We start from the raw sequence: 288,358 nt of genomic DNA on the forward strand, positions 1-288,358 counted from the left end.
CTGGAGAGATGGCTCAGCAGTTAAGAGCTGGCTATAGCTGTTCTCTCCAAGGACCCGGATTTATTTCCCAGACCCTACTTGCTGGCTCACAACCATCCATAAATCCAGGTCTAAGGGACCTGATGCTCTTTCCTGACACCCACAAGCACCAGGCACACACACACAGTGCATATACATGTGTTCAGGCAAAACAAATAAATCTAAAAGAAAATCTTATTGTGGTTGGAATGTAAAATGAAATCGAAAATTTTTAAAAATAAAAACAAAGAAAATCTTTTAAATCATATATATTTGTTGTGGGGGAGGGTTGGTGCGCATGAGTGCAGTAGCTGGGAAGGCCAGAAGGGGGTGTTAGATACCATATAGTTGGTGCTAAAGAAGATTGTAAGCTGCCTAATTAGGGTTCTGGGAACTGAACTCAGATCCTCTGGAAGAGCAGTTCATGCTCTTGGCAGCTGAGCCAACTTTCTGTATCCTCCCTCAGCTTCTTATTATTGAATTTCCAGGGCCGAGGATGTAGCTCAGTGCTGGAATGTTTACCTAGTATGCCAGAACCCTAAATTTGATCCCTAGAACCCTCAGCACCAAAAAATTTAAAAGGTCTTAACAAGCATAAAAGTTGAATAATAGTACAGAACATACCCATAAAACTATCACCTTGATTCTCTGGTTAGTATTTCTCTACATTTCACAATCTATATCAATCCATGTGACTAGCACACATATACTCCCCTAGTCATCATATTCTTAAGATACTTTCTGAAGAGGTACAGTAAGAAATCTTAATGGTGTCATAACAGGGAAGGGCTGTTCAGACACACAAAGACATGGCTATGTAAGCTTTTGCTGTACTAATTTATGAGTGTAACATAATCCCAACTGCAGTGGTTTGAATGAGAATGACACCCATAGGCTCCTATATTTGAATGTTTGGTCCCCAGTTAATGGAACTGTTTAGGAAGGATTAGGAGGTATGGCCTTGTTAGAGGATGTGTGTCAGTAGGGGTGGGCTTTGAGGTTTCAAAAGCTCTCTTTGGGTCTCTCAGTCTGTCTGTCCATCCACCTGTCTGTCAGTCTCTCATCTCTTGGTCTCTCTATCTCAAGTTTTCTATTGCTGTGATGAAACACCATGACCAAAAAGCAAGTGTTCATCACTGAAGGAAGTCAGGATAGGAACTCAAACAGGGCCGGAATGTGGAGGCAGGAGCTGATGCAGAGGACATGGAGGAGTACTGCTTACTGGCTTGCTTCCCAAGGCTTGCGCAGCCTGCTTTCTTATAGAATCCAGAACCACCAGCCCAGGGAAGGAACCACCAGAAATGGGCTGGGCCCTCTCCCATCAATCACTAATTAAGAAAGTGCCTTACAGCACACCTTTAATCCCAGTACTTGGGAGGCAGAGACAGACAGATCTCTGTGAGCTCAAGGCTAGCCTGGTCAACAGAGAGAGTTCTAGGACAGCTAGGACTGTTACACAGAGAAACCCTGTCTCAAAACAAAAGAAGAAAGAAAGAAAGAAAGAAAGAAAGAAAGAAAGAAAGAAAGAAAGAAAGAAAGAAAGGAAGGAAGAGCTTTTTTTTTCCTATTTGGTTTTTCGAGGCAGGGTTTCTCTGTGGCTTTGGAGGCTGTCCTGGAACTCACTCTGTAGACCAAGCTGGCCTCTAACTCACAGAGATCCACCTGCCTATGCCTCCTGAGTGCTGGGATTAAAGGCATGTGCAGTGAGAGGGCATTTTCTTAATTGAGGTTCCCTTCTTTCAGATAACTCTAGTTAGTCTCAAGTTGACATAAAACTAGAAAGTTCTCTCTTTCAGTTCCTCTATCTGTCTGTCTATCTATCTATCTATCTATCTATCTATCTATCTATCTAATCTACTCCTTGCCTCTCCCCTTTTCCTGCTATGGATGGATAAGTTGTAAGCTCTCAGCTACCGCTCCAGCAATGTCTGTCTGCTGCCATGCTCCCTGCCAAGATGGTCATGAATTCAGCCTCTGGAATTGTAAGCAAGCCCCTAATTAAATGCTTTTTAACAATAAGCGGCCTTAGTCATGGTGTCTCTTCACAGCAATAGAAAGGTAACTAAGACACCAACTAAAATAACAATTGAATTTTTTCTGAGTTGAGGATTGAACATAGGGCCTTGCACACGTTGGTGGGAGAACTTTTTTAAAAAATGGTTTATTTATTTTTATTTTATGTGCATTGGTAGTTTGCCTGAATGCATGTCTGTGTGAGGGTGTTGGATCCCCTGGAAGTATAGTTACAGGCAGTTGTAAGCTGCCATGTGGGTGCTGGGAACTGAACTCAGGTCCTCTGGAAGAGCAGCCAATTCTCTTAACTGCAGAGCCATTTCTCCAGCTGCAAAGGAGAACTTTTGAACTCGATGATTCTAGGTCTACAAGAGTAAGCTGGTAAGTTCTAGAGACAAAATGTTCCGAATGAGCCAGATGGTGCAGGGAGGCAGAGGCAAAAAAAATCACTGTGAGTTTGAGGCCAGCCTGGACTACATAGTGAGTTCCAGGACAGCCAGGACTATGTAGAGACCCTGTCTCAAAACAAAACAAAACATGTAGAGAGGGGAGTAGAACGCTGCAGAACATATTGGAATATGTCATAAAGCTGTAATAATCAAAACAGTGTGATACTGACCCATCATAGATGAGACGAAGAAGTAGAAAGAAGATGGGGGAAGTAGCCATGGATGAAAAAGGAGAAGCCATGGATGAGAAGGAAGAAGACATGGATGAGGGGGAGGTGGCCATGGATGAGGAAGCAGCCATGGATGAGGAAGCAGCCATGGATGAGGGGGAGGTGGCCATGGATGAGGGAGAGGTGGCCATGGATGAGGGGAAGGTGGCCATGGATGAGGGGGAGGTGGCCATAGTTGTGGGAGTGGCGCTTAGTGCTGCTGGCCTCATGTACCAGTTGGGGGGAATAAAGGTGCTGCTGACAGTCTAGAAAAATTAAAAAGCTAGAAAAAAAAGTGAATTGGAGACTCTAGCTCATATATGAAGACAATTTAAGTTCCCAGAGACTCAAATTTATGTTTATATAATGAAATCTAACTCAGAAATGATAATAGAGACTACTTAACAAAAAAATACTTGTCAAACAAAAAGTCAAAAAGAAACAAAACCAAATTGAAATGTACTTCACAGTGATGACACAAATCAACAGGATGACAGCCCCAGCCCATAATGAGGCAGCCAAGACTGGGCTGTCAGTCCCTGGGGAGGGAAAACAGGGGGCTCTTAGATCAGCAAATTACTGCTGGGTCCTGCTCACAGGAGAGAGTGAAGGGAGGGGATCCCAGCTAACCCACAGATCAGCAAGATAATCCATTTGATTCTGAGGTTGTGGAGATAGGCAAGAGGGGGCCAGGTGCACATCCACACACCATTTATAGAAGTGTAAATTGCTCCCACTTCTATGGAAAGTAATTAACAGGAATTAAAATAGCGTCGGTGATTTGACCCTGCAATTCTAAGGTACAGAGACACCTTACAGAAGTGCCCTGCCATTGCTCAGGTTTGCCAGGTAGAACTTTCCATGCAACCTTGTTTCTGGAGGCAGGAGACACCATGGATCCTCCTGAAGAGGAGCCCTCTGGATAAATCATTCTCTGTCCAACAATTGAATAGCCTATGGTCATTCAAAAACCATAGGGAAACTTCACTGAGGTGTGGCCATCTTGGAGCTGCTCAGTAGCTGTAGATGCTGGTGGGGTCTGAATGAACCCACTCATTCTGAATTTAGAATGAACCCCACACTGGGGTTCTTTTTGTGTTTGTTATTATTATTTGTTTGTTTTTCCAGTTTTGAGTTTCTAGGTTTACCAGGCAATGGTGGCACACACTTTGATCCTAATTCTCAGGAGGCTGATCTCTGCGTTCAAGGCCAGCCTGGTCTACAAATTGAGTTTCAGGACACCGAGAAAGCTTGGCTCAAAAATCGAAAACAAAACAAAAAATTCCTGGGTTGGAGCAATCCTTCTGCCTCAGCAGCCAGAGTGACTGGGGATCCAGGCATATACCATTATACCTAATTATCCCAGGTTGTTCTATGTGGTATATGCATATGCCTTTGCATGTGGAAGCCAAACACCTCAGTGTCCTTCCTCAGCTGGCAGGGCCTCTCTGTTGGACTGGAATTTATTGATTAGGCCAAATTGACTGGCCAGAGCTCTGGGATCCTGTCTGTCCCCACCCCCTCAGCTTTGGGATTATAAAGGTTATAGTGCCTACTCTTTTAAAATGTTGGTCCTGGGAATCAAACACAAGTCTTCATGCTTGGACAGCAAGAAATTTACCAGCTGGGCCATCTCCTTGGCCCACAGGCAATTGCTATGTTGGGCACAAAGGGGAAAGTGGCTTGTAACTACCCTCAGGGAATGTTGGGTTTCTTCTGAACCTTCAGGATAGGCCTGGGCACCACCTTAGGAACAAGTCTACCGACCTCATCATTGCTGCTTCCCCCAGCTGCCACCACCAGCTGTGCCTAACTCTCTCTTAGCTTTCACTTAAAAATCATCGTGATAAATAAATAGAAGCCACCATTTCCAAGCGCCTGCTATGTATGTGCCCAGTTTTGGCATGTGGGCACAGTGCTGCAGTTAGGAGTATCCTGTTTCTTTTAACAGCTTTATTGAGATATTCACACACCATACAGTCATCCACTTAAAATATCTGTTCAGTGATTCAGCAAATCCACACAGTTGTACAACCACCATGACAATCAATTTTAGAATATTTTTATCAGCTTACTTATCACAATGTTCTCAAGGTTCCTGTATGCCATACTGTGTGTGAAACGTTCCTTTTCAGTCTTAACTAATATTTCATTGCCTGGATTGACCACATTTTCTTCATCAGTCACTCATTGGTTGATGGACACTTAAGCTATTTCTGTCTGGGGATTGCCATGAATAAAGCTTCTGTGAATAACACTCCATGAATATTCATTGACAGGCTTTGAGCAGACCTGTGTTTCTAGTTCTTTTGGCAGTGGACCTGCTGAGAGGCTGCCGCCTCATTTCCCATCCTCCCTAGCGGTGAGTGGTGTGGATTCTGCACACTTATTCTTTTGATGTCGCCCTCCTTGTATGTTGCTGTGGGATAATGTTCTTGGACACTATGAAGATCTGTCACTCATATTGGTTTAATAAAACACTGATTGGCCAGTAGCCAGGAAGGGAGTGGAGAATTCTAGGAAGAGGAAAGGCAAAGAAAGACTCAGTCACCAGCCAGACGCAGAGGAAGCAAGATGAGAATGCCTTACTGAGAAAAGGTACCAAGCCATGTGGCTAAACATAGATAAAAATTACAGGTTAATTTAAGTTGTAAGAGCTTAATAGTAATAAGCCTGAGCAATAGGCCAAACAGTTTATAATTTATATAAGCCTCTTTGTGTTTATTTGGGACTGAACAGGTAGCTGCAGGATGGGGCAGGACAGAAATTTCCATCTACATTATGTGTGATGGCAGCTCATGGTGATAAGGTTTCACTTCCCCAGCAGCATCCCCGTTACACAGAAAGCGAAACTGAGGTTCAGGAAGGTGAAGGGCCCTGCTGGAGGCCTTCCAGCAAGGATGGGCAGGGGCAAGACTCCAGGTCAGGCGCTTTCTTCCCCCTAGGTTCTCACAATGGAGCTAGAGCAAGCACTCCAAGTTCCCCAGTGGGAGGAGGGGGTTTTGAGAGGTGCAGATTTTGCTGTGCACCAGTGCCTGGCACAAAGCACAGTGCCTGGCTAGAGCTAGTGGGCACTGCCATCTGACATCAGCAAGGCTCTCCTCCCTCACAGAGGGACCTGGGCCTTCTAAAGCCAGCATTGCTGTAGGACACCCTGAGATAGATCTATCATTGAATAAATGATAGACACTGGCCAGATGACCACAGGGCAGACAAGATGGCACTTGGATACCTAGGTTTTGCAACAGGTTCGGACCACACTGGCTCCACAGTCTAGGTTAGTTATGTCTCAATCCACCCACCAGTCAGCCATTGTGTGGCCATCCATACACCTATCATCCAGCAGTCTTTCCATACATACATCAGTCCATCCATCCAGCAGTCCTTCCATCCATCCAGTGTTCCTTCCATCCATCCAGCAGTACACCCCTTCACTGACCCATCAGCACAGCCCTCCATCCACCATTCACCCATTATTCGTCCATCCACCCATCCACCATCCATCCATCATCCACTCATAGTCCACCCATTGTCTGTCCATCCACCTATCAATCCATCATCCATCCACCTATCAATCCATCCATCTTGCCTGCCTTCAGCTGCCCTCCTCTGAGCTTGTGTCCTCATTTGAAAATTGAGGATACAGGGCCTGTCTTGGGGGCACTGTGGTGATGCAAAAGTCTTGGGGCCCAGTTTCACCATATCAACACACCCCTGTCTCTGGGTAGTGCTATTGGTTTCTGAAGGTGCAGAGAAAGGGACCCACTGGCCATACTAGTCTGGGAGGTCTGTGTCAACACATCCTCGGGTAAATTCTTAGCAGAACAATGGCAGTTGGGATGATCCAGGACATGCATGGTGAGGGAGAAGGGGTTTGAAGGGATCTGGTCTTGTCAAGGCCAACTGCTCACCCTTTTAGGCTAAGGAAGGTTCAACCACTCTATGAGCTAGGGTGAACTGTGTGCCTTCTCTGACCCTGATTCCTCTTATAATAGGGGGTGGTGACGGCCCGAGAAGAATGTGAGATCCTAAAGTGGACAGCCTGAAGTGCCGGCATAGGAAATGTCTATGAGACTCTCAGGCTTGTGTGCACGGAGGACATGGAGAAGGTGCTCATAACAGTAGCCCAGGATGAAGCAATCAGAAGGAATACACACGACACCCTGTCAATCCAATATTGGAGATGCTGAGGCAGGAGGCCATCCTGAGCTACACGAGACCATGTTTCAAAAGCAGAAACACAAAACTCAAATAAAGAGGGGCTGGAATATAACTCCATGGGAGAGCACTTGCCTAACATGTGCAAGGAATCTTGTTCCCAGCACTCAAAAAAAAAAAAAAGTAAATTAAAATATTTTATTTAAAGTGACCAACACAGTGGATAAGACAGCTCCATGGGTAAAGACACTTGCCGCCAAGCCTGATGATGACCTGAATTTGATCCACAGGACCCACTTGGTGGGATGAGAAAACTGACATCCTCAGGGTGTTCTCTGACCTCTGCATGCATGCTGTGGCATGCACATACCCTCATAAAGATGCATGTAATAAAAAAATAACACATACACACACACATATGTATGTATGTATTAAAAGTAAAAACAAAATAAAACAAAAAACCCTACTATATATGCAACTCCAAAATTGATGCTGATATTAGCATAACAGTCGCTATTGGGAGTGGTGGTATCTTGCTTGTGCAAATAAAGCCTGTCTGGGGTCAGAGAATGGAGCTTGCCACTAGCTAACCATAGAGGTCGGGAGTTCTGTACAGACAGACAGGAAGTGAGGTAACTGGGCACAGGATGTAAGCAGGGAGAAACAGGAAATCACACTCTTGTCTGCTGAGATGCAAAGGAGGTAAGGTGTGCTGTGTCTTGCTCCTCCGATTTTTCAGCATTTCCCTCTTTAAAAAAAAAAAAAAGGCTCGGCTAGCTCAGTCAGTAGAGCATGAGACTCTTAATCTCAGGGTCATGGGTTCATGCCCCACGTTGGGTGCCAAAATGTAAATGGAGTCCTTAATTGGTCTAGATAATAAAAAGCCGGAGTCAGATACAGAGGGAAATGCTGAGAGATCAAAGAAGGAGCAAGCCACAGCACACCTTACCTCCTCAGCGTCTCAGCAGACAAGACAACAGATTTCCTGTTTCTCCCTGCTTACATCCTCTTTCTGTCCAGCTACCTCACTTCCTGTCTGTCTGTACAGAGCTCCAGACCTCTATGGTTAGCTAGTGGCAAGCTCCATTCTATGACCCCAGACAGGCTTTATTTGTACAAGCAAGATATCACCACAATTGGGTTCCCTCTAAGAGTGAGGGAGGAGACCATGGAAGAGACTGAGGGCCTCGGTGGGGTCTGCTCTGGAGTGACAGGTTTTCTGGGTAGCAGCTACAAAGATGTTTGTGCAATTCAGCAAGCATGCTTTACAGGTTCTTCTGTATATGTGATTATCACGGGGTCCAAGACTAATTCAGGTGCCAGCATCCACAGTGGGGGAGACAAAAGCTGCTTCTCTCGTCCTTTGGGGACCCCTCTCCCCAGCCAGCAGCAGCTCCTGCCCTTCCAGGCTCCTTTCTGCACCAGGTCACTTCTGCTCAGCGCTGTGACCCACCAAGCGCTCCCTCCCTCCCTCCTCTGGATGGCTCAGCTGCCAGGCCCAGCAAGACACTGTCCATGTTGGTTTAAACCGCTTTATTGGAGTTGGCTGGTACTCACAGGTTGGGTCATATACACAGGGCCCGCTCACCCCTAGGCAAAGCCCTGGGCCTCCCACCTCCCCTCCATCACCGAGGGTGGCCAGAGGTTTGAGCCAGTTCCGGGGCGGGGTGGGCCCAATAGAAATATTTACAAACCACCAGGGTGGGTGTCCCCTGATCAGGAATGGGGATGGGGATGGGTGGAGGGGATCCCTTGTGGATTTCACAGGCCCAAGACAGGGCTGGGTGTGGGGGGTGCCGGCAGAGGGGGGCTCGGGGAGAGCCTCGAGGGCCCAGAACGAGCCTGCTGGTGCTAACTCTGCCTGGCAGGGCAGCCTCCCGCGTGGGGCTGGTGGGTCTCCGCTTCCCTGGGGGACCCGGAGCCGGTTCCCGGTAGAAAGAGACGGAACAGGAGCGTGGGGCCCCTCACGGCCCGGCTCCTCACCAGGGGGCCGGCCGCGAGGACGGGGTGCACGAGGCGGAGCCGGGAGGGGGGTAAGCAAGCAAAGCACACGCGGGACTCCTCTGCCGCCGTCGCCGCAGGGCCGGGAGGACTGCATGCGGGGCGGCCGGGCTACAGGCTGCAGGCCTCGGGCAGAGAGCGCTTGCGCAGCTCCCGGCCGGGCTTGGGCGGTGGCGCGGGCGCAGCGGGGGGCGCATCAGGCAGCTGCAGCACCGAGTTCTCCCCGGGCTGCACCCGCAGGTAGGCCTTGACCTTGTGGTGCCGGGCCTTGCCGTCGCTGAAGTCGATCACGCGACACTCGTAGGTGCCTTCGTCAGTGGGCTTCACCCGCGACAGCCGCAGCTTGTGGGAGATGTTGCTGCCCACCACCTTGACCACCTGGGGGCGACAGAGGCACCGTGAGGACCGGCCGGGGGTCGCGAGCTAAGCCGCCAGGCTGCTCCCACCCCAGACACAGCCAGGGAGGGGACCCAAGGTCAGCATCCGAGCAGCTGAAAGGCAGGCAGACAGACAAACAGAAGCAACGCTAACGCCTATCCACAGGGTGTTATGTGCAGCCAGTGGAATACTGCCCAGCAGTGAAGAAGGGAGAGCCAGAGCCCAGCCTGTGAGAGTTCCATACGCAAAGTCTCCTGGCAAAGCTCCCAGGCTGTGTTGCTGTTTATGAACAAACAAAACAACAACAACAAAAAACCCCCTGCTTTGAAGGGAAGCCAGCTGCCTCACAGCAGGCCTTGGGAGAAACTTGGGTAGGGGGCTTTGTACCACAGTGACTATGTGGTCAGAGGAGAATCTGCAGGAGTCTCCTCTCCTTCCACCATCTGGATCCTAAGGCTCAAACGCAGGTGTCTGGCTTCATGGCCAGCACATTACCCGCTGAGCCATCTCACCAGCCCCAAGGTTCTGATTCTTTAAGATAGAGGCTGGAAGATGGGGACTGGAAAGATGGTTCAGCACTTAAGAGCACTGGTTGTTCTTGTAAAGAACTGAGGTTCGATTCCCAGCACCCACATGACAGCTCACAACTGTAACTCCAGTTCCAGGGAATCCAATTCCCTCCTCCAGCTTCCACAGCCACCAGGCACATAGGTGGTGGACAGACATATATTCAGGCAAACACATACATAAAAATAAATGAAGTCTAAGGGGGAAAAAAGGATACAGGCTGACAACCAAAACACTACAGTTGGATGCTAGATTTTAACTGTCTACTCCCTGGTGGTGGAGTGAGTGTACACTTGTAAAGTTTTGCCTTTCTATTGATTTGAATTTTTTTTTAAAGATATGATCTCATTGTGTTGTCCAGGCTGGTCTCTGTCTAAGTCAGGACCTTCCTGCCTTAGCCTCCTGAACATTAGATTGTAACACCACACCTAACCCTTGACCAGAGCTTTAATTTTATTTTATAGTTGGGGCCCTGTTGTCCTGGGTCAAGTACACCCAGCTGGGTGGACAACCCATTCATGCTTGTGCCTGTGTGTCTGCCATGGAGACTGTCAAAACCCACGGATCTCTTCTGTGCCAGTTCTTAATCCCAACTAGGGACTTCCTTTCCGTATCTGTCACCATAGTTCAGCCACTTTCTAGCACTCTCTATGTGAGGGAGGGCCCTTTGCCAAGTGTGACTTTCACACAATGCCATATCGGCTGGTTCTGTGCATTGCTGTGTGGTATTCCATTGGATGACCGCATTGTGGCTTGTCTACACAGTTTCCTGTTGGCTGGTAATCAGGTAATTTCCAGATTAGTACTCCCGTGAATAAATCTGCTGCTACTATAACTCTGCTGGCAACTTTTTTTTTTTTCAATTACAAGAGAAAAGGCAATTGGAGTAATATGCATCACTGGTGTGACTGGATGGTGGATATGGGCTCTGATTTATTTTTGTAAATTTCTACACTTCTATAACTTAAAAAGAATGTTAAAGGGAATGAACTTGGACCTTTATTTAGGTAAGAAACTTTCTTAGAGCTGGAGGCTCAGCCCTAATGGAACCCAGTCCCCAGCCATCAGGCAGTACCTACCTTCCTAGGCTGCTCAGCCCACCAGCCTGGTCCCTGAGGACTAATGTCCCCTCTTCTAGATAGCAACAGCTGCACTGTGCCTGCCAAGTCCCAGAGTTTTGCTTTGAGACCCTAGTGGGTTTCCTGCTGCCCCCCCAAAGTGAAGGACCCCAGGGCAAAAAGGATGGTCTCTGAGAGGGCAGTATGGACTGTAGACATATTTTCCCAGCCTGCACTGAGACACACACATAGCTGGGGACACACAGGAGCCAGACACAAACAGCAGACAGAGTCTGTGGAGCGGGAGGAATAGCCCCATCTCCTTTTTCCAATTAGCGTAGAGCCCAAATGCCATCCTCTTGTTTTAGGGTGCATACACACAAGGTAACCACTTTACTGATGGTGAAACTGAGACCCCAAAAGGACTCAGGCTCTTGGCCTGGTCCAGAGCCCAAACCAGTATGCAGCGAGGCTGACCACTGACCCCAGGCTAGGCTCCATGCATTCACCCCCAGAGGATTCCAGAGCTGAGGAGCCCATCCCCCAAGAAGCAGGAAAACATGGGCTTATAGTACAGCAAGGGGAACTGGAGGGGGACACAGACAGAAGATCCCAATGGGGGAAACAAGGCATGAGAGCCAAAAGTCAGACGCTCCCTCCCTCGTGTGACGTCCACTCTGCCCGCTAACTCCATCACCCTGACCAAGGGCACAGAAAGACCCCCGCGGTCCCGCCACACTCTCCTGTGAGTTAGGAGAAGCCATTGCAAATGCGCAGCGGGAGCGAATTACCTCAACATCTGTTTCCCTCACGGATATTAATTATCCTTCATTTGTCAACCCTACAAGGCGCTAATGGAGTAATAATGCGCAGCGCTGGGAGCAGCCGCTCCTGGGGAGGGAGGCCTACGCCCCGCCCTCCAGGCGCAGGTAGAGGGGACTCTGAGACCTCTCTGCCTTACCTGTCAGCGCCTCCACAGCCTCCAGGAGGCCAATAGACAATGGTGGCCTTCAGAAGGGCAGTGCTTCCATCAGGGATTCGTGGGCCAAGGTCTACGGCACATGCCACTCATGAGTACCATGGCCATCCAAGTCAGAAGCTAGAAGGAGGCTGGGCTGCAGCCTGGGCTTTGCCCTCAGCACAGTTTGCAAAAGGCAAAGACCCAAACAGCAGCCATCAGTGCTCACAGCCCTTCATCGTTGCTGTACCAAGTCCCAGAACCACCTCCCAGGGTTCAGGAGGGAGAAAACTGCCGCTCCCTAGATCAGTCATGCACGGCCACACCCAGGGCGTGGCCTATGGGAAGAAACCCCTCCCACCTCACTCTCCAGCCCCCAGCACTCTGTGTCATTGTGGAGCCCTGCCCTAAATCTCATCAATGGCTGCTCCTTTGGAGGGACTCTCTAGTCCACCTCAGTCGTTTGGGGTGGTGGAAGAGCCTGCTGGGCTTCCTCGTGCAGAAATCAGTGCGACTGGAGAGGCCAAAAGATACACCCGCAGGGCAGCCTGGCTGTAAATCATAATCACAGCCCAGCATCGACAGGCCTCAGCGATTAAGCACCTAATCAGCAGAAAGAGCCTGGCGAGGCGGCTCTGACCGCCAGCCTCCTGCTGGCCACAGCCACACACCCCAGGCTCGGTCCTCCCAGCTGGGCCAGGAGGAAAGGCCAGGCAGGCCATCTGTGCCCACAGGGTGACCTTTGCTTCCCTGTGGTTCCAAGGGGAAACCTCGGAGGTGCCTGGGGAGGCAGGGAGGGGACTCTGAGACCTCTCTGCCTTAGCTGTCAGCCCCTCCACAGGCCTCTGCTCAGCTCTGTCACTTCACCAGCCCCTGGGCAGATTCAAAGCCCAAGTTGGAAAGCCTCCAGCTCTGGGACCCTGTGGGTCTGAGCGCCTCCAGTTGGTTTTACTATGGTCACCTTGCACCATGAAGCATATCCAATGCAGACTCCCACCGCCCCTGCCCCTGAGTATGTGAGAAACCACCGTTCTCTCCAGACCCCACCATCTGCACGAGCCAGGGCAGCCCCAGACTCTGCCAGCTGGGTCCTCAACAGAGCCTCCTCCAGTGTCTTCCCGAAGTCCACCAACCCCATTCCACCTGCTCTTCCTTGATTGGCTGCAAGCCCACCCACAGCTGGTGCAGCCCAGAGGGCCCTAGAGGCCTCAACCTCACCCTCCAGGTCGCCCCAGGCCTGTGTTAGCTTAGGCCCCTGGCACAGGTTCTCAGAAACCAGCCATTCTCCTCCTGTGGCGGTGGCAGCTGTCATGTTCCCTTTTATCTCCTGGGAGTAGTAAATGCATGCCCATTTTCCACTTGGGCCTGGGGGTTGGGCATAAGTGACTGGCCTTCTGGAAGCATTTCTTGCCCACTGTGACTGCAGATATCACCTGACAGGCCCAGGGAAAGAGGACTTTTTTTTTTTTTTTTCCGAGACAGGGTTTCTTTATGTAGCTTTGGAGCCTATCCTGGCACTCACTCTGGAGACCAGGCTGGCCTCGAACTCACAGAGATCCATCTGCCTCTGCCTCCCAAGTGCTGGAATTAAAGGCGTGAGCCACCAACACCCGGCTGGGGACATTTTTTTAAACTAATTTTTGTGAGTACATGAATGTATGGGTATTTGCTTGTTCTGACACGTATGTGGAGGTCAGAGGATGACATGGGGTTCAGTTCTCTCCTATTATATGGGTCCCAGGGATCAAACTCAGGTCATAAGGCTCAGGGGGCAAGCACCTTTACTGTGTTCCTGCCCTATAGGGGAACTTCTTAAGTCAGGAATTCAGCAACATTTTTACCTGTGAGACCGGTAAGGGATCTACTTAACCCCCAATTTAACCCCTAATGCAGAGAGCATTGGCTAGACCACAGCAGAATTTGAACATGGCTGGCAATGAAGGAAAGCTTTACAGAATGGCATCCTGGGGCTCTGCAGGCCTCAAGTAAGTACTGGGTGCCTCAGCACAAGCTAATTCTAGTTCCTAATGTTTTCTTATACCATCTTATTCCAGAAACAGAGATGGAGAGGAGCCAGAGCCAGAGCCAGAGCTCAGCTCCTGGCATACTAAGTGCCAGCCCCGTGGTATCCTCAGGATCCCCAACTACCATCATGACAGCTAACCCCGAGTCTGGACCTCTGTAGGGTTCCACAGCAGGCTCCACAGGTTTAGAAGTGTCCCTCACTACCTACTGAAGCCAAGTCTCCCACAGGCCCTGGCACTGCCTGGCCTATAGTTCACATAGTGGTTCATCAAAGGACCAAAGATGTCCCACCAGCTAGAGCTGGGAGCCAGGCCAGCAAATTTGTCCTTTAGATGATGTGAGAACATGAGGTCTGGATTTTCTGGGTCCCTGCAGGCCTCACATGAGTTCCTCACTCACTATTATCACCTGGATACACAAAGTCAAGTCACACCATGCTAACGCCCATATATACTGACGTGTTGTATATACGTTGTTCTGAGTGTGTGAGACAGGGATAGTAATTAGTAAATATTAACTGGGCATATTATATGTGCCAGGCTCTATGTTGGTCCACGGAAAAGCAACAGTGAACCAGGCTCATCCTGGGCCTACTGTCTCTAGGGGAGACTGACGTGAAGTAATCCAGGAGTGGCTAATGACATAACCAGCAGGGAAGGGGAAGGGGCACAATTGTAACTGGGCCCAGGAGGCCTTCCTCAGCTGAGCAATGAAAGGAGAGATAGGAATAGATTTCTAGGCAGAGAGCCTGGACTACGCAAAGGCCCAGAGCTTGTAAGAGGGAACAGATAAGCCCAGACATGACAGGATAGTCACAGAGCCTTGAAAGCCTAGAAGAAAAGTTTGTGCCATTGCCTAAGACATTAAGAAGCCAGGCTGTGGGTCTGCCTTCCAGTGTGGTCTGCTCTGCTCGTGTATTTAGGAAGGCTGGCTTGCATGGCTGTGTAAAAGGCTGGGCCTGGTACCAGACCCTGAAGCCCCAGCTGGTGTGAGGATTATGGGGATGGACTGGGTGGGGGGGGGTGACTTCACACTCCCACAGAGAACATTTATTTTATTTAACTAATTAGAGTTGCATTCCCCTCTCATGAGGCCAGCAGCCTGGAATTATAATCCTCTCAATCAATTAGATAATTCTTTCTTTGCCAGAGTCCAGAGCCACTCACGAAATGGGACACAATCAAGGCAGAGGGTGTGTCCTCAAAGCGGGCCTGTTGGTACATCTGGAGACCTCTGCCTGAGGGTCTGATGGATGTAGAGGCAAGAAATGGGGCATGAAACAGGAGCATCCCCTTTGCTGAGGGCAGGAGAGCGGGGTTGGCTGTCTTAAACTGAATGGCTGCAATTCCCATGTCCTGCCAGAAGGCACCAAGGTTGCTGTGATCCCATCCTGTCTCTCACTTGCTAGCCCGTTCCCTGAGTGGCTGAAGGCACCTCCTCCCTGGCCTCCTGGCCATGGTGCCCTTACTTGTCCTGGTGGCCACTCTGCTGCAACCCCTGGTTCAGGAGCACAGCTTCCCTTGTACTGTACTGTCCCTGTGGGTCCCGATGCCTCCTATAGTCCCTAAATAGCTAGGGGAGACCCAGCCAAAAAGTGGGGTTGGAAAGACTGCCCCCACACACTTTCATATCTGTACTAGGGCACCTGCACCATGCATGTGTTGCTGGTGAACTTCCAGGAACCTAGCCCAGCACTGTGGCCACACGCATGCCCAGAATAGTCCCCTCTGTTCCATGTTCCTCCCCCTCTTTATCTTCTTTCTCGACAGTGCCTGTCTCTTCCAGGCTGAGCTTTAGGCAGTCAAACTCCACAGTAACTGTCACATCCCAACTCCCTGGTCTCCCTGGCCTTTGGCAGAGGGCAAGAGGCTTAGCAACACTAGCCACACTTCAGGTACTGTCCAGCTTCAGCTGCCCAGGCTGTAAAATGGACAGATGCTTGGCCCTTTCTGCACACTGTGGCCACAAAAAAAAAAAAGAAAAAAAAATTGAGTGAATGCCTAAGGTCAGCCAGTCCTGGAGTCCCTGCTCCTGGAAGCCACACTCAGGGACCCTGAGATGCTCCAGCATCAGTCACGATAGGCAAAAAAAAAAAAAAAAAAAAAAAAAAAAAAAAAAAAAAAAAAGCCCACTCAGCCTCCTGAGACCTTGTAGCTTCCCAGTGACAAATGGGGTTGAGTCAGGCATGGAACACCATGGAAGCATACCCGGCCTTGGCCCGCCAGGGGAGAATTCGTCTTCTCTCTCCTGTCATTTTTCCTGCCTGTCATTCAATGAACTTGAAAAATCTCTGGCAAAAAAGACCCAGAAAAACAAACAAACAAAAACCCCACCAAGCTGGGGCACCTCCCAGCCACCCTCCCACTGCCTCCATTTTCTTGCCCAAGTTCCCTGCTGAAATGGACCAGAAAAAAAAAAAAGAAAGAAAGAAAGAAAGAAAGAAAGAAAGAAAAGAAAAAAAAACTGTTGTTACAGCTGCATCTTCCATTAAACCATTTGTGGAAAGTCATTATCAAAACTCACACTTATTTTGGTGGCGTCCTTCCCCGAGTCCTCCTGCTGAGATGCTTTTAGCTGTCCAGAGAGGGAGAACAGAGAGTAGAGACAAGGTGTTAGAGAGGGGTGGGGGTGGGGAGAAACACCATGGAGACAGAGGACAGTTAGGGTCATGGTCAAGGATGCTGGATTTCCTCAGTGCACAGTGCGTACAGCTGTGGAAATGTCACCCTGAATCCTGTTCATAGAGACACTTACATACATTCCAGTCAAATTTAAAAATGATAATGTAAAAAAAAAAAAAAAAAGGCTGGAGAGCTGACTGAGCATAAGAACACTTGCTGCTCTTCCAAAGGACCCAAGCTTAGTGCCCAACACCCTGCCCCAAGGGATCTAGTGCCCCCTCTGGTCTCCACTGGTACTTAACACACAATGCATATACAAACACTCAGGCGCACACATACTCAGGCACACATATGCACCTAAAATAGTAAATAAATAAACCTTATAAAAAATAAGATTCTAGCTAGAGGTCATGAGGTCCGGAAATGGGGTCTCTCAGCTCTGTGTCCACTGGCAATGCAGGAGAGGGCAGCCAAAAAGAGAGGAAGGAGGAGCTTGTGACACTGGCCATAGGGCCAGGCATCTGGACTCACAAGGATGTTTGGCTATAATGGCTGAGTGTCTGTGTGCACGTACAAATGGGGGATAGTGTGAATGGCATGACCCTAGGAGTCTGTGTCCATCTGGGAATGTACCAGTAAGGCTGTATGTTTGAATCTGGACATTTGTTTGTAGCAGATACAGTTGAATCCCTGATCATGTCCTGGAGACTTCCAACCCCAAATACCCAAGAACACTCTTGAATGCCCCCAGATACCCCAAACTCCTTTTCCAAGGGTTTCTTCTGGCTGCATGGATCTTCCATGCCTGCATGTGCCAGCAGGCTGACATATTGGGGACTGTCACCCGAAGGGTGTTGCTGAGGACGGGGGCCCCTGCAGCAGCCCCCATGGAAGCATCTCCCACGGTCTTACCGGGTTGGAGGCCCATGTCTGCTTGTCAGTCCAGTCCCGGTGGCTGCGCAGGTACCACCACTGGATCTCCAGCGAGTAGGATGGGGAGCCACTGCCTCGGAAGGAGCAGGCCATCTCCACATCCTCACCTGTCCGCGCTGTCATGTCATGGGGTGTCTCTGTGAAAAGTGCTGTTTGGAGAACAGGCAGATGAGGGCTCAGAAACAGGAACCAGGCCCCAGGAGAGTTATGTGTGGCAAGACACTCCTAGAGCCTGAGGAGGACACGGGCAGAGGAGTGACAAAGGAGGGCTGACTTGAAAGTGAGCCAGGAGGCCAGGAGCCAGGGAGGCTGCCAATTTTAATTCTTCCAAATTTTTTCCATTCACACTACCCAGTGCCCAGCCCTGTGAGCCTAAGCCACCATTTTCTAAACTCAAACCCAGCTTTAAGGTCCCCATTTCCCCTGGGGTTCACCCAGACACCACTCTGACCCTCCGTCAGGCTCCTTCCCCTCTTCCTGGGCTCCTGCTCTGGGGACTCTCCACCTCCTGCCTGGTTCCTGTGGTCAATCAAAGTTCAGCTCTGAGTCACCCTCCTCCCCCCTTCTCCCCCCCCCAGCAACTCTGTTCAGTGGTCACCAGCTTGGCTGTTCCAGATGCGCGGAGTGGGAAGCAGAGGAGAGATGCAGCCACCGGCCTAGCTGGCATTCTTGAAGGGCCCAGCTCCCACCAAGCTCTTAGAAGAACCAGTTCCAGGAGCCACCGGCAGTCCCCCTACCCAGGTTACAATGCTGGACCCCACTTCACAGCCCAGCACCCCTCCACTCTGTATGCTCTGGCTTGTTTTCCCCGAACTGTGTGAGATGCAATTAGCATGGCTTCTTCCTCTCAGGAGATTGTCTCACAGAAGGAAGATGGTAGATGCCTAGCAACTGCAGGTCACCCCAGGCATGCGACTTCCATCAGCTCCCACCCCTGGGCTATGCAGTTCCCCAGGCCCAGGTCAGAGGGACAGACATTCCTACACCCAGGGGGCCTCCTGTCCCAGGAAAGACAGAGGCCTGAGTGGAGAGGCAGCACCCTGAATCAAGGAGCAGTGACCCCACTCCCTCCACAGGACAAGGGGAGTTAAGTGTGATCCGATTTGACAACTGTCTTTGCTCTGCACAAGGGAACTTTAATCAGCAACATCTCCTCAGGACTGAGAGAAGCTTTCCTGTTTCTCTGCAGAGTGGAAGGGCTAGCTAGCCCAGGATACATAAACAAGTCCTGTTTGGTGATGAACATGGCTTGAATCATGGATACGGTGTGGGTGCAGTGAGCTACCTTTACACATGGCCACCCCAAGAGCTGGGCTGTCCCTGTCCTCGGGGCAGGAGGAAACCAGGCTTACCCTCCTTGTTACAGGCCAGGGTCTGTGCCAAGTGCTCGGACCACAGTCTCAAGCTCTCTGCCTCAATCCTTACAACCTACACTAGGTCTTCAGAAAACTCCATGGGTTCTGGCCCAGAGGGTCTCCAGACTCCAGCCCCTTGTCACAGGACCAAGCCACCATTATCACCTGTCCCCATTTAGCCTCTCTTGGTCACAACCCCTTGTCTACCTCCTCACCAGAGCAGCAGCCTCCTCGGCTGGGGCCTTCAGTTCAGATCACTAGGGTCAGAGAAGGCAGAGTGTGGTCTGGGTGCTCCGTCAGCCAGGGTCAGTGAGACCAGGTCCTAGTCTTTGAGTCCCTGAGATAGCCCTGTCCTGTGGTTTGGGGTGGGCCAGAGCACAGGACAGGGCCCACCCCAGGTCACTGTTCCATTGGATTTCCAGTGATGGTTTAGGACAGCAATTTCCAATAGAAGCATGCATGAAAGAATGACATGACACCATGAGCCACACCCATTTTATGGTTTCCCCATGACAAAAGGTTTTAAAAAAATTAAAATTAATTTTAATAATATATTTTACTCAAGCCAATACCGAAAAAAATATCATTTCAACATGTGATAGTTACTAATGAGACATTTTACATATTTTTTTTTTCTTTTTGGTGCTAACTAGTGGAAATCTGAGCATTTCTCAGTTTGGGCCAGCTGCAGTCCCAGCGTTTTGGTGGCCACTACACAGATGTCTTGCAGACAATGAGTTCCCTTGTCTGTCCTTGTGATTTGGAGGGGGCAGCTACCCCCCCCCAGGTGCAGTTCTTTCCTATACTACAATAGTCAGAATTTGAACCCAGACCAGCCTGACTCCCTAAACTCCCACTCCCCGCCACCACATACGTCTTAGAGATTCGGTTACTTTGGGGGTTGTTTTTGTTGCGTTGTGTTTAATGGAGGGTCTCACTATGCAGTCTTCGCTGTCCTGGCACTCACTCTGTAGACCAGGCTGGCCACAAACTCACAGAGATCTGCCCGCCTCTGCCTCCCGAGTGCTGGTGCTAAAGATTAGGCCACCACACTCTGACATCTGTTGCCTTTTGCTTGTAGAGGTCTTTCAACAAAGGGGCGGGCCCTGGGCTAGTGGTGAGGCTAAGTCATTTCAGTGCTGGCCTACCATGCATGAGGCCCCGGGGTTTGATCCCTCACACGGCACAGTCTGGGCACAGTGGCATGCAACTGTAATTCCAGCACTCAGCAAGTGGAGATAGGAAGGTTGGAAGTTCAAGATCATTCTTGGCTACGTAGCGAGTTCAAAGCAAGCCTGGCATACATGAGACTCTATCTCAAAAAGAGAAAGAAGTGGGAATGGTCCCTGCTGGCCAGTCTGCAGTCCTGGAGGGCGGGGGAGAGCTGTTTCATCAGTACACACAGTTTATCCAGTCTGAGGCAATCGGGAAGACTTCCCTGGGGCGGTGTCCCCTGGCCTCAACCCTGGTGCACAGACCATCCTGAACACAGAGTAGACAGGGTCTTTAGATGGGAGATCAATTGAAGACTACAGGGCTATTGCTATGGCCATTGCTGCCAGCTCCCCTCCCCACAGGGTTTCTCTGATCCCCCTCAGACTCATCAGGGGCTCCAAGGTGGGGTGCTGGGAGGCCTCCCCGGGTCCCCTCATCTAGCTTCCCAGTGAAGGGGGAAGTGTGGATCAAAGACAGAGAGGGAAAACAGGTTCTGTGCGTGTGACAAGGCCTCCACACAGTGGACACAGTGGACTGTGGACAGGGACAGTTCCCCTGTCCACAGTCAGCCACCTAAACACACGTCTGTCCCTCCGAGCAGCTACGTGGCTGGGGGAATCCTGAGAGCACTGGGCCGGGAGCCAGGAGCACACTGGGCAGGAGTCATAGTCTGCCTCTACCAACTGCTAAGCTCTCACCTCAGAATTTCTCCCCATCTTGGGCACCAGTTTGTCTTTCTACAAGACAGGGTGAGTCCCGGGGACACTCCAAGGAGAATATGGCATGTGCCCTAAGGCTGTGCTCTGGCCTCAGGAAGGAGGCCTCTGGGAGAGCTTCAGAGGAGGTGAGCTGGGTTCAGTCTGATGGCAGAGGTGAAACTTAAGAAAGCAAGCCAGCTGTGGGAGCAGAGGCAGAGTGGGGGGTCCCACTGGGCTAGCTCTGCAGAATCAGGAGTGTGTGCATGGGTCGTGCTACATGACTTCAGGCCACACTGCCATCCACCGTGAGCCCAGCACCACCCAGACCTTGTCTCCAACACTCTCATCTGCCCCACCTGGGAGATAGAGAAAGGGAGCTGAAAAGAGTGAGGTGGCTGCCCACATCCACACAGAACTGCACTCTCGACCTACAACGTGGCCAGCCCATGTACTCAAGGTGGCTGCTCCCGCTCCCCCTACAGGTCAGCTATCATCCTAATTGTCCCACTTTTCAGATGAGGCTGGGGCTCAGAGAGGTTAAGCAACGAGCCCAAAGTCACAGAGTGAGTTGCTGGATAAACTGAACCCAATTTTAGAAGACTTCAAAGTGGGAGTTTGGTTAGACCATCTCTGAACACCTCCTTCCCCCCAGCCCCTGTCCTTGCCGCCAGCCCTCTGCCTCCCAGGGGCATCTCAGAGGCGCTCAAACAACCCCTCTGTCTTCTTTAACCTCCCCAGGTTCCTTCGAGCTCAGGTGCCTCCTGGAGCCTCAGTGCATCTCCAGGGCCAATGTAATTATAGATTTTGGAGGAAGGGTATTTGTGTTCTTCAGCCCCAGGGCCTGTGCCTGCCTGGCTGACTCTCAGGAAAACTCAAGGAAGACAATTAAACCCAGTGTCCACAAATTAGGATTCTGTAGAAGGAACAGGGGCTTGATTGAGCGTGACATCAGCTGCCTTTCTGCTGTTAATTGGGGCAACGATACACTCATTAACCCCAGGCCCTATCAGGCATTGGCTGCAGGGATTGGTGCTGAGGCCTGGCTGAGCCAGGCTTTGGGTCCTGTCCTTCAGCATCAGGCCCTTCCAGCCTGGGCTTGGCCTATCCAGAGAGCTCTAGCTTTGCCTTCAGTCCCGTCAGCTTGGCCCTCACTGTGTGACCTGCGCCAGCCCCTTTGCCTCTCTAAGCCTGCTTCTTTATCTGCAAAAGGGGAGAATTCAGGGGCTGCTGAGAAAATGGCACAAAGCAGTGTATACAGTAGGTACTCACTCAATAACCCCACCTCTCACCTCTTGCTCTCTAGAGCTGTATCTTCAACAACCTCATGAGGTCACATGGCCATCTAGCATCCGTGCCATGCATGGTGGGCCCTACGACCCCTCATCCACCAGTTCTGGTCTCTTTGCCCCGGAAGGTTCACCTTCCAGAAGCCACTGGGCTCTTTCACACCCGGGGAACTCAGCTACCCACAAATGGGCAGCCCAGCCCAGCTCCCAGCTGCTGAGCCCAGATCACACATATGCTCACCACACATGCATGTACACATACTCTCAGGCACATACATACACATTCACCACACACACACACACACACACACACACACACACACACACTTCCTTTAGCTCCTCTTGCATGGCTGGTGCCTGTTCCTTCCTTTTCCAGCCCCAGTGATGGTTTTCAGTCTGGATCTGCATCGTCCCTAGTAGGTCTGGAGCAGAATGTTGCAGGTGGCTCAGAAATGTCACCTGGGAGTCAGAGGGATGGGTGTTGGTGGTGATATAATAGGTCTCTCTGCTCTGCCTGAGCTCTACTAAGGTATGTATGTGTGTGGTGTGTATGTTTGTGTGTATATGTGTAGTATAGTGTAGGGTCTGTGGTATATGTGTGTGTATATGTGGTGTATGTCTATGTGAGTGTGTGGTGTATGTGCGTGTATGTTGTACATGTGTTTGTGGGTATGTATGTATTGTGAGTGTGTGGTATGTGGTGTGTATGTATGTTGTATCGTGTAGGTATGTATGAGTGTATGGTGTATGTGTGTGTGGAGTGTATGTATGTGTGTGTGAGTGTATGGTATGGGGATGTCTATAGTGTATATGTGAGTGTGTGGTGTATGTGTATGTTGTATATGTATTGTGTGAGTATGGTGTGTGTGTGAGTGTGTGCTGTGTGTATGTGTGGTGTGTGTGTATGTATGTGGTATATGTATATATGTGTGAGTATAGTGTGTGTGTGTGTGTGTGCTGTGTGTATGTGTGGTGTGTGTGTATTATGTATGTGGTGTATGTATGTGTATGAGTATGGTGTGTGTGTGTGAGTGTGTGTGTGTGTGTGCTGTGTGTATGTGTGGTGTGTGTGTATTATGTATGTGGTGTATGTATGTGTATGAGTATGGTGTGTGTGTGTGAGTGTGTGCTGTGTGTGTGGTGTGTGTATGTATGTGTGTGAGTATGGTATGTGTGTGTGTGTGTGCTGTGTGTGTGGTGTGTGTATGTATGTGTGTGAGTATGGTATGTGTGTGTGAGTGTGTGCTGTGTGTGTGGTGTGTGTATGTATGTGTGTGAGTATGGTATGTGTGTGTGTGTGCTGTGTGTGTGGTGTGTGTATGTATGTGTGTGAGTATGGTGTGTGTGTGTGAGTGTGTGTGTGTGTGTGTGTGCTGTGTGTATGTGTGGTGTGTGTGTATTATGTATGTGGTGTATGTATGTGTATGAGTATGGTGTGTGTGTGTGAGTGTGTGCTGTGTGTGTGCTGTGTGTATGTATGTGTGTGAGTATGGTATGTGTGTGTGTGTGTGCTGTGTGTGTGGTGTGTGTATGTATGTGTGTGAGTATGGTATGTGTGTGTGAGTGTGTGCTGTGTGTGTGGTGTGTGTATGTATGTGTGTGTGAGTGTGTGCTGTGTGTATGTATGTAGTTGAGTCTCTAAAGACAGAGGCCCCAGAGCAGCTGCATTGGCAGCAGGCTATGCTCAGTAGGAAAGGTTCTGTAGTTATGGCAGGTCTCTGTCTGCGCTGAGAAAATTTCTAGATAGTTCTGACAACAGCTCAGCAGACCGAATACACTGTGACTGTCCAGTTACATACTTAAAAATAGTCAGTGTGACACATATGTGCTCTGAATGTTTTACTACATTTTAAAAAGCCCCCAGTGGCTTCCCTAAATCATAGAAGCCGTCCCTAAGTGAACATTTCACAGCTCGTATGTGGACCACACCCCCATGCTGGCACTGCACTTCCTACTTGGGGCTTTCAGTCCCCACTACCTCCCAGTGAGGTCTCCTCCTTAGTGCTTATAGCCTTCCTGACCTCTTCCTTCACTAGCCTGCTTACTGTCTTTGGGCTTGTCTCTGTTCCCATCGTCCAGTTGACGCCCAACTCCTAAAGCAGTGATTCCGGGCTGTCTCCTGCTTCGTCCTAGCCACCAGGACGGTGCCAGGCATACAGCAGGTGCTCAGTGAATGCCACCATGCTTAGGAGTACACTGACTACAGCTGTGGCAGCCCGGTGCAAATCCACTCTGAGCCTTTTCAAGCTGCCCCAAAAAGCAAGGCTCAAAGGGTCCAGGGCCATCAGGGCTAGCCCCCTGCTGCAGCATAGAAGGCAGGAAACACATTTTGCACCCCAATTCTTGTACAACAAACCCTACTTCCTCCAGGCCTGGTAAGGCGGATTGTCATCGGTGCTCAGAGAGGGAGTGGCTGAGCCTGAGGTCACAGAGCTGGGAGGCACAAGGTCAGCTCACAGCTCCTGAGCTGGCTGGCAAAATCCCTCATCATAGCTGACATTTATCTATACCCTCCTCCCCCTTTTCTGCATAGGAAGTGTGACACTTAGGAGGCCATTCTAAGAAGCCTGCTCTGTGCCTAGCCCAGAGCAGTATCCGGGGGTGAGGGGTTGGGCAGGGGAGCTAGGCGCTCTTTTGGTCTGATCAGTTTCACACTGCTTAGGAGAGGATAACCTCCCTGAAAGAAAACCATGGGTAAAGAGGGGCGAGAGGCAGCCCCAGCCCCAGCCCCTCCTCCTGGAAGACAGTGCAGCTCTTCTGGACACTCCCAGCCTGATAGATTCCTGCACAAGAGGGAAGGAGTATAAAGTTGGGGGACTGTCTCAGAAGGAATGGACAAGCCAGAATGACTTAGCTGTGTGCCCCTTGTGAGAGGCAGACAGGAGGAATCCTGTCATAGCGCTGAAGCAATGTGCTGTGTGCCCCAGCAGGAAGATGGCTGCCTGCTGTCATCACGAGGGAGGAATGAGAAGCACCAACTCTGACCCCCTCCCCCAGGAGAAAGGCTCTGGCCTTCAAGGAGCCCTTAGGAGAACACACACACACACACACACACACACACACACACACACACACACACACACACACACACACACGCCAGGGACCACTGTATGAGCAAAGGCTGAGAATGAGTGTGGGTGCTGTGCACAGTTGTTCAGGGCGTGCACGATTTGCACTGGCTGTGACTAGAGTGTCCCCCACCCACCCCTGGGCTTGTCACACTGTATGTGGGAACTCTGGAAAGGGGTACAGGGTCTGAAGGAGCCTGAGGAAAGCTAGGCCTGCATCAGCATGGGCAGTCGGAGAAGGCTCTTAGCAGAGGGGACAAGCTTGGATGTCAAGCCATCAAGGGTGCACGGTGAGAGGGGACAGAGCAGCCAGGGGCCTGCTACAGGCAGGTTCCTACTTTGAGGACAGCCTCTACTTCTCCACAGGGTGCCTGTACCACCGGTGCTATTATTTACTTAATATTTATTTTCAAAGCATCTTTCCCATTTTACTTAAATAAATTCAGCTTAAAAGGAGACTTTTATTACTGCCATAAATGGAAAATCAGCATCGCTTGCCATCGATGGAGGGAAACTGTAAAAATCAACACTGAGAAGCAGCCGGCATCAGTAAATCCCAGCCAGCAAGGCTGCTGTGGGGCTCCTGCCTCTGCCTCCAGTTTGCTCCACCAACAGGGAGGCGGGTGAAGGGAAGAGAGCCAAAGGAGGGTTTTGGCTAAGTCTAGATAGAGCAGCACCATGCATAGACATTCTTTCCCATCCAAAGGAGCTTGAGACATAAGTTCCACCGAAGTATGGGTACCCCTGGGTACTCCCAGTCTCCCAACCTGCTTCCATTTCACTGGCCTAGTATCACAATTTACACTTAGACCTCAGAGGCCTGGCTGGGGCTGTGCCACAAACCCGAGCCTTTGCCCGTCTCTGCCATTAAAACAGCGCCGACACTGTGTCCCTCCACTTTATAATATGTGGGGTGCTTGGAACAAGTGAAGTAAAAACCAAGGCAGGAGACCCTTTGGCCTGTTCCTCTCCAAGCAGGGAAGTAACCGCTCAAGGAGCTGGCTTCCCTCCAGAAGTGGAAGAGCACGGTGCACGAGCACAACAGACACAGAAGGGAGTAGAACACAGAATTCATGAATTTTGAATGACGTGGGGAACCTCAAGGCGGGTCTACCCCTGCTGGAGAGCTTCCTTCCTGCACAGGAACAGCAGATACCCCACTGGCGGCTTCCTGTCTCATCTGACCCAAGTCCCTGGGCTCCTCAGCCCCTGGGTTCCTCAGCCCCTGTCCTCACAAGCGTGGCTGTACTGGCCCCAGTGGGGAGATAACCTGGAGGGAGGGTAAGGGCCAGGGTGGGAAGCCAGGATTCCCAGTTCAGGTGTGAGCTACAGCCTGATGTGTGGCTATCTCTGAGCTCTGGTTCCTACCCACTTCACTGGCCGATGACTTATTTTGAGGAGGGAATGGATTAATGAAGGCAAAGAAGCTGTTGATTCATGGGGCATGAACACCCACTGCTCTCTGGTAGAATCACTCATTGGTCAGGTTTAGACATGAGCATGTTCACCCAGGAGAGGTCTCTGCCCACACTGGGGCGTGTGTGTGGGGGGGTTTGCCACAACCAATACAAAGAGAGCAGATTTGAATACTTAATTGTATGCTATGTGCCCAGTGATACTGTGCCTCAGTTTTTCTGTATCTCCATCTATAAAATGGGAGCGATGACAGCATCTGCTCCAAAAGGCTATTGTGAGATTTAATACTGTTACTATCTAATAAGTGGTCTGCTTCCAACCAGGCGAGCTATTTCCTTCTCCTTTGCCAGTGCTGGCATCAAAGGCTTGTGCCCCTGTGCCCAGCAGCCCTAGTTATTTTCAACTGAAGTGAAATTTAAAATTCACCATCCCAAAAGTGAAGAAAGAAGGGATGCTGAGAGACCCACAATACTGTATAACCCTCACAGCCGTCTAGTCCCCGCACAGTCTCACCAAACAAAAGGAAGCCCCGAGCCAGTAACCATCTCCCCCGCCCCACCTTCCCACAGCCCTGGCAGCTGCACATCTGGATTGGCCTGTGCTGGACGTTCCTACAGGGTATGATGTGGTCTTCCACGATTGGCTTCTTCCACTGAGCACGGAGGCTTTGAGGGAAGTGGCAGTGTTCCATTGCATTTTGTTCTTTTCGTTTGTTTGATTTTTTACATTTTAAAAAATGATTTATCTATGTACATTGGTGTTTTGCCTGCATGTCTGTCTGTGTGAGGGTGTTGGATCCCCTGAAATTGGAGTTATAGACAGTTGTGCCATGTGGGTGCTGGGAATTGAACCTGGGTCCTCTGGAAGAGCTGTCAGCTCTTAACTGCTGATCCATCTCTCCAGCCCTACAAGTGTGTTTTTTTTGTTTTTTTTTGTTTTTTGGTTTTTAGAGACAGGGTTTCTCTGTGGCTTTGGAGGCTGTCCTGGAACTAGCTCTTGTAGACCAGGCTGGTCTCCAACTCACAGAGATCCTCCTGCCTCTGCCTCTGCCTCCCCTACAAGTGTTTCTTATTTGTTTGTTTATTTGTTCACTTGAAACAGAGTCTCACTTTGTAGGCCTGGTTGGCCTGGAACTTTCTCTGTAGACCAGGCGGGACTTGAACTCACAAAGATCAGCCTGCCTCTGCTTCCCAAGTCCTGGAACTAAAGGCTTGTGCCACCACACCCAGCTTACTTACAGGTATTTCCTTTATGCAATAAGAATTCTCACTGCCACTAGAAAAGTCCTTCTCACTCTCCTCTGCTTATATCCGGGGAAACTGAGGTGTGGAGAAGGAAGGAACCTACTCTTGTTTCCCACCAGGCCACTCAGACACTATTTGTGCACCCACAGAACAGGCCGTGCTGTCACCAGCAGCTGGGGCAGGATGCTTCCCAAGGCCACCAGCACACATCCAGGAAGACGGCAGTGGAATTACAAATCTAGGGAGATTTAAGGAGAGCAAAAATATTCTGGCACTTGCAGGACTGTGGGAGTTGATCAGGCTTCCCCTGTGGAATTCCTGCCTCCTCCTCCTCCCACACAGGCCACAGGGAGGGAGAGGCAGCCAGGTGTGGGAAGCCCAGGGAGGAATGCCAGGGCCAGTGGTGGGGAGCCCAGCAGGACAGAGACTTGTTGGCTACAGACATTGTTTCTCTTCCCAGCCTGGCCATCCTGCAGGGCCAGTGTGGGACCCCCTGCCCTGGGGTTTAGTGGGGGCTCAATGGTGTGAATGAGGGCCAAGATCTGAGGCCCCATGGTGTGACTCCAAAGCCCAGGCATATACACTGACCTGCTGCCAAACAGCCAGAGGGGGCAGGAACAGGGAGCAAAGATGGAGGCTGCCCTAGGTCATGAGAAAGTGCACCCTAGACCAGTGGTTCTCAACCTTCCTAATGCTGCAACCCTTGAAAACAGTTCCTCGTGCTGTGGTGACCCCCCAGCCATAAAATCATTTTATTGCTACTTCATAACTATAATTTTGCTACTGTTATGAATCATAACGTAAATATCTGCTATGGGGCCTCAGTGGAGTCTCGACCCACAGATTGAGAACCACTGCCCTAGATGCAGCAAAGAGAAGAAAGAGCTGTGGGGAAGTCAAAAGGGAGATTCAGGGGCAGCGAAAGGGGAAGAGGCAGAGAGGAGGTAGGCAAAGGTGAGCTCCAGAGGCCCACACTCACTCAGGGAGCTCTTGAGCAAGGCTCTTGGGCAAGTCAGCTGGCAGGAGCAGAGGAAGGAAGGACAGCTCTGGTGTGGGGCCATCCCTGGTCCCTACTGAGAACTTTGTGTTTTCCTAGTCACAAGAGGTTTGCCCCTGGTCACCCTACCCAGCTGAACTTGGGAATCCTAAATTGGCATCCAACATGGACTCTGAAGACAGACAGGCTAGGATTAGAACTCCCACCGCATTTTCTCACCATAGTCCAATCCTAGGCTAATCTCTGTGCCTCTGTTTCTCCATCTGCAAAATGGGCTTATGAGGCCCACACTCCAAGGAATACTGACACACTGATCATGAGTCCTCTGCTGTTCACACCCCTCTCGTGGGGTGGGCTTGCTGTGGCTTCTCCCTCTCCAAGGCTCCAGCCTTTTTTTCCTTCAGAGAAGACTGGCCTGGCCTGGCCTCTTTAAACCAAGGTCAGTTCTAGAACCAAGAATTTTGAGCAGAAGGGGCTCTGCCCCACCCCAGGGCCTTTGTGCTTATAGTTCCCTCTGCCTGGGCCAGAGGCGCAGCACCAGAAAGCAGAGAAGAGAGGGAGGAAGGTGGGGTGTGCAGGACTCCAGGACTGAGCTGGTGGCATGGGACCCCTGCCTACAAGGAGTCTTGGCTCATAAAGGGACCAATGGGTGACTTCAGCCCTGCCCCAGGCCTTCCTTGGGCATTGGCCTACCCCTCCCTCTCCAGGCCTGCATGCCCAGAGACCATTAGTGTGGCTTTGTTTTGAGTGCTGTTTCCACTACTGAGAGCTCTGGCCGCAGGGCCTCCATTAGGGACCCTTTCCTGGGGCCGATGACAGGCGGCAAACAGCTCCCCAGCGAGCCGGCAGTAATTGCTGCTGTCTCCAAGGCCGGAAATGATTTTTTTAAAGCCTCACAAAGCAAAACAGACACCAGCCGCATGCTTTCTGCTTTCTTACCCTAGCCAGGAAGCAAGCCCGAAGGTCTGAGCACAGGGCCCACTAGAGATTCCTGGAGGCCAAGAGTGTGCTGAGGAAGCCAGGCTGGGGAGCCCAGGCTTACCACGCCTCTCAGACAAGCTAAGCATGTAGACTGATGACAAGGGTACCTGTGACTGGGCACACAGGAAACCTGGAGGAGAGCCAGGGCAGAAGGATGGAAGTGAGCCAGGCAGGGAAGGGCACAGGGACAGATCTGCAAGGGGAGAGGAGCCTGACACAGGCATGAACTGGGAGAGGACACACACCCCATGCACAAATGCATGTGTGCAAACCCACCAGCCCTCCCAAATGACATTGCCACCCCCACCCCAGATGCTGAACCAATGAGCCATTCCACATTTACTGAGGCTCGAACTATACTCAATACCTTCCTGGCAGTGGCGTCTCCTCCAGCCTCCCACACCAGCCTGAACTCTTATTCCCCACCTATACCAGCCTGACCCAGGCTTCCCCACCCAGAAAACTTCCCACTGGGGCATGTGGACAGATGGTTCAGGGCATGCCTTGCAAGCCCAAGGGCTTGAGTTTGATCTCCAATGTCATAAAGTTGGGTGTGGTGTGGTGTGTTTGTAATTGCGGTGCTAGGGAGGCAGAGCTAGGTGGATCCTGGGGCTTGCTGGCCAGCCTGCCCTAATCAGTAAGTCTCAGGCCAGTGGGAGACCCTGTCCCAAAAAGCAAGCAAACAAACAAACAAACAAAAACAAAATCCAAGGTGCTCATCTGAGGAAGAATATCTAAGGTGGTTCTCTGGCCTCCTCATGCATGTACACACACGTGTACAGTTACACACACATGCATACATTCGCACATGCATGCATGCTTACATACATACATGCATGTGTGAGGCCCTGGCTTAGACCCCCAATGACACAAAGAGAAAAATGCATCTCACTCTAGGGACCAGAACCCAGGTCCTAACACGCTCTGTAGGTCCTGGCCACTGCTGGCTTTTCCAGACAGGTCCGCACAACTCTAAATTTCCTTACTAGAGTGGTGAGGCTGTTTCCTGGGGAGCCAGAGATGAAATCTGGGGTCTCCCACAGCCCTTTGGAAGTCTAAGCAAACCAGGTTCATGTTTCAGAGGCAGAAGCAGAAGCAGAAGCAGGTGGTTCCTATTAGACCCAGAGGGTTATGTTCACTGAGAAAAGTGGGAGCCACTGGTCTGGGCAAGCTGAGGTCCTCAACATTTGGCCACTTACTCATTCATTCATTCATTCATTCATTCATTCATTCATTCATTCACTCATCTCCTCACTTGGCCGACATTTACTGAGAACCCATTCTGTGTGGGTGCTTCTGAAATAGGAATATTTGTGTGTGGTTCGGAGTTGTCATTTGATAAGGTGTGTGTGTGTGTGTGTGTGTGTGTGTGTGTGTGTGTGTGTGTGAGTGTGTGTGCACAGGCATGTACAGACAGAGATGTGGGGGGAGTCGGGACAGGAAAAAAGATGGAAATAGCAGACACAGAGAAAGGCATATAGAGACTGAGTGGCAGAGATAGGGAGGGAAAGAGACAGGGGAAGATCTGGAGGAAAAGTGTCTGAGAATACCAGGGAAGTGAGTCCATGGAGAAGGACCCAGGAAGATGGCAGGCACAGCACCTGGCTAGTGGCACTGCTGACCCCAAGCTGGTAGTTCCCCAAGGCCCCTTTCATCTCCTGAGTTGACCTCCCAATGGTACCATGGGAGGCAGTGGAGGCTGACCCTGAAGCAAAGGCCACAGAACAGAGGGTCCCAGCCTGGCCCCTCTACACTCCCTCCCAGCCTGCCCACTCTCCAACTACAGCCACCCGAATACACTTCAGGCACACGTTTAAGCAAAACCGTCATTCCCTAAGCTGAGATGCCCAGGTGGAGACACACAAGCAGATGCATGTTCACAGGGCCCCGGCATTCTCCCTGACAATGCCTGGCTGAGTCCGAGAGTGCCTTCTGGGTTCTTTCAGGCAGAACGCAGCACCCTAGGTTTTCTGGTAGCCCTTCCCCCATGACAGCCTCACAAGCCAGGGCAGTGAGCCAGGGCACTGTCAGGTTCAGGACCAGGGCTGCCTACACACTCTGTTGGCAGCCAAGCAGCAGCGGAAAATGCAGGAGCTGGGCTATGTGTTCCTCACCCAGGCTGAGCCTGGCTCTGCCCTGCCACATCTGTGTGACCTCCAGGTAAATTGTGTCTGACCTCCTTTCAGCATCCTAGCCTGAGAAACGGGGGTGCCCTTAATTTCGTGGTGATGACCACATGGTGAGAGGAGAGCGGAGAAGTGAGGGAAAAGACTGGATGATCCAGCCTCAGACTCGAAGACTGTGAGGGACCTCAGCCCCCAACTCCACCCACATCTGCTACTCTGGGCAATGCATGGGCCCCAGAGGGATTTTAGAAGTCTAGCATTTAGGAGCAAACTCAGCATTGTTCGGATCAGGAAACTGAGGACAGGAGAGAGTCAGGCAAGCCACCTAGCAGGGTGGAGGCAAGGGAAGCTGGGCAAAGCCACTGCCTGTCCTTCTCCCAATCTAGCATTTTCACTGAGATGGAGTAGATGCAGCAGGTCAATGTTCCGATCCCAACACAGTGGGCTGGGAAGGCCCACCTGTCTACTGTGTTCCCCAGATGTCTGGGAAGAACCACCCCACCTATGGGCCCTAGGTGGGGACAAGCACTCTCCCCACTCTATGCCCCTCCCCACCAATCAGCCTGTGGCTACATTGCAACTTGTCAGATCTTTAAGAACACCTGCTGTCCACCCTCCACTGACTCAAGGTTGGAACCTTTGGGAAATAAGGTAGAACCCCTCCATGACATCTCCAGCTAAGCCGTGGCTGGGTCCTACTTGTGCACTTTCCGTGATGGGAGCTCACTTTAGGCACTGCCATTGACCAGAGGTGAGAGGCCATATCTGAGCTGAATGTCACACCCTGATTCCATGCTCCCTAAACAGTCTCACAAAGTACACTTAAATATTCTCTATGGTTACAGTTGCCTGTCTCTCTACAAGCCTGAGAACCCCCCATGGCAAGAAGCTTATCTGTCCACTCACTAATAGTCTCCAGTAGCTAAATAGGCTGGCATAAGGCAGATGCTCAACTGATATCTGTCAAGTAAATGAATGCACAGCTCCTAACACTTGGCAGCATCCCCCACCAAGGTATAGCCCTGGCATGCCCCCAAAGCTGCCCATTCCCATTCTGGATGCCCACTGCCAGGCCCGGGTACCACCTGTACTATGATGTTCTTAATGGCTTCCTATAAACAAACCCACTATTTTTAATACCCTGTTAGTCTCATCCTAAGCAATCATATCTGTGAAATCACAGTTTTGATGTGCTGGCTATATTTTCCAGCCCACATTAAAATAAATGCATGACTATTAAAATGTAAGAGGTTTGTCTGGGCTCTGCCTGCCTAAGACCATCTCTCAGGGAAGGCCCAGTTTTGCTGAGGCCCTGGGGAGGTTTTGGGAAGGATTAAAACTGGAGTTTGGGGTGAAGCAGAACTGAGCTGAGGCCCCAGAGATCCCACTAATGGCTTCCAGGTGGATGTGTGTGTGGGGGGGGACTGTGGGAGAGGTCTTGAGGAAGAGCTGCAGGCTCACCCTCCCACCTTCCTTCTCCAATGTCCTGAGCACCACAGGTTGCCAGAGGGTGAGTACTGATCCTATGTCATAGATGGTCACTAGGTGGTTAGTTTCTCTAATTTAACCCTCTGCCCATTTTTCTGATGTGCCGCCAGATCAGGGAGGAAGCCCATTTGTACCCGGTCACCCACCTGGCTCTCAGGGGCTGGGCCCAGGCTACCCACTGCAAGGTGAAGTCAGTTATCCAACCCATCCTGTCCTTGCTGTGGCCAGTAGCCTCGAGGAGACTCCAGCTGCATGAGGCTTTTACTGCAAACATGGATTCCTTGTGATATTTAAGTTATTTTGGTATCTTTAGAATATATTAATGTGGATGGAGCAAATGTGAGAATTTGAACTTTGGACTATCCATCATTCCCTGTCAATTCGACCCTAAGGTCTCGGAGAGAGGCTGAGCACCTAGAAATGGGCTTGAGTCAGGTGGTCTCTTGCCTCCCCCGCCCCCTTCCTTCCTTCCATTTTTAAAAAAGAGCTATGTTGTTGCTTTTGGTTTTTTTTTTTTTCCAGGTTGTCTTGCTATGTAGCCCTGCAGGCTGCAAGAAAATGTCCCATTGCCTTGCTGTCCTTGTAGCAAGGAGCAGAGTCCAAGAGGCCACCTGTGGCTCCTGTGTGGCAAAAAGGCCCCAGGAATCTGCTGACAGGCAAGGTGTCAAAAGCAACTGATGTGAAGGTCTTGAGGAAAACCATTTCTGAGGGCCAATTTCCCATAGGAGGCAGGAGGCCCTCAGCCCAGGCTGAGTATTTATGAGAGTAATTGATGGTATAATCACCAGTGCGGGAGACAAAGGAGAACACACATTTTTAACATCATAACCTTCAGGAGACAAGACTCAATTTTCTTTAGTCGTCCAGCCACCAAACCAGCCGGCTTATGGATGGCGAGACACCAGCAGTTGGGCAAGGAACCCAGAGAGGCCACAGACACTTTTTCAGAGCACGAGCTGCATGTCAAATGGTCCGGAGCCCCTCCTCCAGGGCACCCACCGCTTCTTCCCAGCAAGGCACCTCAGACTAGCAATCACTCACTGGACTAAGCGCCAGGCCAAGCTGGGGGCTTTATCTGAACTGGGGGCATTAATAATTGACAGTGCTGGGCTGGGCTGGGGGCCGCATGTTGCAACGGGCTTCTGAGGCTTCACTGTCTAGATCTCACTTCCTTAGGACCCCAAACCAAGCACTTGGAGATTCCTACTCTATATCCCCCAGCTGGGCTTCCTACCTCCAGATGCCAAGAATCGCCTAGGAGCTCATTAAAATGCAGATGGGGGTGGAGTGAGGACTGAGGTATAGGTCAGTGGGCGAGCTCTTGCCAAGCTGGTACAAGGCCCTGAGCTCGATCCCCAGCACAAGCAAAAGAAGGGAGTATGAGATGGCTTGGCAGGTAAAGGTGCTTGCCACCAAATCTGACAACCTGGGTTCAAACCCCAGAACTCTCATATGGTGGAGGAAGAGAACCAACTCCTGCCTGTTTCCTCTGACCTCCACATGTGCACCCCAACAAAATGAAAATGGAAAGGAGGAAGGAAGGAAGGAAGGAAGGAAGGAAGGAAGGAAGGAAGGAAGCTAGGAAGCTAGGAAGGATGGACGGACAGGTCAGTGGTCTGGGGCATATCACCCTGATGTGCTCAGACTAGGACCTGTAAATGTCTTCACAAAGCTCCAGCCTTCTTGTTCCCACCCAGAAAAAGTGTAGGAAGCTCAGATGTGAATTGCAACAAGATTTGCCACCTTCTCAAGCATCTGGTCCCTCCTGGTGAAATACACTGCTTTCCCAGTTCCCTGGGAAACTAGGGGGCCACATTGGAGTTAGGGCCATGCAGAGAAAGAAGTTCGCCACGGGACTGGACTGAGGCTGCCCAAAGGCCAGCTTCAAGTTGCCAGGCCCAGAGCCACCTGCACACTTTCATTCTGAGCCTGGCCCTCCAGGCTCTGTACAGGCTTTATGACCTTGGGTAAGTCGTTGGCTCTCTCTGAACTCAGTTTCCTTGAGTATCTAATGCCAGTCTCACACAAATGACACCAGCCTGTGTGAGTTCACAGTCACAAGAGGTCTGGAGCACCTAGAACTATAGCTGCCTGTCCTCCCACCCCTGCTGGGGGCTCAGCAAGGAGCTGGTCCTTCTTATGAGCTGCTGTTATCATGTAGGAAGCATGAGTGTCCCCACCCAGTCTCCAAGTGTTGGGGTTTGGGGTACCTTCTTAGAGTCAGGCACCACCCATTCTGTGAGCCTTAGCAAAGCTTGCTTTGAAAGGGGTTGGATGGATGTGGGAGGGAGCTGAGAAGTAAACAGACATCCTTGCTGACCTAGTCACAGGCACTCCCTGTGACAACCCGGGGGGACAGAGATTCAAGGCAATAGCTAGTGGCTGGGCAGCGCTCAGGTGGAGCTGGAACCATGCGCTGTCACCAAGCTAAGCAGTTGGGGCTCAGGACCTCATCCCCAGGAATCCCTGATTCTACGCCCCCAACCCTTGAGCACAAACCCAGAGACACCATCCTGACCTGGCCATATTCCCTGAATCAGCTGAGGACACTCGGAGCCCAGGAATAATGAAACGATCAGGCTCCAATCTGCTAAACAGCAATTTCGGGGCTTTTCCAGCACACACAGCTTTTATCAAATTGGTATTCTTCTCCTGAACACAAATGGCTTATTAGACATGACCCACTTATTCGCCGCGTCTCACTATCATTAATAACTGTTTCTTTTTGTGATTAAGTGAGTGGCTCCAGACCCTTCCTGTGGTGACAGGGTGCTGGGCCCAGCAGAGGGGCAGCTGTGGGGCTCCTTAGCAGTCACTACTTGGTGACTTTGAACCTGGCAATGTCGAGAAGGCAGCCTGGCCCCTGCAGAGCAGCTGGTCCATTTCTCAAGGGACAGAGCAGGAGGTCCCAATGGGTAACTGATTTACCCAGAGACACAGTCAGGAGGAGGTCAGGTTCCTAGCAGCGTGCCCTGTCCCCTTACATCAAGCATCTCCCCTGGGCCTTCAGGGATTGGTCCAGAGTGGAAACGGGAAGACTACAGTGGGGCTGTGACCCCTCAGCACAGCTGGCACCAGGGGGCAGGAGGAGACTGTCACACAAAGCGAAGAGCCTGCTTGCTGAAGAATGACCCAAATCCTGGGGGTCTGGTGCCCCAAAGTCAGAATGACTGTAAGCCTCAGAATTCCATGTTCATACCTCAGGGGATCTCAAACTCAGAAAGGGAAGCCCTTCTCAGAGAAGCCTCCTAGTGTAAGTTTTGACAGTGCCAAGGAACTGAGCTGGGCAAGCAGGCAGGGAGGGGAAAGAAAGGAGGAATTCCCAGTTCCCCCTGAATGAGAAGGAATCTGACAGGGAGATGAATGTCCTGGAAAAGTGCTGCTTCGCCTGACAGACCCTGGAGCCAGCCTTGGCTCAGCCACTCTCTCACTGTGTGACCTTGGGCAACTCCCGTCACCTCTCTGAGCCTTGATTTCCCATCTGTAAGTAGAGCATCAAAACTGTCCTTTCCCTATTTACTGCCTGTGCAGCCAGGTCAGCAGAAATCGTGACGGACACAAAGGTATGTCAGTGATGCACGGAGAGAGGTTACTGGCAAACAAAGTGAGGTGGACGGACAGGGATCTCCAGCTTCCCCATAAGCAGGGGCATGAGCATGGCTTTGAAAACCCTTCCCTCTGGAGCAACCCCATTCGTGCAGCACACCGGTAAAAGGCCTTCCTGGGTAGCTAGGCCCCTGCACACACCCCTCACTCATTCCCACTAGAATAAATCACCCGGTCCTCAGCCCTTTGTTCAAACCTCCTCCAGCCTGGGCACACAGAGCACAGCATGGGTGCTGTAGCTTGTGCTCTGGGAAGGGAGCAGGGTCTCCTCAACTTCCATCCATTCCTGCCCCATAACAGCGTGGCTCAGAGGCAGGGAGCTGCCTGTCTCATGCCACCCAACTCTGCTGCCAACTTGGGCTCCTGTGGGGAGGGAGAGCGCTTCAGACACTTGGGCAGGCAGGACTGGGAACTTGCTTGCTCCCTGATCCCACAATGCTGGAGTTGAGATTCAACATTTCAGTCTTCTGCGGGCAAGGGTGAGATGGGGGTGCGCTGGGGAAAGATATAGGGGTTTCCTGCTCACCCCCAGAGACAAAGCGCCTTACATTCCTCCAAGCCCCTGCCTCTGTCTGCAAGCAGTGACCTCAAGAACTCCAGCGTATCCCAGCTCTCCGCCCCTACCCCTTCATCCCCACATCGCCCTCATTCCTGGGGTGCCACCCACATGGCAAAGGAGGCTGCCACCCAAGCTAGCAGTTCTCAAGCAACAGCATCTGGCGTCCCCCAGGACCATTCCCAGCGGTAGGAAGGATGGACCCAAATGAAGGGCTCGAGAACAGCTTCTGCGTTAAACCCACAAAGGAGAAAGGCACCCGGGCAGAGAGGAGTGGGTGGGCAAAGTGTGTGCACAAATGTGTGCGTGAATGTGTATCGGTGTCTGCAGGCAGACAGGCAAGAGTTGTGGGGAAGCGAAGCGTGTGTGCCTGTGTGCCAGCTGGCAGGGTGAGCCACCAGGCAGAGTCTGATGCGTGTGCATAGTGGGCACAAGTGTATTTACCAGCGCGGAGAGGCTCGGAGGGGGTGTGCGGAGTTGTGAGTGTGGAATGCAGTGAGCGTGGCTGAGTGTGTCCGTGGCTGGAGACATCTGTATGGTCGCGGAGGTGTGTATATCCGCGTGCGCGCGCGTGGAGGGGGTTCTCCAAGAGCAGGGCGAGAGCGGGGGGCGGGGGGGTGCGCTCGGGGCCCCTCCTCACACCACTGGCCAGGATGGGACCAGGGTGGGTCCCTAGCCCCAGCAGGGGGCGCCTGGGAACTCCGTGCCGCGGCCTCTGTGGTTGCGGGTTCGAGCCCCTCAACCGCCAAGTTGGAGCGTCTGCGGCCGGGGTGGGGTTCGGTGGGGAAGTCCGTGGCGGCGGCACGCAAACTCACCGTGTCCGGAGACGTGGTTGTCCCAGGGCGCATGGCCCGCGGGCCGCGTGGCGCCACCGAGTTGCAGGAAAAGTGCCAGATAGTGGAGGGCGCCCAGCGCCGCGGCCAGGGGGGCCCCCATGCTGCGCGCTCCGGCCCGGGGCGCCGCCGCCTCACATCGGGGCTCCGCAGCCTGCAGAGCCCGCGCTCGCCGTGTCCTGCCCGGCGCCGCCGCCGCCCTCTCCCGCTGGCCCCGGCCCGGCCCCGGCTGCAGGCAGCGAGCGCACGCCCAGCCCGCCGCCTCCGACTGCGGGACTCTTCGCTTGCGCGGAAGGCCACTCCGTGCCGCCGCGCACCCGCCCTCCCCCTCGCTCCCCGCCCTGAGCCGGCGGCGGCGGAGGGATCCGCAGCTTGATTTATCATCAAAGTTTTGCCCAGGCTGGGATTTTTAAAGCGGTACTCGCGGCTGGCCTCCCGCGCGGGAGCGGGGGTGGGGCAGGCCTGGGCGCCAGAGGCCACCTGGGGGCCAGGCCCCCCGCAGGGAGGAACACTAGGGTGTTGGCAGCAGAAATATAATGGTGGGGAATAAGGGGCAAAGCCTCCCACCAGCCATCAGACCCGCGCGCTGGAGGGACTGCTCAACTTTGCCAGCTGGGCGGTGCTGGGGACAGGACAAGGCGGGGTGCAGCCCAGGTGCACGGGGGTGGGGTGGGAGTGGGGGCACTGGGGTGGAGACACGAGTGAGCTGCTTAAAGCTCTGGCAGCCTTCGGCTCCCCGCACCTCAAGGTCTTCGTCTGAGAAATGGGGAGAGACGCCACCTCCAAAAGCAGTAGTGAGGCTCTTTGGAGTTAGGTGTGTAAAGTGGGGGGCATCGCGGCCTCCACAACATCCCTCTGTGGTTCCTCCTCTCTGGGACTCAGTTTTCTGCGCCTCCACAACAGGAGAGTGAGGCTAGCCAGTCAGTGGGGCTCCTAGTTTAGAGGTGTTGGGACTCTGCGCAGTGAACTGGATCGCCCCCTTCTGGACTATAAGGCTCTCCCTAGACGAAAGAGTCTAGATGGAGGTGTGTGTGTGTGTGTGTGTGTGTGTGTGTGTGTGTGTGTGTATGTGTGTGTGCGCGCGAGCGCGCGCGCGTGTAAAGCATGAAGCTTCTTCCATTCCCAAGAGCGGTAGGCAGTCCAATTCCAATTCCTTCCCTGACCCTTTTTCTGGGACTGTTGGGACTGGAAAGGACGGTTTTCATTTTAAAGAAAAACCCCTTTCATTGGACTGTTTTTTCCGAGGTCCTGTGAAAATCTGGCGCAAGGCCTCAGACCACGGGAAGGGGTCCCTCCTGCCCTTATTCCTCCTTCGCCTCCTTTCAGCTTTGCGAAGAACCTCCATCCTTTAAGTACCACGGACAGCTCCTCGGGCGCTTAGATGCAAGGGTTCAGCACCGTGGACAGACATCACGCTCCCCACGCAGCACCACAGGGGTCCAGCAGCCAGCAGGGTGCACAATATCCAAAGTTTGAGAGAGCTAAGAAGCGGAGGGACACTCCGTGCTCGCTGCCTTTATTCTGTCTTCCCGTCCCTCTTTCAGAAGTTACGGTGGATAGCACACTGTGCTCACCAGGAACAATTCAGTTTCCTCAAGACCTTGCCCCCTTCCCTGCCAGGTGTTGCACTTCGAAGCAGCACTGCAGAACATCCCCTCCAAGAGCCCTGTCACCATCACGGACAGATCTCCATCAGCGGCTGCCTTTCCAGAACCAGTGTGGCGGAATTGGGGGCTCTCAAACCTGGGCTTTCTCCTCCCAAAACGCAGACTGGGAACAAACAAATACATTTAAAAATGAGAGAGAGAGAGAGAGAGAGAGAGAGAGAGAGAGGGAGGAGAGGGAGGGAGGGAGGGAGGAGGCGGGAGGGAGGAGGGAGGGAGGGGGGGGGAGGGAGGAGGGAGGGAGGGAGGGAGGGGAGAAAAAGGGACAAGAAGTCATAGTCTCTTGGAACCTAGTTTCTATATTTTTAATTTTATTTATTTATTTGTTTTCTGGTTGGTTAGGTGTGTGTGTGTGTGTGTGTGTGTGTGTGTGTGTGTGTGTGTGTGTGTGTGTGTGTGCATTTCATGTAGCTGAGGCTGGTCTTGAAATCTCAGTCCTCCTGCCTCTATCTACCCAGTCCTGAGATTACAGGTGGCATGCACCATCATGCCCTGCTTCTAGGGAAGATTTGACTCTGAAAGGCTTGCAGCTGCATAGCTGCTCTGTACCCATGCTTATTTGAGAATCTTGACTTGTCTGTGGACATTCATCTGTCTGTGGACCAACCACTGCACCCTCCCTGAGCACACTTTCTCTCCACTGAGTCAGGCTCTTCCCATTGCCTCCCATATGTGTACATACCAGGTCCACTGAGTCACTGAGTCCCTCATGGGCCAAAACCCAGCCCACATTCCCAAAAATTGCCTTATGCCTTCTCCCAGCCCCCAGCCTCTGTAGCACCACAGTGGACATGACACTGTGCAAAAGTAATCTAGTCATCCCACTTGCCTCCACATTAGGCCACATAGGCAGGATGTTGGTCATAAGAGTGGACTCTAGGAACTGGAAGTTAACTAAGTGGGTAGAACATATACTGGACAAGAGGACCTGAGCTAAGATCCCAAACCCATGAAAAACTAACTTTAGTATTGTGCGCCTGCAAACCCAGCATTCCTCCACCTAGAAGTGAGGAGGAACATGAGAACCCTTTGAAACTTATGGGCCAGCTAGCATGTGGTGTACCGTGTTGAACAGCAAGTGACCCTGTCCCAAACATGGTGGAAGGTAACTGACCCTGAGGGTTTCCTTCTGACCTCCACACATGAGCTGTGGCTGTGGTGTGCATGTGCATACATACAGGTACACACACACACACACACACACACACACACACACACACACACACACACAGAGAGAGAGAGAGAGAGAGAGAGAGAGAGAGAGAGAGAGAGAGAGAGAGAGGGATTTTAAAATACTGGGTCCTAGAGCCACACCCTGAGTTTCAAATGCTGCAAATGCTGCTACTTGCTAGCTCTGTTACCATAGACAAGTCATTTCATTTTTCTGCATCAATTTCTTTCTCTGTAATGTAGAGATAATAATACCCCCTCACAAGATTATTTTGAGGGTTAAATCACTTAGAACAGTGAGTGCACATAGGAAATAGATGATAACTATTACTATTGTTGGCAATTACAGATAAGGAAACTGAGACTCAGAAAGGGTGGATTTGGCGTCCAATGCAAGGTGATGCTATACGTATGTTGGTCTGGGCAGCAGAGACAGTGCTCTCAGGAATATCTGAGCAGCTTTAACTTTATCCACTCTCATTGCAGCTTTGGCAGGGGAGAATAAGGCTGGTCAGTGGCTTCCTCCGAGTCACACATTTCCCAGAGCAAGGTTCAAGACCCCTGTCTCCCATCTCAGCCATCCCCCATTGGGTCCTATTGTTCCACTTGCATTCCCTGTAACAGCTACTGAAACAGCACTTTACAGCTTACAAATCATATTCACATCCATAATGCTTGAGGTGTTCCCCTCAGGGAACTCAAGGTGTCCCCATTTCTCCCCTTTTAATTAAATTTCCTAAATTGCTGCCTAGGGTTTGGAGAAAGAGAGTGACTTACACCTCCAGGAATGGCCATCAAAGCTCCTGGCCCATCCTGGGAGTGGCCCCGACTGTAGCAGGCTCCATCATTCACATTCATGACTCCTGAGGCCAATATTCCTTCACAGTTGAGGAGACCGACACTCAGGGAGATGAAGTCACTTGTGCCAGGTGCACATGTGACTGGCAGAGCCAGGTGTAAAGAACAAATCCCCAGGCTGCACGCCTTCTTTGTGTAATTGTCTCTTGTCTGCATCTCTGATCCAAATGCAAACTGCAGACCCTGTAACAGCTGAGTGGGTGAGGCAGAACGTAACCACACATTGTCCCAAGAAAGTCTCTGGGAATCCACTAGGACAGGGTATTCTAATCACTCTCTGGGCTCTGGGATGCTCCAGGACAGAGGGAGTCTCCTGTCCCCAGAGGCAACTAAGCAAGCATCCAGCAGTCTTGTGCTGCTGGGAGGCAAATATCACGGCCATTTTCCTTACGCAAATGAGGCTTGGAAGGTAAGCAAGTTCTTTAGCTGGAAAAGGTGCTCATCTCAAAGTTGCTCCAAGCAGGGCAGGGGATCTTGTGCTCTCAATGCCAAGTCAGCAGAGCTTACTGGAGAGTCTCCACCCTCCCCTTGACTCTGAGAGGCCACCCTCCCTCCCCTCCTTGAAAGGTGTCACTTGAGCACTGTGGCTCTGTCAGTGGTAACAGCCGTAAGATTTGTCCTTTTAATCCAGAATCAATAACAAATTTCATTTAAAAATAAATTAAACCAGGCATTGGAAATCATTCACCGTGCGGGCCAGGGCCCTATAGAGCACCGTCTAAATGGCTTCCTCTCGCTCATCTATCAATGTCACGAGGGGGGAAATACCTGAGCTGCCTGATTCATGGGGAAACGACTTAAATGTATCAGGACCTAACAATGAGCAATGTAAGCCAGAGCCGCACCTTGCACACACCAATAACATGGAAGTGAGGCTTCATGGGAGCTTATCGAGACCCCACGGTCACTGGCTTTGAGGGAGCCCATTTGTAAGGGGGAACAATGGCTTTAGGATATAGCTGCCTAATTTCTAGAATGCATTACTGAGCTCAGAGGAGCAATGGAATTCTATTAAAGCCTTATCTGCCACGGGAGGGCATGAAACCAGCAGGGAAATCCAGACTTGGCACCAACATGCCTAAGACAGCACCAGAGCTGTCCTGGGAGGTGGGTGAAACAGCCCAGAGGTGGGGGTGGGGCAGGCGGGGCCCCGGGTATGTGGAAATATGAACATTAATAGAACTCCAGTTGCCAGCGATTACGTTTACATCAGCGAATAAAACTTGGCAATAAAACATCAGAGCTGCGTCTCCGACAGCACCTCCATTTACAGCCTGTGTATTTCACTCATTCTAAGAGGAGGCAGGGAACTCGAGGTGTCCCCATTTCTCTCCCTTTAATTAAATTTCCTAAATTGCTGCCTAGGATTTGGATAAAGAGAATGACTTACAGCTCCAGTAATGACCATCGAGGCTCCTGGGCCATCACTGGAGTGGCCCCGACTGTACCAGCTCCCATCATTATTAAAGTGAAATATAGTAAACCTTGCCTTCCTGGGCTCTGGTTTGTAGAAGGAGACACAGCATCTTATGAGAAGCTGGCCCTGGCCCAGGTCTGCCTTGGTTACCATCTCTCTGTGTGAGCTTGGGAAAATGACTGGCCCTCTCTGAGCTTCATTGCTCCCCCTCCACCATGCATACACCATTTATGCTTCCATCTGAAGTCTCTGATAATTGATCGGGGCTAGAACAGCCCTCAGGTACATATCACGTAAACTATTAGTGCCCAGGCCACAACCAGGAATGTTGACATTAGTGTCCCAGATGACTCCAATACCCAGCCAAGGCTAATCACTACTGGATTAGACAAATTTTTTTCTTTTCTTCTCTTTCTTAATTTCTTTCTCCCTTTCTCTCTCCCTCTCCCTCTCCCTCTCCCTCTCTCTCTCTCTCTCTCTCTCTCTCTCTCTCTCTTTTTCTTTTTTCTGACCAAGACTCACTATGTAGTCCTGTCTGGCCTGGAACTCACAGAGATGTGCCTTTCTCTGCCTCCCTAGTGCTGTGATTAAGGGTGTGCTCCTTCACTCCCAGTCAGCTACTTTACTTTTAAAGATTTAAATTTTGTTCTTGCTTTTGTTTTTCAAGACAGGGATTCTTTGTGTAGCTTTGGAGCCTGTCCTGGAACTCAATAGACCAGGCTGGCCTTGAACTCAGAGATCCACCTGCCTCTGCCTCCCGAGTGCTGGGATTAAAGGTGTGTGCCACCACTGCCCAGCTTTAATTTTATTTTTAAATTATGTGTCGCTGTGTGCCTGTATACCCATGGAGACTAGAAGAAGACATAGAAGGATCCCCTAGAGCTGGGGCTATAGGCAGTTATGAGTTGTCCCATGTGGGTGCTAAGAATTGCACATGGGTCCTCTTCACTGATCCAAACTGCAGAACCATCTCTCCAGCTCTTGCCTAGATGCTGGGGTGTGGGGGGTGGGATACTTGGAAATCGGCCAACTCACTTTGTACCCCAGTGTACCTAGCATGTGTCCTGCAGCACACCTAGGGTAGAGGGTCCCCATCTCCTGCCCTGTCTCTCTGGCTCTCCTGGAGGTAGCTCAGGAGGCTACGCTGTGACCAGCCCCTTTTAATGCTTTCCTGGGACCCTTTGCTTTATAGTTCCATAACAAAATACCACAGACAGGATAGCTTACACACCACAGTCCCGCAAGCCATGAGTTCACACTCAGGGTGCTGGCAAGGTAGGTTTCTTTGCTATCTGTTCTCTTGGCTTGGAGGTGGTTCTCCTCCTGCTGTGTGTGTAGATAACCACCGCTTTCTGCATGAAGAGAAGGGGTGAGAAAAAGGGAGGAGGGGGTCTCCAGCTCAGCTCCAGGGGGTCCACCACCCTCTTCTGGCCTCCTTTCATGTACACACACACACACACACACACACACACACACACACACACCACTCAAAACTAAGAGTAAATATTAAAATATATACAGATTTCCAAAAGCTATCATTTCAACACATAATCATATAAACCATCCCTAGCGAGGTGTCACACCAGCTAATCAACGTGAGTGTCTCACAGTGCATCTCAACTTGGATCGACTCTTGTAGAACACAGCAGCCTTGTGTGACTCCTGATTTTTCCTAATGGACAATGCAAGATTGACCAGGGTCTAGAAGGGACTAGAAGGCCAAGGTCTCCATGTACTCATATAGCACTCACATAGGAAGAGAGGAGCATCTATTGAGCTCTTACTGTATGCTGGGTGCAGAATTTACCACTTTCAGTCCTCATGCCATGGGTGTGACTGTTCACCTCATCTCTGGCCATGTCTACTGATGTGCAGAGAATTAACCAAGACCTACTGCCCCAGGTTCCTGTGACCAGAATCCTCAGGTGGAGGCCAGCAAGAAACAAGGCCTCAGTCTCGGGCGATGGAGAGGACTGGACAACCTTGTGAGTGGTAGTCCAGAAGGGTTGCTCACAATGAGGATTGCTGCCCCCTCTGGGGACAATTTATTTTGGTGACTTTCTATGGCAGAGCAAAGGGCCTTAGAACAGACAGCAGGATCCCAGCAAGAGCAGCCACAAAAGCCAACACTACCTCTGTCACTATTTAAATGATGTCATAAGTTGTACAGTTAGCTGAAGTGTGACCCCCTCCCTGAGGAGCCAGACTGTAGGCTTTGTAATAGCAAAATGATGCGTCTCTCATTCTCCCCATGGTGTCCTTGAGGCCAGATTTAGCCCCTGCTTAGTTAGCCACACTCTCCAGTAAAGGAGTAGAAAATCTCCAGAATAATTTCTTCCATTTGGGCTTGGGACCCATCTTGCCATTCTACTCTTGGGGCCTGTTGTACAGTAAGCTCTGGTGTGTGCTGGCCATGTGGTTATTTTTGGATCACCATGGCCACAGCTGTTGTTCACCAAGGGCCCAAAATGCACCAGGCTATATGCCACATGGATAATGTGGTATTCCATTTATTCCTTCCAGCACTTGGTATACAAATCTCATCTTGCTGATGGGGAAACTGAGGCCCAGGGAGGTCCCCAAAGCCTGGCTCGTGGCAGATCCTGGGGCCACAGAGCATCTTCCTGAGGCAAACAATGAACAGTGTGCTTCAGTGGCTGTGGCTGCCACTGAGGAGAGGAATTGACAAATCCTATCCCATGTAGTTCCGGGGCCACCGAAGGACTCTGCCCACCCCCTCTTGCACACAATAACTTTGGTACCTCAAGTCACAGAGTTGTGCATAGATGACAAACTTGCTGGTCTATGGGTCTTTTTACTGAAGCGGGGGGGGGGTCCTTTCTATTCTGAGGGCAAGTATGAGGTCAAGACCTCAGATTGGTGACAAAGAAGGCCATGCTGTCTTCCTCTAGTTCTGGTATTGAGTGCCCCCCTACTAGGTAAGCCTGGGTTCCAGCAGGCCCAGGCCTTGTCTCTACTTTGTCTGAATTTCAAGTCCCCTCTGCAGGTGTCCTCTCTGGACCCTGAAGGTTCAGGTAAAAGCATTGGTCCGAGCCAGTGTCCCCTCAGTTCTTCTTCTGTCTCAAGGCTAGAAAGGACCCTCACCCCATCACAAGCCTCCCCTTACATCTCAGAGGTGCAGATACTGCTGCCTAATGATTAGGTGGCTGGAACAAGCTTCAGTCTTTGCCAGCAGTCACAATTAAATCAAGCCACAGCCGGTTCAGGGAGGACGAGTTACCCTCTAATCGTGGCAGTCTCGGTCCTCCGCTTTTGTAATCTGAGACATCTCTAGCCCTGTTCCCTGTAATCCTGCAGTCTACAATCCCCTTCCCCTGTAATTTGGAACATCTCCAGTCACGGTCCCAAATGCTACACAGCACAGGGGTGTATCTGAACCTCTCACCCCCAGGAGACCCTTTGAGATGCCAGGCCAGGAGCCCTGAGGCAGCTTGAAGGGCAGTCTTCAGGTCTGCACTCAAATTTTAATTTTTCCTTCCATCTGTGGGTCCAAAGTTGCCACCATTGTTCTGCCACCGTGGTGAGTGGCAGGGCATACCACTGGCATAGTTCTTCTGCTTGCTTCAGTTTCCTAGACTAGGAGATATACCCTTGTCCCTCCAGGGCTGTTTAGAGGAGGTCCCCAGTAAACAAGAAGGACTGTGCCCTTGGCTTCAGCACCCATTAACACCTCCCGAGGGGGCTGTGATTACCCCCATCTCCCTGACAGACAAACTGAGACTGCAGAGGGTAGAAGCTTGGCCAGGCCTACACACCTTGGCTCTTGTGTGTACCCACATCCACTGCATGCTTCCTGCTGTCAGACTGGGTACCTCATCTTCAAAATATCACCTGCTTGCCCACCCACCCTTGAGGGGTGCAACTCCAACCCTCAGCCCAGCCCGGGTGTGTAACGCGGAGAACATCGCTCGCCTTTCTGAGCCTTCAATGTCTTCCGTTCTAGAGCAGAGACGATGACGCTGATGCTCTGTGAAAACTAAGAGAGAAATGTGTTTCAGCCTCAGCACCTAAGAGGCCAGGAACATCAGCTGTTGATTTGCTTTTCCTTACTCCCACGTGTGGGGACTCTGGGAGTTAACGTGCAACTCATTGTACAAGTGTGGGAACCAAGGCCCAGGGAAGGGCAGACACTTCCGAGGTCACATTTTACCTGGATAGGCCTGGATCTTGGGAGTCTCACTCTCTTTTGCTACAGTTCTCCGTTTTGCCTAGGAATCCCCGCCTCAACAGGCTGCAAGTTCAAATGTGTTCTCCCTTTCCCATGACATGGGACAGGTCCCACTGCTTGGAATGAAATCTTCATGGCCTCCCACCATGCCCTGGGCGTCTACCTGGGACCTCATCACTCATCTTCCATCCCATTCTCCCAGTTCCTTGGCCTTCTAGACTGTTCCATGCCCTTTCTAGCTCAGTTTCCTCTCCCTGCAGCTCCAATTCCTGGAGGGCAGGCTCTCCCACAAACCCCCCAGCCCCCTGCTCTCCCCCCTGCAGCCCTGGACTTCAGGGTCCTGCCTTCCAGGTCCTGGGCTGAGCCCAGGAGGCTCACATGCTTGTTTAAAGGTTTGCACACAGTTGGGCCCCAGCAAATCGTCCCGAATAAAGAAATGGAATATGAGGCCTGATATTAGGGGCCAGGCATGCTGGGCCTGATCTTAGACTTTGATTTGACTTCCGAGAAGCCCATCCACACATCACTCTGATTTCTGGACCCTGTTTTCCCTGGAGAACAAAGGAGTTGGTAGGATGTCCTCTTTCTCATCCTGGGATGTGAAGGAGGAAGGCCAGTGGCAGAGCTGGGGCCCAGAGGTGGCCTAAGGGACTTAAGCTAGGACAAGGGCAAAGGTTCCCATTGGCAGGGTGAGCGGCATTCTTGTTAAGAAGTGAGCTCCCTGTGGTTGGAGGTATGCAAGCAGGATACAACATGGAAGAGCCCAGAGGTCAGCCCTAAAACCAGCCCCAGATGGAGCTGAAAGGCACAGTTCAGAGGCCACTGAAGTGCTCTTTTGCTGGCCCTGACTCAGCTCCAAATACCCACAACCCAGCCTGGAAAGTGGCCACAGTGCTCAGAGTCTGGGGTGGTGTACATGTCTTTAGGCACTGTGTCTTCCAGCCAGGGTGCACACCAGAATGAAAGTTCTGCCTCCCTCAGGATGGCTGCAGCTTCCTGAGGCCAGAAGGCCCTGGTCCAGGTTATCAAGTTTCATGGAGTGCTCTGCCTGGGGCCTTGCATTCTGACATCTTGCCTTGAACCCTGAAGCCTAGAAGACAGGAAACTTAAGTTGACCCCCACTGCACCAGTCCCTGCAGAATCTTCTCTGACCTTTCCCCCAGCTCTCCTTCCTCTCTCCTCCCCCCTCCCTCATCCCTTGCCTCCACACAGGGAGCCCGCCCCATCCTTTCCACGCCTCCCAATCATGGCAAACGACCTCATCAATCATGTTCTCTCTAATTAACTTCTAATTTACCTCTTTAGTCAAATCTGTTTACAATCAGAGACAAGAAAACACGCAGCAGCCTGTGGTACGGATGAGGGGACCGGCTCCAGGGACCGTGAAGGATCAATCAGCCCTTGACCAGGCAGCAGCTCTGAGGCTCCCCCTCCTTCTGAGGGCAGTAAAAGCAGGGTGAGACCACTGTCTGGTGTCCTTGCCCCCCAAAGCAGGCATCCAAAGTCCCGGTCTGCCTGGCCTGCCCAGCCCCCACTCCCCCGCTGTTCTTCTGCCTCTCCATGAAGGGGCCCACTGTAGCAGGCCTGCTTCTCCATTGCTGTGTGGCCTCTAAAAGCATCTGGACACCTCTGAGTTTCAGCTTCCCACTTGCAGATCTATGGAGGGAAGTGCCACCCACCTCACAGGGCCATGGAATCCCCTGTGGCCCCACCACTGCCTGACCCAGCCTATGACCCTGGGTTCAGTGAGGAGGAACAAATGCCTCCTTTGTTTCTATAGTTTGAATATTTCAACCATTTTGGAATTTTCAACTAACTGATTTCAAACCCAAGGGAAAATCTCAGTATGCACACTGTGTTTTCTAAAACACAGTGGCCAGAATTGGGACATGTAGGTTTGAAGTCACATCTGCAGCGTTTCAGTGAGGGCCCAAGGTTGTGTTTTTGGTTTTTTGGTGTTTTTTTTTTTTCTTTGCCTTTATGTGTGTGTATCTGTATAGTGTGTATGTGTGTATGCTTACATGTGCATATCTGTGCACATGTGTGGCATGTGGAAGCCAAGGGCAGATAGCTGGTATCGTCATTGCTTGAACTACACTTTATTTATTTAGTTAGTTTTGGTTTTTAGAGATAGGGTTTCTTTGTGTAGTTTTGGAGCCCATCCTGGACCTCATTCTATAGACCAGGTTGGTCTCAAACTCACAGAGATCCACCTGCCTCTGCTTCCTCAGTCCTGGGATTAAAGGCATATGTTACCACCGTCCAGTGTTACACTTTATTTTTTGAGACAAAGTCTCTCACTGAACCTAGAATTCAATAATTTGGCTCTGCTGGCTGGCAGTGGGCTCTGAGAGCATGTCTTCCCTAGCATCGGCCTCAGGTGCTTTAAATGAGTTCTGGGGATGGAAGCCACATCTTCATACCTGCACAGCGCTCTGCTGACCGAGCCGTCCCCCCAGCCCCTGAGGTTGTTTCAGATCCCCGCACCAGCTGCGGGACCTCACCACCCTTCTGCGCTGTTTCTGAGACTTGAACAGCAGTGCTGTCTAGCACCCCATCCTCAGGTGGCCTTAGCAGCCTGATGCACCAAGGTGTGGCAGTGACATCTGTGGCCTTGGGCAGGAGGAACCCTAAGATTTTGGGGGGACTTCACAAGTTCCATTCGATGGAGGACCCAGAAGATCTGGAGACATTTTCTTGGGCCTGTAGCCAGAGTCAAGGGACAGACAAGTGGGGGAAGGTAAAAAGCAGGGAGGGGTAATGATTATTGACGGCGCAGCAATAATTCAAGCAATGGAGAGCAGTCAGTCACCTGGAAGGAGGCCACCAGGAGGGGTTGCAGGAGCTGGGACAGCAGAGTGGAGGGAGGAACCAGAGGCTCCAGGACCAGTGGGCCAAGAGGGGCCAAGGATCCCTGTGTGGCCTTGGACCTGTTTGGCTTCCATTCCCTGTGTACTATTCATCAATTCATTCATTAACTTCATTTTGCACTCACTCTTCCCTTTCTGGAACATTCTCCCAGCTCTTGCCGCAGTCACTCCTACAAGACTCAGCTCTACCATCTCTTCCTATAGAACCATATGGAAGTTCTCCAACCACACACAAATGCATGCATGCATACTCATGCACACATGCATGCACACTCACATGCACTCTCACACACATGCATACGTGCATACTCATGTACACATGCATGCACACTCACACACTGCACTCTCACACACACATACATGCATACTCATGTACTCATGCATGCACACTCACACAATGCACTCTCTCACACACATGCATGCACACTCACACACATGCACTCTCACACACATGCATACATGCATACTCATGTACACATGCATGCACACTCACACACATGCACTCTCACACACATGCATCATGCATACTCATGTACTCATGCATGCACACTCACACACATGCACTCTCACACACATGCATACATGCATACTCATGTACACATGCATGCACACTCACACACATGCACTCTCACACACATGCATCATGCATACTCATGTACTCATGCATGCACACTCACACACATGCACTCTCACACACATGCATACTCATGTACTCATGTGTGCACACTCACACACATGCATCATGCATACTCATGTACCCATGCATGCACACTCACACACATGCACTCTTTCACACACATGCATGCACACTCACACACATGCACTCTCACACACATGCATACATGCATACTCATGTCCACATGCATGCACACTCACACACTGCACTCTCGCATACATGCATACTCATGTACTCATGTGTGCACACTCACACACATGCATCATGCATACTCATGTACCCATGCATGCACACTCACACAATGCACTCTCTCACACACATGCACTCTCACACACACATGCATCATGCATACCCATGTACTCATGCATGCAACTCACACACTGCACTCTCGCATACATGCATACTCATGTACTCATGTGTGCACACTCACACACATGCATCATGCATACTCATGTACACATGCATGCACACTCACACACATGCACTCTCACACACATGCATACATGCATACTCATGCACACATGCATGCACATTCACACACATGCACTCTCTCACACACATGCATCATGCATACTCATGTACACATGCATGCACACTCACACACATGCACTCTCACACACATGCATCATGCATACTCATGTACTCATGCATGCACACTCACACACTGCACTCTCGCATACATGCATACTCATGTACTCATGTGTGCACACTCACACACATGCATCATGTATACTCATGTACCCATGCATGCACACTCACACACATGCACTCTCTCACACACATGCATGCACACTCACATACATGCACTCTCTCACACACATGCACACTCATACACACTTGTGCACAACACTATCACACACATGCACACTCATTTGCTTTTGATCTCATTATCTTGCTTATTTTCTTTTATCACCGATTCATCAGGGACCCCCTCTCGTTTGGGGTAACTGGGTTGTACAGTGTCTTCCTTTTCATGAGTCCCTTGGGGTGGACAGTGCCACTTGTTATGCTAGATTTTGTCCCCCAGAGTCCAGGTTTGCACCCCACACTTGTGGCAGTTTGAAACTTAAATCACGCATCCAGCAGTGTCCACCTTGGTGCAGACAATGTGGGGACAGGGAAACACGGTCAGCAGGGGCTCTGCCCTCCTCTGCTTGCTGTCTTGCCCACGTGTAATCACAGAACCTCATGGTGGACACGCCAGCAGAGCCAGTCCTTGACCAGGACACTGTTAAGCCGAACCAAACTCCTGGAGAAAGAGCCAGAGAGAGCCTGCCCCCACTGAGTTGCCCCAGGGCATGTGGCAAGCTGTTCCCACTTCTGCCAAGCTCCGATCACCTAGCTGTCAGCCTAAATGACACTTTTCTATCATGGGGTTCTGGAAGACTTTGGAAGGCCAAGCTTGTGCCCACTCAAATGGCCACAGTTGAGTCTATGATTTCTCCATGGGCTCTTGGAGCCTGGCTGGCTGCCATGTTAGGGGGAGCAGGATCTTATTTGCAGTCTAGGAGGCCCTTCTAACATCTCTGGTGGTGATTAGTGCTGGAAGGGGCTGATAGTCTCTCAACACTGTTTGGTCATATTTCTGTTTCCCTGCTCGGTTCTCATACCGTCCATCGGTCTGTGTAATTAGGCGTCCAGGCCACACCACTTCAGTTCCAATAGAGTTTGCCTTGTTTAATGGGGGACAGTATGGCTGTTCCTGATGGCTGCCTTTTTCCCAGAAAAGAAAAAAAAGTCATTAGTGATGAAGGAAGCTTGGAGGCATTTGGGATTGGGCATCTTGGTTTCAATCTACCAGACTCTCAGGTGACCTGGAGCCCCACTATTTCCCTTCCCAGGCCCCAGTGTGCCCATCTGCAGAACAATGGGCTGCACTTTGGATACAGAGTTGACTGAGCACCTACTGTGCGAAGCATGAGGCAGTGAGCTAGGGCATCACTCACTCTGGTGCTGGAGGCAGAGGCGCTTAAATCCAAGGTGGCATTTTTATCTCCATGTTCTTAATTGTAATTGCTGTTTAATTAGATTAATGATAATTAATTATACTAATAGTATACTGCTGTCCTTTGGGATGATGACATTGTAGGGTGACTATCCTGAGAAGCTGGGCAGCAGTGGGCCCTCTCCCTCCTTTCCCTTCTTCCCCCCTCCCAACTTTATGTTTTTGTTGCCCCGAGTCATAATCATTTTTGTCTCAATGGCTTCCCCTATCAGGGCAGCTCAGGGACAGTCCAGTCATTCCTGGGTCTCCACACAGCAAGGGGCTGGTCCAAGGGGAACAGTGGTGAGAGGAAGGACACATAGATGGATGGATGGCAGGAGACACAGATGAAGGCCAGCTTATTTCTCAGGCGACACAGCAGTCACTCTGTCTTGGGCGGGGGTGGGGGGGGGGTGGGGTGTGTGGGAAGGAGCACGGTGCCTCTGTTCTCTGGAATACAGGTGGAATTTGACCGTGAGGACCCACAAAGAAGGTGCTAGCTCCAGGACTCAGTGAAGTCTGGGGCTTTGGAGAGGAGGAACCCTGAGGTTTGGGGGTGGGTTTCATATTCTCCCTTCAGAGGGAGGACCGTGTAGAGACTGACGTGATGTGATCTACAGATGTGCTGGGCCACATTCCCAGATCTCCTGGATTGCATGCAGCCCTCTTAAAGACTGGACATGTCTGAAAGGGGTCTAGCTTACCAAATACCTGGCTCTACACAGCCCTCAGTATGTCCTCTGCCTGTTTGTCCTGAAGTCATTGCCCCTTTGGAAGTAACCATCATGGAGGGACTTTCATACTGGCATTCCTGAATGGCAGCCAGCTTCCATCCACCTCCCAGGTCCTCTTTACTCTTCCTGTCTACTGCCCTGGGCTCTGTGCTCTGAACTCTGGAGTGGCGCCTTCTCATGGCTGCCTTTGTGTCATTCAGCCTGGTTCTGAATGGTTCCCAATCAGCTGTTACTGTCCTTCATGGCTGAGTCAGCGTTTCCTCCTCTGAGAAGCCCCTCCTGATGCCCAGGAAGGAGGGACCACTGCCCACCACCTGCCTTTGTGAACCCACTGTTGTAACAGCCCAGGAAACAGCATGCCAGGACATATTCTGTTGGCCACTCAGGCTCAGAGTTCTAGTCTTGGGCCTCACTTACAGGGGAGCACCAGCTAGCCCTAGCTAGCTTCTTCCTGAGCCTTAACTGCTCACCTAAAAAGATAGGCAGCTGGGTCTAAAAGTGCATGGCTCATAGCGGGCCCTCTCCAAACCCTGCCCCGGGCCCTCCCATGGTCTCTCGGGAAGCTCATGCTGGCCTCAAACCCAAGACACTCTGCCTGCCCTTCAGTCCCAGTTCAGGGAAGAGCAGGGACCGTCGCATCATAACTGGCTGTTCCAAGAACCTCTGCATCCCAAGGTCAGGTGTTTTGTGTTTATTCCTCTGACCACTTTGGGGCTCATTTGAGACAAAGCCGGAGGGACACAGAGGATGAGAGTGGCCCTGCCTTGACAACAGTGGCATTTCAGTCTCTCCTCTTCCTCCTTGGCTTGTGCTTAGCCCCCCACCCAACCCTCTGTGGTTGTTTCGCCCCTGTTTAATAGTCTCAAATGAGCTCCCTTTGCAGGCTGAAGGCGATTCAATTCCTTCCTGGCCAACAAAACCCCGCCTAGCCAAGTGAGCAAGCTCCTACCTCTGCATCCATCTCTCATTCTCAACCACACTGCATGGGTCTGTTGGGTGTGTGAAGCAGATGCTGGCCACAGGGCCTTTGTACTTACTGTTTCCATTGCTGGGATACTCCCATCATCCCATTATTCCCATCACACCAGCTCTGACACCCTCCCCCGGGCCTTCTCTGGTAATTCACAGCTGTAATGCCCTTCCTTTCTAGCCACTCTCTTCTACCTTCTCCAGAGCACCTCTGGAGCCTTGCTTGCTTATTCTTAAGCACCTTTTCTGAGAAGGCAGCAGGAGGATGCTGTTGTGCCTTGCACAGTTTCTTCCCACAGCCGGTCACAGTGAGGCCCAGAAATGCCTTGCTGAAGACCCTGCCAGGCCACCCTGCCTTCCACAGCCTGCTGGCCCAATAAAGTTGGCTGGTGGCCTCTCCCGAGGCTGGCGTGGAAGGTTGGGAGTCCCAGCTCACTGCTCTAGGGTGGGCGTGCTTGCTTCTGGCTGGCCTCTGCTATAGTGGGTGGAGTCTGCAGAGTCCAGAACTAGCTGAGGGGACAGATCAGAGGTGTGGATGGAGAACTGTGTTCTGGGTACTGACCTTGAATACTCTGCTTCTGCAGGACCCTGACCGGGCGTTTATTGATGGGTAGACAGACATCTGTCCTTGTGGGTGTGCTCAGTCCTTCTAGACAGTATAAACAGGTGCTGGATCAGTCTGGAGAGAGAGGTGACCAGGAGACAGCACACGGGAACTGGCAAGGTGGATGGCTCAGCATTGTGTGTGGGTCTGTTCCAAGTGTATCGGTTCACTGCCTCAGCACACTAAGCAGACCATTTTTGCGGAGTGCAGATGAGGAAACTGAGGCTTGGGACACTGAAAGGACTCACTCAGGGTCACACACTTGAGGAGCAGTAGGGCTGGCCACGACCGGCTCTGTGCTGTGTGGTCACTGTCAGGTGGTCACCGACAGACCCTGTGTGGAGTCCTTTGATGACACCTGCTCCACTTTTGCTTTCCTTGAGCTCCTGACAGACTTTCTCCTCAGTGGCTAGGCCAGGAGCCTGTCCTCTGGCTCCCAGAGGGCTGAGGTGAGACAAGGAGGGAAGACAGCTGGCTGGGCTGTGGATGGTCACTTAATGGGCTTAACTGATGACTGGCTGTCCAGGCAGGTTGCCAGCTGGGCTTGCTCACTTGGCTAGGCTTTTAGGCCCTATAGCCACTGGCAGTGGGGTCAACCAAGAGCCCAGAGGATCCCCAGCCAGCATTACAAGGAGAGCTGTGTGACCTTATGGGAATTCTTGACTTCTCTGTTCACTAAAGCTGGTGATATACCCTTGGAAGGCATCGCTGGGCTCAAAGATGTGCTTTGGTCAGTGGCCTGCAGTTCATGGACTTTTGGCTGGTGCTTGCTGTCACTCAAAGAATTTTTCCACCCCAGTCTTTTCATAGACTTCTACTTTAAAGCTGGGCGTGGTGACTCACACGTGTAATACCAGCACTGAAGAAGCTGAAGCAGGCGAGCCTGACTTTGACGCCAGCCTGTGCTACAGGGTGTCAGATTGTCTCAGCCTCCCAGTTTGATGGCTGAGGCCAAAGAAAACACAACCCTAGCCCCAATACCTGAGAACAGGAAAAGGCTTCTTAGAGACCCAGGTGTGCTGCTGGCTCACTACTGCGGGGCCCCAGTGTTTGCATCTGCAAAATGGGTCAGTCTTGAATCAGGGAAATGGTGCTTGACAAGGACTTGGCCCAGAGAACATTTGTCTGGGACTAAAGAGTAGCAATCGTGTGGTAGCTTGAGTGTCAGGTCTGCTTATCTGCAGTGACCTTAGCATAGCTGCCTGCTCTTATTTCCTCACTTGGAAATCTGGACACCCCAAGGTGGGGCTTCCTTGACTCTGGGGTTCCAGGAACTCTGTGGCGCTGAAAGCAGCTGTCCCTGAGATCAGTTTAAGAGGAAGGCTGCAATGTTCTGGCTTCCTGCAGCGGGGTGGGGTGGGGGTGTGGGCAGACTGTCAGTGACGAACCACATATCCCTGCCTACTGTGGCCTCATGCTTGTCCAGGTGTGGGAAGGACCAGCGCCCGAGCCCAGGACAGTGCATGCTTGTGTGAAACACTGGACTCAGAAGGGTCACCTGGGAGCTGGGCAGGGCCGAGGGTGGGTGGGTGGATTTATGGCAGCCGGCTGTCCCCTACAGAGCCTGCTTCTAATGAAATTTTACGGCAGGTGGAAATGATGGGACTCGGCAGCCTTAAAAGCACTTCTATTTATTCATTAAAGATATTTATATACTGAGCCAGGCTCTCCACCGCCCTACCCAGCTCCTGCTGGCCCAGGAAATGGCTCCCAGGCCTCATTGCTGGGGATGCCTCTGGGGCAGAACTCCAATGCACAGATCCTCGCTGGCTCTGCCTCCATCTCCCAACTCCAGTCTTTGATGGAGGCCCCTGTGGCTCATAACACTGAGGTCTCCTCACTGGCCCAGGCTGCTTTTGGAGCTCCTTCTTGCCATGTCACCTTCCACAGTGCAGCCTCCATAGGAAGCCCCCCCCCCCCCCGCCACCACCCAGGACATCCTTTTAAAGTCAGTTCTCACCCCTTCCAACCTTCCAACTTTCTCTGCCTGATGCTTGCCCTGATTTCTGATTGGCCCCGCCTCTCCCTGAGTCCAGTCACTGCGGCCTCTGGTGTTTTCTGGAGAGCCCCGTGTCTTCTCTCTGCCTCAGGACCTTTGCACTGGTGTCTATGCTTGGACTCCTATGCTCTCATTTTTCTACTCCCTGTCTCTTTGACACCATTTGGAGTTCAGCTCAGGTTCTGAAGGGACAACCACACAGGCCTTTCCAGGCCACCAGCCTGGTCACTCTTCTGCTCCTCTGTCCCACAACTGCACACCTTGCTTGCTCTTTTGGCTCTCAGAATCTGCCCTATGAATCATTTACTTGTTTACTGACTTCCAGTTTGTCTTCTGAGGTCAGGGCTCCCTCAAGGGGATAATATCTGCTTTGTTCCCATGTGGCATATGGTGGGTGTGCAGTGAAAGGCAGAGGGATGGGTGAAGACACCTGGGGGTCATGTGGGGGCACACGATAGTTCTTGGGGGAATTCCCAAAGTTAGTCCCTTAGTGAAACCCCAATAGTGGCTGTGTTGAGCTCCTGCATGGCTTGTTGGAAGCTGTGGTCAGGCACATGGATGGTCTGGCTTCTGTCCAGTCTGTTCCAGTGGCTTCTACCCACCTTCCCAGGTCCAAGAGGGCTAGGGACAGCCTGGCTGACTGGGACTGGGACTGTTCTCCCCTAGTTCCTGCCCTAGGTGACGTGAGGGCGGCTCTTGCCTGGGGGTTGGGGGAGGTCAGAATTCAGTTCCCTGGACTGTTTCCCTTCTTTCTGTAAGAGTTGAAAGAGTCACAGGAAATGGAGACAAGGCTTGACCCAGAACTGGGTGGCACGACCCCCTGCTCCCATGGGGCTTGGCTGTGGGAAGGGCTCAAGTGATCTCCACCCATGGTACAGGGAGGCAGAGGGAGCTGGTCCTGGGGACCCACAGGGGCTATAGCTGCAGGTGGGGAAGGGGCTGTCCTGGGGCCTCCTGAAGACCCAGCAAAGGCTCTGCTTCCAGTATGTCCAGGGCTACCTTCTTTCTTTTTCTCAATCCCTTCCTTGGGGGGTGGGGGAGGGACTGGGTGACTCTGGGATCTGCACCATGGTTGACTAGATTCCATTCACAGCTTTGCCCTATAGACCAAGGTGGCTCTAGGTCAAGTTGAATGTGGATAGTGACATCACACGGGCCTGGGGAGGAATGTAGCAGAACTCCCTAAGGAAGGCCTGCGGCTTGTGGAAACCAGTGACTTGTGGAGAGCATCAGGGATACCAGCTAATATACCACATACCCTGCACAGACCTTCTAAAACTCTGAATGCAGTGACTCACAAGAGAGATGCTGTCCAAATGCCACCATAGCCACACTGACCCACAGCCAGCTGTTCCTCATGCAGGAGGATACAGTACATCCTGCAGATGGACATGTCCACACAGGTGACAATGACAATGCCCTCTCTTGACTTCACAGCTCTCCTTTAGACTAAGTGTGAAGTGACAGCCTACACAGCATGCTCACACTGGCACATTAGCCAAAGATCAGCAACAAGCAAGGTGCCCACTAACTCGGTAGCTACATCAGGGTCAGCATTGCAATGAAGCTTGGCCTTTAGAGTTGGCAAGTGTGTGCCATGTGGCAGATGTCAAATGGAAAGCAAAGGGTAGAACAGGGTGAGCCCACCTGGATGGACCTGGAGGGGGTGCTTAGTCTAGTCAGCAGGGGCTGCTTCCAGGGAGAGGACCAGTGGCCAGGAGACAGATCTGGCAGGGAGATTTGCACAGTGCACCCTTATATACCTTCACCAGCCTCTCCCAAGGGCATGTGTTAGCTAATCAAGATGAAAGTGAGTGGAGGAAGCTTGCCGTTTTTCCCAGCACCAATAACTAAGGCCCACCGCTGTGATTCCAACCACTTTCCGTGTGCACCAAAGAACACAGCAGATTGGAAATGTGGGCCTGCCTTTACCTCTGCTGCTGGGTAAGAAATCTCATCAAGAAGGCTTGCCTCTGGGAAAGCAAGTCTCGTCTCCCTGTTGACACTAAATTGACGCTTGTGGTAATGGCAGAAGGTGCCACCTGGGCACTGGTGTTACTATAGGTGACTGAGGGGATGCCTTCCAGCTCCCCCATAGTCCCTCACAGTAAGGAATGCAGCCTGCATGCAAATCGCTCTCAATTAGATTCGCCCATCTTGCTGAGGCTAGATTCATGTGAACCCCACCATCAAGCAGCAGGTGAAGGAGGAAGATTGACCTTCCTCTTAGGAAGCTCTAGCTAAGGTTTCTTAGATCACACCTGGATGGGAAAAGGAGTACTGCCTCTCTGTGGTGCTCTGCTCTGGGACCACTCAGCTGTGGACACAGGATGGACAAGAAGGGAGAGCTTTGAAACTCAAGAATGCAGAGCTCAGACCTTAGGACAAGAGAGCCCAGGGAGTCCTCCCAGGGCAGCGGGTGGGCACAAGCTGCTCTGTGAAGCAGACAGTATCTTAGTTGGCTGTGAGCAGCTTCAGGAGCTGGGACCACAGCCCAGGAGCTGGGGGTTCCTAGTTAGCAGAAAGACAGGTCTGTGCTGTATGTACAGGTCTTAGCTTTATTTATGCAGTGGGGTCCCATTGGCCTCTGGGACTGTGCATTCTCCTACCTCTGCACGCGCGTGCGTGCACGGGGGGTGGGGGGAGTTATGCTTTGTACTCCCTCTCCCCTCATACCCAACAGAAAGGGCTCATTTCTCACTTATGAAACATGGTGTGTGTGTGTGGGGGGGTACTGGGGACTGAACCCAGGGCTTTTCACAGGTTAGGAAGAGAGACTAAGGGCTGAGTTTGGATTATTTTGGCAGAGGAGCTTTTGGGGCAAACAGGGCCTTAGACAGGCACAGGCAGACATGTGGAGGGAGCCACTGATAAGCCACTGGTGTGTGGAGGTCCATGAAGCCTGGCTCCCTGTGCTGGCTGACCTGTGTGTGGGCGAGAGGCTGGACCTTTGGAAGCTCACGGCTGGACAATGCTGTCCACATGTTGGGAAGATGGCTGGGCAGCAGGAGCAGCTCCAGAAACAAGGAGGCTCCTCATGCAATGTTTTGAAGTTAAGTTTTGAACTCTGATACCATGTGTAAGTATTAGCTGGTTAAAAACCAATAAAGTTAAAAAATTACAAGAAGTATTGAACAAGTAATGATCAAAGGAGAACCAACATGAGCTGGAAACGTCGGTGATTCCATAGGTCACCCGCACTCATGCTCTGTTCTGTGGACTCATTAAAGCTCACATCGACAGAGATAGCACACTGATGGGTCAAAATCTCACCAGCCAGTGCTGAAACCGGAGGAGTGCAGCAGAGGATCACAGACCTCGGTTTGAATGTGGGTTGTGGTTCACTGGCCACAGGTCCTGAGCCCTGGTAACCGTGAGACCTCGGTATTGGCTTCCCACAGCTGGGGATGGCCAGGCCAACAGGGCTGCAGTGGCAAGGTATAGGCACAATGCAGGGAGTGTGAAGCAGGTATCGTGTAGCTATAATGGCCACGGAAGTGATGTAAGCAGAAACTGGCATGTAACTGGCTTCTGCCACATTGCTGGGATGCTTGGTTCATGGTGGGACACACCCTCTCCATCTTCACGCCCTTACCATCTTTGCATAGTCTTTCAGAGACCAACAATCAAGGGCCTATCCTGCCAGTACCGGACACCATGTGGTCCTACCTGACACCAAGTGTGCTTGGTGGCTACTTGATGCCTGGTTCCTTGGGGTTCAGTGAGGGGTAAGAAGGACTACCATGTGGCACTGTGTCCCATGGGCCTGTGCGAGGGTGTGGCACTCCTTGCAGCTTCTTTGGAGATCTAGGGCTCAAGCTTTGCTGTAAGGGAACCCTGTGTTTCCACATGTCTGTCCCACACGCCCCGGTGCGGGAGGACTCTCCTTTGAGGCTGACTGTGATTTCTGCAGGAGGGGAGGAACTTTCACCTCAGCCAGGAGGTGAGACCACACTTTGAAGACATAGCCACACAAGATGGAAGGAAGTGAGCACCAAATGTGCCCACCACATGGGTCATCATAGGCTCCTGATTCCCATGAGCACTGGGGCACTGTCAGCCTGCTCTGGAGAAGTCTTTCAAAAGAGGTCAAAACCATACATCCAATGGGTCACAGTTGGGTAAGGTTGGGGTCATCTACTGTTATCCCCCCACCTCCAAGCTAGAACCTCTCACCTCTCGGGAGCTTAAAACACCAACATCAGGACCATTCCTAGATTTTTTTGTTTCTCAAGACAAGGTTTCTCTGTGTAGCTCTGGCTGTCCTGGAACCTACTCTGTAGACCAGGCTGGCCTCCAATCAGAGATCCCTTCTGCCTCTGCTTCTTGATTGCTGGGATTAAAGGCATGCACTACCACTGCCCGGCTATTTGATACTCATGACCTCCTTAGCCGTGGAGACATTCAGCACCCCCTGTATGTATCTCAGGCTGTGCTTAGTACTGGAGGGGGGAGGGGGAACCGTTTACCATTAAACACTTGAAGTCTAACATGGTAATTAACAAATCATTAAATAGCAAGTTTTACCAGACTTCTAATGTAATGAAGGCTGTGACTGTGGCCTCTGTCGAAATGCTTCACCGTGCCACATGCCCTCCCAGGACAGAGGTTAAGTGTAGACAGTAGTGAACACTGTTTTAGGCTCGTGCTGGCCTTCTCAGGGTAGCGCTGTGGACTGAGCTGTGGTGGGACTGCTAGCGAGGGCAATCCTCTGCACCCTGCAGCCCCAAGAACCTGTAGTGCTGCGCTCAGAGCACTGCTCATGGGCTGACGAACAGCTCCTACAAACGCCACAACACCAGGTGCCTTCTGTCACCACCAGCCTCTCAGTGTCCAGTCAAATCTGGCTGGCCTACCATCTACACCCTCCCTCCCCACTCCCCACGATAGGGGAGTCAGGCTGAGGTCAGTTGTGGCCTTCCTTAGGTATGCCTGTGTCTGCTGTGGAGGAGGGGGACAGAGGAGATGGGGAGGCTTGCAGACTGAACCCGAGGATACCAAAACTATCTTTTATTTGTTCAAGCCACACAAGTGTAAAAATGGTTTCGAGCAGGGATCTGGGGTCTGAGGCACACTCTGCCCAGTCTTCTAGAAGTTCTCCAACAAGCCCAGGATGCGCTTCTGCTCTGTCTCTCGGAACTCAGGGCTCCGGCCGTCCCCAATGTTCTCTGCGTACTCTAGGAATAAAGGACAGGGCGAGTTAGGCTGGACCATGTATGTTGTCCCTTGAGCTGTCTCTTTCCATATTGTTCCCAAATCTCAGTGTGTAACAAGGAGCTACTTGGGCTAGGCTAGCCGTTTCTGGCAGCTATGGCCACGAACCCTCAAGGGTCCCTTACCTTTCCAGGCTCATGTCTTCTCTGAGGACATCTGTCCTCACCCTTCATGCAAGTCACTCAACACAGACCTAGCAGGCACTAATGTGCTTGAACATCTGTGACCCTCCTGAGTTCATGCTGTGGCCCCCATCCCTGTATAAATGGGATGGGACTCTCATACAAGGGCCCTGGGGAGCACGTAAGGCCCCTTTGTTCTGCCACGTGCGGACAGGCAACATTCTTGGCCTATCTCTCATTAGATGCCAAAGTCCAGTTTTCGTGTTGGACTTTCCAGCCTCCAGAACTCAAGGACATAGACTTCTTTCTTTGTAATAAAGAATCCAGTCTCAAGCATTTTGTTATAGTAGCACAAATAGGCAAAAGAGATGCCTGGCATGTAAGCCTTGCTCTGGTATGTGCTTTGCAGTGTGGGGACATGGTCAGCAGTATGACATCATATGAGAACAGCCTAGAAATGTGGGTGTGGGTCTCACTCAGTTGCCTTAAACAGGAAACTGTTTCTCTGTGTGTGCGCGCGCACACACACGTGTGATTACTTGGCTGGCACTGCATTCGATTCCTAGTACAGCAAGAAGAAAAGAAAAGGAGAGAGAGATAGGAATTTGCTTCTGCAATGCTTCCTTCCTAATGGGGGTATACATGATGGCTGCCAGAAGCTGTGAGGGGAAGAGAGGCTTGCTGAAGCCCTAAGAGACTGGTGGAGGACTGCTTTGGATTTGGGCAGCAAGCAGCAGATCTTGCTTGGTCATCTGTGGGCCAGCAAAGAACTCTGGAGTGGTACCCAGGCCCATACACTCTGCTGTCCCAGTGTGATCACCATACTGTTTCAATTCTCAATGGATACTCCAAGTCATTTCCCTGGGACCTCATCCCAGAAGCACAGAACAGAGAATGCCAGTCTGTGTCAAGCCCCCTTGCTGAGCCCTGCTAAGGCTGTGAATGCCCTGTCCCCACAGCCACCTTAGCAGGTCTCTCAATCAGGCTGTGGCAGGGCGAAGCAAGGCTGGCTCCTGGGCCCCAGTCTGGGAACAGTCACACTTACTGGGTGGGAGGTTCTCCAGATGTGGCTGATTTAATGGCTACCACAACCATAGGCAGGCCAAAGAGTGGGCCAGTCCTGTTCAGAAGCAACAACTGAGGATTCAAAGGAAATGAGGCGACTTGCCTAAGTATGGGCTCGAGAGGAGCTGGAATTTACCCAGAATCAGTATGAGCAGTGGAGCCGGGCGTTGGTGGCGCACACCTTTAATCCCAGCACTTGGGAGGCAGAGGCAGAAGGATCTCTGTGAGTTCGAGGCCAGCCTGGTCTACAAGAGTTAGTTCCAGGACAGCCTCCAAAGCCACAGGGAAACCCTGTCTCGAAAAACCAAAAGAAAAAAAAAAAAAATGAGCAGTGGAAAGAAGTAGGGGTGAGGCTGGTCCCCAAAGCAGCATTTGCCATTCTAAGTAACATCTGCCCTGGCCGCTCCTGACCTCTGGGAAAACTGCTCCCGGAGCTTCCCAAAGCTGCTCCACAAAGGCTTTAGCAGCCAGGGCAGGTGTGTGGTGGGCTGGCTGGGCCCTGCTCCTCTGTCAGGCCACAGAGCAGCTCTCAGAAACACATAGCAAACCAGAGGGCAGGGACTGGACAGAGTCCCACAGGGAGCAGGCCATACCCGGAAGCAGGTACAATGACCCAGCCCAGGCTTCTGCACTGTCCCCTCCATCTGGCAGCTTGTACCCACAGTACAGCTGGGCCCTCATCCTCCATCTTTGTTTCTGGAATTCTGGTTGGAGCAGATCTTGGTGCTGGCTACTGCCGGTTATTTCAGCGGCTGCAGCAGGTGATAAATATTGAACAGATTCCTCCTAGAGGTCTTGAGGAGAGTTCTCTCTGCTGTGTGTGAAGAGAAGAGATGCTAGCTGAAGGGAGCACTCTAGGGCGGGGAAGAGAGAGTGACTGAGGACCAGGGGAAGAGAAGGGGAGGAGGGGTGGGCTAGAGAGAGGCAGCCAGCAGACATCAACTCCCTTCCCTACTCCCACAGCATTTGAAATGCTCTTAGAATACGGGCTTTGATGGAGCTCAAACCCAGGCAGCAGTGCTGAACGCATAAATATTAAAGCAAACTTTAGACAGCAGGTTTACCACATAGACATGGAATACAAGCTGTTCTGTTTATGTTGAGAGAGAAAGGGAGAGGGCAGGGAGGGCACAGGGAAAGCTGTTTTCCAGGCAGGGGCCTGGGTCAGTGCACACAGCGCAGTCAGAGATTCAGGATGAAGGAAGTGGGAGGGGTGGGTAGGCCAGCATCTCCACACCGAAGACCTCAACCAAGCACGAGGCAGCAACTGCCAAGGCACGTTCCTCAGGTCCACAGTGCTTGCTTGACAACACTGGGGTTGGTGACATGCTTTAGCAGGACGTTTCGCTGGGCCAGGGGGCTTATTAAGTATATCCTCCAAGAAAGGAAAGTGCTGCTGGCGGTGGGCCTCATGGCTGGCCATGTTACCTGCTTGGTAAGATAACCACTCGTTACTGTATGGAGGCTGTACTGGCCATGGCTAACTGCTGGTTCAGTTCCTCAGTCCCAGGCTGAGGAAGCCAGGACTCCATGCAATGGTCACTTGCACTTAGACTCTACCCAGTATACTTCAGTCTCATAATAGGCACGAATGCTGCCTGACATGGGTGAGTGACAACACTTAACCCCAGCAGTCTCGGTCTTCTTATGTGCTCAGTGGATCATCCTGCACACCGGGGCTTCTGGAAGACCAGAGGTAACACATGGCAAGTGTGGCTAAGCCTGGCCTGGTGTCATGTGTCTGTAATCATAGCTGCTCAGGAGGCAGGAGGATCACAAGTTCAAGATCTTTCTGGGCTCCAGAAGGAGGCCCTGTCTCAAAAACTAAAACTAAGAACAAAGCAAAACAAACCCCTAAAACCAAAACAACAGCCAAGCCCAAGAAGTGTGGCTAAGAGTAGGGATCAGTGGGGGGGACTCTTTCCTTTGGAGTTGGATTTTTGGCCTGTCACAGAGAAGCCTGGAGACCCATCTTGGTACACAGCCCACTCTGCAGTGAACATGCGCTACTCTGTGCCAGGTATCAAAGATGGAGGCCAGAAGGAGCCCATAGTGGGGACTGCCTTTCTCAGTTCCTTCAAGGGCCTGTGGTCTTTAGGCCTGTCCGCCTGTTTGGGGCTGGCTGGACCCAGGAGCGCCAAGTAAGCAGTCTGCAGAGAGCAGGGCTTTAATGAGCCATCAATTATTCCCGTGATCTTGGCCCCCCTGCTCCCTCCACCCCCCGAAAAGGAGGGAGGAAAACCATGAAAAAGGGGACTGAAAACCCTGGGAAAAGTCCCCTGCTGGGCTTGCCTCATCAGCGGTTTCCTGAGACCTCAAGGGATACATCAGCTGTCATCCTGCCAGCAAAACTTAGGAAATATGTAGGCCATAAAAATCAAAGAAAAAAAAGCTCTCATCTAATTAGTATGTTAAAAAAAAAAAGGAAGCAACCCAAACTGAAAAACAAAATTAAAATCAAAGCAGACAGAGTGATGAGCTGGTCTCCTTTATGAGGCTTTGTTTCTTCACTCATTTTGATGGTGAGGTAGGGGAGAGGCGGGGATGGAAAGGAGAGCAGGGCAGGCTCCGTGGGGTGGGGTGGGGTGGGTTGGGGTGGGTTGGGGTGGGGTGGCATGCACACAGCCAACCCCAATTCACCGAAATGTCCCTCTGATCTCAACACTGACCTCACACTGCCAAGTGACCAGCCTGCAGGCTCTGCTGCACCCCGTGAGGGGCTCATATATGCGGCACAGGCTGCGCATCACAGGGAACAAGGATAGGCTCCCCCTGGCATGGGAGCGGCAGAGCAGGCCTGCAGGGCGGAGCTGAGACCCTTTTATTACAATGCTTAGCATCATGTTGCAGGCCTTCTCAACCAAGTAATGGTGTCCAGTCCCCTGCCTGTAACTGTCACCCGCACACTAATGACTTCAAAGGCCCAAACCATCTTGTGAGCTCTAGTGAGATGTCTACTGGCTGCTGGCAAACAAGGTGATACTGTTACTGCATGTATCCCAAGTTCACTATGTACCCAAAGAATTAATAACCTGCCATAATACCACTGCCCCACCTGCTGGGGTCTAGTCCAGATCACTGAAGCCTGCCTAATCTCTGCCCTCTGCTCCTTGCCTGGGATATCCTTAGAAGTCTGCTCCATTAATCCCAATCGGAGGAGGGCTTCAATGAGCAGTGTGGAGTACACTGTTGGGCTCCCATTATGAGCCCCGCTGCCCCAGGAGGTAGGAGAAGACATGGCAAATAGGCAGCAACAATGCCTTACACCATGGAGCTTCCATTTTAATGCACAAGACAGATCAAATGAGTAAACAAACACATAAATAAAAATAATTACTGACTGTGATAAAGGGCTTGGAAGGATACAGATGGAGAGGAGGGGAGGAATTCAAGAGAGTCAGAATGGGCGGGACTCCCTGCGGTGCCGGCTGTAGCACAAGCTGAGAGAACTGGGCATGAAAGGAGTGTGTGGAGTCCAGTCAGAGCTGGGGAAAAGGAAGCCACAGCAGAGAGTAGCTGCATCGGCCTCTCCCTCAGTGAATATAGTCCGCACCTAGGGTGAGCCAGCACAGAGGCTGGCAGAGGCAGACTTGAGCAGGATGTTTTGAATGACCCAAGGCATACGTAACAGTTCAGAAGGGAAAACATCCACCTACTACGTTTCAAGCCACTACCAACACTTTTTCCTTGTTGGGCGCTTGCTGTTTTGACTAGAGGGATGGAGGTGCAGGGAGAAGCCTGAGAGCAAGACAGCAGAGCTGAGGGTAATCAAAAGCTCTAATTGCATACGTGGGCATTGGCAGTAAATGCCATTTAAAGGCTGGAGGTGCAGTTACCACAGCCCCACCCTCGGAGGAGACTAGCTGACACTAGCCCAATTCATGAGGCTCTGATGATGAAGGGGAGGCCCGGGGTCCCCCCACAGTGCCTAGGCCACTCTACCCCTCCTCTTTGGAGAAGAGAGCAGACACCAAGGCCTTGTAACTGTTCATCAGCAGGAGGGACATAATAGGTACCACACCCATAGTCTGGTAAGGCTGTGCCAAGCATATGGCTTCCAGCCCCATGCCCTCACTCACACTCTTCCTTCCTCCTGGAATGTCACTAGCTCAGCCCCACAGACCTGCTTCACGCCACTTCTCTTGTGAGGCCTCCCACAGCCCTTCAGCTGAGCCTCACTGATGGCAATGATAAGCATAATTAACTAACATTTTATGACCATCATTTATTGAGCTTATTGAGACTCAAATAGCTCCCATCAACCAGCACAGCCACCTCCTTCAACCCCATGATGCATAGAGTCTGAGACAGGAGGCAGACCTGGAGCTGGCCCCATGGCCTCCCCTCTTTCTATGTGGACAGCTCCCCCTTCTCTACCTGCAAGGGGGGCTATGAGCAACTGAAAGGCAAGGCCTCTGAGTCAATGTGGCCCAACCCCTTCCCTCAGCAGTGGGCAGATCAAGGTCCAGAGAGGAAAGTGGTTCTGTCTGTGCTCTACCCACCCACCAGGGCCCCGAACTGTGCAGTGACCGTACTGACCATCTACACCCGTCATGTCTCAGCTAATGTCTGAGTGGCCAATGTTGCTGCTGCAGCCTGAGCTCAGTATAGACAGTCCTGCCTGTGAATGAGGCTCATTGGGTGACCACAGGCCTCTCCAGAGCTACTCTAGCCTGATCAGGTCCGGACCAACACCCAAGGGCACTTGGGAGATGTCACAGAGAATGGGGGAAGGAGGGATGCTCACCCTCAGTGTCCACTAAAAAGCCAGCAGCACCTCGCCCAATCTTCCCACATTCTTCATTATGAACAAAGGAAAGGGACGATGCTGGTATAGGGGGAGAGGCAAGCCACCACCTCAGAGTCACAGCCTACAGAGCTCCAGTGGCTTCTTGTCATGCCCTTGTTCTCTGCCCTAATATGCAATTAAGAACCATGTCCTTGTTTTCTGCTTTGTTTTGGCTTTAGTGTGGGTGTAATATGTAAATGTGTGTTTGTGTGTGCACACACCTTTGTGTATGAGTGTATGTAGAGGACAGAGGTTGAAGCTGGTCACCTTTCTCAGTGAACTTGAACTGAGTGATTCAGCCAGACTGGCTGGCTAGCAAGCTCCAGGGTCCTGTCTCCAACTTCCAATGTGTGTCTGACCCTGCACATGGGTGGTGGGGATCTGAACTCAAGTCCTCATGCTATGTGAGGCAAGCACTTTATTGCTGAGCCACCTCCCACCTAGGTGTTTTAAAAGGAGATGGTCCTGAGTCCTAGTGAGTGTAATTGTGAAGCTGGAAGGGGAGAGAGACAGAGCCACAGGTTAGCCGTCTGTGCTTGACACAGACGACCTGGCACGGGGAAGAGCTTGCTGCATGCTCTCAGTCCAGAACATCTGGAGCACTGGTTTCCAGGGACACTGATGGAGTCCAGCAAGCCCCTGAGCAGCCCCCAGAGAAGCGACCCAGAAGCATCCAACTCACCCTTGATGATGTGCCTGACAATCTTGATGGAGCTGCCACGCATGTTCAGGATCTGGTGAACCCGCTGGCGAATCTAATAAGGAAGGCAAAGAATGGGATGAAGAAAAAAAATCACCAGGGTACAGTGTCATCCTCCCTCCACCCAAAACAAGGTCCACAGGTGAGGGGACTGCAGGAGAGTGCTGGGCTTCTGCCTGTGCAGGTGGCCAGGAAAGAGGCAGAGAGTCCTCCTACCTGGGGGACGTTGGCATTGCAGATCTCAGCCATGATATAGCAGATGTGCTGTAGAATGAAGAGGCCTGCATCTAGGCGCCGCAGGTAGAACTCATCCTCTAGGTCGTTGTCTATGATCTCTCCACGTCGCACTATGTCCTGAAAACAAACAAGCATGGGATAGAAGCAGGACAGCACTTGGACAGACAAAGGATGAGCCTCCTGTCTTGCCACCCTACACAGTCACCACATAGCAGGAAGAGCCCTCGTCTCCACCTGTCCTGAAGCATCTTTCTGGTATTCCTCATTCCACATGGACCACGGAGGCCATGAATGGCGAGTTCAAAGGTCATTTTCCTTTCTGATGACTTGAGGCCAAAATGATCTCATTCATCTGCATATTCTATCCCAGGAAAGCTGAAGGGACATAGGCTAAGCTAGTATCAGCTTTTCTCTTTTTTATCATTTATTTTATTTTTTTGTTTGTTTTGAGACAGGGTCTCTCTGTATCATGGATCTTGCTATGGAGATCAGGCTGGCCTAGAACTCACATAGTTGCATCTACCTCCCAAGTCGTAGGATTAAAGGCATGCTTGCCACACAAGCATAAGGACCTGAGTTCAGGTCTCTAGTACCCAAGGAAAAAGCTGGCATTAGGTGTACAATTGTAATCAGCGCTGGGGTGTGGAGCTGCAGACACAGGATCCCTGGAGCCCACTAGCCAGCCAGGATAACCCGATTGGTGAACTCGATGTTCAGAGAGACCTTGTCTCAGAAAAAAAAAAAAAAAGGTAGAGACTGACCCCTCCCCTGTACATGTACACACACATGCAACTGCACCACACTCTCTCTCTCTCACACACACAAAATGTTTGACACACCACAGTTGCACATAGGTATAGGGCACAGTGACAAAGTGCAATGACCGCATGAAGGGAGGTAGTGGTTCTCTTCTTACACAGCCTTCATCTGTGTGTCAGGTGCTTTCAACTGCCAGTCACTTCTTTATAAAACTCTCTGGTCCGCCTCCCCTTACACCCTCCTCTCCCCCTCCCCTCTTCCCCACAGCTTCTTTCCTGCCTGTTCCTTTGACTTCAGGAAATGAGCTGCTCCAGGCTTCCCACTCTTCACTAATCCCCCCTTCCTCCCACAGGGTTTCTCTGTTGCTTTGGGTGCTGTCCTGGAACTAGCTCTGTAGACCAGGCTGGTCTCGTTCTAATTGTGCCTTCACACACTACTTCTCTGTAAGACACACCCTTCTCCATTTGAATCCCATGAACCTAGTCCCTTCCTTGCCATCCTGCCTCAGTGTCCAGATAATGGCACTGGCACGTGGGCTCCCTTGCTTCCATTATGTCTGGGGCAAGATGCAACTTTCCCACTGTTGCTCACAGTCCATCATCCCTCTACACTTCCAAAGTGATGACAGGCTCTCTCCAGACCTGCCAGACTGTCTGGACCCCTCTCCCTTTGCAGCCAACTCTTATTTTAAAAACAAATCCCAACACAACAGGCTTACAGAGACACCACTCACAAACCACACCATTCTCCCTCTTACAGCATGGGATTCCGCAGCTTTTACTCATCACTCATCATTGGCACTGAAGCATTTCCAGAACACCCCCCCCCCCATCTGTGGACAAGCAGCGTAGACTGCCTGGAGAATGCTAACCCCCAGCTTGACCTTGTGTTTCCCAACATGGACCTGAGTGCCTCTCAAACCTGCACTGTTTTAAAGCAACCTCTTCCAGAAAGCCCTCCCTGATCATTGAAAGTTTTCACCTGTTCCTCCTCCAACCCCCAGCACTTGGGACAACGTGACCTCCCCCTGCACACCTCTGCCACAGGCTCTGTTATCATCCATGTAGGTAGTGGATATCAGGGTGGACTGTGAGCTCCAAAAACTGGGTGGGGCTCAAGGTGAATACAATAAGGCGGCTTTGAGGCTATGAGCCCCAGTGCAGAGAGCAGAGGACACACGGAGTCTGCTCGACTTGTGGACCAGTCTAAGATGACAAGTGCTGGGCCCACATTTGTGACAATGACCCATTTCCTAATTCCCTGGCTATTTTTATGGTCATGGTTCTTTCTGACAACATAGGCTCTTGTCACTGACAGAGCCCTGGGGACAGTGGAATGGGAAGGCTGAGCACATGGCGTCAATCTCCAGCAGGAGCCCTTCAGAGACCACTTAGTTGCAGATAATGCACTTCTTTATTTACCCAGGGGGCCAGCCTGCAGCAACACAAGGCCACTTTTCATCTCACCCCTAAAGGCCTGTCTACAAGGCATGGAGGGCTGCAGGCTGAAGACCCACTCTGTCTGGGGATCATCACCATGGATCCTCAGCCTCATTTAGTAGCCAATTTCTTGGCAATCTGGTAATTGTTAATGTTTACCTGGTAGTCACAGAGCACCAATGATGTCACAGTTTATAAAGAGCCTCATCCTCTTCTCACTCAGATCCTAACTTCCTGCTCTGTGTGTGGGGGCAGGAAGGAAATCAACTCCTGACTTCCAATCACAAAAGCATTTGGTGCCCATACCATGTGTTTCCACATGGCCACAGAGTTTAAAGTTTTATTACACACACATATCCTTATGAGTGAAATTAAAGGGGAGAGGGAGGGGATTATTAATCCCACTGTACAAATCAGAAACCAAGGCACACAGAGGTGAAATTGCTCATTATTACGTAATTGCCTATTAACAGAATGCAGACTCCCTGAAGACGGGACACTTGTCCAATCCACTGTTGTGTGGAAATGATAACAGTAGAATTCAGGACCTGGCCTTACTAGGTATCCAGTAGCAATATTATTACCCTAAGGTAGGGGAAAAAAGAAAGAAAAATGAAAAGAAGGAAGAAGAAAGGGAAAGAAGGTTTTTGGAGGGACTGGAATCCCTGCAATTATCCACCGCACACTTGGCTGTGAGGTGGGAGTGAAGAGGTGGACACAATAGCACACACTTCTTTCTTCTTCGCTTTTCTTCTTTCTTTCTTTCTTTCTTTCTTTCTTTCTTTCTTTCTTTCTTTCTTTCTTTCTTTCTTTCTTTCCTTCCCTCCTTCCTTCCTTCCTTTCTTCTTCTACAAGACAGGGTTTCTCTGTATAGCTCTGGATGTCCTGGAACTCACTCTGTAGACCAGGCTGTCCTCGAACTCACAGAGCTCCGCCTGCTCTGCCTCCTAAGTGCTGGGCTTAAAGATGTGTGCCTGGCCATAGTGCACATTTCTGAGGCACTTTCAGTGTAAGGAGCTTAACACACAGGAGCAAACCATCTCTGAAGACTGCATGACACAGGACACAAGTCCTGGGTGAATCCTGTGAGAACTCAGAGGCTAGACAAGGCCTGAGGGAGTCAGGACAGGCAGAGCGTCTAAGCAGGGATCTGACTGAGTCTCATTCTAGACACACAAACAAAAGGTGGATCTCCACGATTTTGATGAGGCCAGCCTGGTCTACATAATGAGGCCCCTTTTCAAAAAACAAACAAAACACTACATAACAAGCAGACAGGAATAACGGTGAAGAGGTGTCAGCCTGGTTGGCCCGGAGAGTGCAGTGGTGGGGTGTCGTGCAAGGACAGAATGACGGTAAGGAACAGGGGAATGGTTTTGCTGATGAGCTCCCAGTCACCAGCAGCTCACTTAGTTCTGATAGATTATTATGTGGTAGGAACACAGAAGGCAGTATGAATAATGGCCACTGCTACACCACCCACCCACTGAAGGGAGCAGCTGAGCCCCTGCAGGTGGCCTCTGGTGTCAGGCACAGTTACTCCTTACTCCCCGCAGGAAAAGACACACTGGCCCAAGCAGGGCCACCTCCCAAGGCCAGCCTGGAAGCACTGGGACATAGACCTGCAACTGAGCTCTCCACACAGCACATCAGCGACCAGCAGGCACTGATTTCAGAATAACAAACAAAGATGATAGAGTACAGGACTCCAGAACGAGGCTGGGCCATCTGCCTGCGTTCCTCTCAATGGCCCAGGGCCTCGACAGCGCTTCCTGTCACACTTTCCCTATAACCCGACCTTTTAACTGAACAGGACTCTGTGCCTGCAGGTTCTCCATGCTGTTTTCTAGAAAGCACAGATCCAAGAGAGCGACACCAAGTGACATCTGTTCCTCTTCTCCTTTCCTTGGAGCAACCCCAACATCAGTCCATTCAATGTTCAACTCCAAACACACAGCCTTAGGACTGGAAAGGAGAACTTCCAAATGCAGATCCAAATGCAGATCTCAGAGAAAATGATAGCTCATTCCCAGGAAAAGCATAGCCACTGCCCTGCTGAGACTGAGGTTGGCTTCTGAAGAGCAGGAGGCCACCCCAGGAGCTTCAGAAGTGCCCTAGAAAGTGGTGTGCAGTGAGGCCAATCTATGCAGATGGTACGTTATCTAGCCCATTACAAAACTGGGCTGTAGGTTTGGTGACACAGAGCACACACATGTCCTCACCGCTTAGGGGAAGCAAAAGAAGCAGTAGTTGATATGCCATCACACACAGGAAGTAAAAGTGATCTGGCAGCTGCAGCAGGAAGTGCTCCCTAAGCATAGCCTTCTTTGCTGTGTGGGATGTTGGGCATGTGTAGCAGGTGTCTCCTTCAAATCCCAGAAAGAAAATCTGAGAGGTGTCTTGTGACCATCACAGACCTCCAGTGGGAGACAGCGCAGCATGTTTCCCTGGTCTGAGGCCTTTCCTTTTAGTCTTTTCACTTTCAGCTAAGAGGCACAATTTCCTGAGTGTCAGGCACTGTCCTGGATGAGTCACAGCTCTTCCTCTGAACCCCAAGAGGTAAGAACCACAACTATATCTGTGTTCCACATGGAAGCTCTGGTCTCCTTAGGTAGGCCACAGAGCTCAACTGCAGCAAGTGGTGGAGCCGGAGCAGAGAGCTCACAACTGCCTCCAATCTGTGTTTCCTTTCACAATGCAAAAGAATGGAAAGTCTTAGCATGGACCCGCTCCAGCATCAGCGGCTGAGCACCGGGTCACTGTGCCCAAGTTATGTGGGAATTAACGTAAATCAGGAGAATTAAACATAGGACTTCTTGGGCTGTCTTTCTCCCAGTAAAGAAGAAATTTAAAAATGAGAGCAGGGCAGGGATGCAACCCCACTGTGGCAGCATACACCTGCAATCCCAGTACTACAGTCAGGTGGTCCAGAAACCAAGGACCATCTTTGGCTACACAGCAGATTTTAATGCTAGCCTGGCATACAGGAGACCCTGTAAAAGCATGGTGGGTGGTGTGTGTGTGTGTGTGTGTGTGTGTGTGTGTGTGTGTGTGTGTGTAGAAATACATCTAGATTAGAAAATTCCATATGCAATTTGAGAGACAGTGAGAAGACACTCTGATAGGTTTTGTTTTGTTCATTCTGTACAAGAGGGCTGGGATAAAATCTTAGTTGGTAATTGAATGGTGCATTGTAAGTGGAACAGATTGCAGTTCCCAGCAGCATAAGCCTGTCGGAGGGTTGCTAAAATAAACAGATTCATCGCCAAAGATACCAGGGAGGTGGAATGTGGAGCGTCAAGGTGCTATTACTGCAGGCTGGTGTGCTCTCTCCTTCAGCTGCATCTCCACTTTAAATGTTAATCTGTCTTTGGAAGCACAGCTGAACTACCAGCTTCCCACGTACCTCTCTGGTCAAGCCCTAGAAGTGCTCTGAGGATGCCATTTTTAATCTGCCCTGACAGGCAGTGAGTTGTCCCTGGCTGATGGAAGAGGACAGTCAAAAAGAGGCTGCTGTGAAGACAATACAGCTTCCTCTGAGCCTCAACATGCAGCCCCAACTGGAAGTGCCTGCTCTGTAGGGATAGGCAACGACACCCCATCATCCAGTGGTGCCAGCTTCTTCCCCAAGTCCAAAGCAAGCTTGGAAATGTAGGTGGTAAATGGAGACAAGAGAGGTGCAAACACCCCCAAAGAAGCCCTTCCTCCAAAAGCTTCTAAAATAGAACACACAGCTCAAGAAGGATCCTAGAAGCTGTGTCTTCTCAGCTTCGGGAAGCTGAGGTTGGGAAATAGTCTAGGAGTGAGTGTGTGAGTGTGTGTGTGTGTGTGTGTGTGTGTGTACATGCATAGCCAGTGGACGGCAGCTCCAAGGCTCCCAGGCCAGGGCCCTGCTTATAAGGAAGAGGCTGACTACACATGGCACGCTTGCATGGTCCAGGTTCCCACAAGCAGCCTCACTTATCCTACAACACAGGGTACTTTTCACTCTGTGTGTGGCAGAGCTGGTGCTTAACCTGGGTTACACCAGGCTCCTCAGTACCATGGTGCCTTCTTTTCCCTAAAATACAAAGACCTTAAGTATCCCATGCTCCTTTGACAATGGAGAACAAGCCAACCAGTATTGAGAAGCAGAGTTTTCGCTATTGCAGGTGTTATCAGAAAATGACCATTCTATTGGGGGAGAAAGTACAATCAAACCCAACTAGTGAAGACTCCATTGGTTTAGAGAAAGATATACCAGCATGCAGATCAGAAGCACTTGTGACAAGAGTTCTGACAAACAGCCTCCTTTTTTATGCCAAGGGCTACTGGTGCTCAGGGCCCCAGCACTACAAGCTCAGTGCTCTTACACTTTTGCTCTCATCAATGTACTGAGTGACCCCAGGCAGTGGGTTCAAGGGAGGCACTGTGATCTCTAGGTGGAGGCAAGTCTCTAATCTCCACCCTGAGGCTGCTGTGCAGGTGTGCTTAGCACTAAGGAGATGCTCCCGGCATCCCCAGGGATGGGTTTTCTAAGAATTGTGAGAGAATACTACATCTAATGACTGTCTACACATCCAAGCACGGAGGGCTACTGAAGGGCTAGCCAGCTTGCAGCAGGGCAGGGTGCAGAAGACCTAAGTGTTCTAGGCAGACAAGACAAAATGGGCAAATGTCTAGCAGGTGTTTGTTTTAGCCTTGGATGAGATCCTTCTGGCCCAGTCTCCTGAATGCTGGGATTTTGGTGTACACTACTATCATGCCTGGCTCGTGCAGATTTGAGAAAGCACAAGTTCAGGGAGGTACAAGTGGCTTCTTCATGCGGTGATGGATGAGGCATGTGGCAGGGCCTGGTATAGATTCACCTCCAAGAGAAGATGGCATCACAATAGTGACTCGTCTGTGTGTGTGTGTGTGTGTGTGTGTGTGTGTGTGTGTGTGTGTGTGTGTGTATTTGGGGGTGGTCTAAGTGAGCATCCACTTAGACATTCTCTGGGTAAGGGTGAGAGATAACCATAGGGAGCAGTGTAGAGCTAGGGAGATTAGTCAGGTGGGTGCTGTGTGAAAGCAAAAGGAAGTGATGATGGTCACCTGTGACGAAGCCCTTGGTAGTGAGAAGGGGGATGGTGGATGCCACTGCAGGGAGAGCTTACCTGATGAATGTGTGGCAAGAATAAGCGGATGGCTTCCAGGGTCTAATTTGTTACACTGGTGAATGGCCCTATAATGTCCCCACTCTAGGTAACTCTAGGTTTGACTTAACGGGTCAGAAGAGCCTATGGGTGACACCCAGGTATAACTGGCTGTGAGCCTGCAGAGGTGTGTGGGGGGCTAGTACAGCCTTGATTCTAGCAGACCCTACAACAGGCCTGGGAGTGGCAGGGAGGTGAGGTATCAGCCTCAGTGAGGGAGGATCCAGGCCAGAAAGCAAAACAATGCTCAAGGCCACTGTGTAAGACAAGCAGCAGATGTGTGGGTCCAGAACTCAGAGCTGCCAACTTCTCTTCTGATTGGAAATGAGTGGCTGAGGAGCAGGAGACACCAAAGGGGCCTATGCCTGAAACTGGGCATCCCACAAAGGGAAAGTAGGAGAGAGGAAAAGATACCACGAAGCCCTCCCCTTGCCCACTAGCTTCTACTGGCAACTTTACTGGCTGATAAGTCTGCGAGGCACTGGTTTACAGATGAGCTGAGAGGAACTCTCAGCAGGATGTGCTCTCGTTTTTAAAGCTTGCTTTCCAAGCTTCCAGCATAGCTAGTAGAATAGTGGCAGCCAGGCTCTCACTGTCTGCATCTTCACCTGGTGCTCAGGGTCATGCACCCCACACAATAACTCCACCCCACCCCATCCTGTTCACCCATATTTTCAAGTGAGGTCTGGGTGTTGAAGAAACAGTTGGCCTGCTTAAGATATCAAGTCCTGTGGATACTGTTTCATTACAGAGTCCATCTTTTTCTTTGCAGGATAAAGCCTGGAATGATTTAACTGTGGCAAAATTAGCATGCAATTTGTAAGTCATTATGGTGCAAAGTATGTGGTGAGAACACTTTATTGAATAAACCTGCTGAGTATAATTTTCCCAGGAACTAAGAAAGAAAAGACTCTCTCGAAGGCTCTCCTCCTCTTTCAGAAATCCCTGCCAGCACCTATCTAATTACGTCTTGCTCTGACGGCAGCTTCTGCACATCGAACCCACAGGGATCTTGGTCTTTTCTGGGCTTCAGCCTGTTTGGGGAGCCCAGTGAAATCTGCTGAGACAAGCGCCCTGGATATTTACTGATCACGAGGGCTGCTGCTTGCTGGGAGAGTTGGAATCATTACATGGCCTTTAAAAGTTCAGATCTTGTTAACCAGGAGCCCCTGGGGTATGTCCAACTTCACTCTGGATCTCAAGGACACTGGCTACAGCCTGAACACATTGGGCGCTCTCTTTTAGTTACATGCTGTTGTAGTAATATAATATGAACTGAAAAATGCATATAATGACTCAGTGCTAGAAGAGTCCAGTGCATGCTTCCAAGCACACGTGTATTTCCTTAGTGCATTAAGCCGTAGGGCTGGGGACGCTGCTCCACAGGAGACATTTGTCCATGTGCAAGGCCCTGGCTTCCATTTCTAGCACTGCAAAGCAACAAAATTATACGAATGCCACCATCAACCAACCCTACGGTACTGCTGCAGTTACACAGGAATCCATGTGTGTGTATCGTCAATGGAGGAGTGAATCCTTCAAAACCTTATTTATATATTTTTTGAGTCAGGGTTTCTCTGTGTTAATAGCCTTGGCTGTCCTGGAACTCACTCTGTAGACCAGGTTGGCCTTGAACTCAGAGATCTGCCTACCTCTGCCTCCCGAGAGCTGGGAATAAAAATGTAGGCTACCATGCTTGGCTGAATTTTTTTTTTTTTTAACTAAACATTAGAGGCAAAATATGAAAGTTATGGAACAATGTGACAGTAGGGAGATCCTTCCATCCTCAACACCCAAGAGCAGACACTGAACTCCCTCAAGGGACTCTTTCCTTAGGCTCAGTATCAGGGTGCAAATGTTCAGAACAGATCACAGGCACAGAGGAAACAAACGACAAGCACACCACCTACCAGCCATGAAAGGGGCTGAACACTCTGCGAGGAGGGCTCATACATAATGAGATCTGACCTTGCAGGAGGCACTAGCTGTAAGACCCAAGACAAGAGGACAAGGCTGGAGGTGGGGGAGGCAGAGAAGGGGACTAGTGTCAGACCAAACTATGGAAGCTAATAGGGGACCTCCAAAAGATAAGGAAACAAAAGGCTCTCTGCCTGCCTCCTAGGTGTGGGCATGGGCTATGGCTTTCCTATTTGGCATTACTTTTAATATACTGCTACCTACCCAATTTCTCCAAGAACAAAAATTGAAACACCTTAAAAACCATAGGCCACCAAGGGAGAAAAATAGGTGGGGGTGGAGGTGTGGGGGGTTGGCAGTGAAGTTATGTGATCAAAGCCAAGGAGCCAGGGGAAGGCCTGGCACTGAGCCTAGTTCCCTGGTCTTCGCTCTCCTTTCCCAGGGTCTGGCAGTAGACTGGAAACACCCCATCCCTACTTGGTGTGCATGTGAAAAAATTACAGAGTTGCAAAGGTGGTTCTAGCTGCCCCCTGGATCCCTAGCCCTCCCCAGCAGCACACCACTCTTGGGTCTTTAATTGGGACTTGGGCCTCTCGCCCTGGCCAGCACCTGGCCCAGAGCAGGAGTCTGATCAACATTTGCCAATGACTGGATTCTCTCCATTGAATCTTGGTCAAGTGCAGACCACACACAAGTGCACCGCACTCAGGGAGATGGAGGGTTCCAGGGAAAGGTGGCTTAGAGACACTGCAAAGCCAACATCTGATTCTGTCATCTAGAATGGGTATCTTTGTAGGCTTTACTAATCTGAGGGTCACTGTCATCCAGATGCCTTAGAAATAGTGTTCACATCAGCAATGCTTGCAGAGGTCCCACTTGGTGGTAGGTAGGACATCTGTAATGGGATTGTTTATGACTTAAGAGAGTACAACAGGAGGAAGGGGTGACAAGGAGGTTGTGTTGCTCTGTGACGTGACACCCATGAGGCGGCTTCATCTGCCAAGACAGAGCCCAAGTGCTGGCAGCAAACACCACTTACGAGTGGGCTCCGCCTGCCTTGGCTCTTGGAGCAGCACGAGGCTGCTGAGCACTAATGGCCTTGGAATGTTTGCCAGTGCCCAGCAAAACGGCCTTGGCACCAAGGAGACAGATGTTTGTCAGTGAATGGCAGGGCCTGAGTCTGTGGCACATAGCAGCCTGCTGGGGGTTGGGAGAGCGGCTGCGGCCGTCATTCTCCATCAGTGCGAATCAATTTCATACCCTCTTCAATGCAGATAATGGATAATCTTGGGAAGCATGCCAAGGGCCCTAACAACGACATGCAAGCTCCCAGTGTCCAGCTGTCTACTGGTCTTCCTTGGAGTGTCTATATCCCACCACACACAAAGCACCCGGTTGTGCCAGCACGCCATTCTGGGACAGCAGGCAGGAAGGGTGGGTGTTCAGGGAAAGGACTGCTGGCTTGCTGAGATGACACGGAAATCCAGTGGAAGATAGGCCACATGGTAGAGGCTTCTACTAAGTGAAGCCACGCTTACACTTGGTTTCCAGTCACCAAAAGGAACACCTACTCTCATTTACAGATTGAAGACAAAACCATAGATAGGGCAAGTTAGCTGCCTAGGAGCTCAGAGCCAGAAGTAGCAGAGCTGGTGTGAAATCCATGCCTCTCTGGTTCCCCACATGCATTTTTGTCATTTTCTACTAGGCTTGGCCTCTTCTCTCTTCTCCCCTCCCCAGAGGACAAATCCTTCCTGTTAGGTAGTTTTCGGTTTTGTTTTTTGTTTGTTTGAGACAGTGTTCCATGTAGCCCAGGCTAGCTTCAAACTCATTATGTAGCTGAGGAGAACCCTGAATTTGTCCCTCTGCATTCTCCATACAAGTGCTGGGATTAAATAAAAGTGTCATCATACCCAGTTTTTGTGGTGCTGGGGACTGACCCCAGGGTTTTGGGCATGTAAGCACTCCACCAACTGTGCTGCATCTCCAGGTCTTCTCCTCAGGCTTCTAATCCATCCCATTGTCAAAAACAGCAGTCACTAAAGGATGGCCCAGTGAACCTGAGTGAAACATTAAGCTAGAAGGGACCTAGGAGCCACATGGGGAACAGGCACAAGCCATGACTGGCAGCAACTTCAAAGCGTCAATCTGCCTCTCAGGCTTTCTTCTGCCACTTTAAATCTACTCCAGCAGGTTCTCTCTGGGGCTGCGGCAGGGCTGGAGTTCCAGCAGTGTCATGGCTGTTCCTACACAGAGCTAGAGAACCTTCATTTGTGCTGGCTGTCATTCCCACAGAGAAAGCCTCTCTTACTGTGGTGCTCTGTCAGACACTCAGCGTTCCTCCTGCACCGGATGGAACAGAGGAGCTGGGCGAGGGGCATGCCTAGGTGTCTAAGCCCAGCGCAGCACTTAGAGTTCCTGCCTTTTATCTTACAGCTGGATCTCTGTGTGAAAGAAGAAAGTCCCTATCAATCAATTCAATCAATCAGCAAACATCTGAGCACTTACTAGGCCTAGAGATCACAGGGAAATCTCAGAGTGAGAAACGATTACAATCCACTGGTCTGCCAGGCTGGAGGTTTGTTTTGTAGGAGAGTGGGAGTTCTGGGCAGGAAGTGGCAAAGGAACAGGTCTCAAGGTCCCATATCCTCCCCAGCTCCAGCCTAGCTGTGCAGAGTAGATGAACAGAGCTCTGCCTACTACTGGCTGGGAGCCGAAATATTTCTGCTAGAGAGGCTCCAAAGCCTCAGGTGTCCCTTCAAGGGGAGAACTGAGGGATTCAGAAAATCAAGATCACAAGGAAAATCAGGGCTCCTGCAGACTGCAAAAAGCAGGGAAGGGTCACACTGTACAGTGGCTGCACATTAGGAGTCTCCGTAGGTCATAACATAGGACAACAGGCAAATGTGAAACCTGCCTTGATTAAGATGCGTGCTGAGTAAGCCATAGGGCTGGAAACAGAATGCCACGGAGGCAGGGGAGAAGCATGAGGGCTGCCTCAGAGAAGAGTAGGTGTGGTCCCTCAAGAAGGAAACCCAGCCAGGCCCATGGCCCTTAGCAAGCTGCAAGAGTGGAAGATGGGGCCAGCCATGGAAGCCTAGGGCTTGGCCTGGTCACAAAGACGGGAGTCTTTATTCCCTGGGCCTTCTGAGTATGGGAAGCTGGATCTACTGGCTTCTCAGCTTCCTCCTCTCCTACCCTGGGATCCCTTTCCTTAGACTCCTACTCCCAACTTCCACAGGACAATGGCAGCCAGCAACTGACCAAGACAACTTGGTCACCATGGTACCAAATCCTGGCACTGTATTTGGGCACTCTTGAGAGTTGTGCTTGTCTTAGGGTGACCTGGGTTAGTCCTGTATCCCTCCTCCTAAAAGCTCACTACTTGTTGAAGGTAGTTACACCAGGACTGTTAATTTCACTGGATTTAGAGGCTCTGTGGCTAAGCATACCTGGGTATGACTATGAGGGTGTTTTCAGAAGGAAGACCTACCCAGCATCATCCCACAGGCTGGGATACCAGATGGAATAAAGAGAAGAAACAAACTCAGCACCAACATTCACCTCTTGCTGCTTTGTGGCCACAGATGCAATGTGACTGGCTGCCTCATGCTTCTGTTGCCATGCCTACAGACTGACAGACTGTGCAACCTCAAACTGGGAGCCAAAATCAAGCCCTCTTCCCTTAATTAGTCAGGCATTTGATCAAAACAACAATAACAGTAACTAATACATATGCACACCACAGTGGCCTCCGGCTCTGCCCTTATGGCATGTTAGGTGGCCCATGGTTATAGGTGCACCTTTGCTCTATCTGTCCCATGTAGAGAGATGAGGCACACAAGGGACCATATGGAGTGTGGCAGGAATTTGCAAGAAGTGGGCAGGGATGGATACATACGTGTTTCTCCCCTTCAATCTTCTTGTCGGCCACCTGCATTGCACCCAGATATTTAAAATGCAGCTCCATTAGTCTGTCAACCTGAAAGAGAGTCACAGGCAGGAGTGAGGAGGGAAGAATGCTCTCCCCACTTCACTGCCACTGCTGGCAAAGGGAGACCCACTTCTACTTCTGACATGGGGGATGAACATCAGGGACTCATCCAGAGCAGAAGGGGTGCTGGTGAAAATAGCACACACCCAGCATGCACCAGCTTGAACACATGCCCCTTGCACAAAGGAAGAGTGCCGGCCCCTCTAGGACTCCCGAGAATTCAAGGTGCTAACAACAAATAAATAAATAAATAAACATCTGAGCCCCTTCTTGCAAAGAGAAGGCACTTGGAGTTACATACTTGATATTCACTTAGAACTTAGATTTCTTTTTTCCAACTGAAACCTTTCATGTTCAGATTCTGCCCCAGAGCTGATCTTAAAAAAAAAAAAAAGCCTGAGTAAAATCTTTTTAGTTGCTTTTGAGTCAGAAGAGAGTGCCAGAAAAACTCCTTCAGTAACTTGAAAAAAAGACTTTGACTTCTGTTCAGAAATAACTTGAGTCGGTTTTCAGCCTAGCAAAGCCATCTTGGAACATGGCCTGGGGACACCAAATGGGTTTGGAAAGGTTTGCTTTCCCCAAGACCTTCAAAGGACAGACATAGTGCCGCCTTGATGCCGGCCAGATTTCTGACCTACCCGCCAGGCTGGCACCACCACGGCTCCTGGCAAGCAGTATCTTTCTGCACTGGAGCCGATATCATGTTGCTCTAACATAGCTGCAGAAAGTCCACCAGATCGCACCCAAGCCCCAACCCCTGGCAGTGTGGTGTCTCTAAGCTTGGTGACTTTATGCATTTCCCTCCATGTTTCTATGTCCACAATTTCTTTAAACCATGAAAAAGTCTATCAGGTATCGGGGAAGTGATGTCACTCCTACTACAAAGGTGTGGGAATGGGAGCACAGATGCAGCAGCAGGGCTGCTGAGATGCTCTCTGCTGTGCTACATGGCTACTGGGCAGCACAAACAGCTAAAGGGGCTCAAAGAGGCAGAGCAAGACCCCTCTGAAGGCTGTGCCCCAGCCATACCTCCACAAGCAGGAATGTAATTTTCATGTGTTAAAAGGGGACTCTGAGCCTTCCTTCTACTCCTCTGGCACTGCCTATTACACACGGTGTGGACAGATGCACAGACTTCTGTACTCAGCTCTGGTAGTATCAGTGGCAGGATCTTGGGTAATTCCTGTGGTGTCTCTAAGCTTCAGTTTCTACTGAAAGTGGTGTGATAAGGACACTAGGATAAACTGCAGTTTCTGCACAGCACAGTAAAGGCATCTCCTTGTTCCCCACCCCACAGCAGTCACTCAACAAATGGTAGCTACTGTTATTGCTCAATTCTTTGGTTTGGGTATGAGATGTCAACTTAAACGCTGTCCAACCTCATTTAGCGTAGTAATCACCACCAGCCTCCTTATCAATCCTTTCCTTTGTCACCGCCACCTAGGAAGAGCTCATCTAATCCTTCCTACCCCACCCAGTCAGTAAGTCTACCAGAGGAACACTAATGTCTCCAATCTAAAGCTGGGGGAAAGTGAGGCTCAGAGCGGCACACATCTTTTCTTTTGTGCACGCATGTGTGCATGTGGACATCTGAGTTTGATGCAGGGGTCTTCCTTGCTTGCTCTCCACTTTGCTTACGGGAGCAAAGCCTCTTGTTGAACCAAAGCTCACAGACCCCAGCTAGCCTTGTTATGAGTCAGCCAGCTTGCCCTGGGGATCCCTAGTTTTTGCCTTCTGAGAAAGTGGCTGCCACACCTGCCCAGCTTTTACATGGGTTCTGGGTATCTAAACTCAGGTCTCTGTGCTTGCATGCCAAGTGCTGTTATCCCCCAAATCATGTCTGCAGCCCACATATCTTGAAAGTAGCAAAATAGCTTTAACTACAGACCTCTGACTCCAAAGTGTGTTCTCAATCACCTAGCTGTCCTGTGCACCCCACCACACCCTAACCTAAACCCTCTTATAATTCCCTCCATGGGGTCTGAAACTCCCACGTGTCCATGGCTGCCAACCCAGGAGCTAATGGCATTCCAAGGGGAAAGTACACCTGAACACAAGAATGGAAATTCATAAGAACCTTCAAGACCCAAAGCAATGGACCCAGATACTGGAGAAGATACTTTAGGGTAGAGGCACTGGCACCAGCACCCCTCAAGTAAGGAGCTGTCTCCCCAGCACTGTGGTCCTGGCCCTGTCTTCCCGGTCTCAGTCACCTACCTTCTCGCTGTCATTCTCGGTAAATTTATTCAGAAGGCGAGTCCGCTGCTGCCCTCTCAGGTTGCGCAGGAGGGAAGCCAGGATCGAACAGACATGCTCTGGGGTGGGAAGGAAAGAAGAGACATGCTGAGATCACAGCAGTAATTATTACCTCTTCAGGCCAGGCTAGTCTGTCAGAGGAGGAGAAAGGAGGCGTCACTGACTGAGACTATTGATTAATAAGACAAGAACCTCAGTGGTGTCATCAGAAAACTAAGCTGATGTGGGCACGCAGCACAGATACACAGTCAGAAGGGATGACATCCTCAAGGACATAGTGAGCAAGGAGACCAAAGGGAGGTGAGAATTTCTATCTTGCATGGAATTAATTGACTGGTATTGTCCACAACAGAGCCTCAAACTAATCCCCCACTTACAGAACGCCCCGTGAACAGAACACGAATACCAGCAGGGCCTGAGTGAATGATGAATGAGAAATGTTCTGTCACTTTTCAATTGCCCTGTAACTTTCCTTGCAACTGCCCTGGAATGAAATACAAAGTGTGATGAAGAACTAACCCCCAACCCCACACACAAACAAACACGCACACACCCCAGATTTAAAAATCCTTCAATAATGACCTTGGATAGAAGGTGCTGGGGAGATGTTAAGAGTGCTCACTGCTCTTTCAGAAGACCAGGCTTCAGTTCCTAGCTACATTGGGTGGCTAACAATAGCCTATAACTCTAGCTCCATGGAAATCCAGCCCCTTCTGTGGCCTCACCAGGCACCCACACATATTTAGCATATATTCATGTAGACATGCACATATACACACTAAGAATAGCGCGGTTAGAGAGATGGCTCAGTGGTTAAGGACACTAGGTGCTCTTCCAGAGGACCTGGGTTCAATTCTCAGCACCAACATAGTAGCTCACAAATGTCTGTAACTACAGTTTCTGTCAATCTGACAGCCTCTTCTGGCTTCTGTAGGCACCAGGTACATACCTGATACACAGATGGAGGCAAAACACCCAAATAAATAAGATAATAAAATAATTTTAAAAAATGGAAAAAAAATGCTCAGCATAGATGATGGTTATTTGACAATTGAAGAGCACCTTCACATGTAGGTGCTACCCAGAGATCTGAGTTCTGTGATTGTGAACTTCAAAGAGCCACAGGGAAGCATCCCACATCTGACGGTGACATCCTGTGCCTGGGTGTGTCCTCCTTTACTCATTCCTTCTCATGTCCCCAACCTAAAGCCAGACTCCTTTGTTCTCAGATATCTGCAGAGCTGTGTTCATCCTGTCTTATGTCTCATGTCTTTGGAAACCATTTACATGTTGAGACTCACAAACTTGAACCTGTACCCAGACCTGTCCTTTGACCGTCCACTGCTTCTCCCACACACTCCTTGCAGGTCTGTTCAGCTTAACCAGCTGACAGCAAGATCCTACCCTCCCTCTCCAGCCCTCTCCATTCGATTCAGGGTGACCAGGTTCTTCAGCCCCACAGAAGATCCTTCGAGAAGACACTGTGCAAGTCCTCCCTTCAGATGTGACATCACCACTGTCCCTCACTCTAGTGTGAAGCACCTTCATCCGTGCCCACAACATGCCACAGCCTGCGAGCAGGTGTCTTTGCTTCCATCCTTGCCCCTGGGCATAGTCTTCACAGAGCACAAGGATGTTTCTTTAGCAATGACTCCTGACCTTCGCCTGGCTCCAGGTTCTGATGCGGGTGCTCCTGCCTCAAGGCTGCTGCCGCCACCAAGAATGCTCCTATTGGTCACCTGGGCTTACTCTTTAGAGTCAGGGGACCTCAGCCTTCTCCGGGAGACTCCCTTGTCTTTGTCCATGCTCTTTGAAAATGCAAAGCTGCAACACAGGCAGTTCTGGAGTCTCATTAAGCCTTCCTTCTCTCCATCAAGTGAGGGTGTTTTCTCTTTTGTTTTCCATCTCCCTTCAACTAGAATACACGTTGCCTGAAGGTAAGAACTCCAATCTGTTTTGGTCATAGGTACCCCCATCTCCACCTGGTATACACAATAGGTATATTTGGGAAACCCTGGTGAATGAATGGGAAGGAAGCAGGCAGTCAGTATGAACAGCCAGAGCTGGTGATGGGCCCCAAACAAACGATTACTGAGTTCTGGATGTCTTTTTAATGCCTTCATACCTCTGGGTAAAGCACCCAGCCCAGGTTCAGAGGAAGCAGCCTTGCATGCTGAACAGAAAGGTTACAGACAACGAGCCAAGAAGGCTCTGCTCTGGAGAGCGCAGCAGCACAAGCAGGGATAGCTTTGAAGGCACAGTCAAGGAAAGCAAGGCCTCAGGTGAGCCAAGAAGAAAAGACCAGAAGGTGGAGCACGGGACACCCACAATTCTGCTAGTCAAGGCTGAATGAGCAGGTTGGGGCTCTGCTCCCTTCAGCTGGTGAACAGGTGTGAGAAGAGCCATAAGGAATGCAGTGCATCTCACATACTCAGCTTTGAAACTCTGAAATTTCTTAGCACAGCAGCTGGGAACAACCTCCGTGTATACATATAAGGCACCTGACAATCGCACGAGAGAGGACAACCAGTTCTTATACCGTGTCTGAGACAACCCTCTCTCTGCCTGGATGGAAAAACATAGGCCCAGAGCAAAGTGGCACATCCCCACAGCTAGCTGGTGCAAGTTCACCACTTGGCTCTGCAGTACAAGAAGTGAGTGCTCAGGGCTCCAAACAATATAGTACAACATAGTACCCTAACGAAGGAGCTCCTTAAGGCTAGAAAGAACAAATCAACCATTACAGTGCTGTGCAATGACAGGTTCAGTAACTTGGTAGGTATGGGACACTTGGGAGCAGAGGACATCTGCCTAATGCTTCCCACTGGAAGAAACAAAATTGGAAATCCTAAATCCTGGTAACCATGTAAAGAGGAAAGCATTCTAAGCCAGGAAACCAGATATATAAAGGCCACTGGATGGAGCATTATGCCCATGTCGGGGAAGGGAAGACCATATGTGGGAAAAGAGATCTACCACAACGGCTCGTGACTTTAGAGTGGGCTGCAGAGACAAGATCACATCAAGGTTTAATCCCATCTCAGCAGCTACATTCTTCCTCTAGCCCAACCCTAGGAACATGTCTCTTTCCTGATGAATTTTTTTTCCCTTATCAATGTTCTCTCTGTTTTGGCTATTAGCAAGCTGACAGATGGATTCATGGTATCCAAAGGAAGCAGCTTCCTTATTGCTTTATTGCTGGTCCCAACAGAAAGCATTGGATGCATGTGGCAAAAATGAGACTATACAAGGCATAAATGTACTTAACATTTATGAGTATCTATACTAACATTTTTCCTTTCTCATTCTCCTCCCATTATTCTGCCCTCCCAAGGGAAAAAAAAAAAACCAAATACAAAGTACCTTGTGTCCATTCTCAAGAGAAAATTTATTTTGTATACATATATATTCCCAAATATAACTATGCTTATCAGCACAGACTTCCTTTTTTTAAATGGCTATCTAAAATGCCACGGAATTTAACTAGTGAGCCACTCCTGGGTATTTTTGGTAGTTTCCAGTTTGAGATTTTTTTTAATCTTGTGATTAAGGGCAATGATATTCACTATTCTGGCATACTTTTCCAGAATATTTTTCCCTTATAGTATATTCTTAATAATGGGATATATGACTCATGAAAATCACATATAAAATGTTAAATGTCATTTGGGTGGGAGAGATGGTTCAATAGGTAGAAAGTGTTCAGTTGGAACCTCCAGTTTGCCCCTGCATGATCCAGAAAGCCCTGTTCCTGTCTCTCACGCCAAACCCCGTCCTCTCAGAGAATCTCCAACAAAGACCCCAACAAGTCCAGTTCTGCATTCCTGGTGACTATTGCAACTCCCTCCCCTGTTGCTGCCAGCACCCCAAGTTCCCACCTAAGCATTCCAAATTTTGATTTCTAAGGGATCCTTGTAAGATAAGGAAACTACCTTCCTTGTGTATGTTCCGCATATTTTCCTTAGCTTGCCATCTGTCTTCTAGAAGTTCTTACTCAAAGTCAGATTTAGCACCAGCCTACTGTTTTGCTTTAAAGCTGCTTCAGATGCCGATTTGAGGCCTAGATGCACAGCTCAGGTGGAAGAATGCTTATGTATGTAACATGCATAAGGCCATGGGTTTGGCTCCCAGTACCCTCCTCCCCAATCCTATTTGAAAGTAGCTGTAGTACTTTGTCACCATTTATGGTACATGAACGACAACACAGTATTTTGCTTACATACCTTATAGCCAAGCTATGAGAATGGTACCATATTTATCTTAGTCTTATTAATCTGTACTTGAAGGCTCAGAGAGGTTAACTTTTAATCCCATGCTTGAAAAAGTAGAAGCCATGTAATCTGACTCCCAACTGCAAGCTTTCCCTAGCTGCTATGTTTCCCATAAACAAAAACCAATCGTCTGGCTGTTAAAGAAGGAAGTGTGTGTGTGTGTGTGTGGGGGGGGGGCACCAAAACCAAATCACCCTAAAAACAGGCCCCACAGCAGCTCACTGTGCCTATGACACAGGCACGATGCAACCGTGTACTTACAAAATCCCACTTTTAATGAGGCTAGCATGAAGCAAAAGGCCATATGGAGGAAGACATGAATAACAACTTGCCTTCTCTGCTTTACTGAATTAGCCTTTGCAGAAGCATTTTCTTTCAGAGTCTAAATAAAGAAGAGACTTTGGGTTTTATACAGTTCCAGTTCCACAGATAGTGAACCAGAACGTCACCCTGCAGTCATTGCCTTTTGAACCCTGCTGATTCTGGTGGATGAGAACATTCCAAGGGATTCTTTATGCACCTTACCAAGAGGGCAGGGGTTACTGGTGACTAGGGAGGGCATCCGGAGCAGTACATTTCAAGGAGGGTACGTGGTCTCTGAAAGGATCATTTTTGGCACCAAATCCTCTTAGCATGCATGCCCACAGCTCACTCAGTCTAGGCAGGAGAAACCTTGACCATCGGCACAGTACACTAAGCAAGCTGTCATCTGCCTGATTGATAGGGCTTTAAGCCAGGCAAACCCGAAGCTCCATGCTCCTTCCTTCTACCTCTGTAAGCTCTGCCCTGTCATATGTCACAGGGGAATGCTCCAGCCACCCCAAGTTTTAGTACACAGGTTTCATTAGCTACTAATAAATGTAGCTTCCCTAAGAACAGATTTCAGCCCAAGGTGGTGTCAATTTTTCATACACCAAGGAGATGGGGAGAGCTGCTGGCACAGAGAGCAGAGGAGATAACAGGTTTATCGGCTGGCCAGCACCGCTCAGCTGCTCTGTCATTTCGACAGGATAAAATGGAGGTGAAGGATGGCTATGGAGCTGTCATTGTGGACGTGCAGATGTGGAAGCTCCACTGCAGAGGGAAAAACACACAGAAGACCTGCCATATCCCCCCGCCACACAGACAGACAGACAGACAGACAGACAGACAGACAGACAGACAGACACCCCACATACACACACATACACATACAGACACAGACAGACAGACAGACAGACACCCCACATACACACACACAGACATACACACACAGACACACACACACACCCCACATACACACACGCACACACATACACACACACAGAGACAGACACACACAGACAGACAGACACACATACACAACACAGACACACACACAACACAAACACACACACAACACAAACACACACACACACACACTACACACACACACATACACAGACACACACAACACAAACACACACACACACAACACAGACACACACACACACACACAGACACACACACACACACACACAGACACACACACACACACCACATACACACCACACCATACCGCATCTATACATCCCACATCCTACACCCGTTAGATAAATCTACAGTTTTCAATTCACTAGTGAGAGAGGTGGGCATCTATCTTGGCATCTTGGTAGAATGTCAAAGCCAGCAATGACACTGTGCCCGTGTAACTCCCTGCCTGCTGGGCACAGTGCTCTGCAGTCAGACAACTGGCTGCCTCCTACACTAATTACTGAAATTGCCTGGAGGGTGGCTCTGGTCCACCCCTCCCCCAGCTTTACTCTCCTCAGGGCTTCTCCAGGGTGATTAGCAATGAACTAGATGATATCTATGCAGAGGGCTGAAAGTTTGATTTTCCAGGGCAGTTAAGAGTTCTATGATTTTTTTTTTAGAGCTGGAAGGAGCAACAGATCTCTAGCCCACCTCCTTTGGGGCTCTGCATATAGAAACCATGGCCTAGGGAGCGTATGACTTGCCTCAGGTAAAAGCAATTTGGAAAGGGGCACAGGAATCTAAAATGTACATCCCTCCCTCCCCCCAAAACCAGTACACTGCAGAATCTGAGGAATACTTTTGTGTGGACATTCTGAGTATCCCCATCTCTTGGCGATGGCCCCTTAGCCAAGGATCCCAGCTTCTTACTTCAACCAGGTCTTTCTAGAACAGCACAGATGGCAGGAGTCATTCCAAGTAAGTTTCTAGTGTACACCACTTTGCAAAGCATTGAATGGATCAGTGTTTCTTAAAAATAAGTGGTCCAAACCCCAGCATGCCTTTGGCTAGCAGCACCTCACTCTGGGAGAGGAGCATTACCTATAGGTAGGCCTGCTCATAAGGAAGGGTTATCTATCAGATCCCCTGCAGAGAAAGACACAGCCAGAGAACTCACTCCGGGGGTCTGCTCCAGATGAAGACAAGTGAATCCATCAGTTTTATGTGTTGCTTGAGGATCATCAAGACTTGGGTTCAAATCCTGTCCTAGGCATTCTCTAAGCTATTACACCTCAGACAGGTGCTTCATCTGCCTCCCTTTTCTTGTTTGTAAAATGAGGTTGACCCACCCACTTATTAAATCAGCTGCCTCAAGGGAAATGTGTGCACAGTACCCACTCATCAGATGGCAATCTGAGATGTGCCACACCACAAACTGTAGTGAGATGTCCACCCCGCCCTTTGGGCGTGTTCACAGGTGCGGACAAGGCTGGGGTCGGGGGCACAGGTGGCTCTCTCTTGCTTCTGGTCGGGTGGCAGAGAGCAACCTGTGTGGATTCTTGCAGCAGTCATCTGTTTCCTGTGTAAGTGCCTTCTCCCCAAATAAAATTATATTAACCTATATTGAGCCTAGTCCAGTGAATTTCCAGGAGTCTATAACAAACAGCATAGAGGAATTCTCTAACCCATGTACCTGCTGAGAGCTCAGCTCTCTCCTTGAACACTGCTCTGGTCCCACAGTGTGTTTGCCTGTCTGGGTCCTGGTAAGAAAATATCTTTCTAACTCTAAAAATGGAACAAAGCCAACTTCACTCTTGTCCTTTAATCCTACAACAAATTAAAATGAAGTGCTGGGTGTGACTGTCTATAAAGCCAAATAATACACAAATGTGGAGACCCACAGACATCCCTGAGGCAGGCAGTAGCTGTTGGCAGGGGCTGAAGGACACAGCACATCTAAGCAAGACAGGCTTACCTTTCAATAAAAATGAACATATTTAGCCATAATAGCCATTTATTAAAAAGAGAATATACAATTTGCAGAATTATAAAAACAGCTTAGCCAGGCAGTGGCAGTGGTGCAATATCTTTAATTCCAGCACTGGGGAGGCAGGGGCAGGCGGATTTCTGAGTTACAGGCCAGCCTATAGAGTTAGTTCTAGGACAGGCTCCAAAGCTACTCAAAGAAACCCTGTCTTGGAAAAAACAAAACAAAACCAAAAAACCATTTTGTTCTTGAGTTGTACAACTTTAGATCAATGTTATGGTACAAAACATTCTGACACCTTCTATGTGCCAGGCACCATAGCAGCAGCAGACCATGGAGATGAAGGAGTTGGCTCTGTGGCAGCTTGCTGTCCTATGAACAAAGCTGGGGAATAACATCAGAGAATGCCACTAAGTGGCATGCAGGGGACATGGGGAACATGAGGAGGAGTCCTTCGTTCAGCTGGGGCAGGAATGAGAGGTGAGAAAAGCAGAAGGTCAGAATCAGGACTGAAGGAGAAGATGTTTTCCGATGCCTGGGACAGAGCAGGGTTGGACCACTTGAGCTCTTTTGAAGTAATGTTGGTAGATGTGCAGAAGCCAGTAGTCTGACTTGTATGGGCACATCTAGTTTCTGAAGCACAGAGCTGGGTACGCCCCTGAAGTCAGTGATGCATGGGTAACAAGTCTCCCACAATGGGGGGGGGGAGATAAGCGGAGTGGTGAGGTACACAACAGCTCCTAATTCAATGTCCTCATACTCCTTTGTCCCCAGATCCAGGTCAGTGCTGCTATAATCTTTGCTAAGTTTCAGTGTGAATGGCAGGGCAGGCCTATACTCACCAGAAAGGAAGAGAAGGCTCTGGCAACAGAGCTGGCCACAAGAGGAGGACCCTGGGCTAAATCAGGCACAGGAACTCCACCATGTGCAAGGTAGTGTCTGGGGACAGAGGTGACACACACTGACCTGTTCTCCAGATGTCTCTGAATGACATGACAGACTACAGAAATGATGGGAACTGATGGGCACTGGGAATACTGGTAACAGTGTGACACCCATATTCAGAATTTATATGTACCAAAACATCAAGCTCTACCCAAGATGCAATGTGTCTTTGATAAAGGAAGCCACTGAGAGACAAAAAGTAGGTGCAATCACATTCAAAGTGAGAGTGGGCAGAAAACAGAGCAATGGAGCCAATACTGCCAATGGCTACACAGAAGCCAAAGACCGACATAGGAAGGGACAGGGTGGACAAAGACAGACGAGATCAGTAAAGGGAGAAAGGTGAGCCTGAGAAGGCAGGCACAGGGCAGAAATCAATAGCAAACAAAGTTACCTGCATCGTGTGTGTGTGTGTGTGTGTGTGTGTGTGTGTGTGTGTGTGTGTGTGTGTGTCTGCATGCATGTGCTGCAGTGCATGTGGAGGTCACAGGAGTTGGCTCTCTCCTTCCACCATGTGGATCCCAGGGGTCAAATTCAGGTTGGCAGCAACCTGGTTGCCTTTACCTGCTGAGCCATCATCCATCTAGCCAGGCTTGGCTGGCCACTCTGCAGCCTCAGAGCCTCCACCTGCCTTCCAACAGCCCAAATGGTTGGCTAAAGACAGACATACAAGGGTCAGCCAGGGTTCTAACAGAATGGAGTGGCTCCTGTACATCACATATCAGGCCCATGTCCTGGTCAGACAGAGAGAGGCAACTTTAAAATTCAAGGCCGCGCTGCAGCACTGCCTTTGTTTCCACTCAACACCCAGGGCCGTCAGAGCCTTTGTTTTAAGGAAACCAAACACTGTGTTGCTTTCATACTCTAAAGTTACAGCCGTCCGGTTGTAATACCGAACTCACTGCCCACCTCCCTCCAGCTACTCAGATGTACAGACATCCTGGTTTCTGGTAAGATTCTAGATGCAAAAAGGATGTTCAAAATGCCCTAATTAGATCGATCCCAGCCTCAGCAGTAGTGTGCTAGAATACAGATTAATCTGCTACGTGGCCGGCATTGGCAGCTGAGGCAGCAGGAGGTCCTGTCAAATCTAGCCACGGTATCACACTCTTCTGCCTTTAACATTATTTTTGTTCTCTTCTTATATTTCATGATAATGGACATCTGCCTAGTCAGGGATGTGGCAAGCCATACAGAGTCACACATGTGGGCTGATCCTCCTGCTGAATATTGATGCCAGTCAGATCACTCTTCAAAAGACAGATGGGTCTGTGCGAGCATCTATATATAGCCTCTAACACACACATAAAATACATATATTCCTATTCTTTGCAAATGTTTCCTGAATATTCAATACATGGCAGGCATATGTGTGTCATTAAAATAGTAACACACGCAAACCTACCATGCATCTGTGTGCACACTGCATGTCTCATGTCATTTCTCTCTCGCAACATTATTCTACAGGTCACAGCTAGGAGTGACTTAGTCAGTTCTACAGTAAGCAAACTCGATCCTCTCCTCTAAGCATTAAAAGAACACCCAACCCCACTAGGGAGGCAAATAAAAACCACAGGCTACTTCCATTTGATGAAGCTTCCGAAGTGAATTGTCAGGGAGAATGTGTGGGAGTGCTCTCACACTCCACTGTCCCATCAGAGCCCTTGGCATGCTAATCCAAAGGTCCTCCTGGACAGAGAGCAAGTTCCTCAAAAGTTGGGTCAGTCCCTAATCCTGCATCTTTAACTTATGCTGAATCAACATCATAACAAGACTCACGGTAAGAGCCTGCTGTACAGGTGCATGCTCGTACACACACACACACACACACACACACACACACACACACACACACACACACGCAAGCACACACAAGTAAACACACACACAAGTACACACAGACACACAAGTACACACACACAAGTACACACACACACAAGTACACACATCTACACATACACAAGTACACACACACAAGTACACACACACACAAGTACACACATCTACACATACACAAGTACACACACACAAGTACACACACACAAGTACACACACACACACGTACACACATGTACACACACACAAGTACATACACACACACACACACACAAGCACACACAAGTAAACACACACACAAGTACACACAGACACACAAGTACACACACACACAAGTACACACACACACACACTGAATAGCTGAATCCCTGAGAAGGGAATAAGAAGAGGAGCAGACTCTCAGAGGGTCAGGAAAAACAAAATCCTGCATCTTCATAGCAATGTACCACAGTGGCAAAGGGGTAATGACATACATAAGAGGCTGGGGCACGGCGACATGAAGGGCAGCTCACTCACTGGGGGTGATGAGCATGGTAGGGAGGCTGGAGCAAATCGTTACGTATAGGAGACGAAATAACCCTGCTGTCCCTTTGAGTAGAATCTGGAATGTGTCCCATGGGACATAGGGCAGACAGCAGGTAAAGGCAGCACTCGGGAAAGGGGGCAGGCAGGGATGACATCCAGGAGACACCAGGTTAGATGGGCATCTTACAGGAACACAGGCAACAAACACCTCACTGCATTCAGATGTCCCTAAGCAATACCTGAAATTTGCCAATGGCCTTCCAGAAAGAGTCTCAGGCCCTGCCTTCTTTCTTGGGGGGGGGGGAGGGATGGAGCTAGGAGAATAGACTTCTAGTCCACACCTTGAAGAAAAAAATCTCTCCAGGTATTTTTCTGTCCTATGGCATAGGGACTTTATCCTTGACTATGAGATGAGAATGACATAGCTTGAGATTCTAGTTATCAAAAAAATGCAAACTAATGAATGACCCAGCAAGAGATCATGAAACATATGACCACAGAGACTTGGACACAAATGTTCTTGGAAGCTCTATTTCCCATGGTCCAATTCTGAAATAGCTTATTAACAGGAATAATGGAAAAGCTTATCCATGTAAGAGAATTCCACTTGGTAACAACCCTCCCCCGATGCACACCTCAACTATGAATAAATCTCACAATGGGCATGAAGAGTGAACACCTTATCCAGACAAGAAGGCCAGCACTGAGCCCCAACTGAGGATCTAGGTAACCTGGTTACAGTAGGGGGGGAAAAAAGGAACAGTGGTTACCTCTGTGGGTGGGGACAAGGGGTCTGCTAGGGAAAGGGAATTTTCTGGGATACTAGAATGTTTAATATATTAACAGTGTACTTGCCCAAACTCATCACATGAACCTCTCAGGATCTGTGCATCCCAAATGTAACTAAGCAATAACAACGTGACGTTAATGATAAACATGCTAAAGTGTAACGTATGTTGTTGTCTGCAACTTACTTTCTGTATCAAAAATAAAGCAGATGGAAAAAGCACAGCAGAAGAGGTAAAGAAAACAGCAGCGTGCTAACAGAGCCCCTGGTGGCAGGTACGGCAGGAGTCGCTGCACCCTTCTTTTCACCTTTCCTATGTTTGAAATTTTTCTTAAGAAAATGCTGGGAAGGAGGCAAGAAAAGTGAGAGCAGTGTGAACCTGGGATATAAATGAAGAGGCTTCCAAAGGTGATTTTCCAAAAGGGAGTTTTCATATGTGTCATTTGAAACTGTGAATGTCTTTCCCACTGAAGCCCATTCTACTTGAAACAAATAAATGAACTGACCAGTCTCACTTCTGGGTTGTGATGAGACTCCACAAACATGGAGCACCCACTGGGTGCAGAGCAGGGACAGGTGCTGCCTGGGTTGACTTCCCCGTCACTGCTGTTGCCCCGGGATTCCCTTCAATAGCTCAGCAGCACATGGGTTAGGGAAGTATTTAATGCTATCTTGATAAAACTATAACCTGGAAGGGAGGGAAATGCTTCTGTGTGCGCTGTACTGCCTGGCTTCTTATAGGCCCAAGGCTCCCTAGGAGAAGGGCTCCTGGAGCAGGATGGCCCAGACTTAAGGAGGGATGGAGGAGCTGCATGCAAGCCCTGCCACGCGTACACCATAACGGGCTGCAAGTGGGCTACAACTGGGAACTCTTCACCTGCAGTTTTCTCTGGCTCCTGCAGTGTGATCTGTCAGGGGCATGAACACCATCGTCTCAGCAGCAGCAGTGTGACCTTATGACAATGGCTCTAGGGAGCACCATTTGACTTCTGAAACCCAGTACTAGCTTGGTCAAACTGCCACAAGAAGCCATATAACAATGACAGCAAGCAGACGGGCTGAAGCTGCCAATGCCCACACACCTCAGACTTCTTAGTACTAGAGCCCATTTGAATTAGAGAGAGATTTTGACCAACAGAAAAACAAACCAACAAAACCCTACAGGGCTACAGGACTAATTTTACATTAGTGATTTAGGCTTGACTGACATTTGGGACCTTTAAGAAGGGACATGTCCCCTTCAGCCCTTGTCCCCTCTTTCTTTCCTGTTCTTTGGAATATGAGAATTGTAGCCAGAGCACTAGTAGCCATCTGGGACCATAAAGCAATCTTGAAAAGAGTAGTCAGGCCCCTTTTATAGGTGCTCAGGGCACACTGAGAGCCAACAAACACTTCTGGCTTCAAGATAAGAATGGCAGGACACCAGGAAGCTGTTGGAATGGTCTAGCTGGCCTCCGGGCTTGTCTTACCCGGAGAAACATACATACCTCTGCATTCTTTCTGTTAGTGTTTTTAATTCTAGTTTTTGGCAGTAGTCCTGTATCTTCTAACTGATGCCCTCATCCCTAAGTTCTTTCCTAGGACTCCCAAAGCAGATAAGAGGTCATGAGCACCCTGATGGTCATGGTGTGCACACAGCCACGCCTATTTTCAGGAGCACATCAACTGCGGATGAAAAGGCCTGGTTCTCCCCTTCTCCTCAGGACACTCTCCATGATGATACACACACCAGACCCTGGTAGGAGGGATCAGGAAGCTTTGGCCTGGAGGTCGACAACCTCATTTTACAGCAGGTGCCCATAAGTGTCAGCACTGTGGGAGCACATAGACAGACAGACAGACAGACAGACAGACAGACAGACAGACAGACAGAGCTCCTCTGGCCATGTGGAGATTTGGGTGAGGCCTCTGATGAGGACAGCCCTGCATCAGCCAGAGCTCAGTTTAGTCCCCTGCCTTTCACTTGAGAGTACCTCATCTAAATGAAAGCACCCTGTGGCCTATGAGCTCTTTCAGGGTTTGGGAAGTGCATTGTCTAGTTACTGCCGCTCCTTTGCAATGAAGCCCATAAAAACATCTTTAGATCCTAAAATGAGACAAACGGCTAGGATATTTGTACTGTGACATTTTTCTTCTGTAAAGTGTCCTCAATGGCCAGCTCAATGCATTGTCAAACCGCTCTATAGGGCTGGAGAAGCAAAGTATACCTGCTTGGCATACCATGCTTGGCCCGGACCCACAGCTAGAGGCTAGGCATGGATGTCAGCACACTCCCATGCTCTGTCAGCAGACCTGCTCTTCCCCACCTGTACATCCTGAGTATGGGGGTGCCTGTGTGGCAGAGCTGACTATCACAGCCCCAAGACACGGGAGCTGTTTCCATACCCCTGCACTGCCTCCTCATAGCTGCTTTGAAAAGAAGCGTGTGCACATGTGTGTGTGTGTGGGGGGGGGCTGAGGTCAAGGTCTTTTGAAATGAGTTAAAGTTATTCGTGACACTCTTGCCTTATTCGAAGGCTAGTCTCAGTCCTGAACAATCCCATCTGCTCCCCTTACACTAAACATCATAGTCATCTTCAGATGCCTGAGGCTTGCCAACTGTTGAGCTTCAGGGATCTGCTGATTGCCACAGAAACCAGAAAACTCCATGTGCAGACACAAGGCAGCTCATGTTCATTTGCTTGAAGCTTGATGTGGTATGGCGGGAGCCGGAGGGTTTCTTGGTGAGAGGATGGGAGCATTTCAGTGCTGCTGGAACACAGCTCTTTAATTCTGTGTCCAAGATGAACACACTAAACCATCCTTTGATCATTCACAGAGGAAAGTGTCTGGAGAAACATGCAATCAGTTCTGCTGTGAAATGCTTTGGGGTCACACTCTGATACATGTCAGATCGCTCGGCAGGAAGAGGATTCTGCAAGCCCTAAACCATACTGCTATGGGATGGCTGGCAAAGCTTTCCTCCATGTACCAGACCAACCTTCTCACAGGTGTATAAAAAAGAACTAGAGGGAAGCTGGGCACATGAGGCGGAGGCCAGTCTGGTTGGTCTACAGAATGAGTCCCAGGCCAGTCAGGGCTACACAGTGAGACCTTGCTCCCCTCCCCCAAAACGTAAAGAAAAAAAGAAACAAAAGAAAAATGTGGGGGTGGGCTGGGGAGGAGGATATTCCTATCTTCTGTAGAGGGTCTTTCTAAAGAGGGAAGCCATCTGTTAGTGCTCTGTAACAGAGCATGTTAGTCACTCCTCTCCCCCCTCCTTCCCTCCCCCCTCCTTCCCTCCCCCCTCCCTCCCTCCCTCCCTCCCTCCCTCCCTCCCTCCCTTTCTCTGCTTGGGATGGAATCAAGGGCATGACACACACCAAGAAAGTATTCTGCTCTTCCTCTACCTCTTAGTATTTGTAGTCACTTTGGTGTGAATTACTCTTCCTATACATACAAGGCTCTGAAAGGCTCTGTGCCTTAGCCAAGATGGCAGAGCTACTATGAGCTGCACACCAGTGCATTTGACTTTAAAGGCCGGCTTCCCTCCCCCCACCCCCCATTCTCCAAAACTGCCATTCCAGGTAATTAAGTTTCCTAGTACTCAACTTCCTAGGTGAGCTAAGTTGTAGGAACTAAGCAGAGAGTCCATTTTGAAGAACACCATACAATGAATCACCAGTGTCCCTTTGTTTCATACAAAACAAATGGTTTCTGGCAAAAAAAAAAAAAAAAAAAAAAAAAAAAGGACTTCTGTCAAACAAATGCTCCTTGGACTGCACTGGAATCCAAGATGCATTCCCCAGGAGAGACTTTCCCAGCCAGCACAGTGTAACTACCTGGGAAAGGGGCATGCTGACCAGCCTGGCAGATGAGTACATGGGTGCAGATCTGGAACAACATACCCTACTGCTGGTGCTTTTCTCGAGGTCCCCTAAGCTGGCCAAGAGGCTGTCCTGGTCAATGAGTCACACCCACAGGGAGTATATGACACCTGTTCTCTTCTAGGAAGCCTGTACTCTTGCCCTGGTAGCTCTGGTTGGTATGGTGGGATATGAGACAGGGAACCGAAGTCAGACTTTACTCTCCAGTATACTAACAGGCACAATCATAATCAGAGTGCATGCTTCCCCCTAGGACTCAGTTCTCCAGACCACGGGGGGGGGGGGCGCAATCCTCCCATTTCTTTCATCCCTTTCTCTGTGTGGGTAGTTCTTAAGGTGGAGGTGGAGGGTGGCAAGGGGGAGGAGCCCACAGTGGGAGATACTTTGCAATTCTGCTGTTTATCTGTGATGATTGGAGGTGTTACCAGGCTCTGGTAGGTGGAGGACAGACATGTTGCTGAATGCCTTACACACACAGGACAGCCCTCACACCAAAGTATGCCCTGCTTTAAGTCTCAATAGAGACATGGCTGAGACAGCCTGAGCTAGGCTACTTCTGATGTCTAACTGCTGAGCTATTAGTGGATCTCAATGTTAACAAACATATTCCAGCTAGAAAAATGGCTAAATTCAGGGCTCTCATTTGTACTTGCTACTGATTGTATAAATATTCCATGAGATAAAATCCCATCATGTCTAGGAACGCCTTAAAACATTACAGGAAAAGGGGTAGGGAGCAGGGGGGATGAAACCAGACTGGCAAACGCTACTCATCAGAGCTGGGTAATGGATAAGCTAAGAGCTCAGTAGATATGCTCTTTATACTTCTGTATATCTTGAACATCCCCACCATAAAAGATCATAGTTTTCCTTCTCACTGAGTCTACATAAAGAGATACAACAAATAAACGGGTTCCTATTTGCCCCACCCCCTGACCTGGCCCTTGCCTGACAGAGCTCACTGGGAACCAGCCAGCCAACCCCTGGGATGCTGCTGGGTGTAAGTGGGCGTAGAGTGGGGTGAGGAAAGAAGCCAGTGGAAAAGCAGGACGGGCTTCACAGAGCCACAGAGCACAAGTACGCAGTCTCAGAGAAGGGGGCTAGGGAAGGCATCACTGCGGAAGCATGGAAGGAAGAAAAGGACATGCTGGGGCATGCTGGGAGGAACAGTGCAGCCCAGACCACTGGAAACACGATTCCAGGGAGGGCAAGATGCTCCTGGAGGAGGCAACAGGGGCTGTTCCTTATGCTATGCCAAGTACTAACTTTATTCTAGATCTGTAATGAGAGGGCTTTAAAGAATTAACAGAAGTGTGACCAGATTCCTGTTTTAGAGGTACTGGAGGCAGTTCACTTTGCACCCTGGCAGGTGCAAAGGATAGTCTGAAAGGAGGCAGGGACTCCCAGAGTGAGCCAGTAACAGAGAGGGTTGCCATCATCTGGGAAAGAAACTGAGGGGCACAGAGACAGTGTGCAGTAAGAACCAAGATTGCATTCAAGAGGTACCCATACTACATGTTATTCATAGCTGACATCACAAGTGGACCCAGAGTGGTGGGGAAATGCAAGGTCTGTCTTAAGGAGACACCACGGCAAAATCTACAAGTGATCTTTAATGAAAAGGAATTAGGGAGCACTTCAGGTGACAACCAGGAGCATAATTTGTGGCTCCTTCCTTTCCCAAAGAGTCACACGGTGAACAGTTATGTCTGGCCCCTGCCCTCCTGGTCACCATCTGATCTTGTGGAAGACAGGTAGTAGTATGGTTCACTGTACTAGCAGTCACTCCTAGGATGTACTGCAGCCTGGAATCCTGGCCTTTCTAGAGTCCTATGGTGATCTTTGTGCCTTTGTACATGCTATTCCTTCTGCCCAAAAGTTGTCCCAGGTCTTGTCCCTGTGGGAAGTTCCTACTCTCTTTCAATCTTATAAGTTTTCCTGGGAATGATTTGTGGTTTTCTCCCCAGGTAGACCAGATATCTAGCTCTTCTTTCAGTGCTTACAGCTGGCACAAGCTTGGACTTCCAACTTGGTCCTCCAGCTTCTAATAAAAAACTGTGCTTTCCCTGCTACATTGTAGCAGAGACCCCTACCAAGTGTAGAACTTAGAAAGGTACACCTAACTTAATGTGAAATATCCAGAAAGACTCTTCTCAGAACATGGCTCATTATTCTAAAAATTTAAATGAAGTTATAAAAAGATTTTACATCCCACATTGCCCAATACCAAAAACTTACTAGTGCTTTCCTGCCCTGCCCTGCCCTGCCAGTATCATTCAGTTTCCTTTTGCCATTTCCAGAAATAGCTGGTTACTGCACTGTTGCCTTGGTGATTAAAAGCCATTTAACTTTCTGGTCTCGGGGTATCTCCCTGAGAGGCTGGAACATGGTGTTAAGAACTGTGCCTTTAGGTTCCTGCTGTCAATTTAAACTGTGTGCACCCCTGAGGGAGTGCTTAACTTCTTTGGGGGCTGTTTTCTCAGTAATAAAGCAAACTAGTGACACCCCATGCAAAGCTGGTGATAGGTATAGCGACTCGCACGTACCAGAACACAGCAAAACCCAACAAGCCCGAGTCACCATCCACTGTCAGCAGTGGCTGACACCTTAGGATAGCCAGGCTGCTAACCAGCTAGAACACTGCCATTCCCAAAGTTAGCCAGCCAGCAGGCATACTTACTGCAGCATGATTTATTACTAATCAATACATTTAAGGAAGTTGTAAGCATGCTTTTAGTGATTATCAAAATCATACGCTTAATTTATTTTATGGTACCTTGCAGCAAATAAGGAGCAAATTAACAATCATTTTCTTTCTACTTTGGAATCAGGGACAGAAAAAGAGGTGTTAAAAGGTGTGTAAAGAATATAGATGAAGTAGAGGAAACACTGCAAGCAATACCTACTAGCTGCATGCTGCAGCCGACATTGTTCTACACAGTATCTGATGCAGCTTCTTCTGCTGTTAAGTACTGCTGTCGCCATCTTGAAGCTGTGGACACTGAGGTTCTGGGAGAGCAAATGACTTGAGTCAGGACAGAATCACACCCCAGTCTCCTGAACCTGGTAGACAGGGCCCCTCTCTGAGCTACTCTGGGATTTAAAGCAACTCCTCACAAAGAAGCACTCAACTGCAGAAAAATCACCCTTTGCCAGGCCCAGGAGTCTCCAAACCACCCAGTGCTCACTAGCACAGAGCCACAACTAAGAGCAAAATGTTGCCTCAGGTGTGTCTGATACCCGAGGATAACCTCTGTTTGGGGATCCATTGTTCAGCTACCAAAAAAGAATGTTCAACATCTTTCCAGTCTCCTTCTTATGCTAATTACAGCTCATCAGCATCTGGACACCCACAAGCAAAATCAATCTGGCACCAGAAGCCAGCCAAAGACATTTTCCTACTATAAAAAAAACAAACAAGACTGCAACATGATTAACCACACTGAGCATTTCCCCAGTAACCTGCAGGCTGGTGCACATAAAAATCACATCTGATTTTACAAGAGTCCAGGAGGAAGGACACTAACGAACACCTCACACCTGCAAGGGTATTCTTTATGAGCAGTGAGATGTATACAAGCTTATTTTCTGCGCTTCCCTTCCACATCATATCTTCCATTAGGTACCAATATGCCCAACACGCTCAAATATTTACATATTAAAAGAAGCCAGCAGAAAGGTGCCTTCCTATTTCATGCACTAAGCAAATGAACTTGGACACACTGGCTTTAGGTCTCCATCTCATTCCCCAACTTTGCAGTTCTAATACTTGTACTATATGTGGAAGAGCCAGCTTGCCATCCAAGCTCCCCTCCAAACTAAATCACCTCCAAAGCTGCTACTCAACCAGAATTCTTTTCTTGCCTTCTAAAGACAGAAGAGCTTCACAGTAACACTGAAAGGCCCACTCCTGACAATAAAACCCAAGACTCTGGTAAAAGCAGTACTTACAAAACAGAATGTAGAACAGATTCCCATCTCTACAAAACTGCACACATATGACCCTCATCCCAGTATGTATGTCTGAGTGGATTCCATCCGTTAACTATAACTAACTTTGGAGGGAAGTTTGGGGGTGATTTTAACCTTTTCTCCAAAATTTTCTTTGTCATTTTTAGAAATGGCAACAGTTCTTTTTAAAAAGCACCTGACATGTCAGGCAGCTTCTCTGGGCAGAGAGGGAATGTGAAAAGGATGTTCAATATGGGTAGGTGTTCTGGCCAGTGTCCTCAACACTAACTGCAACAGGATCTTTTTTTTTTTTTTTTTAAGATTTTATTTATTTATTATGTATACAGTTACCTGCATACATGCTTGCACACCAGAAGAGGGCACCGGATCTCATTACAGATGGTTGTGAGCCACCATGTGGTTGCTGGGAATTGAACTTAGGTCCTCTGAAAGAGCAGTCAGTGCTCTTAACCTCTGAGCCATCTCTCCAGCACCCAGCAACAGTATCTTGCACTATTAAAAATAGTTATGCTTGGGGTTGGAAAGATGGCTCAGTGGTTAAGAGTGCTTGCTTCCCAAACCATCAGGGTCAGAGTTCAGATTCTAACACCCATGTAACAAGCTCCAGGTTCAAGGGGAGACCCTGCCTCAAAAGAACATGTGGAATGTGATAGAGGACACCCAATGTCTTCTTCCAGCCTCTGTGCATGTGCACAGGCACAGGGATCCATCCACCCACAAACCTGAGCATACACTCACATAGATACAGACATAATTAAAATCTCTGAAGAAATACTGATGCTCCAAGGCTCAAGCCTTGGGACTTCTGGAGATGAGACCCAGACACAAGCATTTGTGTCAAAGCTCTTCCAGTGACACCAACCAATTGGGGTTGAAAGCTATAAGTTGAAGCCATTTTTTTCAAGAGGGGTGGGTCAACAGAGGGACAGGGCAAGGTTACAGAGCATGCCTAGGAGCAAAGAGTGAAGGCTGAACACCACTGAGCATGAACTCTGGAAAGCCCCATGTAAAGAAGATGTGGTAGGCAGAGACATCTTGGGTCTGAAGCCAAGAGGCAGACAAAGTGAGGCAGGCCAAAAGGGTGAGCACTGAGAGATGGAGACTATGCAAGACTCCAGAGAAAGAGGTAGAGTAGAAAATGATACCATGCAGTTTAAATCAAGCTCTCTGTAGGTGAGGAGCCTTCATTTATGATTTAAAAAGAAAACCAAAACAAAAAACAAGGCAGCCACAGTCTCTGTGAGTCCCTATGTGTATCAGTTCTGTTGAATAAAAATCCCCACTCCTAACCAAGAAGCTGTTTGACATTGATACCCGCTGGGAAAGAAAAAAATCCATTTTCTCCAATAGAGTATTACTGGGTCCATCAACCACATTCTAGTGCAGGACCCATGTCCAGGAGTAGTTGGCCAACATAAAACAGACTCCGTGGGGTGTGTTTGTGTGTGTGTGTGTGTGTGTGTGTGTGTGTGTGTGTGTGTGTGTATATGTACTTTTGTTATAGTTTGTCTTATTAATTTTCTTTACTGTTTCTTTTCTCCTTTTAGAAAGGCACACAGAGAAATAGAGAAGAGACAGAGAAAACATGAAACATGAAGTTGGGTGGGTAGGGAGATGGAGAGGAGCTACAAGAACTGGGGAAGGGGAAGGAATATGATCAAAATATATTGTATGAAACAAAACAAAACAAAACAAACAAAAAACCAAGGCCAAACAAAAACCATTGAGACAATTTTGAAACCACAGGAGAATGCTAGACTCAGTTTCTAATAGGCCATATTCATTTCGTGACCTTCTAAACTATCATGGTCCCATACTTGGCCAAGTGGGATGTATGCTAGAGCACTAAGAATAAAAGCGGCCCTCAAACAGTGATGTCAGGGACAGCATTCCAGCAGAGATTATGTGTTGAACTTTAATAAACCATAGTTCATAGTTAATAACTGCCTACTTCCTGTTAGTTCTTTATTTTGGGACTACTTAAAATATTATAGAAGTTAACCTAAAATGGTTCGGCTCTTCTTCAGATGGTGCTGGTATTTGATTTCTATGAAGGACAATTACATACCAAAGCATTTCTATAAAATTTAAGCAAGATAATAAACAAACACAATCATATTCCTATTGACAATACTATAAACACATCAGAAGAAATTCTAGTCTAGAATGAGAATTCTCCTAATACCACAGAAGAGCTAAGCTGCTACTAGGCAAAATGAAAAATGCAAAGGGAACACAGGAAAAAGAACTGTTCTATCCCCTTCCCTCTGGATTCAACACTGAATTTGCGATAAATTAGATTAAATGGCCAAGAAAATGGAAATTAATGCTATACCTGTGACCTGTGAAAATTTGGGAGGTCCTTTTTAGTATAAAATAATAAAATTACTACCATAACAGCAACAAGAGCTAACTCTTATGAGCATAGTCTTGCACAGGGAAGGTCTCATGCCCTGTCCCTGATGAACTCAGGTCCCAAAAAGCTCTGGTTTCTGAATAAAGCACTAATCCACTCACCAAAGACTGGGATCAGCATGGCCTCAGGGCACACTCCAGGGGGCACAGGGGTGGTGTGGGTTGGCAGTAAGGGGCATATAGGGCTCTACAAGATGCTGATGGCAGCCAAGTTTACGGCTCACTGTGGTCTGTCCCTTCTGTCTTTTTCTGTATGTGCTTTCCCCTGACATAATTACTCAACTTCTACCAAAGTGTGACTCAGGAGGCCACACTTCTCAGGTAAGGTTGTTTCCAATTTCCACCGATTCTCTCACTACTCAGGTGAGATGTGGAGCGCCCCCTTCCCCCACCCCCGCTCCAGCCCGCCTTGTGTCCACAGGGCCTCAAACATCCTTCCCCCAATCAGTTGGGCAGAGAAATGCAGGCTTTATGTCTGTTTTCTCAATGGGTGTGAACATAAATACGGGTTTCTGTCTTGCTAGCTAGGCTGTGGGTTTGTTCACCTTCCATCTAAAACACCAGCCTGGCACAAAGTGGGCCTAATGGTTTGCTTAATGAAAGAGCTTGTGAAGCCTTGGTAACCTGTCTTGGGGCATCAAGCCAACCCCTTGGCCCCCAACCCCAAGTGAAGGCAGGCTAGAATGGGAGCTTGAAACCGGAACAGAGCAGGTTGGCAAGTCATCCAGGTAGTGATGAACTAAGCCCAGGCTTACAGGCCATTACTATACAGCAACTACCATCTCTCTGGTATATTCCTGTTATGACCCACCTAGCCTTTGCACAGATTGGTTCAAAACTGGGACCTTGTACACAGGAGCAAGAGTTTGTACCCCATACACATGCAAGCACAAACCCTGGAAGAGGTAGGATGACTATCTTGAAGGAAGCTAACATTGGTAACTACATCCCAACTGAATACAGGCCACTCACAACCCTTACCCTGTACAACTTCAGGGGAAGATTCGACCAGTCCTGTATTGTGTGATATAGAATTTTGATCATGTTCTGACAAATAAAGCTTGCCTGGAGTTAAAAGGCTGAGCCAGGCCCTAGCCAACCAAAACTAGCCACATAAGTTTTGGAGGACTGTAGATAGATAGGACAGGAAGTTAAGTAGTAAGGCGGGCAGAGAGAGATCTCAGTCCTTTTGGAGGGAGGAACAGAGCAAGAAGGAGAGCACTGGTGGCTTCTATGATCCTTCAGGTTCTTACCCCAATATCTGACTCCTGACTTTTTATTGATAAAGAATAATTTGAATAACACTTCAGTTCCGCTTTAGAGATTCAAGATCAAAAAGGCCACCAGGCAGCCCGTGAGTGGAGCTAGGGTCTGAAGCTGGTCAGCCTGCATGTAAAAGCAATCCTCCTCCTCAGCCCTGGGCAAGGAGTCCCTGCAGCCCTTGCTTGCGGAGAGGGTTTGAAGCTGACCTCAGCTCAATTCTGCATCTGGCACTTACTTGCTACAAGGGGCTTGGCAACTGACAAACTCAGAGGGAAGAGAGAAATGTCTAATTGCTAAAGTTGTAAGGTAGCTTGTTTCCTCCCTGCCTCAAAGGCAGGAACAGCCTCCAGGATGGTGGGTGCATCCTCTCTCTCAGTCTTCCTAGGGACAAACAGAAGAATGCTGAGCTCTACTTGGGAGAGTCCAGTGTGTAAATCCTGAAGGAACTGAGCCTTCACATCACAACATCAAATCACCCTGCAAGCGTCATAGAGTAGCCCCAACCCAACCAAACACATGGCTTGTTCCAGCATCCCTACAACTGCCACCATGGTTGAGTATGAGACAGCAGCTGGAGGGAGAGAAAGAAAAGGGGTCCAGAAAGTGCTCAGTTACAAGGTTTTCAGACTCATCACAAAACAGCAAGGTGCTTTATCCTTGTTCAGCATAAAGGGTCCATTAGTACTCATCGTTCTATTCTAAATAATTAATTTGTGGTTTTTAAGCTTGGGGAGAACATGAATTGAGTTTGCAAGCTCTGGCATGGGTTACATGGAAAAGTGGGGAACTGGGGCCTCCTGGTAAACTCTCGCTGGGAAGGTTTTTGTCTGATGTTCTACACACGACTGACACACATCCTGCCCAGCTCCAAGACTGGCTGGTTCAAGAAACTAAATTTAGTCTTTGTCAGGAGCATACTTCTTAAACCGCCACGCTAGTAGAAGAGCATAAACGAGAAGCCACCCTTATAACTAGCACTACTACTAATGAAACTGAGAGCATATTTAGTACTGTGTGAGTTTCTGAATGGCTAACAAGTCAAAATCAAAATCAAACAAGGAATGAGTCCTAGGTGTTTCTGGCATGACTTGCCCAGGTTTTTTTTTTTTTTTTTTTTTTTTTTTTTTTTTTTGTGTGTGTGTGTGTTCACAGCAGCCTCAGAGATGAACACACCGATGTACACTTTCCACTGAGCATGTCCTCATACTAGAGAACACTGTCTGAAACACTTCGGTGTAGGTCTAAGACTACTGTGTGTTATGAGCTCGTTTTTTACTGCACACACAAAGTTTTCTGCTCTTATGGAAACATAATGATTTAATTAGGGAAAACAAAGACTGTCAATATGTTCTTACTGTTATTCCTCTATTGACTTAGCGTATCTTCTGATTGTATTGTGTTAGAATGTTTGATATTAAAAACTTGTTTGAATTGCTGACTTGAGGTTCATAAGAAGTCATTAAGTGAATTTTGGCTTGGGATTAGGAGAGAATTACAAAGAATTTCTGAAATGGCCCTACATTCTTCTGCACTGTGTTCTGTGTTTTATGTGAAGTAGTGTTTTCATCATTTGTGATTATAAAACCTAAACTCTGAAAAATACTGAAGATGCTCTACATCAAATATTCATACAAGATGGGCATCCAACTTATTAGTATACAAATTTGTTTTATCTTCAATAAGTGATAAAATTATATGTATAAAATTGATTTAAAATAACTATGATTTATTATCATTAAATACTGACATTTATTAATCTATTTATATGCGTGTCCCTGCAGAGGTGTCAGATGCTCTGGAACCTGAGTTACAGGAAGTTGTGAACTACCTGAAGTAAACTCTGGTCCTCTCCAATAGTCGCAAATATTCCAGTAGCAAATATTCTTAGCCACCATGCCATCTTTCCAGTCCCAAATGTTGACTTTCTATACCCATTTCATGTACTATACTATCTGGGATTACATAAACATTTTTTGAGTGAAAACATTTAAGCAGCTCTGCTGTAGCACACTAACCAAAGTGTGATGCCAGGGGTCAGGGTTATTTAATGGCCCACTATAAAATAGCATTTATTAATAAGACACATATACTGTGGAAGTCAGCTCAGTCCTTCTAATAACTCAGGAAGGTGAGCAGTGTGCTCATTCCTGGAGACTAAGGAACAAATCTGTATGGAATACTACTGAGCAGCTTCTTCAGCAAAAACACCAGTTAGGTCACATGGTAAGAAATTCAGATTCAGTGATCTTTGAAATGCCACCAAGCTTGATGGCAGCAGCATACACTATGTGGCTGCTACATAAATTCATTTATTGACTCATCCAGTGTGTACCAAACACCTATCAGACACCAAGCACTATGACAGACACTACAAATGCCTAACAACACTTTCACCAAGTCACTGCCACTTACTCTTTGTAATCTGTGAGATTTAAAGGGATAGCGTTAAACTGTTCATGGCTGTGACAAAATGTCTTCCAAAAAAAATTTAAGGAGAGAAGTATGTACTCTGGTTCACTTTCAGATTTTGGTCCACACTGGTGGGCTAAGGGTGTGGTGGAGCAAGACTGCTCACCTCACAGCAGCAGGGAAGTAGAAAGAGCCAGGAAGAGAGAGACAGGAACCAAGTTTAGCTCCACAGAATATAGCTCCAGTGACTTCTCCAGTCAGGCCTCACATCCTCACATTTCCAAAATAGTGTCACCAGCTAGGGACCAAGCTTTCAACATATAAGCCTGGGGAGAAGAATCAAGAACTGGGTTCAAGGAGCAGGTATTAGGGCTGCAGAAAAGTTCAGGAAGGTGATGAGGGCAAAGATGGTACAATGGACAGGGCTCAGTGGAAACTTTTGTGAGGTAGAATTCACACAGTTTAGGAGGTAAGCATGGGGAGTTGGCTTTTGTGGTGGCTGGCAGGTAGAGTGTGGGGCTACCTGTGGGCTGCGAGAACAGAACTGAGTCAGGGAAGAACAGGCCTGCTGAATATGTGGGACTATCTTCTGGTGATTAGCTGTGCCAACCAGGGCTCGGAGAAAGAGAGGTTGAAGATCTGGGAGCCAAGGACAAATGGAGGTCAAAGCCTTGAGGGAACACCCAGGTCAGTGTTGGGGGACTGACACCTCTGATTATCGAGAGCCAGAAGGTTGAGGGAAGAGAGAAGCAGGGGACATATAGAGAAGGAGCCCAGGAAGAGCAGATTCTGCAAGACTGGCACTCCACTATCTTTCCTGTGCACACAGGACCTGCCATAGCCTCTGTCTCTGCCCTATTTTAATCACAGTGTTAATTCCATCCAAAGTTGGCACCAAAGGATGGCATGCCATCTTGCTTTGCCCAGAGTCTTTAATAATGCTTCCTTTCCCCTGGGCTGGCCAAGTCCCCTCTTGTCTGACTGCAGAAAAGCCATGCCCTTTCTCATCTGACCCTGGTAGGGTCTGAAGTGTGTTATGGGAGCCTGCCCTGCTCTTTTGTTGGGTCAGAAGTCCAGGAGGCCTCAGGTATCAACATGTTTCCTGACATGTGGAGTTGATCGCAATCACTTAAAACCCTTTCCTGACAACAGAAAAGTCTTCTTCAACAGGCTGACCTGTTAGCAACCACTGTCACTGTGGATATGGAAATGCACGTACATGCCCAGAGAGCGTGCTACACACCTACACTGCTTGGGAGCTCACCCCCTCAAAGCTCTTAACAGCCTCCAGGGGAACCATGTTAAAACAGCGCAATTAACTAGAACGGCTACAAACTCAATAACTCACCTACCTAATGAGGCAATACAAGGAAAATTGGGCCTATTTTAATAAGAATTTAAAAGAGAGACGGGAAGTAAAGGTCAGATGCCATTTCTGGATCCCAGCTCTTTTCTCCTCCCTGCCTATGCTGAAGTAGTTAATACCAAGGAGATAATACACGCTGCACAATTCTTTATAAACCCACGGAGGCAGCCAGTCATATTACTGCACTCAAGGGTAAGTGATTCTTTCTGACCCATCCCCCACACTAAGTGCCTCCCCAGATCTATTTCTGAAGGTTTTATTATGCAAACCTGAATGGATTTCAATTACAATAATTCTTTTCCTTCTCTACCCTGAACTCATGAAAGAGAAACTCAATTACCAGCAATTTGAGGTTATAAGGGTAGTTTTGTTTTCCCCTCCTCTCTGGAGTCACTGCAGTCTACAAGTTCTCCTTTCTCACTCCCTCCTGTTGCCTGAGGGGCCATAGCTGGTTTATGACACCATGATATGCAGCATGACCTCTCCATCAAGAAGGAGCTTTCCTAGGGGCCAAGGAGTTGGCTCATTTGATAAAGTGCTTACCATGCACCAGGATCTAAGTTTGAATCCCCGACACTCACTTAAAAAAAGTCACGCATGTGGTGCTTGCCTGTAATCCCAGTGATGGGGAGACAGAGACAGGAGGATCCCTGGAGCCAGGCAATCTTGCTGAATAGGCAAACCTTGGTTCACTGAAAGACCCTGTCTCAAAAATTTAGGTGGAGAGCAATGGAGACATTGACGTCTGGTCTCCACATGCACCTGCGTACACCAGAGCATGTATGCATGCATGTCACACAGCCCTCCCATTGTCAAGCTATTCCCAAGACTTCTAGAAAGACTGGGTTCTGTGGCCAAAGCAAGGGTGGACAAAACTGCTGGCAATTCTGCTGTGGGACAGAGCTAACCCTTTTCAAAGCTGACTACTTAATTGTAGGGTCTACGATAGGCATATAAAGCCATCCCTCAGGACCTTGAGGGGATTAGGCCCAGGACTGCCAGAGATACCAAAATCTACAGCTGATGAAATCCCTTAAATAAAATGGTACAATATTTGTATATAATCCAGGAGCAGTCTTCCATATTCTTTAAATCATCAAGCCAGGCATGAAGTACACAGCACTGAAGAAGAGGAGTTCAATCAAGGGCAGCCTGATCTACACAGCAGCTTCAAGCCAGACAAGGGTGCTTGTTTCAAATCAATCAATCAATCATCAATCAATCAATCAATCAATCATCTCTAGACCACTATAATACCTACTGCAATGTAAATGTTGTATAAGACAGTATTACACTATATTGCTTGAGGAACAATGACCACACCCTACAGAGTTTGCACATGCTCAGTACTGACAATTCTTGTTACTCACATTCTCAATCCACACTTGGTGGAACTCGCCCACAGATGTACAGCCCATAAGAATGGCAGCCTTACTGTGTGTATCATTTCATTTGGTCCTTATGAGTAACCAGAGTGGGAGATTCTAGCCTCATCATTTTATAGATGGGGAAACTGAGGCTGAGAGAGAGGATTTAGGAATGTGCCCAAGATCACACAAGATTAGTAGTAAGCCACATGTACCACACCAGGCTAAACTGCCACCGCAGTTGCTTGGGACAGGTCCTGAGGTGACAGGGCTGAGACTGCACCAGAATGCACTCAAGCCAACTAGGATGTGTGACAAGCCCAAAACTTGCTAAGAAAGAAAAGGGCAGCTTCCAGACGGGGAAACTAACTCTGCCAGCTATGCTTAATTAGGAGTCTGATCACTGCAAGAAGCTTGTCCTAGGCAGGCCTTACCTATGATGAAGTTCTGTGCATACAGGGCCCTTGAGAGTACAGCTACTGAGAGAGAACTCTACTATCATCCCCAAGCCAGTGTGACAAAATCCAATGTGCCTAGCAAAGCCCTTATTTCTACTTCAGAAGAATCTGGATGAAAGACCCCCTTATTCCAGGCATACACCACTGAATGTGAACTGCAGTCAGCTTCGCACAGTTCTGGGGGGAGGCTCAAACCTATGCCTGACTTCAGTGAAGTCTTCCAGGGGAGTTGCTAAGTGAAGCAGCCACCAAACATTTATTGTGCATTTATTATACATCAAGCATCAGGTGAGGCCGTGGGATCCAGAGATGATAAGCCCACTGATTCTTTAATGTCAAGTGTTAGGGGACCAAGTCCTAGAACCAAGGTCCACTAAGTAGGAGGATCTGTCTGAGTGCAGGGGTGCCTATTCTTCCAATACGAGACATCCAACTAAGGATAGGAAGGATGACTAACTGGTAGCCAGGACAATCGATGAGAGTGGAGTACGGAAGTAGAGGAAGGGGCATAGTGGAAGCGTGAGAAGGACCGAGTCACAAACATTCCTAATGGCAAGAGGCTCCTGTGCTCTGGCATAGCACAGAAACCTGATGCACTTGTATCAGGCAGGCATGGACAGCAAGAGCACAGGACTTACCCAGGGGACAAGGCAGGGCAAAGAAACCTGGCATGATCTGCCCCGTCTAGCCCTCCCCGTACCATTCAAAGCTTATGGGCCAGTTTGCCAGGACAGCAGCTGGAGGGTGGCAGAAGGCACAGAGCGGTGCTTTCTCCTTGGGCCTCCCTTCTACTTCTGGTTGCCACTGTGTGTGGGATGCACAGCTCATCCTCACCAGCCATTACAGTCCAACGTGCCTTCTAGGAGTTGTCTTACCAAGCCATTGCCCCCACTAATATAATGTTATCAAATTCCTAATGCGGGCACTCTAAAGGCAATGTACTGTCTCCAGCATGCCACCGGGCACATTTTTCAGCAGGAAAACAGCTGCTCACTGAATCTGTCACTTCCTCCTCTCCTCAGAACCCTGCACACGAACAAGAGCTGGCTCGGGGCTGCTTTCCTTCACCTTCTCCCCACGAGTGCTCACAGCACAGTGTCAAGCCTCTCAGTAGAAGCCAGCAGACGGGTCACAGCAGTGTGAAGCAGCGCTGACAAGTAGGACCTCAGAAGCTGAAGGCACAGACGTCACAGCTTTTTGTGCACTAGTCTCACTCCCTTACTTTTCAGACCAGGGAGGGATCTGGGGGAGATGGCTCAGTTGGTAAAGAGTGCCTTGCAAGCATGAGGGCCTGGGTTTGATCCCCAGAACTAATACAAAAAGTCAGGATGGTACTTGTACTGGAGCGACAGAGTTGGAGGATCCCTGGGGCCTGCTGGCCACACTGGCTTAGCCAAGTAAGTGAGCTCCAGGCCAAAAAGAGACTTTGTCTCAGAACAAAGTGGACGGACAGCTGTTGAGGAACAACTCCTGAAGCTGTTCTCTGGCCTATATGTGCATGCTCACACATTTGCCCACAGCTGCACACACAAATATGTACATAAACACACAAAAACTCACACTGGCCCCTGGGTGGGCTGATTTTCTCATAAAAATAAACAAGGATACTACCATCCTCTCAACCGACTGTGAGGCCTAAATAAAAATGCGAGTAACACAGCACTACCGCGCCTGGCGGGCAGTGAACAGTGGCTGGCTGCTACAGAACTGTCCACATTTCCAGGGCTCCGTGTTCCTTCTCCCAGGACCTCTTTCAGCTGAGTTCCACCAGGAATAGAAAAGGGGCTGGCAGCAGGATTAACTCATTTACAGCTAGCTTGGTCAATATCTGACTAGAATCTGATGAGGTCTCTGAGTGCTGCCTCTCGGCTCTCTACTGCCTCTGGAGAGCTGACCTGATCACTGGGGTGATCTCTAAAGACAGGTCACACCACCCTCCTTTCAACCGCTCCCAAGTTTGGGGCGACAAAGCCAAGTCAATTTGAGACACAGACAAGAGGGTGAGGGACACAACAGATATGCAGGTGCTTAGGTCAACTCTACCAATCACCAAGGAAAAAGTCACCAAAAGTACGGTAACATATTCTCCTATTGGCAAGACCCAGGGAGTTCTAGCGGCTCAGGCTTCGCCCCTTTCACACACGCTGCTTCCTGTCTCTCTGCACCCTCCTGCACTTTAAAATAGCCATCCAACCATGTAAATTCTCGGGAGCAAGTGTCTGCTGGCCTCCAGCGGAGCTGTCAATGCCCATAAATCGCTGCCCTTCCAGATTGCATTGCAGCCATTTACTGGGGGAGGGGTGCAGCAGGCCACCAGACAATGCCAGGAAGACACTGGCCTGGCGGTAACTACTCTAGTTACAGCCTCACAATTCACAGCGGCATTCTGCTAGGAGTAGGCTCCATCAAGGAGGAGAAACATAAAAAGGGGAACCTGGGCTGTAAATAGTTTATTCCAGCAATTCCTGATGTTGGCTGAATCATACTTTAATACAGAAATACATGAAAGCACCACTCCGGAGGTGACATGTGTTGCCACCTCATTACTCTTTTCAAAAGGGTCTTCCATCAGAGAGACACCTCACCACAAATTACCTCGAAGAACACAAAACCTTCTCACATACTCATCCAGACCAGAGGGAGTGGAGCCTCCAGGATTCAAACACACACAGACAGGACTCACCAAGGCACTGATCACCCTTGGGCTCTAGGCTGCTTTGCCATGAAGGGAACAGGAGACAGAGAAGCAGACAAGTGTTCATGCCTCACCCACCTCCCTCAGTGGCCCTTGCAGTGAACCCTACCTTCGTGTTCCTTCTCTGTGGTTCCCACTTTCTTGATCTTCCGGGGAGACTTCATAAAGAGTGGGAAGATGGTCCGTAAGCCAAGAATGTCAACAAACTTGTGACAGTTGTCTGTGCCCTCAGGCCCAATCATGGCATGGTCTAGGACCTTCAGGGCACTGCTCCGGGAGATCTTCTTCTCTCTACAAGCAAAAGGCATTCCATAAGAAGCACTAGTTTTTTTTAATGTGTGCTCATTCTACTGGGAAAAAAAGACAAACATCCCCAATAAAAACAGAATAACTAAAATGCCCCACAGCAAGAAAACATTTATGATATATCTAAGCAGAGTATCACACATGTTAATAGGGCAATCTGGAATAGGAAAAATAAATTCTCATTCTCCCCCACCACCCCAGGGTCTTTCTATGCAGCCATGGTTGTCATGGAACTCCCTCTGTAGACCAGGCAGGGCTTGAAATCTGAGATGTGCCTATCTCTGCCTCCAGATTGCTGGGATTAAAGGTGTGTCCCACTATGTCTGCTAAAGAATAAAATCTTAATGTTCCAAAGGATAATGTTCAAATTTCTACATGAAATGTTATGACAATTCTGTGGGAAATGCATGAGAAGACCAGAGAAGCATATCAAGCAGAAGGTTTCAGAATGTTTAACATTTCTCTTTTTCCTAAATATAATCCACATCATTTAATTTGCCCACTTAAATTATACAACTCAATGGTACTGGTGTGCTCGCATACATGTAACCATCCTACAACCAACCACAGGGCATTTCCACTGCCCTGTAAGAAAACCTCCCACCCACTGACTGTTCCTCTGTCTCCATTCCCTGGCTCCTGAGCGCCACGATGCCACAGATGTATGCTGTCTCTATAGACTTGCCTACTCTAGACATTTTAAGCAAATGCTACTACATATGTTTTCCATAATGGACACACCATTTCATATACTCATGGGCAGTGACAAGGGTTCAAATTTCTCCACACCTTGAAAACTTTTGAATTTGGGGTTCTAGTTGTCCTAGTTGGTATAACAGTGCAATCTCAGAGTGTGTATGTTGGGAGGCACACATGCCATGGTATGTGTGGGAGTCAGTCTTCCACTTCCATTATGTGGGTTCCAGTGATCAAACTCAGGCTGTGAAGCTTGGCAGAGAGCGCATGTTCTCACTGCAGCCCATCATTGTGGTTTTGATTTACATCTCTGATAACTAATAGAGTTGAGCACTTAGTATGCTTGGACATTTGTGTACTGTCTTTAGGAAAACACAGCCTTAAATGCTTTGCTCATTTATTTATTTATTTATTTGAATGTTTTTTGTTTGTTTGTTTTCGTTTTTTAAAGACAGGGTCTCACTGTGTCACCCTGGATATCCTGGAACTCACTATAGACAGGCTGGCCTTGAACTCACAAAGATCTACCCACCTGTCTGCTCTCTGGGATTAAAGGCATGTACCACCAAGCCCAGCATGCTTTGCTCATTTTTAAACAGGGTTAGCACTCTTCATTATTCTGTTCTAAGAGTTCTTAAGAACTCAAGCTTTCTTCTGAGTCCCTCAACAGATCCATGATGCAATCATTTCCTTTTATTCTGCTGCTTACTCTCCTTACTTTCTTGATGTTTTGGTTGTGAACCTTAGCCTTTAAGCACTGAGCTAGCTCTCTGGCCCGCCCCTTTCTTTCTTAATAGTATCATTTGAAGAATAAAACCTTCACATTTTGATGGAGTTCAATGTATCTAATTTTTCTTTTGCTGTCATATCTGAGGAACCACACCACACCTGATGTCATAAATGTTTACCCTGTATTTGCTTCTCAGAGTTCTTACAGTTAGGCCTCTGATAGTTTTGCATTCATTGTGAATGTGAGGTGAGGGCCCAGATTCATTCTTTTATAAGTCCCAGTATCATTCACGCATGAGAGTTTAAAACTGATGCTCTGAGTCCTGCCCAGGCTTAAACCCCTAATCTTCCTGCCTCCACTTCTCAAGGGCTGAGATTATAGGCACAAAGCACTGCAGTGCATTGACTTTGAATTTGTGCTTCTTGTAGGGAGCAGTGTGACACATTCTTTTAATCCCAGCACTTAGATGTCTGTGAGCTGAGGCCAGTTTGGTCTACATGGTGAGAGCTTGGCATATGCCTTTAATGCCATCACTCAGGACACAGAGGCAGGCAGATCTCTATTAGATCAAAGCCAGCCTTGTCTACACAGTGAGTTCCAGGCTAGCCAAACCTACATAAGATCTCTATGAAATACCCAATAAAATAAAATACACTTCTGTTAAATTTATTTAGATATTTTAAACATTTATTTAGATATTTTATTCTTACTATTGATATAAGTGGATTCCTTAGTTTTAGTTTCGACTGTTTATTACAAGAAATACAATTAATTTTTCTATACTGATCTTATAACAAACTTCTATTATAACAAACTTTATTAGTTCTAATACCTGTAATAATAAAATCCATAGAATAAGATCATTTTATTTGCAAACAAATAACCCTTCCTTTTCCTTTCTAGCTTGGATGTCTTTTAATTTTATAGCACTGCCTAACTGCCCTGTCTAGAACCACCAGTCCAATGCCTAAGAAGACATTTTATCTTGCTGCTGACCTTGGAAGGAAAGTATCCACTCATTGACCACTAGGTATGGCGTTAGCTCTGGGTACTCTGTTTCAGAGGTTTTACTCTGTGGTCACTTGGAACCACATAACAGTATGTAACAATAGGATTGTGTGGCAATGGGGCTGCTCATATCATGGTGGTCAGGAAGCAGGTGTGTGTGTGTGTGGGGGGGGGTGCTGCAAGTCCCTCTATGTCCTTCAAGGATATACACTCAGAGACCTTACTCCTTCCTATGAGACCCTACCTCATCATGGTTCTATCATGTCCTAGCAGTGTAGCAGGCTGGCAACCAGACCTTCAGTATACCAGTATATGGGCCTCTGGAGACCCTTAAGATCTAAAAGTAACAGAAGAATGCTTCCCTACAATCTTACATGGCTTTCTCTAACACTCCAAGAGGCAGAGAGAAGCAAATCCCGTGGGTTCAGATGGCTAATCAACCATACAAACAGTGTTTCCTGAGCACTTACTCAGCACTGTGATAGACACAAAGACATGGCTTCTGCTCCAAAAAGAGGCATCCACCTGGGTAAACCAAATGAACGTGAAGTAATCAGTGTCCCTGTGTTAGGTCCTCTACAATACTGCTGGACACCTTTCCTGTCAAAGATGAAAGATGTCACTGTGCCCTGCAGCTTATACTCTAACTTCAAGAAGCCAGGGGACACGAAGGTGTTCAGAGAAAAGCAACAAGGAAAACCCAGGGTTCTCAACCAATGTCACCACCTCTCTTCTCATCACAGACGATCAAACAATCTTTGGCTACTGAGTTTGAAGACAGAAAGAAGGCCACTGGGAACTCAGGCCTGTTTAGACACAGCTATTAGAAATCATGGTAAGAGAAAGGAAACAGTAGTAGCTCACCTGCCAGAAGCCAGCAGAGATATCAAATGGCAGGGGTTGATATCAAATGTCAACACAGGGGTGAGTGGGAGCACTGGTGTCAGAGCTAGGGAACACAAGGTAGGGATACAGACGACAGTAGGCACAAATGTGATCACACCAGGACCCTGCTATGCTGCTAGGGAACCACAGCTCCATCTGAGAAGGTGGACACTATCCCAGGAGCAGAGGGATGAAGGGGCCAGAGTAGCAGGCCTTGTGGGCAGGGAGGACCGAACCGAGACTATGGCAGTAGTGTAAATGAGAAACAACAAGACGCCTGACTGCAGCAGGCGGGCGAGAAAGGCCCTATTTAAGAGAAATATGAAAATTTAAACAACAGGAGGAGGCAGACCGGGTTTGAAATCCACTGGGAAGGACTTTCTGTCTCAGGATGCAATTCTAGCAGGAGGCTACACAAATAACCTACTTGTTTTCACTGCAGTTAGACTTTTTCACCCCGCTTTACAAGCCGGAATTTACGGAGGTTATGGCTAGGGCAGATAATCATGCAGGCAGAAATTAGGAAACTGAGCTACCAATGCTTATTGTTTAGCCACTCAGGAAAAGGCATCCTGAAATGAATGACGATTGCAGACCAGGGCACCTTCAGCTTCTGTTGAGCATACACTGAAACCATTTCACAAATGACATAGGATTGCCTGAAATACTAAAGGCAAAGGAGCCTGGCTGAGCCAAGCCCCTCATTTTCCTCCGCCTAAGCAAATTCGTGAAACAAAAGACTTTAAAAGCAAAGCCCTTCTTTGGGCAGGCAGCTCAGGACATGTTTAAAGGGGGCAGTAATTGCGTATTGATCACCATTTAGGCAAGCTGCATGGAGGTGAACTATGGAATATTCATTGGACTCAAGTTCAGGCTTTTAGCAATCAATAGCTGTTTGGCCTGACTTTCTTGGGTTGACTTTATTTGAAATATTTATTCTACTGGAGGACAAGTAGTTTATCTTAGTCTTGTCTGGGTTCATCGAGTTGTCGATCATGCCAGGACCAATGTGAAAACCAGCGTCCACAACCTGGGTGCTTATGGTCAATGGCTGGGTCATCTGCTGCCTATCTGCTCATGTATGGCTCGGATGCTGGAGCAGTGTCTTCTGTTGTAGTTTTAATTAGCTTGTTCTTTATCATACCCAGACACTTCTGTAGCGAACACAGATTCTGAGTATGATTTTCTTTGCTCATTTTTTCTTTACTCAAATATTTATGAAACACCTAACAGGTGCCAGACATCTAGTCAAGAATGCAGAGACAAAGCTCAGCTTGTGGCTTCTGAGGAGGTTGATTCATATGGAACGGAAATAAGCAGATGAGGGATGAGGGCAGCCTGAAGAAGGCAGAGTCCTGCAGCAGAGGTATAGACAAAGGAGGAAGAGTGCAGTGAGGAGACCTGGCCAGGGAGCAGGAGCTGAAATTCTGTTTCCCAGACAGGTAAAGAGGGAACAGAAGGAAACGAGACACATTCAGGGGCAAGAGCAGGTACACACCAGGGAAAGGATGAGTAGGCTGCACCACAGTAGAAACCAGGTGCCTGTGTGCCTTGGGAGGTAGGATTGCTCAGCCACAGTAGATGGGTGGTGGGGGGGGGGGAAGTAAACTGTAGCAGAAGCAGAGAGCAGGGAGTGGTGGTTTGAACAAGAATTGCCCCCATAGGCTCATAAATTTGAGTGCCTAGTCACCGGGGAGTAGCACTATTTGAAAGAATTAGGAGGATTAGGAGGATTAGGAGGTGTGGCCTTGTTGGAGGAAGTATGCCAACAGAGGTGCTTTGAGATTTCAAAAGCCCATGCCAGGACTAGGCTCGTTCTCTGTGGCCTGCAGATCAGGATGCTACTGCTCCAGGACCATGGGTGCTGCCATACTTCTACCATGCTGCCTGCCATGATGATAAAGGACTAAACCTCTAAAGCTGTAAGCAATCCCCAAATTAATTTATTTTTAAATAAGAGTTGCCCTAGGGGCTGGAGAGATGGCTCAGCAGTTAAGAGCACCAGCTGCTCTTTCCAGAGTACCTGGGTTCAATTCCCAGCACCCACATAGCAGCTCACAACTGTCTGTAACTAAAGTTCCAGGGGATCTGACACCCCTCACACAGAATATATACAGGCAAACCACCAGTGCACATTAAATAAATAAATAAATCTTAAAAAAAAAAAAAGAGTTGCCTTGGTCATGATATCTCTCAGCAATAGAACAGTGACTAAGACACAGGGCAAAAAAGCAGAAGACTGGGATGAAAGGGGCCAAGAAGTCTGGTTAAAACCAAGGTGCCTCTGGGACCTAGGTTAGGAATTGAAGGGTCTAAACTTCAGGAATGAGGGGAAACTTGAGAGAATCATTAAATCTATAGTCTACAACTGAATCTCTTGTGTGAGACTACCCTGAGGCAGTCTTTTTAAAGGTAGAGAAGAACAGCAAAACCCAGGAGGAAATGTATTTAAGGACAAGCCACAGAGGCAAAGTTCTTTTTTCTGTAACTCTGGCCAACAGGATTAATTGAAAAGATGATCAGGATTCTTTAAAAGACACTGGTAACCACGTACCGATGCTGACAAGAGATCTGGCTAATCTTGTGCAAGATCACTTCTGTTTGCTTTGGAATGCACATGACAGCTGTGCTTCCCTTGGACCTCCCCAAACATGAGACTGTTTCATCACACACAGCATTTCCATGAATCTGACAGCCTGGTCAAGATGCCTTTATAATACCTGAAACAATAATCTACTTCTAGGAAAAAGGTTTATTTAGTTCATGGTTTTGGAGGTTCTACTTCATTGCTTTTGGCTTCTGGTGGAGGGCACCAGGTAGTAACAGCTAACATACAGCAAAGCAAAACTGCCTGAGTCCCTGAGGCAGAAAGCAGGAGGAAGAAGCTAGAAGGCCTCAATCAAGTCCAAAGGCACACCTTTAATGACCTTAGAACTTACCATTAGACTCTACTGTCTCTACACAGCACTACCCTGAGGGACAAGTCTATCCCATGGGGACACTCGTCCACATGATCAATGAGCAGTGCTTTCAATACAATGTCCTTAAACACTGTCCACAGTCAATTCACATGAACCAACATATAATTGCCTAGGGATGGCCATACGACTCTGTATAGCCAATAAGATGTGGGTGTAACATATACATCCTCAGAAGAGAAACTGAAAGAGTACTGTATCTCATAGGCTTTCCCCTTTACCTTGTGAGTGGCACTTTGTGAATGGCATGTCCTATTAAGCTCTGCCCCTTCAGTCTGAAATCCAAAATAAGTCAGGCAGACAGCAGAACTTCTAATAGCCAGCTACAGAGGTACTAGGTGTGAAAAGCCTCTGTTGTTGGAAGTTCTTAAGATCTGGGGTTTCTGCTACATCAACCCTGACTGATGAATGGCACTGTCTTGGAAGGATGGCATTGTCCTCTATAGGTCAGGTGGTGTGGGTAACACAGCAAAGGTGCTCAATATAAAACAATATTTTAAGAGTTGTGTTGTATTACCATCTACCAGCAACAAATTGTAGAAAATGGACCTTTAAAATATAATATGATGGGCTTGCACTGTGAGTTAAAATGGAGGAACAAAACCTGGATTTTTATGTTCCTTCCCTTCCTGGAGCAAGTGTGGGATAATAGGAAAATATACAGAGCAGCGGTGAACAGAACAGTTCCTAGGCCTGAAACAAGGCAGCACACACAGTGATCCAGTCTGTAGGAGATTCCAGAACTCAGAGAAGTGGCAAGTCTGTAGAAACTGGTGCTGCTAGAGTCCACAGCTCAGGGAACCAGAACACGGAACCAGGGCTGGGAAAGGAGCTTCCTGAAAGTGTAGGGCAAACTATTCCTAGAGCTCGGAGGGCACAGCAGTTCATAGGAAAACATGTAGAGCACTAGGAAGACCCCACCCCAGAGACAGCAAAACCCACTGCAGTCTGCCAGCTGGTCAGTCCTGCCCAGGAGATTTAAAAAGAACCTTTAAAGGACCTGAAGAGGCTGAAGAGGGGGTTAGTTGGTAACATGCCTGCTGCACAGTCATGAGGACCTGAGCTTGGATTCCAAGAGCTCACAGAAAAAGAAAGACACTCTGATGCATGCCTGCAACCCCCAGTGCTGGTGAGTGAAGTGGGAGTGCAGACAGGCGGATCCCTGAGGCTCACTGGCCAGCCAGGCTAGCCAATCCCATGAGCATCAGCAGAAGCTGAGAGACCTGGTCTCAAAAATGAAGGCAGAGGAATGGTGAGATGGTCCAGTAGAAGTGCTGTTGTCTGTGCAAGCCTGACAACCTGAGTTCAATCCCCTGTACTCCTGTAAAGGTGGAAGGACGGAACCAGTTCCACAGAGGTGTTCTCTGACCTCTACATGCATGTCCTGGCATTTATAGACTGCCACCCACCATCACATATACACACTAATCATACATTTAAAGAATAAAGAACCAAAAACCAGCCTGGCGGTGGTGGCACATGACTTTAATCCCAGAACTTGGGAGGCAGAGGCAGGTGGATCTATCTCTATGAGTTCAAGTCCAGCCTGGTCTACAGAGTGAGTTCCAAGACAGCCAGGGCTGTCTGTTCTCTGTTACTCAGAGAAATCCCGTCTCAAAAAAATGAAAACAACAAATAGGGTGAAGATCAACAGAAAAATGACACCTGACATCAATTGCTGGTCCTTTCATGAAAGTGAATCTGTCTCATACATGCTAATACCTACACCAACAAGAACGTACACCATACCATATACCTATAAAAAGGGGGGAGATCTGTTTCAAGAGTGTTATATTATGAGGGATGGCTCAGTGGTAGATTGCTGACCCAACATGCACAGGGTCTGGAGCTCAATCCTCAGTACCACAAATAAGTAAAGAAACAAACCCAAACTAACAAAGAAACCCAGGCAACAAAGTAAAATTCACAATACTTGAAATTCAATAACTACCACCACAAAATATCACTAAAATACCACATGACAGAATTGGGAGATGAGGACATTAAAACAGCTACTATCATGACATCTGATAATGTACAAGGGAGAGAGAAGATGAGTGTACTATACTAACCAAAACTGAATAGAATAACTTGAAGGAAATGCCATGCCTGACCAAAGGGAGAAGATGATTGCAGAATTCACACTGGAAGAAGCCTACTCAGAGTATAATCTGAGAAGAAAAACACAAATGAGACCACCACCAAGAAACTGGAGTGGACAACTATGAACAGCAGACTGCACATGCGATTATGTTTTCAATACTTAATTGTATGATGCTGCTTTATTGTTACATGTGATTATAGAATATGATAATAATCATGCATATAGAATTACAGACCCTGAAAGGCAGATGGGGTGTGTGCGGCATTGTTTTGTTTTTTAACTCTCATGGCCAAAATACTTCTACACTTTGTTTTAGAGACTGGGTCTTACTATTCACTATGTAATCTCAAAGTTGTGATCCTCCTTGTCTCATTCATGAAGAGCACAGCCATGGCAAATATGTAGATATACCTCTGTTCGCCTAGACCCTATGGCTGCAATAGAATACCAGCTGTAGCCTGTGCCCTTCTACCCCCATCCATACCTCCTGTGGATCACACAGACCATGACCCCATGGCCTCCCCTCCCCATCTCATTGCTGTGCCCCTGTCCCCAACTCAAGAGGACATCCTCTGCTCCACCATAGGCCATGCCTGCCGGAAGACCAGGTAGGTTGCCCACGGACATTTTCAATCTCTCTGTTCCCCGAGACCCTCAAGGTCACCAATAGTTCTAGCTCTGCAACAGAACCCAGTTGCGGCCTCCCTGTCCATGCTTCCTGTGGACACCATAGACCACTCCCCCCACGTGTGTCCAGTCACCTACTAGGGTGGCCAACCCCTACTCAGCCACAGGCTATGCCTGCCAGATGATCAGGTAGGCTGGCCGCGGATATTCTCCACTCTCTGTTCCCCTAGAACCAATCCTCAGTGTTACCCCTAGTGCTGCAACAGACCCGCCCTTCCCCCAGCCTCCAACACAAGCAAACATTCCCCATGAACACACCAGCCAAGCAGACAAGTGAAACAGGCCACACAGAGCCAACACTCTCTCAAAGTCCAAAGAAGTAACAAAAATCAAGGAACAAAACACCCACCCAACAAAGTCAAACCCAGAAATTGGCACCTAGACCTATAATCACCCCAAACCCAGATGCCTAGATGCCAGCCTAAGAAGATGATCAACAGCAGCCAAGGCAATATGTCACCACCAGAGCCCAGCTAACCTACCACAGCAGGCCCTGAAAATTCCAACAGGGAGATGCCATGTAGGCAGTGTAAAAGTAAGATGCCAGAACATTACTGGTAAGCCACAGCTATGTGGTGATATATAGATTAGTAAATATGGGTTAATTTAACTGTGAGAGCTAGCCAGTAATAAGCCTGAGCCATGGACAAAACAATTATATTTGGTATTGATCCCTAAGTAATTATTTCATAAGCAGCTGTGAGGACTGGTGAGCAGGAGAGAAACCAAGCCAATGGGACTGGGCCAGACAGAGAAGAACTTCCAACTATACCCTTCCTTTGAAGCTTGGGAAGCCTGCAAAAGGGTAGGAAAGATTGTAGGAGTCAAAGGGATGGAGGACACCAGGAGAACATGGCCCACGCCCACTGAATCAACTAAGTAGGGCTCATAGTAGCTCAAAGAGACTGAAATAGCAGGCATGGGGGCAAGCATGGGTCTGTGCTAGGTTCTCTGTGTATGTTTTATAGCTGTTAGTTTGGTGTTTTTATAGGATACCTAACAGGGGGAGTGGGTGTGTGTCTGGCTCTTTTGCTTGCTGTTGGGACCCTTTTCCTCCTGTTGGGTTGCCATGTCCAGCCTTGATATGAGGTTTTTTGACTTGTTTTATTGTCTCTTGTTTTGTTGTGTTTAGCTGTTGTCTCTTGGAGCCCGGCTCTTTTCTGAAGGGAAATGGAGAGGGAGTGGACTGGGGGAGAGGGGAGCTGGCTGGGGGAGAAGAGAGGAGTGGCGGGAGGGGAAACTGATGTCTGGATGTATTGTATAAGAGAGAACCAATTCTCAATAAAAATGTAGATATATCGAGAGAGAATAGAAAAAGACCATTTTTTTATTAAAATCTATTTTAAAAGATAACTAATCATTTAAACAACAATAACAAAAAACTCTGCAGTAGGATTTCCACCATATCCTGCAATCAAATGTTACTGCAGCAGCAGGAAGGCGAGAGACAGAAGTTGGAAGGGGGCTCCTCTGGGGCGCATTCTACTGTGGGACACTGTCTTGTTAGATTTAGAGTTCATCCCACATCCTCATTTAACCATAGCTGCCTCCTTTAGGCTCTGTATCCAAATCCAGGCATCTGGGGGTACCAGGGCTTCAGCATATGAATTTGGTGGGAGAAGGAGGCAAGGCAACAGGCAGCACACACTTTATTTATTTCGGAACAGATGGTAAAAGACACTTGATGCTAACACTATTAAGGGGATACTGTAAGGGTCCACAACAGCCCAAATAAAAGCTAGAGAGCTTCCATGGTCTTCTGCCCTGGGGGCACAGGAGCTTCGGTCAGATGTCAGACCACCACACAGCAAGGCTAAGCACACCTCTTCTCCCCACTTGCTTATCAGTCTTCATGTAGCACCTAAGACAACACCCAGAAGGGGCCGGAACCCCAGAAGGCATTGGCTGAACCAATGCCCACAACAGGATCCTGTGGTGGCTATAGTCCTAGGAATCAACTTTCAGGTCAAAGAATAACCCTAGGGGCAAAAAAAGTAATTTCTTCATAAAAAGAAGGCCAGTTACACAAAAGAACATGTAATCTGAAATATTTTTAACTTTGGTTGTTGTTGTTTTGAGAGCGAATTTCTCTGTGTAGCCCCACTGTCCTGGAACTCACTCTATAGACCAGGCTGGCCTCAGAATCCAAATTCGGAGATCCATCTAACTCTGCCTTGCAAGCACTGGAATTAAAGGTGTGTGCAACCACACCTGATGTAATCTGAAATGTTCAAGCATCTCATATAACTTCAAAATTAACAAAGCGAAAGCTTACAGAGATGAAAAGACAAAGGCCAACAACATCCATGATAGCAGTCATGGCTTCACCAATACTTCTCAGTAACCGGCCAAACCTGTAAGCAATATGACACCAACTCTACCTACCCATCTCAGCAAAGCATCCTGCCCCAGGCAGCAGAAGGCTCCTCTGACACACAGGAGTACTTGGCAGCATGACTAATCTGGGTCTTAAACAAGGCTTCATAAATCAAGAAGGGTTCAGGTCACACACAGTATGTTCTCAGACCATAGTATAACTGGAGTAGAAGTAAGGATAGACAGCTGGAAAAACACAAAGTATTTGGGAACTTAACAATATACTTCTAAGTACTTCAGGAAAAATGAAATCAAAATAGCATCCTGAATTAAAAACAAATAGAACACATTACAACGGCTGCCCTGATGTTGCAGTTAGAGGAGATCTGCAACACTATACACACTGGAAAATAACAGAGTCCTCAAACAAACAACCTCAAATTTCTACCTCAAAAAGAAGAACAAATTAGCCCCTCTGAAGCTACCAAAAGAAAAGAACAAAGACCAGAGCAGACACCACCAAAACAAAATGGCAGAAAAGGGGTAAAGGAAAATTGTTAAACAAAAACTGGTGAGATCAATAAAATAGACAACCCCCAGCCACAGTGATCAGAAGGTAAAACAAAACAGAAAACAGCCCTGCAAATTATCAAGCTGAGGGATAAGCAAGTCCACCACTATGAAGTCTACAGACTTAAGTAAGGGAAGGGTGTGGGAAGACTCACATGCAAATTAGTTTGTTAACAGACAAAAATGATAAATTCCTTGAGAGACAGGAGGTATTCAGTTTACTCAGAGAGAAACAGGTAACTGGAACAAATAAATCACCACCAGAATTAAAATGTTTCCAAAAGACTACCGTGGAAAGGAAAAGGCAAAGGCAGAACACAATGTCTGTAATGCACACCTGACAGGAGACTATATGATGACAGATAAAGAACTTCTACAATGGTCATAATTGTAACAGCCTCCTACTGCCACAAAGGATCTAAAGAGAACTGACCAGCAGAGATGGGGGGGGGTGTCAAACTGTGCACTCAGATACTCAACAAACACTGCTTACCATAAAGAAAAACAAATTCCAATTGTATGAGACCCCTCCCCGCATTGTGCACACACACTAGCATAGTGCCACTGAGAAGCTAAGTGCCAATGAGAAACCAGCGTTCCTGGAGCTCATAGGCTGCCATGGGATTCAAAATGGCATCATTTGGCAAGCAGTCTAGCAGCATCTTAAAAACCAAAGCACACACCAATCACATGACTGAACCACTCTACTTCCACTCCCCAGTACTGACCCAAGAACAATGAGAAGTATGTGTGCCCAAAGCCTTGCGTATGAATGTTCATTTCAGTTTTATTCCTAAGGCTAAAGACTAGATACAAATGTACATCAATAAATGAAGCAACAAACTGGTTTATTTGTGATGAAATACTACTTGGTGGGCCGGGTGTTGGTGGTGCACGCCTTTAATCCCAGCACTCAGGAGGCAGAGGCAGGCAGATCTCTGTGAGTTCGAGGCCAGTCTGGTCTCCAGAGCGAGTGCCAGGATAGGCTCCAAAGCTACACAGAGAAACCCTGTCTCAAAAAACCAAAAAAAGAAAAAAAAATACTACTTGGTGGTGAAAAGGGAACAAACTATTGATACATAGCAAGGATAAATCTCAAAAAAGATACTAGGTGAAATTGGTCAGATGCACCACCACTCCCCACCAAAAGCATTGCATTACTCTATTTAAATTGAATTCCATAAAATGAAAGTAAATTGATTGTTACCTAGAAATAACGAGTCAGGGAGGCAGATTTATGGAATGAAAGGGTACTAGGAAACACGTGGTCTGATAAAGACAGTTGTCATTCTGCTGGTGGCGAGGGTGTGTGTGGTGGGTCTACACACAGCAATACTCATCAAGTGGACACCTCAACTATGCGCAACTTATCCTGGACTGAGGAAGAGCTATCAAGTCAGACAGCAGGGCTCAGGCAGGTCTGCCACCACTTCCTGTCAGCTAATCTGCTTCTATCATGGCACTCTCTGTTTATGAAGTGGTACTGTGCTGCCTGCAGGGCTGGGGAAAAGATTGTGAAGCATTTGTTTGGTTCCCAGAGAACAGGTGCAAACTACTAAGACAGAACAGTGATATCTGGCTTGCGGGAAAAGGGCAAAAAGTCCACTGTGTGTGTGCACAGCTCGGGACACAGACCAGCTGTAGTATTTCTTCTGCCAGACCCTGAGAGACTGGAGGCTAGAGAAAACTCTCCCAGTTCCTGAAACATGGGGAAGGACGGGAATGAAAATGCTAAGTGGTCCAGACCCTCACATGTTCATTAAGAACAGAACTGGAGAGCAGGGACAAGAGCAATGAGCAAACACCCAGGGCCCAGGCTGCCCTCTCTACCTGTCTACCTGGCCACAAGTCCTGGTCAGTGGGCCCACTGAGCCCACTCTGCAGACGGTGTCATCACCCTCTTTGTCACATTCAGAGCAAAAACCAACCAAACAAGAATGGTGCTTCCTGGATGATGTGACTATGTCCTTCTGTTCCTCTTACAGTGAGATGGGCTCACTGTGTTTCTGCTACACAACCCAGGCTGCGCTGAACACATCTCTGGGGAGCACAGTGGTCTCTTCTCTTTCTAACTGGAACAGGGTTTACAACAGAAGTAATAAGCCTCATGTCAACGTTTTCAAGGAAACTGACAATGTAATTCTTCCTGTCCCACTGGCTTTGCAGCTCTTAAAGAGCACCGAACTGTTCACATACAAGGACACACTGGCAAAGAGTGCCTGCTGGTGGTGCCAGAAGACGGTTTGGAGCACAGGCTAAAATTAACCCAGATCTATTGGATTCTTCTATTTGTAGCAACCATTTCACTAGAGAGACATCTATGGGGCCGAAGGAGGATGGCAGATCCATCCCATTCAGGGCATCTGGGGCAGTCACAGCACCACCTTCCTTTTCTGCCACATTCCCAACTGATATAATTCTGCACATTGGCTCCTCTCATTTCCATCACATTCTCAAACTGCAACTCCTCTGAATCTTATCTCCCCCCACCCCTTTTTGAAGAAACTATTTTGAGACAGGGTTTCTCTGTGCAGCCCTGGATATCCTGGAACTCACTCTATAAGCCAGGCTGGCCTCAAACTCAGGGCATCTTCTGCCTCTCAAGTGCTGGGATTAAAGGCATTCACCACTATACCCAGCTTTGAATTTTATTTTTCAGTCAATCATCTCTGTAAAAATATCAGCTGGCTCATGCTTCTGTCACAATTCTCCTGCCCATGAAAATCCACCACACACCATCTCTGCTCACCAAAGGCTATCCCACACACTCTCTATTCACCAAAGGCTATCCCACACCCTCTCTCCTCACCAAAGGCTATCCCACACCCTCTCTCCTCACCAAAGGCTATCCCACACCCTTTATGTTCACCAAAGGCTATCCCACACCCTCTCTCCTCACCAAAGGCTATCCCACACCCTTTATGCTCACCAAAGGCTATCCCACACCCTCTCTCCTCACCAAAGGCTATCCCACACCCTTTATGCTCACCAAAGGCTATCCCACACCCTCTCTCCTCACCAAAGGCTATCCCACACCCTTTATGCTCACCAAAAGCTATCCCACACCCTTTATGCTCACCAAAGGCTATCCCACACCCTCTCTCCTCACCAAAGGCTATCCCACACCCTTTATGCTCACCAAAGGCTATCCCACACCCTCTCTCCTCACCAAAGGCTATCCCACACCCTCTATGCTCACCAAAGGCTATCCCACACCCTTTATGCTCACCAAAGGCTATCCCACACCCTCTCTCCTCACCAAAGGCTATCCCACACCCTTTATGCTCACCAAAGGCTATCCCACACCCTCTCTCCTCACCAAAGGCTATCCCACACCCTCTCTCCTCACCAAAGGCTATCCCACACCCTCTCTCCTCACCAAAGGCTATCCCACACCCTTTATGCTCACCAAAGGCTATCCCACACCCTCTCTCCTCACCAAAGGCTATCCCACACCCTCTCTCCTCACCAAAGGCTATCCCCCACCCTCTCTCCTCACCAAAGGCTATCCCCCACCCTCTCTCCTCACCAAAGGCTATCCCACACCCTCTCTCCTCACCAAAGGCTATCCCACACCCTCTATGCTCACCAAAGGCTATCCCACACCCTCTCTCCTCACCAAAGGCTATCCCACACCCTCTATGCTCACCAAAGGCTATCCCACACCCTCTCTCCTCACCAAAGGCTATCCCACACCCTCTCTTCTCACCAAAGGCCATCCTACATCCTCTGCCCTTGCTCTCAATTCTCAGACCAAGATGGAGCGCAGGCCAAGCACAGCATACCTGTGTATCAGAGCCGCTTCTCTCTCCCTGTCAGGGTCATGTTGGGCACTGCCCAGAGCCTCTCACCTCTTTCTTGCCCTACCCCATTTTTGTGCTCTGCTAACAGCTAAGGGACCACATGGGAAATCTGATTTTTCTTTCTTTCATTGTGGCTCCTCAGGATAGGATGGCTGCCTGCTGCTTCTATCCCAGCATGAGACTCACTTTCAAATATGGCCATAGCCATCTTTTCTTTTTTTTTCCAAAATGTCTTCATTTGTTCTTTGGCAGTAAGAGAAGCACAAAACACACACACACACACACACACAGTCTCCCCCCATGATTCTGTCAAGAACTGTAAAACCAAGACAGCACAGGAATGAGGAAAAGGCACCTGACCACTCAACTGGCCCCTGGGTGGTAGGGAGGAGGAAGACAAAGGCCTGGGAGGTGAAAACCTGGTCGAGCAAGAGCGCACTCCATCAACATCTGCTGAAGGCTGCCTTGAAACCAAAGCAGGAAGGAGGCAGGAAATGCCACCCAAATCACAGCCCAGGAGGACTCAGGAGATGAAGGAAGAGAGTTGAGAGTTCAAGGTCCAAATGGGACAAAGCTAGAACCTGTGCTGGCTTTATGGGCACAGGTGGAGCCTGGAACTACCTTGCATCTCTGTCTTCCTGAACCTTGAGAATCAGTATCACAAACACCTTACAGGTAATCTTCATCTTCTAAAAAGGTGGCAGGGAAAACCTGGGCTAAACCCTTCAGTAAGAGGTGGAGTATTCACTCAACAGTCTTTAAACAGGGTTCTCTCCTCTCTGCAGCCTGTCTATGGGATTTGTTAGAAATTCTGCATCAATAGTTTTTAACAGTAAAAGTAGTCTCAGATTTTCTGGCTCTCGCAGAGAAGATGGCCTGAAAGCCGATGTACACCTATTGCTGTACATGAGAAGAGGGGTTCCTGCTCTCAGAAGCTCACAATCCAAGCTGGGTGTGATGGTGCACTCTTAAATCCCAGAACCTGGGAGGCAGAGGCAGGCAGATCTCTGTGAGTTCCAGACTTGCCAGGGCTACAGTTTGGGGGGTGGGGAGCCTCTAGTCTAGTTGGGGACTCAGACAAACATGTTGGCCATCCAGTGGTGTCTGAAACAGCAAACAAAGGACTCCAAATCCAGAATTTAAGAGGGCAGAAGATCAGGCTGGGAAAAGTGACATGGGCAAAAGGCTGCATGGAATGAGGTTCATAAACACCAAGGGTGTTATCAGAGGAAATAATTAATGTTACAGCATCTAAAACAGTCTGGCTAGAGCAGGAGTGAGTGAGTCTCTCTGTCTCTGTCTCTGTCTCTGTGTGTGTGTGTGTGTGTGTGTGTGTGTGTGAGAGAGAGAGAGAGAGAGAGAGAGAGAGAGAGAGAGAGAGAGAGAGAGAGCGAACACACATGTGCCTGTTCATGTACATAAATATCTTGCTGGTGATCCTTGCTTATCTATACTCAGAAATTTAAAAACTTTCCCAAGTACACATGTGAAAATCTGATCCTCTTACTAGTCATCACACTGGGTTATATTAATTACATGTCTGCCTTTCTCAGTAGCCTTTTTGTTTTTTGTTTTGTTTTGTTTTTGAGACGGAGTTTCTCTGTATAGCCTTGGCTGTCCTAGAGCTCACTCTGTAGACCAGGTTGGGCCTGGAGCTCACAGAGATCCACCTGCTTCTGTCTCCCAAGTGCTGGGATTAAAGGCTCACACAGCTGCCACCACCCAGATAACTCTAACTTTCTTAAAGACAGGAATCCTGTCTTCTTTGCCATATAGGCCTAACACTTAACATACAATTAACACAGTATTTTTTCAATGTGTTAGTAGCTCCAGAATGGCCCAACTTAATACAATTTGGTTCCCTCAAAATCCTTGAAACTTTTGCACTATTTCCAATACTTTTCATAAAAATAAATAAATAAAAGTCACAGGCAAAAAATTTAAAGCAGCTCAAAAATATCCAGAGCTTGTAGATGGGAGACTCATGTTCCAAGTCCATCCTCCCAACCCTATGGGCTGCCTTCTGTGCAAGCTGGCCTCTCCCAGGAGTCCAGAGACTGATGGAATAAAGTGAAAATTCACATTCAAGGCAATGGAACCACAGGAAGCTTCCTGCCCTTCTAGTATTTCTGCATCCTAGTTTTAAATGGGCTTTCTCTAGAAAGAGGACAACATAATAGGGAAAATTTTCCTTCCCAGCCAAACTTTCCATTTGGAAGTCTGAAGGAGAAAAACAACGAGAAACAAAGAGCATGGACAAGAGACAAAAGGAAACGCTGAGTCTGTGAATACTGCTAATTAATTCAAAGGATGGAAGCACAGCAACTTCAGCACTGAAAACTGAGAGGTAGATCCGAGAGGTGCAGGCTCTGGCTCCAGTCCTTTGGAGCTCTTTAATTAGCCTCCCAGAACCTCAGCATTCCTGTTTGAATAATCCATATTTCTGGTTATTTATTCAGCTCCCCACTGCTACACATTACGGAGCCATATGCTGCAGGAATTATCACTTCACGTCTGCACTCAACCATCCACAGACTCTGGCAGTTCAGACCTGTAAGAAGCTTAGTAGAGGAAAGTCCCTGTAGAGTGTGTAGCTTTAAGGTTAGAACACCCAGAAGGCCAAATGCTTTGCATACTGTTGCTTGAGGAGACAGTGGCCATTTCAATAGAGGACAGGCAATTAGAAGGGTAAGAGATAAACAATCTCAAGAAGGGAAAGCCAGAATCAGCTTGACAACACAGGCCTCTGAGTAATTTCCCATAACTCTCTCCACACTTTAAAAAACAATTTGCTTTTAAAAGCAATTTCTCAAAACAAGACTTTCAATCAATCCAAGGTCTAGGATATACTGGATGACAGGCATACCTCAGCCCTCCACAAGCCTTTTAAAGAAAAGGAGTTTTAAAGATATGGACACTGATAATTCTCCAAATCATTTAAAACACAAAGCTGGTCATTGCGGAGTTTGTCATGATACTGAAACTTTGGAGATGCCTCAATGTCAGCAACAGAAGAATGTTATGTAAGTATGTCCCCTGTGTCCCTCAGGTAGTACTGCTCTCTCGTGAAGATTATGTCACAGAATGATAAATAAATACCATGTTAAGTTTAAAAAGAAACAGTATGAAACATTGGAGTGTGTGACAGGACTAAGATGTTAAAACAAAACAAGCAAAAGACAAAAAACCGCCCACCAAAATAACAATAAAAAATAAAACAACAACAAAAAACCTAGAAGACAATATCCACCCAAAGACAGGCAAGCTATGCTTGGGTGACAGAGCAGGCATCTTAGCTTCTGGAAGGATGATCCTTCCTAACTCTTAAAAAACACAGTGCCCAGCGACATTCTAATAGGAAACAGACTGCATGTCTACAGTTTAAATTACACTTAATAAATATATGTCAAATTTGTAAGAAATCTTCATAGACATCTTTGCTGAGAGCTGTCACTGTGCATGACTAGAGGTTTCGAGATGGCCAACCCTGGCTCAGTTCCATGAATTCCATAAAGAGTAGAAAATTCCAACTATAGTTTGCAAGCTCTGCTCAGTGTCTCACAATTTCAAAAGGTGTCCCTTAGTGGTACTCCACTCTGGTTACCTCCTCAGAAACTCTATTTTCCTTCCCAGGATTAAATGTTTCCCTCATCATATTATTCAATAAAAAGTTATCAAAACAATGCATTTCTCTCCTTTGTTTCCCACTTTAAGATTCTGTGGAGTAACTGAGAAGTTGGAGCAGTGTCATTTTTAAAGAATAGAACAAAAATAAAAAAGTACATTAAAGAAAGTACTAAACCCAAAGTTCTAGGACCATCCTTCACGTTTTCATATTCCCTGTGTTTAGGCTCACAGCACATGCAGAATTTATTACTGAATGAATAAAAATAAATAGTTTGTTGTCCACAACAGAACTATAGATAAAGAGTTCTATGGAGGACACAGAGAAAACTGAGCTAAATTTAGAGGTGAACAAACCTAACTTTAGAACAATGGTTCTCAACCTGTGTGTCACTGGTCACATATAAATATTTCACATATCACATATTTACATTATGATTCCTAAAAGCAGCAAAATTATAGTTATGAAGTATCATCAAAAATAATTTACGGTTGGGGTCACTACAACATGAGGAGCTGTATTAAAGGGTCGCAGCACTAGGAAGGCTGAGAACCACTTGTTTATACGGTAATGATTAGCTTTTCCCAAAACCAACACAACAAAAGAAGGAACAAAGCCATGGCCTTTCAAGGCAGTTGCCACATTACCAACTGACACCCCGAACACAAACAATACACACCTTTATTCGACAACCCTCATTTCAGAAAAGATCAGACACATTTAGAAGATGTTCCCAAATGATCATCGTTCCAGATGAATGGGAAACTCAAATGACTAAAGGAACAGAGCTACACATCCTAAATCCAGGCTAGCGGTGAGGGGCAAAAAGACAGGCAGGCCCAGAAGCATACCTGAGCATGAGGTTCATGAGCTGAAGGCCCTCGCCCTTCAGGAAGCGCTCACGATTGGAGCTGAGCATCAAGCAGGAGCAGAGAGCGTCAAACAGGTTCTCCATCATCTCCTGCTCCTCCGCTGTACTGGGATTGTGTCTTTTAAACACCTGTCAAGCAACAAGAATAGAAAGGAACCGTCAACAAATGCCGTTCCTTCAACTACCATGCTACAATTTCCAAAGCCTGCCTGTCATGAAAACCCCAAAGAAACAGAACTCTACAGTGAAGCTCTCGTCAGGTTCCAGTTTAGGGAAACCAAGTTTTCTGACCTGTGGGCACTAAATGCATATATGCCAGTTCACATAAAAACACTGAACACTTAGCTGAGCAGCTTCAAGGAGGCAGATCAACAAGAAAAAAAAAGAGCACCCCTCAACCCTCTTCCACTGTGGAATATGACAGACACAGACAAGTCCATAAGGGACACACAGTGAAATAGAGAAGGGACACGTCTGAAACCACAGATCAGGTTCAAAAACAACTCTGGCAGAGATCCCTACATCCTGCTCCTGCACAGTCCAAGCCCACCAGCTCTGTCTCCTAATATGCCCATAACCCAGAGGAACCAATCCCATCTCATGTGAAGAGGTGCCACTTCTCAACAGGGCTGCTGAACCCCTCAGTGGCAGGGGCTCAAAGTCCCAGGAAGGGATCTGGGCAGGCTGGAGAGCCTCTGAGCTGGGCAGCAGCCCCATTCGGTCTGTACCCATAGGATTAAGGCCACAGCACCGAGAATCCGGAGCACGGAGCACAGAGCATGGAGCACCTTGTGGGTACTGGAAACGCTTCCACCACAAAGTTCTATTTTTAGGGTGGAGGCCAAGTCACTCCAGCTGGCACCACAGGGAAGCTGTATGCAAACTGCCACCCCAGACACTCAACATTCTCCAGCCTGGATCCAAATGATCTATTTTCAGTGCTATTTTGGAATAACACAGATGAGGTTTGTTAGGAGAAATCTTGACGGCATTTCCAGAATGCCAGCAGGATAACATTTCAACTGGATTTACATTCCTTTAATGGAGAAAATGGCAGTTTCCAATTTCTCCCTCCTGCCTGCAGAGCCACAACCATCTCCACTGTCCCCATGACCTCAAGCCCACTATGCTGGAAGTGGCTCTCCCTGAGCTCATCTGGCACCTAAAGGAGCCAGGGGTAGACCAAAGGGGAGGAGTGGAATCATGCTGGGAACAAGGAAAGCTTGCTGCTTTTGGGCTAACAGTCAGAAAAGGCCACACCAGGTTCACAGTGACCAAGAAAAGGAGGCAAGCCTTGTGCTGCCAGTGTGACCTCCGCCCTGCCTTGGTATAGTTGGCTGCTCCTTCCCATGTTTTCCAGCTCTGCCCCACTCACAGCAGGCCATGGACCTTCATGGCTCACAGGAAGCAGAAAGATTACTCACGGATAACTGCTGCAGAAGCACATCGATCCCATCCAGCTCCCCCAGCAGCTCCCTGTTGTCTAAAAGAAGGAAAATAGAGGGGAAAAAAAAAATGAAGCCAACTGTCAGATTTTACAGCCATCTACCACTGATCCATCAGCAAACAAAATCAATACAGCTTGACAGAGCACAAAAGCTGCACAGAGAGTGAGTGGAGAATCCGAGCGGTGCCAAAGGCAAGTTCACTGGCTATGGGAATCCGAGCATGGCTCCCAGCCTGGCCCTGTCTCTATAGGAGGGAGCTCACCATCATTGTCCTGGAGCAGGATGGCCAGCACTTCACTGCAGTACAGCTTGTTGGCATCGAAGGGCATCTTGGCCTGTAGGAAACAGGAATGAGAAAGCCATTAAGGCATCTTGCTCCCTTTCCAGGGCAAACTGTTCACCCATTGGGGGCGAGGAAGTTAAAGGAAAGGCAGTTTAAGGGAGAACATCACATTGCTACATCTGGAGACCAGAGGCAGGTATTCCATAGTAAATGGAGATGGTCACAGTAGCCCTACCCAGAGTGTTGAATGCACCCTCCTCCACAGAGCCTACCTTATGCCCATATTTCAAGTCCAGAGACTGTGTATGCCCAAGGCAAATAAGAGAAAGTTTTGAACTGAAGAGATTAAAACACATGAAACTCCAATTTACAAGCTACAACTACAAAATGAGGCTGTAAATTAGCTGATACATGATCAGAGAAGTTGAAAAGAAAGCAAGCTCTTGTACAGATTAGCTAAAAATATTTATAATGAAGAAACTCCTTTTGGAATTTTTTTAATGTTTAAAATTTAATTTGAAACCATAAACCTATCTGCTTGTAGGCCATAATCTGCCTACTATTTAAAAAGGAAACCACATTAAATATGCAAAAATGTGTTAATATTTTAATATCTAAATTACTACCCACAATTCTTCCCCTGCTGTGTGCTCAGCAGCTTGAAGACTCAGAGGGGAGACGTCCACTGCAGAGACCATCTTTCATGGCTGTCCAGTTACTCCAGTTGCAAGACTTCAACATGGTACCATCTACGGCCCCCTTGTATAATGGTGAAAGCCTCGCTGGTGTTTTTATTTATGGGAGCCAGCTCCTTGAGATGCAGGCACACAGACCATGACTTTAATCAGCACAACCCCTGCTTTTTATTCAAGTTTTTGAAATGACAAATACTTTCTGTAGCTGAGGAGGACAGGGAGAGTGTTCAGACTGCAGCTAGCGCGTCCATCACCTCGCAGCATTCACAGATGTGTTTGGACATTGATTTTGTACTTAAGGAGGAAGATCGGCAGTGTCTAATCAAGCAATAGCCAGCACCGTTTCAGTTTTCTGTGCACGTCCTCCTCATCAAGCCAAAGTGCACCCCACAGGGTTTCAGGAGGGCGGCCGCATCTGACCCATCTCGGGTTAAAAGATCCATAAGTGCAAGGTCGTACACATGCTGACTGCACTGTGTGCTCCCCGGGCAAGCTGCAGGCCTTATTTCGAGAAATCTGTGACACAACCAGAGCTTAAGTACAGGCCATGGTATATCTCACCTGAAGGAGGACGGTTTTATAAACTCAAAACCCAGGGTGGAAAGCCAAGCAGTGGGCATCTTTGTCAGAATCAAGCCTCCTGTGCTGCAATTAGGTTTCAAGTGATTTTAGTCCCATCAACTTCCATCTAGTTTTTCAAAAGCCAGGGTATTTTGAAACAGGTCACCCTTAAATGAAGGAAGGCCAAAGACACCAGGCAACCATATCAATGGTCTTTCTGGGCTTCTTGTCCTCTGGCAGATTTCATACACTTCTGCCTCAAAGTTAACAAGGAGTCTTTCTTTTCCTTTCAATAACTAATTATTTGGCCCCTGCTGTATGTGAAACAGATTAAGCACCACAGCCAACAGACATGAATTAAAGCTGAACCCTACCACCATTATGGAACTTGCAACTACCTATGTGCTACAAAGTCTGGCATTTCCAATTTGAGCTGAGGTAACTCGGGTGGTGGATTGAATTCCCAAAGGCTATGTAAAGATTTTCAGGGGGTAGCTGGTGACACTTGACAGCTGTGGAGCACTGCACACTCCAGCTCAAGGTCCCTTTATTCTAATGACATCATACCTTTGTGAAGCTGGGTTTGGCAGTTGCTATGTGAAAATCAGTGAGGAGCAGATGAGGAGGGGCACTCCATTAGTAGTGACTGGAGCATTTAAGATGAAATCAATGATGCTGTCTTCCATTGTATGTGTGTTTTCCCTTCCAATAGCTACTGAATATGCACAATAAGCCGCCTGTATCTAACTGCCTTATAGGTAAAACAAGATTACTGAGACAACAAGAACATCAAGGACCAGTAACAGGACGACCTATGAACCAAGTAAAGTTCTCCTGTTTCTCCATATGTAAAATGGAAATTAAAACAATGCTTCTGGGATAGCAGTTAAGGGTATTTGCCACGAAGCCTGACAACCTGATTTTGATCCCTAAACTCACACGGTGGAGGGAGAGAAATGACTCCAGTAAGTTGTCCTCTGACCTCTATATGCAGACCGTGGTGTATGTACATAAATGTATGCAATGCATCCTTTTGAAAACTAACCCCTCTTTGGATAGTTACTGTGGAATCATGCAGGGTAATATGAAAGCATCTAAGTCACGGTGTGGACTCAGGCTCCTGGACTGGAATCAGAATGTGTGAGTTAGAGTCTCAGCTCTCGGTCAAACGAGTCTGCTCTCTAACCCAAGGTCACCTATGTGGTCACGTCTTCCTTCCGAGGTGGCTGCATTAAATAATCTGAGCTGAATGAGCTCTCTTAACAAGCCCCCAGCACCTAAGTCCCCTAACTAAGGACTCCTGGTTGTTCAGGAGAGCTCCAGCTACTGTTCTCTGCTACAATAAGGAATCTCCAGTTTACCCAAAGTAAAAAAGCAATCCAAACTGGAATTCTATCATCTTTTTCTTAAAACAGAAGCTCATTTGTTGAGAAACTGGCACAAAGGTGAAATCTAATAAGGAAACCACAATGTTTAGACATGACCACTCCCAGCCCTGAACTGTGCAATGTGGAACCAATCTGAGGCAACTTGGCAAGAGGAGGCCACTTTGGAGAGCCCCTGGCCAGCTTACCGGCTCTCCCACCCACTTTCACAGGGCTCTCCCTTATCTGAAGACTGGGGACAGGTGCATGCTTTTGGCAGAGCATTTCACATGTGGTGGGCAGTTAATACATGTAAGTCAGTGTCAGTTGGGGAAATGAAGAGATGATGGCAGCAATGACACTTGAAGCTGGGCAGGTGGAAAGGAGGGACACTAACCCTTCATGTCTAGCCAAAGAAAAAATGTACTAAGGAAACCACTTCTGTTTGAATCTCAGCCAGAAATTTCACAATATAAAAGGCCAAATAACAAAGACATTTCATCAGAATGAGGAGGAAGGAGAGCTCATTGGGCAGGTATCATCTCTTGGATATTACAATGTAGACCAGGGGATCCTAACTCTTCCAGCCCTCAGAGTAATTGCAGAGTCAAGCATAGGTTTATACTCAGCATGGACTAGCCTTGAATAAAATTAAACTCCTTCTTGGGAGCTGCTGCTTTTTTGGAAAGTAGAAAACAATTATGCTACCACCCACGGCCAGAGGCTGGAGGTTATACCTGCAGTTCACCTGAACATGGGTGGGGGTGGGGTTCAGAAACATTGCCAATTCCTTACAACTGTCAAAGCAACCCCTGGGTCACCTGGGGCCATGGCGCTTGCATCAGCCAGCCATACTGGCCGCTTAACTTGACCGGTGAATTGATTAGCTCATGCTGAATGTGGCAATGGTTCCTGGAATGTTGATTTAAACTGGAAACTCAGTGGGAATCCTAATTTCACTCTTCAGAAAATTTCTGGTTTTGATGTTATTTTAAATAGTATTCTGGCATCCTAACATTTGCAGCACCCAAGTAAAAAACTGACATAGTGTCTCTTCTGCCAGAGAGACACTTATCTATTCACTTGTTATCCATCTAATACCATTCTCTGCAATGGGTCTTAGCCTCCTGAGGACAAATTAGAGAGTTTCATTTGGTGGATGAGAAAAAGTCCCATGACTATTGCTACATGCTGCTAGGCTACCAGCACGAAGCACCGCAATCCGCATCTAACATGCCTGGTACCCATTGGCCCCTCACAGAGAATTACTGAAGGATCCCTCAGTAAGTATGGATCCTCAGTCAAAATGAGGGGTTCAGTCCAACAACCCAGACACATGAGGATTCTAGAATTTCCCTTCCATCACTCACCATGAGAGCTTGCTAAGACACAGGCTCAACCCTAGCTTTGAGGATTAAGTACAGCTGGAGGCACCTAAGAATCTGCAAAGAACCAAAAAAGACTGGGGGAGATGCAAAAGAGCAAGCCAGGCCTGGGTCTTCCATTCAGGGTACCCAGGGTAAGGAAGTCAGCTGATGATGAGATCATCTTTACTTTCCAGATGAAGAAAAGTTGTCCCATCTGTGTGGCACAATTGTGGATGAACGCTGGAATCCAGACCGGCTAACCAGGAGAAATCCATTAGGGGAAAAAAAAAAAAATGGAAGGGGTTGATTTTCAGAAACCAGAATGAAGGATAGACTAGAGGCAAAGCAGCCTCATGGGAAGGTCCATGAGAACCCTTCTGGAGGTGTAGGTTAAGTTCCTGCTCCAGCTCTACCCTGACAGATTTGGAGCTCTTGACTTTTAGTTATTTATCCATAGTACAATTTACACACTTCCTTTCAAGTCTAAGAATGATGCAGGCTATGAAAGAGAAGGGACTCCAGCTGTCTCACAGTGGTTATGTATACCTATGTATCTATTTATTTTGGTTATGTATATTTAAAAATGCAGAAGGAAAAAAAGGTACTGTGTAGAGACAGGAACATAAGCAAAACAAAGGCCTGACATTTTTATTTTTGAGTACAGAGGATAAGCAAAGGAGCTCTGCAACAGGTAACAAAGCTAACGTTTCAGAACTGAGGAGCGAAAAGACCAGAATAAGCCTGAAGGGGACTTAAAACAGGCAGGGAGGTGGGCTCCGGTGCAGACCTGTGTGCACCACAGGAGGCTGACCTATAGGCACTGCAAATGAAACAGCTCTCCCACTGAATCAGTCTGTAGGACAAGGATGGAAAAGAGGCTCCACTCTCTAGAGTCCAGGAGATCTTAGTGAGGGGCACACACTAAAATCCCACAAGGAACATTTCTAGAATATAACAACCGTGGAACCTGAGATGGTAGATATGCTGGCTAGTTTTGTGTTAAGTCGATACAAGGTAGAGTGATCGGAAAGGAGGAAGCCTCGGGTGAGAAAAAGCCTCCATAAGATCAGGCTATAAGCAAGCCTGTAGGGTAAGTTTCTTAATCAGTGATTGACGGTGGGGACATAGTCCATTGTGGTGGTGCCATCCCTGGGCTGGTGGTCTTGGGTTCTATGAGAAAGCAGGCTGAGCAAGCTATGTAGAGCAAGCCAGTAAGCAGCACCCCTCCATGGCCTCTGCATCAGCCCCTGCCTCCAGGTTCCTGCTGTTAAGAGTCCTGACCTGACTCCCTTCAATGATGAACTACAACGTAGAAGTATAATCCAAATTAACCCTTTCCTCCCCAACTTGCTTTTAGTCATGGTGTTTCAGCACAGTGATAGTAAACCTAACAAGACAGTAGATCTGGGCTGTGTGCAGGGAATTTAAAATTGCACTAGTGATTTCAACACAACCCTTGCTGGAGGCCCTGGCTGTTTAGATGGTCACAACTGAAAAGCACTCTCATGTTAGTCTTCAGTCACCTCATGGGACCTCAGTGACAGGAAAGTGAATCTGACCACTTATTGCAGCCACAAGCTCCCAAGGGAGGGCAGGCTCTGGGTCTAGCCTACCTCAGGATGATTGCAAGGCTGATGCTGGTAAAGAATACAACATTACTTTCTTGGGCTGGGGAACCAGAATGAAGCCTCTTAAAAGTCATGGCTTCTTCCTGGTCTCACCCTTCAGCCTGGCTTGCTCTTGTGAACGTTCCGAACATTCCACCCAGCTCAGAGGCTTTCTATTGGGACTTGCTTCCCAGTAAAATAACCAAATAGCAATTTAATGTTTAAGTACCGGAAACCTTGAAAATGGTTTTAGATAGCAACAAGGCTATTCCTGTCCTGAGGATTATACACATTTCTGTGCCCTAAGGCAAAACTCAATAATAGCTTGCTAAAATAGCAAATGGAGTTCAGACTAAATACTCAAAGGTCTCAATTTTTCTTCCTATATAACCAATTCCAAAAAAAGAAAGAATGAGCAAGAGCGAAACAGAGATAGAAAGAAGAGTGTGAAAACAAGTGAAAGACTGCTACCATGGCAAGTCTGACAAAGGATCTTTAAAGAGTGATCCTTAAATTCATTAAGTCCCAAGGAACTGAAAAACAAACAAACAAACAACACAACTTGTCCTGACTTCACAGAGAGACAAACTATTAGATTATTTTGTATGTTTTAAGGATGGGACCACAAATTCCATCAGCAATCTAAGGTCCCCCCACCCCACCCCATCCCATCCCATCCCACCCCCCACCCCACCCCACCCCACCCCACCCCATCCCATCCTACGCCATCTGTTTTGACTCTCCTCTCCTCCACCACACATTCACAAAGTGTTTCAAAGGCTTAGAGGATGGAAACACATACTGAGTACTGAGGAAGTAGGTGGGAAAGGAACTGTATGTGGATTAAGTACAGTTTAAAGCCAAAGAACATCCAGACACAGAGGTCCAAAAGGAAGATGCAAAGATGGCCACATATGAATTAGCTACCTCGGGATACAGGCCTAAGTGGGAGGAGGAAAAGGCTTGCAGGGGGCTCAGTGCATTGAGCCCTGCCTGGCAAATGTGCCGGTCTACACTGATAGTACCTGCAGGCCTTAGTATCCTTTGATAGGTGTGTGCATGTCTACATCACAAGGTTAATGGGAACCAATGGTTGTGCGAATAGGGCTGGAGAAGACCTAGACTGCCAGGGCAGAACCTTCCCCTTAGCCCTGCCAAGACAAGGAGATGGATGAGCTTGACCTGACACACGCTAGACCTTGTGGACAAGCATGACCACTTCAAACATCACTCGTCCTTAAAGTGCTCCTTCTTACCCTGCCAGCTGAGGATCACCGCAGTACCACATAGGCTACGGCCTCCTATTACACAAGCTAATAGTTTTGCCCTCCTTTTCTCATTTACCCCATGGGATAGCACTAATAGTTAAAAAGATGGTGACACTATGCTAAGAAAGAATGAACCTAATATATATGAGGACAAAGAATACAAATAAGAAGCTAAAAGAAATGAATACAAAGCTCTATTATTTTTGTTTTGAGATAGGCTCATATAGCTCAGCCTGGCCTGCAACTTGCTATGTAGGTAGTGGCTGACTGAACTTTTGATACTTTTGCATCCACCTCCCATGTGCTGGGGTTACAGGTATGTATGGGCTCACTACCCACTGAATTATTTCCCCAAGCCCATGAATGGCTATTAAACAGCCAGGAGCCAATATATGTTATTTGATCTTAAATCTAAATTAAAATACCATAGCATCCCTTTTCACTTATAAGGTGTAAAAAATAACCCTTAAGTTTGATAATGCCTGGTATTGAAGGGAGCAGCAAGAAACCTCACATCAGTGGGAAAATCTTGACAGGTGACAACTTTACAACACCTACCTCAAATGCTAATGCAAATACCCTTTGGCCTGATCATTTCACTTCTGGGTCTATCACATAGATAAGATAAATGCATCAGAAAAGTGTTTGGATGTGATATTCACTGTGAGCTGCTTACAACAAGCGAAAATTGGAAATAGAAGTATTTAAATTAAAATTGAGAGCAAGGGATGGGACGCAGCTCAGTTACTGCAGTGCTGCTGAGCATGTACACGACCCTGGGTTCAATCCCCACCACTGCACAGACTGGGCAGGGTGGCACACACCTAGAATCCCAGCACTTGGAAAGTAGAAGCAAGATCAGAATTCAAGGTCTCCTGGGTTACAGGCCAGCCTGTGTGCTCCATGCATCCCCATCTCAAAAAAAATAATAATTTTTGGCATATTTGTCTAATGGAAAATTATTCAATCATTATTAGTTCAGTGAAAAAAACAATTTGCATAAGGAAACAATTCTTTTAATGTCACATATACACAACACTGTCTCCTACATATGTACAGAAAATTTCTGAAAGAATATATACAATATTGTAAACAATAGATGGTTTTAAGAAGTGGAGCTCAAAAAGATCTCTTACGAAGGGGGAGGGGACAAAAGGACAGGAAGTATCAGAAGCTTCCCAATCTAGACCATATGGCCAGGGGCGGACAATCTCCATCAACTCCCTGGCTCCAGCCACACCCAGAACCGGGACATGTGAGTGGCAGGGCCACTGCCCCCCTTACCTTCAGCCTCTTCAACAGCCACTGCAGGAGCCCCTGCTGGGCAGCCTCTGTGCACATCTCCGGACGGAACTCTGCCATGTTTTCCACAATAGCTGAAAGAGACAGACACCAATCACTGGAGAGAGCATCTCTGTTTCCACCTGCGGCAAGCTTCTTCCCACGACAGGCATTTTAGTCTTCTTCCCACTTCCCTGTATTCCTCCCAGCCAGATGCTGGTGTCACTTTTAGGTTAACCAGGGAGTTGCCATGTTTTGGTTTTTTTGTTGTTGTTGTTGTTTTTTATTATTCTTACAAGTGAAAGTCATAATTGAAATTGATGGAATTCACAAAAGGGATAAGGGGCAGGTTTTTATGCTAATAGAGGCAGCTCCAGAGCAGAGCATGAAGATGGGTGGAGAGCTGCCTAGCAAGGCCCACTTAGTCCCAGAGGTCTGCAGCTAGTCATGGACAGGGCAGAATCCCCTGGGGCAAGGCAGTCTCTGCCTTTTCCAACTTCTCCATTCTAGTTGTCTCTCTTTTTGTCTCTTGGAATCATGCAGAAACAAGGACACTGCCAGGGAGGCGAGCGTGATCTTCCTAATTGAACAAAATAATGTGTGCAAGGGGAAAGGCCGTGCTGGCAGAGGTAGTTGCTAGGTACCTGGAAGCAAATAATTGGTCCTGCTATCTTCTACAACAGTCAAAGTGTGACTTAATAAGAAAATTAAAAATTAGGAGGCAAAGGGAAAGAAGCTATTACATGATATGCTATCAAGAAGGAGGACATTTAAAAATTACTACTGCCCTTCCACATCAAATGCCTTCCTTCCCCCTCAGGTCCTTCCCTTCCTATCTTTGAATGGGTCACTCTCACAAGGCAGACACTGTTCTGTGTTCCTTAAGTGCAATGCCCAGAACACGCTGGGCCTGAATTCCGAAGGAGAATGCGCTAAAGAAATCATTCCCACCCCTTCTCTTTCACCTAAGTCGGGCTCCTCAAGGGCCAGTGAAGGAACTGGGGCCTTCACTGAGGGAGGGGACACAGTGCTGTAGGAGTGAGTAGCATAGGGACCCAAGAATTGAAAGTCTCAATCAACTCATTCATTTTATCTTGTTTTGCCTATAGTTTCCATGGTCTCCTGTTGCCCACAGGAAGCAAAGCCACTCTCCCTGCTATGGTTCACATGTCATCCAAACTCTGGACAGACTGACTCCTCTAGCCCCACTGGCACAACCCCACTTCCTGCTCTCATTTTCCAGAAGCACAGTCTCAACTTAGCAAAAGATACTCCTGGTCAAGACAGCTCCACTCATCCTACACAGGCAAAGGGCACCTGACTTCTCATTCAGCCAGAGTCAGCTCCCTTGAAACAATCTGAGGCCCTTCCTCCCAGTTCCCATGATGCTTTTCACTGACTCTAATGATTGCTTTTGTCACCAGCACCCTTTCCTCTCTGTTCTGGACTTGCCCATCAGACCACCCTTGTATCAGCCATGCCTAACACCCTGATCTGCCCTAGTCCCAGCATCGTGCCTGACAAACACTGGGCACCCAAGGAGGAGGGCAGGGATCAACATGACTGTGGTGGGCGCCTAAAAGGAAACCAGACAGATCTTCCAGACCCGTGCTTTCCCTATCACACCAGGGCCTTTTAAGTCAGCTAAGACTTTTGATAAGCTTTCAGTGTTGCAAAATCCAGCATTAGGCTAACAGATGGCAATGCCAAATTCTGCCTCTACACTAGAGCCAGCTCCCAACCACAGGCTGCGGTGTTCGCCTCTCTTACTCCCTGGGTGCCCATCTTCCCTCTTCTTTACGATAATCCACACTGAAGAGTCTAGAACTACAAGGGAAATTTGCAGTAAACACAAAGGAGCCAGAAGGGAAACTAATCTCATCGAAATTCCTGCTTCCACCCACTCGGCCTCCTTCATTTCTGGAGCTCTGCTTGCAGAGATGCCACAGCTGGTTTTACACAGTGGTGGCCAGTGAGGAAGTGGCCTGTTCAAAGGCACAATTCTAACTAGGCTGCCCACTCAGCAACTTTGCAAAGGGAGGAACTGGAGAGATCTGCTGGAGAAGGAAAAGGACTGTAGAGGAATTCACTCAAGTGAGCAGAACACGGGGTGAGTGAGTGTCAACTCACTTAACAAAACCGCTGACTGAAGAAGACAAGCAAACAAGGAAACTAGTTCTCTTCAGGGCAAATGCCTTTCTTGTAGTGTCCACAGTCCCGCAGATACTGTAGCTCCACTGAAGGAAGGTGGTAAGAGCAGCCAACACAAGATCACTAACAAATCTCAGCCCTGTGCTTCCTGGGGCGGGTGGATCCCCACAAGGATTTCATCTTACCTTTTGGAGGGAAAGTCTTTGATGGAGAGATGGTTCAGTGGTTGAGAGCTCATATTGCTCTTGCAGAAGATCTGGGTTTGGTTCCCAGCACCCACACCAGATGGCTCACAACCACTTACAACTCCAGCACAAGGGACCAAAGAAGGATCTTCTGGCCACCACAAGGATATTTAAATACTCCCCAACATACATATACACATAGTTAAAAAACAGTAAAATCTTGGAATAAAGTTTAGGAGCCAGCATGTTTTCTCTTGGAAGGGTACCTACTTAGTGGATTTTAGCTTTTGTTGCCTATATGCCAAACCAAAGCTGTAGTTACATAAAATGAACACATGGACCTTCACTTCTGAAAAGGCAGTTTTGGAGCACAGGGGAGGAAAAACAAAAGCCACTTGGTTGTTGACTGGCTTATTGGGAAGGGAAGCAAACAGCATGCCCCAGCGTAGGCACCCACTCTCACCTAAGGTGTTATGTACGCCATCGGCCTCTTCCCTCACGGATTCATCCAGGCGCTCCAGATTCTGCACCAGGAGTGCCACCACCTGCCCATCCACCTGCAGGAATGGAGAAGAAAAGAGAGAGAAGGACAGACAGATCACAAACCAGTGCCCATACATTCCCATTCCCACAGTCACAGCTCTGATTTGAATGAACAAACTTTAGTGTGGAATTGGTGGTCTGCAGGGCTCTCTTCGAGGCACCCTGTGGCAAGGAAGGGGTACCACTGTTTATTCCTAACTTAGAGTGGGCAAACCAGAGTTGAAGGACGCAAAGGGAAACTCAAGGTTACAAAGTTGGTGAAGGCAAGGTCCTCGTGCTCACCCTCCCACTCCACCTCCCCCGCCCGATCTCTCTGCCTCAGTGGGAGCCACACATGGTGTAAAGAGGGCATGAGGCATTTGGGCAAAGCGTGCTTTTAAACCACTGGAGCTGTGGGGCAGGAGGGAGTGCTACTCACACTTTGGCTGACCTCAAAATTCTGTGCTCAACTCTAACATTCAACTTCATGTGCTAAGCTTTCACAAAAATCATTAGTTCTGAAGAATTTCTAGTTCCCTCTTTAAAAAAATAATAGTAACATGACCAAATGTCTTATTCTAGACTTCATGTAATATATAAACTATTGTGTCTCTTGATTCACACCTTTTGAGTAGGTAGGAAGCCCACAGTAGCTACGACATACAGCCAACAGCACACAGCTGCCAAGGAGTGACAGCCAAAGACAGGTTTCCTTATATGAACATCTGCACAACATGAGTCCCGGGGGACTGACTGTGGGTAACCCAGGGCATGCAGGAAGGAAGTACAGAAGGCCCCACTCACTTTCCTCTCCTTGGGAAGTGACTATTTCCCTAAGCTGGATGTAATCAGGCATCCAGGAAGCCATGCCTGCTGCATGCCTGCTGTTCCAGTGTCCCCCTTCCTGATGCCTTGCTTGTCTTCTGTAGGAAATGAGGATGAGGAGGAACTGTGTGGCAATCACATGAGAGTGTGGGGCGCTACTCGGTTAAAGGAATGACTCCAAATGTCCAGGAGCAAGCTTGCATCTAGCTCTATACCCACTCCATGCCTAGTCATCCACCAGTCACCCCAAGAAAAAGCCAAGTTCTTTGACAACAAGCCCCTCACATCATGCACTCTGGCACACTTCAAGGTCTTGAACAACTCTGAACGTAACAGATGCCTGAGAAACCTTACCTCATCAAAATAAACGGATGCACACTCACTGTGTGCACCTTGACAGGCATAAGGCTGACGACTCTCACAGAGCACACAACTAAGGCACACAGGTTTGGTAGCCTGGCCAGAGTCACAAAGCTGGTATCAGAAGTGAGCAACTTTATTACTTTGGTGAGAACAAAAAGGCCAAGAGAAGGAAGAAGAAAGCAGTGAGCATCTGTCACCAATACTTTCTGAGCCTTTGTGTAGACAGCTGACACTTCCCAGGTGGTGGGGGTACACGCCTTTAATCCCAATACTCAGGAAGCAAGAGGCAGGTGGATCTCTGTGAGTTCAAGACCAGCCAGGTCTACACAGAGAAATTCTGTCCCAAAACACTGCTCCCACCCTGACCCTCCCAAAAAAGAAAGCTGGCTCTCTACAGACCTGGTTCAACAAAGCCTAGGGATGGAAGCAATGACAAGAGGGACTGATGCCAAGTAAGGCCTCTTTGTTCCTTCCGGGTGAGACTTAGGGGCAAGGTGTGGGCATGGTGAAAATCTGAAATTATTGGCCTGTCTGCACTCCCAATCACAAGTGAATGGCACTTTCTAAGCTCTCCCCTGTGCCTTGGAGGAAGTAATAGGGAGGAGTCCACTAGAGGGGAGCTAGTGCCAGACTGAGGGCTGCAAATACAAAAAGAGCTGCCTTCCCCATTCTGTCAAGAGATGTACAATCTTGCTCTCAGTCTCATAGCCAACAAGAACATTAAAGTGTTTCCTTTAATAAACTGAAAAATTTGTGAATGGGAAAGAAAACAGGAATCATCTGGGGGAGAGTACACACCATGTCAAACTTTTTTTTTTTTTCCTAGACCACTCTGATTGATATAATCTCCCCCAACCCTGAAGTGGTGAACAGGACAGCTCTGCTGGGTGGCACAAGGCTTGTCACTCCTCCAGACTGCATCGCAGGCTGGCTGCTGCCGCCACTGATGGCCACTTTATCTGCATCGTTTGTCTCTTTCCTTAATTCTTAGTTATGCTTCCCGTCTCTGCTGCCTGGAAACCAGCAGAGGTGGTGGCAGTGAGCAACGCACTTAGATCCTAGAGCTGAATGAATACGGATGATGTGTGTCTGGCTGGAGGAAGTCTTTTTCTTGTTACAGAAATCTAACTTCTAACAGGAAGACTTTTTAAGCTTGCAAAGTGTGAAACTCGATGTTTAGCTGGGTTAGATGCAATTTTATCTGATTGCAGGAGGGCTGAAAGCAGTCAAAATACATTTAGCTCAGAAAGCCTTAGAAGAGTATTTGTATTATGCATGGCTCTGGAGTCGTTTAGTAAGGAGTGCAAATTAGCATTCTGCCTACTTCCTCCAGCCCCCGGGCCTACATTCAATTTTCTGGACCTGTGACCAAGTCTGAAACTAAAAACAAATCCTGCTTGGGGATTAAAGCACCAGCCAGAGCAACCCTGGCCTTGGAAATGAGGACTGTCTGAGGCCTGGCATTTTCTGATAAGTCTCCAGTTATTTCTGCTTGTTAGCAGGTCCCCTAACAGCAGGTCTCACTCTGACAAAGTTCAAGGGCATGATCAGACATCTTTTTCCACTTGACCAAAGAGAAAGGATATAAGAGAAGAGGGGGATATAAGGAACCAGACAGACAAGAAGGGCTGAAGAGGATTCCTTCTCTACCTGGCCCACTCTACAACACTCAAGAGCTAGATTGGAGTTCTTCCACCCACTAAGAGTTTCAGAAATGTCATGTTTAAAAACACACAAAAAAAGCTCCAAACATGTGGAATCTTGACCAAATAAGTTTTGAATGTTATAATGCTATAAAAGCAGGGCTATTGTCACCTCTTGAGATCTGGGCCTCCACTCCTGCCCCTGCCCACCAGCTTCCTGTGCAGTTGTTCTAAATATCCAGGCAGACACTTGCTAATTCCCTGTCTACAGCCTGTCCATGACAATCTCACAGAGGCCTACAGGACCCAGAACTGGGTGCACTCTATCACCTGGGTGCATTCTATCAAGTGGCCCCTCTCATTCTCTCCCTGTGCCAAGCTCATTCTTGCCTTAGTCTCTACCCTGTCCTGAACTGCTCTTGGCCATTTTGGATGTCTGGCTTCCTCCTGTACCCAGAACTCAGGAGAACCAGATATAATCTGACCTGCAGGCACTCAATATCACTTATTTCACTTTAATTCCCTAAATGACAGTGATGCAGTGTGGGTGGTTTACCTGTTTCCCCATTTCTTGTCTCACCCTCTGAAAGCAGAGATCCTGTCCATCAGTCTCACTCAGAGCTACAACTATCCAGTTTCTAGGATCCACAGCAAGTCAGCATGCAGTGAGCATCAAGTGAATGAAGCCCAGAGCCTGCCATCTCCACATCCTGCCCTGCACCCTCATTACTGGTTTGTTTTTCTTTTAAATGAAACCTCCATCTTTGGATGTCTTATTTAGACCTGTGTCATGCAAATGTTTAAAAACAATTACTCAAAATGTTTTCTGCAACATTTTTTGAACTGAAAAATGTTTAAGTTCAACAAACATGTCACCATGTAGCAGATGACGCTTATCACCATCACCTGACATTTACAAAGTGCTGGATCTCCACCAGTCCTGGAAAATGGTCAAGTAGCGAATGCTCTAAAGATCTCCAAATAACTCACTGACTCCTCGCATCTACACGACTGTTACCTCTACTGTGCAGACAAAACACAGCATGAAAGGCTAGGCCATTTGCCCAGGTCACACAGTGAGCGGCAGAGCCGCAGCCCTGACCAGCTCCCCAGTGGGATCACAACACAGGAAAGGAACTGGTCCACGGACTCAATAATCCAATGTGGCAAGTTCCCAGGGACAGAAACTCTGCTGAGGAGATGAGATGGGAAAGCTCCAAAGAGAAGAGCTGAGGCTGGAGGAGGCTTGTCGGGATGATGTACAGGGTCCCAGAAAGCCCAGGGAGGCACTCACTGCAGGCCATCACTGTCTGGTCACTGCACTTAGAAACACATGTCTGTGGAGGGGTGAGCCAGGGAGTTCTCACCAATGCAGTAAACCTCACATCTATGATCTCTAGAGAAGTTCATCTTCCAGGCTCCTAAATTGATTTGTTCCAAAGCACAAATACTCCCTTTGTGTATACAGAACAGCAATGAATGTGATCCAAAATTTAAAACCCCAAAGATGCCCAACATTGCCAGGACAGCACTTTGCTCACAAATGTGCTACTCTATTGCTGGGGACTTCCAACTGGGAAAAAGACCAAGGCAATAACTGCAAACTGCACACCACAATAAATCCTGCCACATGCCCTCTAGCCCTGCTACAGTGATTCCAGGCTTCTAATATTGGCCCCAAATTAAAACTATGAAGACAACTCAACCCTTGTAATATGAGAATACTTATCAAACTTCTTCGTCAGCGTGGCACAAGGGCAGATAAACGGAAGCCCTCTCGCCGGCTCTGCTTACTGATGTTTACTGATGGCTTCTGAGTGGTAGCAGACAGGATAAGAATAGACTGGACTCCAGAAGGCTCAGTGTTTGTGATTCACAAAAGCCACACCAGGGTAAAGTCGTAAGAGTCAAAATCTTAAAATAATATAATCATAAAAAACCCTAAACCAACAGGAAATACTGCACAGCAGCTACCTAATGGCTCCCAAGCCTGAGAACTGTTTCCTTCCAGACAAACAATAAAATCTGCGAGATGCAGCCTTTGTTGGTGGGCTTGGCAACACGGAGACACAAAGGGGGCTTTTGTGCGAACTGCTGCTTCTTTGTAGGTTCACAGCAGCCGCCCAGCTAGCTGTTCCTAGCTCATCTTCTCTATTCACACAGGCAAAAGGATGGTAATTAAAACCAGCCCAGGGACTAGGCAGGAAGGCGCACACAGGGCCACCGTAATTAACCTCTGGAAGGTAAGACTTCACAAACGACACTGTGGGGACACAGTGAGGGAAGGAAGTGCCACAACCTTCCTACAGATGCTCCTCAAAACAAAAGGATACCCTAGAAGAATCCTTCTCTCACTGAACTGTGGTTCCAAGGAAAAATAAAGGTCCCAAAGCCCATGAAAGTGGTAGCTCACTCTAGGAAGGAGCTTGAAAGGAAAACAGTCATAGAAATGTCCATGCTAGATGCATAGGGCCCTGCTGGACTACAGCCAAGCTCCAAGATTGTCTTTCATCTCCAGGGGGTTCACAACCCCTCCACTTATCACATCAGCACTGTGCTTGGTGTGAGGAAGATCTGGTGTTGAGAACCCTAAGGGAAGTGGTAGCCATGCTGCAGAGGGGTCTCCTAAGCACCAGGGTTCCCAGGCCAGCTACCCTGATTCCACAGGCCTGTGGGTGGGGCCAGAAGGCAGCTTACCAGCACCTGTTTGCACCTACCAAGGGTGCCTGCAGTGGTTTCTAGGAAATTAGGTTGCACAGAAAGCAGCATTTGCCACCATTTTCTTCAGAAAGAAGGAGAGAATAAAAGAAGAAAGGGGAGGGCCAGAGTCCCGAAAAGTGAGTGGATGGAGCTCCCATCAGGATTAGGGTAAGAGGCTAGACCAGATCCATTTCCACAGGCCAGCTGTGGTACCTTTTCAGCCTGTAACCCTCCCTGATCACAGGTAAGGATCAGAACATACAGGCTTTTGTTTCAGGGGACACAGGCCTGGCTGAGGGGTCGCCTTGGTGCTGCCTGGATAATGGCTGAGGGAGTGAAGTCTGAGGCTTTGGTGATGGCCTCTAATTCAAACACTGAGGAAGCAAGACAGTTCAGAACTCAGAATCTAAGGCCAGGCTAGTACTACATTACAAGTTCCAGGCTAGCTAGGGTCACATAGGACCCTATCACAAACAAACAAACTAAACTAGACACGGGCATGGATGCTGTTCTTACCTACAAGCGATTGCAGTTTGCTTTTGTGTTTTTAACATTCTCCCAGTCTCCCTGATGACCCATCTTGTATAAAATAAGGAATACTATCCATCCTTGATGCAATTATAAACTCAAGACAGAAAGCAAACATCTGTGAGCTCTCTGTCAAAAGATTAGCAGCAACCCAGTGAGAGGGGGCAGGACACGGGATCAGAGAGAGAGAGCAGAGGCTAAGGATCAGAACATACAGGCTTTTGTTTCAGGGGACACAGGCCTGGCTGAGGGGTCGCCTTAGTGCTGCCTGGATAATGGCTGAGAGATTGTGACTGCAGAGATGCTGCTCCACCCTGCCTGTGCCTCAGCTTCCAAGAGGACGTGGTGAGGGAGAAGCAGAGCTAAGGGAATGAGCAAAGTCCTGCCTAAAGCACTCAGTTACTAGATCCTGGGCTTCTGCAGGCTCTTCCCTCAAGTCCCACAGAAGAAAGCATCCTACCAGTTGCCTTTCTACTCTCTCCTGTTCCATCCAGCCTCAACCCAGAGTTCGATGGCTACCACTGTGCACCGCGGCAAGGATAAGGTCAACACCTTCACACTCCCAAGAAACCCCGAGGCATGAGCCACTTACCAGAGCATCGATGAGAACTTCTGCCCCTTCTTCACTTTCATGGAGGGTGTCTATGTCTGTCAGCTCCTGAAGCAGATCAACCACGGCTATGGACACATGTGACGAGTGTTAAGGAAACCCCATGCACATTGAAGCCCTGCTGTCATATTGTGCAGATTCCGCCCCCACCCCCTTCATCACTGCGGATCTTTTTTTTTTTTTTTTTGAGGCAGGGTTTCACTGTGTAGCTTGGAACTCACTCTGCAGACCAAGCTGACCTTGAACTCACAGAGACCCACCTGCCTCTGCATCCTGAGTACTGGGATTAAAGGTGTGCGCCACCACCACCCAGCTATCATGGTGTATCTTTAACACACTCAGGTTTTCCCGCCACCCTTCCTCCCTCAGAGGGGCTCAGTGAATGCAGCTGAACTGATTCCCTTGGAACTCAGTTTGTAGGTCTACTGCATTCTCATAAATTTCCAAGCGTTAAGTAGACCAATTGGAGAAGCTGCATTTCCAACATCTTTATCCTCATCTCATAACCTCAACCTGTGAGACGCAGCATGATTGGACCTGCCTGGCACACTGTCGCCCAGGGGGTCTTCAGAGACCAGGGCAGGAAAGAAGTGCTGGGAAATGCAGAGGAAAGGGTTTCCACAGGGCAGCACTGGGCCCTAGCTGCACTCCCCCACAATCCACACAAAGGTGAGTAATGGGGCTGGAAAGAGGGTAAGTGCTTAGCAGTGCATGCTGTTCCTGCGCAGGACCCAAGTGTGGTTCCCAGAACCCAGGCCCTGGGGTGGAAGGGAGACAGGAGATCACAGGGCTCGCTGTATCTTAGGAACAAGGGGAGAGAGATAAAACAGGGCACGCAACATCCTCCTATGGCCTCTATGAATATGAGCACAGGCACCCACAGCACCCACAGCTCCCACAGCACCCACACACATACATATAATAAATAAAATAAAAGGCAATCGAATACCTGTGAGGGTATGCTGTGAGAACTGGGGTCAGGGTGCATAGGTGGTGGGGAAGGGCGGGAGCCAGACCTGAAGGGGAAGGACCCACCCTGAAGCCACAACACATAGAGTGCAGAATGGGAGACAAGGTCAAGGCCAGCAAGCCAGGACAGTTTTACAGAAAGAAAAACAGAAGAAGCAGGACACAATGACAAGAACGAGGAAGTGCTGACTGCTGAGAGATGGTCTAGGGACTTTATGTGCATCTTTTGCTGAAAGAAAAAAAAATGGAGTTTACTGACTAGATGACTGTCATGAATAAGTAATTAAACTTTTTATGCCTCTTTTACTCTTAAAGGTGATATTTACCCAAACCACAAAGTGCTACAGGCAGTATAATGAGCTTAAAGGTCTTTGGACAAAAATCTTTTCACATTTTATAAATGAAGTAACCAGAAAGCTGTTGACACAAAAGACCATGGGTTATACTTGACATACAGTAAACCCAAATACACAAGTCATTTCAATTAAATTTTTAGAAAGCTAACACATTAATGTCTAGAAATCCCAGTGATATCCTGCAAGCAGGAATTAGTAGTTTGTTCTCTGTGAAGGCCACAACAGTCATCATGAAGTCACCATTTTAAACATCATCACTGGACCAGGGGCCAGGTACTGAGCTCTTACAACAGTGCTACACAATCAAATGTGGTCCTCATTTCCCAGACAAGAAAGCTGAAGTGTAGAGTGCTTATTACACCCACTGGCACAAGAGCTAAGGGAGCATCCTGGGTCAGCATCCCTGACCCCAGTCACAGCATCATGCCATGCCTTTCACAGTAATGCATGCATGTTCAAACATGACTGGACTTAGGCAAATTCTGGTTTACTGGCATTCTTATAATCACAGAAGATAAAGACCTGGTGTTTATTTCTACCATAAATTATTAAAGGCTTAGGAAAATGGGATAAAATGCTAATAACTCATCATCCAAGAAACTCCCACATTTAAAATCTCTCTAGAAAAGCTCTTATGTATGACAGCCCGTCCCCATGCTTACTTAATATGCACAGCAATATTCTATCTAGCATCTACCCAAGCATCCTTCTAACCCAGTCTTCTAACCATCCACAACCCATCCTTTCCACCCTGCCTTCACGCACCTTCATCTATCACCTCACCATCTATTGATCTTTCTGTCCACCCACCAACCCATCTATCCATCCCTCTATCCATCCACCAACTCACCCATCCCTCCCCTCTCCAATCTCATCCCTACCCACCCTCCATCCATCCACCTATCTATCTGTCCGCTAACCCCTTCATCCACCCACTGACACCTTCATTCATCTACCACAGTCACCTGTCTACAGGGTTAGGATCTGAATCAGGTGTGTAATAAGTTGCATCATTCCACCATCTGAACAGCAGCATGAATAATTACTTATAAGAAGTATGCATAATTATTCATAAAATAGACTCAAGACAAGGTAGACTATAGGTGGTCACCAACTTACACTGGCTTAACTTTCGATTTATTGTCTCTACTGAGGTGTGAATGGAAATGCATTCAGTGGAGACTACACTGAGACTTTGGAATTTTACCTTCTCCACACTATCACCAGGCAGTACAATATTCTGCCTAATGCTGGGGAGCAACCATGAGCTGTAGCTCCTGGTCAGCCATCAGATCATGAGAGTGAATGCCCAATACACCACACACATTCCCTTGCTAGGCTACGTGCCTAGGAGTACTATAGCCATTTTTGTCTTAAAATATTTCAACCTAGTGATGGGTTTATTGAAACACAACCCTATTGCAAGTCAAGAAGCATTAGTATATCTGGCAGGGTGACAGATGAGTCAGCAAAAGTTTGAGTCAAGGTCATTAAATACTCATCTTTGCTTTAATGAACTGAATGGTCTGATAATTCACACCAGCCATATAACCTTGTATAAGCCTTTCTCTTTCTTTATGGCTTGGCTTTCTCACATGTAAAAATGTGGGTGATCATCTCTGCCCAGCTAATGTCCATGTGTAGCTATAAGAAACAAAAGAGGACAAACCCAGGAAACAGGAAAGTACTAAACATAGGTAGGCAGTCGAGTCTCCCCCAGAGCCAACACTGTGGACTTTATTCTTCTAACAGCCTCCACAGTCTAAAACTAAAACTAGCACAGTACAGTCTCCTTTCTGCGTTACACTGGGTGGAAGACTAACTTCTGTTTTTCGTCTAAGGTCTTTGGGGCCAGTTCTTACTATCTTTGCCTTAGTCTCACACCATGTGCCAATGCATTACATTAAACCTAGGACCTTAGTGGGAAAACTGATAACAGATACTTTTATATGGGAACCCAATGACTTTCTAACATTTACCAAGAAAAGTCATTTCATATAATGGTCTAGTAGATTCTTTTCTTGGCTTGCTTTTCTGCTTCATTTGAGAATAAGCTATTCACCAGGTTTAATAAACATCTTATCCCATCTACCACTAATTGATTTTATATAAATTTTCAACTTTCCTCAAATAGCATTTCAGAAAACCAGTAAAGAGACCATAATTGTGACCATCAACTCCTAGGGAGAGTGATATGACCACTAGAGGGAAGGTCATTTGAAGACCAGAAGTAGGAATAAAGACCAGAACTCAAAATGGACAGACAAGGAGCCCTCTACCACAGGCAGATGCCAGGCATAGTGCCTTACCTCAGGCACACACTGGGTACACACTGGGTACAGTGCTCTACCACAGGCACACACCAAGCACAGAGCTCTACCACAGGCACACACTGGGCATGGGTGATAGGCTTCTCCACTGCAGTTACAATCTCAACTACACAAGGTAAGAACTCTCTCTCCCATCTAAGCATAACAGAAAAACAGAAAGCCTGTCTGAGGATGACTAAAACCCGATTTTGTTTTGTCTTTATAGCCTATTTTGTCATGTTGAGTAAAAAGGCTACTTACTCCCCCTGTATATGCCCACTACCAGGGCAATATGTTTGTATAATAGCAAAATGGAAAAGACCAGCTGGGCAAGAACAGCTCCTAATACAGAGGCTTTTGGACAAGAGTGGTGTTTACTTCTGTTGTGTGTTTTGGCTCTAAATATTTGGTTTGGGGCCTGATCCTCCTTAGTATTGGTACAGAAACTGTTAATCTTATTAATATCCACAGAGATGTGTCCACAAGGAACAAAGTTATTAAAAAAGAGGAAGAAGAATGAGATGCATTGAACAGATGGCTTTTTAAAAGTCATTAAAAAAAACAAACCAGTATAAATTCTGAGGATGTAAGTGATTTAATGCAGCAAATACGGTTTTCTTTAATAAAAATGTTTCTGTTTTCTTTGTGGATTGGGTAAGTGGTTAGATATAGCTGGATTAATGCAAATGGATTTCAAACCCAGACAACATAGTTCTCCCCTTTGAAAACAGCAACACAAAGTCCCCCAGACTGGATCTAGATTCTTAAATTTATATTGACCCTAAATCAAGCGATATGGAGAAAGCATATGCAGTTAACACTGAGTGCCTACTGATGCCAGCAGGCACCAGCAAGCCACAGTGGAAATGTCCAAAGCAGGCTGCAACCACCCTAATCTTCTGAAGGCACAGCAAGTAAGATCAAACGTTTAATTAAGAGGGCTCTATTTTCTGAAATTGCCATTTTAGGTCTTTATTCTTAATCCTAATCTAAACATGTTCTTCAGAGCATACTGACTGACTCCAGAAACAAGAGTGACTTATCAGTAGGCATTATCTAGGAAGTCAGTTGACACATGAAGAAAATAAGTCAATTCTTTCTGTTGTAATTTTGAGTCTGGAAATATCAGAATGAGACTAGCTCCTAGGAAAACAACAACTCAAGATGTGCACGTCTTGTTAGACAGTGCTTGCAGGAGAGCAGCGGAGCAGGAACCAACTCCCTCCCAGTCCAATTAGAAAAAAGCCCCTTGGCAGCTCAAACCTTCCCAGCCCTATTCGTGCTCATTAATGCTGGGCCTATAACACAAGGCACCCTAGACTATAGTGCATACCCTCCGGGATAATATGGTGTCTCAGTCAGCTGGCTCCACTTTAGCATTCCCAGACCAAACTGCTCAAGTTCAATTGATCCCTGTTGGTCTAAGAAAAACATGCCGGTTCCTTTTACAAATTCCCACTGTAACTCTTCACAAAACAGCAAGGACAGCGCCACAAGTTCTCCAGCTTGCGAAAATCTGAGCAAATACTAACTTAGAAAACAAATGTGTACACCACTCCCTAAAGCTGGTCCACACAAAAAGGAGCTGTCTGTCCCATTGCTGCCACCAGGAAAAAACTAACATGTTTGTCCCTTCCTGCACATCCAGTTAATGTCACAATGAGATTTTTTTTTTTTCCCTGAATCACAAGAGCAGGGGAGAGGGCAGAGGAATAAATTCAGTTTAGATGCTCTGATCCTTTTTATTAAAGGACAGGGCACTTGGCTGCAGAGCAGGAGGCAGTTAACTTCCTTCCTTCTTTCTCTCTGGTATCCTGATAGTCTGTGATGATTACAAGTCTGTAGCATGGAAAGAACAGCTGCTTCCACTGTCCAGGCAGAAACACTGAAACAAACCAGAAAAGCCCTCACCCCATTAGAGGTTTCCAATCTGTAAGCCCCCATTCCTGACCAGCCCCAAGCCAGGGATGATGTTCCCCTCCACAGAGCTCCTAGGGCATTTCCTGAGCATATAGCTCCAAGGGCACCTCCCAACATGCACCAGGAAGTAATCTGGGTGCTTCGCCACCAGAGCTGTCTCTTGCTTCCTAGTGTGTGCAATGTGCCTATCACACAACAGAAGAACCCGAGAGAACCCAAATCCACTAAAAAGATTTCAGTGAGGCCACACTGACTGGCCACTCAATCGACAACATGGCAAATGGCACAATAACTGGATACTTATAAATTTGGGGCTACAGTGTTGTTGTTGTTGTTTTTTAATTGTAGCAAAAGGGGTAACCAGCTACTATCCAAGATTTTACTATTTGACTTTCTCCTTGTTTTATTTCTATTCATTCCTTCAGGCAAACTGAGAACACCTGGCTTACACCAGGCCATAACCGAACTGTTGTTTAACAATACCTGCGAAAACTGTCCTTCGCACCTTTAGTTTTATTTTCTTTAGAAACACTCCAAATGGTTCACCCCCAATACCATGGGGGGGGGGTGGTTGGCACTCGGAACATGTCCAAATAATTTACATTACAGGAAATTATTCTAAAATGTGATATTTTGAGAGGGCAGCAGCTGTTTGGTTCTACCCTCATGCTCCTCTAAACACATTTAAAGTAACCCTTTGTGCCCTGAAAGGTGGGCCCCCTCCCTCTCTCCTCACAGACCAGAGTTCCACTCTGCAGCCAGCCCACAGCAGCGGCTGGGCTCCAGCCTCTGGGGGACAGCGCAGACAGCTGACAAGCCCTCACCAGCGGCAGTGGTGCAGAAAGCCGGGATCAACTCTGCAGCAGCTCCTCACGCTTGAAAGGACTGAAGGACGAGGCACAAGCTGTTGCCTCACTCACATCCGCTGCCTCTTAAGGTTACAACAAACCAGACTCAGATCCAATTAAAATCCCCATCATTTATGTTTCCTCTGAGAAGGACAAAGCAAAGATGACCCGTGCTTGCTGGGAACACAAGCAGCCATGTATGGGCCTGGGTGATAAATGAAGAGTTAAAGATTAAAAACTGAAATCATGACAGCCATGAAATTGTTTATTCATGGCATGGTGTTTCGGACAGTTACAGCTGTACAACAGTAAATTGTTAACAACCGTTTCCTGAAGAATTTCCATTATAGATCACAGATAAGACAAGAAGCGGGTGTGGCATTGGGGGAGATCACCCTTCGATGCAGCTGGTATGTTAGCTGCAAGTTGGGAGGTCTCCCCTTTCCCGAAATCACTTTCAAGAAAACTTGCACTTTGAAGAGGATGACATTTACCCTAATTGCTGCATCTAATTAAAATTAAGGTAATTAAAAATATTTCAAATGCACTTTAAATGTGATGTAGGGCATAATTAAAAATCAGATTTTAAAAAACATCATTAGGGCAGTTGGGTGAGGGCTGGCAGAAAGGCGAGGGAAGAATGACTTGGCTCTGGGGAAACAGGAGGGAAATGGCAGTCTGTCAAAGACATTATAGGGAGATATGGTTTCTCCTTTTTAAAGACCAGAACACACCAACTTGAACATCTGTGCCCTTGCCTTTCCCAAGAACTCGGATGTTGAGCAGCGCAGCTCCCGTCAGTCTTCTCCCCAGCAGGAACAGGCCAGTGAATCAGAAATGCCAGCAGCTTGCAGCACCGCTGCTACTGTTTTGAAATAGTGGGAAGAGAAGAAAGAATGAGTGCCAGTTTCCAGAAACAAAATGGGTAATTTCTGTCTTAAAATGCAGAGTGGCAGGTGACTAAGCAACTCTGTCAAGGGCACAGAGAATGCTATTAGGGAGACAGCAGGTGTGCTGCTGGGAACACAGGGTCACGGACATGCAGCCCAGCAGCCGGCTTGTCAGCTGCCCTGGGAGCATGAAGACCAAAGTTCAATCTCCAGAACCCACACTAAAAAACTGGGTGCAGTGGGGTGCACCTGTAACTAATAATGGTAAGATGGAAAGGAGAGAGAGGCAGATCTCTAAAAAAAAAAAAAAAAAAAAATGTGCAGTCCACCTAGCCTGGCCTATATGGTAAAGTTCCAGGCCAATGAGAGACCCGTTCTGAAACCAAAGGTGGAAGGTTCCTGAGCACTGCACCTGAAATTGTCTTCTGACCTCCACACATGCCCTGTGCCCTGCCCCCACCACATGCACAAATACAATAATAAATGACAAATGAATCAAACAAGGCAGTAGGCTATGCCTGGGGAGACTCTGAAATTTACTATTCAATATGTAAACCACAGAGGTGATATTACAGCTAGACTGCTCAGTCACTGAACCTCCCCTGGAGTAGGCCAGCCTTGTATCATGTACCTGTAACAGGCAGAACAAATGTTTATATCCCCGCCCCCAAATCCCTATGCTGAAACCTAATTTCCAGTGTGATGACACTTGGAGGCAGGGACTTTGGGAAGTGAAGAGGCCAGAGGCCCCACAGGTGAGATTGGTGTCCTCATAAAGAGACTCAGCAAGCTCTTCCTTCACCCTGTTACTATGAGAGGACCAAGAACACAGGAACCCAAAGTACCAGAGATAGCGAAACTGCCAGAGCTTGTTGACTGCCCAACACCAGAACTACAGGAAACCATTTTTAGTCATTTATGAGCCACTTGGTCTATGGTACTTTGTAATAGCAGTCCAAGATGCCTAAGATAATGGCCATGGCATACTTATGGGTTAATGCTACCTGAGCACCTGCACAGCAGATGGTGTGGAGGGCCCAACACTGAACTCGACACCTAACAGGCTCTCAGGTATGCCTCTGAACAAGCTTGTGGGAAAGCTCAGTCAGAAACCAGCTGACCCAGAACCCCACAGCAAACCCAGGCAGTCGCAATCCAGGGATGGGCAGAGCCATTCTTAACAATAACAGTACACAAGGCATCAGAAATAACTTGAGATTGCCCTTCACAAAACCACATTAAAATTACTCACTGATTTATTTCTGTGAGAATTATCAGTCAGGAAAGAGCCTAGTCAGACATGCTCTCAGGAGAGAGATTACCAGAAAGAGGAAAATAACACGACACAGGGACAGATTTCCTGTGAACGGCACTCAAGCAGACTCACTACAGTTGTCTCTCACCTCTGCAAATCTGGATTCAGACAGACTAGAATCTATTTAATGAATGTAACCCCATGCATGGCACATAAAACACCTACACTGCAGCCACTGCACAAAGGACAGCAGAGACTAAGCATGAAATGGTTTAGAAGTCACGACACAGATTTTGTTATATAGAATATTACCTAGTGCCTTCCAGGCACCAGGAGCACTGTGTGACAAGCTAATGTCTCTGATTTCCTCAATAACACTAAGGGACAAGGTTGTCAACTCTAGCTTTGCAGGTGAAAATACCAAACTTCACAGAAAATGAGGCCAGGAATCAAGCCCACCTTGTCTGTTTAGGTCTAATGCTCATTCAACAAATAGGAAATACTATTTACTGGGCATCGATACCCAGTTTTTTTCTAAGGAACTAGAAAATAGTAGTGGACAAAACAGACAAGCTTCCCTATCCTCTGGACATCCTGACAAGCATTCTGCCATGGTTCACTGCCTCCTCTAGCCTCAATCCACAGAGCCATCTGTTAGTAGTAGAATGATGTCTACATCAACACACTCGGATCTGTCTGGTCTTGCTTCAATAAGGAGCTTCCAAATTCTGATCTGGAAAATTAATGCTGTTGGTGTGTGAACAGTGTGCTCTAGTACTAGCAGACACCAGGACACCTAGGGATCTTCTCAAGGCCTGGTAACAGTTAAAGCTCAGATTTTCAGATGAGTAAAGAGCAGTGTGTATTTCAGGATGGAAGAGACTAGAATGGAAACGGAAGAGCAGACATGACAGCACCCATCAGCAGAGACAGACAGGCGTGAGAGTAAACAGCTCTTCCAGTGTCAGCCACCTCCTCCCTCCCCCACAGGTCTAAAGGATATCTGTATTATCATGTCCCAGCAAGCCGAGAAGTGACTGCACAGCACTCAGCTCCACTAAAAGGTGGTACAGGTCTGGCATGGTGGCCACCACGTGCATCTCCTGAATGATGTCATTGAGGTCCAGCTCGGATTCCATGAACCTAGGAGGGGAGAACAGGACAGGGTCACTGAAAGGCAAGGGGTACTCACATGGGAGAGCAAACAAGCACAATTGAGACTGACACAATCTGTCAAAATGTCTACAACAGACCAACCAAGAAGTACACTCATCCAGACATCATACTGTCACATCATTTCCTTGGGAAATCGATTTCCTCATTACAAAAATCAATCTTGGATTCAGATCTCATTACAGGGGTCCCTTCACTCCTACAGCCACGGCTGCCTTTTAAGGTCCTCAAAGCATTCTGCAGCAATAAAGGATCTGCCTTCCAGTCCTACGGATTAGCTACCATTACCCCTTGGGGTACAATTCACCCTGGGGTCCTGGACTGCCCATGTCCTAATCCAAAGAGGGTTCCTCTTACTCCCCTTCAGATCAAGAACCAATTATTCTCACCCACACAAAGAAAGAAACGAGACACTGCAGCTGCCCTAGTAGCCACCCTCTTCCTTCAGGCCACCTCTGGTGAGATGAGACAGGCCACAAGTCAGGCTGATCTGGTCTCTGACATTCTGCAGTCACTACCCTCTGTCACTCACATGTCTACCCTGGACCTCTTCCCAAACCTCTGTGCAGACACAGGGAATAAGTTCTACTTTGCATTCTCTCTGCATTGCCCTTCGCAGTGCCTGATGACTAAAGAGTGCCCGGATGAACAAGACGGAACGTTTGTTCCCAGAAGCAAATGAACTAATGCAATTACAGCAACTAAACAATACCTGATCCAAAGTGACCAAGAGGACACAATGGCTACAAACACAGGCTGCAGGACCCAATGGGCTGGGCTTGAACCTGGTTTAGTCACTTTCTTGGTATCTCTATGTGTCAGTTTCTTCATCTATAAAGTGGGGCAATTGATGAGGGGTGTCCTTCTGTATATATGTTTCTCTTACTGGTTGATAACAAAACTGTTTGGCCAATAGAGGCAGGAAGATGGGCAGGACTAGGAGATGAGAATTCTGGGAGAGGTATGCAGAGAGGTGTGACAGGAGAGGACGCCATGCAGACCACAAAGGACTAACAGGTCCAGGCCATTGTCCAGTAAGCCAAGACCATGTGGAAATAGATAGATTAATAGCAATGGGTTAATAATTAAGACAGAGTTGGCCAATAAGAAGCTCTAGCAATCGGCCAACAATTTTATAATTAATATAAGTCTTTGTGTGTTTACCTGGGGCTGAAGCAGCGGGACCTGGAGGGACAAAGAAAATCATGCAACAGACAATACTGGTATCTATCCCACAGAGTGCCGTCAAATAAGAGCCAAAACATACAACACACTTAGCACAGAGTCAGACTCTTAAGAAGCAGGGAGAAACTGTGCTTACTGCTTCTATGCTGGCTACCACCATTACTCAAAGCCCAGCTTCTCTGCTGGAACACATGCTTTGGACAGACAAGAACTCTAGTTTTTGTCTCTTATATCCACAGATGCCCATCTCACTAAGCGGAGGCCAGAGGGAGGGAGGGAGGGAGGGAGGAAGAGGGAGGGAGGGAAGGAGGGCATAAGCAGGGCCTGTGGAAGCCATGAGGAATGGCTCATCTTCTGGATGTTAAAGGCTAGGCAGACACTGGAATCAAGAATCCATAAAGAACAAAACCTAGAGAATATATTTTGTTTAAAAACCCAGTTAATACCCCTTGCTACTGTTTTTCCTGCCATTATTTTCAAGCACTTACATATATGTTTTATAATTGTGAAATATTACTTTTCACAGAAATCTGGGAAAAGGCAAACTATTAAAAAATATACGAAAGTCATCCATAATCCTCTGAGCCAGAGATAACCATTGATGATATTCCAGTGTCACTGGGTCATTTTTCTCAATTCGTAGCCTTTCACCCACAAAGCAAATCTCTGTGGTCTATGTTCAATTTCACTGCCACTATTACCACCAGCTACACATTCCTTACAACAGGAAGAGCAAATTCCTGCAACTGCTAGCTCTTCTCCCAAGAAGCTCCTCACTGATGCACCACTCTCCCTGGTACTGAGCCTGGCCCTCGCTTCCAAATCCTTCTCAAGACAATGCTCCAAGAAGGGACTGCCAATCAGTCAGTGTGTGGGGGAGACTTTATCTGAAATTCCTGTTGTAAATCATCAATTTTAAACAACTGCATAGTACACTTGCTCGGATTGGTGGACTGTAATTTATCTAAAGAATTCCCCTCTCAGACACTCAGATAGTTTCCAATTTACCCCTATAACAAATGGCATGTAGCTGTGTGTATTCAGTCACTGTGTGGGGTAAATTCCCAGGAAGGAAAGCGCCAAGTCTAGGAGCATGCATGACTTCACAGACTTTGATAAACTCTGTCAGAAAGGCAACAACCGTGTTTGAAGGGCTGCTTCTTCTTTGCCTCTTCCCAAGCAGTAGTAACTACTCAACATTGGCTCCAGTGCAAAACAGCAAAGAATGCTATTTAAATTTTTTGCATTTCTGATTAAAAAAAAAAAGAATGGCTGTTTACTGTTTCCATTTATCCTTTAACCATTTTTAAACCAGGGTCTCATCTTATCTCCTAATTTATAAGATGCTCTCTATACTAAGGAAATTCATCTCTGTCACACTGCAAAAAAAATAAAAAATAAAAATAAACCAAGGAGGAAATTAACTCTAATTTATATGTTATGCTTTCTGGACACATTGGCCTTTATTTTTATTTATCAAAATAAAAGTTTTCAAAAATCCAGATAGTCACATCTTTGTCTGCCAACTCTATTTCACATGTATATAGTAAAGTTTTTCTGTGGGAAGATCAGATGTTTTTTATGTCTTAGGAAATTTATTTTACCATGCTATGGGGCAAGGTCAACTTTGTTTTCTACGAATGTTTGTTTGGCCAGCTGCGGCAACTCCATGATCTTCCCTTTCCCTCACATCTGAAGAGACGCCACCCACCGCAGGCTAAACTATGATGCATACTTCCATCTGCTTCTAGCTCTCCACTCTCTCTCACGGGTGCCTCCTCATTCCCACACTGCTACCGTTTTCATCTGCTGTTATAAAACACGCCCTTGTTATTCCTTTTCAGTTAAGCTTTATTGTCTGTTCTTACCTGCTTATTATTCAAAGCAAGTTCTATAACTATTTTATCAAGATTCCCCAATATCACTTTTTAAAGGATCCTTCTTCTGTGCTTGCAAATAGATTATGTTTTTAGATCATTCAGAATTATGGATCTGGTGGGCTTGTGCAGAGCTGGGAGTGTAAGTCCGGGGACAGAGCACTTGCCTGGGATACAGAAGGCCCTAGGTTCAATACCCAGCACCACAAAAGGAAAAGAAAATTGCACTGAAATCAAGCGTCAATGTGGGGTGGGCCAGTGCAAAGGGGACTTGATGATGCAATGCAAACTGAGACGGCTCCTCCAGGAAAAACTATTTCATACTCACCTCTGGTCTCCAGCACCTGGCTCACTCAGAGGTGACCAAAGAAACTACTAAGGGTGTCTGACAGAGAAGGAACAAAGGCAAGTGCTGCCACAAGTGTTACTGTGACTTGAGTCTGCTTGAAATAAGACAGACTCATGCTGACTAGAGGACCTGACACTTTGTGACATCCGTTCCAGAGTCACACTTCAGGGGACAGAGAAACTGATTCTGGGAAGTAACCAAGACTTCAAGGAGATACCGTATCATATGAGACAATCTAATGAAATTCTTTTTTATTCTTGGGAATCTTAAGAACCAGAATTGCCAAAAGAAGGAATAGGTTTCTTTGTCAAGTTAGATCTTCATCACTGGGAGTGATGTAAAAAATAAACAAACATTAGCCCAAGATGGTGGTACACATCTTTAATCTCAACACCTGGGAGACAGAGGCAGATGGATCTTGGTTTGAGCTACATAATGAGTTCCAGGCCATCCAGGGCTGCATAGTTAGTCTTTGCCTTAAAATAAAATAAAATACCCAATTAGGTGTGTTGGTAGGTGCCTGCAATCTCAGCCTAGGAGGATCACGAGTTCAAGACCACTTTGCTTACATAATGAGTTCAAGAGCACTCTCAGTCACACTTGGAGGCCTTGCCTGAAAAATGAAAGCTGGGCAGCTTGCCTACTAGGTGCAGTGTCCTGGTGACCAATCTTAAGACCACTAAATACATAAACATAGAGACAGAAGGCAAGGCTTAAACAGCAGTAGTAACAGACTTCACAATTCTTTGAAACATACGATATTAGCACTAAACTTTAAGATTCAAATGGTCAGAACATGATTCAAACAAAACAAACCAGAAGAGAAGCAAACTCTAAGTACATCACAAAAGTCCTACTAGGTGCAGTGCTACATGGATAATGAGACATAATAAGAAATACCTGGCCCCAGGAAAAGACTGACCTGGATGTGACCATAGCAGTGTTCCAACAAGCATTCAGCAAACCTATACAGGTGCCATTCACTGGCTTAGGTACAGACACTATAATAGACAAAAAATCAGCCCCGTGTCTCAGAGCTCCCAGCCTACCATGAATGCAAGCCATCCATTACACACTTGTAAGTGTAAGGATGTCCAGTGCTTCCCAAAGAGCTGCCACTGGAACACCCAGTGTGGTCAAAGACAGAACATTAACTACTTATTTCTAAGTCTTGATTTCCTTACCTTCCTCGCAGAAGGATAGTGAGGATTTAAAGAAACAATACATATAAAGTGCCTGTTGGCTCACAGCAGCTGCCTTGAGTCTGTTATGTTATTAAAAAGACAATTCTCTTCTGTTTCAGCTGACCATTCTCTTCTGTTTCTTCTGTACAGCCCACTCACTTGAAGCACAGACTACTATTTGCAGAAGGCTGTCTTCAGGGAAGCAGTACTGCTTCAGCAACACCTGACTCATAGCCAGGGTAAAGGTCAGGTGAGAGGTGATAGAAAAGCAATAGAGCAACATATTAAAACAGTAACCAGGCAGAGATGGGGTCATGGACTCCATCTGACAAGACAGAAACTGTTCTAATCTGCCCATGCTCGTTTGCTTCAGACAAGCAAGATGTTCTCCCTCAACCAGGAGAGTGAATATTAACAAATGACCTCGGTGTTTGAAAACACAGGACTACAAAACAGTCACACTATCAGCCATCACTGCAGAGGGACAATAACGATACTTCCAACCCAATTAAAACAGATTTTCTCAAGGTGCGGTCCCTTGATGTGACTGAGGCAGTGGGAGATCCCTGGGGAAGGAGGAAACTGACAGATCAAAAATTTCATAATTCTTAGGTACTAGCAGTCCTTTCCACACTTCTTTCACCAGAGTACACACCCTGGAGTTTTCCCAGGGTCCAGAGAACAAGGGATAATGTTCATTGTCTTGTCTTGTGTGTGTGTGTGTGTGTGTGCGCGTGCGCGCGCGCGCGCGCGTGCGTGCGTGCGTGTGTGCGTTATGTCTATGGTATATGCAAGTGTGTGTGCTATTGTGCGCACCTGTGTGCATACACAGAGGCCAGAGGAGGATATCAGGTGTCCTGATCTGTCACTCTCCATCTAATTCCCTTGAGGGGCTCACAAAATGCGGAGCTAGGCTGGTGGTCTCGATCCTAAGTGAGTCTCCCACCAAGTTCCCAAAGTGCTAGTGCTACAAGCCCATGTGCAGGCCTTTCACAGGGATGCCAGGAATCTGAGCTCAGGCCTTTGTGTTGCTCTTCCCAAGTGAGCTATCGCCCAGCTCCTAGATCATTACCTTAATGGCAAGTAGAATATAGATTTGCATGTTCTTGTGTTTGCTACAATTTTTTAAGAAAAGCACTCTAGGGTACTCAAGTGAAAGTGCAAAGGGGCCATGAGACACACACAAACACACACACACACACACACACACACACACACACACACACACACACACACACAAAGGTTATGCATCACTACACTAAATGATTCCATCCCTGACAATGAAGAGGGGAGCTTAAAGCCTACTACAGAAGTAGCACACTCGGTGTGATGTTTGGGAGAGAGATCACAGCGCCAGGGGAGGCTGCTGGTGGAAGGCTGTCAGCTGAATCTGAAACACAGCCAAATGAAGAGGAAGCTATCAAAACAACACTCACATGTACAGGAAAATAAATCCAAACGTTTCTGATCTCAACCGAAAAGTCTCATTCAAATACACAACAAAAATTTCCATCTTAATTGCCCCTGGCCAATCTGGAGAATTATGGAAGGCACTGTGCCAGCAAGAATTCAAGAACTCAAGGTTAAAGCACAGATAGTTTCCTAACTGCTTTTTGACACAACAAAAAAGTTCTACATGTGCAGTTTCAGTTTTTATATGTTCAAATTTTAAACTAAAGTAGCACATAAACTTTTCTACAGAATGTCAAACACTGTTTAAAGAAATAAACCTCTTTCTGAAAAGCAGCTTATCAATGGCCCCACAAGAGATCAGTGGTACCAATTGAGAGGCCAACAGCCACAGTTGCCATCACTTCACCACTCTCGACCGCAGGGCAACAACCACCTAGGGCACAGAGGCGATGCTGCCATCAGATCTCATATTTTCAGTGCCATCAACCTGCAGCACAGCTTCCTCCTGAGGGGTGCTTAGCTTCCAGGCCATAGGGATATAATAAAGATGACAAAGATTACACAGGAACTCTCATGTTTACTGAGCATCTGCAGCCCAGCAGATACCACACCAATGCCACAGGAACAAACAAGACACAATCTACATCCAACTGCAAGAGCCCAACATAGAGAGACAAGAAAACAAACAGCAAAGGTGTTAAAGAGTGACCATATCTACCGTGAGTACATGGGAAGAAAATGCAGCTGGGGGGAGAAGGAAAGAATAGGACAGGTAACTTGGAGTAGCTTTCAGAATTACAAATGCCCTTCAGCCTGGGCATTCAACCAACGTTTAGGAATCCCTATAGGAATAGGCAAGCGAAAAGGTATGTATATATACAAGGAAATCTACTTGCCACTGCTTATAAAAGCCAAGGTTAAAAATAATCTAAAACTGCTAGAGATGGCTCAGCTATTAAGGACACTGACTGACTGCTCTTCCAGAGGACCCAGGTTCAATTCCTAGCTTCCCCATGGTGGTTCACAACCATCTGTAATTCCAGGCCCACAGGATCCAAAACACTCTTCTGACCTCCATAGTACCAAGCACACATTTGTACACAGACAAACATGCAGGCAAAACACCCATGTAGATGAAATAAAGTTTTAAAAATTTGAAATAACCTAAAGTCCATCAGTATAAAAATAACTAAGCATATTGTGGGATTTCCTAACCATAAAATACTATGCACCAGGAAAAAATCAAAAGGCAGATAGACAGGAAAACATTTCCTGTTATATAAACTCAAATTTGAATAGGCCATTGTATAGCATAAAACAGGGTATAGAAATCAGTCTAAAGGAGTCTTCACAGACTCGGTCGGAAGGTCAGGTGTAGGTACTGGGGTGGTGGTAGTAGGGTCAGTACAGTGAAGGGAGTTCCATTTCTTATTCTACTTACGCAGTGAAACTTTACAATAGCATCAGTCTGTGTGATACCTGTGTAATTAAATTCGTGCACACATGCACACACTACAGTGTGAATTGCTTCTGTGTAGTGGAGGTCAGCAAAACACCAGAGATAATGCAAGTACTAGGAAGCAGGGCTGTGATCTAGCTGCTGTCACAGGGGGCTGGGATTTCCCTGCCCTGTCCCTTCACCCACAGAAAAGGAGAGTATTTGTACCACTCCAAGGCACAAGTCACATTGCCTCCCAGGCTTGCTGTGAAAATTCTCTACCCTCTAGCAAACTGGGAATTGTATTCTCTCTCTCCTTCCCCTGTTTCTCAAGCATTTGTGTGTGTGCATGTGCCTGTGTGTGTTTGTGCAGGCACATGTGCCATGATGCACACACAGAGATCAAAGCACAACCTTAAGTGCTCTCCTCACCTCCCACCTTGTTTGAGATAGTCTTTTATACTCTACTGTGCACACCTGGCTAGCTGGTCTGCCAGCTTCAAGGAATTCTCCCATCTCGATGGAGGAGCACTGGGGTTACAGGCATGCTACCCACCCAGTTTTGCATGGGTTTGCAGGTTCCAAACTTAAGTCCTCACACTCATGTGACAAGTACTTTACCACCTAAGCCATCTCCTCAGTACTGCTTTTCACTGTGCTAGCTACATGCTTAACACAAGGCCCAGCCCAAACACTACCTTTCTTGTGAGGTCCCCACAAAGCACTTGCTCCTTCTTCTGTGCTCCCATAGCATTCTGCTTATGTCTCTACCTCACATTAATAGTCAGTCTCCCTCGTAACCTACAAACTCGAATGCAAAGATCCTACCATCCACCTCTTAATTGCCTCAGGGCTTTGGGCCTATTAAAATTCATTAAACCATTTATCTGAAAAGGGAGAAAGACAGGGAAGAAAACAGAGATTTAGAACTCTAAAATCTATACAAATCTTTAATCCTTTTTAATTGGGATTCAAGATCGAGAGATCGAGGATCCCACACTATGGTTCCTCAAGGTAAAAACATTTCAGGAGCGTCTAGAGCGCACAGGTGCCGAGCCACAAGCTGGCCACTGTTCTCACTTCATCTCCCCCAAAACCCACTTGCCATTCACAGGAGAGACACTGAGGCTGAGAAAGACGTGATTGTTCATGGTCACTCGGAGGTCCCATGCACACCTGTCTGACCTAAGCTTTGGACATTCTCTCTGCAATAAAGCCTGGCAGCCATGGGTAATATTCTAGGGCACAGAAAGAATGACGTAGGAAAGAGTTAGCACAGTAGGGTTCCTCTTCGGGAAGCCTGCCTGCTTCCAAGGCTGACCTAGAGCTGGCTTCTGAGACGGTCCCTGAGTGCTAAGGGTGTTCCTCGGCCAGGCTGTGTAACACTCCAGAGCTGCTTGCTTTCTGGAAGTCTGTTATTGTGGTGGTTCTGGCTCTCAGAAAATGCAGACCTGCCAAGTCCTCAAGTCAGCCTCCCAGGACACAAACAAGCCAGTGCAGTTCTCTGCAGGAAGACACAGTGCTGTCTGTCTGCCCTCCCCCAGTGGAAGGAAACAGGAACTCTGCAGACATGCATTTCTCCTAGCCAACACCTTTGCATTGGCTATAATAAACCATAGCCCTTGGCATCACTGACTCAAGTCCTTTGTGTCCTTCCAGTGACTTCCCAAACTTGTGGGCCACACTGGAATCCTGATCAAGTCACAAAAAGCCAACAAAGCAAACAACAAATTCAACAAGTGAGAAAACAGGCCATCATGGAGGAAAAGGGAGGGGTATCAGCAAGTGGAGCCTTACTTCTCTGGGTTGTCGGGAAACTTGATCCGAAGCTCCTGGTTTTTGTAGGACCGCTTTTCAAACGTGAGGATCATCTTCTTCACAGAGCTTTCATCCAGTGGCTCTTCCTAAAACAAGGATAACAGCTTCAGTGTTCAGGATCTCACAATCAGCCACTCTCACTATGGCTCTTATATCCACCTGCTGCCATGGCCTCCGTGGGTTCAATGCGAGTAGACACTTTTCCTCCCCAACTAGAATGGCAGCGAGGGGCATCATCCTGGGTGTCACGTCTAATGCCCTGCCTCTACACAACGAAGCTTCATCTCAGGCAGTAAAGACTCATCCAGCAAAGGTTTCTCACGCACAACATGGGTGCAGGGTAAGCAATGGTGCTGGGTACTTTTAGTCAATGCTTATCTTGTCCCTTTGATGTACAGGCAAGAAAGAGTCAGAAAATAAGAAGAATTTACTTAAGATCAAACCCAAGTCAGTGAGTGCCAGGGACTCCTAGATTCTTCCTCACACCAGAGGTCACACCAGTCTATAAGCCGAAGCTGCTCTACTGCCTGTTTCTGCACAGCCTGTAAGGGACAAATGGCAGTTGGGGAGCTACACACACTGCTTCACATTATCACAGGTTTCTGCACCTGGTCCTTCTGAGCTACTGAGAAGAAGGTCAGACCGGTACTTTGGAATGTTAGTGTAGCATCAAGGATTAGTTAGCCTTGAGCCAGATGTGGTACTGAGGCAAGAGGCCTACATGGACAAGGTAAAGGAAAAAAAAAAAAAGAAGGGAGGAGAGGAGAGGGGAGGGGAGGGGAGGGAAGGGGTAGGGGGTTAATAATTGGACATGACATCACATGCCTATAATCCCAACACTCATGTAAAGGCAGTGGGACAGCATCGTCTACATAGTAAATTCTATGCCAGTCAGAGCTACCAGGGAGACCCTGCATCAAAATAAATGAATATTAAATATAAAAAATAAAGCATTTTGGTAACCTCCCTCAGAGGAAGCATTAGAAAACTAGTACCACAGAGCTGTCTTGCTTCATTCACTGCAGAGAAACCTAAGAAAGTAAATTAATTAATTGAACAGTCTATATTGAGGGCCAGAGAAAAGGCCCAGAGGTGAAGAGTTCCTGTTTTTCATAGATCCTGAGTTCAGCTCCCAGCACCCACACCAAGTGGCGCACAACCAACAGTAATTTTCACTTCATGGGATCGGACACCCTCTACTGGCCTCCAACACCTATATCTACACACACTCAAGCACATCAGTCTTTTTAAAATTTTGAGTCATTTATCTTCCCTACACACACAACCTATAGAAATTTCAGTTCACTTTCAGTTTAAATTAACGTAGCAAAGGCACCCTGCCTCTGTAACACTCTCCCAACTTCCAGCTTCTCCACTCTGTCTAACAGCCGTAACTCACACCTAAAAGCAATAAAGAAACTGCTTTGAGGAGAACTTGAAATAGATCCTCTTGGAAAGCACTGAATCATCCTATAATTCTGTACGGACTCAGAAATACTGGCTATTATTTTATTATGAAATCTCAATGTTCTTCCTATATTGGGTTTTAAGTGGGAGAAACCTATACATTCATTTTGAGCATGATACATTTCTTAGATTTTATCGACCTCAGGATCTGGAAGCACTCTGCTGGGCTCTCACCCCTCCCAGGTCTACAGCTCAAGATGGCTTCCCCAACATGGTGAAAACTAAAGTCAATGTCTGGCTTGTTTAGGACTCAGAGCCTCGACTCCCTCAGAACAACAAACTTCACTCTGAAATGTCTCAAAGCCTCAGCAAGTTTACTTCATGCCTTCTAATTGGTCTTTCCTAAATTCATCCTCGTGGTGTCTAGAATAAAATCCCAACCCTTCATGTAGCTGATAGAAGGAAAGTCTGGAAGGATCTGGCCCAGCTAATTGCCCCAACCTCAAATCAGGGCAGACACTGTGGCTGGAGAGTTGCTCCGCAGTTAAGAGCACTGGCTGCTCTTCCAAAGGACCCAGGTTTGATTCCCAGCACCCACACGGCAGCTAACAGTCTGTAATTCCAGTTGCAGGGGATCCAGTGCCCTCTTCTGGCCTCTGAGGGTACCATACATATACCTATACTATAGCCAAAGCACCTATATGAATAATATAAAAATTTTAAACTAAAAAACAACAGGGCAGGCATAACACCCTAGAAATGGCCCATGTCTCCTTGCTTACTGCTGGTTCTTCAGCACCCAGCTTATCGAAGGCACCCAGAGAAGATCTGCTGAATAGAGGGAGGGAGGGCTGGAATGAACATGTTTGCTGGATCTTTCAAGGTCACAGAAATGACCTGAACAAACTGTGTACATAAAATTGTTTGGTGAATTCCAGTAATGAATAATGATGCTGTTCTTAATAGCAAGAGACACAGCATACCCAGCATACCAAGAGGGTTGAATTTAAGCAACTCAATCTGTCTAGGGAACAACTACTTCACTTTCCAGTCTCCCTCACAGACACAGCTTTTCCTTCCCTCACTAAACTAACATTTGGACCACTCTGGGGGAACTATATTCATGTGAGTGCAGTTCTTGTGGCATTTCCAGCACCCCAGCCTCCCCAGGGTTTGGCTTCCCTCCTCAATTCCTCTCCAACACTGGGGAACCGAATTATCAGTCTTAGTCATCAGCCTCAGCAGTATCTCCAATAGCTCAACGTCAGAAACCAGCGGGAGATTTCAGAAAGATGAATGCTGGTGATGTAGCACAAAAAGGACAATAATATTTTACAAGCCCATGTGACCACAGGGGCAAGCACCACTTGTTTTCCATCAGATGGGACTTTGGTAGCAGTGAGAAAATAACTCCTGGACTTTTAGCCTTTTGTGTGTCATTTTTACAAAGTGATCTCTTTGTTCCTGTCCCCCATTACATTTCTGTCTCCCAGGCTAGAAACTACTTACCCATGACAGCCACTGCCCCAGTCCCCCAAAACCATCTACACAGGAATTCTACCTTCCAATTAACTACAGGGTGAACAGACTGAGCAGAAGCCAGAGGGAGGAGAAGGAAGCATTGGCTACACACACTGTAAGCCCTTCGAGGTTGCTGCCCTCTGAGAGGCAATTGAGAACTCACAGCTCACTCCCATAGACTCCCAAAATGCCAATGTATTTTAGGGCAGAACCTCAGACAGCACTGGCCCAAGCCCCGGGGAATAAGGGACTATTGTCATAGCATAGAAAAGACCTGTCTGGAATACTAATTAAGTTTTTTCTTCTTCTCAGATTCATGCTCCTGCCTCATTTTTAAAAGCCAAACTTAGCATCATGTATTTGAGGGAACCAGAAAACAGCTGGCTCTTAAGAATCCATTTCCATAATTCATATTGAACAAAGTGCCACAGTGAAACCGCATATAAGTTAACACTTAAGGATTTAAAAAGATACAAGGTAAGGTCACTTTGTTTTAATCGCTGGTATTTTACCTCTGTGCTTCTCTGCTCCATTCATTTACTCATTCAATAAATATTTATTAGGGCCTATGAAGAGCTAGATATTGCTCCAAGTGCCAGAGACATAGTTGTGAACAAAACAGAGCCAGGCCATTTTCATGAGAGGCCAAGAGAGGAAAGCAAATGTAAGATAAATAAGGATTTCAAACCACGATTCATGCTGTGAAAACTATATACAGAATCAAGTGAGAGGAGAATCTGAAAATGGCCTGCAGGGCCACCTCAGAGACGGGAGAGGCTTCTCGAAGGAGAGAACACCTGACCTAGACCTAATGGGAGGAGCCCAGGTACATGAGGCATAAAGGGAGATTATTCCAAGGTACAGGACAAGACCGATACAACAGCCCAGAGTTATTGCCTTCCTTCAACTGTTGTAAGGTTGACTGTTGTTTTGTTTTTCTGAGAATGGTCTTGGTATATTGCCGGGGCTGGTCTTGAACTCTTGGGCTCTTACCTCAGCTTCTGAGAGCTAGGACTACAGGCAAGAGCCACCATGCTTCAACAGCACCACATAGCTAATCTAACAGTACTTTGAACTTCATTCTTAAAAGCCCTACTACTTTTTGTGATTGACAGGATTTGACACTTCTTTTGGGTTACAGACTATATTTTAAAATGATGGGTCTTCTACATATTCTCAGAATGGTAGGCCAAGAAGCTCTAACTGCTCCTGTCAACACCACCCATCCTTCCTCTTTGTTCCCACCATGCAAATACTTTTCCAGACTCTTCTATCCCACCCAACCTTTGCCTTAACACTCTTGACACAGGATGTCTTATCCCTATTTTAGGGATGAGACTGGAAGGCTCAGGGTAACGTCCTATCCCCAGTTAAGCCACAAATGGTGTGTCAGGGTCACTCTGCCGGCTCCTGCCCAGCTCTGGCTTCCTACCTCCTCCTCTTCTTCCTCGCCATCTCTGTCAATAATCTGCAACAGCCTTTTTTTATCATCGTCTGTTTCTTCAGCTGCTGTGGCCTCCTCCTCTCGATAGCGGCCACGCTCTCGAGGACCAGTTTGCTTTCGACGAGTCTTCAGTTCCTCTTCTTCATCATCCCGGGGTCGTTTTGTGCCTCTGTTGGGCTGAGAAAAAGAAAAGAAATATAGGGCATTAGAGCTGAAAAAAAGAGACAGCTGGGCATGGTGTCTCACACCTTTAACCCCAGCACTTGGGAGGCAGAGGCAGGCAGATCTCTGAGTTCGAGGCCAACCTGGTCTACAGAATGAGTTCCAGGACAGTCAAGGCTACACCGAGAAACCCTGTCTCAGAAGTACGGGGGGCAGGGAGCATCAAGCACCCTAAAAGCATCCAAAGACCTTAAAGCAAAGTGTCATGGCTAATCTTTTCCACAGAGCAGTGAGTGAGGCTAGCTCCTTGAAGTTTCAAACCTGAATGGTTTTGCAAACACACCATGACCAACAGGTTTTTTGTTTGTTTTGTTTTTAAATAAGATTGTACCACTTCACAAGATTCCGGTGTATATAGAAATCACAAGGGGAAAAGTCACCCTGACATGAGGATACTGAGTTAGGCTCACTTTCCTTGCAAGATACAATACTCTACCTCCGCTCCTTGGCACACATCTCCTATCAAGGTCTTTTTTGCAGTTCCTCGGTTCAGATAGAGAATGATAGATAGGTAATTTCCAAGTCTACTGTATTTCAGAGTCTACTATGCAGGAGACGGCTGGAGGCCAGGCAAGGGTTGGCCACTCCTCAAGAGAACATACAGAAATGTCTAAGAGATAAAGGAGAGGGGAAAGTCCCCGTGTTATTAATCAGGACACACAAATAAAACCATGGGGTATTGTCTGTTAGAACAGCTAAGGAGGTTTGGAGAAGAGGAAAGCCTGAGAGTGCCCCGCTGGTGGGCATATGAGTTAACATGGCCATTATGGAAAACAGTATGGTGGCTCCTCAGAAAACTGAAAATAGAATGGCCACCATATGACCCGGCCATCTCCAAAGGAAGAGAAGTCAGCACTGCAGAGAGGTTCCTGCACTGACACATTCAGTGCAACACTATTCACAAGAGCTGTGAGACAGGAGCAAGGTGCCCATCAGCAGACAAAGGAAATGTGAGAGTGCACTCAAGCCCTTCAATCCAACCAATCAGATTCATTTGTTCCTTCTGTTGTTAGGAACGGCCATAATGTTTCTAGAGAACTAAAGATGCATAACAAATAGTTCTATGATTTAGGGAGGAGGTGGATTGTCTATTGAAAAGTTCCTAGCTCCCCTAGGGCTTGGGAACCTGAACTTTATTTCACTCTTCGGTAAAATGGAGTCTGAGGTCAAAATGGCAGTACTCAGGCCAAGATGCTTTTTGCCTGCTCCCTTCAATATACCAAACTACATTGTGCTATATAAAAAGAGTTGTCGATTACCCAAAAAAAAAAAAAGAAAAAAAAAAAGAAAGAATAGGTGAAGAGATGACTCGGTGGATTAGAGCACTTGCTGCACACACATGAAGATCTGCCAGAACACACATGAGAAACAGATGGGTATTGCTGCACAGACACCTGTAGCACCAGCAGAGACAAGAAGCTCGTTGTGGCTGGATCACTGCCTGCCTAACTCCAGGTCCAGTGAGAGACCTAGACTCAGAGAAATAAGAAGAGTAATAAAACAGGACACCTCCCTCTGGCCTCCATGGGCGAGCACGCATACACACACACCCCAAATATAACACACACAAGTACATTTTAATATTTCATTAGTTTTTAGTTATGTGTTTGAATGTATATTTGTGCACATAAGTGTAGGTGCCCACAGGTTGGAAGACAAGAGCAGGAGCCCCAGAAATTGGAGTTGAAGGAGGTTGTAAGCAGCCTGGTATAGGTGCTAGGGACTAAACTTGATCCTCTCCAAGAGCAGGGCGGAACATGCTTGTAACAGCTAAGCCTCCTTTCTCAGTCCCAAATGTTTTTCAAGAAAAAAAATTTTCCATAAGTACTGCGAAAGATGGTAGAGCCTGTCGCCCCTCTGGAACTGGTGCTTCCTGATTCCTAAGGGACTTGGGCTTCACTGTTCCTTTGCCAACACAGGGCACAAGAGGCCTCTTATTGTTTTCTACTAAATTAGAATAAAGCCGAGCACGACTGAAATGGGTTTCAGAGCTGAGGAGAAACACCATGGCAGACACCAAATGGCCCTATCTCACCGTTCTGCTCAGCTTGCCACTAGCACAACTTTGGGCATATGGTCTGCCTAAAATGCAAATGAAGATTATAACCCCTTCCTTGTGAACTCTAAAAAGATGCTTTGGAAGGAAAAGCACTCTAAAGTACAACAGTATCAAACAAAGAAAATTACCACTATGAGGCAATCCACGTGATTCTTTCTTCCCCAACAAGACACTTGAGAAGGACTCCTTCAAGAATTTTCCCTTCTCCAATGACAACTGCACCTACTGATGGTGTAATAGTGCAATGTAGGCTGTTACTACCAAACAGAAGAAAATGCTGTGCTCACCGACACCCTGCTAAGGTGTCTGGTAATAACAGACAAACTTTCATCATGCACATCACACATCTTGCCTTGTGCCTGCCACTGAATTGCACCACGCCAGGGGTGCAAAGTTATTCTCTGTCCATGTGACTCCTGCTGGCTCTCCACACCAGGTGCTTCAGTGAGTCTGAGCAGATGATGGTGCTCAGGAGTATCAGATGGTTCCCTCTGTAGGGTACCACCCTGCTGTTATTTTTCCCTCTCTTCTGAGTCTCCCTGAGACACACCCACTTTCCTTAAGGATAAACACCTAGTATTGCCATTACTATTCTACCCTTAAAGTGGAAGGGGTCCCCACGGGCCAGTAGCTAGAGACCTCAAGTGGGAAGGAAGGTAGCTTCCTTCTCAAGGAAGCAGGCTTCAAATAGAACTCTAGCTCCCCAGCAGGTAAGGAGCTTCAGCCTCCTGGGAACAGGAGTCTTTCAGGCTCATAAAACAAGCCCTGCTGCGATTGTGATTGGTGCCAGCCAGCCTGCAGCAGCAGCCGAGTCAGGGCATGAGCAGCATAGTTCTCCACGCAGAGGGGATTTCAGGATAGAGAGAAAGGGTGGTGGGCCACAATTAACAGGAGAAAGCTAAGTGCCTCCACCATCAAGAAGGGCAGACTAAAAACAACGGTGGTCTTGTCCCTTTACAACCCATTTCTTCAAAGGTCAGGGAAGGAGTTTCGTCCTCACCTCTAATAATGCACTGAATGGCACTTTCCTTGGGCAGTACTTTAATCCACCACATCTCTGGGGACCAGAAGTAGTTAACAGTTTCTGTTGTATTAGCAGGGAACAGGATGCTTGGGGTGCCAGCTAGCTCTCAATAAACACTTGCAGAGACAAGCTGACCCCTTCTGGAGTAGCACACTGGAGAGTATGCCCATCCACCTCGATTATGCAACTCGTAGTGATACCGTTCTGAGGGACTTAAATGTACCCACAGATATAAACCATGTAAGACCTTGGTTAAATTAAAGTGGTATTTGTTAACTCATTAACAACAACCAAACTTGGTAAAAGACTTCTAAGGTGTGAAACACTGTAATCAGGTGGCCCAGGAGCAGCCCCGGGCTTCCAGTGGGTGCTGCCTAAACTGGGTCACTGGGAGAGGCAGGGCCAGTGCACATAAGCTTCTAGAACTTTTCTGACTGGTCTACCTCAATATCACACATACATCATCAGTTTCTCTTGGGCCTGGCCTGGCCTGGCAGAGCAGATCTATGGTCCCTCCCTCTCCTGTGGGTATGTAAGCTGTACAATGGCGGCCCTGACCTGCGAGGTTTTATTTCAGCATTTCCTCCAGAGGCAAGAATTTTGCTCTTTACTCCTCGATTGTCTCTTTTTCAAAAGCCAACATTCTCAATAGAGGTTCCACTCATTCCTAAGACTTCAGTTCTCAAAGTTACGAGCTGGGGTTGGTTCCTTAACAAGTATTTACTAAGTGCCAACTGTGTCTGAGGCTCTGTGCTAGGACAGGGCAGACAAGTGCACCCAAGACAAACACTGCCTTACTAGCATCTCACAGTCCAGGATGGGGTACAATCAAATACAGGGCAAGCCAATGGCATGAATATTTAATAGCCACATTTTTAAAGGTAAGAAGAAACAGGTAAAATTAATTTTAGTAGATATTTTATTTAGTACAATATACCTAAAATAGCAATTTAATATGTAGTGAATACTTTTTTTTTAAATACTAAGCCCTTGGCACGTGGTTCACACTCACACTCAGCTCAACAGGGACCAGCCCCATTTCATGTGCCGGCTGCCATCATACTACTCCCGGATGAAGCCTAACCGAGCCAACTTCCAGCAACCACGAATGCAGCAGAGGCTCTTGGAAAGCATGAAGCAAACTCCATATCATACCCTCACCTAGAAGTATACTTCTTGACTCCCTTTCTCCAGGCTGCACCCCCAGGAGAGCAACTGATTACCACAAACACAGCTGTGCATGGGAAGACGCTCAGGGCTGTCAGGCCGATCTCACCACAAGGAGTCAAAGGACTGGCAATCCAAAAGGAGAGTATGACACGGAAGCCTGCCAGAGGTCAGCAGCTCAGGCCACCAACAACCTTCTCATGTCACACACAGCCAATCTCAAGAGGCCTAAGCCATTCTTACCAGTCACCTCTGGAGATTAATCTGCTCTGGTCCCTAAAAGGTATGTGGCATCTCTCAAGACAAAGAAATGACAAAAGCAACTGTTCTTAATAAAGTCATTTCTCTGCTTCTGCTGCCCACAAGTCTGGAGAAAAATGATTAACTCTTAACTTCTAATGCTCCAGAATATCGGCCTTGAATGACTACTTCAGCCTTCTCGGTAGATCCCAGCCTTACTCCACAGTCACATAAAGGGCTCTCTGAGCACTTGTCACCATCCAACCACATGAGCAATGTGGCCTTTCGAGGACACAGAAAAGACGCTCCCAAAGCTTGCAGGAGGCCTCAAGGTCACGCATATGCCTAAACCTGTCCGTAACCTCATTGTACAAGTATGTGTAAGTACACCACTGGGTGCTTCTCCATCCTCTCCCACTCCAACCCTCAGAAAGGAAATCAAGACATCATCACAAAAGCTTTGAAATAGTTAAAAAATTAAGTAAGCAAACTGCCTGCAATACTCCCTGTGTACCCAGACAATATCCAACCCAAGCTTTAGGTTTCATTTCCCCCTCTCTATTTTTTTTTAATTAAAAAGCAGTGAGAAGCTGCAGCTATAATGAGGGGCTGTGGGAACATGCAGTTATATTGGACTCAAAGTAATGTAGCATAGGAAGAGGCTACATCACCAGAACGAAGCCTAAATTAAAACTCCACTGTGAAACCCCCTCCATTTCCTCTGAGTGTGCAATCTGTATTATCACATTTATGGTCTGTCTCGACCTCAATTAGACTTAGGGGTTGGGGGTGGGGAGAGAACTTCTATAGTAAGCAATAATGGTATCATTATGATAAATTATGAAAACATACAGTGCAATTATTAATTCACAGCACAGGGGCACTTGGATACAACAGTGGAAATGTATGTGCACGGGTCTAAAGACGGTGAAGCGTTCCAAGTTACCTGGCTAAAGAGATAATTCATGAAAGACACTTTCACAAATGACAGAGGGGAAAAGCACACCTAATTCCACAAGGGAACTAGAAAACATCAATAGAAGCCTTCCGTGACCTTGAAATAAACCAAGAATTCTTCACCTAGCAACAAGGAGCTCAGATAACCTCGGAGAAGGGTATGCCCAGTGAGGTGTACATACTGTTGCTCAAGTATGAAATGACAGGAAGAACTTAGAAGTTTGAGCTGGAAGATAGAAATGCCTAACTAGGGATTCCAGACCAGTGGGTTTAAGCCACTTGTCTATGGTGAGTAAGAGTGCAAGGCTAATTCCCAATACAATGGGCTCCCTTTTCCATTCTGACTCAAGATTAATTGGAAATAAGACAAGAGAATGCTGAGAACGTCACTGGTCAACAGGCAAAGCTCCTATTAGAATATAAGAACATGACCTGGCCCAATGTGAGAGGAGAACTGTGGCCAGCAGCTACCAACAACAGGCTTCCAATCAATGATGGCCAGAGCCTGTAGTCCCAGCTATCCTATTTTATCAGTGCTATCCTAAATGGAGAATGGCTTTGGAGTCAGGTTTTCCTAAACGCAAACCCTGCTCCCTCTACTTATAAGTCCTGGATAGTGACCTAACTATAAATGGAGATTAATAACCCCCTCTCATAGACATTTTTGATGCTTATCTACTCATAAAGTGATGCTTCTACAGCACAGGGCATGGTGTGACCCACAGAAGACACACAGAATTCCCTATCTTTGCGATACTTAATTCAAAACCGGCAAGGCTGAGGTACAAGGGGACTCTGAACATAATGGACTTTAAAATGTGGATTCCTGGGTGGGAGATGTAGCTAAGTGGTAGAGATCAATTCCCACTGTCACTACGGGGGAAATAGTAACAACAACAACAACAAAAAAGAATTACTTTTGAATACCAAAATATTTAACAGGTAACCTTCCTCCAGCTGCTGCACTTTCTGGTAGCCAGTGACAGAGGAAGGACACATAAGAGCAAGCAAATGACTATTGCTCTGGTGGTATTCTTCCTTTGGTTTGTTTTGAGAACTGTTAATGAGAAGTTGACTCCATAGCTACTCTATCGGAAATGCCTGACCACGGTTCTTCCCAGGCACTAAAGTCAGTCTGGGCTTCAGGCACCTCCATGTCATCTATTTGCAGTCTGAATCCTCTTTTAAAAGTGTCTCTGGACAAAGGATACGATAGACTCTGATGACCTCCCCCCATGGAAGGCCTCACCATCCAGGGGGGGCGCAGAAAGGATATGTGATAGGTTTTAGTTGGTGGGGAGGGGAGGGAGGTGGTAGGGGAGGAGGGGAGGGAGAGGAAACTGGAATTGTCATGTAAAACAACCTTGTTTCTAATTCAAATAAAAAAATTTGCAAAAAAAAAAAAAATTTCTCTGGGCTTTCCTAACACCCTTGCTGACCACATACCATCCTCCCAAACTGCCCTTCCTCATCTTTGAAGCTTCCTTCACTGAGGAAAACCCTTCTGGCTTGCAATCAATGTCCTTCCCTGATCCCTAGTCCTTGCCCTTGAAGGACAAGTCTAGCCCGACTCTCACATATGGGGCTTTAAAACTAAGCATTAGTTGAAGACAGCAAACCTAATTGCCTCTTCCTTTCCCGCTGCCTTTTCTTCCTCAGAATAAATGCTTCCAATAGGAAAGCAGGTGTAGAGCACAGAGGAGAAAGGGGAGCACACACATAATTAAATTCCTCCTACCATGACTTTGGGATTTCATCATCTTAAAATGTTCTAATACCCCGTGAGATAATTAGACATTTGGAATGTCGCAGCCGAGCTTGGGGATGGATTGGTCTAACCAATCTGAACTGTTCAGAAATCATCGGCTGTTAACCTCTCCTGATTACCTTTTGTCAGAATAAAAGGTAGTTTTCAAACATTCCTTCTTACCAGATGGTAGTGAGTGGCCTGACCCAGAAGCTGCACACGAGCTGCAGTAATGAGTTCCCCCTGCCTGCACTGGCTGCACGTTCACTGGTGACATTTTACAGTGAGGACTTTTGGCTCAATCAATATTTGCAGGCATGAAACCTGCCAAAGTTAACATCAGGGCTCCCTTGCAAATTTGCTTAAGGCACAACTGAAAAGGCTCATAGTCTCTTCCACTGCAACTACCATCAGCCAAAATTCCTAATTAGAGATCAAAGCAATCAGAAACAGAAAATCCCACCTACCAAAGGACTGTGGGGAATGACTAACGGTCCATTTTCCAAACAGTCCTGTGGAAACTAAGGGCCAAGCCAGACAGAGGAGCCAACAGGCCATACTTTTAGGAAATAGCTAAGTGCATATATAATTTGCATTTGTAAATTCACAAGAGTTAAAACTTGAAAATTATCAAAGAATGGTGGCTATCTACTAACCTGTATTTTTGGAAGGCAGTTATACTAACCACTATACCACCAATGTGGACATCTACCTGTACTTCTGAAAGAAAAAACAGGTACCAAGAACTCCAAGTCCTACAGGAAAGTCACCCCAAAATATAAAATAGAACCTCCTGATGTTTTCAATCAAAAAATAAATAAATAAAAGCACGGAGGCCACAGTAACTACTGGGCAATCTGTTTTTAGCCAATGTCCACAATGAGGGAAATACTGAAACACCAAAACCAAGGGTAAGATGGTGGACTAGAAGGTCCCTTCCTGTGACCTGACAAAAGAGAAGAGTCAATAGAAGGGAAAATACAATCTCCTCCAAAGAGAGGAAAAGAGGACATGCTTCAGAAATTCTCAAAGGAAACTGCAGGATACCTGTAAAGCATGAGAAGCAGACCAGCAGCACACTAAAGAAGCCAACCCCAACACAGCTCCAGACCCAAGCCTCCGGTGGGGGAGGAGCAGCAGAAGACTAAGATCTGGCAGGTGGCTCTGCAGAGAGAGGAGACACTAGCAAACCCACTACCTCTGGGAAAAGCACACGGAACCCACAAGCCTCGGAACCAGTCTCTGGATTAGTGAGACAGTGGTTCTTCTGGCAGACAGTGAAGAGGAATTCCATTTTGTCTCTCTGTGTGGCTGACTTAATGGGCAGGGACCTGGCACCATCTTAAAAGAGAACCTATTGTTTGAAATCATACTACCCTGGAAGCCTGAGAACAAAGGAACAACCCACAAGTCTGAGAGCCACAGCCCTCCATGAGAGACAGCAGTGGGAGTTTGTGGAGAGCAGGGGACCAGACACTGACAAGCCAAAAGTGCAGGCTACAGGATGCTTGGCTGGGGCAGTGAAGTGTACAGGGAAGGCTAACCTGCTCTCACCGTTGCCAGGAACAAACCTCACCAGCTAAGACCCCTGAGACTCAGCTCAACAAGTAGAGATACCGAGCTGCTGTCACTGCCCTAGACAAACCCTGAAAAATGAAGCTCCTGCAGGCTACATATTAGCCAAATCGCTGCAGCATGATGAGTGTGTCTGCTTGTGAAGATCTCAGGGCCACAGCTGCGTCCAATATCCCCAGGGCCTTGGGAGACACCCACAAACTCACACTAGAACATCAGCTACTCCAGGAGGATGGATGGTCAGCAGTAGCACCTGGTATCCAGAGAAGGGAAGCAGCTCAAGTGAAGGCAGTTCTAGAGGACAGATGCTTGTCAGTACTGCATCAGCACCAGTATAAGTCACCAGGAAGACAACTGCTCCTGCCCAAAGGTCCAACAGACTCTTCCCCACATGCACCACCAGCAGGATCTGTGCACTATGGGTCCAGAAAGATGCTGCCAACACCTGGTTACCTTCTTTCCGGGCTCCCATGCTCCCAACCTTTCCTGTGTTACTCTTCAAAGCAGGTTTTTTTTAACTTTGTAATATTTTAATATTCTTATTCCCCCTTCACACTTTCATCTTTGTTTCTCATCTTTGACTATTGAGCAATCATTTTTCTCTTCCTTTCCCCACACCCAGTTTCTACTCCCCAAACCTTCCTCCCACCCTCCTATACACATAGTAGCACTACAATTTTATCTTGTAGGGTGTCTTAGTTACTTTCCTATTGCTATAAGACATCATGACCGAGGCAACTTATAAAACAAAGTGGTTTAACTGGGCTTATGGCTCCAGATAGTGAAAGTCCAAAGACATGTCAGCAGAAACAGTGGAGATTTTGCATCTCAAGAGACAGGAGAAGGAGGAGGAGGAGGAGGAGGAGGAGGAGGAGGAGGAGGAGGAGGAGGAGGAGGAGGAGGAGACACACACACACACACACACACCCACACACACACACCACACACACACAGAGAAAGAGAGAGAAGAGAGAGAGAGAGAGAGAGAGGAGAGAGAGAGAGAGAGAGAGAGAGAGAGAGAGAGAGAGAGAGAGAGAGAGAGAGACTGGAAATGCCATAAGTCTTTTGAAACCTCAAAGCCTGTCCCTAGTGACACAAACTGGGAACAAAGTATTCAAGCATATGAGCCTATGAGGGCTGTTGTCATTCAAACCATCACATTGAGGTTTGTTGCTTTTCCTTAAAACAAGCAAACAAAAACAGGCATGTGTTTTATTTTCTATTCCAAGTCCTACATTTATCAATTTTCAAACTTTCTCATTTTTCAGACACTTTTCTTCCTTTTCTATTTTTAACATTTTTAATCCAATCAACCCCCAGTCTTTTTGATGCTCAAACATATAGGTGACTATGTGCATGAATGTATGTGCACTGTGAGCCCTGGGAGAACAGATCAGGGCATTGGATCCCCTGGAACTAGAATTACAGATGGCTGTAAGCCACCATGTGGGTGCTGGAAACCAAACCTAGGTCTTCTTCGAGAGCAGACAGCACTCTTAAGCCCTGTTCCAGATCATTTTCTAATTTCTTACTCTTTTTCGTTTCAAAACACTCCTCTTCATCTCTTTTTCTTTTCATTTACTCAACCTTAATTTCCCCCTTCCCTGTCTGCTGCAACTCATTCATTTCCACACTTACCCTGAGTAACGTTAAACTTCACAACACAATCTATTTTCTCATTTTCTGATTTACAGTAACTGATGACATACTAGCAGACTTTACTTCATTTTATGTGTATTTCCATATTTTGCATAGTTTGATGATGTTGCTGTTGTCACAGTCTGTTTTCTCCCTCCTGAGTGGCACTCAGGATTGAGCCCTCAAATGTAGGCTGCTCAGTAAGGCTTCTCAAATAAAACCAGAAGAGATACCCAAACCAACAGAAATGCAATCAGCACCAAATAAAGAAACACAAACACACACACACACACACACACACACACACACACACACACACACACCACACCACACACCACACCACACACACAGAGAGAGAGAGAGAGAGAGAGAGAGAGAGAGAGAGAGAGAGGCAGTATGACCCTTCCAAATAGTAACTTTTCAATTATTAAATTCAAAGGCCCTAAAATAGGCACAATGCTGATTATTTCAAAAGGTTGAATTTACTAATAAAATGATCAAAAAAGATACAACTAAGCAGATGGATTCAATCCAGGTCTCCGGGAAAGTTGGTAACATACAGGAAAAAGCCAGCAAAATGGATGCAAAAATAAGCAATATGGATGAAAAAGCCAGCAGCAACATCGAAGGAAAAATTCCTTTAAGGAATTTGAAATTTTGAGGTTAAAAAAAAAAACCAGAAATGTTGAAAATAAACACCTCTAAATGAACCAAATTAAAACAACACAGTGGAATATGACATCAGTAGAACTTGACCAGACAGAGGAAAGAATCTGAGGCATAGCCAAGGTCAAGGAAACATACATTCAAACCCCAACAAGGAAAAGAAAAAAGCAGTCATGTCCACAACACCCAAAAGCTTTGAAATATGATCAAGAGCTCAAACCATGACAGAATCTATGGAACTAAAAACGGACCAAAATCAGAGACTGAAGACATGGAGAATATACATATATGAAATTAAAGTGAAAATTCCCATTATCTAGATGAAGAAATAGACAACCAAAAGAGGCATTTAGAACCCCAAATGGACCCAACCCCAAAGAAAACTCTCTACAACATATCATAACCAAGATATCAGAAATATAAATAAACAAAATGATAAGCGAAAAATTCCAACGTACCTACAAAGGAAAACACATCAGAATAGCTTCAGATCTCTCATCAGCATCTCCCAATCCCAGGAAAGCATGAAGCAATACATTCCAACCCATGGAAGTAAACAGCTACCAAAGAAGATGCTATACTCACCCTGTTATTCTTTTGTTTAAAAAGAAGAAAAGAGAAATGCTGAGACAGACATATTGACTATAAGTTTATTATAAGGCCCGGCAGAATGGGGAGACTAAGAAGAGGAACAGGGTAAATGGCTGACTGCCACGGCCGGTTGCCATAGAGAGACAGAGCGAGAGCATAGGTCGGGGACAGAGTAGAGCGGGGGAACAGAGAGCGGGAACAGAGAGCGTAAATGGGCAGGGGCCTATCTTTTAAAGGGGTCCTCTGCACCTGTGTGCAGACTTAGTTCCCATGGAACCTTGGGCTGACCAGGGTATTGCCTGTTCCACCAGGTAACAGGGGCAGGCCAGCATAATGCCTGAACCTTTCACACCCAACAAGCCTCTTTCAAAACTGACATTAAATGAGGACATTTCAAGAGAACCACAATGAAGGCCGCACTGAAAAAAAAAAAAAAAACAAAAAAAACTTAACAGAATACTAATCACAGAGTCTGAATCACAAAAGCATTGGGAAGAATGAATTTCCTAAGAATAAATGAACAGACAAGCTAGGAAGGAATCCACATGTCCAAGACAGCAAACCAATTCCTGGGGAGAGAGAAAAGAGCACTGATCCAATACCAACCAGAAAAGCAAACAAAATCGCAGGAATTATAAACATTTCTCAATAACAACATTAAATATGACCGGCTTAAATTATAAACAAAGAGACTCAGGCTGGCTCACTATATTAAAAACTAGGTCCAAGAAACACACTACACTGGTTAAGACTCCCACCAACCTTGAGTCAGTGGATGAGAGCCAATCTAGTAAGTAGTGGAAACTACAGCCAAGCTGATGTAGTTACTCTGCCAACTGACAGACTTAAAACTAGACAGAAGAGATTTTATTTGTAATGCAATTACACATTAATAAAAGGAATAAGTTAATCAAGAATCGATAATAACTAGTGTCAGGAGATGTAGTTCCGTTAGCAGAGTGTTTGCCTAAAATTCACAAAGCCCTGGGTTTGATCCCCAGCACCATATAAACCAGGAATGTTGGCACACATGTCACCCCAGCCTCAGAAGATGGAAGCAAGCAGAGCAGGGGGTCAGAGAAGTTCAGGACACCCTTAACTACATTCCAGGTCCAACTTGGAATACTTAACAATCTATCTTTTAAAGAAACAAAAATAAAAAAATCTATAACAATTATAGGCATATATGCACCAAACACTGAGGCTCCCAATTTCACCAAACAAATACAAATGAGCATAAAAGGTTATATTGATCCTGAAACAATAGTGGATAACTTCAATACCCTACTCTCATTTTTATCATATTTTTATTTTTCATCTGTAGGGGCCTGTGCATGTGTGGGAGTCAGAGGACAACTTGTGGAAGTCAGTTCTCTCCTTCCTCAATATGGGTTCCAGGGTTAAATTGGGGCCACCAAGCTTGGTGGCAAGCACCTTTGCTTGCTGTGCCATCTTCCCAGCCCCACTCTCATCTTCAGATAAGTCACTGAAAATATAAAAAGCACAGGGCAGTGGTGGCACACACCTTTAATCCCAGCAGGGAGGCAGAAGCAGGCAGATCTCAAGAGTTTGAGGCCAGCCTGGTCTACAGATCGAGTTCCAGGACAGCCTCCAAAGCTACAGAGAAACCCTGTCTTGAAAAACAAAACACACACACACACACACACACACACACACACACACACACACACACACACACACACACACACACACACACACACACCTTGCAGAACCTTTGGGATACAACTAAGGCTAACATGACATGAAACTACAAAGCTTTTGCACAGCAAATGAAACTAACACCATAGTGAGAGATAGCTTACAGTATGGGGGGAAAGTTTGCTAACTACATACTATACAGGGGATTACTATATGGAATACATAATCAACTACAAAAATTATGTCAAAAAATTATCCAGTGATGAATAAGCTAATCAATTGAACAGCCAGTTCTCAAAAGAACTACAAATGGCCAACAAAAATACTTGAAAAGTGTTCAATGTCCTTGGTCACCAGGAACAATGGAAATCAAAACTGCTTTGAGATTCCCCTCCCACCTCTTTAAGAATGGCTGTCACAAAGGAATGACAATAATTGCTGGCAACAAAGTGGGAAAAGAAGAACCCTTACTCACTGCTGGTAGAAATGGAAACTGGTTTAGCCATTATGGAGATCAGTGTGAAGTGCCCTCCAAAACACTAAAGCTAGAACTACCATATGACCCAGCTATCCCACTCCTGGGTATTGACCCGGAGACCCCTATATCCTACCACAGAGATACTTGTATGCCCATGCTTCCTGCTGCTCTGCTCTCAATAGCCAGGAAATGGAAGCAATCTAGATGTCTATCAACATAAGACTGCATAAAAAAATGTTGCACATATGCACAATGGAGCTCTTATTCAGCCATAAAGAAAAATGAAATTACATCCTTTCCTACAATGGATGCAATTGGAGATCATTATGTTAAACAAAATTAGTCAGACTCAGAAAGACACCCATTTTCTTTCACATGCAGTTTAGATTTAAGTGTGTGTGTGTGTGTGTGTGTGTGTGTGTGTGTGTGTGTGTGTGTGTGTGTGATGAAAGTAGACAGGGAACTGAGGAAAGAGGAAGACCTTAACAGAGAGGATGGAGAAAACAATGAGGGTGTAACAGAATACTTGGGACATGAAAGCAAGCGGGACTAGACTGTGTGAAGGAAGGAAAGCAATAAGCAAGAGGGAGCCACCAGGGATGGGGAGAGGCAAAAGAACAGAGTACAGTGACAAATGTGTATGAGGTGCCACAATGAAATCCATTACATTGTATGCCAACTTTAAAAATAAAAAGTAAAGTCTTCGATAAAAAGGGCCAAAAATCAAAGTTACCGACAGTCCCCCTTATGATCTGCAATCTGATTGGCTGACAGGCAAGGCAGATGTGATTTATGATCCAGATCACTAGTCATGAAAAGTGTACTTAATCTAATTTTCCTCCCCCCAAAAACTTTTATTCCTTGTTAAAGCATGAATATATATTCATCTTCCCTCCAAAGGCTGTGTAGGTTTCTTTCTAGAAACACAAAGTACACTTTAATGTCCATGATTTACTTTGACATCTTCTCTGATTAATTCTGCAGCTACATCAGAAAGTGGAATACTGATTTGGTTTCTTTATCAACACTAACATTGGCAGATCCTTGTAAAGCCACTGCAAGGTAAAACATCTCCATTTTAGCACACTTATTATGAATATGTTTTGTCAGCTACACCAGAACCATCATCACTCATTCATTCACTCCACAAGTATTTACTGAGCTAATAGAACTTCCACATCACTCTATTAGAAGCTGCAGGGAATATTCGACAGCAACCCTCAGCAGTAACAGCAGAATGGAACTATCTATAAGACCTAACAGTACTATACAAACAGCAGAGGACCAATGATCAGGGCAATCTGGGTTCTAGTAACTCATTTAGAGTCACATGTCACCTGACATATTAATGTTACATTATAAAAATATTCTGCCTTTGCTCTGCAACCTCAAAGTTGACTTTAGAAAGATACAGGATAGTAAGATTACAGAAAGTAAGAATATAAGCACATGATCACAAAAGAAAAAACACTGAGTAGATAATCTGCATATAAAAGTGGCCCACCTTCATGAGACATTAGGGAAATGTACTTTAACTAGGGCATATCAGATTGACAACACTCAACACTTACACTCAGCAGTGTAAGTGCCGGTAAGAATGCAGAGGAACACTGCTGACACTGCTCATGGGGTATTGCGAGGGCAGAGCTAACTGATGATGCTGAAGAACATTGAAGACATTATTCTCTGCAACTATTCCAGTGCATGCACACACACTGGGGAAATTCTCACACAATGCTCACTGGAGCACAAACACAATAAGAAAACAGCTCTCTGGTTAGTGAGGCAGTGGTTGCAAAAGTGCATGGGAATAAAAGAAGTTCATGCAGAAGACTGCAGGTAAAAGAAAAGACTCAGAAAAGAGCCGAAGGACCTAGTAAACCTCAAGCTCAACAAGTCAACTTCATGACCAACTTCAGTGCTTCAGCTACACAGATGCCTGTTAAGGGCACACTTTTAAAAAACTCAGCATTGCACCAGCTGGGCATGGTGGCACATGTCTGCAATACCAGCACTTGGGAGGCTGAGGCAGGAGAATCGATTGCCTTAAGTTTCAGGCCAGCTTGGGCTGTAAGAGTAAAGACCCTGGCTCAAAAACCAACAACGACAACACTAAGCATCAAACTCAGCCTCAGCTGCATGGCACTGAGTAAATAAACCACTTGGCATGAAAAGAGGCATCACAAACCAGAGATATAGTGCATAGACAGGGCCTGGAAACTCCAGCAAGGGACCCAGGGAAGCCTTGGAGTGTGGGAGAATCCACACCTTCAGCCACTAAGTGATGCCTTCTTGGACTGGGAAGATGCATCTGTGCTACCAGGAATGGCAGGTCACCTTCTTTCTAAATAGAAAACCTCCTGTCAGCCTGGAGACCCAGCCCAAGAGTTCTCCAAGTGCTCCCTCCAGCAAGGATCCTTAGCTACCTTACTGGTGGGTAAGACCTCTGTCTGCTTTCACATGTGCAAACACACACACACACACACACACACACACACACACACACACACACACACACACACACACACACAGCCTTCCATCCCTTCCATTAAACCATGAGCTAGGTCCTAAAGAGTAAGAACTCTGGGATCTGACTCCTGCTCAGCACCCAACAGTGCTTGCTCCTGGTAGGTACCTGATCCATGTTGCCCAATCAGTGAGACAGATTTGGGCTTTAGCACACACATACTGCTTGGATGAAGACAACAGGAAAGATGTCCAAGCACCACAATTGACCTAGGATTCTAATCCCATACTGTCAACAGCCCCACCCCTACCCCATCCACCACCCCAGCAGAACCCTCTATGTTCTTCTGAGATTTTGGCATTCAGTATCTGAGCCTTACTCAACTTAAATGAAAACTCTTTCTCTCTGGCTGCTTTTCAAAATGATATTTGCCACAACGCTTTTAAATTAAAAGAAAAATGTTTTATCTATCCTGCTGATGAAATTTGAGAAGTACACAAATACCAGCAATGATTACAGGATGAAATCAGAATGCCTCTACAGATCCTATTTTATTTTGTTTCAGATTTATTTTCTAATTTGCCTTTTGTGTTTTTTGTGTGTGTGTTTTTGTTGTTGTTGTTTTCAAGTCAGATTTCTCTGTTGTAGTCCTGGCTGTCCTGGAACTAACGCTGTAGACCAGGCTGGCCTCGAACTCACAGAGATCCATCTGCCCCTGCCTTCCAAGTGCTGGGATTAAAAGCATGCACCACCACTGCCCAGCTTTTTTTTCCTCCTAACTTTTTAAAGATTGTTACATTTAATAAATGAGTGTTAAGTACATAGGTAGTCATGAACATGATAGGCAAAGAAAGGACACACACACCAACATCCGCCTTACCAAAGTCTCCCACCCGTCATGGGAGTTTTCCTTCTGTATATGTTTTTCTTTTTGGTTGATGAATAAAACACTGTTGGCCAACAGGGTGGCAAGATAGGCAGGTCTACGAGATGAGGGGAATTCTGGGAAATGTGGCTGGACAGAGTGGTGATGCTGCCGGAGGAGTAACACCATGCTGGCCATTACCGGGTAAGCCACAGCCTCGTGGCAATACATAGTTTGATAGAAATGGGTTAATAATTAAGACAGAGATAGCCAATAAGCCCTAGTCATCGGCCAACAGTTTCATAATTAATACAGCATCCATGTGTTCATTTGGGACCAGGCTGGTGGGTGGGAACTTCTGTAACAGTGCCACCCTAAATTGCACTGTATACAAAACTTAGTACAAGTGATATTCAGAGGGTAAGCACAGTAAAACTCAATTAGCTCCGCCGTACTACTTACAGATGAATAAACTGAGACTCAGCACAGAAAAGGGACTTGCGCCCCACAAGTCCAGTCTCCAGAATGCCTTCTGTGTCACAACCCCAGAAGTGACCCTCAATGTCACACTCACACTGTGTCTGTCCAATGCCATTATGTTTTAGCTGAAATTAAAGCCCTTTGTGCAGCTTTGCTGCCACCCTTTAAGCCAGAAGAACACTGCCTATGGACATTCTGATTCCAGAGTATCAACTGCCCCTGTGAGGATCACAATAAAAACTTCCCAGATCACTTGGAGGAGAACCCATGCTGAGCCTCGAGGTACCTCCCACAACCCCAGACCACTCTGAAGTTTTAAACATTAACTAACAAACTGACATGAGAAAACTACTGAGAATTGTGAGGCGGGTGCAAAGGCACAGCTGCAGTTCAGCACTTGGGAGCTAAGGCAGGAAGGTCTCAAGTCTGAAGCCAGCCTGGGCTACATAACAGGACCTTGAAACCATGAACTGTTTTAAACCACAGCTCAAATATACAAATGCTTTATGAGGAGGAGGGGTTGGGGTATGATGCATTTGGCACAAGTGGGCCCACACAATGGTCCTGAATGTTATATGGCACACCTGTCACAGGCAACTGAGCTGACAGAGAAGTCTCCAGCCACCAGACCATTGTCTCTAACAACAGATGATTCATTAACAAAAGTAGGGCAAAGAGATCTTCAAGTTGCCTCTAAGATCACTGTTGAGACAAGAGTTGCATTCTTCCTTCAAACAAAAGGAAGGGGCTGTTGGGGGGAAGGCATGCATACTTATACTTCCAGGACAGACAGGAAGTAAGGATACTTGAAGATGATGAGCTGGGAGAATGAATGCCTCAGAAATGCTAACCCTTCTTCATTAGCTTTCTCACTTAGCCACATAACTCAGCCAAAACATTAGCAGCCCCACACAGGAGTCAGATGGCTGTTCACCTGAGGGTCCACACTGCAGGTGGCAGGGCAGCCTCTGAAAGCACAGCGTGACTGCCACCAGGCTCTCCAGCACCTGCTGCTGGATGACTTCTCAGCTTGAATGAAGTATCACTTCTCTGGCCCGTATGCATGCCTGTTGATGAGTCCATCATGCACGATGAAAAAGGATGGCTTCCGTCGGCTGTGGTCTAAGATGCACTTTATTCTCCTTAACTCAAAGGTTTTACAATTTTACAGATGGCCGACATCTCCACTCCCACCAAAGAGAAGACTGCTGAAGGAATCATCTGAGACGGGCATCCAGTGTCCAAAAAAAGGAGAGTGCACTGGCCACCTGGCCACCTGGGAAGGGTCATGGCCTTGGCTACCTGCAAATTCTCTGTGCAAGTCTCCTCCTGCCAACATTTCTCTCTCTCTCTCTCTCTCTCTCTCTCTCTCTCTCTCTCTCTCTCTCTCTCTCTCTCTCTCTCTCAGGAAGGCTACAAAACAAATCTCAAAGTGACCTGAGACTAGCAGCTACTGACTTCAGGAGCATTTGAACAGTCCTCAACTTCCTGTCAGTCAGGAGCCCTGCCTGGTAAATGAGATAGGCACAATACATTCCTCACAGGCAGGACTCCCTGAGGCTGAGGAATACATACATAAATGTCTTCCAAAATACACAGTAGAGTAAAACAATTGTTTTGAACCACCTTAGCAGGTTTAGGACATCAAATTTAAAACTGCCTCAAAAAAAAAAAAAAAAAGCAAACAGGAATCAAATGGAGCAAAGGCAACATGCATGTTGCAAAGACAGCATTTCGGTGTCTGGGCTTGACTTCATGATAAAGGACAGCAAATGTTCATAAACAGGTTTCCTCTGTGGGTGAATCTCCAGTCAGTTTCAGCCAGCTCAGAGAGAGCCATCAGGCAAACTACCCATTAGCTGTCACTTTAGAATGACTTCAGAAAGGCAGCCCCAGAGCTCTGCTGATATCTTTTCAACAACCTCTTAATCTTGTTTATAACACCTGTGTTAAGGCAGCCCGACATCAATTCTACTCACTTGTCTCAGACTGGAATTACTCAGAAACTCAAGGGTTCCAGTAAACATCCAACACCAGAGACGGGCTGCCTCAAACAGCTTGAAAACAGAAGCTAGCCACCTCTTAAAACACACTGTGAGCCACACTGAGCCTTAAATTTCACAAAAACAAAAAAACATAGGCATGAAGATCCCAGAACTGTGGGATCTGAAGAACCCAGAAAAATCTTCCTACAGCTTTTTTACCAAGTGACCAACTCAAACTGCACGGTCACCACTAACTGCAAGCCTGCTCTGGGTCATAAATGGGTCACTTTCTTTCCAATCCCAAACATGCCTTCTGGAGAGGTAATATTCCAAAATGGAGGGAGTGGGGCTATAAGAGACACCTCAGCAAACTGCCCAAAGCCAGAGCTAGAAAATGGTAGTGACTGATTCAATCAGGTCAGGTAGGCAAAGCTTGATGGTGTCATGATACAGCATGAGACAGAACCAGCTTGCCTCCCCTGTCTCTGTGCTGACTGCACATCTGTCCCTGGGGGTCCTTACACTTGAAATGAGCTAACAGCAATAATTTACACACGTGCATCCCAGGCCTATATGAAACACAAGACACCCGAGAAACTGATGTTAAACTAGTCCATGAGTAAAGAGACACACGAGAATGGACTTTGATGACATTGGACAAATCACCACAAATCTCAGAAAAAAGCCCCCCTAGTATTGTGAGATAATAATATATGGAAAAGCCAAACCCCAAAAAAGTACTCAATAAACATTAAACACACATACCCACTACATGTGTGTATGAACATATATACAGTGTGTGTGTGTGTGTATATATATATATATATATATATATATGTATATATATATATATATATAATTGGAATAGACATTCTCGAGCCAACCAACACAAAATAAAAACCAATCTCGTTGTTTTGTGCCTAAAATTTCTTTCATTTCTTGCCTATAAGGCTGGTGCAGAGAAAACAGCAATTATGGCCCACAGTGGACTTACAGTAAATCTCTGGCAAATAAATGAATCAATCGATCTCTTGCTTTAGGGTCAGAGGCAGCCCTAGTCTTTAAGAGAAATGTCAATCAACTCTCGAGTTACTAGAGGAAAGAAATTGGGCTTTTGTGAAGACCATCTGCTATTATTTAAGGCAAGTTTCCTATGAGTAAGGCCACAAACACAGCTTAATCTACACTTCATCAAGAAAGAAGCAGCAGGGGGCTGGGGGATAGCTCAACAATGAAGGGCTTACCTAGCACATGTGAAGCTTCAATCCTCAGCACCACATAAATAAATGGAATAAACATTTAAGAACAAAGCAAAGGCTGGAGAGAGGACCTGAGTCCAAATAGCACTCACAGAAAAAGCCTGCTATGTCCACTTGTGTTCTGGGTTAGCACCAATGTTGTGGAGGACAGAGGCAGGAAAATCACTGGGGTTTGCTGGCCACCTGTCTAGCTCCAGCTTGTGTGAGAGGCACTGTCTCAAAGGAGTAAAAGGGAGTGCTTGAACAGGACATCCAATGTCTTAATCTGGCTTCTACATGGCACACACAGACATATGCCCCTCCCCTATAGTACCTCATACCTATAATCCCAACCATAAGGAGACTGAGGCAGGAGAACTGTAAAAAGGCAACTGGTAAAAAGGCAACTGGAGAGATGGTAAACCACAATGGGAAAAGGTATATAACAGACACCCCAATTTAATCACTAATTTTGGGTGGAACTTCATTCACCCACCCGCCCCTCACTCCACCCTCCTCAAGTCAAGGGCAGCTAGTGAGCAGTTACCCTATGGCAGGCTCTGATCTGGCCACAGCCCTTGAAGAGCTCAAGGCAATGAGAAGGGCATTTATAAGGAACCAGGCAATTCCTATGCATAAATGATACCTGTGACAGAAAGGAAGCCAAGGAGTACAAGGCCAAGCAGTGGTCCTATGCCTTCCCGTTCTGCACAAGTTTTCATTTTAAGCTGCCTTCATTTATGGGAGCCACCTTCTAGAAGAATTTGATCATCTACTCGATGGGTGTCTCATATAGAAGCTCTGTGAGCCTCCCTTCCTCATCTGCAAGTAGAGAAGAGTCAGCACGCACACATCAAACAGCCCAGAGTCTGGCTCTCAGTGGGCTTCAACACGGAAGTCACAGGCCTCTGTTTTGTTTTTGCATGGGTGACATCTGTGCTCCTCTTTGAGCTGCTTGTCATCTGCTGCAATTTAGAAACATCATCCCTGCAAGTGACTGTCTTCTTCCATACGCACAAAGACAACCTGCCGACTGAAGGGCAAGCTGCTACTGCTGCAGAGGTGAGACTGCAGGCCCAGCCACACATCCCCGGCCATGTTACCCACCCGGGCTCAGTGTCACACTCCTGAGAAGAGTACATTCACCGCACTCAGCCATCACCAAGTTCACATGGGGAGAAGGGCCTCCACTCCACACAAGGTGAAGCAAGGGGAAAAAAAAAAAACAAAAAACACTTTTTTAATTAAAGTAAGACTTCCTCAACCTTCTGCTGACAATCACAGCTACAACACAAAGCTCAGTGCCAGGCAGCTAACCGGTCTCCACACTGCTGGAAGGGTGGCTCGAAGCCCTCGGAGGAGGGAGGGGAAAATTACTAATTTAAACAAAATGTTTAATCTTCTAATTATGGGGCAGGCTCCAAGAGGATGGAAAGTGATTTGCAATCTTCATTATGGAATCCCCACGCGACCATGGCACAAGTCATGTCAGCCACAGGCAGATGCCATCTCTCCTTCCCCTCTGAGCTTTCTGTGTCCTTGCCAGATCTGAGAGGATGGAAGAAAACTAACAGCAGAAAAATGTAGGTGAACCATGAATTGTGGCTCTCTAGTTCATTATGCTGGGTGAGGCAGAGACGCCCCGGGATAAGATGGCAAGGTAAGATCCCAGACTTCATTCACCAGGCAAGCCGAACAGCCTGAGGCCCTCTCAAACTCTGCTGCCTTGCAGAACTGCCTGCCTCAGGTGGTACCGAAGCGATTCTTTTCACTTCTTGTCATCGGACTGAGAAGCGTGGAGAATCCGGGTGGTGCCCCAGCAACAGCACCTCTGGTCAGAAGGAAGCTGCTCCTCTGCAGATAGGCTTCTATCCTCACTAATTCGTGTTATCTCTGCCCATGCAGATCTCTGTGCTAACTCAGGGGGAAAAGTCCCTGCCAAGCAACCCTGACAAGTCTGATGGCGGAATTCCCACTGGAGAAGGCGGAGGCAGCAGAGGCAGGCAATTATTCCCTTTCATTAGGGACAGGTCCTTTTAAGTTGGGTTGGTTGTTTTGTTTTGTTTTAAAACAAGAGGTAGCCATAGTGGACACTGCCCACTGCAGTCACTAGCACAACCAGCAGAAACTGCCAGCTGCAAATGATGTGCTGGAAGTCCTAGGAATGGCCATGCCCCTAATTACCCACTGCAGCGTGAAGCGGGCTTGGAGGGGATGGCAGCAGATCTGGGCAGATCAGCAGCCACGTTTAATCAGCAGCCCCGGCCATCTGCAGCTGTTCTGCAGGAGCACGGGGTTCACAGTTCCAAAGCTTCCTGCAAAGCACAGGTGCTGTGGGTCAGCTGTGCAGTCCTGGGGCCTGCCAGAGCCGCTTTCTTCCTTCTCTCAGGCCAGGGTACTCCTCAGTAAAGGGCCCTCTGCCCACACTCTCTGTGCCAAGCCTGGAACTAGGAGAGAGCTGCTTCTTGATTAGGTCACAGCAGATGAAATGTGCAGGGAACAACAGAGGCGGGAAAGCAATTACCCAAGGGAGATCATGGCATCAGCTGTGGCCTCTCAGCAGAGGTGGATTCTGTACCCCTTCAATAGCCATGCTGGCCAGACTGACCCTCCACAGCCTCACAACCAAGTCAGACTGTCACTCCACCGCTTAAGAGCCCTAATGACTTCCCACTACACTGAGAAGAAAACCAGTGTTGGGTTTCTCCCTCCTCCAGGCTGGCCCAAATGAGACAAGCTTGTTCCCACCTTGGCGCCTTCGTGTTGGTTGTTCCTCAGCTTACTCTGCTACTCACACAGTTCTTCACATGGCTGCCTTTCTCGTCATTTAGTTCTCAACTGAAATACCATCAAGAGGCCCTCTAGAACCTTCTCTTGTAAACAGCAATCACTGCTCAGTTACATTGGCCGTGTTTTCTTTTAAAAACACATCTGACTCATCTTCCATCCAGTACGGCCGTTTGCATATTCTTACTTACTTCTTCTGGCTTATTGTCTGCCTTGCCTCCCTGGATGTAAGCTCCAAACAGACAGGGGCTTTGAACAGTGTCAAATGTAATACTTTACACGAAATTGGCATTTAATAAGCGTGTAGAACAACTAAAGAACAAAGGTTCAATATAGACCACTAATCCACATAAAATTTACTAACCCCTGAAAATCTGGATTGGCTCACAACCCGACTCTGAGCATATGTCATGGTGCCCTGGAAACAACAATAAACAACACCCACTCTCCTTGCCAACCCTAGTAAATAACTAGGAAACAATAACAAAGGGAGACAGAGCCAAGATGGAGAACTTGCAGACTGCCTAAGAACTGGAAGAACTGAGGGCTTCTTGGGTGGGGTTTACCCAAACCATCTTCTCACAGAAAGTGGGCTGCACATGGCAATGACCAATGGGCTGTGGCCAAAACATGGGTCTTGAAGATCCAGACATAGAAGAATTTGACATTGAGGCAGTCCAGGTTCATTCATACATAGTTCTTGGTGTTGGGAGCCAGACAGCACACATGCAGACTCCATCTGAAAGACACTGTGTACACATAGTACAAAGGGGAGAAGAAGGAAGGATGCCAGAGAGCCACATGTACAAGAAAGGCACAAACAGGCCAAAACAGGCATTTTGGGTCTTTGATGTCTGTTTCAACCTAGGTTTCATAGGGTTCTGGGTGTGTGAATCTGGATGTATGTGCTGACTTTTTAAAAGGCAAATGGGACTAGAGCAATGGCTCAGAGCTTATATGCACTTAGGGAGGACCCGAGTTCAGTTTCCAGCACACAGCAGCTCAAAACTATCTACAAGCCCAATTCTAGGGGGTCTAATGCTCTCCTTAACCTCCAGGAACATCACGCACGCATGTAGTACACAGACAAACATGGATACAAAACACTCATACATATAAAAAGTAATAACTTTTTATCACAACAGTCCAAGAGCTAAATGAATAGCTAGCCCCCCTCCAGAAAGGCTAGCAGCCAGAGAAAGCCCTGTTGATCAGACATTCTCTAATGCCCAAGATGTCAGTGATAGACAAAAGGAAAATGCTCTAAAGAAACAAAAACAAGTCGTGAATGATTTCTAGAATTTTATAGACCCAATGTCTTGTAGAAGAGTTCTACCAAGAATAAACTTCATCCAACAACCACAGTGTTCTGTGACACCATTAAAAGAAAGAAGCAAAAGGCCTCAAAGGTTAGATTGAAATAGAGAATAGTGAACGGCCATGAAAAGTGGGCATAAGATCCCAGTGCCCCTCCATCCACAGCAGCCAAAGCTCTGTACAGAACAAGAGAAAACCTGCGCACAGTTAGGATGCACTCATAACGATGGCCCTGAGCACACAGTGCAGCCTACTCTGTGTGTGTGTGGGGGGGGGGGGTATGGAAAAGGACAGAGGCATGATCATGGACAAAGCTCTGCTCTGAACCCCATCCTGTCAGCCAGTAGTTGGGTCCTGAGGCAAGGTACTTTCCCATCAGGGCTCCAGCCTCCTCACAAGTAAGAGGAGGCGGATGCATGGGGTTCCTCCTTGCTCAGCACTCCCACCTCTCTTAAGGCCTCTGAAACCTGGAAAATGTGTTTATGAAGAACCTGCAGCACATTCTCCAAAGACAGCAAGCAACTAGGAGTCGGCACAATTCAATACAACCTGCTCCACCTTCTAAACCTCATTATGGCTTCTTTCAGCAGCCACCTCAACTAATCAATAGTAATGTCATTTCTCGTCCTCTTTTATCGCTGAGCTCCGGTGTTCTGCTGGATCTTTGGTAGGTCTATTTTCCCCACAACAATGGCTGCACCCCTGTTTCAGCTAACTGAGCCATTATGTGACCCTGAAATGCTCAAAAGTTTCTCTCATCATTAATCTGAGATTCCACTGAAGCTCCATGTGCAGATACTAGTAAACCCAGAGCTGCAATGAAAACAGCCCAGAGCAGATGGTACCGCCCAGAGCACTGGTACAAAGAGTTGGTTAGTTTAAATCGAACAAAAATCCCCACTGGGAAGAATCCTAATCGTCTTCCAATTCTGGGCATTAACACACTAAGCATGTGAATGACATCAAGCAACCTGTTCAATAACCCACCATATATGCTTTTGGCATGCACGGCATTTTGCTCAGTTTCAGATCCTTCTTTGGGCAGCTAGTGACTCTGTACATTGCAAAGCTAAAGAGAAGTCCAAGGACTTCCAAGGGGATGATGTCCTTACACAAGGCTAATACTTTGCTGGGTATGGTAGTAACACCTGTAATCCTAGCATATAGGAGACTGAGGCAGGAGGATCATGAGTTCCCAGACAACTTGAGCTACATAGCCAGACTTTGTCTTAAAAACAAAAACAAAACAACACACACAAAAAAGGGGTTTGGGTGATGGGTAAATCAGTAAAGTGTTTGCCACAAAAACATAAGGGCCTGGGTTCCAGGCACAGTTGCCCATGCCTACAATCTCAACACTGGGAGCTCACTGGTCAGCCAAATGGCCAAAGTGGCAAGCTTCGGTTTGAGATCCTGTCTCAAGAGGTAAGGTGGAGAGTGACTGAAGAAGACACCCAACAATGACTTCTGTACTCCCCAACACTGACTCCTATGCTCCTAACACTGACTCCTGTGCTCCCCAACACTGACTCCTATGCTCCTAACACTGACTCCTGTGCTCCCCAACACTGACTCCTGTGCTCCCCCAACAGATTCCTATACTCCAACACCACACATACAACCAAAGTACATGCACCTGCCCCCCCCACACACACACACACCAGGACAAGGTTAACCAGTTTTCATTTGCCAACCTGCAATCGAGCTGAGAACCTAAGGTTTACGCCTTCAGAGCAGGCACTCTGGAACTCTGGAAAAGAAAATGGCTCTGAACAATTCAGATGAAAAGACTACAGAGCCAATGACTGATTCAGGAGAGGGTAAAAAGAAGGCTCAGAATCCAGGCTCCACCTCTTAATTCCAGTTTTCTTCAGCTACACAGACACAGATCAAAACTACCCACTTCCCTCAGGATGACTGGGGTGTGGGGGAAGGGTGATTTGTAAGTGAGATTCCTGCTACCTGCTAAGCAGAAACTGATTTCTCAGTGCCTTGAAGGAGACCTGGGGAACAAATGGCCCGTGTAGAAGGCATAATTCTTGCTATCAGTGACTGCTAACTGTGGTAGAATAGAACCATGCTCGAGCCTACTGAGAATATTCTACACTGTGGCATGTGTGGGTGACAAACTGTTCTCATTTCGCTTTATTTAATTCTAAACCTTAATCTCCAAGGGACCAAAGATCTTGGGAATACTGAGGCAGCTCTGCAAAATTCAAGACAAACTTTTGTTTCCCTGTAGTATGTTTGTTTGGAACATCAATAATAAAAATCAACTGCTACCATTTATTGGGAACTATACCACCCACACTGCCTCATTTAATCCTGTATTTTACAAAATATACAGATGATAGCCGGGCATGGTGGTACATGCCTTCAATCCCAGCACTCAGTAAGCAGAGGCTGGGGATCTCTGAGTTCCAAGCCAGCCTGAACATAGAAAGTTCCAAGTCAGTCAGGGCTATGTTGGTGAGACCTGGCATAAAAAAAAAAAAAAAAAAAAAAAAAAAAAAAAAAAGCAATGGTAGTCTGAGAATATTTCTAAAGATGGTGAGCTAGAGATAGACACTGTTAGATGATCTCCATTTGAAAGATAAAAAACAAGGCTTGAGGAGGTTAATTAACTGGCCCAAGGTCACATAGCTAGCACTCAGCAGGACTGGGGTTCAAATGCAGGCCATTTGACCCACAATCTGTATTCATCTGCCATGCTAAACATTAAAGATACTTCACAGGCTTCCAATTCTTTCCTCCCGCAGTGCTGACAAGTTATTTTGAAACACGGAATTCTCTGATGCAGTCACTTTTATATAGGAAAACTTCTCTATTGTGTTCAACCTTATTCATTCAATCCTCCAACTGAAACAGTGATGACACCTACTGAGAGCACAGAAAGATACTGTGTTCCCCAATGTCACCCCCAAAATTAAGGAGGCCATTCAATATGAACTACCTCAACGATCTTCCTAAAGAAGGGGGGGGGCCTAGGTCCATGAAGCATTCTCTGTCAGCACACAAAGGAAATGAACCCTCATCTGCCATGACAATAGAACCATGTGATCAAAACAAGCCTGCTTAGGAAGCCACCTGTGTGGCAAAGCTGTGCAAGGCTACATCTAGGAGGTGGTCCTTGGAACAGGAAGGCTAGAAAGGCAGCTCTGGAAGGCATGGCCATCCTCCTTTGGGAAGCCTTCACCTTCCCACAGGCAGAACTGTTTGGTTCTAGATGCCACCACACCTGGCTGATACCTGTGTGACACCACTGACACACTGCACTGGGATCTCAAACCTTTGGAACTCCCCTTAGAGTGCAAATTCCTCAAGCCTTAACTGTGACAGGGCCTCTTCCTACCCAGACTGTGAGTCAGTCCTTCACACGTGCTTAAGCCTTATTGGCTACTGAGGGGAGTTGGCTCACAAGCTTTCATGGTCCAGGGGGAAAAAAATCTTTCATCTCCCAGCCCTTTCATCTTTGAGAAAGGGCCCCAAGGCTTCTTTCAAGTCAGCTGAACAGTTGGCAGCCCTGACAAAAATGCAAAGTGGGGCATGGGAGGGCAGAGGAGGAAGCAGAGAATTGTGTGATAGCCGAACATCTGGCCAGAAGCTCAGTAGACACAAGAAACGTCAATCAGGGCTCCTGGGCTGACAGGTAGCTACATAAAGAAGCTGACTGGGAAAAATGGGTAAGGTCCTCTGAAAGGACAAGAATGAAGTCACAGTCACACTCTAGTAAAAATAAAGTTAAGAACAGTGAGGTCCAAGAAATCACTGGCAGAAGAGGGCATAGACATTCTTCAACAATGTGGGTTTTTAAAACCAGTATTTTTTTTCCTGGTGGTGGTGGCACATGCCTTTAATCCCAGTACCCCGGAGGCAGAGGCAGGTGGAGGCAGAGGCAGGTGGATCTCTGAATTTGAGGTCAGCCTGGTCTACAGAGTGAGTTCCCAGACAGCCAGGGCTACCCAGAGAAGTCCTGTCTTGAAAAACATAAATAAATAAGTAAATAAAATAAAATCAGTACTCCTCAAACTCTGACACAGAAAAACTATGGAACTATGACAATTAAATGAACTACAGGTGCCTACATAGAATACTGGACTGAAAAATGGATCATTAGTGAGAGAGGTGGCAGCACCTGAACTGAGTCTGACATTTTAGTTAATGGTACACACACACATATATACACAGACACAGACACAGACACAGACACACACAGACACACACACACACACACACACACACACACAGAGTTTTATTTTTTAAGAGGTAAATTAGGGACTGGAGAGATGGGTCAGTGGTTAAGAAGACTGATGTTCTTCTGGCAGATCTAATTCCCAGCACCCACAAGGGGGGCTAACAACTGTAATTCTAGTCCCAAGGAATCTGATGCCCTCTTCTGGCCTCCAGGGGCACTGTACCCACAGGGTGCATAGACATACATGCAGAAAACACAGCCATACACAAAATAACTAATTAAAAAAAAATTTTAAGAGAAAAACTATCCAGAAGGTGAAGTAGCGAATATGCATCAAAGGTGAGAACAAGGGCACACATGCCAGCCAGCAAACAGGGCAGCAGAGCCTAAGCTTCCAAAAGGAGGCAACTCCACAACGCACTTAAAGGCAGTGTGGGGCCCTTGGGTTCAGGTCCATGATGGTTGATCTGCATTGACAACTTGACTAGCTCCCATGGAGGGGCTAGAAAGATGGCAAGGCTCTTAGCACTTGCTCTTCCAGAGGACCTAGGTTCGGTTTGCAGCATCCACCTGACAGTTCACAGCCATCTGTAACTCCAGGTTCCAGGCAATCTAATGCCCTCTTAGGGTCTCTGAGGCCAGAAAGTATGCATACAGTACACAGACATACATGCACACAAAACACTCATACATATAAAATACAAGTAAATAAATCTTTAGATCCAACATGGAAGCACACCTCCTCCTTGTGGGTCTATGAGGGAGTTTTCAAAAAGTTTTAACCTAGAGGGAAGACACACCCAGAATATGAGCAGGACCAGCCCAGTGGCTAGGGTCCAGAACTGGGTGAAAAAGAAATTCAGCATTCATCTGCCTGATCCCTGATTGTGGATGCAATGTGACTAGCTACCTCTCATTTCTGCTGCCATGCCTTCCCCACTACAATGGAATGACAGTGACTTGAATGAGGTATGTCCCCATAGGCTCATGTGTCTCAACACGGGGACCCCAGTTGGTACTGCTGTTTGAGAAAATTATGAAATCCTCAGAATGGAGAGCCTTGGAGGAAGTGCATCACTGAGAGTGGGCATTGAGAGTTTATAGCCTGACCTCACTTCCTGTTCAATCTCTCTGCTTCCTGTGTGCCTATGGGATCCCTCTGCATTCTGACTGCTGGGCAGCCTCATGCTCCTGCTGCCTCCCCTCCCAACATAAAGGACTCCATCCCTCTGGAACTGTGAGTCCAAACAAGCTATTTCTTCCTTAAGTTGCTTTTGGTCCAGGTATTCAATCACAGCAACAGAAAAGTAACTAATACAAATTGTATGCCCTAAAACTGTAAGCCAAAACAAACCTTCCCACCCTTTAGCTGCTTTCTGTCAGGTATTTGATCTCAGCAACAAGAAGACGAATACATGTCCCATTCCCGGACAACCATCACTTGACACTGAGGATGGACAAGACATGCTGTTATATGCCGGCTGAGTTTACAGAGGCATGGGGGCATACTCTCTATTGTGAGAACAATGAGCTGGGGAAAGACAGATGAGAAGGTTATGGTGAGAAGAAACGAATCTAAGGGGGAGGGACATCAAGAGATAAGACAAACGGAACATCGATGAAACTAGCTCTTTACCTATTATTTATAGGCACCCTGCTAACAAAATTAACTTGGAAAAGCACGAAGCTGTCACACAAAAAGCAGCCTCTTTTGGTATGATCAAAATAATATTCTCAGGGTTAGAACATAACAGGAGGCTCCACAAAAATGAAGGATACATTTTCAACCCAAGTGTTCAGGTGGTAAACAATGTATCTTAGACGTACAACAATAACAACAACAACAACAAAAAAAAAAAACTGAAAAGGTTCAACCACAAACTCCAACTCCTATCTTAAAAGCGGGAAGCAGGTAGCAAGAAGTACAAAGGACAAACACGTACAAGAAAAATATCCTCATTCAAGTAAGCTTGAACTAGCACTTTATGTGCCTACTAGGTAAATGGAATGCAGGCCATGACAAGCTGTACTATCACGACTGCAGTAAACTTCAGCGCAAAGCGTTCAAAGAAGGAGAGGCTCCCCATGAGTGCTAGGTACTGTCTCTGCAGCTGACAGGACCCCACTGTCTCTGACCACTCCCCCAAGGCCCTGAACACCCACCGCACAAGTTTGTTCATGACAGTTGGCAAGTGACTCTTCCCAGCTTCCTCTGTCACTGACAGAACTCCTCCCCATCAGGGTGGGATTCCAAAATCGCCCTTTGTTCAATAACCAAGTGGAACCCACACCCTCCAATCCAACCCGACTATGAGCTTATCTGAGTATTCCTGGGATACTTACATTCACACAGTGAGGTGTTTAATCTGAGTGGTCCTGGATACTTACATTCACACAGTGAGGTGTTTAAATGCCCACTTCACGTCTCACATCATGAATTCAAGGCCCAGGATCAGTTCTCAATGATTTTAACACATGCAACCCTTAGCTCAGGAGACAGCACAAAGTAATTAGGAATGACAAGTGGGAATGAGGAAACGCCACATGAACAAAGGAGCTTCTCACAATATTGCCTCCAAGAACAAAAACCTGGATACTACCTAAATATCCAACTGCAGAGAAATAACTCAGGGGGAAAGATCTATTAGTCAAACAAAAAGCCCACATATGTTAAAAACTAACATAAAGGCTATGTAGGAAAAAAATACATGCTTAATTTAAAAAAGAACATGAAACAGTACATACACAATAGTTATAGTCATGCAAAATATGTAAGACTGTGGCAACAAAAAGTATTCATTGGATTAGGGTAATAGTTTTTCTTGCCTCAAATTCTTTCATACTAACAGTTGATGATCATTAAAATTTATTTTAAAAGTAAGAAATTGGAGAGGGGCAAAATTAGAGGTTGCTAGAAGCCCCTCCAACCCAAGAACATGCTGCTATTACCCACATACAACAGGAGTGGGTGTCTGCAACATCACCCAAGCCAAGGGTCCCTGACCCCAATCTGCCTCAAAGAGAATTCTCTGGTGGTGCAAAGCCAGCTATTCCCACCAAGCCAATCTGAACTAAATGTGAATTCTTTATTGCAAAACTTCAGAGGTAAGAACTTTTTCCAGACATCTGTGGAATGAGTATTAATGAGAGTGCCCTGGAGTTCAGATCTGCTCCTATGCGGAAGAAACTTCTCAGCCGAGCAACTGCTGGGCACACGTCTTGATGAGATGTCTAAGCCTGAAGGCATCAGAAAAAAGTACATTTCCATATTGGGAACATAACTGGTTTCCTCCTTAAGACTTTTCCACCACCTCCTGTCCACACTGTAATTCTCCTGTCTTCTCAAATGAATTGTTAACATCTGTCAAGGATATAAGGCATACACTGAGGCACTCTCCTGCCTATTACTAGAAGAACCAATCTCAGCAGAAAATTGCAATCTTCCCACCGACTTGCCCCAAATATGAAATTTAATAAGCATGCAAAAAATGTTAAAGTTTTAATAAACATTTCTTGTCACTGTATGATACTTTTTCTTCCTTAGACCCTGAGTTTTAGGAATGGAAAGAACCAGAAGTTGTACAGCCCTACCTCCTCATTTGACAACTGACAAGAAAAATGATGTACAAAGAGGGAAAGTGGCTTGTCCTGAGTCACCCAGATAAATGCTGATAAAGGCTGGATTAAAACCCCAATCTCCCAGGTCTCCAGCCCCAGTCCTTCTATTACGTCAAGCTTTTTTATATACTGGACTCCCTGGAGCCCATGGGCTAAATAATTAGTATCACAGAATTTTAAAGCTACTAGGGACCTCAGAGAGAGTCATACTTAATCCCCTCATTACGCATATAAGGAAACTGAGGCCCAGAGAGATTAAGTGATTTGCTCTCACTTTTGAGTGGCAGGGAAGAAGTAGAGCTCAAGCTGAGAACTCTGCAAACCAGTGCCCATGAGAAGCAAGGGCTGTCTCCACTGGGAAAAGCGTAAAGGAAGTCAGATGATTCTAGACCAGGGTGCTTCATGCACAGTCCCTGACCACCAGCTTTAGCATCACCTGGTATCAGGACACTGAGTCAAACTCTCTTAAGTTGAGAATGTTCCAATCTGACAACTTCACTCCCTTCTGTTCCCACACAGGAGGCTCCAGTGCTCAGGTGAAGTCAGCTTTGCCAATGTTGACTATAAACAACAGTACCTATGATTTATGCTTTCTTCTACACATGCATAAGACATCAATTGAAAGTTTTTTTAAACCTAAAACAAAATGGAAACCATCGCTTTGGCATTCGATGCTGGCACTACTGCCCACTGGCTATCTGAGTTATCAGACAGGGCACCTGCCTCCCTTTCCACGAAGCAGTCACACCATCTACAGCTGGAGGATGTGCTGAGATGTTTGTGTGCTGGTGCAAGGCACACAGACAGACCAGTACAGCAATCAGGAGCTCCAGCTATGAAACACAACTGCCTGAGTATTCCCTAGCTAGGTACCTTCAATTGGGTCTCAGTTTCCTCCACTGTAAGATGGGGATTAAAAACAGTTCCTCATTCCGGGAGTGATCATGCAAGTCTCTAATCACAGCACTCCAGAGGCAAAGGCAAGCAGCAGGTAGATCTTTGTAAGTTTAAGGGTAGCCTGGTCTCCAAGCCAGCTAGGGTCACATAGTGAAACCCTGTGGGGTGAGGGGGATTCCCCCCACCAGGCTAGGGATGTAGCACAATTGGTAGAGTGCTTGCCAAACATTCAAGAAACCCTGCCAGTCCACAGCATACCATAAACCAGGTGTTTTGTGCACACCTGTAATCCCAGCATTTGGGGGGTGGTGCAGGAGGGTAAAAAATCCAAGGTCATCCCTGACTACATAGTGAGTTTGAGGACAGCCTGGTCTACATAAGATCCTGACCAAAAAAAAGGGGGCAGGAAGGAAATTCCTCATAGATCTATTTAGTGAGGATGCAGGTAAATAATTATTTCATGTTAGGTTATCACTGTCTTCTAAGCATTTTCACTTCCATAAGCTCATCTGGTCCTCAAGATTTCCCACAGGAGGATGGCTGTGTTTGACTGATTACAAACTAGACTCCAGGCACCACTGTCTTTTCAAGAGAGGAATGGAGGTAGACCCTGCTCAAAGGAACAGAGCTGCAAATACAAGACCAAGATTCTGGTGACATGTCAGCCACTGCTTTGGCCTGTCAGTCACCACCTTGGCCTGTGACTTCAGCTATGTCTGCCTATCAGACCAGAGTTCTTGTTCAAAACAAGTGGGTTGAATGAAGACATCCGTATCGCCTCTCAAAATGCAAAGGCTTTCTCCTGGCCCACAGAAAGTCCTACAAAGACTGTCCTCTGTCTACATCTCCAGCTTCATCACCTTCTGGTATCCGGCTCTCATACCAAGTTCTGGCTACATGGCTCTTATCTCTGCTCACCTAATAGGCCTGGAGCCTATGCTCATAGCTGCTGTTCCTGCCTTCAACATTCTGCTCTATCATGACCGACTCCTTCTCAACCTTCAGAGCACTAACGCTGGTTTGTCGCACTCCCTCCCTGACCACTCAGTCCACAGAGGCCCTGAAAGGGGTGATTTACAGCAGTGCTGTCCAAAAAAACAGAATGAAAGTCACAAAAAAAAACTTTATATGTAAGTTGAAATTTTGAAGTAAGCACAAAATTTAAGTTTAATAACCTATTTCCCTTAATCCATTATATCAATGCAATCTACATAAAAATTAAGATACTTCATTTTCATTTTTTCATAGCTTTTTTTGTTTGTTTTTCCAGAAAGGGTTTCTCTGTGGCTTTGGAGGCTGTCCTGGAACTAGCTCTTGTAGACCAGGCTGGTCTCGAACTCACAGAGATCCGCCTGCCTCTGCCTTCGGAGTGCTGGGATCAAAGGCATGTGACACCACCGCCCGGCTCCTTTTTCATAGCTTTGAAGCCCAGTGTGTGCATTACACATATTGAAGGGGCTGGATGCAGATGGGCCACACTTGGTGTCCAACAGTTATGTGCCTAGCAGGCCTCAAACCATGCTCACATTTTCACAGCGGATTCTGCTATCCTCCCTTCACAACACTCCCAGAAATCTCAATTTCTTGTTTACTTAATGTCCTTTGGAGACTCCCCCCACCCCATATTTGCCTTTCATACAAAAGTAAAAGCCTTGTCTCATTTATGCCACATGATATGCTCAGTGGACCCAGTACCTTGTACATAGTGGATGTTGAATAAATATCTGTAACCAAAGAATGGAACTTTTCTGGCAGTACCGCTCAGATCGGAGTCAATGGACTCCACTAGCCAGCCCATAACTCCCAAATAAGTACTCATCAGTGACTTGCCCACTACTGTTCTTATTCCATCATCAAATACACTGTCTTTTTGTTTGTTTTCTCTGTGTAGTCCTGGCTGTCCTAGAACTCGTTCTGTAGACCCAGCTAGCCTCCAACTCAGAGATCCTCCTGCCTCTGCCTCCTTAGCACTGGGAGGAGCACTTAGCAAAGGTGTGTGCTACCACCACCCAGCTACGCTGTCATTTTGTTTTTTCCTTTTTGGTTTTTCAAGACAGGGTTTCTCAGTACTGCTTTGGAGCCTGTCCTGGAACTCACCCTGTAGACCAGGCTGGCTTCAAACTCACAGAAATCCGACTGCCTCTGCCTCCTGAGTGCTGGGATTAAAGGCGTGCACAACCAACCACCGGCACTACATTTTAAAGAGAAAAATATTATGGTCTCACATCTTCTGGTTGCTTAGAAATTCTTTCTATTTATGTCTGGAGTCTCTGTCTCTGGGGCCAGTCTTTTATATATTGACTAAGGGAAATAACCATCAATATTACTACTTATGGGCTGCTTTACTAAGCAACAAACATTGGTCTAACAATTTAATAGCTTCCCAACAGACCAAGAGGTCGGCATCATGAGGTATTTTGTTCAAAGTTATAACAATCAGTAAGAAAAAGGAGATTGCAAGCAACCTGGGGCTCCAAATTCAGGTCTTATGTTTGGGGAGTGGGGTCTCACTATGTAGCCCTGGCTGACCTAGAAGTCACCTCCTGCCTCTACCTCCCAGCTTTCAGGCGCTGAGACTAAAGGCATTCGGCAGCAGCAACTCAAGTTCACCTTATTATTGCCTATCCTTGACTTCGGAGCTATTGCTAGTAGCCACACTTTTAAAAAGTCAACACAAATGGGTATGGCTTCAATTATATTTTACTTCACCCATTACCCCGTAGGATGATTCAATTAATATGACCAATGATCAAGATTCGTGTAATCAATATAAAAATACTACCTTTTTCATTTGGTCTTTAAAATCCAGTGTAATTTATAATTACAGTACTTCCTAATTCAAACTAATTACAGTTCACAGGTTCCAACACTATTGAGACTAGCAAATGCGAGGCCTTAGGCAGTCAAAAGAGGGCAGAAAGTTTGAATTTCGAGCCTGAACCCTTGAGTTCCAATTAATCCTAGTTTGTAATTGTCTAGTGACCTCAGGCAAGTCCTTTCTTCCTTCTAGGCCACAGGTTCACCAGTACCCTGAGCAAGGAGGTCAAGAAGTCTCTTACCGACCCCATCCCATGCTCCATTTTCCATCTTAATTGCGGGTACATCAGCAAAGGTTTCAAATGGCCTTTCACATATATCCATGTAATATACTTAAATAAACAAACAAACTGAGGCTCAGCGACAGGGTAAAGACTCATCCAAAGCTACACCGGCAGTTGGTAGAGAAACTGAGGCTCAACCCGGAGGAAAAAGCAGTGCTCTCCACACCTGCCTCAAGCCCTACGAATTGGTAGAAACGAGACCAAAGATGAGCAGAAGGGAACCAGGCTTCCGGGTAGGAAAGGGAGATCAAAGGGAACAGGCCTGGAGAAGGAAGAAATCGAAAGGGTCCGCGAGGGCTTCGGCAAGCCAAGTGCAATGACAGGCTAGAACCCCGGGTAGCATGAGAAGTGAGGGCCAGAGACCCAGAGGAGGCGAGATGACGGGACTCTGGCCCTGCGACCCCGGCGGGGATGAGGGGCCCTCCGGCCCTGCCAACTTCACTTACCTGGTAGCTTAAAAGTTCGCCCACGTCCATGGTTCCAGACCCAATCAGCACAGGGTGCCCTGGTTACCTCCACTCACTCCGGAACCACCGGTGGCTCAGCGGCTTTTCCTGCCACACTGCCGTAAAGCGCCCGGAGAGGGGCCTCAGAACCAATAGAGTAAGAGAGCGCGAGGCCGGCGGGACCGCCACACTGCCGTGAAAGGAAGTGCGACCATAAAGCGCGCCGCGCTTTGACTCTGCAGCTTCCGCCGGGATCCTGAAGGGGCGGGAAAGGGGGCGGATACTTAGGTAAAGGATCCTAACCTAAGTGGAGGGCACAGGGCAGGGCGGGTGTGCACACCCTTACTAGGCTTCCAGATAAAGAAACAGGTTTGGAATACGCTAAAATTGCATATGCGGATTTTTTTTCCTTTTTCTTTCTTTTCCTTTTTGGTTTTTCAAAACAGGGTTTCTCTTTATTATTGGTTTGGAGGCTGTCCTGGAACTCGCTCTCGTAGACCAGACTGGCCTCGAGCTCACAGAGACCCTCCTGCCTCTGACTCCCGAGTGCTGGGGTTGAAGGCGTGCGCCACCACCGCCCGGCCTGCTTATGCGGGCTTTGTTTTGGGGTGCCTTCATGCGTCCACGGGTTAGTGTTGGCTCACGAAATGGCACCTGGCCATAGATTATTATTGGCTGAGAAACCGTTGATATCACATTTGCCTCTGAGCTTCTGTCTATTCGTCTACCCAATGGCAATGGCATGATCTCCTATCTACCCAAGTAGTATTGAAAAGGCTAATGGGGGTCTGGAGAGACGGCTCAGCGATGTAGGAGCATTTACTGCACCCCCAACAAGGACAGCTCACAATTGCCTGAAACTCTAGTTCTAGAGGATCTGATGCTTTCTTCTGGCCTCGGTGAACACCCAGCAGCATACATGTGTGCAAATACACACATACACCCACATTCTTATAAAAAGAGGTTTCTGGGAAAGAAATCTGCCCATTATTGAAAGGGTTAAAGAGTTTGTCTTCAGGGATTACATGAGAGCCCATCCAGAACCCCCCATTCAACTGTAAGGAAATTGTTATTCCGCAGACTGCCAAATCCTCTCCTCGTTACCTTTCTGCTAGCACTTCCTCTGCTGCTCACAGGTCTCAATCTGTCATTTTGTACTTGATGGTTGATGTTTTATTTATTGGCAGCCTCTACTAATTGGACTTCAGACTCTCTGAAAGTTGGGATTGAATGTGTCATCTTCATCTTCATACCATGGACTTTGTAAACTTTGGTAAGGAGGATGGATTTTAGGCTGCCTACGTTGGGAAGCTGTTGAGATGGTTTAAACAGGGATGTTTTCTGACTGGGTTTCTGTTTTTAAAGGGTGGCCTGCGAAAACTGCATTTAACAGAGTTCATTTGCATGCCTTTCCCCTCCCATTCCTATAAGTGTAGACTGTGACCTCAAGGGAGGCAGGACAGAGTAACAGTGAGAGCAAATCCTTTGGGCCATGAACAAAATTGTGTCCTAGTTTGTGCCTTGATTCAGTCAGCTTCGATAGACACCCTTGCAAAAACCCAGAATTCGTTTTCAGAGAATCTTCCAGCAAGTTTACATCAGCTTGGAAACACCCACGACGATGGAGTATTTGTGTCATGAAGATCAACCCATGCTACAAATCACAGCTGTCAGCCATTCTCCCAGAGAGCCAGTTGTTAAACACTCCTACTTCTCTGGCTAGCCAGCTTTCTGCCATAGCTAGACTGGCCAAGTTACTTCCCATGTCCCCAAGTTGCAGTTTTCTCATCTATAACAGGACAAGTAATTAATAATACAATCAACAGATAATTAGTAAGAACCTACTCAGTGCTAGATGCAACTCTTGACTCAGGATGAAGCTCACTTGTGCTTGTATTAGGGAGGGATGTGAGTGTGTGTACATGCAAGTGTGGGCGGGCAAACGCCATGGCTCACGCGTGGAGGTCAGAGGACAGCCTCCGGTGTTGGTACTCACCTGTAGGGAGACACCCTAGCCCCGCCCAGTAGTCCTGGGACAGGTACCAGGTGGACCCGGGACTCGCCCATAAGGGCGTGGTGAAGGAAAGCTGGGGTGACGTAAGGGAGCTTCTTAAGGGCTGCACGTGGAGACCCTGGCTCTTCTTTTCTGGCCGCGCTGGCTGGGTTCCTATAACCTCGCTCTGGCCTGCGTTTTGCCCTGGTGCTTTCTTGAATAAAGAAATCTTACCGTCACGGACTGGGGACTGATTCATCCTTTAGCGTACGCTACAACCTTAATCTTCACTCACCTTCCACCTTGAGACAGTCTCTTTGTTGTTTGCCCCTGTGTAGACAAGACTAAGATGCTCCATTGGCTTCAGGAGAGTCTATTGTCCCCAAGTCCCATCTCAGCACAGAGCAATAGCGTTAGAGATGCATGATGTTGTGCCTGACTTTCCACGGACTTTGGGGATTCAAACTCAGGTCTTCGTGCTTCCAAGGCAAGTGCTTTACACACGGAGCCATCTCATCTCCCCAGAGCTTTGAATAAAACAAGGTCTCTTCCTTCTGGGAACATATGTTCTTGTTGAGAGGGGTGGAATCTCTTGTACAGAAAAGAAATGTAGCTGAGGGCTGACATCCTGGGCCTGTGCATCATGCTGTACAGATGTCAAGTAACATTCCCTGGCTCACAGATTTTGCCTGCACCAGCACGAGAACCTCAGTCCAGCACTCCTGGAGACCTGAACTGTTTCCATGTGTGCACCTGTCCTATATATGTCTGGGTAGTCCTCTCCAGGGATCCTCTGCTCTACTTCTTTATTGTCACCTGCTAAAGCACTTGAAGGGGAGCCTGGCCCCTGTCACCGTCACTGTTGCTCTACCCAGGGCACTGTTCCCAAGCACTCCAATAACTATGGATCCTCAGAGGGGCTGTGGCATCCGCTTGGATCCTCGCAAAAAAACACCTGTTCCTAAAACACCAACAGTGGCTGTTCATTGTGGTACCATACTGCGCCTTGCAGAAGCATGAAGTGCAGGTTGCCATCCTCGGGGTCACACCTGTTTGGCCTCTGAGACATTCCACTTGACCCCCACATCTCATCTCTTCCCGCCACAGCATCCCACCAGATGAAGGTCATATATTATCCCTGAGTCAGACCTGACACACGACACTGTTTCTATCCTCATTTTACAACCTACCCCCAAGTGTCCCACAAAACCTCTAAGTTCTTCCCTTTCCTGCAGCTCCCTTCTTCCTCCCTCATTCCTTCCCTCGCCCCCTCCCTCTCCTCCTACTCATTACTTTCTTTCTCTGCTTCCTTCTTCCAAAATCCTCCTCATCACCATCATTTTCCCGTTACCCAGTAGGCATAGCATTAGGTCATCACACTCCAAGTCCTAGATCAGGCTCAGATCTTCTAGCCCTACACATAGAAGGTTCACAGTAGTCTCTCTGAGTGGTGGAGTAAAGATAGCTTTTATGTCTTTTTCTTCCTCTTGCTTTACTGTCTCAATTTCTACCTTGAGCCAATATTAAACTAACTGAATGATAAAAAAAATCACTCTTACCATCACAGTATTCATAAAGTTACCTGTAAGCCAGTAACGTGAGCTTTGTCAAGTTGCATGCATCTGTGCCCTTTTGGGTGCCTAAATCTCTCCCAACATACAGCTAACCATCAATTTCTCTCCACAATGAACAGCCGCTGTTGGTGTTTTAGGAACAGGTGTTTTTTTTTTATAGCACATGTTACATTTTATATGTATATTTATGTTGTATGCTTTTGTTTCTACCACCACAATATTCCAGAAAGGATTTTAGGTAGCTTACAAAGATACTTGAAACACAGCCAGGGAGCATAAGTTAAAAAGAAAGCACGAGAAAAATGGAAGTGCAGAGAGGAGAATAAAGGAAAGACAAATAAAGATGATACAAAAGAATGCTTGGTGTCCTGCTGGCATGCTCTGTGAGGCCATGTGTTGGGCTTCAGCTGCTCACTAGCAAATCCTTAGCCAGAATTTTTCGCTCTAATGCCAACCAGCTCACCTAGTGGTTTTCAAATGAATGCATCTGTGGGATAGTTTTGGAAACAACCCCAGTCATGAGGCCTGGTGGCCATGGACCAGTTAGTGGACAGAGAGCATGGGCAGATGACACCACCTTCATTTTGTTTCCTTTCTTTTTCTATTTTTAAATTTATTTTATGTGTGTGAGTGTTTTGCCTACATTCGTGTATGTGCATCAGGTGTGTATGTTTATTCTCAGAGGTCATAAAAGGGTTTCAGATCTCCTGGAACTGGAGTTACAGATGTTGTGAGCCACCATTTGGATGCTGGGAAACCGCACCCAGGCCCTCTGAGAGAGCAACAAATGCTCTTAACTGCTGAGCCATCTCTCCAGCTCCTATTGGAGTTGAACTTTTTTTTTTCTTTTTCTTTCTTTTCAAGACAGGTCTTACTATGTAGCCTTGGCTGGCCTGCAACTTACTTATGTAGATCAAGCTGGTCTTGAACTCACAGAAATCTATGTGCATCTATCTTCCAAGTGCTGGCATTAAAGACAGGGTTTCTCTGTAGCTTTGGAGCCTATCCTGGAACTCTCTCTGTAGACCAAGCTGGCCTTGAATTCACAGAGATCTGCCTGCCTCTGCCTCCTGAGTGCTGGGACTAAAGGTGGTGCCACCACCGCCTGGCTAATGTTCTTATTTTTTAATACTTGGAAAATTTCAGAAAAATAAACAATGAAATATGATCACATCAACCTCCTTAGTAAAAGTTTGTATTGCTTTTGTTTGTTTGTTTCTTTGGAGGGACACAGGCCACGATGTGTGTGGAGGACAGAGGACAGAAGTCAGTTCTTTTTTTCTACTACCTAAGTCCTGGGATTGAACTCAAGTCATCAGCCTCAGCTGCCAGTGTAATTTACCCACTGAGACACCTCACCCACATTTTTAATGAACATTTAAAAAATATACATCTTCTGGCTCAGTGGTTAAGAGCACCAGCTGCTCTTCCAGAGGACCAGGATTCAATTCCCAGTACCCACATGGCAACTCACAATTGTCTATAACTCCAGTTCCTGGGAATCTTGACACCTTCACACCAATGCACATAAAATAAATTATATATATATATATATATATATATATATATATATATATAATGCCTTCTAGAAACTTACAGTCTAGTACAGACAACAGTGCATATTGATTTCAGGAGGATGGGGAGGGTTGCCACTGTCTCTGGCAATTTTGTAGTCTTTGAGCTTTTCTCTTAGGCACTTGGTAGAAAGGATAGAGTCAAGGCTAATAACTGGGTATGGTAGTCATGAAAACGTTGGCATCATTAAAAGCTATCTGAATGCACAATGACCAAAAATTAGTTCAAATGCAAATTCATAATGGATTTGAGATGTCTGGCAGCACACATCTGAGTTGTGTCATATGGCTTCACTGCAGCATTGGTTCTGAACACACAACGCGTCACTTAAGGCCTGAAACACCTTGGTTCAGGTTCAAGACTACTGTATATCATGAATTGTGGTGCTTATATTGTGCATACAAATGTGATGGTTTAATTATAGAAAACAAAGAATATATATATATATATATATATATATATATATATATATATGTTCTTACCACCATCCCTCAACATACAAGTGTCAAATTAGTTTATTTTTGGATTATATTGTGTTGGAATGTTTGGTTTAAACAATCACTATTTTCGTTCCTGACCTAAGTTTCATACAAGGAAATCATTAAATAAGTTTTGGCTTGAGACTTGGGCATAATTTCCAATAATTTTTGAAACATTTTCAAACCTCATCTGCCATTTTGTACTGTGTATTTACACGAGGCAGTGTTCCCAGCCTTGGTGAATATAAAGGTGAGATGTCTGTCAATCAAGGTTATTCCTCTATTGGAGCCCCTCCCACTCTCGAGAATGCATTGTCACATTTTTAAGAAAATTTTTACACTTATTAATTTAGCTTTATTGTGGGAGAGGGTGCATGGATGTGCCATGGCTTGTATGTGTGGGGTCAAAGGACAACTTCTAGGAGCTGATTCTCCCCTCCTGATGTTCAAGCTCCAGGTATCAAACTCAGATCATCAGACTTGGGGGCAAGCCCCTTCACTGTGGGGTCGCCTTCCTGGCTCTCTTTCTCACTTTTCCTTTAATAAATCTACATTCTTCTAAAAATAAAATCAGCCCTGCATACTATTGAGGATGCTCAGCATCCTGCAGTAGGAAGTACATACCAAAGATTTAAGTCTATGTAAAAATAAACACGTGCACAATCTCATTAGTATGTAAATTTCCTTTCATTCTAATAAGTAGTAAAATTATATGTACACCAAAGAATTGTTCGCAAATAAATTTCTTTGTGTTTTTTTTCATCAGTAAATGTTTGACTTCGCACTTAGTATACCTATACTCCAGGGGTTGCATAAACATTTCTTGGGCAAAAGAGGTCACCAGTAGAAAACACTTATGAATCCCTGGTCTATAGAACCTAGAGAGAAATGCCAGCCCTGAGTAGTCCAATTGCAGTAATTAACATTAGCATGGGTATTCATCTATTATGTCCATGTGTGGGTGTGCATTGTGTTTATATATTTGTGTGGGTGTGTATACGCAAGCACATGGAAGCCAGAGGCCAGCATCAATGTCTTCCTCACTTGATTTTTGGAGACAGGGTCTTCTGAATCTGGAGTTCGCTGATTCAGCTAGGCTGGCGGGCCAGTGACCTCAGGGATCTGCTCATGCATCAGTGTCTTGGCCATGTGCTGCAGCACCCTGTGTTTATGAGGGTGATTGGTACCTTAACTTGGGTCCTCATGCTTGTGTGACTGGCACTTTACCCACTGAGCCATCTCTCAGTCCCCTTGGATATTTATTTCTTGTTCACAAGAGTCCCTTGAGGGTTTTAGACAGATGGCCTTCTATATGTTGACTCAGGCTTCTGTTTCTTTGTACTTTGTGGCTTCAGTGTCTCCTAAGGATTCAAGACCTTTGCTGACAGTTGGTAGGCGGGAGGGGGGATCACTGAGAGTTGCCTCACCTGTGCTTCACCCCTGTTATCATCCCAGTTCCATAACACGGCCTTGTGGTTATTCCTACACATAAGAAAGGTCATGAAATGTAGTCCCTCCATGGGCCACAAAGAAGAATGAGTGGGACTCACTAGCTCTTTGCCTAAGCTACTCACACTTACCTCTCAGGACCATTCAGCAAAGGTGACATGCCGGGCACAGAATAGGTGCTCAGTCAACATGGACATATGAGGCCATATGCTATGTGTGTGCAACAATAGTGTTACTTCTTCAGTAGCTAAACCATGAACTAAGCACTGGGCTTCTGTTTGATCTCTGATTCTTCTGACATCTATGCAAAGCCTGGAGATTACCCTCTCTATAAAGATGAAGAATCCAAGAACCAGAGAGAGTGAGGGGCTGGCCCAAGGCCACATAGCTAGAAGGAACAGATTCAAACCCAAGGAAACGTAGCTCAACAACCTGTGATCATCTCACCAAATCACGACCCCATTGAGCACAAAGAACACACACAGGTCTGGACCTCAGGGAGAAGGCTGATTTGGTGGCTCTTCATACAGAAGTGTAGCAAAAAGAACAGTATATACAGGTAGTACCCTGAAAGGTTACTGGCAAACAGCAGCAGGATAATACTAAGCGTACTCCTAACTATTCCCCTCGCCTGTCTCCAGCTCCCGATCCAGTCACTCTCCTCCCATCCATGCATCTTGCATTTCAGTTCAGTTCAGTTCTCTCCCTCACGGTGTCCCTCCTGTACAAATCCACTGGTCTCTGGGCTTCTCAATTCACTTTTGCACTCCGTGTCCCAATGGGTCTGAGAGAGACCCCACCAAATCCTTATCTCTCCACACATTCTTCATTCACCTAACGAAATATTTTGTGCTGAGTTCTAGGGTTGAGTCTGATGGTGGAGAGAGATGGGAATCAAACATTCATACTAACAAACTCGGAAGAAGAAACCAGATCTCTGAGTATGGACTACAGGGAATCTGAGCCAGCCTGAGAGAGAGCAGCAGGCTGCCCAGGGATGTAAAGGATATGTAGGGATTATTTAGGTGGGGGAGCAGGACAAGATGTACAAAGGCTCTGTGTTGAGAGGAAGCATCTCTGAAGAACAGAAAGGAGGCCAGAACTGCCAAGTCCAAGGGTGTGGTGGACAGTGGGATTCGGGGAGGACGTAGAGATGGGAAGGTGCTGGCCCACTAAGGCCCCGAAGAATGGAGACAAATGTTTAGTCTTTATTCCCAAGAGCAGAGACCCATCAAGCACTTTAAGTCAATGGATGTGTCTGCTAGGTAAGATGCTGATGTCCCTGTATCCTAGCATTTCAATAGAAAATTAGGACCTCTGGCAGCCTGGCAGATGAATGCCCGGCCCCTCCCTCCTCAGGCAGGAGACTATGAAATACAGCCAGCTGCTCTCTGGCTCCGAAGGCCTCTGGTGACTTCAGCTCCAGGTACCCAAAGTATACTCTGCTCACAGAAGCCCTCTGTTGTTCCTTTTCCTGTCTTAAACACTTCCCTATTTCCAGAAGTTTCCTGGGATCACCCCCAGGCAAACCCCATATACCCAACCTTTATCTTACACTTCCTAGAGAAACCCCAAGAAGCTAGTCTACAATAAAGATTATGAGTTTGAGAGGGAACAGAAAAGCTGCTGTGTAGGTTGGAGAGACCCCTGGGATGGCAGCACTGGGCAGGGCAGGGCATCTCATCAGCAGGACTATGAGATTCAGTGACCATGTTCAGAAAGGGAGGGGCCTATGGGAAGCATTGCCCAAGCTTCTGTCCACCCTAGCAGGGAGTCAAGGGGAAAGGCCAAGAATACATATGTTAATATTTCTACGCATGTCACAGAACAGCTTGTAGCCAGCAGATTTTCTGGAACTCTCTGCTGTCTTTTCACCCTGCCTTGACACATCAGACTCTAGAAGAGCCCAGCTGCCATGTCCCGGGGAAGCCAGCATTTTCTCCTGTAGGGCAGGATCCAATAACAGTGTTCTCATCCAATAAAGGAGGCTGGCGCACAGGGACAAAATATTGAATTAAAAACAATACCAGAGCCTCGGAGCTCATGCCACCCCTGAACTGCCTGCGCATGCTTTTGCTCTGCAAATTGGTAACGGGAGCCCCAGGGAAATACTACCCAGGAAAGGCGGGGTGGAAAGAGGCAGTGGGGAGGAGAGAGAAGCTGCAAGGTCCTGGCCACAGCTGGCTGAGCCAACACCAAGGAGCAGGGCAAGGATTCAGCTTCAGAAACCCCAAGCTCTGTGTCCTGGCCTTGGACATGGCTCAATGGAGCTCATCCAGGGATAAAAGATGCCTGTGTTCACTCACAGCTCTGGGGTCAGGCACTCACAGGTTTGCAGCATGAGTCTACAATACTGATGGATTCTGCGACCTTGGGTGAATCCTCAAGGACCCTGAACTTCAGTTGTTGTCTCAAGGCGTCTTCCAGGCCAGCAGTGTGTTTAGCCATCATTCGATTCTAGCCATCGGTCCCCCTTCCAAAGCTCTGAATAGTTAAGTCATCTGCCCAGGATCACACAGCCAGGTACAGCTGGATCTCAGACCAAAGTGGTGGAACTTCTGCAGGCTCCTGCTGTGGTCTAGATGCTTGGATCCTCCCAGACTCTTGCCTTGAAACCTATTCCTCCTCGTGATAGTATCAGAGGCAATGCCCACAGGAGGTGACAAGGTCATAGTCCAGAGCCCCACACAACCAGGACTAGTGCCTGTCTTAGGTAGGGTTTCTATTGATGTGATAAAACACTGTGACCAAAAGTAACTTGAGGAAGAAAGAGTTTATTTTATCTTACAACTTATAAGTTCATCATGCCAGGAAGTCAGAGCAGGAATCTGGAGGCAGGAGCTGATGCTAAGGCCATCCGGGAATGCTGCTTACTGGTTTGCTCCCCGTGGCTGCCTCTGCCTGCTGTCTTATAGAACCCAGGACCACCAGCTCAGGGATGAAACTACCAACAGTGAATCAGGTCCTTACACATCAGTTATTTATCAAGAAAATGCCCTACATACTTGCCTAAAGGTCAATCCTGAGAGCTTGTTTAGAGGTTTTGTTTTTTTGTTTGTTTGTTCTGGGTTTTTTTTTTTTTTTTTTTTTTTTTTTTTTTTTTTTTTTGGTTTTTCGAGACAGGGTTTCTCTGTGGCATTGGAGGCTGTCCTGGAACTAGCTCTTGTAGACCAGGCTGGTCTCGAACTCACAGAGATCCGCCTGCCTCTGCTTCCCGAGTGCTGGGATTAAAGGCGTGCGCCACCACCACCCGGCTTGTTTAGAGGATTTAACAGAGGATCACAGCTACTTCTATACCCTTGACAGAAGACTGGTCCTCCTCTATTCAGGGAAGGTCATCTTCAACCGAGTGACCACCACCTTTGGGAAGGATGTACATGGCATGGTGAGAGAGGAAGGAGTCACCTGCCTAGTCAGCCAGATCAGCCAAATCAACACTGGCAATCAATGGGGTTACAGATGTCACAGCCAGATCACCCTCACATCCCTAAAAGTCAATCTCAGGGTGATATTTTCTCAATAATAAGTTCTTCTTCTCAGATATACCCAGGTTTGTGTCAAATTGACAAAAAAATAACCAGCAGGGCCAGACATGGTGGTGCACACCTTTGATCCCAGCACCTGGGAGGCAGAAACAGGAGGATTTCAGTGATGCCAGCCTGGTCTACATAGCAAGTTCCAGACCAGCCAGGACTGTAAAGACAGATCTTGTGAAATAAATAAATAAATAAATAAATAAATAACACCAACCAGAACAGTGTCTTTATTAAAAAAAGACCAAGGAGCCAGAGAGATGGCTCAGGTGTCTGAGACGGTAAAGGTGTCTGCCACCAAACCTGATGACATGAGTTGGATCCCTGTTGTAGAATATTTAACTATGTAAAGATGTGCTAACATTTGTTTATTGGGAAATATTACTTTAGTTATGAAGGGTGTGTTACTTTTGTTTCTGCTGCCTTTGTTAAAGATGTGAAGATGTGTTACATTTGTTTCACCTTGCCTGCCTAAGCCACCTGATTGGTCTAATAAAGAGCTGAACAGCCTGTAGCTACGCAGAGAAAGGATAGGCTGGGATGGCAAGCAAAGAGAATAAATAGGAGAAGAAAGCTAGGCTAGGAGGCAGAGAAAAGAAGAAAGAAGAGAGAGAAGAGAATGAGGAGAAAGAGGGACCTGCCTGGGACCAGAAGCCAGGAGGCCACCAGCCAGTCAGACATGGAGACAGCAGGAAAGTATGATATACGGAAAGAAAGAAGGTAAAAAGCCAAAGGCAAATGTAGATAAAGAGGAACAGATTAAAATAAGAGCTAAGATAAGGCCGAGCATTCATAACTAATAAGAAGACTGTCATGATTTGGGAGCTGGTTGGTGGCCCAAAAGAAAAAAACATGCTACAGATCCCAGGACCCACAAAATAGAACTGATTCCCAAAAGTTGTTCTCTGACTGCCACAAGTATGTTTCTGCCATGTCTCATGTGCTTCCTCAACCCCCACATACATTCAAAAAAACATTAAAATTAATTAAAATAGCAACTTGAGGAGGAAAGAGTTTGTTTGGATTACACTTCCACATCACTGTTCATCATCAAAGGAAGTCAGGACAGGAACTCAAACAGGGCAGGAACTTGGAGGCAGGAGCTGAGGCATCGGCCATGGAGGGGTGCTGCTTACTAGCTTGCTCTCTATGGCTTGCTCTACCTGATTTCTTACAGCACCCAGGACCACCAGCTCAGGGATAGCTCCACCTACAATGGGCTGGGCCTTCCCCCAGGAATCACTAGTTAAGAAAATGCCTTACAGGCCTGTCTATAATCCAATCTTATGGAGGCATTTTCTTAATTGAAGTTCCTTCCTCTGAGAGGACTTTAGCCTATCTCAAGTTGACATGAAACTTTTCAGCACACTTATTCTGACTGGCTTGTTTGTTTGTTTGACAAGGTCTCTCTGTGTGTAGCCTTAGCTGGCTTTGTAAACTCATTAAGTAGACAAGGCTGAGATCCACCTGCCTCTGCCTCCCACGTGCTAGGATTAAAGGCTTGCACCACCATACCCAACTCAAGGGGGTTTTTTGAAGTATCACTTCTGACACCCATCACCCAAACGGGTTTTTTAAATATATAATCCTGATACTCACTGTGATCTTAAATGCAAATTTGGTTGAATTAAGAAGCATCTGGGAGATTACTAAACACTCCTCTAGGTGTGTCTGTAGTTTGCAGAGACAATTAGTTACCTGGGAGGCCCACTGTGAATGTAGATGGCACCATCCAGTAGAATGGGGGCTCAGATGAAGCAAAAGAGGAAGAAAAAAAAGACACCGGCTAATGCTGGCATGCTCTGTGTCTGGCTCTATGAGGCCAACAGCTTGACTTCCCAGCACCCTCCCTTCATGATGTTGAACTTCACCACAGCCCAGAAATGACTGACTGACCTGGACCGAAGCCTTTGAAATTATAGTCAGAATAAATCTTTCTTCCCTTAATGTGCACCTTTCAGGTCACAGCAATGAAGATGCTGACTTAACATAGAAGTCAACATGGCTCTACCATGATCTGGAGATGAGAGCTCAGGAGGTAAGTACATTTCGTCTGCTGAGCAGCACCTCACAAGCAAGTGAGATAACGCAGAGTGAGTGGGGAGAAATGCACTGAGGTTGTACCATGGCTCTGGGCGTACCCAGTGTCTGGCTCAAGGTAGGACATGGGCAGGATGGCATGGCTTCACAAAGCCTTCCTCAGGGCAGACAGACAGGCAAGTAGAGAGAGCAGCAAGGGCCCAGGATCATGTTCTCCAGGGTCCATTTCTGTCCTTATGGCAGAAATTCAACTGGAATTAGTTAAGGCAAAAGGAGAACATGATCACTCGAGTGTCTAAGGAATAATGAGAGTCCTGATGCCCTTTGACCTCCAAAAGCAGGTGCAAGTCAGAGGTACCAGGCCCATACACTTTCCTTACTCTCATATGAGACTCTGACTCCTTCCACAGAGTGGGGGACTTAACTACCAGTAGCTTCTGGATTTAAGTCTCATGGGGTATGGCTTGGAAAGAGATTGGCTCAGCTCCTGGTTTGGAAAATACAGTGGAAAAAGCTAGGGGTGTAGCTCAATTGGTAGAGTGCTTGCCTAGAATGCACAAGGTCCTGAGTTTTATCCTCAGTACTGCACAAAACTGGCTTCGGTGTTGTAATCCCAGCACTCTGGCGGAGGAGTCTGGAAGATCACGTTCAGTGTCATTTTCAGCTACATTTTGAACTTGAGGCTAGGTTGGGATACATGTGGCTCTGCCTCCAAATGAATGAATGAGCAGTGGAAAGTGGCCAATGCCTTTCGATTTGGTCAGGGTTCTACCTGTAGCCTAATTAAGTATGTCCAGAGAGATGAAGCCAAGTACCAGCATGATTACTCTGTTGGGGACCGCAAAGGGCAGGCTGGGGAGGCATGGCTCCCAGAAGCTGGGTCCAGAGAGGGGTGAAATCAGCTGCAACCTAATATGCACCCTTGACTACAGGAACTGGAGCGCCCAGCACATCCCAGAGCATCCTCAGAACTGGAGAGTCAGAGCAAGGAGCACCAAGGAAAGCAGGTGGCCCACAGCTTGCTTGTCTGCCGTCTGCATGGTGGAGAAGTCCCAGTGGGAGTGAATGAATGATGGCACCTTCTGCCTTTGATGTCCTTCTTAAGTGACACCTCTGACCTGCTGTCAAGGACTTTGCGGTGCAGAACAATTTAGTTGCTCAAGAGGTTTGTGGTGGTTTGAGTGAGGAATGTCCCCAATAAGCTCATGTCCCTGAACACTTGGTGCCCACTTAGTAGTGCTGTTTGGGGTGGGGAGGATTATGTAACTTTTTGAGGTCATGAAGCCATGCTGGAAGATGTATGTCACTGGGGGTGGGCTTTGAGAATTTGTAGCCTGGCCCCACTTCTAGTTTGTTCTTTCTGCTTCCTGCATGTGGATGGGAATGTGGCCAGTCATCTTCCCATTGCTGCTGCCATGCCTGCTCTGCCATCTGGACTCTCTCTCTGGAAGTGTAAGACCAAATAAACCCTCTCTTTGTCAAGCTGCCCATGGGTTGTGGCATTTTATCACAGCAACAGAAAAATAGCTAATACATCATCCAAGCAGCCTTAGTCAAGAGGGAAATCCCCTCTGCCACAGGAATATCAGCATGGCCACACTCTGGATGCTATGGTGCCCAGGATACTAGTGCTAGGATACTGTATCTGACTCCTCTAGCACATCCCTACTCCCCCTGACCCAGGCATGGGATGCCAAGACCTCCAACCCTGCCTATCCACCAGTGCTATGTGCTAGGCTTGGACGCATGGGCCTCAGGTGAGTCCAACTTTACAACAGGCATGGGGTGTGTGATGGCTAGTTTTAATTATCAATTTGACACAATCTAGACTCACCTGAGAAGAGGGTCTCTGTGGGGGATCTCTGAAAACATCACAGCCAGCAGAGTTTCAGTCCGCATGAGACCAGTGTTGGCTCAAACTTCTAGAGTCTGACACCAAGCAGTTTATTTTAGGCATATTGAAGCACAGATCAATTTTGGATAAAAGTTTCCTAATGATAATTAACTCTGTCCTGTGTGTACAACAAAGCTTAAGACATGATTACACTGAAACTCTTTTCAATGTACATGTGACATCTTCCATAGAGATGGGTTCTAATGACTGAGAAACAGTGCTTATGATAAGAGTCTTGGGGAGTCAGGTGTAGCCTGGCCTACAGACAGCACAGGTCACCAGGTTATAAACCACATCCAATCCCAGCCTTCTGGGCAGAAAATAAGTTATACATTTCTTCCTTTGAAGAGACAACACTGGTGTTTAACATTCCTGGTTTCCCTAGTGTTTCTCTGTGACCACAAGGACCTCTGTGTTCCCCAGCAGGTCTCAGTGAGGGATGCTGTAGATGACGTTGAGTATGTGTGTGGAGATTGTCTTGATACTGTGTTAATGAATGTAGGAAGGACCTAGACTAAAAGCCGGTGGCTTCATTCACTGGGTTCGGGTCCTGAGTTGTATAAAAGTCGAGAAAGCAAGCTGAGCTGTAGGTGGCCAATCATTGATCAAGAAAATGCTCCTACAGACTTTGCTGCAAGCCAATCTGATGGAGGCATTTTCTCAAGTGAGGTTCCCTCCTCCTAGGTAATCCTAACGTATGTCAAGATGACAAAAAACCTAGCTAGTAGAATGTGCATGACATATGTTGTTACTGTCAATACTTTTTTCCTTTTAAACCTGTATTGAAAGCCTCTGCATACACACACACACACACACACACACACACACACACACACACACACACACACACACACACACAGTCCTGGTTTCCCTCCATGATGCTATGAGAAAACACCCTGACAAAAGCTACTAGGGACAAAGAGTTCCAGGTTACGGTCCATCATTACAGAGAAGTCAGGGGAGGAACCTGGAGCAGCTAGTCACATTCTCAGCCAAGAGCACAGAAGATGTTTCTCACAATGACCAATTATCGATCCTGCAAGGACCAGGCCACTGCGGGTGCTGTCGTCCCTTGCATGTGGCCCTGGGTTGTATGAAAAAAGCAAGTTGAGGTACTAGAGAGGTGGCTCAGTGACTAACAGAACTTGCTGTTTGTCCAGAGAACCTGGGTTTGAGTCCCAGCACTCACATGGCATCTCACAATCATCTGTAATTTCCTCTTGTGGCCTCTGTGGTCACCAGGCATTCACGTGGTGTACAGACATATATGTAGGCAAAACATCCACACACATAAAATTTAAATTAAAAAAAATTTAAAGCTAACTGAGCAAGCCATGAGAGCAAGCCAGTAAGAACCATTCTCCATGGCCTCTGCTTCAGTTCCCAACTTCAAGACCCTGCCATAAGTGCCTGCCCTGGCTTCCTTCAGTGATGAACTATAAACTACAAGAAATACAAAATTCTTTCCTCCCCAAATGCCTTTAGTCATGGTGTTTATCACAGTGACAGAAAGCAAACTAGGACACCTGTCATTCTCAGAGGCTGTTCCATTTTGCTGTCAGAGCCCTGGGATGTATTACTCTCATCTCCAGAAACTAAAATTGCAGACATTAAATGACATATCCAAAGTCACACATCTAGCAAGTAGCTGAGCCGAGGCTTGGGTCGTTCTGTTGGGTTGTGTAGCCTGTATCCTGTACCCTTGGCTTCCATAATCCGTTCTAGGAGCCTGAGCTATGAAAACAGTCGCTTAGTTCAGAATCTACTTTTCCTTGTATCAGCTGGAAGGCCTTGGGGCTGCAGAAAGGAAATACCAGTCTTTCTGGTTAACAAGGCGACACTAAGTTCTAAGGTATGGTAGTTGTAGGAGTCACTCATTCCATGGCTCCATGGCCTGTCCCACACTCCCCACTGTGACAACGTAAGAACTTAGTTTTATGCACTTGTTCACAGCATGATTGGCACATCTCCAGACATTATACACAGATGTGGCCATGTCCAGCAATGAAGAGGGGACTTTTTCTTTCTGAAAAACAACAAAATCTTTTCTGGAAGCCCTTAGGCAAGCACTCCTCACATCTCACTGGGCAAAATTGTTTTCTCTTCCAGACTCATCACTCACTCCGCAATTGGGACTGCATGGCTAGCTGCTACAGTAGCCCTGGGCTATCTACAGGGAAATGACCCACCCTCCAAATCAAGGTTCTATTTGAAACAAAATAAAACAAAACAAAACAAAAGATCAGTGACTGATTCAGGGTAAGCAGAAAGAGTGGGCACAAGCCTTTTTGTTTTTCTTCTCCATTCCTGGTACTTTTATCTCCAATAGTTGCCTTCTTTTGCTATCTTTTTTAAAGTCGGCACATATTCACTATATACCCTAATGGGTTTCACTACAATTTCATCTCTAGATGCTGTGTGCTCCATTATCTTCTCTGACCCCTCCTTCCTGCCCATTGGTCCCCTTTCACCTTTGATGTCACACACACACACTTTAGGTTTGGTATGTGAGAGAAAGCATGCATGTTTGTCTTTCTTTTTTCAAATTTTTATTTTAAACATTTTATTTATTGTGTATGTGTATATGTGTATACATGCATGTGTATACGTGCATGCCACAGAGCACATATGGAGATCAGAGCTCCAACAAATGGATCCCAGGAGTTGAACCTGGGTTGTCCGGCTTGGCCACAAGCACCTTTACCTGCTGAGCCGACTCACTGCCCTAGCAAACTTGTCTTTCTAAGTCTTTTTTATTTCACTTAACATGTTGGTCTCCAATTTCACCCATTTTTCTCTCAAAGGACACAATTTTTTCTTTTTCTTCTTCTTTTTTGACAGCTTCATAAATGTATACAGTGTGTTCTTGCTGTATCTAAACCATTAGCCTCTGTTGTCCCTCTTCCTTTCCCTCTGAGACCATTCTTCGCAGGAACACGCCCCCTCCTCAAGAAGCCATTAACAGTCGTTAGCTCCTCAGAAAGGGGCAGGGCCTCATGGGACCTCTGTTCCTGCTGGAAAGTCAAAGGGCTCAGTCTTATGCTGTGCCTTCATGACTGCAGCAGCCATGTCATACCCGGATGGCCGTGTTTCGCGACACTCCTTCCGTCCTGCTGCTCTTATACTCTTTCCCTGGGCCTTGGTAGGGGAAGACATTTTATTCTTCAGCGCTACTGAATTGGGTGTAGCCACGCTTTCTTTGGGCAGCCTCCTATTGGTGGGCTTCGAGGCTGGTCCTAGCTCGACTATTGTGGATGGTGCAGCAGAAACACAGACATGCAAGCCTCTGCTACATGGTGACTTAGAGTCCTGGGGGTATATACCCAGGAGTGGCACAGCTGGTCATAGGGACATTCTATTTTTATCTTATTGAGAAGCTTCCACACTGATTTCTGCAGTAGCTGCACCGTTTTATAGCCCACCAAAAGTGAATAAAGGTTCCTCTTTCCCCACATCTTGACCACAACTTCTTATCATTTGCCTTCCCAGTGACACCCATTCTGACCGGAGTGAGATGAATCTCAAGGCAGTTTTGATTTGCGTGTCCCTGACAGCTGAGCATGTCAAACATCTTTTCATATATTTATTGGCTATTTGCTCCTGCTCCCCCATCTCACCCCCAGTTTTTGAAACCAGAAGATTTATCAGATGACTGATCACTGAAGTCCTCAAGATGAACTGGTTGCTGCAACAGCCGCCCTCCTAGGTTTAGGTGTTGTTCCTTCATGGAGTACATGTCTGAACCTGTGTTAATGACAATTTTTAGATGTGTCACTTCCCCAGTTCTGGGTGTGTATCTTCTCTCAGCCTTGGCACTCCAATTTTACTTCTTCTTGTGCTTGACAGGGCAGCCATATTTGCCAAAGGTCCATTTCTGAAGGTGATAGAGCCACAGGAGTGGCACAAATTGGACACCTTCCCAAAGAGGCCATTCCCTTCACCAATTTGCTTCCGCCTAACAGAGTGTGTGTCTCCTTTTGAGAACTCTCTTTATTGGCTGGATGACTGGGGAGGAGTTATGGAATTCTTCCTTCTACTTAGTAACATTTTAGCTCCCCCTTGAAGGACCATCATAAACCCTGCTTCTCCTGGGCAGTCCTCTACACATCCTCCCCCAGGCTGTCCGGTGTTCCCCTCCTCCAGCCTCATCTGTGTAAGGACTCATCTTTCTTTTTTAAATATTTACATTTATTTATTATTTTATTTTTTAAAGATTTATCCATTTAATATATATTCAGTGTTCTGCTTGCATGGATGCCACCAGATCTCATTACAGATGGTTGTGAGCCACCATGTGGTTGCTGGGAATTGAACTCAGGACCTCTAGAAGATCAGCCAGTGCTCTTAACCTCTGAGCCACTTCTCCAGCCCAGGACTCATCTTTCGTAAGGCGTATTTGAGAACTACGGTAGACAATGGATCTGGGGTTACTGTCAGTAATATTCTTGGGAAGAAAAGAAGAACAGAGGCCAGCCTGGGCAAAACTCAGTTCCTAGCAAGAACAAAGCAGAAGTCCTTCCAAGGTGCCAGCACCCAGGCCCCTTCCCATCATTCCCCCGCCCCTTGGCTCTCCCAGCAAAGTCATTTTTCATCCCCAAAGTCATTTGGCTTAGAACGAGGGGAAAGAGGCAGTGGCAGGGTCTGTATTGTGCTGGCCTGGCCACCATCCATCACCCAGACGACAGGAACTCACCTCCCACAAATAAAGTTATGACAAGCGTCCCCAACCCATTCTTTCAGCCGTAGCCTCCCTGTTTCCATCATCTCTGACATTATAAGCCATCAGCAAAGCTGTTTGTCATGCCTCTGACAGGGCCTTGGCAACACGGGCAGGGGACCATGCCAAGGTATAGTTGTGTTGGGGCAAGTGCCGCCCCTGCAGCCTCTGGTGATCCCGCTATTCCACACTTTCTCTGAGAAAGTGTTTCTCCCTGTGGAGGCAGGAGTCCAGTTATGGAGCAGATAGCAGTTCCTTCATTTATTCACACAGAAAATATTAGTGAAGGTCCCAAAACCTGTAAGGTGTCTGTGTGGCTGCAAAGGGAACCACTTGACAAAGTCAAGTGCACTAATGACCTTAGGGGATGCCCAGTCCCAGTGTAGACGGAGAGTAAGCTGTGTTGACTGGCAGTGCAGAAACACTGCAGGTGGGGTCACAGAGAGACTTGGGCAGGAGGTGGCATTTCAGCTGAGACCTACAGAACCCAGAGTAAGACACAGAGAGATAAAGAAGGCTGTGGAAGCTTCCTCTGTCCTTTTTTTTTTTAGATTTTTATTTATTTATTATGTATACAATGTTCTACTTACACATTTGCCTGCATCTCAGAAGAGGGAAGAGGGCACCAGATTTCATTACGGATGGTTGTGAGCCATCATGTGGTTGCTGGGAATTGAACTCGTGACCTCTGGAAGAGAAGCCAGTGCTCTTAACCTCTGAGCCATCTCTCTAGCCTCCTCCTCTGTCCTCTTAAAGCATAAACCTCACCAACTCCCCACAAGCACCAAAATGCAGAGGTGAGAGAGCCCAGGGAGGGCAGAGGACTGAGGACCTGACTAACAGAACGCATGTGACGGTTCTACATCCATTTTCTGGAGCTGTTGTACCAAATGACCGCAAACTATGGAAATGTATTCACTCCTGCAGGCCTGGCTGTCTCTGGAGTCCTTGTAGCAGGACTTGTAGCTGCTTCCTGGCTTCCAGTGACTGTGGACAAACCTGGGCATCCCTTGGCTTGGGGACACATCCCTCCCATCCTCTCTATCCTCTGAAGTCACATGGCTGTCCCACTGTTGCTCCCATGCCTCCTCCTCCTTCTTCTGATAAGAAAACCTGGTGGCCAGGCCTAGGCCTCATGCCTGCAAATCCTGCACTCAAGAGGCTAAAGTCAGCATGGGTGGCATAGTGAGACCCTTCTCAAAAGGATGGGGAGGGAGATGAGTGGAGGAAGGGACGGGGAAAATATGGAGGGGGAAGAAAAGGAGTCCTGTTCACATTCCACTGCCATCCATGTATTTATCTTGGAGTTCTCATGTTATTTATATCTGCAAAGATAGTATTTCCTATAAGGTCATATTCATAGCGACCTGGGATTAATAATTTGGCATATGTTAGGGACCAGCACTATTCCGTATACTGCAGACCCAGAGGCACAAAATATGCTAAGCTCTAGGGGCACCGTGGCTTAGTGTGACTGGAACATCAGGACAGAGTCACCTCAGACCTGTGCCTACCATCAGTGAGCAAAGTGAGCAAGGCCAAGCCCCTTAATATTCCTGTGCCTTGGTCAGTTTTCTGCCATATGTACTTGTTCTTCCAACTTCTCAGAGCTGTCTCAGGGTAGAAGGTAACCATTCCCTCCAAGGGCTGGGAAGATGGCTCATTCAGTAGAGTGCTTGCCTTGCAAGCATAAGGACCTGAGTTTGATCCTCAGTAGCTACATAAAAAGGATTGTGCATCTGTAACCTCAGAGCTGGGGAGGCTAAAACAGACAGATCCCTGACTTATCAGCCAGGCACTTTTCATCTACCCAAATTGAAAAGTTCTACCTTCAGTAACAGATCTTATTTCAAAAAAAATTTTTAGGGTGGTATGCAATTGAGAAACATGGCCAATTCAACTTTTGACTTCTACATGTACACACACACACACACAGAGAGAGAGAGAAAGAGAGAGAGAGAGAGAGAGAGAGAGAGAGAGAGAGAGAGAGCACATCAGCTCTTCCACTTCTGTGTATAAACTAGGAACAGAAAACAACTCAAACTGGCCTAAGCAGTAGAAGATTGTATTAGCTTTTGTATTGAGAAAGTCTAAGAATAAAACTGCTTCTGGCTCTGCTGGACCCTGGCTCCAGATGGTGTGTTCAGGATCATTGCATACCACCTAGCCTCTGGGTTTTGCGCTGCATTGAAGGCTACTAATGAACCTGACTTCCTACCATGCATGCTAAGTAACCACCAGAAGAGGGGACCATGCAAGGCCCAGCCACAAGGCATATCGGGTAGGGTCTTTCCCAGAGTCTGAAGCATGAAGACTGGCATTGCCAGGCAGGAGCTGTTTGTCTGCCTTTGACAGCTCATGGCCCAGGCTGGTTGGCCAAAGTTTGTTCTGTGAAAATTGGCTCCTTGCCGATGAACAAAAGATAACTAAAGGGTCTGAGGAAGGTCTGCTGCAGGGACTGGTAGGTGCTGAGTGCCTTTTGTCCTGGAAGACACCTGGAGGAAGACAGAGTGGCTCCCTTCTCAGAGGGGAGCGAAAATGTCTCCAGGGTGTCCTCTCTGTCCCATGCACCTGCCAACACCTGCTTGCCAAGGAGGGGCTTCATCTATAAATGAGGCCTCAGCATTGCAGCAGACCAGAAGATGGGTGCATAGAAAACAGGGGTGCACAGGGGATTTCCTCCAGGGGGTCCCTAGAAAGATGACAGACATTGTTAAAGTTCAAAAGTAGAAGCCACTCCTTGCTTGATGAATCTCAGAGTTCTAGAATCTTGGAAGGGGAGGTTGAGCAATCCAGAGCTTCAAACAGTGTAGGAGTGGGTGTCTGAAGGATCCAGAAGAGGTGGGTCCTGATGGCCTAGTTATGTTTCTATCACTACGACAGAACACTAACCAAAAGCAGCTTGGGGAGGAAAGTATTTATTTTACCTTACAGCTTAGGAAAAGCCAGGGCAGGAACTCAGAGCAGGAACCCAGAGGCAGAAACTGAAGCCGAGACCACAGAGAAAGGCTACCTGCTGGCTTGTTCCTTTTTGTTTGCTCAGCCTGCTTTCTTCTGCACCCAGGACCACCTGCCAGGGATGGCACCATCCACAGTGGGCTAGACTCTTCCAATTGAATCATCACTCAAGAAAATGCCAAATATCTGACTTTTACATAGGTTCTTTTACATGGAGATCTGAACTTGCGCCCATGCTTGCACAGCAAGCAGATTACCCAACAAGCCAACTCTCAGCCCTGAACACGGATTTGAGATAAGAGCTCACCTTGCAGTGAAGGAGATGGCAGGAGGAAGGGCATGCTAAGCACTTCTTGAGCATATTAGTTGAATTATTAAGGCCTCTGTTATGCTTTAATTTATTGTTTTGGCTTTCTTTTTTCAGAGCTGAAGACTAGACCTAGCCTTGGATTTGCTAGGCAAGCACTCTATCACTGAGCTAAATCCCCCAACTCCTTGGTTTTCCTCTGAGACAAAGTCTTACTTTAACCCATGCTGGTCTGGAACTAACCATGTACCCTTGGCCAACCTCAACTTGAGCTTGTAGCAATCTTCCTGCCTTGGTCTCTTAAGTACTAGGGAGCTGGTGGGAGCTAGGAAGTGGGGTCAAGTTGAGGAAGTAGGGCAATGTGTCTTTGAAACATAGAGCTCATCCTTGGAATTCCTGTTTTGCCTGTCTTTGCTTCATGGCTACTACAAAGATGAGCGGCTTCCTCCACCATATACTTTTGCCATGTTCTTTCTGTCTCATCACAGCCTCAAGAGTATCAGAGGTAGTCACCGTGGACTGAAACCATAAGCCAAAGTAAGTCTTTACTCCTTTAAATTGATATTTTTCAAGAATTTTTGTCACAGTAATGAAAACTAACAGGGAATTGGCACCAAGAAGTGGGATAGTCACTATAACTATTCCAGAAGCCCCTGAAGCTGATAAGTGAGAGGAATTTGGGTAAGTTGAGAATTGAGCTAGAAAAGGCATAGAATAAGCCTCTAGCTTCAACCTTCAGAAGATCAAGACAAGAGGATCCAAGTTCAAGGTTCAAGGCCAGTCCATGCTACATAGTAACTTTGGAGCTAAGCCAGGTTACACAGCAAAACTGTCTCACTTAGAATTATGTGAGTCTAGCTTAAAGAGTGATTTGTGGGGTCTTAGAAGATGTGTAGGAATGGAAACAGTGGTGACTTGCTGAGGAGGTGTCAGGCGACCAGAGGCTATTCATGTCACATTCTGCTAAAGAACTTGTCTTCATTTTATCACACCCTGAAACTTTTTATGGAAGGCTGATTGAAAGATGACCAACAAATTAATTTGGTAGCAGAAACTCCAAGGCAGATCAGCAACCAGGCCATGACTTGGGTATTGCAGACTGCTTTTAGCCAGATTTACAGTGAGTTTTGGGAGCCAAAGCAGAGCAGAGGATCTGGAAAGTGAGCAGTTAGGTCAGAAAAGGAGTGTGTTTAAGTTGGGGTCAAGGGAGATTGGGGCCCTTTAAAAAAAAGCCAATGCTTTGGGACAGTAGAAAACATGACTTGGGGAATCTCCTCCCACTGCAGATTCAATGGTGTGAAAGTGTAAAATCTGAATGATTCTGTTTTGAGAAGAAAACTCTGGGACACCCTGTATCTATACCTAGAAAACTCGTCTGTGGCTTCACTTCTCTGTGTCCAGCCATCTGGGCACTCAGAAGCTGCTGCAGCCATGGTCCGAGTGGGTCTAGCTATGCTCAAGGGATGGCAGCCCTTGGCATTGTCCACATAATGCTGGTTTTGCAGGCATATAAAATGGAAGAGTTGTGTGGTCAAGAAGGCTCTGTCTAGATTGCAAAGGAAGGTCTGGGAGGCCCAGTAATGTGTGTCAGAGTTAGAATCCCCGAAGGCAGCCCTGGGGAGGAAGATGCATGAGGCCACAAGGCTCATTCTGGGATGCAGACTCCAAGAAGGTGGAGATGTAGCTCAAGAGGGAGGCCATATAGGCTGGCAAGATGGTAGGGTAGAGTTACCTGAGCATCACAACACAGTCCTATCTGCCCTGGATGCTGGGCATGGAGCTATGGGGTTGTTTTCCCTGTTCTCATTTGGTCCAGCTCTTCTTTGATATTTCCCTATTCCTCCCTTCTGGAATGGGGCTGTGTACTCTATCCCACAAATGTGATTCTATAGAAACTCACAGTAAGAGTTTGCCTTGAGTCTCAAACAACATTTTGAACTTGGACTTTTGAGGAATGTTAGAATTGTTGGGATTTTGAAGACTCTTGGAGATACAGAAACTCATTTGCCTTATGAGGTGGCCATGAGCCTTAGGGAGCCAGGCACAGAGATTAGGTTTTGAATATGAAGTATCCCCAAACAGGTTTTTATATCAAAGGTTTGGTTTCCAGCTGGCAAAGCTGAGAAATTAATGTGTCATTACTCTGAACTAATAGATGGATTCGCTCATCAATGGATGCATGATTGAAGCATAATGACCATGGGGTGTGGAAACCAGGAGGGGGGTCTTCGAGAAGGCATTAGCTCACTGAAGGGCGAGTCTTTAAAGGGTAGATCTTTTCGTGGACCCTGCTTTTCACTCTCTTTCTGTCTGCTTCCTGACTGCCAGGAGGGGAGCTGCCACCCATTCCACCATGATGTTCCTGCATCACCACTGGCCCTTAAACAACGTAGCTAGCTGAACATGGACTGAAACTCCGCCGAGCTGAATGTCTTTTTCCTCCTTTCCGTTGAGTTACTTGGGGATTTTTATCATTGTTAACACAGCCCCCACTTTCTAGTCCATCTCCTGAACATGAATGCAAGTAACTCTCTACCCCAACTTTACAAATGGAAACACTGATGGATAGGGCAGATGATGCCAGGTTTACACGTCTCTCTTGATACACAAATGACCAAGTGAAAGAAAAGACAGAAGTTATGTATCCTGTACTCACACCAGTTTTTGAGATAGAGGAAAGCTTTTAAGAATCAGAGTACAAAACGGTGAAGATGGCAGTTTTTTAGTAAAATTAAATATATTTTATTTGACTTAAAAGACTGTCTTTTTATTGAGCTCATGATCTTCCTACTTTGGGAATGTTTAGAATACCTTTTCTTTATAGAGACACATTAATGGTAAATGGTCATTGTTGAACTTTAAAAAAATGTTTTATTAGGTAAAATAAAAACATAGTAATCCTGCACTGGTACACCACACATGCGCACACGCGCGCGCGCACGCACACACACACAGAGAGACAGAGAGACAGAGAGATACAGACACATAACACACACGTGTTTTGGGATCTGGGGAGATGGCTCAGTGGTTAAGGGCAGCACTGGGTGCTCTTCTAAAGGACTTGGGCTTGTATTCCCAGCACCAACAAGGCAGCTCACAACCATTTGTAAGTCTAATTCCAGGGGCTGGCGCCCTCTTCTGGCCTCTACAGGTATCAGGCGTGCGTAAGGTACACAGGCATGCATGTAACACATAGGCATGAATGGAAGCAAAACACCTCCATGCATAAAAGTGAAATAAACCTACAAAAAAAAGATTTTAAAATATTTGGTATTGCATTGACCCCTGAAATTTAAAAAAAAAACAAAAAACAAAAAACTAGAACCACAGAGTCAGAAGCCAGGTGGCATCTTTGATCATTTTGGTCTCTGATAGGGACCAGTTTCAGTGGCTGTTTTGACAGCCTAGCCTAAGGCAGCCCTCCCCACCCCACTCCCACCGCTGTTTGCTTTCCCTTCACTCCTCTTTCCTGTTTCTGTCCTCGGGGAAGTTCAGCATGTTCACAGAGCATCTTATTTGTGCAGGCACCTGTTTATTATCTGCCGTCTAAATTTGTATGCAGACAGCATGGGGTCTTGTTCATACGCTCACCTCTGCCTAGCAATGTTCTTGGTGCAGAGTAGGTGCTTGGAAAGTATTTATGGAAGGAAAGGAGGGAGGGAAGGAGTCACAGAGGGAAGAGCCGTGGAGCTTGGGACTTCAATTTGGAGAACGTCAGTCTAGTGTGACTGTCACTGTGGATTCCCTATGCTACCACCCTTCACCATATCTGTGACCTAGGCAAGCACCCCAGTGCCAATAGCAGCCCTCCCTTAGGATCCTGCCTCTATGTCTCATCCCATAGCTGTCCCCAAAGCCCTGTTCCCTTACTCCCCAGTCACATAGGCATGTAGGGTTAATGTGAGATCCAGCACGCATCCCAGGGCCATGGGCCCTAGGGGTTGGTAGACTGATGCCCAGTTTTCCCAGCCAGCTATTTACAGCTAAGCCCTGATTGCCCAAGGCAGTGTCTACTGGATGCCTGGTCCCGCACCTCCCAAATGCCTTCCTTTATTAAGCTGGTGTTTCCAGTTCTGATTCTGGGATAGCCTGCTCTGACACAGGCTGGGGCGCCTACCTATAACCCGCTATCCTCTTTCCTATGCTTTCCTCTTCAATCCCAAATCCCCTGCCTGCTCTTTCAAGGCCGTCTACAGAAATGCCCCTTTGGCCACCCTCTCACCTCACCTGGCAGACAAGCTGGCAGGTCTTGACTTCCTTCCAACCTGGCCTGAGTTCCAAGAAATGCTAATGAAGAGCCTTGGCCAGGCCCTGCAGAGCCCAGGTGCTTTGTAGCCAGGGCAGGTGGGGAATGCTGCCTTTAAAGAAGTGTGTGGTGATTAAATCACCTGCTGTCTCTCCAGCTCCTTTTTTTGTTCCTGGATGCCGCCTCCAATCCATGACCTCCTTTTTCTTCTCTGCCCCTACCCGGGCAGCCATCTTAGCAGAAGTGCTGACTGGGCCTACCCGAACAACCTGTTCAGTATCAAAATTTCTCACAGGGGACTTACAGTCTTTTCCTGTTACAAGTCACTCATTAGGAGACTAGTGTTGATGCTTTATTTGGTTGTGTTGTGTTGTGTTTTGAGACAGATGCAGCCCAGGCTGGTCTAGAGGTCACTATGTAAGCCAGACTGGCCTCGAATTTGCAGTGTCCCCACACGCTGGGTTTACAGGCTGTGTCACTCTGCCTGGTTTAGAATTATTTTCATAAGAATGCTTATTTACATGGATGAGAAACTCTAAGCAGTAGAACCTGATTAGAAAAGTCATATAATCGATATTCATTCATTCAACCATTCACCCATCTTTAAGGAATATTCTGGTATCTAAGTCCTGGGATATAGGGTGTGGCCCCCCCCATCAGGACCCTGCATACCAGTAGGGACCAGATCAGTGTGGAAGCAGGAACCACTTAGGGAGTCACAAAAGAGGAACTTCCAGGCAGAGGGTAATAGAGGAGCCAAGAAGCCACTGGAGGCTGGGAAGAGTCCAAAGATGCTTGTGGAGGCACCAGTGAGCTGGAGACACTGGTGAGCTGGAGATGCAGGAGAAATACCTAGGCATCCCCCTTGCTCCTGAGTAGAGCAAAGGAGTGGAGAAGCTGACAGCCCTGGATGAGAAGGCTCCAGAGGGGACAGAGCAGAGCACTGGGGAACACAGGGAAGAGTTGAGGCTTTGCCAACACAACGCAGAAAAATGGGTGGCTAATTGGAGTTGGGCTTTGAGGAATGAACAGGAATTTGTTGAGCATTACGTTAGAGGAGTGTGGCCCAAGTAGCTGGCATACTATACAGTAGTTCCTCGCTATCCGCTATCCAGAGGGTATGTGCTTCAAGAACCCCAGTAGACGCCTTAAGCCTCAGGCTGAAGTTAACTTCTTGGATCCTGACAGGCATTGTTAGTCAGACTCAAGCCTCACCCTCTCCTCCCTCTAAGGCCTGTCTGAGACTCAGCACTCAGATATATTGGGATGAGCCCTCAGCAGCCCCTGAGGCCTAGCTCTGCCAACCTGACTCTCAGCCACCAGCAGACCTGATGGTCCCTCCTGGGCCACCACAGGGCCAGAGTACCTGGGACTTAAGTACTCAGCACTGACCCAGGGCTTGTCCTGACCCTGCTGGCCTTGAGCCTTTAGCATGCGGTCAGGGGGAGGGGCTAGGGGCACAGGACCAAGAGAATCCAGTTTCCATTTAGCTCTTGTTCACGTTTGCAGTCCAGATGCCTCCAGATCTAATTCCGAATAAATAATTGTGCTGAGTAACCTGGGTCCCTTGGTGATTAAGTAAACAGGCCGAGGCGGGTGGAAATTGAATTAGTGCAGTGTGCTCAGCCATTATTACCCACCCCTTCTCATGAATATTAATGAGGGGTTATTAAGAAATGTAAATGCTGCCCCAGGGGGCGTGGAGATGGGGAGGCGGGGGTCAGGACCAAAGGACAGACCCTTCAGAAAGCTTCGTGATCAAAGGTATTTTGGAAATTATGTAGGGTCATTCTCTTCTGTGCTGTGGCAACATTTCTGGATGCCTCAATTTTATTAAAATGAGGAAAAGGGAACAAATTTTAATTTGAAGATAAAATTAGCATTTTCCAAGCAGCCTTGGCAGCAGTGAGGACATATTTTGCCAAAAAATGGACATTCAGGGCCAGGCGGGGCAAGGGTGAGTGTGTGTGTGTGTGTGTGTGTGGAGGGGGGTGCAGTTGATGGACGATTAGTTCTCTCAGTTCATCTCCAGGCAAGGGAGTAAACAAATTAATCTCTGAGCAGGGAGCAAGCTGAAAGATGCTGGAAGCCTACAGGAGGCAGCAAAGCCAGAGGTGTCATGGGGTCTGGAGTCCTCTCACCACTGACCCAGAGAGGTCATACTCTGGTCTGAGGTCACACGGGAAGGCCAGGAGCTCTGGCTGACTTTTCTAGGCAAGATGGATGAAAGAACCTGCTTCTCCCTGACACACTGGACAGGGGTGCAGGGGTGCAGCTCTTCTCACCTGACCTCCAGGGCCCCAGTTGTCTCCCCTCTCTGGTCCTGCCCTCACCACTCTGTCTGCATCTCGGCTGCCAGATGCATCCCCACACTTTGGCCAGGCCTTACGTCCACTCTCTAACTTTGCATGAGCTGCTAGTTCCCTTAGTCTGGAGATTACAGGCCTCTTGTCATTATTGCCCCTCCCCCACTCCAGTTTAAACTCCTGCTGCTCTCCGCAGTAACAATTAGATGGAGAGAAGGTTAAGGACAACGAGGCAGGAAAGAAAAGAGGAAGGACGTGGAGGAGGAGCAAATGGTAAGTACCAATATTCCAAATTTGCTAAGACTACCCAATGCTATTGATCTGGTGATGAAACCGACAGTTGCCATTGCCTCATGAGCTCACCCTCGGCTGTCCTAGACCAAGTGCAGCCCCCATATTGCCCCCACCCCTGAAGCACGCTTAGTTGTCTCCACTCCACAGAGGACACATAACTAGCTCACCCAGGTATACTACCTTACTCTAGGTCACCATGGACATCAAAGCTTGAACTCTGAACTACTACTGCTACCACGGAGCTAAGAATGACCTTGAACTTCTGACTAACCTGCCTCCCTCTCCTTAGAGTGGAGATTCAATTCCCAAGACCAACTCCATCTTGAAAAATCTCTCTTCTGGCTCAGGCTCTTTGTCACATACTTGCCTAGTATGGATGAGGCTCTGGGTTCCATTCACAGAGCTGCCTAAACTGGGTGTGACGGTACACATTTGTGATTCCAATACTCCGGAGTTAGAGGCAGGGGGATCAAAAGTTCAAGGTCACCCTTGGCTTCATAGTAAGTCAGGCCAGTCTGGGAAATACGAGACCTTGTCTCAAAACAAACAAGAAGAAAAAGAGACAGAGAGGAAAAAGACAAAGAAACAGAGATAGACAGAGAGAGAGAAAGACACAGAGAGGGAGATCATGAGACAGACAGACAGACAGAGACAGAGGCTGCCTTTGAAGACACAGGTAAAATTCACCTGCTTCCTGATCCCAGAGGAAGCATACAGACTATCAGAGTCCCAACCATGCTGTGCTCCCCTCAATAGCCCCTAGATGAAGTTGACATTGATTCTGTGATTTCCATAGACATCCTCACCATGAGCCCCTGTGCTGCCAACAGGAGCCCAGATGTGGGGCTCTTGGCACTCACCACCCACCCCACCCGCAGACAAGAAAGAGCGGATGGGATCTAACTCATGCATTTTAACAACTTCTCCAGCACGCTTCGCTCCACCCGCTCGCTTGCAGGAATAAAGGCTGACAGGAGCCGCTGAGTTAATCAGAGTGCATAATAGAGGAAAAGACAGGAATCTCTGGCCAAATTGCCGCAGAGAAAAATGGGGCAAAATCATGAGAAGCAAGTCAAAAGTGTCCAATTAAAGTGTGGTGGTGTTTAAAGGGCAAGAACCGAGTCCCTGGAAGTTCTGGTAGCTCTGGTGCTCTGGGGGCCCAAGGGCGCCCTCAGTCCCAAGAACCGTTTCTCATGGTTTACAGATGAATTCCTTTATATCCGAATAGATATTTTAATGTGTATTACAAAAATGCAAGTAGCATATAAAACCTGCTATTTCATGCATATTATTGCCTAGAATGAGTCTGAGAAGATATTTTATTGCTAGTCAATTAAAAGAAAAAATTTATTTTTTTAAAGGAAAGAAGAATATGGCAAAAATATGATGTTGGCTCTGTGTGTGTGTTTGTGTGAGTGTGTGTGCACATCTGTATGTCTGTGTGATCTGTGTGTGTGTGTGTGTGTGTGTGTGTGTTTTGTGTGAGTGTGTGTGCATGTCTGTATATGTCTGTGTGATCTGTGTGTGTGTTTGTGTGTGTGTGGGCATGTCTGCATATGTTTGTGTGATCTGTGTGTGTGTTTGTGTGAGTGTGCACGTCTGTATATGTCTGTGTGATCTGTGTGTCTGTATATGTGTGTATGATCTGTTTCTCTCTGTGTCTTTATCTGTCTGTGTGTATGTCTATGTGAGTGTATATAGTATATGTACATACATGTGTGTGGGCACACAAGCCTGTGTATACATTCATAGGCCAGAGGGGGACATCAGGTGACCTGTTCAATTACTCTTCATCTTAGTCCCTTGATGGAGTGTCTCTTAATGAACCCGGAGAGCCAGGAAACCCTATTGACCCTCCTGTTGCTGCCCCCCAAACCCTGGAGTTATAGGCACATGCACAGCTATACCCAGCTTTTTATGTGGGTGTGTGGATTTGAACACAGCATACACTCTTACCTCCTGAGCTATCACCCCAGTTCCTGATGTGGGCTCTTCTGTGAACAAAGCTTGGGAAAGAGTATCTGAATTTCTTGTTACTCAAGGTAGGGTACATGGATCAGCAGTACAGCACCATACAGCAGCGTGTGTGTGTGTGTGTGTGTGTGTGTGTGTGTGTGTGTGTGTGTGTGAGTGTGAGCAAATGTGAGTATGTATGCACATGCCTGTATGTGTACCTTCCCCAGACCTACTCTGTCAGTAACTTCATTTTCTTTTCTTTTCTTTTTTTTTTGGGGGGGGAGGATTTCGAGACAGTGTTTCTCTATGGCTTTGGAGGCTGTACTGGAACTAGCTCTTGTAGATCAGGCTGGTCTCGAACTCACAGAGATCCGCCTGCCTCTGCCTCCTGAGTGCTGGGATCAAAGGCATGTGCCACCACTGCCAGGCCAGAAACTGCATTTTAACAAGAGTTGAGGTGACTTGCATACACATCAATACACAACCTTTTTAAAAACACAAATACTCAGTGAGAAGGAACCGGCTAGAGAATGCATAGCAGCCCCTCAGGCCCTCCACCAACTCTAGCTGTTGGCACCAACTCCCACCAGTTTATCTGACTTCTGCCAAGGCTCTGAAATGCCAACTATGTCAGCCTGCGCTTGATATCAAAGGTGACACCACCTTTTGAAGGAGGATGCCAACCAGGAGATGAACTCTTGCTTCCTCTAACCTGGAGGTAAAAGATCACAAAGCAGTGGCCAGCTTGCACTACCCTGGGATCCATTCAAATGGAGCCAACCAACGGGTTTCAGCTAGCTGTTGTTTTTATTTTTAGTCTTTACTCTTTGGCTTTTTGGACTTTTGGGGGGATATCACCACCCAGTTGCCAAATAAATCACACACAGTGGCTTATTCTTAGTTATGAATGCCCCGTCTTAGCTTGGCTTGTTTCTTGCTTTTCTTAAATTATCCTGGGTTTTTTTCTTTTTCTTCTTCTGTATATCTTACTTTCACTCCTACTCTGTGGCTGGCTGGGTGGCTGGGTACCTGGCCCCTGTTCTTGTTCTCTCCTTGCTCCTCTTCTTCCAGATTTCTCTCTGCCTGCCAGCACCACCTATTTCTCTCTCCTGCCTCACTATTGGCCATTCAGCTCTTTATTAATCATCAGCTGTTTTAAACAGGCACAGTAACACAGCTTCACAGAGTTAAACAAATGAAACATTAACAAAAGTAACATAATATTCCCCAACAGCTAGCTCCTCTGCTCTCCTACTGTGACCCTTCCAACCAAACCCAAACCTTCAACATGTACCCTGTCTCCCCACCCCTGCTAGCCAGTATGCAGCCACAGAAGCTTAACAGCCAGTGTTATGGGATAGTGCTGCCACTCCAGGCCAAGCAGTGGAGGCAGGACCCCTGTAAAATTTTAGATAATGTTCCTGTTCACTGTAAAGATTTGTCACTCATATTGGTTTAATAAAATACTGATTGGACAGTAACCAGGCAGGAAATATAGGCGGGGCTACCAGACTTTGAGAATTCTAGGGAGAGGAAAGGCAGAGATGCAGTTGTCAGTCAGATGCAGAGGAAGCAAGATGAGAATGCCTTACTGAGAAAAGGTACCAAGCCATGTGTTAAATGGGTAAGAATTACCGATTAATTTAAGTTGTAAGAGTTTCTTAGTAATAAGCCTGAGCAATAGGCCAAACAGTTTATAATTAATATAAGCCTCCGTGTGTTTATTTGGGACTAAAAGGCAGCAGGATGGGGCAGGACAGAAACTCCATCTACAGAGGGGTGTCACTCCTTCTGTCAGAGCCCCAGGACCCCTTTATCATTGATTCTAACCCAGTGGATGAGGAGGCACTGATGCCAAATGTCCCTAAAGACTGAGGAATAGAGGCACCAATTCTGTTGCAAATAAAAATAAAAGTTACTGGCAAAAAGAAAACAAATCTTTATCTTTAGGCCAATGAAGACACTTTCAGACTTGGTCCCAGGGAAAGAACACTGGTCCAAGAGTCCTTTCCAGCCATAAGTTTCTCAGCTAGGTGTGGTGGGCATGCCTTTATTTCCAGCACACAAGAGGCAGAGTAGCAAGGATTTCTGTGCTAGAGGCCAGCCAGGGGCTACATCTAAAACCACTATCTAAAACCAAACAACAAAAACCAGATGTAAATCGAACCTGCAAGACACCACTTCACACCTGCCAGCAGAGACAACACAAATAATGCTAAGAGACAGAGAGCAAGTGCTCAGGGGAATAGAGAAACCAAAGCCCTTTGCTCTGCTAGCAGAGCAAAGGGGATGGACACCTGAAAACAGCAGGCAAACCCAGAAAACAGTAAACACGTGACTCCCACGTGATTCAGCAATTTCAGTCCTAGGTATCTTACAGCAGTAAAAACACATCTCCCCGCCCCCACCCACACAATGTGTATACAGATGTTTATATGATTGTTATTTATAATAGTAAAAAATTGGGACAACCCACATGTCTATCAATGGATGAATGGTGGGTAAATATAGTATGCACCACATGAGGTGAAATATTACCTGCAATAAAAAGGAATAAAGTAGTGATCCATGCTACAGCATTCTGCTAAGAGAAAGCAGCCGGTCACTGAGAACTGCGTGCTATAAGATTGCTTTCTTGTGAGATGTTCACAACAGGAAATGCTATCAGTGTAGAAAGCACACCAGCACACCAGTGGTTGTCCAATGTGTGTGTGTGTGTGTGTGTGTGTGTGTGTGTGAGAGAGAGAGAGAGAGAGAGAGAGAGAGAGAGAGAGAGAGAGAGAGAGAGAATGAACATGTACATACAGGTACGTGACACACGGAGGCCAGGGGCCAACCTGCAACCTGGAGTGCTGTTTCTCTGGCACTTATCCACTTATCTCTGGCACTTTGTGACAGGGCCTGGAACTTATTAATCAGCCCAGGCTAACTGGCCAGTGAGTTTCCTGTTTCCTCCTCCCCAGTGCTGTGATCACAACTGTATGCCGTCACATCTGACTCTGGTTTTTTATGTGAGTGCTGGGGCTCAAACTCAGGTCCTTGTGTTTGTACAATAAGCACTTTGCCAGGTAAGCCACCTCCCCAGCCCACTACAACTACTTAGTTGCACATTTTAAATGTGGGTTTGTGTAGTATAGAGACATAACTGTGGCCCCTCAGAGATGTCCATCTCCTCAGTCCCAGCCCCCATAAGCATGTTAGTTACCATGGTGAGGAAGAGCTAAGTTTGCAGTGGGAAGGAAGGTTACCGACCTGCTGGTTTTAAATGAGAGAGGTTTTCTTGGGGGACCCAGACAGAAATGTAATCCCAAGGGATCTTGAGAGTAGAGGCAAGAATCAAAGAGGTAGGATAACAAGGACACGAGGCTCCCACTGAAGTCCCAGAAAGGACAAGGAGAGGAAACCGATTCTCTAGAGCAGCCTCAGGAGAGGAGCCCAGCCCTGCCAGCACCTGATCTTAGCCTAGCAAGATTGGTCCCTCTTCTGAGTTATGGAACCAGAAGATGAGCCACTAAGCTTGTGGCCATTAGCTGCAGCAGCAGCAGAGAATCCATATGTGTAACATGTCAGTTACATGAAAGTAAAGCTATTTAAAGACGGCTGTTGCCTTAGGCTGCATAAGGAGAAGTATGGGCTCTAGCAGGATGGAGGTGAGAATCTCTTTATACTATAAGGAAGACGGATGCCATATGGAGCTCATCTCTCAATTATGTACTATAAGAAGAAAGTGGGAAACCTGGCGGTGTACTATAAGAAGAAAATGGGAAGCCAGTGTGGGCTCAAAGAAAAGCCAGTGTGTTGGTGGGAAGATCTGGCATAATGGGTGAGAAGCTTTCCAAGGACTGGAGTCTTCAACTGAGAGAAGACTGCTGCCCGCCCATTCTTGCTGGTAGCTATTGTGGGACACAGAATCAGGTTTGTGGGACAGAGAGCATGTCACTCACAGATCCAAAGCTCAGCTTAAGATGAACTTGCTTCTCTCTTATATTTTGGTTGTGAGCCTAGCCTTTAATGGCTGAGCCATCCCTCCAGCCCAGCTTCTCTCTTTTAAAAAACGCCTTGCTTGGAGGCTGGAGAGATAACTCCATGGTTAAGAGCACTTGCTGCCCTTGGAGATAACCCAGGTTCGATTCTCAGCACCCACATGGGGCCCACAACCATCTGCAACTCAGTGACACCTTGTCTAGCCTTCAAGGACATTAGGCATATACTTGATGGACACCCATACATGCCGGAAAAACACCCATGCGTATAAAATAAAAAACAAAAAAGTTCCTTGAAAATATTTTATTTTAGCCAAAGCACATGTTTGCTTAGGAAATATAAAAATAATCTAGAAAAGAGAGAAAGAAAGAGAGCGCTGGGGCAGTTAGTTGATGGCTCAGCAGGTACAGGTGCCTTCAGTCAAGCCTGATACCTGACCTCCAGTCCCAGGACCCGCATGGTAGAATGAGAGGATGGATTTCCCCAAGTGGTCATCTGGCCGCTATACAGGTACACACACAATAAACAAATGCAACAAAAACAACAATAATCTTAACTTAAAAACTAAACAATCACTCAATGTTTGGTGCAAGTTATGGATGCTTCTGGCACCCAGTCCCACAAGAGAGGAAAACTCAGGTCTGTCATTGTCACATTCTCAAACCTATCTCAGGTCAGATGATCATGGGGTGCTTGCTGAACCACGAACACAGACATTTTTAATTCACAGCACCAGTGCCTCCTGCACACACAGCCTCTCACCTGCTCCCCCACTGCTAATCTCCCGGGAGCGTCTTTCCAGTTCAATAAATATACATTTTTATCCTGGATGTAATGGAGCTGGCTAGACTGCAAATAGAATTCAGGGGGGCTGTGAACTCAAATGGGCGGGAAATTATATTCTTATTTTCACTTGCCTCAAACTGAAATTTCTCATTTCCTTTGGTTTGAACATGGACAAGCAAGCTAGGGAAGCGCTGGTGAGAGCAGACTTTCAACAATGCTGTTTGTGCTCACCACTGCTGTGAGTTGACACTAGCTCTCACACCTGCAGATGGATCTTGTCAGTGAATATGGTAATTAGGAAGCAAGTCAATTACCATATCAGGGTTTTTAAAGTGTGCACCTGTGTGCACCTGCGTACATGTGCTCACACACGCTGTTTTTTTTTTTTTTTTTCAGTCAGTCCTTAAACACTTTGACAAATTGTTCTCTGATATTTGTCTTCTTGGAAATCTTCAACATCTTATGTGTTTAAAACAATTATTCTGAGAAATAATCGTGCGATTCTTCACAGTAAAAGAATCGGTAATCTAACCAGGCCTGGTGGTGCACACCTGTGATCTTAGCACTTGGGAGGTGGAGAAAGGATCTTGAGTTCAAGGTTCAGTTATACGAAGGCTTGCCATGTAAACCTGATGACTTCAGTTCAATCCCTGGAACCCATGTAAGAGGTGAAAGGAAGGAACCAACTCTACAAAATTGACCTCTGACCTTCACACATGCACCAAAGTACACCGCCCCGCCCCAGCCCCAATCATCCACACATACAATTCATGTATTTTTGGAAGAAAGAGCGCAAGAGCAATCATGTGCCCACTTGAGGGTGTTGACAGAGTATCCTATCAGGAGGATGAATGGTGGCCTCGACCCCTCCTTTATATTTTTAGCGGCTATGGCATCATTTACTTCCTTGTTCCCCTTACAGCAGACTTGTAGCTTGCTGTGGTGGACAGAACTACCTGGAGAAACCAGCAGCTCTCCAGGAGATGGTGAGGATCCTGTCCCCAGAGGCATACAACAGCCTAGTAGTGGGTTCACTTGTGTTTCCCTACAGAGTATCTAGTGGCTACCCACACAAGGCACAGGGGCAAGGAGCAAGGATGCTTCCTCTCCTGGACCTCATCGCTGGGACCCATGGGTCCACAGAGGGGGACGCCTGCTCCCTGCAGCGCTGGCTCCTGTTAGTCTGCTGTGCTGCCTTCACTACTGAGGGCTAATTGCCTCTAAGAGCTGAGCTCATTGGAGGGGAAAATGCAAGGCAGCCTGACCTTTGCTGGGCTCACCCAGCCAATGTTCCCACTCACCCACCCTGCCTCCTCTTCTCCCTGAAATGACTGCTAATAATGGACAGATAACTTCTAGTCGCCAGGCTGAGAAATAGCCTTAGTGACTCACTCACCACCAGCAGGGCAAGGGCTGCTGGGAGTCAGCACCAACACTCTGGCTTCTGGGCACCCCCAAATGCACAAGGGGCCAGACCTTGGGGAAAGGACCGGAAGCATCTAAGGAAATTAGGGTGCCAGGGAGAGCCTGACTCCCCACCCAGTGCCCATATTCAGCGGGGAGAACAGTTTCCATTTGTCTATCCAGTGTTGTCAAGGAACAGACCAGTGACCCTGCAGACTGCAAGAAAGAAGCTTCCTGGATTCACCCATGTGCATGAGGTTTGAAAGCAGGCAACTTTAACCACTAGGAAAGTACACCCATGTAAAGATTCATCTAGCAATACACCTACGAGTGTGTGTGTGTTGGGTGGAGGGCAAGGAATGCTTCCTGGGTATGAGCACTTGCTGAGCAAACATGAGGACCTGAGTTTGGATCCCCAGCACCCATGGAAAAAGCCAGGCATAGCATCATGGCATCCCTGTAGTCCTAGTGGAGAGATGAGAGACAGGAGGATCCCTAGGGAGCTCTAGATTCAGTGAGAGACCCTGTCTCAAGGGAACAAGGAGAAGCTTGATGGAGGAGGGTACACGACATCCTCCTCTGGCCTCCGCACATGGATGCATTAATCCATTCATGGATCTGCACACTTGTGTACAAACACACATAAATATAAATAAAAGATTTTGTGTTAGACTCTAGCAGCAACAGAAAGATTGAGGAGAACCAGAGCCTCCCACCCCCCCACCCCCACCCCCGTTGCCTCTAGAGGTGGAGAAGGAGGCAGGACAAGGCGATAGGTCCCAGCTCAGTCAGCATGGCTTCATGACCTTGATACCCAGAGTCCAGTCAGCAGGATCAGCCTGATGACGCAGCCTCCATGGCCCAGTTATTAGTAGAGCCATCTGGAAGGTGCAAGAACAGTCAAGGTCTTAATGGGTGCACGTCAGCATGGGTGGGTGGATTCAGCGGACATGTGTCCTAGCCTGGACCCATAGGACATAAACACAAGTGATGCCGATCTCTGCCTTGAGGCTTAGGCCTCGCTGGAAGACAGACACAATTGAACAGGTGACTGAATGAGAGGAGGCCTGAAGAAGGGCAGACAGACAAGGTAAGGGCACTGGAGGCAGATAATGTGGGATCCCCTGGGCTTGGGTATGTAGAAGAGACTAGAACTAGGGAAGAACTGAACTCACCAAGGACCCAGCAGGTTGAGAAAGGCCAAGGCTGCATAAGGGGCTAAGGTGGCTAGTGGTGCTCTAGAGGAGGCTCATTGGGAAGACCCTGGGGAGCTCTGATCAGAAACAGTATCTTCTGACTTTAGTGACAGCCACCCAAACTCAGAAACTGACAGTCTGGAAAACCATGTGAAGGCTGAAACCTCACAGCCCTAGTGAAGCAAAGAGACAACTGCACTCTCTTGTGGGACCCTCAGTACTGTAAAGGTCATCCAGGTGGTCACACAATAGGGCACTCATTGGACATGGCACTGTACCCCAAACCTCAGCTAAAATGTAAAAGCACAATGAGGGTCAGTGAGATAGCCCAGTAGATAAAAAGACTAGCTATCAATCCTAATGGCCAGAGTTCAATCCCCAGAACCCATATGGTGTACACGCGCATGCGCGCGTGCGCACACACCTACCCCCCCCCACACACAAAATGTAATAAAACATTTTAATGACAAACAATTTAACATGGTAGGCACGGTGACCCATACCTGTAATCCTAGCACTAGGTGTTGGAGACAGGAGGCTCAAGAATTCAAGGTTATTTTTGTTAATTAGTGAGTTCCAGGTGAACTGAAGTTATCTAACACCTTGCCTTCAAAAACAAAACTGCAAAGAAATCAGCTAACACATTTATTGGCTAATATTTTTAGTGAGATTTGTTGAGAAGCAATTCTCTCCTTTTATGTATTGGGCTTGTCTATGTTCATGTGTGTGCAGGCATTTGGAGACCACCGGTCTGTGTTTCCTTTATTGCCCCCCCACCTTATGTAAAAACAAACAAACATTTGTTTGTGTATGGGTGGCGGTTACACACGACACAGGACATCTGTGGAGGTAGAAGGACAATGTGTTAGAGTCAGGTTGGTTCCCTCCCTCTCCCATGTGGGTCCTGGAGACCAAACTCAAGCTGTCAGGCTTGGCGGCAAGTGCCTTTACAAGCTGAGCCATCTCACCAGCCCTTCACTTAGGTTTTTGTTTTTTTAAGATTCATTTTATTTTTATTTTACATGTATGGGCATGTCTCCTGCATGTCATCAGTGCGCCATGGTCATGCAGTGCCCACATGTTCCTGCAGTGCTCACAGAGGCCAGAAGAGGGCTTTGGGTCTCCTGGAACTGGAGTTACAGAGGGTTGTGAGCCACCGTGTGGGTGCTGGGAATTGAACTGGGTCCTCTGGAAGAGCAGCCAGTGCTCTTAACCCCTGATGCTCTCTTCTGTCTAACGTGTGCAGTGGGTGAAGGACATGTGTTCCAGCTCTGCCACTGCCACCCTGGAGACATTGTGATACTTTGTCTCCCCACAGTTCCCCTGTGCCCTGGGCAGCAGCAGATCTCATCTTCCACCAGCTCATGGCATCTGCAGAGTCTACTTTTGAACCTGCTGGCAGCTGGACATTTCCAGGCAGTCATGACTGGAACTGTGCAGTCCAACACTGTTGGGTGTCTTTCCAAAGCATCCCTCCTTCCACTTGGGGGAATGTTCTGCAGCACCACACTGTGTCTGATACTTTGTTGCTGTTATTGTTATTGTTGGTGGTGCCACATAATGTTCCGGTGTGTGGACAGGTAGCCAGTTATTTACTGTATGCCAGCTGATGGGCCATGGGGGATTGTTTTCAGCTGGGGGGCAACTGTAAACAAAGCTGTTAAAATCATTTGAAGGACACATGTCATTTCTCTTGAATCAGTCTGTTAATATTGGGGTTAGGACAACTCATGACAAGTCCAATATTAATGCCAGAGCCTGACACTGGGGTGCCAAAGTGGTTGCTAGGTAAGGTACTCATGTGATCCTCAGACTAGACAAGGGAAGTGGGGCTGAAGGGCCGGGCATCCTGCCTGGAGCCCTGCAGTTAATGGTTCCTAGAACTCGGCTAGCTTACCCTTGTCCTCCAGAAACAGCAGACCTAAGACAACTCCAGGCCTGGCAACTGGGGCTGTGACACAGGACACAGGACACAGGACACAGGGGTAGGGCTGTGACAGAGGACACAGGAGTGGGGTTGTGCTGCTCCTCCAAGAAAGAAAAATAAGGAGAGAAGAAGAAAAATAAGAGGCAGACAATGTAAAAGCAAAGAAAACCAGATACAGTGAAATATTAATTCATTTGAAGCCTGTCACTCCCCTCTGCTCCCCACATCCCTTGGTCCCCAGCAAATTTTCAAATTAAAGTGCTGAAGGGTCCTTCTCTCTCTTCACCCCCAGGTGGCTACAATTGGCTGAGAGACCGCTGTGGACAGAATGTAGTCTGAACCAGCAAATCCATGTCACCCCCAGGCCCAGACAGGCCCCTACCCCAGCCTGCTGGGAGGTGACATCCCCTAGCCTGAGGCAGGCTTGACCCTGGCAGGGCCTCAGGGAAGAGGGAGGTTAATGAGATTTGGATGAACCTGCCGTCTCCATTTTGTGAGGGAGAAGGCTCAGAGCGCTGCTAATTAAAGGGAGCTGACCTGTGAAATGAGCCTGGGGATGAGTGGCAGGGCAGGAAGGCTGGCCAGGGAGGAAGGGAGGAGAATGGCCCTTCAGCTTTGTTCCTCCTAGTGTGGTAGGGAGATCAAGCCCAGAGACTGCAAGGGGCTTGCCTGAGGACACTCAGCCCACTCAACTGGAGCTGGATGCAGAAGATGGACACGGAAGAGAAGTCTGAGGAGTGGGGAGATGGATAAAGAGGCAGAAGAGGAACCTGGAAATGTGGCTCAGTTTAAAAGAGCTTGTCTTGCAAGCATGAGGACCCGAGTTTGATTCCTGCCACCCAAAAGAATGCTCAGCACTCAGGGCAGGCTTCCACCAGGCAGTGAGAGCCAGAGACTGTACATGTGAGCATTAAGCTGGCCAAGTGTACCTGACCCTGTGCTTCAAGCAGCACCTTCCAAATGCTGTGGTGAGGCCAGCTGGCACTTGCTGTCCTATTACAATTACAAATAGTGCCTCTTTCTGGGTCCCAAGTGAAAACGTCTGTGACTCCCCCAACCCCCAGCCACACCTGATAAACCCTGATGTGCACAACCCAGGCTCCCTTGGCATGAACTTGGCAAGTAACCCTAACATGTGGAACAGTGCTTATAAATGCTAGGCATTCCAGAAATGTTTGTCAGAGGGAGGAAGGTATGAAGGAATAGGGGAGCTCCCATTGAGGCAGAAACTGTATATAACAGTGTCCTACAGACAGCCTGTGCAGGACTGCCTGGTGCAGGGTGGCTCTCAGTGTTTGTTGATTGACTTCTTCAGCAGTTTGATGGACTGATCATCTAGGCCCCAGGGTAGTGGTGGAATGGGGCTGGCAGGCTTGACCCAGCCAGTGCCAGGTTCAGGCAGGGAGGGGCCACTCTGTTGCCCCTGTCTTCTCTGGCCACACCTACCTCCCCAGCCTAGCCCCCTCCTCCCTTCTCCTTTTCCTTTCTGAGATGAGACAGTGAAATGATTTTTCTACTTGAGCAGTTTTCAATTTAGATTAAGAAAAATGCAGGCTGCAGTCACTCAGCAAGATCCCCAACAGTCTTGTCCCTTTGGGGACCGGGTCTGCTCAGCTGTTGGCAGAGCACAGCTGGCCGCAGAGTAAGCCTTTGGAACTGGTTATCACGCCCCTCTGCCTTCCACAGCCCATCTCCTGGCTTGGTTTCCTGCCTTTCCCACCAAAGGTCCAGGACATGCCATGAGACAGAACCCAGAACGTCAGGCTCTGCTCATGAAGTTGTGACCTCAGGTGGGTGCCGGACCTCTTTGAACCCTCCACCTAAAGAGAAGGTATGTGATAAACTTTCTAAGCTGGTTTCTGCCTCCCCCAATTCACAGGGCCCCATAGCTTGTGGAAGAATGAACAGCAGTGAGGGCAGTAAGAAGCTGAGCTGGGTAGAGCCAGATAGGCAGAGCCTCAAAACTCCAGGGCAGAAAGGAGGGAGGAAGACATAGAGGGGGGTTGGAAGTCAACTGAGACCCAAGTCCAGGTTCACTTGTGTGGATGAGGGGAGGGGAGGAAGGAGGTGGAATGCTGGGGTCCCCTGTAGTCTTCATGCTGGGGGAAATCTGAGGCTGGTGGTGAACGCTATGTTTCAGTGTTGTCCCACTGGATGAAGTCACTGTGTGACTCAGTCTCAAGTCACTCAGCCTCCCTGAGCCCCTCTAGGCACTACTCTTCCCAATTGTTTTGTGTTTATCTTTGCTACATAGATCTCAGAGGTGGTTTGCCTCTGGTAAGATGCATATGTCTCACTATGCAGCCCTGGCTGGCCTGCAACTCACTAGGTAGCTCAAGCTGGCCTCCAACTCATAGATCTGCCTTCAGAGTCCTGGGACCAAAGTTTAATAGCCATGATATTGTCACCTTGTTTGGGAAAATGAATAGTTTGGCCTCAGATGTCCTCTTGAAGCTGAATGAGGTAGTATGTGCCTATGATCTCAGAGTTTGGGAGGCTGAGGCAGGAGGACTCTCAAGTCCAGCCTGGGCTATTTAGGGAGATACCCATACATAGATACCATCATATAGATCCATGTATGTCCTTCATAGGACACCTAGAAGTCCGAGTGTGCCGTGGATCACCTGCCACTAGCCATGGTGCAATCTAAAAGTCCCTCTTCATTAGATGACATCTCCAGCTGGCAGCCAGACCCCAGACACTCACTGTGACTTTTTTTTTTTAATTCTGAATCTTTTGTGGGTCCATATGCTTCTGAAAGGAGGGCCTGTGTCTTCCAATGTCACTCATCACCAAGTCTCAGCACCCTGTTGGAACCTATAAACAGCAGTCATCCAATAGTGGATGAGTGAGAAGGGGGGGGGCAGCCAGAGGCCCGTGTCTGAGGGTCTTCCTAACTGCTGCCCTTCAAGTGCTGCTTTCCCCAGTAGTCTTGTCATTGTCCTGTGTCTGGCCACAGTTAGCAAATGCTGCTTAAACTCTCAGTGCATTGTAGTCTCTGCAGCAACCTCTCCTGATGGTCCGCCCATAGCATCATCAGGCACACATGGGACCCGACAATCCCATCCATAGCATCAGGCACATGTGGGACCTGTGCATACAGAAACTTTCATTTTGAAGTGATTTCAGATTGTACAGAAACGTTGCAAAGATCATCCTGCACCCAAAAGGGCACTTCCAGATTCTAGCCTCATCTGCTTCACCCTTTTCTTTCCTAAGTGCTTACAGACAACTGGCCCTATTGGTAACACAGATGAAAGCACATATTGCTCTAGGCTATGCTACTATTAAAAAGTACTTGAGTAGCCAATGAGATGACTCTGCAGAGAGAAGTGCTTCAAACACACAAACCCCACTAGACTGACTGATTAATTAATCAAAATAAATAAAAGTACTGGAGGGGCTGGGTGGGTATGGCTTAGTGGTAGAACACTTACCTAGCATGTCTGAGGTCCTAGGTTCTATCCAAGAATCTACTGAAAGAAAAGAAAAGAAAAAGGGAGAGCATGAGGCCTAGAAATGTAGTTCAGTTGGTAGAGTGCTTGTCTAGCATGCATGAGGCCCTGGGCCAGTTCTGCATAACGAGAGGTGATAATGCATGCCTATAATCCCAATTCTCAGGAGGTGGGGGCCAGCAGTTCAAGGTTATGCTTGGCTATAGACCAAATTCAAGCCAGCCTGGGCTACCTGAGACCCTGGGTAAAAAGAGGAGGAAGAAGAAGGGGAGGAGAGAGAGGAGGGGTATAGGGAGAAAAGGGGGAGAGGAGGAGAGGAAAGAAGGAAGGAAGAAAAGGAGGGAGGAAGAAAGGGAAGGACAGAGGGAGGGAAGGAGAGAAGGAGGGAAGCAGGGAGGGAGGGCAGGCAAATCTTTGACCTCTTCCAGGCACTGCCCCGCAGATGTTGTTTCCCCACGTAACTGCCCTCCCTCCCACGTGACTCTCTCACTTGACTTAGCTCATGAGACATGATCAGAACTCAGGCCCTGTCTGGTGAGAAGCTTGTGGCTTAGCAGTGTTTTTTTCTTTTGTCTCAGAGCTGCTGCAGTGCAGGCTGGGGTGGTCCCAGCATGGTGCAGTGGACAGCATGGCGTTGGAGTGGGGCAGGTTCTCTCCACACAGACAGGCAGCATAGGAAACAGCAAACCCCACTGGGCTGGAGGGAGGCACAACCTTCACTACAGTACAACTTCACGGACCACGGACACACAAATATTTGTGAAGCCAGGCATTAGCCACAATAACCCAAGGTATGGTCGAATAGTCCCAGTAGAGCCTCAGTTTCCCCTCATCAAATGGGGTATTTCGACCATACCTTCTTGGGGAGAGGGCAGAGATGATTTTGGCTCCTGTCAGAGATAACTCTTCCAGACAACTGACCCCCTTCTGTCCTCCTCCTCCTGACAGCCCCATTCCTGAAAGTTCTTTTCTCAGCTGAATGCCAGCTGGCTCCTGAAGTAGTGAGCTGCAAACTGGAGGTGTTACCTGCTAATGAAAGTGCCGGCAGTAACAAAGGCATTAGCTAATATGGATTAACACCTCTCCAGGTGCTGGCATATTAATAAGGGATGCAGGAAGGCCCAAACCACTTAGAGGGCCAGAGGAGCAGGGCTTCCAAAGCAGCAGTCCCCTCTTCAGGCCTTCAAAGACAGGCTCACAATCCCCTTTGCCTCATCATGAGCCAGGCCCAAGCTCAGACACACAGTGAGTACATAGTAGGCATTCAGGCATACATAAGTTCACAAAGCTCAGTGTTGACTGAGATTCCCCCTCATTATCATCTCGCTCAGTCTTCAAGGTCACTGGCAAGGTGAGATTCTCCATACCCAATGTACCAATTGGAGCTGAAGCTCAAATAAGGGAGTGGCTTACTCACCAAGGTCATGTGCTGGGGGTTTGCTAAGTCCTAGTCCTGTGCTCCTCCCAAGGTCTGCATACCCACAGCATAGGTAGAGGAACATGGTGGTTTGGATGAGAATGGCCCCCACAGACTCACATATTTGAGTGTTTGGTCTCCAGTTGGTGGAACTGTTTGGGAAGGATTAGGAGCTATGGCTTGTTGGGGGAGAGATGCTACTGGGGCTGGGCTTTGAGATTTCAAAAACCCATATCATTCCCAGTTAACTCTGTCTCTGTCTCATGGTTGTTGGCTCAAGATGTGAACTCTCAGTCTCCTGCTCCAGTGCCGTGCCTACCTGCCTGCCTGCCACTAGGCTCCTCACCATTGAAGGAACCGGCTTCCCTTTTGGCAGCCATAACAGCCGAACACGTGCTTGCCATAAACCTGCCTTGGTCACATAGAGGTCAGATGCCTGTCTCGTGACAAGGAACCTTAGTCACTTAGAGGTCAGATGCCTGTCTTGTGACAAGGAACCAATCAGAAGTTAGCTGGTGGTGCTATGCTTTACGACCCTGGGTGTGCTTTACGGACAAGTGCACGACAATGACGTAAGAGCATAGCAACCACCCTGGGAGGGCCTATGGGCCATAACAACCAGTTGACCAATCAACACAGGGCAAGCCCTCCAAGCCTGGAGGCACACCAATCGTGAGCCTGTGCGTACCCCTAGACACTCCCGTTACGCTGCCCTATAAGATCTTTTGGGAGACCCTGCTAGCCGTCCGCCATGGCAGGTGGGTGAAAGACCCAAGCTAACATGGGGTTAGCTCGTTAAATTACAATAAAGCCTTGTGCAGTTTACAGCAAGCTCTCGAATCCGCCTGGTGATTGGGGTGACCGCGAACCTGGCCTGAGACCCCGGATACTTGAGTTTTCAGGGGTCTAACACCATGATGGTCAAAGACTCACCCTCTGCAACTTTAAGAAAGTCTCCATGTGGCCTTGGTCACGAGTGTCTCTTCACAGCAAAAGAAACGTAACTCAGACAAGGACCATACCAACCTCAGTCTCATCTTCACTCTTCTTGGGCAAAACAGCTCAGACCCTAGGAAGTAAGAACCGAGGCTAGGCAGGCTCATGGAATACCCACTCCATTAGTAAATAGTCTGTGGCGGTGACAAAATATCTAACAAAATCAGCCTAAGGAAGGTTTGTTTTATGATGGGGAAGGGTGGCAGGAGCAAGAGGTAGCTGGTTATATTGTATCCACAGTCAGAAAGCAGAGAGGTGAATGCAGGTGCTCAGCTCTACACCCCCCCACACACCTTTAATTCAGTCCAGGACCCCATCCATGGGGGTAGTGCCACCATGCTCATAGCAGGTCTTCTCTCCACAGTTAACCCTTCTGGAAACACCACACAAACATGCCCAGACATGTGTTTCCTAGGTGTTCCCAAATTGAGTCAAGTTGACAATGAATATCTTCACTTGTCAATGAAATCATCACTTGTCAACTTGAAACCCAAACATATCATGTGTGTGTTTGTATCTGTGGCATGTGTGCATGTTCATATACATGTGTGTATGTATATGAGCAGGTGTGTGTAGATTTGGGTACATGTATGTGCTGAGTGTAAATGAGTATGCACTTGTGTGTATATATGCATATGTGTATATAGACTAGTGTGTATGCATTAGAACGTATATGTACTAATGTGTGTGTGCACATGTATGTGTGTGTGTCTCAAATGTGAAGGCCTAAAAGTGATGTCCATTCTCTTCCTTGATGGGGAATGTACTTCTTTGTATGTTTATCTTATTGATTGTCGAATAAAATACTGTTTGGCCAATGGCAAGCAAGGACTAGGAGTCAAAGAGGATTCTGGAAAATGTAGTAGAGAAGTGATGATCCAGGCAGGAAGTGACATGGCAAGGAGACTCATATCTAAGTATGTCCTTTTTCCCCTCCGCTCCTGCTCCAGCAGCACGATGTGATCTATCAACAACGCCAATAAGGCGTCCGATAAGATAAGTCTTATAAAATATATAGGTTTATGATAGTTAAGACTGAGCTAACAGATGAGAATCCTAGTCATTGGCCAAGCAGCATTGTACCTAATACAAGTTTCTGTGTATTCATTTGGGCCCTGACTCGGGTGGGCGGCTGGCATGGAGCTCGCGGCGGTGGGGCTCGGGCGGCTTTTGGCAGAGGGATTTATGTAACACTTCAATAGGCCTCTACTTTATTGAGGCAGGCCTTCTTGCTGAGCTCGGAATCCACCAATTCCAGCTAGTACAGCTAGCTACCATGCTCCAGGGATCTGGTCTCTGCCCGCTGACTGCTAGGATTACAGGTAAGGCTCCACCCTTGCCCAGCTTTTACATGGGTTCTGGGAATCTGAACTGCAGCCCCATGCTTTCCAAGCAAACACTTTATCCACAGAGTCATCTGTCCAGTCCATTAAATGTACCACTTTTAAACCCTAACATTCCATCCCTTGTCCTCAGACTCATGGCCATCTCATAAGTAAAATGCATCCAGTCCAACTTCAAAAGCCTTCATCTCTAACAGCCCCTACACTTCAGAAGGTCAAAGTCTTCTCTGAGATTCAAAGCAATTTCTTTTTAAAAACATTTTTGAAAACTTTTATTTTAAAAAAAATCCACAAAACACAGATTTTTTTCTGTGATGTGTTGCCTTTTCCAGTTTGTTCAGTGCTTAAAGCTCAGTGCACGGACCTGACACAACCTAGCTTTTGTAAAGCTTGCAGGAGACACAACAAAAAGTTAAAATAGGAAAAAAAAAAAAAAGCAAACTGAATGCAGAGCACTCTTGGAAATTACAGTCTCAGTAAGAGTGATATAGTTTATATTTGAAAGAAACATCTGAGACTGGCCTACCCAATACAGCAAGTTATATTATTATGTCTTAAAAGTTTTGTTTACATAGTGAATTGAGAATTCTAGCTTATACTTCAAAAAAATATAAGCAGGGCAAAAATTCAAAGCAAAAGAAGTATTTTTCTCTATGGTAAATCCACCAGCTTCTTTCATGAACTGTTTGTTAAAAGCCTGAAATAAGGGCTGGAGAGAAGGCTCAGTAGCTAAGAGCACTTGCTGCTCCTGCAGAGGGCTAGGCTTGGTTCCCAGAACCCACATAGTGGCTCATAACTACCTGTAACTCCAGTTCTGGGGGATCTGATGACCTTTTCTGACTTCTGTGGGAGCCCAGCATGCACATGATATACAAACATACATACATGCAGGGAAAATACTCAAACACACAAAACAAAAATAAATCTTTTTTTTAAGCTTGAAATAATTAACAACACCAGAAAAATCCATCCATATTACAATCACTCAAAACTGGCTATTTCTTGAAAAAATGGAAAGAGCAAAAAGTAACTAATTTCTCCCCACATGTCTCCAAGGAATCTAACCTACTTTTGTTAGAAGGCTGAAACTATAACTCTTTGAACTGTGAGCCCCATCAAATCAAACAAAAGTCACATGCTTGCATACACAATGGCACAGATCCAGCATTTCCACTCCAGATAGAAGAAATGGGCTTGACAAGCAGAGAGAGATTGGACCAAAGCAAGACTGAAACATGTTGAGACAACAACCACATGGAAGAGAGAAGGAGAGAGCAAGAGTGCCAGCTGGGAACCAGTGGCACACCTCCTCCCACGAGACCGCACCTCTTAATCCGAACCAAACAATTCCACCAACTAAAGACTAAGTGTTCAAATATATGCTCCTATGGGGGCCATTTTCATTCAAACCACACACTTTCCTTGCAGGGACTCTGATCCTTGGCAGCCTTCTGGAACCTTGGTGTAAGTCTCCATGACCCCATAACCCTTACATGTTGTTGCCTGCAGAAACAGCACCCTGTGAATAATGCTTCTAAGCTCTGCTACCAGCTCAAGATGTAGCCTCCTTTGACCACAGTTGTGACCTCAGTGAACCTTGGCAGCTGAACCTGTTGTGGTGAAAATGGCCCCATAAGCTCATAGGGAGAGGCACTATTAGGGGGTGTGGATTTGGTGGAGTGGGTGTGGCCTTGTTGGAGGAAGTGTGTCACTGTGGGGACAGGCCTTGAGGTTTCAGATGCTGTCTTCAGATCTTGATGTAGAACACTCAGCCACTTCTCCAGTATCGTGTCTGCCTGCACGCCGCCATGCTTCCCACCATGACAATGGACTAAAGAACCTGTAAGCCAGCCCTCAACTTAATGCTTTCGTTTATAAGAGTTCTCTTCACAGCAACAGTTGTTTTGAGCAGCAGGGTAAGCCTTCCACAGCATCCTCAATTAGGCCTTTGACAGACAGGGTCTTCCTTTGAGGTACCTTTCCCATCATACTGGTGAAGCTTCTCTTTAATGACGTTGATCTGACTAACAATTACAGCTGCTTTCTCTGAAGCCCCCTTTTCTGCGTCTTTGAAGCTTCCACCATCTTTCCTTGACAACCCTTCCATTGTTCATAGCTTTCTACTTTCACCATAGAACTGACGAAGAGCCGTGAGCAATAACCGTGCCACAACCTAGATGTCTTGACAGTTTCTCTATTGGACAACTCGGTCCACTACATTTGAATTCTGCCACTTTGTGTCTTCAGGATCCAGGCTCAATGCATCAGATCCTTTTCCACACATAATGTGAGTGGCTTCTAGCCCAGTTCCCACTAGGCTCTTCATTCCCCTCTGAAACCACATGAGCCTTAGTATACTGTCCATACTTCTCTCAGCAATCTGGTCCTCTGAACTCCTACCAGAAGGGCCCAGTTGTCTCTGCTTACAGCTTTCTAGGGTTTCTCTAGCCCACAGCCCCCAACTCTTCCTTTCTTTTCACAAACAAATTCCAAAGAACTAAGAACCACAAGGTCAAATTTCTCACAGCAACAGCCCCATGCCCATCACTGTGTAGTTCGCTACTTTTCCTGCTTCTGTGATAAAATACCCATCATAAATAACTTAAGGAAAGTTTCTTTTTGGCTCACAAGTACACCACAGTAAGAAGGCACAGAGGCAGGAACATGAGGCAGCCGGCAGGCAAACAGAGATCAAGCCACTGTTCACTTCTCTGGTCCTTTTTTATTCCTTTTTATTTGGTTCCCCAGCCCATGTGATGGTGACACCCACATTTAACGTGGGTCATCCCTCCATGGTTAAACCTTTTTTGGAAAGCTCATCACAGACATGCCCAGAGAGAGGTCTCCCAGGCAACTCCAAACCCAACCAGGTTGGGAACGAAGCAAAATCATCACCTCCATTGTTTCATATGCTTTGCCTGATGGAAGTCAGTTTTTCATCGCTGTAAAAAGTTTCCATCCACAATTTGGGATCCCTAGTTCATCTTCTCCGGAGATATCTTCCCAGATAATCTGTGGTGGTTTGAAACAAATGGCTCCCAAAGGGAGTGGCACCATTAGGAGGTGTGGCTATGTTGGAGGAAGTGTGTCACGTGGGGGTAGGCTTTGAGGTTGTTTTATTCCTCAAGCTTCCGTGTAACAGTTGACTTCCTGCTGCCTTCTGGTCAAGATGTAGGCAGCGCCACATCTGCCTGCAGGTGCCCTGGTCCCCATCCTGATGATAATAGACTGAACCTCTGAAACTGTAAGCGAGCCACCTCAATTAAGTGTTTTCTTTATAAGAGTTACTGTGGTCATGGTGTCCCTTCACAGCAATAAGAACCTAACTAAGACACACTCCTAGACATGTGCCTTACTGATCTCCTAGGCATCCGTTAGCTCCATCAAGCTGACAGTCAAGGCTAGCTAACTCCCATTCACCTATTGAGGCTCAGCTAGGGGCAACCTTCTCCTGGAAGCCTTACCCCTTGTCTGAACAGTTGTAGGCCACCTCCCCTGGGCTGCCATAAGGCCTGAGTTATGCCCTACATCTGTGTTTTGCAATGCACTCATCCCAGGTTACTGTTGCAGGACCCCTCCCCCGGGCTGCCACAAGACCCAAGTTGTGTCCTGCATCTGTGTTTTGCAATGCACTCATCCCAGGCCAGTGAAGTCTTCAGTGCCACAAGCAGTACCAAATGAAGGCAGCTGCCAGAATCACATGTGGAGTGAACAAATGAATGATTGCCATAACTTACAGAAGGAACTCCCAAAGTGGACCCCATCACCCACATTAGCTAGATAAGGTTTACGCAAAATGTGGCCATTTGAAAGTAAAACAAGAAATTGATTCTCATTGTCTAAAAGCCCTAGCAATACTTCACTATCCATCAAACAGAAGACATATCTTCATGGGTCTCTGCATGCAAATGTGTGTGCCAACCATATCTACCAACCGGGCACATTTCTATGACATCTTCCATGGACCAGTGAGTCCTGCAGCATAGGAGTAGGAGAACAAGAAAAGAGGGAGCCTCCATGGGCTGTTGTGTTTGCTACACCTCCATGAGATTATCCGCCAATTGACCCATTGGCTGCTTTCAATGGTATTGTCAATTTGACAGAATCTAGAATCATCTCAGAGATGGGCCTCTGGGCATACCTTGGGAGAGTGGGTATCTTTATTATATTAATTGATGTGGAAATACTCATCGTAGCTGTTGGTAGATTCCCCTGTGCCTTGGGCAGGGGACCCTGGACTGTACAAAAAGGGGAAAGTGAGCTGAGTGTTAGCCTGCTCGCATCTTGTCTGTCTCCTGATGTTGATGTGACCTGCTGCTTCCAACCCCCGCTGCCGTCACTTCTTTGCCATGATGGACTGTACCCTTGAACCTGAGCCAGAATAAGCCCTTTCTCCTCTAAGTTGACTCTGTCGGAGTATTCTATCACAGCATCAAAAGAAGAAACGAAGACATTTCTATTCCACTGGGACACAAGCTCCTTGAGGATCTGCTCCATCGAAGCCTAATTCCTAGCGTGTCCCTGAGCCTGGCACACTGCACCAGTTAGTTGAAGCATGCATAAATATGTCAAAACCATACCATCTGGCAGTAGCCGGATCTGAGCCTCTCAGAGCCTGGCTTCAATTCATTATGAGACTCTGGCTGTTTAACTGCAGTGGCCTTAGAGGTCTCAGCAGGGCTCCTGAATGTGACATTCTGAAGCCTGATTTGCTAAGAAACTCTTTCAAAAAGTCTCTTGCAGGACGGTATCCCGAGGCTTGTACATGCTGCAAGATGACTTTCAGGGCAGCCTCAGCACTTCTGATCTGTCTCCCAGGTCTCAGCACACTGGCCCTGGAGGGCAGGAGAAGCTGGGGAACATTCCCACCTTTTCACCACTGTCCCACTGAGTCTCCTCTTTAGCTCCCAGTCCCACCCATCAGCCCCTCCCTCCAAGGCTCCAGCCCCTCCAGGCTCTTTTCCCCTCTGGTCTTAGCGTCCTGTCCTTCTCAGCACCACTTCCACATCTGTAGCACTCCAAGTCTCCGGACAATGCCCAGGGGAGGCAGGACTACAAATTACTCCATTCCATATCAGCCCCTTGCTGTGGAGAATGTCTCAGTGGTCACCTCTCCAGCTCTTTCAAAGGGTCCTCTTTCTGTGCTAATGCTTCCTCTGTGACACCTGATAAAGCCCCATCGGGACCATTTGATCTACACTTACTAAGCTAGTTTGACCATTGTGATGGTTCTCTGACAGGAATTCCATTACTTCCCCCATTCTAAAGATGGGCAAACTGAGTCCTAGGGAGCTTAAGAAACCTGTGTCCAGGCTGTATAGTTAATAATTGAACAGCAGGGGCTAGGGGCGGATACTGGTTCAGGTGCCCAAGGAGGAAGAGAATTTTCTTTCTGTCCCTTGACATGGTTTCCTAACTCTGCAGAGTATTTTCAATATTGTGTTGGCTGCTTCCATGTTCAGGTTTTTTTTTTTTTTTTTTTTGAGGGGGAAGGTGGAGGTTGTTTTATTTTGTTTTGTGACAGGAACTCAGTATGTATAGCCCAGGTTGGCTTCAAATTTGCATTTCTCTTGCCTCAGCCTCCTGAGTGCTGGCATGTGAGCTACCATGGCCTGGTGTCTGCTAGTTTGTGTTTGTGCTTTCTGTAGGGCTAAACACCGATCGTGTGTAGAAGGTGAAACCAATTCCTAAAGCCCTTTCTGTAGACAACCCAGTGCCTAGCATGTGATAGGTGCTCAGTCAGGATTGAATAAAGGGATGGATGGATAGACAGACAGATGGATAGACATAAGTAAGAAAATAGAAAAGGAGAGTGGGAAAGAGAGGGAAGAAGGGAGAGAATGAAAGAGACCGTAGGAAACAGAAGACAGAGGATGGCTGAGAAGAATAATGAGCAGACAAGAACTGAATGGATGAACCAGTGACGGGAGTATAGAACAATGGGTGGAAGAAAAGATGAAAGGATGGATGAATAAGAGAATATGTGTGGTGGTTTGAGTGGGAACAGCCCCATATACTTGTGTTTGAATGCTTGGCCCACAGGGAATGACACTCTTAGGAGGTGTGGCCTTGTTAGAGGAAGTGTGCACTGTGGAGGCCGGCTTTGAGGTCTGGCCAGTGTGACAGAGTTTTTCCTTCTGCTGCCTGTGGATCAAGATGTAGGACTCTCAGCTCCTTCTCCAGCACCATGTCTGACTGCACACTGCCATGACCTACCCTGATGATAATGGACTAAACCTCTGAAACTGTAAGCCACCCCATTAAATGTTTTCATTTATAAGAGTTGCTGTGGTCATGGTGTTTCTTCACAGCAATAGAAACCCTAACTAAGACAATAAAGATAAATAAAGAGAGGGCTAATTGATGGATATGATGATGTAATGGAAAGAATATGTTCTTAGATGCCTGGACACATGGCTACATGGTTAGGAAGGTGGAGAGAATGGGGGAGTGAGTGACAGGATGGGTAAATGGAGACTGAGGGGAGTGGGTGGGTGGATGTGTGGTGATGGATAGTGTCTTAGTTAGGGTTTCTATTGCTATGGAGAGACACCATGATCAAGGCAACTCATAAAGGAAAGCATTTAGTTGGGGCTGTCTTATAGTTTCAGAGGTTTAGTCCATTATCATCATAGCAGGAAGCATGGTGGCATGTAGGCAGCTGTGGTGCTGGAGAAGTAGCTTAGAGTTCTACATCTGGGTCCTCAGGCAGAAGGAAGAGATGGTGAGCCACTGGGCCTGGCTTGAACTTCTGAAACCTCAATGTCCACACCCTGTGACACGTTTCTTCCAACAAGGCCACATCTCCAATAATGTCACTCCACTCCCTATGAGTCTATGAGAGCCATTTTCATTCAAACCACCACAGATGACTGGGTGGATAGATGCATGAATGGATGGGTGAATGGAGTAGATTGACTGATGGGTAGACTGGATGCATGGATGATTGGATTCAGGGATATGTGGATGTATGGACTGGGTACATAGATCAGGAAATGGGCAGATGAATTCATGGAAGGATGAGTGAATAGGTAAGATGCATTGGCTAGATGCATGGATGGATGAATGGATGGATACATGGATGGATACATGGATGGATACACGAATGGATACATGGATGGATACATGGATGGATACATACATGGAGATGGAAGGATGGAGTGGATGAATGGATAGAATAAGTGGGTAGATAGATGGACTTGGCTGATAGATGAGTGGTGGGAGGGTAGACAAGTACATGGATGGATGGATGGATGGATGGATGGATGGATGGATGGATGGATGGATGGATGGGTGGATGGATGGATGGATGGGTGGATGGATGGGTGGGTGGATGGGTGGATTGGTGGATGGATGGGTGGATGGATGGATGGGTGGATGGATGGATGGATGGATGGATGGGTGGGTGGGTGGATGGGTGGGTGGTGGATGGATGGGTGGATGGTGGGTGGATGGGTGGATGGATGGATGGGTGGATAGATGGATGGGTGGATAGATGGGTGGATGGATGGATGGGTGGGTGGATGGATGGTTGGATGGATGGGTGGATGGATGGATGGTGGATGGATGGATGGTTGGATGGATGGATGGGTGGATGGGTGGATGGGTGGATGGGTGGATGGGTGGATGGGTGGGTGGATGGGTGGATGGGTGGGTGGATGAGTGGATGGGTGGGCAGAGTAGGTTAACAGACAGATTGAGTACATAGATAAGTAGATGGGCAGCTGGGTGAAAAGTAGACAAATATCTCTCCAAGCTGCTGAGGCTTTATGCAATGGATACTCAAAACCTTCAATGGAAAGCAGCAGCCTGGCTGGAAGGCAAGTCTGCTGCTGAGTTGGAAGAACATGTTGCATCAGGCAGAGAACCTGGCAGTTGTGCATGTGAGGGAGTTGGGGAGAGGTGAGAGAGTCTGGAGAGCTAACACCAATACCCGCCCACACTGCCCACAATCCTCCAAATAGCCAAACCCTCTACTCTGGTCCCAAGGTAATTTGAAAGTTTTGAGGTCCCATGCCTACAAAATTTAGAACTCCAGTGCTAGGGAGATGGCCAGTCAGAAAAGTACTTCTATACAAGCAACTAGGAGGCCCTGAGTTTGATCCCCAGTACCCATGTAAAAGACAGAATGGCATTTTTTTAAAAATAATCTTAGTGCTGGGGAGTGAGAGACAGGAAGATCTTTGGGGCTTGCTGGTAATCCATTCTAGCCAAATCGGTGAGCTCCAGGTTCAGTGAGAGACCCTGCTTCAGTAAATAAGGTAGAGAGCGATAGAGGGAGGCAGCCATGGGCCTCTGCATGCACCTGAACACACACAGATATGGAGAGAGACAGAGACAGAGACAGAGACACAGAGATACAGAGAGACAAAGTTAAGACTATTATTTACCATGTGCCAGATACTGTCCTAAGCACTTAGATTTTAAGCTCTGAGTGGCACCTGCTTATAACCCCAGTACAGTAAATGAGTGGGAAGGCCTGTATCTGAACACAGGTCAGCCAACTAGAGATCCAGACTCCATGGTTTTGAAACACCTCCCAATTCTCAAGAAATAAAGTTCTGCACATCTTAGCTTTCAAAGATCTGGTGCTTGCAGCTGGAAAGTCTGGGCTGCAGGGAGCTGGGTAGGTAGCACGTCCCTGGAAAGATGGGGGAGTGTCCATCGGGATGGGGAGTAGGCCTGGATGGTGCCATTTAGCGGGCCCTTGCTGATGCCAGGCACTCAGCTGTCACTCTTGCTGTTAACCTTGGGGGAAAACACATTTGTGGCAGATAACAGGCACAAGGGTGTGCCAGCCCTCTGCCCGCCGCAGGCCTGATGGATGGGCTACATGGGGCCCCCCTGACCTGTGTGTGTACTGTTATCTGCTCGGCCACGGGAAGCTGTTCATCACAGCGACAGCTAGGCGAAGAGCACCTGCTGGGCCTGCGTCAGCCAGAACCACCAGCATCCTGGGAGGGAAGGAGGGAAGTTATCCAGGGGATAAGGCAGAACAGGGTGGGGAAACACAGAGAGGAAGGCCAGGGACCCAGGGCCAGGAGCATCCACAGAACCAGGACTGGCCCCAACAGTGTGACCTGGTGGTGTTTAGGAAGAGCTGTGTGACCATGGACTCGTCACTCAACCACTCTGAGATGCATTATGAGACTAAGCTTTCCAGATGCAGAGTCACCTTTTCTTCCACTGCCAATCAATCACAAGGTTCTGACATTTCTGCCTCCCTCACATTTCTCACCATCCTCTCTACTATGACTCTCCAGGGTCCAGACTGACAACTCAGAGAGGGTAAGTGACTAGTGCATGGTCACACAGCATATCAGTGTGCCACTAGGAATGGAAACTGGGTATCAAGTCCAGAACTGAGTGCCACAACGCCAATTTGTTGTTGTTACTGAAAAATCAGATTACATTATCCTCCATACATCCTGCCAGTGTCCCCCTGTCATGCTCAGAAACAATCCACAATCCGTGCCAGGGCACTCCCAGCCCACCCATCACCATATCACTGTCGCTCACTCTCTCATCAAATTCTAGCCACAATGTCATCTCACCTGGTGGCCTTGGCAGCAGCCTGTCTGTCTGTCTGTCTCGCTGTGTCTATATCTCTCTCTGTCTCTTTCCCCTTGGTATGACTGGCCAGCTCCCCCCCCCCCCGCTCCCCAGCCACAGAGCTCATCTCAGTGGGTACCTCTAGGAAAGACTTGCTGGCATACACAGCCCAGTCTCACCCCGCCCCTGCTCAGTACACAGATCTCAGTGGTTCCCCACACTCAGCACAGCCCAGTGTTATGCTGTCTGTCTACTTGTGTGTTTGCTGTCTGTCCCCTACAGGATGGATGTTCCAATGCCATGGCCTGGTGCTCCTGAGGGTTCTTCAGGATTGAACCAGATAGTGTTTCCTACCCCAGGACCTTTGGACAGCTCCCTCTATCCCACCCCTTCCTCACCTCAGCCCCTATTCACTTATCAGCTCTGTAGATCTGTCACCTTCTGTGACAGCCTCAGCACTGCTCTTGAGGAAGGAAAGGCTGGAGGAAAAGTGGGATTGATGTCTCCTCCTCTTGATATGAGATGGGTTATGACTTCTTCTTTCTTCTTTTCATTCTTCTCCTTCTTTTGGTTTTTCGAGACAGGGTTTCTCTGTATTGCTTTCGAGCCTGTCCTAGAACTCGCTCTGTAGACCAGGCTGGCCTCGAACTCACAGAGATCCACCTGCTTCTATCTCCCCAGTGCTGGGATTAAAGGCGTGCGCCACCAACATCCAGCTCAGGTTATGACTTCTTATAACCATAGAATGTAGTATAACACAGGGATCCTTCTGCAGGAAGGCCAGGGACCCTGAGCCACTACTAAGTTCAGTACCCAGCAAGGTGTCTTGAGGACCCCAGCTCAAGAAGTTTCAGTCTCTGAGAAGAGATAAACAGAGGATCATTTGACCACTCAGAGAAGGGGGGGCTCCGCCTACCACCCTCTCACCAAATCCTCATAAGACCAGCATCGAGCCACTGGCCTTCTGAGCCCTAATCCAGAGAAACCACAGTCAGCACCAGATATAACACTGTCTTAGAGGCCCCCCAGGCTCCTTCTGTGCCAGCGCTAGAGATCCAAAGCCAGTGTCTGTCACTCACTACCCCTTCAGCACCCCAGTACACTGAGTCAGCCATACTGGGGCTGATCCCTTCTTCTCCCTCTTGACCACTGAAATCTGTGTCTTGTCTCATGCTGTGTCCCCAGCCATGAGCAATGCCTGACACATTGCAGGGGTTCAAGTGAACATCGTTGATTTGGCCATTTCAGTCCTCTATTACACCACCATGTACACAGAGACATTCTATCCTTGCCTAAAGCCACACAGCAGAGCAAGGGGTGGCCCAATTCTTTCTGACTGCTCTGCAGATGGATGGATAGGGATTCTGGGGGAACCCTGAAAGTGGGAGATTAGAGGGTCCACATGTCCTTCAGCTTAACTGTTCCTTTCCCAGGAGGAAGAGACCAGAGAGGGGAAAGGGTGTGTCCAGGGCCAGATTCCAGTCAGAAGTCCCACACTCCTGGCCCAAGGGTCACAGGCCACATTTACAGAGCTTCTGTGAACTGAGCTCAGCACAAGGCCCAGGCTAGAGAAGGCCAGAGGCAACAGGAATGAGTCTCCCTTTGGGGAGAAGAGAGCCTGCATCTCCATAAACAAAGCTAGGACACAGAAGGGACCACTGCTTAGGAAAGACACTGCGGCCTCAACACTCCCATGAGGCATTTCACACCAGCCAGGAAGATAAGCTAAAGCGCTTTTCACAAGAGGAAACTGAGGTCCAAGCAGGCTAGATGACATCTATGGGGCCCGGTTGGTCCCCGCAGGGTCAGGATCTGAATGCAAGTCTGTCTCTCATACCCCTGGCTGTCTGGTCAGGTCAGTGGGCATCGAGACCACCCACGAGTCTGAGAAAGATTGAATGGCAGCGGGGAAGCAGGGTGTTTCCGAAGACTGAGCAGATGGATGGTGGGCGCCGGCACCAGGCCGCAGTCTGGGCAGCAATTAGGTCCCCATTGCTGCCCTCGATGCCGGGTCACCTTCCTCGGCACCCCACCCCCACCTCGCCCAAACAAGGGCTGGAAAACAAATGAGTCTGTTTATGAAGACCATCATGTCGCGGGCAAAACAAGGCACTCGGCAGAGCAGCTCGGCGCCTCTAATGGGACATTATTTATGTCATTTTCCTCTAGGCGTTGGAGCCATTACCGCCTGGGATGGTGCTCCGTTACCCTCCACTCCCCCGGTGATGTTCCAATGTCATGCTGAAGGATGTGCGTAGTGGCTTCACGGGGAGCTGCCAGCCCCAGGACAGGGGAGGAAGGAGAGGAAGGAGAGGGGATGAGATCACCCCTTCTTTGCTAGTCAGAGTCTCTGCCCCGCTGCCAGGGGAACTCAGCTCTTCTCCAGCTGCTCTTGGTGCCTGAGGCCTGCCAATGGTTGGAATCCTCCATGGCTCCCAACTGCCCTGCGAAGAAAACCCACTATCCAGTCAATCACAGAAGCCTCAGGGCTGGCCTCGCCCGCCACCCCTAGCCTCAGGTGTGGCCACGCCCACCTCCCTGCCAAGGTCTTTGGGCATGACTAGCGCTGTATCCCACCAGAACCCCTACTCCACTGAGGGCACCCATAGCCCTTCCAGCTCACTTCGCTAGCCTCCCCTAGATGGGAGCCAGCCAGTCAGGCTCACCAAAAGACAGACACTAGTTCAGCCCAGGGCTGGGGCCTCCAGCTCCTCAGCTGTTTTACACTCACGCATGCAATCCCAGGATTTGGGAAGCGGTGGAAGGAGGATTGCCTTGAGTTCAAGGCCAGACTGAGCTATACAACGAGTATCAGGCCATCCGAAAAGCATCTTTCTTGGAGCTGGATCAGGCTTCGATAGAGGCCAAGCAATAGCACCCTTTAAAGCAGCGGTTCTCTACATGTGGGTCACCTAAGACCATCTGCATATCAGATATTCACAAAACGATTTGTAACAGTAGAAAATTTACAGTTATAAAGTAGCAACGAAAATAATTTTATGGTTGGGGTCACCACAACATGAGGAACTGTGTTAAAGGGTCTCAGCATCAGGAAGGTTGAGAACCACTGCTTCAGAGCCATCTAGAAATTGCTAGTGATGAGATGAGAACAAGCTCAGACACATGGATTGCTCCTACACACCCAGTAACCCAGGGGATGCTCAGATCCCTACCCTTCTGCCGCCCTGCTCCTCCCACTCCTCTTCACCTACTTCCTGTTGCCTTGTTTGCACTGGTGCGAGCAGCTCCAACGCCAGCACAGCCTCTGCCTCAGGAAGCCCCCATCCACCGGTGACATGCTTGCTGAAGCCCCGGGCCAGTTCGCAAGCTTGCCGAGCCTCGGTTCCCTCTGCTCTAGGGTGAAGATGGTTAACAGTCCTGGTTGCAGAGATGCTCCAAAACCCGCAAGGATGTCTTGTGGGTTGCATCTGCAACTGCAGTGATAGGGGCTGTTTTCAGGGCCAGGGAAGCAGAGTAACCCACGCGCCCGCCTGCCTCAGCACCGTCTGCTGGGGACCACCAGAGCCCCTCCCCACTCCCACGATGCCTCTGCTCCGTGTGGTTGGGCAATGAGTAGACTGGTTGCTGGTTCACTGGCACCTTTCAGCTGGTGACTTCTGAGGGCAGGGCTGCAAGCTCTCTCCCCTCTGTTCCCTGTTGCACGTCTTGATTTTAGTGAGCAAGCACGTGAATGAGCTCACTTTGTTCCTACCACAGCCTTGCATTGTGGGATTGCTCTGTTTTGTCTCCTGTTTGGGCCCATCATTTTTGCTTTTATATCTTAAAATTTGTTCTTTTTATTTTCTTTGGATTTATTTTTCCTTTATTCCTAGCAACCTAAATTGAAATTTTAGTTTATTTTTATATCATCTTGTTTTTGTGCTCGTGTGTGTGTGTGTGTGTGTGTGTGTGTGTGTGTGTGTGTGTGTCCATGTTCATGTATCTGGAGGTGGAGGTCAGAGGTCAACATCCAGTGTCTTCCTCAATTGCTCTCTACCTTATGGTTTGAGACAGGCTCTCTCTGAGTTTGGAGCTTACCTATTCAGCTAGACTGGCTGACCAGCAAGCCGCAGAGATCCTAGGATCCTGTGTGTGTGTGTGTGTGTGAGAGAAAGAGAGAGAGAGAGAGAGAGAGAGAGAGAGAGAGAGAGAGAGAGAGAGAGAGAGAGCTCTAGGAATCCAACCTCCAGTCCTCACACTTATGCATAAATCATTTTTCCAACTGAACCACCATCCCCCCCAGCCTCTAATCCATCTTGCTTTCCAACAAATGCATTAAAGACTATGAATTACCCTCTGAGTTTTTGTTTGTTTGGGGTTTTTTGTTGTTTTAGTTTTTAGTCTACACAAAGACCAGTGAAGATAGGACACACTCTTTCTGCCTTTCGGTTTTAAACAGCTGTATTCATTACTTGTCTATTACTGTGATAAAATGTCAAGACCAAAGCAGCTTATACAAGGAAAGGTTTATTTGGCTTACATTTCCAGAGGGATAAGTGCATCATGATAGGGAATTGGGGTAGCAAACAGAAAGCAGAGAGAGAACTGGGAAAGATAAGAGTCTTTGAAACCTCAACCCCGTGCCCAGGGACAAACAGCAAGGGTATTGCATACTGCCCCTTGGGACTGTAAACATATATGATGAAAGAACTAGATAGCCCCTTCCCTTGTGTGAGAACACAGACCCATGCACATGGCTCCATCCTGGGCACCTAGTAATCTCCAAAGGCCATGCCTCCCAACTTCATCACTGGGAGTAGGGTTTGAATCATTGGGAGTAGGGTTTGAATACATAGGTTGGGGGACATGGTGATCTTCAACCTCTCTCAGTTTCACCAGCGGTCTCACACAGTGACTGGTCCAGCCTGGTGGTGTGCCCTTCCCACTCCCTGCTCCCCTCTCTCACCTCTCTCTCTCTCTCTCTCTCTCTCTCTCTCTCTCTCTCTCTCTCTCTCTCTTTCTTGACCTGTCTCTTCTCTCGTCTTTTGATTCAGAGCTCTAGCTGAGCCTCCCTTCAGGACCTGCCCTCTGCTGTGACTGAATCTGGACCCCAGCTTAGTGCCTGTGGCCCAGGGAGCTGTCAGTAGTGCTCTCAAAGCTTACATCTCTAGCTCTGGTGGGTTCCTCTCCTGCAGGCACCTCTAAGTGAGCTCTCCTTCCTGGGAGTGCTCACCCAGGCAGGTCTGTCTGGATGGCTTAAGGGCACTTGACCTGTTCCGACCTCAGCAGTTCTCTAGGAGCTAGAGGTGGCTTTGCCCTCCACTGAGGATTTGCTTAATGCTGCCTCCTGACTTGTTGATAGCAAAAGCCCAATCCTGGTGGTTTCAGCTAGAAATTTCACTGCACAACCACAGTGTGTCAGTCACCATCATGCACATTACTCTGAATTCTCACTGGTGAAGGCATTGCCACGCTGGGGAAACTGGGTTTGAGCCCCAGAACCCACATGCTGGAAGAAGAGACCCCAGCTCTTTTGTCCTGTGACCTCCACACATATGCCATGGAGTGCGTGCATGTGTGTGTCCTTGCACACTGTGTTTGTAACTCCTCTGACAATGCTAATGAGATCACAGGGTAAGCTGTACAGCCCTGGATCTAGGGCAGTGCTCTCTTAAGCTAGATATCCCAGGACAGGGATTGAATGCCGATCCCTGCTCTCACACACTAGAAGACACCTTCGGAAAGAAGGAGGATGTCACTGTCCCCACTTCCTATGGAGGTTCCCCAGGAGTCTCCTGGCTGTAAAGAGGAGGTTACCCATTGTGTGTGGCAGACTTGCCTCAGGGCAGAATTTCTGGTCTTTCTGTCTTACTCCAGCCATTCCCTGATGAAGTGTGTATCCAGCAGGACAGAAAGCGGGGCCAAGACCATACCAGTGGCAGACAGAGATGCCTGGGTGTCTGAGTGTGGGGATATTTCAAAAGGGGCAGATGAAACCTGAAGTTCCCCCTCCCTTCCTTTCCTCTGTGTCCAACCCAGCCTTCAGGTCAGTAGCAGGGTTGGGTGGGCTGATCACCACAGTCCCCCCAGTGCCCCTGACACTGTGCAAACTTCAACATTTGCTATGCTATCTGCCCTCTGCCTGCCTGATTCACAGCACACACACACACATGTAAACATGTACATATGTACACACCTACACACATGTATTTGCTCACATGCATGCATATGTATGCATACAAACACTTGGGCATGCTCATGTTCTGGGTTCTGTTGTCACTGCCTCTCATGACATTCAGAGTTATGAACCCTGAGGCCCTCTTCTTGTCTTGACCCCTCAGCGTCACCCCCACCTGTCCTGCAACTCTCCTCCACAAATGGTTCCTCCAAGGAGGCCATGCTTTTCTTGGAGCTTCCTGGTGACTGCAGGCCTGGAGTCCCATAAGGGCCTCACCCTCATATTGCACTGCAGATGTCTGGAGCAACTCCTTCAGTCCTCATTGCCCTCCTTAGCACCACTTTTGAGAGGAAGTGGAGGTACATGGCTTAGGGAATGCTCTCAAGGTTGAGACCAGTTGGCCTAGGCATCAAGGTGAGAAAGCTTGGTTTCTCTGAGGTGCACAGCTGTAGATCCTCTCTGGAGAAGCCCTTTACATTCCACTGACTCCACCAGGGCAGGGAACAGGTGCAGTGTTTATTGGCATCTGTGTGTTTAGGGTGATGTTTGAAATCACAGACTTGCTGAAAAGAGCTGGGCCCAAGCTGGGAATGGAGATAGGAGGCTAAGAGACTACCCTCGGAGTCTAGTGACTGCTCTGGGAGTCCAGTCAAGGGAAGTGCTGCCAGACAGTCAGAAAGCAAAGATAGGTGAATGAAATATTGGGTGTGTCAGACGGTGAGAGGGGAATCCAGGCATGGTAGTACATACCCTTAATTCCCCACTCATGAGGCTGAAGAAGGAGGGTTGAAAGTTCAAGTTCTCCTTGGGCTACAGAGTGAGTTCAAAGTCAGCCAAGGCAAGTTAATGAAACCTTGCCTCAAAATAAAGACTAAAGATGGCTGGGGACATCGCTGGGGCACTTGCCTAGCAGATGTCCAGAGGTCAAGCCCCAGAGCAGCAGAACAACAACAAAGATGTTTGGGTAACAGTATACCTGGGCCTCATATGGGCATGGTGTGCAGTAGGTCCTGGCTCCCTCCTCTCTCTGGTCACTGGGGGCAAGTCTCCATGCACGGGGTCGAGGGCAAGGAACTAGCAGATGACAGCCAGCCTCCACTCCCCAGCCCACAGGCACACAGCCCTGACTGGCCCCTAACAAACACAGAAGCACAGCTAAGGAGCTGCCTGCCCTCCTGTGCCTTGGCGTGACGGTGGCTGCATTAAAGGTAGCAGCGTGACAGAATGGCTGCACGGGTGGTGCAGGCAGAATTATGGCTCCTCATTGGCCTTATTTATGGCCTCACTGTCTCTCATCCTTCCTTGCTGCCCAGGGCTTGGGCAGAGGGAGGGAGCCCCAGCCTGCCTGGCCCAGGGTGACCTTGTAGACAGCATACAGCATTCCTGTCCCCAACAGTTTCCACAGTAGGGCTGAGCTTGAGGCTAGGGTTGCTGCAGCCTCAGGGCCTAAATCATGTCCTTTAGAAGCCTGGACCATCTGTTTTACTCAAAAAGTGGGAACAGGAAGGGGAAAGTGTTTACTGAAATCTCTGTGCCACGAAGTGCCCAAACCAAATTACTTTTGATCAATACAATCATTCTGCTCTGGAATCCTACCCCCATGTTAGAAATGAGGGCATTGCAACTTAGAGAGGTTAATTAATGGGTCTAAAGTCACATAGAAAGTAAAATGTCGGGCACTTTTCCCTCTGAACCTCCAGACTTCAGAGTCACTTGCTGGAATATTTTCCTCCCCTCCCCCAACTTTCTCTGTGGAGCAGGAAGTTCATAGCTTGGGTCATGAAGTCACACAAGTCTAGGTAACTACCCAAGCTGTGCTGATTCCTCCCTGTCCCCAGGGTTCCCCATCTATAAAGTGTGCATAATAACACCCCCTTACCTTTTGGTCTAGGTGGGTGAGGCCAGGTACAAGATCTAGAGCTCTGACACAACTGGAAGCCAGGAGAGGGTTAAAGAGAAAGGATCTTCTCCTGTCCTGGTGGCAAGAGCATCTTCCAGGCAAACTTCACCTGTTTACAACCCATTACAAGCCATTATTGCTTCATCTGAGGCAGAGGCACAGCCTTGACCTTGGCGCGTGCCTAACAGCAGCAGGCTGCAATCTGGGCAGCAGGAGCCATTTCAGCCCCACCAAAAGGGGTCACAGGGGACTTGGGGCCTTTTTCAGGACCCTCCCTGTCCCAGTTCCAGACTCTCAGGTGGCCTCCAGATCACACCCAGGGTTTATAGCTTTGTCTGGTTAGCAGTGATGGGAGGAGGACTCTATCAAGAGCCAGGTTGCAGGGAGCCCCAAGGAGGTAGGCCAATCTCCAATCTGCATTTAGAGAACAGAGCAAGTTCAAGGTCAGGCGAGAGCCAGAGTGGATCTCTAAGGAATCCCAGCCAGCCTTTCAGATGTTCACAGCCAGGATTTCATTGTGATGAAAGAGGTGTAGGCTGTAGGGTTTTACATTGTTGAGTAGGTAATGCCACTTCTGGTAGACCCTGGATACAGGTGGCTCTAGGTCAAACTTCTTCCCAAAAGGAGAAAGAGAGAGAGAGAGAGAGAGAGAGAGAGAGAGAGAGAGAGAGAGAGCCACAGATGTAAAAGGAGTAAGTTTGGGTCTAAGTTTCCACTTTCCTTTCATTGTTCACTCCTCTTTTCTGCTTTTTTTTTTCCAAAACCTTCAGTGTCCCTAGGCCTTTCACCCATTCCCCTTCAACAACAAAAAGAGTAAATCTCATTCACACTCAAGTGTAAATGGCTGGCAATAGTTCTAGGTCCCTCCCAGGCTCTGCTTCCAGGACTTCACTAGAGATGGTCCTTCCCAAACTTCCTGTGGGCTCTAGGTGCAGAATCTCAGCCCACTGAGGAAGTAATTGATTTCCTACTGTATTCCAGAACCCATGCTGAAGCTTCATGTCTGTTATCTTACATAATGGGGAAAAGTGAGGGTTAGAGAGTTGGTAAGTGGTAAAACAGGGACTTGGTCCTGTTTCTGGCAGTGATGACAACCTACCACTGTAAGATAGAGTGATTATTGATGTAATAGCCTATGACCGAGAGCTTGGTGGTCTTAGGAAGTGGGCAGCTGTAAAGACATCTTCTCAAAGTGAGAAGGCTTAAGTCTGAAGTCTAGAGCCCTGGAAAGGAGCAAAGGGGAAGGGCAGGCATGCAAACCAGAGGTAAGGGCCTGAACTTGTGTTAGCAGCATGTTCCTGTGGCTGAAACACACCCTTCACATAGTCCTGGTGGAGACATGGGGGTCAGAGTGCTGACCTTCAAAGGCTTGGGTTGCCCAGCTTACAGAGACTGGGCTCTGTCCTACAGGAAGCTGAAGTCCATGGCTGGCCTTATGGACCAGAAGGACCTGTGTGCTTCTGTTAGAATGAAATGAGACTGGAGAAGAAAGACTGGAGAGAGGGAAGTATTTATTGGGAAGAGGATGAGGCCCTATATAAGGCTAGGGTGGAGTAAAGAAAAGGAAGAAGTTCAAGAGAGAGTTCTGTCTGGGGGAGGAAAACACTGAATTTGGGGCGCTGCACGTCGTCATGAGAGAGGAGGACCCTGTGATGCTCCCAAGTGTTGGCCTTTAGTTGTCTCCCATCAGAGTGAGAAAACAGGTATCCTGCAGTATTCTAGCCTAGATTCCATTTGAATGTACTGAACTTCAAGTTTTTCTCCAGGGGGCGCTGTTGAGGGGGCAGTGAACGGCTCTCTTGGAGCTCAGAGTCAGGTGGGATGGAAGTTTTGTATGAAAAACTCTGATTGGCTCTTTGTGATGTCATGGAAACAAGATAGGGGTGGTACCCTTGACCATTAAAACATTGAGGGTAACTTGGCCCATTTTTCTCGTGTTGAACTCGCTGTCCCGAGTGAGCTTACAGAACCGCATTCTTTCAAACTGAGTTCTTTAGACTTTTCCTCGAGTTCTTTAGGATTGTGAGCTTCTTGCTGCTTTCGCCCCTAGCCTTTATCCATCCCCACATACATCCTTTCCCCCAGCCTCCCCCCACCGCCCCGAAGAAGGGGGAGGGGGAACTGGGACGGTGGGATGGATGATTTGGGAGCTGAAAACCTCCAAATGGGGAGGTTATATCCTCGAGACAGTGGCATCCATCACCACATTTTCATTATTAAGTAACGCGGCGCTGTGCGGGACTGCTTCCGCACCTTATCTGAACCTACCAGCTGTGCCCTAAATTCCAGCCGTGGCGCCTGTCTGCGGGAATTCAGTTGCCTGTGTTTAAAATGAGTGTTAGCATCTATCATTTCCCCACACCAAATGGTTTTGTGTCGGTAGCTGGCAGCGCTAATCTGTCACCAGGGTACTCCACTGCCCGGCTCGATACCCTCTTCGTTACTGCTGTGGTGGGGAGGGACTGGTGGCCCTTAGGATGGGGGAAATGTCACTGTGAGGACAATTGCAACATTTGGGATTCTTTCATTAAAAAGGGGGAAACAAAAACCAAAGAGGGAGGGAAGCCATCTGTGTCAACTGCCCATTCTGACTTGCCATCCCACTGATCCCAGGCAGTAAGAATCCTGCAGCAGCCGGCCTTCTGGTTAGCCTGGAAGTTGGCCCAACTAGTGGGGAGCGCACAAGCTGAGTGCTGTCCGTGGTGCTGACCTGCCTTGGCTGCTTTCATTTCTCAAGGTCGGAAACACATCCCAAACGTTCGCCCACCCTGGGTCACCTGAGCTGGAGGGTACCTCTTTGGGGGACTCAGAAGCCTTTCATAATATGTATTTAAAAATCTCACGGTCACTGTACCTGAAAAAAACTTAAAAACCCTAATTGTGTGCTTTAATACCAAAATTAGCCTACTATTTTCTGGGACTGCAAGACTCCTGGTTAGGAATCTCAGACACAGCTGGATGTCACGTTGGTACATGCCTGTAATCCCAGAACTTGGAAGGCTGGTGTCAGAGGACTGCAAGTTCTAGGTCAGCCTGGGCTACAAAGCAAGACCTGTCTGCAAAACAAAATAGTCAGATGTAACTCAACCTCAAAAAAAAAAAAAAAAAAAAAAGTAGGAATGAACCTCATGGAGAAGAATCTGTCAGATCTTGAGAGCAATGGGTGGAACGTGGGAGGAGAGAATGAAGGAGTCCAGCGAGGGAAATATAGTTGTAATGGGAAGGGAGGGAGAGCCAAAGGGCCCGAATTTGAATCATCTCCACAGCAGTCACCACTTTCGTGGTTGGGACCAGTTGATACCTTTCCAAAACTCTGCTGTTTTTCATTTGCAAACTGGATGATACTATCTAGCCTGCAGAATTGCAAGCGGGATTAGTGTTAATGGGAGGAACGTGCCACCATGGATGTGGCACTGTGCACCCAGACCTCGCTTCAGAGCTAAAGGATTTGTTTCACCAGCTATCAGAGGTGTCCCTGGCAAGAGGAGCCATCAGCTTGTCAGTGCCCGGGGGAGCCACCTCCACTGAAGAGCACAGATTGTCTCACAGAAACAACTCTTCTGGGGAAGCCCACATTCCCTTCCTGATTGCCGAGGCGGTGTCATACGCCCCTCCCCCCAGTACCCAGCCTTCCTGCCAGTCCAACTTCAAAAGCATCCACAGGGCTGTCCGGGGCCTGAGGTTGCATCACAGCCCTCTTTCTTGGTCCCATCTCCATCCTCTCTCTAAGAACACAGTATAATGAGTGCTCTGTACACTGGTCTCCATCCCCACTGTTGCCCTCAGGGAGGCCGAGACAATCTCCAATATGTAGCTAGAGAGGTTCTTCTGGCTATGAGGAGGCTCCACAGTGATTTCCTACTGGGCTTTGTTGTGGTTCGAGTGTAGAGTCTGGGCACTTGTGACTCCCAGAGCAGCACTTTGCTGTGTGAAGGTTATCCCTTCCAGATCTCTCCCTGCTCAGTGTCCTGGCTTAGTGCTCCTGGATGGCACTTTTGTTACCATTATTCTTTCAATCCACCCCTCACCTCCAGGCAATGAAGGGTTTGAAGATGGCTGGACAGAGATGCCTGGGTGACTTGGCAAGGTGCTGTCTCATTCCTGATCTGCCCTGAAATGTCCCTTCTTGGGTCCTTTTGGTCTGTAACAGATGCATAGGTGACCACACAGTACCTGCAGTTGGAAGACACTCCATCTTTAGCCAGAGATTGCTAAGTGTGTACTGCAGGAGGGCTCTGGGCTCTGGGGAAATGGCATCCAAGCTGTCTTGAGAGACTCTAAGAACAGGTGTATTCACTCATTAAGGCGGTCTTGCAACTGTATTTATGGATCCAGGTTTCATGTTGTGCCCTGGGGAGACGACGATGACAAAGAGAGATGTGTTCCCTTCCCTAAGAAGATCATGCCTTAGGCTTCCCTTCCAGTCAGTCCCTCTGAGGAGGTTCAACTCCCCATGGTTGCCAGGGAGACCACTTCCTTCTGCCAGTCACAATTTCCTCATTTAGACTCAGAATGTGGCTCTTTCCCACTTTATATAGCTCTAACCTGACCTTTGAAGGCTCACCCACCCACCAGGCCTTACACACCTCTCAGATTCTCCTTGGTTTCAAATTAGTTTTGATCCAGGTCAGTTGTAAGCTGGAGTAGAGAGGCCAAGGTATGGGTGAGGGAAACAGCCCAGTGGGTAAGAGTACCTAAGTGAAAGCAGGGGGCGGGGCACTGAGTTTTTGTTTTGTTTTGTTTTTAGTTTTCTCTGTGTAGCCCTGGCTGTCCTGGAACTCAATCTATAGACCAGGCTGGCCTCAAACTCACAGAGATCTGCCTGCTTCTGCCTCCCAAATGCTGGGATTAAAGGTATGCATCACAATTGCCCTGCTGAGGACTTGAACTTAAGTCCCTAACACCCAAGTAAAATGCCGTCTGTGGCCATGTGAACCTATAACCCCAGCACTGAATGGTAGAGACAGAAACTCTTTGACCAGCTGGCCAGACTAGCCAAAATGGCATGCTTCAGGTTCAGAGAGAGGCATTGTCCCAAAACTTAATGCATAAGGCCAGAGAGATGGCTCAGCAGGTAAGCCACCAACCTAAAGACCTGAGTTCGATCCTGCCCTCATGGTAGAAAGAGACCATGAACTCCTTCAAATTGTCCTCTGACGCCATGGTATATATGTGCTCATACATACAAATACATAGACACATATATACTTATTCAAGCAAATGGAAAAATAAGATGTAAAGAGATAGGAGAAGACATCTGACATCCTCCTTTGACATCCACATGTGGTCACGTGGGCATATACACCTAAACATACAAGTATACATATACTACATACACACATGCTAAGGTCACAAGACAGCTATGTTCATCCACTTGTGTTCCTCTGAGGCCAGATGATGCTCATTTCTGACCTCTGTCCACCTTCATCCTAGGCCTGAGCCCATCACAAGGCAGAAGCCATTTCCCCTACAGAGGACTGTCTTGCTATGTTTAGTACCTGCAACAAGCAGAAAGCCTACTTCCAACCTCGATGACTGGAAAATAGGCACAAAGTGGGGAAATGACTTGGCCAAAGCCATGTTACTCTCCTGAGGTGGAATTAATGCCCCTGAGCTGAAAATGAGGGCTGGGAAGATGGCTCATTGGGCAAAGGGCTTGCCACCCAGGTGTGAGAATCATAGTTCAGATCCCCAGCACCTACGTAAATTCTGGTTGGGTATGGCAGTGTGCCTGTAATCCCAGCTTCCTGGAGGCAAAGGCAAGGGATTCCTG

The 288,358-nt window shown here is 47.5% G+C and overlaps 2 protein-coding genes across 2 annotated transcripts; both read right to left on the minus strand.

Moving 5' to 3' along the window:
• Nucleotides 1–8,359: 8,359 nt before the first annotated feature.
• Vstm2l (V-set and transmembrane domain containing 2 like) lies at nt 8,360–17,904 on the minus strand. Its single transcript, XM_035446973.1, has 4 exons — nt 17,840–17,904; nt 17,368–17,537; nt 16,358–16,408; nt 8,360–9,226 (listed from the first exon to the last, which is right to left on the minus strand). The coding sequence occupies exons 2-4, from the start codon at nt 17,509–17,511 to the stop codon at nt 8,960–8,962; spliced, it is 462 nt and encodes a 153-aa protein (XP_035302864.1). The 5' UTR covers nt 17,512–17,537; nt 17,840–17,904; the 3' UTR covers nt 8,360–8,959.
• A 44,475-nt stretch (nt 17,905–62,379) lies between these two features.
• Nucleotides 62,380–217,363, minus strand: Ctnnbl1 (catenin beta like 1). Its single transcript, XM_027421258.2, has 16 exons — nt 217,187–217,363; nt 179,756–179,944; nt 175,375–175,481; nt 165,962–166,101; nt 156,394–156,491; nt 149,684–149,777; nt 146,888–146,979; nt 138,721–138,793; nt 138,435–138,493; nt 136,991–137,139; nt 116,541–116,722; nt 85,019–85,116; nt 82,709–82,789; nt 69,498–69,635; nt 69,264–69,336; nt 62,380–62,568 (listed from the first exon to the last, which is right to left on the minus strand). The coding sequence occupies exons 1-16, from the start codon at nt 217,214–217,216 to the stop codon at nt 62,480–62,482; spliced, it is 1,692 nt and encodes a 563-aa protein (XP_027277059.1). The 5' UTR covers nt 217,217–217,363; the 3' UTR covers nt 62,380–62,479.
• Nucleotides 217,364–288,358: the final 70,995 nt, after the last annotated feature.

Source organism: Cricetulus griseus, chromosome 6 (assembly GCF_003668045.3).
Source record: "Cricetulus griseus strain 17A/GY chromosome 6, alternate assembly CriGri-PICRH-1.0, whole genome shotgun sequence".
Taxonomy (NCBI): Eukaryota; Metazoa; Chordata; class Mammalia; order Rodentia; family Cricetidae; genus Cricetulus; species Cricetulus griseus.

Coding starts and splice junctions, on each gene's coding strand:
- Vstm2l (XM_035446973.1), bottom strand. CDS start 17,511: ATGACAGCGCGGACAGGTGAGGATGTGGAGATGGCCTGCTCCTTCCGA. Junction 16,409..17,367: donor AGACATGGGCCTCCAACCCG/GTAAGACCGTGG, acceptor CTCTCTGGACAG/CTAAAAGCATCTCAGCAGGA. Junction 9,227..16,357: donor AGGACGCCACCAAAATAAGT/GTGAGTTTTGAT, acceptor TGTCGCCCCCAG/GTGGTCAAGGTGGTGGGCAG.
- Ctnnbl1 (XM_027421258.2), bottom strand. CDS start 217,216: ATGGACGTGGGCGAACTTTTAAGCTACCAG. Junction 137,140..138,434: donor TGCTTCTGCAGCAGTTATCC/GTGAGTAATCTT, acceptor GTTGCTTGACAG/GTGTTTAAAAGACACAATCC. Junction 116,723..136,990: donor CTCATGAACCTCATGCTCAG/GTATGCTTCTGG, acceptor TTTTGCTTGTAG/AGAGAAGAAGATCTCCCGGA.